Source organism: Macaca fascicularis, chromosome 18 (assembly GCF_037993035.2).
Source record: "Macaca fascicularis isolate 582-1 chromosome 18, T2T-MFA8v1.1".
NCBI lineage: Eukaryota > Metazoa > Chordata > Mammalia > Primates > Cercopithecidae > Macaca > Macaca fascicularis.
The window spans coordinates 952,755-1,196,547 of record NC_088392.1 but is presented as its reverse complement, the minus strand read 5'-3'; the positions used below and the strand labels follow the sequence as shown (position 1 = coordinate 1,196,547).

General features: G+C 50.6%; 5 protein-coding genes, 2 long non-coding RNA genes and 1 pseudogene across 33 annotated transcripts; 6 read left to right on the top strand and 2 right to left on the bottom strand.

Annotated features, from left to right (window-relative positions):
* Nucleotides 1-201: 201 nt before the first annotated feature.
* Nucleotides 202-112,144, top strand: KCNG2 (potassium voltage-gated channel modifier subfamily G member 2). 5 transcript variants are annotated; one of them, XM_065533578.2, is made up of 4 exons: nucleotides 202-277; nucleotides 47,772-47,845; nucleotides 55,222-55,894; nucleotides 80,777-81,829. In XM_065533578.2, exons 3-4 carry the CDS (start codon nucleotides 55,262-55,264, stop codon nucleotides 81,551-81,553), a joined length of 1,410 nt encoding a protein of 469 aa, XP_065389650.1. In that variant the 5' UTR covers nucleotides 202-277; nucleotides 47,772-47,845; nucleotides 55,222-55,261; the 3' UTR covers nucleotides 81,554-81,829. The 5 variants fall into 5 exon arrangements, with proteins under 5 accessions (XP_065389650.1, XP_045234197.2, XP_073878415.1 ...); XM_045378262.3 differs by having other exon boundaries at nucleotides 47,746-47,845; XM_065533577.2 differs by lacking the exon at nucleotides 202-277 and adding an exon at nucleotides 44,641-44,743 and having other exon boundaries at nucleotides 47,746-47,845.
* On the bottom strand, nucleotides 75,814-138,342 carry SLC66A2 (solute carrier family 66 member 2). 14 transcript variants are annotated; one of them, XM_074022315.1, is made up of 7 exons: nucleotides 138,270-138,342; nucleotides 137,487-137,788; nucleotides 129,993-130,126; nucleotides 119,741-119,794; nucleotides 106,581-106,797; nucleotides 85,603-85,854; nucleotides 75,821-76,719 (listed from the first exon to the last, which is right to left on the bottom strand). In XM_074022315.1, the coding sequence occupies exons 2-6, from the start codon at nucleotides 137,687-137,689 to the stop codon at nucleotides 85,647-85,649; spliced, it is 816 nt and encodes a 271-aa protein (XP_073878416.1). In that variant the 5' UTR covers nucleotides 137,690-137,788; nucleotides 138,270-138,342; the 3' UTR covers nucleotides 75,821-76,719; nucleotides 85,603-85,646. The 14 variants fall into 14 exon arrangements, with proteins under 14 accessions (XP_073878417.1, XP_073878416.1, XP_073878419.1 ...); XM_074022318.1 differs by lacking the exon at nucleotides 75,821-76,719 and adding an exon at nucleotides 130,308-130,435 and having other exon boundaries at nucleotides 84,122-85,854; XM_074022317.1 differs by lacking the exon at nucleotides 75,821-76,719 and adding an exon at nucleotides 130,308-130,371 and having other exon boundaries at nucleotides 84,122-85,854.
* Nucleotides 138,343-138,684: 342 nt separating this feature from the next.
* On the top strand, nucleotides 138,685-142,729 carry LOC123570081 (uncharacterized). The gene is made up of 2 exons (XR_010582742.2): nucleotides 138,685-139,161; nucleotides 140,316-142,729. It is a non-coding gene; the product is annotated as an uncharacterized lncRNA (long non-coding RNA).
* Nucleotides 142,730-158,997: 16,268 nt separating this feature from the next.
* Nucleotides 158,998-175,333, top strand: HSBP1L1 (heat shock factor binding protein 1 like 1). The gene is made up of 4 exons (XM_065533587.2): nucleotides 158,998-159,137; nucleotides 160,889-160,955; nucleotides 162,410-162,504; nucleotides 174,613-175,333. The coding sequence occupies exons 1-4, from the start codon at nucleotides 159,087-159,089 to the stop codon at nucleotides 174,811-174,813; spliced, it is 414 nt and encodes a 137-aa protein (XP_065389659.1). The 5' UTR covers nucleotides 158,998-159,086; the 3' UTR covers nucleotides 174,814-175,333.
* On the bottom strand, nucleotides 167,264-219,193 carry TXNL4A (thioredoxin like 4A). Of its 9 annotated transcripts, XM_065533582.2 has the most exons (5): nucleotides 219,046-219,193; nucleotides 218,378-218,617; nucleotides 217,747-217,856; nucleotides 171,730-171,833; nucleotides 167,264-167,716 (listed from the first exon to the last, which is right to left on the bottom strand). In XM_065533582.2, exons 4-5 carry the CDS (start codon nucleotides 171,771-171,773, stop codon nucleotides 167,545-167,547), a joined length of 216 nt encoding a protein of 71 aa, XP_065389654.1. In that variant the 5' UTR covers nucleotides 171,774-171,833; nucleotides 217,747-217,856; nucleotides 218,378-218,617; nucleotides 219,046-219,193; the 3' UTR covers nucleotides 167,264-167,544. The 9 variants fall into 8 exon arrangements, 8 of the variants coding, with proteins under 8 accessions (XP_065389654.1, XP_065389657.1, XP_065389656.1 ...); XM_065533585.2 differs by lacking the exons at nucleotides 218,378-218,617; nucleotides 219,046-219,193 and adding an exon at nucleotides 218,874-218,973; XM_065533584.2 differs by lacking the exons at nucleotides 218,378-218,617; nucleotides 219,046-219,193 and adding an exon at nucleotides 218,874-218,973 and having other exon boundaries at nucleotides 217,747-217,838.
* Nucleotides 187,678-188,009, top strand: LOC141409019 (uncharacterized). Its single transcript, XR_012427080.1, has 3 exons — nucleotides 187,678-187,766; nucleotides 187,808-187,875; nucleotides 187,917-188,009. It is a non-coding gene; the product is annotated as an uncharacterized lncRNA (long non-coding RNA).
* On the top strand, nucleotides 201,094-201,918 carry LOC102127583 (INO80 complex subunit C pseudogene; annotated as a pseudogene).
* Nucleotides 219,194-219,347: 154 nt separating the features above from the next.
* On the top strand, nucleotides 219,348-230,946 carry RBFA (ribosome binding factor A). 2 transcript variants are annotated; one of them, XM_005586357.4, is made up of 7 exons: nucleotides 219,348-219,540; nucleotides 221,523-221,565; nucleotides 222,191-222,367; nucleotides 223,339-223,451; nucleotides 226,675-226,759; nucleotides 228,752-228,825; nucleotides 230,316-230,946. In XM_005586357.4, exons 1-7 carry the CDS (start codon nucleotides 219,383-219,385, stop codon nucleotides 230,695-230,697), a joined length of 1,032 nt encoding a protein of 343 aa, XP_005586414.3. In that variant the 5' UTR covers nucleotides 219,348-219,382; the 3' UTR covers nucleotides 230,698-230,946. The 2 variants fall into 2 exon arrangements, with proteins under 2 accessions (XP_005586414.3, XP_005586415.3); XM_005586358.5 differs by lacking the exon at nucleotides 226,675-226,759.
* Nucleotides 230,947-243,793: the final 12,847 nt, after the last annotated feature.

Here is a 243,793-nt window from a genome sequence, read left to right as displayed (position 1 = left end):
GGGGCCCGGGCCTCCTGCGCCCCAAGGGCAGCTGGGTGGGCTCCATGCTTCCTCCAGGTGGACGTGGCCCCCGCTCCAGACCCGGTAAGGGGTCGGCTCGCCCCTGGGGACCCTCGGATGTCGCGAGGGGGCGCCGCGCCACCGAAGGCCGGGACGGGGGCGGTGCGCGGGGCGGTGCCGGAGTCTGGGATGCCGGCTCCAGAGACGCCGCGCTCCGCCCCGAGGAGGCCGCCAGCTGGGTAAGCGGAGTCAGCAGCTCGCGGAGTCTGGACCGCAGGTAAAGTTGCGCGCGCCGTGGGGCCGAGGGTGGGGGGTCCGCGGCGAAGGAGCCGGGGCCGCAGTGGGCGGTGAGCCGGGGGGCGCGGGCTCTTGTCCGATGGTTCCGCGCGCAGCTTCTTCTCCGGGCGCGCGGTGCGCGCGGGCGCGGGAGGGTGGGAGGGGACCTTGGAATCCCCCCATTTCGGCCAAGGGGACCGGGGCTGCTCCGGGCGGGGCGGGGCTGGTGCCGCCCCCTCCTGCTCAGCGCCGGGAGTCCGGGGGTCGGGGGAGGGCGCCTGGCCGGAGGCGCTCGCGGGTCTGGCCGCGCCGCGCGCGTGGATGGAAGTCTCGGCCGCACATCGCCCCGTCTGTCCGCGCTGGTCCTGCGGGAGCCCGGGTGAGCGGAAGGCGAGGAAGGGGCGCGGGTCTCGGAAAACCCGACTCTCCCGGCGCCCGCCCCGGCTCGGCTGGGGGCGCACCCGGCTCGCGCGGAGAGAGGGCGGGGGTGGGCGAACGCTCGGCGCGCTTTGCCTTTCCCGGTCCCCCTTCTTCCCGGAGATGAACGCCCCACTCCCGCTCGGACACACGACCGCGCCCCCACGTCTGCCTCCTCGACCCGCAGGGACGCGGCCCGAACTGGGGGAGAGAAGACCCAGCTCAGCTCCCGCAACCGCGAAATCTGCAAACTCGGAGCCCGTGCGCCGCGTCCTCCCGTCCGGGGGGCTCCCAGCCTTGCCCGCCGAGCGCAGCCCGGTCCGGACGGTGGTCACTGGGGATGAGGAGGGTCCCTGCTGCGGGGCTCCCGGGTTCGGACGGACGTAGGGGGCGTCCGGCAGGTGAACAGGGCCCGCTCCGCGTCGCGAATGTTCTCCCAAACCCACGAGTCCCGGAGACCCTGGGGCGTCCTGCGATTTCGGGGTGACCAGTGGAGCCGCCGCCCGCGCTCCTGGCTCCCGAGGTCTCCCCACACAGCAGGGGTTGCGGGGACCCCTCTGTCACCTCCTCCGAGGGGGCTGGGAACAATTCCACCTGCCTGGAGCATTCCGGGAAGTCCTCTGGCTTCCGCGTGTGCTCCAGGCAGGCAGGTTGTCAATAATGGATTTTGACCCAGTTGGGAGATCTCGGAGTGATTAAGTGGAGAGGCTGTTCCACCCTCAGCCCTGCCCAGACAGCTGGGTGACCCCACGGGCCACATGCCACAGGGGCACGGCCTCAGCCCTGGGCGGTTTTCGTTCTGCTGAGAGTCCAGGAGGCTTCCCGAGACCCCCAGCAGGTCCGTAGAAGCGGGAACCCTCCTCCCCCACCCTTGTTCTCTGGGCTGGTGCAGGCTACACAGTTGGCCTCCGAAGCTTCTTCCTTAGCAATTCCTAGTCCGTCAGTGGGATGGGATTGCCGAGCCCCCTCAGTCTGGGAATTTGGGGGGCATTGTGGTACATTCTGGGGATGAGGTCACCTTGGCTGTCACGTTCTCGGGCGTATACACTGTTGTCACGGAGGGTTGCTGTGTCCGCATCTTCCCCGGGGAGAGGTGACAAAAACAACTTCCAGGTCTGTCCAAGGCCAGTGCCAATAGTTATATTCCACTCTGCAAAAGTGTGTTTTAAATCTTGAGATTTCGATAATTTAAGGGAAAAAATGGTGTTTTCGTAGGCATGAGAAGAAAAGGAGGGAAGTGAGTTCTCAGCTGCCACGGGCAGGAGGCTGCTCAGCTTCCCTTTTCAGCGCCTGGCTGAGCCCTGCCTGTGCCAGGCGCACAGGAAGTATGTGGGGGGCGGGTAGCCGATCTGTGATTCCGGGTTTCTGCCCAGCGGGCGGCTGAGGCTAAATGGCTGTAGTCACAGGTGCAGGTGCCTCCACTCACGGATCATGCTGGTAGGAACAGGCCGGTCCGAAACGATAGTGTGGTGGGTTTTGCCCTGGTGAAAAACAGGTGCTTGGGTTCTGAATGTCTCGGGAGGATCTGCGCAGCTTTGTTGTTCTTTTGTCTGATGACTGGGGGCTGGTTTTCCGGAAGAAGTGGGTCTCAGGCAGGCACCTGGAGGGCAGCGAGAACGGAGGGCTGCTTCTGTGGGAGGCGCGTCGCTCTGCAGCCCTAGCAGGCGTGGGGGCGGGAGTGAAGGGAGCAGATGGGGCTGTGCCGCCAGGCATGAGCTCTGCGGGCCGGGAGCGGTGGCAGGGCCTGCAGGACGAGGACACGCAGGGCATCCAGGGACGGCCACCTGTGTCTGAGCACTGCGCGCCTGTCCACGGGTGGGGGGGTAACTTTTTGAGGAATGGGGACATCTTAGGGCTAACACTTGGTCAGGGATGTTCTTGGTGGTGAGGAAAGGAGCCCTTGCTGCTTGTGAGGTTGCTCAGACAGAAACGGGGGCTGCCATCAGGCGGCCCAGCCTGTGGGGAGGAGCCCAACAAGGGCGGACGGTGACCCAGGGTATTTAAGACCCCCTTCCTCAGATGAGGCTTGGGAGGCCGGATCTCGGCCCCCTAAACCGGCTGAATGGGAGCCTGCCTCTGACAAGACATGCACCCCGCCTCTCCGTGTGGGAGGCACTCAGGGTCCTTGCTGGTGTCGGAGAAACACAGCACTGGCTCCTTCGCAGCCGTGACTTTCCTGCAGGAGCCTCAGCAGTTCCTTCCCCTGGCGGTCGGCGCTGAGCAGACGGGAGGTGGGATGGTTCCTGTGCTTGCAGTCGGCCTGGTGTGTTCCGTGGGCACCCGCAGGCTCCGCTCACCCGCAGTCTGGTTTGTAGGGACAGGTCTGCTTGGGGAATCACGGCGAGGAGCACCCAAAGCAAATGCCAAGTCAAAATGGGTCCCTGGCGTGGCCAGGAGTTCACCCAGACTCATGGAATTGCTAACAGGAATCTTATCAACAGCCGGTTCAGCCTTTTCATGAGACGGGAGACCACGCCAGGCAGCTGCCAATGGTCTGGCCACGAGGAGCTCCGTGCTGTTGAGGCACCGTGAACTATCAGACAACCTCCCTCTGCAGACAGCCATACGGATGTCACAGGCAGCCGAGAGATGCTGGGCAGGGCTTTAACTGGTGATCTCTGATTCCCGCCGCGTCAGATGAGAGGGTTGGACTGAATGATGATGCTCTGATCTGTGTCAAAATCAGTAATACATTCCCTCAAAAAAAAAAAAAAAGCATGCACTATTTTAGTTTGATTGTGAATATAGAAAAAGACTAATTGAAATGTAATGTAAAAATAGCGCAGAAGACCTTTATGTTGCCTTAGTCAATTAAGGAAGCCGAGACTGTGAGAACTGGTACCTGTGAAGGCCTCAGGCCTCGCCAGTGTCCTCCTCTCCCCCGAGGGGATCCTCGTGTCTCAGTCCAGCAGGTCCAGGTCCTCCATCCCTACTAGGTTTCCTCAGCTGGGGCCTGTGGAGGGGCCACACCTGCCCCACACCACCCACCCTTCACCCAGGCCCCGGGAAGGAGGGGACGCACACGCTAGGCCCGGGAGGCCTCTGAGGCAGTTCCCAGAGTTTAATGGCCTTGTGGATATTTTTAACCTTCTCGGATAGTTAAGCGATGGAGTTTAAATCTTAGATTAGACGTGGGTAGTGAGCGCATGAAATCAAAGGCTAGAATTATGGGGCCCAGTGGAGCTTCAGAAACCTTCAGGCTGATCTGAATGTGGCAGCAGTTTTTACTAAATTCTAGCTCGAAGAGACAAATGTATTCTTGCACAGGATTAGCGCAGTGGCAAAGGCTGTGTGGTCCTAGCTGTTCCTGGCTCAGCTTCCGGGTGCAGGGCACAGAGGGGCTCCTGTGCCCCAGCAGGGGGTTCTCTCACCCGTGTCTCCGCCCTCACGTGGATGACTTCATTGCCCGCGTTTCCCTTCACACTCATCACCTCGTTAATGGGAAGCCACTTCGCCGGGGACTCTGGGGACCCCTTCTCCGGGGGTTCCAGGTGGTGGGTTAGGGTGGGCCTGGAATTGATTCTTAGCACATATCCTACATGACGCTCATGTCTGAGAAGTTTTGGAAATGATGATTTGTGGATGTGACTTGCGTTTTCGTAGTGAGATGGAATCGACAGAAAGTAAGAGCATTTCACACATTGTGCGGTTAGTTTTGTGTGCTCCTGGTCACAGCATAAAATGTTTTTCTCACTGTGGGTTTAAAAATCATGGAAAGAGCTGCCCAAACTACCGACAGCTAAAGGGATCCTTTCACCTTTTCTCTGCGATTTAGAAATGTTCAAAAAGCACTTAGAAGACCAAGTGGACGCGGCTCGTGGAGGGGTGTCTGGGGACCCTGAGGCAGGTGCAGTGAAGGTCAGCTCTCCCAGCTGTGCCGCTCTGGTGTGGAGAGCGTGGCCTGGACACCTGTCCCAGCCCGCCCCCTGCAGCGTCGGCACTAGTGGGGTAGGCCTGGCTGTAACTTCTTCACCCAGGGCTAAGCAGACAGTTGGCTGGCTCCCCTGCTTTCCTTCCCGGCTCAGGTTCACACCCCGAGGACACCCCTCCCAGGCAGTGACACCTGTGTGCACACCTGAGCCACCCCCAACCTGGCAGATAACAGATTCTGAGTGTACAGTGGCTCTAGCACCATCGGTTATAGCCAGGAGGAGATTCTTGGCTTTTTTTTTTTTCCTGTTCTTTTGGAGGGGATGTCTGTGTGTGCAGATTAACAGGAAAAAATTATATGACAGGTTTTATTTCGGTATATTTTATTTAATGTCATAGCAATTGATGCAATGGAATGAAAACGCTTTGGGGAAATAAAATGCATTAAAAGTTAATGCTTGGCCAGGTGCGGTGGCTCACGCCTGTAATCCCAGCACTTTGGGAGGCTGAGGTGGGCGGATCACCTGAGGTCAGGAGTTTGAGACCGGCCCGGTCAACATGGTGAAACCTCATCTCTACTAAAACACAAAAATTAGCCGGGCATGGTGGCAGGCACCTGTAATTCCAGCTACTCGGGAGGCTGAGGCAGGAGAATCGCTTGAACCGGGGAGGCAGAGGTTGCAGTGGGCCGAGATCGTGCCATTGCACTCCAGCCTGGGCAACAGAGCAAGACTCTGTCTCAAAATAAAAATAAATAAATAAAATAAAATAAATAATTAACACTCCTGAGGCTTCCTGATCACCTCTGTAGTCACAGGAGGGGCCGGCCCCCTCAGCCTCCAGGCCTCCAGCTCGTCTTCCCAGAGGTTCACAGTCACTTCAGGACGACAGTTTCTGACTGTGAACAAATTTCTTTGATTTAATTTCCCCTTGTTTTCTGCCAAAAGAAAAGACATCTTCTAGAAGAGGGAAGATAGGAAATTATATCATTGGCTTATTTAATACTTGCCAAATTAGAAACAGAAACATTCTAGGGTGAAGAAAACAGTGGCTAGGAGGGGGTACATGCACAGTGCTGGGGACGGCGAGGGGGCCTGTGACTCTGGGGGGTCCCATCACGTTTCTTTCCTGAGAAACCTGCAGGGCCGGCCGTGATTCTCACCGCTTGTGGTCTGAGGCTTCTGCTGGGCTGACGGAGGAGGCCTTCTGTCCCATCCTGCCCGGGCAGGGAGCCTGCCCTCCTGTCTAGGAGCCCTCACAGCTCAGCTGGGGCCCTCCAGCACCTGCCGGCCACAGGCCCCAGTCCTGGCTGAGGTTCCAGGATGCCAGCAAGTGCCTGCGACTGGGCTGCCTCTGAGTTTCTCCTCGCTGTGGTGGCCCTGGGGCCATGCTGAGGCTTCTGAGTTGGTTTCTCCAGGGTTGGTGCCAGTGGATCAGAATCTTAGGCCTGGCCTGGCCATGTCACTCCTGTCTCACCTTCAGGGAGCTCCGGTCTGCAGCAGGCCGGTCCTTTGCTGGTGGCAGATTATTCCTCAACATGGGGATCTTGTTCCCTTTAAAAGTGCTGCATGGCACTGACTGTCTCCAGACCTGGGAGCACGATAATGGGGTGGCCAGAGCACCTGCCGCCTCGGGGTCTGTGCCGTTCTCTGCACCGAGGCCCCTTGGAAAGGTGCTGCTCAACCCCACACCAAACCTGGCCACCCTCACTGCAGGCCTACGTGACCTGTTTCCCAAAGCCCACAAGAAGAGGGAATTTGAGAGCGTGTTATTGCCCGGGTCAGAAGGCACCAGCCACAGCTGCTGGACCCTGGCCCTGCTGGACTCTGCCTGCCAGCACCCACTGGTCACTGCATGGGGTGTGCACACTGTGTGCTGAGCTCCCGCTGGCCAGTGCTGCGCCAGGCTCCAGGAGGCACTCAGCACCCAGGCCACACACCTGGGACTCCCTGCTGGAGCCGGTGCTGCATCAGAGGCCCAGGTCCTTCCCCTGACAGGCTGTGGCTATGGGGGGCCCTCCCATGGGTGCTCAGGTGCACCCGTGGCCGGTCCTGAGCCAAGGTGCAAAAACATACCCAGCCCCATAGCTGCTGACGCACCAACTGCTTCCTGGAGTCTGTGCAGTTCAGTCAAGGCTGGGCTGACGCTCTTTGATGTGAATCGCGGTTGTCGGCCTCTGAAATCATTTCACACCAAAGGGAATGTGGCATCAAAAAGAAGCCAACAGTGAGCCCCACGGGAACAAGTAGAGGGCCTCTGTCAGGCTTCCAGGTACAACAAATGCAATTTAACATGCCTTTTATTGCTTTCTCTTGCATTCTAAAAGCAGTACACTTTCATCACAGAAGACTTGGAAATGAAAATTAAAAAGAAGTATAAATTACTTTTAAAAAATCTTGTGTAAGAGTGCCACTAACCAGAGGTAATAGCTGCTAATACATTAGGATAGTTTCAATGCTTATTTACAGAATGACCACACACGTGCACACACGCACACGGGTGAAGGCTCTCGTGCATGTTTGGGACTATTTCATGTCGTTATATCAAACGCATCCTTTTGTTTGGATTTGTCAAACTCTGCTTCTGTGTCCTCCTGTTATTGGCCATGTAGGTTGTCGATGTTCCAAATACCACTGTCAGGGACGTATTTGTAGCTACATCTTTGAAGAAACTTTGCATATCGTCAAAAGTTAGAAACACTAAGATCTCACACGTGATGCCAGCTCGTTTCTCGGGAAAGCTGCGCCAGGTGCATCCTTCACATTCTCCGCCTCACCGCACTGTGTTTCAGTGCTTTGACCTCTTCTTGATTTTCCAAATACGTGGCTTTTTGCTGTAAAAGGGATACATGGTCATTAGGACACACACGCAGCAGGAGGTGTGAGAGGAGGGCCTGGTCATGCCGCGTACTCAGGACGAGGCCGGCACCTGCGGAGCTTCCCCCAGACGTGGGCCCCGCTGGCTGCACCCACACGGAGGTGTGCCGGCTACAGGTTGAGTTTCTAGAAAATGCTGCACTTGATGACGTCTGGCTAAGGCCGAATGTTTTTCTCCATCGCCTTTTTCCTTCTTCTATCGTCTGTTTCTCAGTGACGATCTTAGTGGCTTCTTGTCTCCCATTTGTCACATTTCTGGCATTCGGGTCTTCATTGTGGTCCTGGTGGCCATGTGCCGCCTGGCGTCCTGCAGGGCAGCAGCCTCTTCACCTGAGGACGCATCCACCATGTGTGGCTGCAGGGCCAGAGGAAGTTAAATTAGCAGACGTTTCTGAGTTGAGTGTGAGTTGGATTCTGTGCTGAGTTAGAGCTAGAAAAATGTCTCCACCTGCTAAAATCTAGAGTCTAGTTGTGGGGGAGGAGGAAATATAGACAGACGCAGACCCACATGCACACATGCACACATGCACACATGCACACATGCACACACACGTGTACACATTCGTGCCCAGGGGACAGGGCAGAGCCAAGAAAACACAAAAATGACGAGAGACTGGAGTGAAGGCCCCAGGGAGTGGCAGGTGGATTGACCCAGCCAGGCCCAAGCTTGTGTCTGTTCACACAGAGCTTCGGGACATTAGCGTGACAGAGGAAGGAGGCAGCTAGGACAGCTCACACAAGTGGCAGGAGCCTGTCTGTAGGACTGGTTTCTGCCTGGGGTCTTCCTCTCCCTTCCAGGGTGCAGGACAGCAGGTCTCAATCTCACCCAGTGGGACTCAGGGACCCTCGTTCAAAGGTGCTGAGAGCCAGGCGTCCAGCCCATGAAGCTCACATGGAAACCACCGTGTGGTCTCAGGCGAGGCCGCTGTGATGGGGGTTGGGGCGTGGGGCCATCAGCAAGCCCCCTGAGCGTTCGTGGTGGACAGTCTCACGGTGTTTCTTGAACCGTGCCCTGCATTGCCTGTGATATGATCTCACTCGTTGCTGGGGGCCTCTGAGTTATGGAAATTATTCTAGGATCCTTCAAATGCTTCACTTAACTCCAGCCAGGCCTTGAGAAGAAAGCATTTTAGAATCAGAGGTCGTCTTTTATCTCTCAAATGATGGTTTTTAGAAAAATATTGGTAAAATTAATACTTGCTAGGAGGAAGCGTCAGAACGTGGATTCTCTAACTCTTCCTTAGGATGTTTTGATTTACTGATGAATTGGCCTCTTTCTCTCCTTTTTAATACATGAAGCTTTCCTTTTCAGACTGTAATGGTGACCCTTTCTCAAATAAAACCAGAACTAAGGGCTTCAGAACCTCTCCAGGCAAAAGTTATAAAGAAGAAAATAATATTCTTTCCTTTTCAGTTCAAGGGCAGTTTTCCAAAATCTGCATTGACTTAAGGCTAGAAAGAGAAAATGCATACATAGAATTTTCTTTCCACCCTTACTCATGGATCTAGGGTCTGTGTGGGGTCTCAGATTCCCACCAGGGGCAAACTTCCTCATGTTTATTCATGTTTAAATGTGAGAAAGAGCCTGAAGCCGTGGGCTGCAGAGAGCTCGGGGGCGCCTTTGAGCTGGAAAGGCCTCTGTGGAGGAGAAAGCTGCCGGGGAAGGGTTTGGTCTCGCCAGGGAGGGTCAGCATCCACCTCAGCCTGCCTGCATCTGTCTGCACCTCGGGGTCACACATGTCGATGGACTGAGGGTTCCGAGTGGGTGGGTCAGGGATACCTGGAGCTCTTCACATAGTCTGATGTTTTTGCATGAAAGTGAGGTCTTCCGCCCGGGGCGGTGGCTCACGCCTGTAATCCCAGCACTTTGGGAGGCCGAGGCGGGCGGATCACAGGTCAGGAGATCGAGACCATCCTGGCTAACACAGTGAAACCCTGTTTCTACTAAAAATACAAAAAACTAGCCGGGCAAGGTGGGGGCGCCTGTAGTCCCAGCTACTCGGGAGGCTGAGGCAGGAGAATGGCGTGAACCCAGGAGGCGGAGCTTGCAGTGAGCTGAGATCCAGCCACTGCACTCCAGCCTGGGTGACAGAGCGAGACTCCGTCTCAAAAAAAAAAAAAAAAGAAAAGAAGAAGAAAGAAAGAGAAAGAAGGAAGAAAGAAAAGGAAGGAAGGAGGGAGGAAGGAAGGAAGGAAGGGAGGAAGGATGGAAGGAAGGAAGGAGGAAGGAAGGAAGGAAGGAGGAAGGAAGGAAGGAGGAAGGAAGGAGGAAGGAAGGAAGGAAGGAAGGAGGAAGGAAGGAAGGAGGAAGGAAGGAGGAAGGAAGGAAGGAAGGAAGGAGGAAGGAAGGAAGGAGGAAGGAAGGAAGGAAGGAGGAAGGAAGGAAGGAAGGAGGGAGGAAGGAAGGAGGAAGGATGGAAGGAAAAAGGAAGGAGGAAGGAAGGAAGGAAGGAAGGAAGGAGGAAGGAAGGAGGAAGGAAGGAAGGAGAAGGAAGGAAGGAAGGAGAAGGAAGGAAGGAGGGAGGAAGGAAGGAGGAAGGATGGAAGGAAAAAGGAAGGAGGAAGGAAGAAAGGAAGGAAGGAGGGAGGAAGGAAGGAGGAAGGATGGAAGGAGGAAGGAAGGAGGAAGGAAGGAAGGAAGGAAGGAAAAAGGAAGGAAGGAAGAAGGAAGGAGGAAGGAAGGAAGGAGGAAGGAAGGAAGGAAGGAAGGAAAAAGGAAGGAAGGAAGAAGGAAGGAGGAAGGAAGGAAGGAAGGAGGAAGGAAGGAAGGAAAGAGGGAGGAAGGAAGGAAGGAGGAAGGAAGAAAGGAAGGAAGGAGGGAGGAAGGAGGGAGGAAGGAAGGAGGAAGGAAGAAAGGAGGAAGGAAGGAAGGAAGGATCCTCCGAGGGAGATGCACTTCTGAGCCTGTCGGTCTTGCGGTGCCGCAAGCAAACCTCACGCGCTCCTCACGCTGCCGCGCTCCCCGCATCTGCCCCAGGACGTGGACGACGAGGTTTCTGCTCCACTGTAAACGCCCGAGCACGCGGCGCCCTCACAGGAGAAGCTCAGCGACCACCTCGCGGCACGGAGGGCTCAGACACGTCACCCCACCGGGATTTCTAGAAGCCTTTGCGCTGGTGCGTTCACTCCATTTTACAGATGAGAAGCGTACGACTTAGTGCAGAGCTCCAGACCTCGCGCCTCCCACGTGCGTGGCCCGGGCCCGCAGCTTCTCTCTCCGTGGCCTCGCCCCGGGCCGCCCCTCCTCCCTCCCGCCGCGCACACCCGAAGCAGCAGGTGCAGCTGTGAAGCCCCCGGCTCAGCCTCGGCCCCGGAGTCCGCTCTCTGAGCAGCTGCTGGGGCCGCACCGACCACACTCCGCGCTCCAGGCGCCCGGCACACCTGTCACTTATGCAACTCTGGGTTCTAAGCCTCGCCCCCGGGAAGGCAGATACTCGCTCCCACTCAAGACATACTGTTCAGATGGGGCGGCCCAGGCGTCCTATTGCACACTAGGAGCTGCGGTCACCTTACCCAGAAAAAACAAGAATGTGGCCAAATGCCCGTGGCTGCCCTCTGCGTCTCCTTCATTGTTGCCGGGTTTAAAGCTCCTCCTCCCACGATCCTGAGGCTCCAACTTTCCGGGGCTGGTGGGATTGTAGGGTCTGTGGGCGCTGTCCTGTGCTCATTGGCATCTGGCCGTGGGTTCTGGTCTCAGCACCGTCCACACGGCCAGCCTCGCGGAGCCGCCTGCCCATCGCGCTCGGCCTGGGTGGAAGGGCCCGTGAGGATGAAACCTCGAGGGAGAGCATCCGTCAGAACCTGTCAGCGCCCAGCTGGGCTTCTCATGTGCAAAGGCAGAATCTGATTTAAAAGCCGGGGAAGGGGGCAGGGGACTTGGAAATAGTCTAAAGGAAAAAATGAGGTGAAAAGGACAAAAAGAGAAACTGAAAAGGAAGCCTTGGAAAAGAGAGAAGAGAGGGTGGACAAAGAGGACCAAGATGAGACTGGAGAATTTCTGATCAGTGGGGAGGGAGGAAGCACCAGGTCCGGTCCTGGAGGGGGATTGCTGGGGGCTGCCCGGAGGAAGCACCAGGTCCGGTCCTGGAGGGGGATTGCTGGGGGCTGCCCGGAGGAAGCACCAGGTCCGGTCCTGGAGGGGGATTGCTGGGGGCTGCCCGGAGGAAGCACCAGGTCCGGTCCTGGAGGGGGATGGCTGGGGGCTGCCCGGCACAGAAGGGGAGCTCTACAGGGCAGGCCAACCCAGCTTTGGTCCCATCTCATGTCAAATACTGATGTCGAGTCCTGGTGAATCAAGGCAGGAAACGTAGAAATCAAAAATTAAAAACCAAAGTAGCCAGGTGCAGCGGCTCATGTCCAGAATCCCTGTGGGAGGCTAAGGTGGAAAGCTCACCCCAGAAGTTTGAGACCAGCTCAGGGAACATAGCAAGACCCTGTCTCTAAAAAAAAGAATTAGCCAGGTGTGCTGGCACAGGCCTGTAGTTGCAGCTACTTGGGATGCTGAGGTGGGAGGATCACTTGAGCTCAGGAGTTTGAAGCTGCAGTGAACTATGATCACACCATGGCACTCCAACCTGGGTGACAGAGTGAGACCCTGTATAAAAAAGAAACAAACAAAAAACCTAGAAAAACCTAGAAGTAAATATATACACAGTCTCTGAATGATGATGACTGTCCAACCTGAGAAGCATCAGTCAGGCTTTTCTCAAAAACAAAAACAAACCAGGAGTTAGAGTTAAACAATACTCAAAACTCAGTGTGTTGTTGTATACTAGCGATGAAAAACCTGGAAAGGAATTAGGAAGACAATTTACTATAGCATCAAAAAGAGTAAAATCCCTAGGAAGAAATGTAACCAAAGAGGTGTAAGATTTGTATGCTGAGAACTACAGAACATTGCTGAAAGAAATTACAGACCTAAAGAAATGGAAAGATATCCCATGTTCATGGATCAGAAGGCTTAACATTGTTAAGGTGGCAATACTCCCAAACTGATCTATAGATTCAATGCAATTCCTATCAAAATCCTAGCTTTTTGCAGAAAGGGACAAGCTGATCCTAAAATTCATATGGACTTACAAGGGAACAAAGTAAGTGAAAAAAAATCTGTAAAAAGAACAAAGTTGGAGTTCTCACACTATTTACTAAAACTTACTACAAAGCTACAGTAAGTAAACTAGTGTGGTATTGGCCTAAGGAGAGACAGAGTGATCAATGGAATACAATCGCGATTCTAGAAATAAACCTATACGTCTGCGGTCAGCTGACTTTTGATGAGAGTGCCAGGACCATGCAATGGAGAAAGAATAGTCTCTTCAACAGATGGTGCTGGGACAACTGGATTCCACATACAAGAGAATAAATATCCAAAATGTCCATGATACAATAAAAAAAAAAAATCACTCATCAAGAACCAAGAAACCCAAAACATAAATGAAAAAAGACAACAGACACCAACATCAAGCTGAATCAGATGTTGGTTTATATGACTAGTGTCTTAAAGTAGGCTTCACCAATCAATGATGGGTTTAAAATGATTTACCAATCAATTATGGGTTTTCCTGAAACAAATGAAAGAATAGAAAATCTTAGCAAAGAAATGAAAGATATAAAAAAGAAAAAAATGAAATTACATAACTGAAACATATAACAATAGTTTTCTAAACTCTGACTGCATGAGGCGAACAGTAAAGGGGAGATCACACTGGATGGAATTAGTGAACCTGACCCACAGCAATTACCCAACACCAACAGCAGAGAGAAGAAAGACCAGAAAGCATGGACAGAGAGTCGCAGGGAGTTGTGTGATGATTACAAAAGTATCAATTATTGTATCATCAGGCCCCAGAAAGAAAGGAGAAAGAATGGGGCTGAAAAAGTATTTGAAGAAAGAATGCCCCCCAAACCTCCCGTATTTGGCAAAAGACATAGACCTACAGATTCAGGAAGCAGAAAGACAACAGGAAAATCTCCAGATACTCAGAAATTAAATCACATGCCTTAAAATTATCTATGGGTCGAAGAGGCAGTCTCAAAGAGAAATTTGAAATACATAGAACTGAATGAAAGTGAAAATACAACAGAGCAGCATATGTGAGATACAGGCAGAGCAGTTCTGGGGGGAGGTTTGTAACATCCAGTGCTTAGATTAGAAGAGACGAAGGGCCTCAAAGTAATATTAATAATATGTCACAAAATTAATTCTTAAAAAATCCTGAAAAATCTCCAGACCTGGTGGTTTTACTGGAAAATTCTACCAAATACTTAAAGAAGAATTCATTCTACTGAACATTCAAAGAAGAGACGGGAACCCTTCCTCACTCAGCCATACCTGGTGACCACATTAAACCAAGACATTACAGAAAAAGAAGACTAAAAAGCTATAAGCTGGGTCCGGTGGCTCACGCCTATAATCCCATCACTTTGGGAGGCCAAGACAGGCAGATTACTTGAGGCCCAGAGTTCAAGGTCACGCTGGCCAACATGGCAAAACCTCATCTCCACTAAAAATACAAAAATTAGCCAGGCGTGGTGGTGCACACCTGTCGTCCCAGCTACTCAGGAGGCTGAGGCATGAGAATCACTTGAACCCAGGAGGCAGAGGTTGCACTGAGCCGAGATGGCGCCACTGCAGTCCAGTCTGGGCGATAGAGTGAGACTCTGTCTCAAAAATAAGCAAATAGGTCAGGTGTGGTGGCTCATGCCTGTAATTCCAGCACTTTGGGAGGCCGAGGTGGGTGGATTATGAGGTCAGGAGTTCGAGACCACCCTGGCCAACATGGTGAAACCTCGTCTCTACTGAAAGTACAAAATTAGCCGGGCATGGTGGCGGGTGCCTGTAATCCCAGCTACTCACAAGGCTGAGGCAGGAGAATCGCCTGAACCTGGGAGGGGCAGGTTGCAGTGAGCCGAGATAGCGCCATTGCACTCCAGTCTGGGTGAGAGGGCAAGACTCCATCTTAAAATAAATAAATAAATAAATTTAAAAATAAAAAAGAAAGCTATAGAACAGTATCTTTCATGAAGTTACATGCAGAACCCTCAACAAAAACATTAGGAAATAGAATCCAGCAATGAATAAAGGTGCTGCACCAAATGCGGTTGAATCCAGGCACGCGAGTCTGGTTCAACATTCAGAATCAATCACTACACTCCACCATGTCAACAGAAGAGAGAGACAATCATATTAACTGATGCAGAAAAGCTTTTGACAAATCCAACATCTATTCATAATAAAAACTCCCAGAAAACTAGAAGTAGATCCTCAATTTGATAAAGAATATCCACCAAAAAATCCACATCTGAAGCCTTTTTTTATTTTTTTCTTTTTTGAGACGGAGTCTTGCTCTGTCGCCCAGGCTGGAGTGCAGTGGCCGGATCTCGGCTCACTGCAAGCTCCGCCTCCAGGGTTCATGCCATTCTCCTGCCTCAGCCTCCGGAGTAGCTGGGACTACAGGCGCCCGCCACCTCGCCCGGCTAATTTGTTGTGTTTTTAGTAGAGACGGAGTTTCACCGTGTTCGCCAGGATGGTCTCGATTTCCTGACCTTGTGATTCGCCCACCTCGGCCTCCCAAAGTGCTGGGATTACAGGCATGAGCCACCACGCCTGGCCATCTGAAGCCTTTTCAAGAAATGATGTAGGTACAATTGGTCATCCATGGATGGGGTGGGGTGGGGTGGGGGGAAGATGGAGAATCTTATCCTAAACCTCCCACCTGCTACACAGATCTACTCAAAGCAGATCACAGACTTGAATGTAAACATAAAACCGTAAGAATTCTAGAAAATTTAGAGGAAAATCATTGGGATACAGGGGTAGGCAAAGCATTCTTAGACTTGACACCAAAGGCATAATCCATAAAAGGTGAACTTGATAAATTGGACCTCATCAATTCAAAATACTTTTTAAGAGCATGAAGGGTAAAACTACAGAATGGGAGAAAATATTTGCAAACCACATATTCACTAAAGGACCCAAGTTTGGAATATATAAAGAACTCTCCAAATCAACAGTAAACAAACATTCAAAACATGTCCAGTTAGACATGTACAAGGTGTGCGCACAGACCTTTCACTGTGGAGAACTCACGGAAGGCAGACAAGCAGGTGCAAAGACGCCCAGCACCATCAGCCTTCAGGGAAATGCAAATTAAAGCCACCATGCCCCTACACATCTACCAGAGTGGCTGAAATCAATAGAAAATATTGACAACAACGCATGCTGACAGAGATGCAGAGAAGTGACCCCTCATGCCTTGCTGGGAATGTAAAATGGCTCAGCAGCTCTAGAAAACAGGCCATTTCTGATAAAACTAAACATGTCACTCCCACATGACCCAGCAATTGTGGTCTTGGGCATTCATCCCAGAGAAATGGAAAATATATTCACATAAAAACCTGGACACAAATTGTCATAACAACATATTACTAACCACCAAAAACTGGAATTGAGCCAGAGACCCTTCCACAGGTGGTAGTTCGAAGGTCACTTCCGTAGTGCGGAGTACTCTCGGTAGAAAGGGACGGATTATCGGTACGCACGGCAGCTTGGATGAATCTCCAGGGAATTGTGCTGCGCGAAGAAAGCCAGTCTCAAAATAATCAGACTCTGCCATTCCATTTACATGGCATTCTTGAAAGGACAAGCTTAGAGAGATGAGAGCAGATGAGGGGCTGCCAGGGTTTTACAGAGCTGGGTGGGGGTGGCAGGAGCGACTCCACCTGGTGGGTCAGCGTCAGTCCTGGCGGTGAGATTGTCCTGCAGTTTTGCAAGAGGCCACCATTGGCAGAAACTGGGTAGAGTACAGGGGATCCCTTTGTATTGTTTCTTGCAACTGCATGTTAATCTATTATTAATCTCAAAAGGTTTAATTTTAAAAATGTATATGTACATACATAAAGGCTTAGTAGAAGTTGTGGGTAAATAAGTCACTTTAAAAGTAGTTACCTGTGGGGAGTGGATTTGTGTTGAAGGGGGAAGGGTAAGGATGGCCATGTGCTTTCACCCTGCGTGCTTCTGTGTGTGCGTGTGGTTTTTTTTTTTTTACAATGAAAATACATTTATGTTTTAATAGTGTAATTTCAAATATAAACAGATTAGGGTCAGGAAGTCTTCCCAGAGAAAATGAATTTAATATGCAAAACGATGTTCTTTGCAGTATTCATGAGCATCTTTAGTATCAAAATAATGTCCGACAATAGGGAAATGTAAGTAAATTAAGACCCATCCTCAGGGTGAGGTATTACGCAGTTTCCACCAAAATGCTTATATCCAGGCACAGTGGCTCACGCCTGTCATCCTAACAATCTGGGAGGCAGAGGTGGTAGGATTGCTTGAGCCCAGGAGTTCAAGATCAGCCTAGGCAACATAGTGAGATGCCGTCTCTACAAAAAATAGAAAAAATTATCTGGGCGTCATGGCGGATGCCTGAGGTCCAGCTACTCAGGAGGCTGAGGCGGGAGGATCACTTGAGCCTGAGAGGTCGGGGCTGCAGTGAGCTGAGATTGCACCACTGCACTCCAGCCAGGATGACAGAGTGAGATCCTGTCTCAAAAAAAAAAAAATTCTTAAGTGGTTTATGAGAGTGTTGGGGAGTGTTCTATGATGGCTTCTAGTGGAATCAAAGGAGAATCGAAACTGTATTTCTGTTGGATTCCTGAGGTCAGTGAAGGAACCACCGCTCAGCAAAGATGTGGCCTCACTCTGGAGCCCTGTGCCTGGCTGTCCCTGCCCACAGCACAAACCCCCGACTTCACCTTGCTCTCTTGCTAAACCATTCTGTCTGGAGCAGATTTCCCGTGGGGAGGGAGAAAAGAGGGGCTGTTAGGAAAGGGGTCTGAGGAAGTCCTTCAGTGTGAGTGCTGTGTGCCCAGCTCCCCTGATGCAGCTGCTGTAACCCGAGTCCGGGGATCCCCGCTGGCCTGTGTGCCCCGATGGCGCCCACCACCCTGGCGCTGAGCCGTGCTGCCACAGGGGGATGGCAGCCAACACTGCTGAGCCAACACTGAATTTGGCGACCACGTAAAACTATGCAGAGACAAGAGAGAAAGACATCCTGCAAAATGTATGGTGGCTGTTTCTGGTGGTGGGATTAGGTATTTTTCCTTCCCTTTTATTGTTCTGTCTGATTTTCCATTTTTCCACGGATTACTTTTATAATTGGAACATTGCTTTTTATGCAGATAAACATCTAAGACTCGTTTAGACAAACTGATGTAGAAAAAAAAAAGAAACATCAAAACATATCCTGCCCTGACATGGGCTTTAGTCTTCATGAGGCCACACTGTTCAGAATCGGCTCAGGGAATCTGTGGCATTTCGGGGTGTCCTTGCCGACAGGGTATTTGGTGGCCCCCGAGTTCCCTCCTCAGAGGAGGCAGCCGTCGGGGGCCCTGGAGCAGCTGTAGTGGTGCGGGACCTGACAGCGGGGTCCCGACGGCTGAGGACCCAGCGCGTCTGTTCTCAGAGGAGTGGCTGCCCATATCCCCCTCCCCTCCCACTTCTCTGCCCTTTGGGGGCTCCGCTCTGCATGGGGGCGGCACCCCAGCCCTGCAAGGCGCTCTTTTCCCTTTCCTGCATGCTTTGATGATTTTTTTTTTTTTTTTTTGGAGACAGAGTCTGGCTCTGTCGCCGAGGCTGGAGTGCAGTGACGCAATCTCGGCTCACTGCAAGCTCTGCCTCCCGGGTTCACGCCATTCTCCTGCCTCAGCTTCCCGAGTAGCTGGGACTACAGGCCCCCGCCACCACACCCGGCTAATTTTTTTGTCTTTTTTAGTGGAAACGTGGTTTCACCGTGTTAGCCAGGATGGTCTCGATCTCTTGACCTCGTGATCTGCCCGCCTCGGCCTCCCAAAGTGCTGGGATTACAGGCGTTGATGATTGTTAATAAAACTTCTTCAAAGTTGGTTTTCCAAATGTGGATGGTGTGGGAACGAGACATTTGAGTTATTCCAGCTCCCTGTTTTTCTTCCAGAGATGGATAATGGGCCCATTTCACACTGAATTAAAAGGCTATTAAGGTGTGCAAATGGTGTGAGCAACATGTCATTTGCTGTTTCTCACGAATGTGAAATTTTCCTGGGACGACATTCTCGCCGACCTGGCTGACTGGCAGATCGGGAAACGTTCGCTGACTCCTGAGTGAAACCACGGCTCAGTGTGGAGGGTCCAGCCCGGGGTGAGCAGAGAAAGAAACTGGGGACCAGACACACCAGGTCACAAATCCAGAACTCACGGATTGTGTTACTGAGCAGAGCCAGTGCCTCGAGGCTGCGTGGAGGCGGCAGCAAAAGCCGCAGCAGCCTCAGGTCCCCTTACGTGGCCTGAAAGGCACGGCTGCCACATGGCTGCCACACGGCCGTCACACGGCTGCCACACGGCTGCCACATGGATGTGACATGGCTGTCACATGGCTGCCACTTACACACCTGTCACATGGCTGCCACACGGCTGTCACACAGAGTTGTCGTGCCTGGCTGTCACACATGGTTGTCACCTGTTATCAGATATGGTTGTCACAGTGTCACATGACCATCACATGGTTGTCACACACATCTGTCACACACAGTTCTCACACATGGTTCACACACAGTTGCTGCACGTGATGTCACACACACGGTTGTCATGTGGTTTGTACACACGGTTCTCACACAGACAGTTGTCACGCAGTTGTCACACCTGGTTGTCACACATGCGATTGTCACATGCATGTCACACACAGCTGCACTCTTGTCTCTGAAGGCACACTCAGGCCCCATTCTGCTCTCCCTCCGCGCCTCCCATCTTCAGCTGCCCCTTGGGGGGACAGCATGGTTTTTGGCCGCAGCCTCCCATGGCCTCGCAGCTTTGGTGGGCCCCACACTGCCTTCCCCACTCACTCTCGGACCCTCAGACCTGACCGTGAGGACCCTCACTCATTCCTGGTTTGAGCCCGTGGAAGCCCAGGTCTCAGGCTGGGGTGCCCTGAGGGTGCTGCGGGGCAGTGTGCTGGGCTCTCTCCTGAGGTGCGTGGGTATAGAGAAAGGGGACACCCCACTGGACCTGCCACCCAAGGGCCTGGGATGGGCACTGGCTCCTCACCGGGTGGGCGGGAGCCTGCCCCTCACCCCAGGACAGACGGCCAAGGCCCTGGGCAGAGCACAGACCCTGAGGCAGCGCCTTCAGGCCAGGAAGAGCGAGTCACAGAGGGCGGGTGGGCATCGTGCCCGTCCTGGATCCACATGTGGCCACCCCCCACCCGCCTCCCAGAAGGAGGCACAGATGGAAATGGCTGAGTGAGACCCCAGAGACCGGGTCATGCTCGGGTGCGGAGCCCAAGAGGGGCGTGGAGGCTGGAGACCGGCCCATGCCCACCTTGGCCAGCCCACGAGAGAGATGCGCTGGGGTTCACTGCCAGCCCCAGGGCCACCCCTCCCTCCTCCCCTGCTGCCTGGTCCCCTCAGTTTTTCTAGCAAATAAGCATCAGCATGTCAGGAAACTGTCTTAACTGATAATTATGTTCCTGTGACAGGTGATGAAGCTATTTTTGGAAATCTGTCACAGTTAAATTACATAAAAATTAAATGACCCCAGCCCATCAGTCAGGTCGCCATGTACGACAGCCCCTCCCGCCAGCATCTCCGATGCGGAAACTGCTCGTTCAAGAGCTGGATACTCTCTGGTCTGAAGATTTAGGATTCATAAGGAACCGACCAGAAATCAGTTTGTACCTGCAGGAGACGTCCGTGTCCTGAGGCAGAAATGACCGGGAGGTGCCCTGCTTTCCAACAGGGTCGTCTGTGGGGGCTTTGGGGCTGCTTTAGGGGCGACTCGTTCCCAGGCAGCAAAGAGGGGCCCCTGGCAGCTCCAGCCACCGGAAGCACCCAGTGGCCGCGAAGAGCCGAGGGCCCGCTGGTCTGGCTGAGCACTGAGCTCGCCTGTGAGATGCGACCATTGGTGACTAATGTCTGAGAGGCATCGGCACAGTGCCCAGTTCTGCCGGGGGCTCCGCGAACATTTGGGTGTTGAATGAGAAAACAGACATCTAAGAATAGCATCAGGAGATGAAAAAAACAAAAATAAGGGAAGAAGAAAGAGCAGAGAGATTTGTTCCGCAACAGCGGAGGAGGCAGCAGCCCCACGGTAGCTGTGGGGTGATAGGACCCCTCTCACTGCTCACCGAGGCCGGCGAGGGCACCCAGGACGTGCCAGAGGGAGAAGGCCCAGAGTCTGCAGAGACGCCAGGCAGGCCCTACCTGGGTGCAGCCCAGGACACCATGGAGCAGCTCAGGCAGGCCAGCCTCAGCCCAGCTGGCACAGGGAGGGCAGCCTCACCAACCGAGGGGCCCTTCCTGGTGGCTGTACGGGTGAGGCTGAGCCTCAGGTCACAGATTTGGGGGTCTCTAGGGAGGGCTGTTGCTGCCAGGCCTGTGGTTCCCATGGCACCTGTCCCACCTGGCACCACCCTGGGCACTGGACCCTCCTGGCATGAGGCACACAGCTGGCACTTGGTGTCCCTTCAGATCGGGCTGTGTCAGGCCTGGGCATCACCTGTGGACAATGCTCACACCATGGGGTTTGTGTGAGCCCTGTCCTCCCGACAGATGAGCTGAGCACTCAGCCAAGGACCCGGCCAGGCCTCTCGGCCAGCAGGCTGCAATAGAGGCCGTCCCCTCCCCTGTGGCTCCTCTGTGTGATTGGGGTAAAATACACATCACCTAAGGTAATTCCATTTCAACTATTGCAAGTGGACAGTCCAGTCGCATGAATTCCATCTGCAGTGCTGTGCGGGCATCACCACTTTTTGCCAAATTCTTCCATTGCCCCAAACAGGAGCTCCGTAACCACTAGGCAGTAACCCCCCCACAGCACCGCCTCCAACCCGTGGTAAGGTCGACTCTGCTTTATCTATGAACCCCACTATTCTAGGGATTTCATGTAGGTGAATCACACAGTGCTGGTCCTCCAGCGTCCAGCTTCTCTCAATCAGCATAACGCTCTCCAGCTCCAGCGCGCTCTAGGGAGGAGCTCCTTCCTCCTCAGAAGGAGGTGCGTATCAGAACCTCCTTCAGTTCTGTCTGGACAGTGCCCTGGCACAGGGTACCCCACGACAGAGGGTGTGTGTCCACCGTCTGTTGGTGACACATGAGCTGTCCCCACCGTTTGGCTAATGGGACTGATGCTGCTCTGAACGTCGGCACGTGTATCCCTGTTTGAGTCCCTGTTTTCGCCTCCTCCAGGCATGTTCTTAGGAGGGAAATGCTGAGCCAGACGCTGATGCTGATGCTTCACTGTCAGAGAATCTGCCAAACTTCCACAGCAGCTGAGCCATTTTCCCACTGGCAATCCTGCGGGCTCCGGTTTCTCCCATCCTCACCAGCACTTAGGATGGTCCGTCTTTCTTATCACAGCCATCCTGGCAGATGTGAAGCGATAGCTCATTGTGGTTTTGATCTGCATTTTCCTAATGTTGAGTGACGCTGAGCATCTTTTCATCTGCTTGCTGGGCATGTGTACATCTTCTTTGGAGAAAAGTCTGTTCCATTAATGGGTACAATGTATATATTTTTAAAAAGCCTATTCAAGTCCTTTGCCCATTTTATTTACTTACTTATTTAGAGACAGGGTCTCACTCTGTTGTCCAAGCTGCAGTGCAGAGGCACAATCAGCCACGACCTCCCAGGCTCAAGCGATCCTCCCACCTCAGCCTCTGGAGTAGCTGGGACTCCAGGTGCACACCACCACACCCAGCTAATTTTTGTATTTTTTGTAGAGAGACAGTCTCGCTATGTTGCCAGGCTGATCTCAAACTCCTGGGCTCAAGGGATCCTCCCACCTCAGCCTCTCGATGTGCTGAGATTACAGGTGTGAGCCACCGTGCCCGGCCCCTTTGCCCGTTTTTAGATTTGGTTGTTTGTCTTTAGTGGTTGAGTTAGAGAAGCTCATTATATGTTCTTGATATTAAGCCCTTATCAGATATGTGATTTGCAATTATTTACCCCAGCTGATGGGCTTTCATTTTGTTGATAGTGTCCTCGGATCCACAGAAGTTTTTAATTTGAATGAAGTTCAGTTGATCTATTTTTATTTTGTTGCCTGTGCGTTTGATGTCAATTTAAGAAATCATTGCCAAATCCAACCTCATAAAGATTTGACCACATGTTTTATTCTAAGAATTTTATAGTTTTATCTGTTAAATTTTGGCCGTCAACCCATTTTTACTTGAATTTTTTTTTTTTTTTTTTTTGACAGAGTCTGGCTCTTGTCACCCAGGCTGGAGTGCAGTGGCGCAATCTTGGCTCACAGCAACCTCCGCCTCCCAGGTTCAAGTGATTCTCCGGCCTCAGCCTCCTGAGTAGCTGGGATTACAGGCACCCACCACCATACCCAGTTAATTTTTGTATTTTTAGTAGAGACGGGGTTTCACCATGTTGGCCAGGCTGGTCTCAAACTCCTGACCTCAGGTGATCCACCCGCCTCGGCCTCCCAAAGTACTGGGATTACAGGCGTGAGCCACTGCGCCCAGCCTGTGAGGATCATTTTTATCTTTTGTGAATGGTCTGTTCATGTTTTTCCCCATTTCTCAATGGGGTTTTCAGTCCTTCACCCCCTGATGTTTAAGAGTTCACACTATATGAGTTTTTCCCCTCGTTGTTTTTCTTTTTCCACGAGTGCCCAGCTCTTCATGCACATTTGAACCTTAGTATCAACATGTCCAGCTCCATAAAATAGCTTACCCTGTTTTACTGGGATTGAGTGGAACTGATGAGCTAACTCCAAGAAGAAGACTCCTCCACAGTGCCGAGTCTCCTGTCTGGGAGCACGGCTCGCTTTCCATTTGTTTACGTCTACTTTCGTGTTTTAAATTTGTTCTTGTAAAAACAGTACACGTTCCTTGTGAAATTTGTTCCTACGTGTTTTTGTTCCTATTGTAAATGTGTTTTTTCTGTCAATTAATTTAATTTAATTTTTGAGACAAGGTCTCACTATGTCACCCAGGCTGGAGTGCAGTGGCACGATCTTGGCTCACTGCAGCCTCCGCCCCCCGGTCTTAGATGATCCTCCCACCTCTCAGCCTCCCAAGTGGCTGGGACTACAGGCGCCACAACGTCCGTCTAACTCTTGTATTTTTTGTAGAAACAGAGTTTTGCCATTTTGCCCAAACTGATGAACTCCTGGACTCAAGTGATCCTCCCACCTTGGCCTCCCAAAGTGTGGGATTGCAGGCATGAGCCTTGGTACTTGGCCATAAATGGACTTTTTCAATGATTGTGTTCTCTATTGTTTGTGTATAGGAAGGCTGTTGATCTTATAGCCTGCTACTTTTCTGAATTTTTTATTCAATAAATAAGTTTTGTCATTGATTATCTGGGATTTCCAAGTATACGATGATCTTATCTGCAAAGAGAGACGGTTTCACCCCTTCTTTACCTGCTCTATGCTTCTGATTTTTGCTGTCTAGTTGTATTCATTAATACCTCTTGTATGATGTTAAATAGTATCAGAGATAGTGGGTATCCTTGTTCCTGATTGCTGTGGAAATGCCTCTAGTGTTTCTCCACTGAGTAAGAGAGTGGCTTTAGAACTTAACACTATGCTGCTGGTGCTGGTGAAATGGCCCTCAACGCCCTGAGTGTTCGTCAAAGGCTGCTTGTTATCTATGGAGATGATTACATGACTTTTCCACCTAAATTTGTTATTATGGTGCATGATGTTAATGGATTTCCTACCATTGAACCTACTTTTCACCTTCTGGAACAAATTCTACCTTGTCATAGTATTTTTTTCTTAAAGAAGCATTGGATTCTGTTTAATAATATTCTATTTAGAATTTTTGCATTAGTATTGATGAGTGGTATTGAACTTAAGTTTTCTTTCTTCTTATTATATTTGGTTTAAATGTCAGTGTTTGCTTACTTCATAAAAGGAACTAGAGAGCTTTCCTTCCTTCTCAATGTTCTGAAATAATTTGTAAAGTGTGGAGACTATCGGGGCTTTGTAATCTTGGGAGAATTCTCTGTAAACCTGTCAAGGCTTAGTGCTTTGTATAGGACAGTCCGTAGTAACTTTCTGTTTCTTCAATGGAAATGGGTCTGTTGAAGTTTCTAACTCTCCTGGGACAGTTTTTGGTGTCTGTGCTTCCCGAGGACGTCTGCACTTCCTCTGGGTTTTCAAATGTGTTTGCACAGAGGACTGCAAAGTGTCTCCTCTGATTGTTCAGTCTGTTTCAAATGTTACATTTCTTGAATATAATAATGTGGCTTTAAAAAAGAAAAAGGAAAAAATTTGAAGAATGGGAAAATATCCCCGCATCATCTTACAGCTATAAGCCTTGTTTTCAAAGCGCATCACAGACTCGTGTTTACTGTCAGTGTACAAAGAATGCTCTGATGTCTGGGTCCATAAAAACATCTTTCCTGTCCTTTCCTGCTGTTAGCTGACAAGCTGCCTCTCCATAAAAATAGCTTTAATGCCTGAGAGTTACAGAAGCTCCCTTCAGCGAGGAGGCTCAGAAACCAAGGAGGTGTTACCAAGTCCCTGTCGGTGAATGTCAACTTGACTGATGGGCCACAAGCTTCAGGAGATGAAGTGTCAATAAGGATTAATACAAAGATAGATCAATCACGCTGTCATTTCATAGGGCTTCAGTTTCTTTCTGTAAAAACCTGTCAGATGTGATTTTCCCCCTACAATTAGAATCGTTTTATTCCTTTTTCCAGTTACTAAAATTACCTGTATCGTTTGGGGGAAAATACAGGAGAAGGACAGAAAGAAGAAAGTAAAAATCACTTGACCTGACCTTGCACTGTCAGCCTGTCGGTGGCCTTCCTTCCGGAAGTTTCTTTATGCTTCTGCCCGTGGACAGGAGGTGGGAGCGTGGACACCTGTTGCCCTCTCGGCCGCTCTGGGACCCGCCCTTTCTTTGAAACGCTGTGTCCAGGGCATGACCCCCATCGAGATGTGGGCCTGGGCAGAGGCTGCAGCTTGAGAGGAAGCTCTTGGCGTCGGGGCCTGTGCCCTGCAAGCTGCCCTGATCCTGGAGGAGGAGGAGGCGGAGGCCACCGCGTTGTGGGTGACAGGAAGGGCCAGGAGGCTCTGTGGCTGTTCGCAAGGCCGGGAATGCGGGTAGTTGAACTGAAACTGTGATCTGGGGCGCGAGGCCTCCCTGGGAGAAGGGTCGCGTCAGACGGGGACAGAGGGCCTGGCTCTGGGAAGGCGGGTCCCACTCCCTTCTGAGGCAGGCGGAGCTGCAGGGAAAGCAGGTGTGTGGAGTCCCCTCCAGAGCCAGGCTCCAGGGGCTCCAGGGACGGCGTCTGTTCTGCTCCATTCCCAGGCCTGCCCAGCGGACGCCACCGCACGAAGTTTCACAACTGAGTGAGCAGCTCCTCAGAGAAGGTTAAATTCGGCACATTACGTCATTACGTTTGGTGAAAGAACTGAGTGAGCAGCTCCTCACGGAAGGTTAAATTTGGCGTGTTATGTCACTACGTTCAGTGAAAGTAAGAGGTGACAATGTGCTAGCAGCCCTCGCTCTCGGCACCTCCTTGTCCTCAGTGTCCACTTTGGCAGCGCTTCAGGAGCCCTTCAGCCCGCCATGGCACTGTGGGAGCCCCTCTCTGGGCTGGCGGAGGCTGGAGCTGCCTCCTTCCGCTTGCCGGGAGGTGTGGAGGGAGAGGTATGGGAGGGAACCAGGGCTGCGTGTGGTGCTCGCCGGCCAGCATGAGTTCCGGCGGATGCGGGCGTGAGTTCCATTGGGCTCTGCACATGGAGTGGCCAGCCCAAGACAGTGAGGGGCCTAGCACCCAGGCCAACAGCTGCCTGATCCCCCAGCACTGCCGGCCCACATGCACTGCACTCGAATTCTCACTGAGCTTCAGCTGCCTCCCTGTGGGGCAGGGCTCAGGACCTGCAGCCCGCCATGTCTGAGCCCCACCTCGACTATCTAAGGGCTGAGGAGTGCAGACACCGCTTGGGGCTGACAGGCAGCTCCGCCTGCAGCCCGGGTGCAGGATCCACTAAGTGAAGCCAGCTTGGCTCCTGAGCCTAGTGGGGACTTGGAGAACTTTTCTGTCTAGCACTGTGTCTAGCTAAAGGATTGTAAACACACCAATCAGCACTCTGTGTCTAGCTCAAGGTTTGTAAATACACCAGTTCGTACTCTGTATCTAGCTAACCTAGTGGGGACTTGGAGAACTTTTCTATCTAGGACTCTGTGTCTAGCTCAGGGATTGTAAATGCACCAATCAGCACCCTGTCAAAACAGTCCAATCAGCTCTCTGTAAAATGGACCAATCAGCAGGATGTGGGTGGGGCCAGATGAGGAAATAAAAGCAGGCTGCTTGAGCCAGCCAGCGGCAACAAAAGTCTTACACAGTGTGGAGGCTTCGTTCTTTCGCTCTTTGCAATAAATCTTGCTGCTGCTCACTCTTTGGGTCCACGCTGCCTTTATGAGCTGTAACACTCAGGGCAAAGGTCTGCAGCTTCACTCCTGAAGCCAGCGACACCACGAACCCACTGGGAAGAATGAACAACTCCAGATGCGCTGCCTTTAGGAGCGGTAACACTCAGGGCAAAGGTCTGCAGCTTCACTCCTGTCAGCGAAACCACGAACCCACCAGAAGGAAGAAGCTCCAGACACATCTGAATGTCTGAAGGGACAAACTCCGGACATACCATCTTTAAGAAGTGTAACACTCACCGCGAGTGTCCGCGGCTTCATTCTTGAAGTCAGTGAGACCAAGAACCCACCAATTCCGGCCGCAAAAGAACTGAGTGAGGAGCTCCTCACGGAAGGTTAAATTCGGCGTGTTACGTTCAGTGAAACAAGGTGTGGGAGTGATTAATCACTTGTTTGATAAAATCGATCAGAAAAAGAAATTACCAACTAAAAATTCTAATTATTAAAATGTAAAACTTTAATTACAGTTTGTGGGAGATTGGGCTTCGTTTTTGCCTGCTTTCTGTTCAGGATGCTGAGCTTTGCTGCTTGGTGCCTGTGAGGATGCGGTGCTCCCAGCGATGCAGGGTCCGCCCCGGCCTCTGTTGCTCCTCTGTGGGGTGGTGACGGCCTCAAGCCTCCCTCTGGGGAGAGGCTGGAGACTCCCAGATACTGAAGCTTAGCAGATACCCCCAGCATGATCATGGATCTGGGGCTAGGGCCAGCCCAGCGACACTCTCCAGGCCTCAGGGGTCCTGTGTCTACCCCAGAACCCGCAGGGCAGGAGGTGTGGGTGGGATCCCTACAGGAAACCGTGAGGGTTTCAAACCAAGCCTCCTTCCGTTTTCCCTGGCAGTGTCAGAGTTGTGTTCCTTGGTCAGAGTTCCAGGTGAGATGGTGTCTTAGGTAGGAGACGTCATCTCACCCCAGCCAGGTTCCAGCCCCACCAGCGGGGCAGGGCCTGGGGACTCGGTAGTTTAGCACAGCGGCTCTCAAACTTGTGGTCTCGGGAATTTTTAGGACCTGCAGCAGCTTGTGTTCCTGGAGGAAGGAGGGTGTGGGAGAGGCCCTGGAGTGCCGGTGTCTGAGAGGCCGGCAGGGGAGGGGTTCAGGATGGAGGGGGAAGCGCAGGGAGAAGAGCGGGGACTCACACCCTCCCCTCTGGATTTCGCTTCCTCTGAATGCAGGCCCTGGAACCCGGCTCACTACCCGCCCACCCAGTGCCGCAGCTCTGGAAATGCAGCTCGGTGGGCTGGACCCAAGTCTCTCCATGTGGCTCCACAGCAAAAATACTGATGTAAATACTTCAGAGACAAAAACGGTTTTAACAATGTACCAATTATAATCCTTTTACCTATATGTTTAAACAGAATTAGCAGTTAGAATTACACTGGAACATAATATTCTTTTTCTTTTTTTTTTTTTTTTTGAGACGTAGTCTCCCTCTGTGCTGTGGCTGCAGTGCAGTGGCGCGATCTCCGCTCACTGCAACCTCTGCCTCCCCTGTTCAAGCAATTCTCATGCCTCAGACTCCCAAGAAGCTGGGATTACAGGCGCACACCAACACACCCGGCTAATTCTTTCTATCTTTTGTAGAGCCGGGATTTCACCATGTTGGCCAATCTGGTCTTGAACTCTTGACCTCACGTGATCCGGCCGCCTTGGCCTCCCAAAGTGCTGGGATTACAGTCCTGAGCCACCACACCCAACATAATATTCTTAAAACTCTTAGACATACAGACATGTAGGAATACTTAAAGACATGGCGTGCATGCATGTGTGTATGTGTGTGCACACTGCGTCATTGCGTGTCTGCCTGTGACAGTGTGTGCATGAGTCTGTGTCTTAGTGTGCATGCGTCTGCGTGTCTCAGTGTGTGCATGTTTGTGTGCAAGTGTGCATGTGTCTGTGTGTGTGTGTGCAAGTGTCTGTATGTGCATGAGTGTGTGCATGTGTCTGTCTACATGAATCTGTGTGGTGTGTGTAACGTGTTTATGTGTGCATGTCTCTGTGTGTGTGCGTCTGCGTGTCTGCGTGTGTATGTATGTCTGTGTGCATGTGCCTGCATGTGGGTGTCTGTGTGGATGTGTGTAACATGTCTATGATGTGTTCGTGTGTGTGTGCATATTTGTGTGTGTGTGTCAGTCTACAGGAATTTGTGTGCATGTGTGTAACATGTCCATGATGTGTGCACATGTCTGTGTGTGGGTGTCTATGTGTGCATGTGTATAACGTGTCTGTGTGTACATGTGTCTGCATGTGTGTCTGTGTATGCATGTGTCTGTGTGTCTCTGTGTGTGTCTGTGTGTGTGTAGATGTGGCTGCATGTGTGTGTGCATGTGTCTGTATGTGTCATGTGAGTGCATGTGTCTGTGTGTGTGTGTTGTGTGTGCATGTGTCTGTGTGTGTACCTGCATGTGTCACTCCCTGGTGGCCAAGTACCCGCCCCTCCAATGTTGCATCATTCATGGCCCGTTTCTCAGATGATTTTTTTTTACTTGAAGTGACTCAAGTAGCTGGTCAGCCTCTGCCTCCCTACAGCTGGTGGGTCTCTGCCTCACACCAGTCAGTCTCTGCCTCACACCAGTCAGTCTCTGCCTCACACTGGTCCATCTCTGCCTCACACCAGTCAGTCTCTGCCTCACACTGGTCCATCTCTGCCTCTCTACGCCGGTGGGTCTCTGCCTCACGCTGGTCAGCCTCTGCTTCCCTGTGTCTGGTGGGCCTCTGCCTCCATCTCTGCACTGTGCTGGCTGTTTGGGGGCTCCACTCAGGTATGGTGCCGCCACAGCTCACACCCAGGGCAGCCTGGTTGGCCATAAGACAGGGGTCTTGTGTCTGAGCCTACAGGTCATCGTTCTTACATTTTAGGGTGTGATACTCCCATCTGTCTAACTTGTAAGGAGAAGACAGAGAGGAGATAAGAAAAAGGAACCCATTCTGAGAAGCTATTATGTTTTCGTTTGTCTTGTCAAAGCCTTGCACTTGGAGATTCTGTGCTTTGATGGAGGTGAGTGGGGATGCTGTCTGAGAAAAAGGCACAAACCATCACGCTGTGATTAAATTGGTCATGGGAATAGCTTCTCAGAATGGGAAACCTAGACATTTTGAGCCTCTCAGATGCTGGCTCTGTTGCGGCTAGCTTCCTTTGGCCCTGCTCTGGCAGGGGAGAGAGGGATACCACCTCGTTGCTGGCAGTGGGGACAGAAGTGCACATTCCCCACTTGGCTTCTGTTGACACCCATGGTGAGGGATGGCTCCTCATTACTGGTGGGTTGGGATGGGGGTTCCTACTCCCCACGTCTCTCTACTGACATTTCCCTGTCTGGGTGTAGAGACGGGATCTCCCTATGTTGCCCAGTCTGGTCTTGAACTCCTGGGCTCAAGTGATCCTCCCACTTCAGCCTCTCAAAGTGTTGGGATTACAGGCATGAGCCACCTCGCCTGGCCTAAAGAGGAAGTCTTAAGGGAAATAAAAACATACACTGAACAGAATGAAAATATATACACAACATATCAAAATTTGTGAGACAAAGCTATACAGTGTCAAGAGGGAAATTACATTAGAAAAAAGGAAAAGCCTCAACGTACAATCTCAGGTCCCACCTCCAGTACTTAGGAAAGGAAGAGCAAAGCAAGTAGAAGGAATGAAACAATGAAGACCAGAAATCAATGGCGCTTAGCCCAGTAGAACAATAGGGAAAACCAGTGAAACAAAGAGCTGACTCTTTGAAAGGATCGATAGAATAAACTTGGCCAGATGCAGTGGCTCACACCTGTAACCCCAGCACTTTGAGAGGCCAAGTCAGGAGGATCATCTGAGTCAGGAATCCAACACCAGCCTGGACAAGACCCCACCTCTACAAAAATATAAATTTAAAAATAAATTAGCAGGCCGGGCGCGGTGGCTCACGCCTATAATCCCAGCACTTTGGGAGGCCGAGACGGGCGGATCACAAGGTCAGGAGATCGAGACCATCCTGGCTAACACGGTGAAACCCCGTCTCTAATAAAAGATACAAAAAACTAGCCGGGCGAGGTGGCGGGCGCCTGTAGTCCCAGCTACTCGGGAGGATGAGGCAGGAGAATGGCGTGAACCCGAGAGGAGGAGCTTGCAGTGAGCTGAGATCCGGCCACTGCACTCCAGCCTGGGCGACAGAGCGAGACTCCGTCTCAAAAAAATAAATAAATAAAATAAAAAAATAAAATAAAATAAATTAGCAGAATGTGTCGGTGCATGCCTCTAGTCCCAGCTACTTGGGAGGCTGAAGCGGGAGGATCACTTGAGCCCAGGTCAAGGCTGCAGTGAGCCATGATCATGCCACTGCACTCCAGCCTGGGGGACAGTGCAAGACCCTGACTCTAAATGCGTAAATAAATAGATAATTCCTGGCAAGCTCGAAAAATTAAGGAGAGAGAAGACACACGTTACCAACATCAGAAACAAAACAGAGGACATAACTGCATACCCTGCAGACCTAAAAAGTGTGAGAAGGGAACACTGCCAACAACTCTACATTCACATTTGAAAGCCCAGATCCACTGGACCGATTCCTTGGAAAATACACACTACCACAACTCACCCAGTGTAAAACAGATCATGGGAATAGTCCTATAACTTTAATAAACTTGAATTTGTAAATCAAAAATTCCTGAAAAGGAAATCTCCAGGCCCAGATGGTTTCACTGGAGAACATCTAAACAACTAAACCTCTGAGTAAACACCTAAGGAAAAATTAACACCAATCTATGTTGTCTTTTCCAAAAAATGGAAGAGGAGGGAACATTTTCTAATTCATTTTATAAAACTAGTATTATTCTGATACCAAAACCAGTCAAAGCAGTACAAAAAAGAGAAACTACAGACCAATATACCAATATCCCTCGTGTATATATATTACAATTTTTTTTAATATTAGCAAATAGAAATCAGCAATATGTAAAAGGAATTAAACACCATGGCCAAGTGGGGAGTTTATTCCAGGGATGCAAAGATGATTCAATATTTAAATTCAATCAGTGTAAGCACCATATTGACAGGCTAAAGAAAAATCACATAATTATATCAGCTGATGTGAAAAACTTTTAAAATAACACGTGTTTTTGATAAAAATTCTCAGAAAATAGGAATCAAGGGGAAGTTTCTTGACTTGATAAAGAGTATCTACAAAAACCTATAGCTGACTTACACTTAATGGTGTAAGACTGAATGTTCTTCCCCTCAGGTGGAGAACAAGGCAAAAATTTCACTTTCATCACTCTTATTCAACTATAACTGAAAGCTCTGATCTCTGCAGTAGGTAATAAAATGAAATAAATGAAAAGGAAATAAAATGCATAAAAGCCAGAAAAGAAGAAATAAGACTGCCCCTATTTGCAAATGCATGGTTGTATACACAGAAAACGCCAAGAAATCTACAAAAAGCCAAAAGAAACCTCTTAGAACTAATAAATGAATTCAGCAAGATTGCAAGACATAAGATAAACATGCAAAATCAATACACTAGCGAGACACATGGACATCAAAATTAAACATAGAACATAATACCCTTTACAATTGTTCAACAAAATGAAATACTTAGGTATAAGTCTAGCAATACACGTATAGAACTTTAATGCTGAAGACTACAAAAGGCAAATAAAAGAAATAATCTAAATAAATGGAGAGTTGTATCATGTTCATTTATGGAATTAGCTTATTAGAAAATGTCAGTTCTCCCCAAACTGATATAAAATTTTGAGGTTAAGCACAATTTTTATCAAAATCCCAGTGATTAAAAAATATATAGATGAGATTATGCTAACGTTTATATGGAAAGTCAAGGGAACTAGAATAGGTAAAATTATTTGGAAAAGAAGAATAAAGTGGGAAAAATTCATCCACCTGATTTCAAGACATGTTATATAGCTATAATAATTGACACTTTGTGGTATTGGTGGAGGGATACTTACATAGATCAGTGGAACAGAACAGAGAACCCAGAAACAGGTCCACAAAAAAATTCCTGATTAACTTTTGACAGAGGTTCGAAAGTGATTCAGTAAAGTAAATATAGCCTTTTCAACAAATAATAAGACATCCATAAGCCAAAAAAAATGAATCTTGACCTAATCCCACAGCTTATACAAAAATTAACTCAAAATGGATCATGATTTAAATGTAAAATTAAACATTACAAAAACAGCAGGAGAAGCGTGGGTGTGGTGGCTGATGCCAGTAATTCCAGCACTTTTGGAGGTTGAGGCAGATAGGATTACTTGAGTTCAGGAGTTCGAGACCAGCCTGAGCAACATAGTGAGACCTTGTCTCTATGAAAAGTAAAAAAGTCAGCCAGGCATGGTAGTGCACACCTGTAGTCCCAGCTACTCAAGAGACTGAGGTGGGAGGATTGCTTGAGCCTGGGAGATCAAGGCTGCAATGAGCTGAGATTGAGGCCGCAGTAAGCCACGATCACACCATTGCACTGGTGTTGCCTAGGTGATATCTCATAATAAATAAATAAATAAATAAATAATAACAGAAGAAAACCTTTGAGATGTTGGGCTAAGCAAATCATTCTCGACACCAAAAGCACAGCCAATAAAAGAAAAAAAAAGGATAAATTGGATGTTATCAAAATTAAAATATTTTGCTCTGCAAAAGACCTTGTGTGAAGGTTTTAAAGATAAGCTATAGACTTTGAGGCAATATTTGCAAACTGCATACCCAACCAAGGACTAGTATCTAGAATGCATTTTAAAACTCTCAAAACTCAACAGCAAAATAACAAACAATCCAAATAGAAAATGAGCAAAACACATGAAAAATTATTTCACCAAAGAGAATAGATAGATGACAAAGAAGTGCATGAAAAGGTCTTCAATGTCACTAGCTATTAACAACATGCAAATTAAAAGACAATGAGGAGTGATGTCATCAATATGGCAAAATAGAAGTTTCCAGTTTTCACACTTTTAGAGAAACAATTTGAGCAACCATCCACACACAAAAATACCTTCACAAGAACTAAGGAATCCAGGTGAGAGATTAGCACTTGAATGGAGCACAAGAATAAGGAAAGATGCATTGAAAAAGGAAGGAGAGTTTCACATTAACTCATACCACTCTTCCCCCAAGTCCACATAGCATAACATGGAAAGGAATACTCTCCACATGGAAGGAGAGCTCGACTTCACTGTGGACCCCAATACGAGGTCCCTCCCCCTCCCCAGGGTGAACCTTGGTGCCAGGCTGACCCCTGAAGACCCAGGTGCCAGGACTGCACCTACAGGCCTAGCCTCCAGGCCCACCCTAGCTCCAGGCAAGTCCTCACAGCCACATGCTCCAGGCCTACCCCAGCACAAGGATGGCCTCTGCAGCCCAGGTACCAGGCTGGCTCTTGCAGACCCAGGTACCACCTACTCATGCAGACCCAAACTCCAGGCCTGTCCCATGGACCCAGGCACCAAGCTGGCCCTTGTAAACCCAGGCAGCAAGCTAACCTGCCTGAGGACTCCAGCAGCAGGCTTTCCTATGGAAGTACTCTTGCCCCTCCTTAGAATCTCGGGGTGGGCTGACTGACAAAGGGCTCTCCCTGCCAAAGTCAGTGTGTAAAGACTGGAAGAGGTGCTTACTTCTTTAAAAACTCAGATACCAATGCAAGGCCACAAGGATCATGAATCCTCGGGGAACATGACATCACTAAATACACAAAATAAAGCACCAATAACCAAACCTAAAGAAATGGAGATCTACAAATAGCCTGACAAAGAATTCAAAATAATCATCTTAAAGAAGCTTGGTGAGCTACAAGAGAACACAAATAGACAACTAAACAAAAATCAAGAAAATAATACATGAGCAAAATTAGAAGTTCAACAGCAAAGAGAGAGAAACCATAAAAGAGACCCAAACAGAAATTCTAGAGATAAGGTACAGATGATCGAATTGAAAAATTCTATAGAGATTTCAACAGTAGACTCAATTAAGCAGAAGAAATAATCAGCAATCTTAAGGATAGGACATTTGTAGTTATTCAATCAGAAGAGCAAGAAAAAGTGTGAAGAAATCCTAGAGACTTATGGGCTTTCAGCAAGCAAACCGATATATGCAATAAAGGTGTTCCAGAAGGAGTGGAGAATGAAAAAGGTGAGGAAAGCTTATTTAAAGAAACAATGGTGGAAAACTTCCCAAATTTAGAGAGGGAAATAAACATCCAGATCCATGAAGCCCAAAGACCCCAAATAGATTAAACATAAAGAGATATTTACCAAGACACATTATAATAAAATTCTCAAAAGTCAAGGACAATGAGAATTTTGAAAGCAGCAAAGAAATCAATTTATCACATATAAGGGAATTCCCCCATAAGACTTTTGGCATATTTCTCAGCAGAAACCTTGCAGGCCAGGAGAGCATGGGATCATATATTCAAAGTCCCGGAAAAAAATTGCCAGCCAAGAATATTATACCTGGCAAAGCTGTCCTCCAGAAATTAAGGAGTGATAATGATTTTCCTAGACAAATAAAAGCTTAGGGAGTTTATCACCACTAAATCTGCCTCACCAGAAATGCTGAATGTTCTTCAAGTTGAAATGAAAGTTCACTAATAGCATGAAAAAATATTAAAGGATAAAACTTATTGTAATGCAAGAATATAGTCAAACTCAGAATGTTCTAATACTGTAATGGTGTCATAAGTCACCATTAACCCCAGCATAAAAGTAGAAAGACAAAAGTATTAAAAATAAGTATAGCTACAATAATTTGTTAATGAATACGTAATATATAATGTAAATTGTGACATCAATAACATAAAATGTGTGAGGAAAAGAAAAAGTATAGAGTTTTTGTTTACAGTTGAAGTTAAGTTGTTATCAGCTTAAATAAACTGTTACAACTAAAAGATATTTTAGGCTGGGTGCAGTAGCTCACACCTGTAATCCCAGCACTTTGGGAGGCCGAGGTGGGTGGATCATAAGGTCAGGAGATTGAGACCATCCTGGCTAACACAGTGAAACCCCGTCTCTACTAAAAATACAAAAAATTAGCCAGGCATGGTGGCGGGCACATGTAGTCCCAGCTACTCAGTAGACTGAGGCAGGAGAATGGCATGAACCCGGGAGGAGGAGCTTGCAATGAGCTGAGATAGCGCCACTGCACTCCAGCCTGGGTGAAAGACAGAGACTCTGTCTCAAAAAAAAAAAAAAAAAAAAAAAAAAAAAAAAAAAAAGAGAGAAATTTTATGTATGTCTCACAGTAACTAAAAAGAAAAAAATTGTAATAGATACACAAAAGAGAAAGAGAAAGGAATCAAAGCATACACTATGAAAAAATTATCACATCACAAAGACAGCAAAAGAAGAAGAAAGAATCAAAGGAACTACAAAACAGTCGAGAACAATTAACAAAATGGCAGTAGTAATTTCTTACCTATCAATAATTACTTTAAATGTAAATGGATGAAATTCTCCAATCAAAAGACATAGAATCATTGAATGGATTTAAAAACAAAATCCAACCCTATGCTGCCTACAAGAGACTTGCTTTAGACTTGCATAGGCTGAAAGTGAAGAGACAGAAAAAGATATTCCATGCAAATGGTAACCAACAGAGAGCAGGGGCGGTTATACTTACATAAGACCAAATATATCTACACTCTCATGAGCATTGCAGCATCATTCACAATAGCCAAGATATGAAATCCACCTAAGTACCCATTTATGGGTGAGTGGCTAAAGAACAGAGGCACACACACAACAGAACATCATTCAGCCTTGAGAAATGTATAAAGAACCTGGAGGACGTTATGCTGCATGAAATAAGCCAGGCATGGAAAAACAGTAATGTGTGATCTCACTTGTATGTGGAATCTAAGGAAGTTGAACTCAGAAGCAGAGAGAGTGGTGGTTGCCAGGGGACTGGGGGTGGAGGAACTGATGGTGATCAAAGGGTACAAAGTTTTAGTTATACAGGATTAATCACTTCCAGAGATCTAACATGCAGCATGGTGACTATAGCTAATAATACCATATTGCATACTTGAATTTTTCTAAGAGAGTAGATCTTAAATGTTCTCACCACACACAAAAAAGGTAACTGTGTGAAGTGATGGATATATTCCTTAGCTTGATTGTGGTAATCATAATGTATTCATATATCAAAACACCACAGTGTGCACCTTTAATTAGACATCAATAAAGTGGGACAAATGAATACGGTGAGATGTCACCACACACCTATCAGAATGCCTACAATTAAAAATGGTGACATCAAATGCTGGCAAGGATGCTGAGAAACTCTTTCTCTCATACAATGCTGGTGGGAATGTCAAGTAGTACAACCACCCCAGAAGGAATTTGGCAGTTTCTTTAAAAACTAAATATGCAACCAGCCAGTCAGTAAGGGGGAAAAGGATAAATTGAATTTTGTCAAAAGTAAAACCTGTTGCTCCAATGAGCATTTATCCCAGAGAGGAAAAGCAACCTGTGTGGAAATGCTTGTAACTGCTGTGTTCATAACAGCCAAGTCCGGGAAATAACCCAAATATTCTCCCACTTGTTGTTAAACAAACGCCAGTGCATCCATCCCATGGAATACTACTCTGTGATAAAAAGGGATGAACTCCTGATGTATTCAGCATCCCAGATGAATCTCCAGGGAATTATTCTGAGTGGAAAAAGCCAATCCTAAAAGGTTACATAGGGTGTGATTCAACTTTTATAACATTCTCGAAATGACAAAAGTATGACGATGAAGAACAGATTAATGGTTTCCAGGGGTTCAGGAGGAGGTGGCTGGGCATCCGCAGGAGGGACTCTGGTGTGAGGAGAGCTCTGTGTCTGGACGTGTCCGTGTCGGCGTCCTGGTGGAGAGGGTGTTCCATGGCTTAGGGGAGGCTGCCATGGGGAAAACTGAGGAAAGGGTGTGAGGGTGCCCCTGCTGTATTGTTTCTTACAACTGCATGTGAATCTGCAGTTACCTCAAAATTTGATTTTGAAACTTTTTGGAGCAATTATATGCAGCTCTACTGTATATACCCTGCTTTGTGGATAAGAGTTATTAGCTATTAGTTACCAAGTTTCTATATGTATTATAGACTTGGAGATTGTGTCCCATAAATCATAACTGAAAAATAATTATCAATTTCTCAGTCAAAAACATGGCTAAAAATGGATCTCATTAGCAAGTTCTCTTCTGAACAGAACCAAAACCTTGCTAATTACATCTTATTCATTTTATACACTTGTGTGTATTTATGAAAAATAGAACCCTTTTATAATTTATGGAACTTTGGTATATGGAAAATAAAAGTATTTCAAATCAAAATAGTTGAGATCCGCACGTGAACTCGTATGTGCGTCGGAAAGAGATCACAGGAATGAAGCTAATGTTACTCATCTTCATTTTACAACAAAAATCTCCTGAGTCATATTTTATTCAAAATTATTTATGTTTGGCTTTTTGTAACCCATGGGTGATTATAGTCTTAAATCATCTAATGTTTCTCTTGATAGGATAAGTAAGAATTGGGAAATAAAAACTGCACTGGCACCATAAATACTAGCCTGGGACTGAAGTTAGATACATTGTATTTTAAACAATTCTCAGCTGCAGTCTATGCTCGCTGGTTGGTTGAAGAAGTTACCTTATTTAGATGGTTTTTCCAAGGTCACATGGCCCTGTTTGTGAACCCGTGTCACCGCCGAGGTTAAGAGTTCCAACTGAAAGGCAAAGTGTGCACCTGGGAAAAGGCCCCACGGAGGAGCCTAGAATCGTCTTCCCGAAAGGTGTGGGTCACAAGGGTTTCATTTCCTGCGAACAAACTCGTTCGGCCACAGGGCGGCCGGTGGTAAGACGACATGGGGAAGGTAAGAGACGCTTGAACCAAATTTGTGAAGGTGCCAGAGCCAGAACAGAGGCAGCAGCGGCTGATAAAAGCGTCTATCTGCAATGACTGGATTATCTGGCAGCATCTACTGCATGACCAATGCTTTCAGTCCTGAAGAGTTGGCTTCTGAGCTTCAGTGAAACATCCCGAGCTACCTCCTTGCTGTGCTTCTCGGATGGCAGCCCTCCTGGCCTCGTACAAGGTCCGCCAGGCGCCTTGGGATGTGGGGCTTCTCCCTCAGGAACTGTGGACATTTGGGGTCGGAAAGCTTCGCTGGGAGCCATCCTGGGCACTGCGGGTGCTGAGCAGCATTCCTGACCCCCACGCCTCCCCGCCGGGGATGCCTCCATCCCCCGTCGAGACAATCAAACCTGGACATTGCCAGGGGCCCCGTGGGATCTGAGGGTCGCCGTGGATCCCAGCCGAGAAGCCCTGGTCTGGAAACCATGCTGAGCAATCTTTACCCGGCAGTGAGGACCACGCTCCCTGTGGAAGCCCTGGTGGGTCTTGTTCATGTAGATTAACAGCCCCACTAACTGCAAGGCACTCGCCCCATGAGCCATCATCCATGCACATAAGCACTTACAGAGATTCTAATAGTAACTCAGAATGGTAAATACCAATGTATCCCAGTGACTTCTCCTTACTGATTACATTCGAGAAAGCCTGATACGCTTGGTAGTGGCAGTCGCAGCTTTTCCCGGTGACACACTCATATTGCATATGGACCCGCCCTTGCTGTGGCATCCTGGAGGCTGGCACCCGCTTGCTGGCGGCAGTGAGGCCATGTGTCCCCTGGGCCAGGCTGGTGATCAGGGATGGTGGTGACATAATGCCTGGGGCACTGAGCTTGTGGTTCAGTTAAGCCACAATTTAATTTAAACTGCTTGAGAGTCCATTTCATTTGTTTATGTGTATTTAGCCAGATTTAAACAAAATAGTCACTGTTTTCCTTGGGACTGAAGGAGTGGATTGGCAGGGAGGAATCCTGGGCAAACAGGGAGTGAGGGATGGGGAGTGGTACACGGACCCTGACCTGGGGCCCTGAGCAGAGCAAACTTGCAGAGCTTCTCCCGGTGAAGGCGGAATGTCGGAAACCCCAGCACGGGCTCAGTTGCTGCCAGAGGCCAATGATGAACCCGAACCTCATCCGTCCTTGATCTCTGGGGCTGGTGGTGACACATATGCTTCTAAGTAGGGTTTGTCTTTTGCTTGGAAGGAAATATTAGAATTATTTCACCCCAACCCGCTGCATTCATTACTTAGAGCTGTGCAGCTTAAAACACCAGAAATGTGCTCTGTCAACCCTGGGAGTCCCAAGTGCAGCGTAGGGGACCACAGGCCTGTGCTGTCTCTGAACCGCTGGGGAGGGGCCTGCGTTGCCGCTCCCAGCTCCTGCAGCACCGCCAATCCTCGGCCCTCCTTGGCTGTGACCTTGGCCTCTGCATCCCACGGCCTCAGTGTCGGCCTCATGGGGACGCCTGTCCCTGGCCTCGGGCCCACCCTAGGGGCCTTGTCTTAGCCACATCCGCAAATACCCTGTTTCCCGATGAAGTCCGTCTCACAGGTCCCGGGGCTGAGACTGGCACAAGCTTCCGGGAACGCTGTGGAACCCACAGCTCTGCCTTTGGGCAGCGGCCATGTGGGGGAAGGAAGGAGGCAGGGACTGTGGCCCACGCGCTGAGGCACAGCTGCACTGTTCTGTGTATTTCGCTGAAAAAGCATCCTCTCGCCATGCCTGCCCCCGGGAGCATCCGTTCCCCAGAGGCCGCAGCATTCCCGGTGAAGCCAGACTGCCCGGCTGGAAGAGCCTCATCCCTGAGGAGTGGCCTCGGGCAGGTGCCTTCCACCCTCTGTGCCTCGGTCCGCATGGGGCACTTGTACCCACAGCACAGGCTGTTAGGGGTTAATGACTGCCTGGCGCCTGTGAAGTTCTCTGTGTTTGTTGAATCAACAAAGTAAAAGAGCCGTGGATAATGAGTGCTTCCTGGACACGGGATCCGTGCGGACATAGGTGAGGCCTGGGCCCGAGTTCTCCCTCCCACGCAGGCCACTCGGCCGCTCTGCACACCAAGCCCCACCTCCACACCCAGCCCCTCTGCTAGCCCCATCCTGTCTTCAGTCCTTAGAGGGAGCCTGGACCTCACAGCCTGGACCCCTCAACGCCCACAGTCTCCCCAGAGGGGCCTCCGAGCGTAGTCCTGTCCTTAACCCCTGATTCCTTTATTCAGAATCCTAATGTTCTCACTGAGCGCTGACTATGTGCAAGCGATGTCCCGGGGAAGAAGACACAGCAGAAAACAAAATCACACACAACCTGCCCTCCCAGCGCTGAGCTTCTGGGGGGCACAGGTGCCCCTCCTGGCTCAGAAGATGGGATCCCTCACCCCCAGCTGACCACATCTTCTGCCCTGTGCTCGGGCAGGTGCATCCGACCTCATCCAGAGCAAGGACGTCCATGTGCAGGAGCCGCATCTGGACAGGCCGCACCTGCCTCCCCTCCTCGCCTTCCCCTGCGTCAGCGTGGGAGCCTCTGCTCTGGCAGCAGGTTACACCAAGCGCCGTGGTCAAGACAACCGTTGTTTCTTAGCTGTCCTGGTTTCTGAGGGTCAGGATTTCTCAGGGCCCAGGGCAGACGCTTTCTCTGCTGCGTGGAGTCTGGGCCTCGGCTGGAGGCAGAGCAGAGGCTGGGGCCGCCGGAGTCTTGTTCTTGCATGGCTGTGGCCTGATGCTGGTTGTCGGCCTCCCTGGGTGTCCTGGGAGCAGGAGCGCGTGGAAGGCCCAGCCTCTCAGAGACCCCCCCACATAATCACACAGTGAGACGTCTGCTGTGGTTCAATGGGAGGGACCCGAGACCCCACCCAGGCTCATTGGGAGGGACCTGAGACCCCACCTGGCCATGGGAGGAGTGTCCCGGGCACCTAAAGGGCTGGCAGGGCCGTGTGCAAACCTGCTGCCATCGCTGGTCCTGGCTGTCCTGACCTTCCTCCTCCCTGCTGCCGTCATCCATGTACCCAGCACACACGTGCACACATACGTGGATACATGGACATAAACATAAACTTTACCCAGACAGCCAAAGCCCCTCCCTCTCTCTACTCATATCTTCCTCCCTCTCCACGCAGAGGTGATTGAAGTTTGTATAAAATTGGGATTATTCTGTTCCTTGAATATCTGGTAGAACTCTTGACAAAGTCATTTGAGTTTGATTTTTGGAAGAAAAATAGATTTGTAATTACCATTTCCGTTTCTTTAGTAATTTTGTATTTATTCAGAGTTCCTATTTCTTAAGTCAATTCTAGAACTCCACGTTTTATTGCCTTTATTGGCATGAAGCCATTATGAGTGTTTTCTCATGATGTTCTCTTCTCTACCGGATCTGAAGTTCTTCTCTTTTCTGATCTTCATTTTTAAATTTGAGCCTTTTCTTCCTTCCCCTCAGTTCTGTTGTTGTTTCCTTTCCCATTTGTCTTTTTGAGAGCACGTTTTGGCCTCTCTGCCTTTCTTTGGGTTTTCACAGTAAGACAATCTGCAGAAATTTTTTAGCTACGATGCGTTTCTTCTTAAATTACTAAACATACAGCCTTCATAGTGTAAATCCTTTTCTGTGAGTTTCTTTGTATAAAACTAGGAGAGATCATGGCCCAGTAAGAACTCGAACGCACGTTGCTTTCGTACCCACGGGGGCAGGTGCTGGAGGTGGTTCAAGACCAGGTGGCTGCACAGAGTAGACGGAGCCCGTGGTTCCAGCTCCTGCGCCGAACATCCATGGAGTCCTCATGTTACTGGAAATGGGTCCCAATCCAGACCCCAGAGAGGGTCCTTGGATCTCAGGCAAGAAAGAATTTAGGGCGCGTCTGCTGTGTGCAGCAAAAGCAAGTTTATTAAGAAAGTAAAGGTGAATTGGCAGCTGCTCCATACACAGAGCAGGACGTTCCCAAGAGTAAGAGGAGGAACGCGTCCACCCTAGGTACAATGCTTTTTTATATATAAGGTAAAAAAAAGATCGTAGGGAGATTGCTTTGCTACAAGGGTTTGTGATAACAGATTAATTTTCTTTATTACTATATTTTGCAAGAATCAATATTATTATCTTTAAAGCAAAATTGGGAACGCTTCTGTTTTCAAGATATCGGGGTTATCAGGACACTCCTAAGTCTGGGTCCGTTTAGTAAACGTTATCAATCTATTCCCTTAGCCATAAGCATCTAGAGTCTAGGAATACCTAACCTCCTGGGAGTCAGCCCAGCAAGTCCCAGCCTCATTTTCCAGCCCTCAGTCAAGATGGAGTCACTCTGGTTCGAACGCCTGTGACACTCAGAGGATGCACCTGATACTAAACCAGTAAGAGCAGACACTGCAGATACTACCCTTCATCTCAAGGAAGTGACCTGATAGCCTTTCAGGCTACACTATGTGTGTGCATGTGCGGGTGTGTGATTGTGTGCAGCGTGCAAGTGTGAGTGAATGTGTGTGAATGTGTATGCATGTGTGAGCGTGTGAATGTGTGTGTGAATGTGCATGTGTGTGTATGCATGTGTGAATGTGTATGTCTGTGTGAATATGCATGTGGGTGTGAATGTGAGTGTGTTAACGTGTGTGAATGTGCATGTATGTGTGTGTGTATATGAGTGTGTGTGTGTGCACGTACACGTGTGAGCACTTATGCACCAGGACTATTCTAGGCATCCACATTGGTTGTCAATCCTCACAACAGCCTTGTAAGATAGGTGCTATTCTATTACGATTTATTTTCGTTTTATAAATGCAGAATCTGAGGCTTAGCAAAATTAAGTCGGTTTTCCAGGGCTGCTTGGCCCGTGCGGGCCGCGGCACGCACCTGCTTCCATCTGCCCTCGCTCTAATTGTTGGCTGCACTGACGCTCTGCTCGTGAGACATCCTGTGACGACTCAGGTTGGGGCTGGAATTGGGGGGATGGCAAGCGCTGTGTGTGCATTTCACTCCCGCCAGCAGGGTCCCCCGCCTCCAATGACCTTGTTTCAGGGAAGCGCCCCCCATTTCCCAAGCGCCCGCCCCGGGGAAAAGCTGGCGGGGACATCGTCCTTTCCAGCAACGTGCCAGTCATCTCCAGCAGCGCAAACGATGCCTGCTCTGAACAGTTCGACCCCATGAGGAACATTCTGTATTCAACTTAATCTTTGCTTTATGTCTGTAATATCGAAGCACGTCTAAAGAGCCCGCGCACTGTCAGAATCTAATTGTGCATAAGAGATTTCGACTTTAATTAAAGAAGCAGGAGAAGGTTCCTTTAGGTCTCAGCCCCTTCACTCGCAGGGAGCATCTCAGTACAGGGGTCCCCGGGAGCCCAGTTCCAGCCTCCTTTGAGGGGCCTGGGACCACTTGGGCTTCGCCCTGACAATGACGGCCGCATTCCTCGAAGATCCCCGTTGTCCACGCGGATGGCGGCTCACCAGCGTCTGCGCCCGGGCGTGGGCCGCCCTCTGGAGATGAGCTGGATGTTGAAGCCACGGACAGGGGACGAAGTGGCTTCTCCAGCTTCCCGGCCGATCAGGGGCGGAGACGTAATTAAAGTCCAGGCCTCCTGCCGGTTCAGGGTTCTTTCTGGTACAAAGCAGTGTCCGCGTGGGGCCAAAGCCTCCTGCCTTAGCAGGGTCTTTGTCATTTCTTTGGGGCTCCCTGTGTCAGTGCAGACCAGTTCCCCCCACTCCCGCAGTGGAGCAGGCCCTGGGCAGGACTCGGCACCGCGTGGATGCTCCGTGCGTGCTGGACACGCGGACAGCCTGAGACCGGTCCTTCCCTCGTGTGTCCCTGCAGCAATGCGTCCTGGTCACCTGCGTGTGCCCTGAAGTATTCCCAGGAACACGAGCTTGGGCAAAGCGGACAGTGGGCGTGTCCTCGAGACACTTACATCCTAGTGGGAGCGGACAGAAAATAACACTGGGCAAAAATAATGCGCGAATCGTTCAGTCCTTTAGGGGAGAAAAGAACGCGGCAAAGTGAGGTGGGCCTGGCTTCAGCGTGAACCGAGTGGCGCAGGTGAGTCTGACGAGAAGGCAGGTTTGAGCAGAGGCCGATCGTGAGGGGTCACCGTGGGCATCGCCGAGCAACTGTTCAGGCAGAGGAGCGGCTGTGCTGAGGCCTGAGGCGGGACTTGTCTGGGTGCCCAGGGGAGCAAGGAGGGGCGGGAGAGACCGGCCTAGTTCGGCGTTTTGAGCAGAGGGTGGCCTGTGGTGTTAGGAGTCCCCCTGGTCGCTGAGCTGGGGACAGAGGGCAAGAGGAGGAGGCGGGAACCTGCTAGGGCTGTGGATGCAGCAGACAGGAGGCTCAGAGCAGAGGCGGCAGTGAGCCAGAAGCTTCTAGATGTCAGGCAGCCGGTGTCAGCAGCGCCTAGCTGTGGGTGATCCCCGGGACCCTGGCAGAAGGCCGGGGTGGGACTACAGGCCAGGCCTAAGGCCTCAACATCTGTGCTGGGCAGATGGCCCCGGGCCAGGGACAGATGCAGCTCCCTCCTGGGCCTGAGACAGGTGCCACCCCAAGGCAGGCACTACTTGAGTGGCAGGTGGCCCGACGCTGTGGGCCTCAGGGTGGAGAGCGGCACTCAGGGGGCTTCCCCTCTGGTTTCCAACCTTGGGATCCAGCCTGTGAAACAGCACAGACTGGTTTCCTCTGGAATCCACCATGCATGGGAGGAACGAGCAGGCCCATGTCCAGGGTAGCCCTGCCCGGTTCCAACCCGGTTCTTCTGCAGGAGGCCCCTGGGGAGCGCTGGCTGCACCTGCGGCTGTTTCCTGGTCGTGGGCTCAGGCGTCCAGGCCTGGCGTGGAGGGAAGGCAGGGGGCTGCCTGTGTGCAGGAGGAGCAAAGCCTTCTGCTTCCGTCACCGCCCGGCAGAGCCTCACCGTCCCAGCCCCGTTCACCAGAGCCCCCAGCCCCTGTGTGAGGGCAGCAGTGGTCGTGTCCTGCCTGGGCGCTGTCACAACACTTGCATGAGGAAACACAAGAGCTTTCCAATACCCCAAGCTCGGCATCATCAAGTTCCCCGGCTACGTTTATTTTAAAGGTAAATGTCGGCCGGGCGTGGTGGCTCAAGCCTGTAATCCCAGCACTTTGGGAGGCCGAGACGGGCGGATCACGAGGTCAGGAGATCGAGACCATCCTGGCTAATCGGTGAAACCCATCTCTACTAAAAATTACAAAAAACTAGCCGGGCGAGGTGGCGGGCGCCTGTAGTCCCAGCTACTCGGGAGGCTGAGGCAGGAGAATGGTATAAACCCGGGAGGCAGAGCTTGCAGTGAGCTGAGATCCGGCCACTGCACCCCAGCCTGGGCGACAGAGCCAGACTCCGTCTCAAAAAAAGAAAAAAAAAGGTAAATGTCACAGAGATCTCCGTGGAGGGCCCCGGGGTGCACGATTCTTCATCCTCAAAGAGCCTTTAATGGCAGACCTCCTGCCTTCCGTAAGGCTGGTAAAATACAAGTCTTTATACATTGCTTTTCATTGGCTTATTTTTGCCTCTTCTGAGCTTCCTGGTAAACTAATTTTGGTGATTTTACTTTGTCCTCCATGTGTGACTTTTCTGTCCTATTTGCCTCCTGTGGACCCCTGATGCCTCTGGGAGACGGTCCTCAGCATGAGACCTTCCTACTTTCAATCTTGTCTACTGACTGTACTTTTTCATTTCTAGTTTTGTTTCTTATTTAGATTCTCTTGGGATTTTTTGTTTTTGTTTTTGTTTTGTTGTTGTTGTTTGTTTTCTTTTTGTAATGTCTTTGTTTTCCCTCATGTTTTTACTTCCTTCGTTCATTATTTTTTATAATTCCGTTTTCTAAAGTTCCCAGAGGCTGTGTGTGCTGGTGTGTGCTCACGGTGGACTCTTGCTGTGTGTGGTTTGTCATTTTAGTTTCGGTTCGTCTTGGTTGGGGCTTTGTCTGTGGGAATCCCACGAGGCTTGAACTGAGAGCACCTCCGGGCCAGAGCCCTGCTGACATTGGGCTGCATAATTCTTTGCTCTGGGGGCCCGTCCTGTGCAGGGCATTGGCAGTATCTCTGGTTTCTACCCACTGGACGCCAGTCACAGCAGTCATGACCATCACACATGTCTGCAGACCTTGCCGGCTGCCCCAGGGCAGAATTGCCCCCACTGCTGGGAACTGCGGCTTTGGCTGGTTCTCTGCTTGGCTCTGTGAGCTTCAGGGGTATCGCGGCCACCACCTGTGTGTGATCATTTCTTGGCTGTTATCACCCACCAAAATTCCAGCCTCACCCCACTAGGCACGCTAGGCTCATAGACACACAGCATCGTTTTTGTCCTGGCCGAGAGAGAGGCCTTGAAACCTTCCGGTACTGGCTGGTGGGTTTCCTTCCCGATCGCCCTCTGTGGAGGGGCCCTGCATGGACCCTGCTTTCCTTAGATCAGTTCAGCCTCTGCCCTCGTGCTGTGACGGCCGTTCCCGCTCACCTCTGTCATCACTGAACCAGACGCCACACTCTTCACAAGACTGTGTCGTCAAACTGGTTGATCTACTCTAATACCTTGTGGCAATTCAAGATGCTTATTTTTGCTCTTATGAATGAAATTGAGCATGATTTTTCATATGTTGAAAGCCTTTTCCCCCCTTGATGTGAACTTTATGTCAGTTGGCCCATTTTTTCTTCTGAGCTGTTTGTAGTCTTTCTTTTGCTGACGTTTTGCAGAGAATGGGGAGGAACTCCAGAGCTTCCAGAAGTAACTTTGCAATCTCTTAAGTAATTAGCTTTAGAACACTTTAGCATATAATTTATGTCCATATTTTAACATGTATGTTCTGGGAGGAAAAAAGCCTTTTACAGCAGAAGTTCCAGGTTGTACCTGACTATCCAGTTATTTTAATAATGATTCATCCCTGCCTACAAAAAACTTGGAGCGTGCGATGGCTTTGGCTACAAGGGAAGTCAACCTGTCCCGCAAGCCTGACGTGTGTGCTCCGCGGGGACTGGAGGGTGGGGCGTCAAAGCCACCATTCTCCGCCGTAATAACTCAGGCGACTCTCTGTCCCTTAGGGTGAAACTGGACGTTCATTTTCCAGGTCGAAGCCACTGGTCTCAGCTGTGATTTCACCAGTTCCCTGAAAGAGAATACCCTGAACCTTCACAGAGCCAGGTAAACCCAGAACCTGCCAGAATGGAGCAAGAAACCTCACGTAGCACTGGGATTTCTGTTTTCCATTTCAGAGAGAGGGTCTTCCTTGTGCCTTCTGCTGATGGTGAAGCTGAGACGCTGGCGACTGTTGACACACACCTGTCAAAGGCATGCCTCACAGGCAGCCCAAACTCAGGCGTGGCCCCTTCCGAGCCCCACCTGGGACCACAGAGGACAAGGGAGCTCACAGGGCCATCTGCCGTGCCACAAAGGGCTCCAGCAGCTGGGTGTGCACTCTAGGCTTCTTCAACAAACTGGGACAGCCGCTGCTCATTCCGGGCAGTTTCTGAGGCAGCACGTTCAGACGACTTCCTGCCGCATTAGGAAGCTCCGTTTTGTGAGCCCCGGGGAGGCTGGCAGGTTGGCACTTTCAGAGCCTTTAATGCCCCAGAGCACTTGACTTGTAGGGCTCAGGAAATCGCTGCAGCAGGTTTCCATGACCTAAGTAGCCGATTGCTTTTGAATAAAATCAGGTCCCCTGCTCCGGCCCTTCTGCCGGGCCAGCCCTCCGTCTCAGAGGAGCTCTCCTGCTTTGGGACCTCTCTGCCCGCCCCCCAAAGCCGCCCCCCACAGCCCTGTGCAGTATTGGATGAGTCGGACGTGTCTGTGTTCCTCGGATCTATGCTCCAGGCCATGTCCTTGGCATGGGGTGTCTGTCACAGAAATTTAGACCACATGTTCACTGAGTGAACCTTGGGGCGTAGAGGCACACATGACCGTTTGAATCCTGCCCACGTCCCCCCTCTTCTCATGCAGCGAACTTGGCGCTGAAGGTCACAGCACACGTGGTCCTGGTGATCGCTGAGTGCTTCTCTCCTGGCCTCTGTTGCAGTAGCCGTCCAAGGAGCTTTCTCCCATTCAGAAGTGACTTCTGCAATTCTTCACTGGGGGCGCTGAGCTCTTACTGGCAAGCTAACTGATGCCATTTTGTTAGGCTGTCTTTCCCTCCCTCCTTCCTTTTCATTTAACTTTTTCCCCCTAAGATCTCAGGGGAATCACACGCTTGGGTCAAGTGGGCAGTCTGTGAGCTACACTGAGCAAACCCACCATGCCCCTTCTCTGGTTCCTGAGTTGCTGTAGTGGTGGGTTTAAACTTTACTTGGCAGAAGTTCGAGGCTACAGTTGTCGGCAACAACCAAAAAAAGGGCTTGATGTTGACGGTGGGAGGCAGCGGTTCTCGAACCTCAGTGATGAGGCTTGCATGTTACTGGATTCCCCCGAGGCCTACTCACTCAGAATGATTTTTATAAGTTGAAATAAAATTCACATAACGTTGTATTTACCATTTTTACGTGCACGATTTAGTGGTTTTTAGTGTATTAACAATGTTGTACAACCATCACCACTCTCTAATTCCAGGACTTTTCATCATCCCAAAAGAAACTCTGGGCCATTAGCAGTCACTCCTCCTTGCCCCTCCTCCCATTCCCTGGAACCCCTCACCTGCTTTCTGTCTCTGTGAATTTCCTTATCATGGACATTTTATTTTATTTTATTTTATTTTATTTTTTGAGACAGTGCCACTCTGTTTCCCAGGCTGGAGTACAGTGGCGTGATCTTGTCTCACTGGAACCTCTGCCTCCTGGGTTCAAGCGATTCTCCTGCCTCAGCCTCCTGAGTAGCTGGGATCACAGGCACCCACCACCACGGCCGGCTAGTTTCTGTATTTTTGGTAGAGACAGGGTTTCGCCATGTTGGCCAGGCTGGTCTCAAACTCCTGACCTCAAGTGATCCGCCCGCCTCAGCCTCCCAAAATGCTGGGATGACAGGTGTGAGCCACCGTGCCCGGCTCAGACGCTTTATATAAACGGATTCCCACTATATGTGACCTTTTCTCCTGGCTTCTTTCTCTTAGCACAGGCTTTATCCACGCTGTGGCATTAGCAGCACTTGATTCCTGTTTATGGCTGAGTAACATTCCTGTATGGAGGCCCACGTGTTGCTTCTCTGTTTATCAGTTGATGGAATTTGGGTTCTTTTCACTTTTTGGCGATTATAGTGATGCCACTGTGAACATTTATGTACAAGTTTTTGTGTGAGCACATGTTTTCATTTGTCTTGAGTGTATACCTCGGAGTGGGGTCTCCAGGTCACACGAGAACTCTATGTTTAAAATTTGAGGAACTGCCAGACTGTTTTCCACTGTGGCTGTGACATTTTATGTTCCCACCAGCAATGTACCGGGATCCAATTTTTCCACATCCTTTCCAACACTTGTTGGGGTTTTTTTTTTTTTTTTCCCATTTGTTTGATTATAACTACCCTAGTGGATGAGAAGTGGTATCTTGTAGTTTTAGTTTACGTTTCCATAATGACTAATGATATTGGTCACCTTTTCATGTGCTTATTAGCCATTCACATATTTCCTTGGGAGAAATATCTGTTCAAATCCTCTGCCCATGTGTAATTTGGGTTGTCATTTGTTGCTGGGCTGCGAGAGTTCCTAACATCCTGGATACTAGACTCTTATCAGATATGTGACTCGCAGCTCTTTTTTTCCCACTGTTACTTGTCATTCATTTTCCTGGTGCTGTTCTTTGATATACAAGAGTTTCATTGGAACGAAGTCCAATTTATCTTTTTTCTTTTGTTCCTTGTGCTTTTCGCCTCCTGTTTCAGAAATCAATGTCTCATCCACGGTCGTGAAGATGTACACTCTGTTTTCTCCTACGTGTGTTTTGGAGTTTTAGCTCTTACGTTAAGGTCTTTGATGTAGTTTGAATTAGTTTTTATATATAGTGTGATGTTGGCACCTGTCTTGGTCCATTCAGTGTTGCTATAAAGGAATACCTGAGGCCAGGTAATTCATTTTTAAAAGAAGTTTTAATTGACTCATGATTCTGATGTCTGGAAAAGTTCAGGATCAGGTATCTGCATCTGAGGAAGGCCACAGGTGGCTCCAGTCATGGCAGAAGATGGCACGGAGCTGCTGTGTGTGGAGACCACACAGAGACGGAGGAAGCAAGGGCTAGGGGTGCCAGGTGGGCTCAACAGCCAACTCTGGAGTGAACTCATAGAGCGAGAACTCACTCATTACCATGAAGATATCACCCAGCCATGCATGAGGGATCTGCCCCCATGACCCAAACCCCTCCCATTAGACCCCACCTCTGACATTGAGTATCAAATTCCAGTATAAGATTTGGAGGCCAATACCCAAACGATAGCAGGGTCCAACTTTATTTTTTTATATGTGGAGAACCGTTTGTTGGAGACAGTATTATTTCTCCATTGAATAGTTTTGACGACCTTGTCAAAAATGAACGGACGGTGGACTCATGGGTCATTTCTGGACTTTGGATTCTGCTCCATTGATGTTTGTGTCTCTCTTTACGCCAGTCCTACACTCTCGACTGCTGCAGCTTTATACTTAGCTTGAGAAAGCAGTAATGGACTAGTCCATGTTCGCATTCCCAGAAAGGAATACCTGACACTGCGTAATTGATAAAGAAAAGAGGTTTAATTCCCTCATGGCTCTGCAGGCTGTGAAGGAAGCCTGGTGCCAACGTCTGCTTGGCTTCTGGGGAGGCTTTGGGAAGCTTCCAGTCATGGCAGAACGCAAAGGGGGAGCAGGCACGTAACATGGTGAAAGCAACAACAAGGTTAGGGGTAGGTACCACACACTTTTAAATGAACATATCTCATTTCTACACAGGATTTAGGTGGAGGCATGTAATAAAATGATATCAAGTAAGTTTGAGCCCTCCAACTTTGTTCTTTGTCAAGATTGCTTTGGCTACCTTGCATTTCCAATAGAATTTTAGGTTCAACTTGTCAATGTCTTCAAAAAAGTTACTGAGATTTTCATATGGATTGGATTGACTCTGTTGATCAACTTAGGGAAGAGTGCCATCGTAACAATATTAGGTCTTCTAATACATGAGCATGGAATGTCTTTTCATTTATTTAGTCTTAAAATTTCTTCCTGCAATGTTTGTAGTTTTCAGTTTTCAGTGTAGATTTCAGTTCACTCCCTGGTTAAATTTATTCCTAAGCATTTTATTCTTTCTGGTGCTCTTACAAATGGAATTTTTTTAACTTCCTTTTCCGGTTATTCATTGCTTTTGTATAGAAATACAACTGATTTTTTATACTGATCTCACGTCTTGCAATTTTGCTGAACCCATTCTCATAGTGGGGTGTGTGTGTGTGTTCTTTAAGGTTTTCTGTACATAAGACCATAAGAACAAGTCATCTCAAAATATAGTTTTACTTTTTTTCTTTTGAGTCTGGATGCCTTTTCTTTCTTTCTCTTGCCTAATTTTTCTGACTAGAATTTCCAGAACAATGTTAAGTAGAACTCATGACAGCAGGCATTTCAGTCTTGTTCCTTGTCCTGGGGGAAAGAATCCAGTCTTTCACAGTTGACTATGAAGTTAGCAGTGAGTTTTTCCTACGTGGACTTTGTCATGTGGAGGAAGTTCTCTTTTAGTCCTAGTTATTGAGTTTTTTGTTTAATCACAAAAGGATGTTAGACTGTGTCAAATCCTTTTTCTGCATCTATTGAAATTATCACGATTTTTCCCCTTCACCCTATAAATACGTATATTATATTAATTTTTGCATACTGTGCCACCCTTGTATTCCTGTGATAAATCTCTATGGTAAATGATCACATGGTCATCGTGTATAATCCTTTTAATATGAAGCTGGATTTATTTTGCTCTTGTTTTGTGGAGGATTTTGCCTGTTTTCTTTTCTCTCTCTCTTTTATTTATTTATTTTTATTTTTTTTTGAGATGGAGTCTCACTCTGTTACCCAGGCTGGAGTGCAGTGGCGTGATCTCGGCTCACTGAAACCTCCGTTCCCAGGTTCAGGCAATTCTCCCTGCCTCAGCCTCCCAAGTAGCTGGGACTACAGACACCTGCCACCACACCTGGCTAATTTTTGTATTTTTAGTAGAGACAGGTTTTTGCCATGTTGGCCAGGCTGGTCTCAAACTCCTGACCTCAGATGATCCACCCACCTCAGGCTCCCAAAGTGCTGGGATTACAGGCGTAAGCCACTGTGCTGGGTCTTTGTCTTTAGACAGTTTGTGGTGCGTCAGTGTGGATGTCTTTGAATTTATCTTACTTGGAGTTTGCTGAGTTTCTTAGATGTGTAGATTAATGTTTTTCATCAAATTTGGAGGGTTTTTTAAAACCATATTTCTTCAAATATTCTTTTTTCCCTGTTCTCTTTTTCCTTTCGGGACTCTCATCATTCAAAAGTTGGTACATCTGATGGTCCCACAGGTCTCTTAGGCTCTGTTCAGTTTTCTTCAGTTTTCTTTCTGTTTGTCAGATAGGATACCATCAAATGATGCATCTTCAATTTCTCTGATTATTTCTTCAGTGTGTTCATAGCTGCTGTTGAGACCCTCTAATGAGCTTTTCATTTCAGCTAGTATCTTTCAACACCAGAATTTCTATCACTTTTTTTTTTTATAACTTATCTTTATTGACATTCTCTATTTGGTGAGACATCGTTCTCACAAATTCCTCCAACTCTCTGAAGATATTAAACAAGCTTAGGTGAAGTATTTTCCTAGTGAGTCCAATATCTGTGTTTCTTCAGAGATATTGTGTTTTAGTTCCTTTTTCCTGTCTATGAGCTACACTCTTGTATTCTTTGCATGCCTTGTAATTTTTTGTTGAAACAAGATTTTTAATAAGTGGCAGTTGTGGAAATCAGACTCCCCTCTCCCCAGGATTTTCTGTAGCTGCTGTGGTTTGTTGAGTAACTTTTGTGAACCAAGTTTGTAAAGTTCATCTTCTTTGTCTGATGTGGCCATTGATGTCTGTTCCATTAGCTTAGAGGGCAGTAAGTGATGCGACATAGATTCTTAAACGTCTGGAATGAAAACTAAAACTTGGTTTTGCAGATGGGCTGTGTGTCTTGGAGCCACCTTCAGCACTCAGCCAGGCTGGTCAAGCCTCTGTCTTGTCACCTCCTGCTCGCAGAATCTGAAGGTCAGTCCCAGGAGGGACTTTAGGGACTTCTCGGGATTTTCCCGGCATGTGCGTGGCATTCCAGACTCCTGGGAACTCTTAGAACCTTATCAAGCCCTTATTTCCGAAATCATCTCATTCCCCAGCCTTTCATCCCCAGCTTTTTGTCTACCTGTGGTCCCAACTATAACCCAGAGGCAGCAAATGGCTAAAACACTTTCCCATCAACGTTTCTGACACACACTCCCCAGGTGGCTGCCTTTGCACAGACAGACTTCCAAGAAACCGGAGATGAGGCTGGGCGCGGTGGCTCACGCCTGTAATCCCAGCACTTTGGGAGGCCGAGACGGGTGGATCACAAGGTCAGGAGATCGAGACCATCCTGGCTAATCCGGTGAAACCCCGTCTCTACTAAAAAAATACAAAAAACTAGCCGGGCGAGGCGGCGGGCGCCTGTAGTCCCAGCTACTGGGGAGGCTGAGGCAGGAGAATGGCGGGAACCCGGGAGGCGGAGCTTGCAGTGAGCTGAGATCCGGCCACTGCACTCCAGCCTGGGCGACAGAGCGAGACTCAGTCTCAAAAAAAAAAAAAAAAAGAAGCCGGAGATGAAGGCAGAGCCTTCCACGGAGCCACAGTAATTACGATTCCTCAAGAATGAGGCCTGTAGCTTCCCCCTCCAGTGCTGCTACTGGTACCGGGAATGCAGAGGCTGTTGCTTTCAAGGCTGTCGTGGCGCTGGGGAGCAGGGTAAAGCTTATTATTGTGACCAAGACTCAGCTGTTCTTTCTCAGTGCCCCACGGCTGGTGCAAGGTTTTGGTTAGTTTCCAGAGTTCCAAAAAGGCTGACTCTTGACAGTTTTTACCAGGTTTTTCATTGTGTTAAGGTAGGATGGACTTTTGGAGCTCCTTATTCTGCAGTTTCTCCGCCTCACAGAGCCAGGAACGCCGTTTTCCAGCAGGTCCCCTGGCTGATTCCGACGTGGTTAGCTCTCAGGGCACACCGTGGGAAACTAAGCTGGGACTACGTCTCTCCGGCCAGACATCGCGGCGTCCTCACTGCTCGGTGGGGTCCGCCCTGAAACATCTGGCTCTTTGGAGTTTGAGTGGATTTGTGAAAGCTCCGTTCGACCCCTGGTTCCAAACCCGTAGTGTGAGAACCCAGCTGTTCTCTTGGCGATAACTCAAGGCGGGTCCATAACCTGGAGGGGTCCGCGGGACGCCTGAGGGTCCCCCACGCGGACCAGGTGCAGGGGTCGGGCCTGCGGAGGAGCGGCCAGTGGGCGGGCGGAGGGGTCTCAGAGCTCACCTCCGAGGGTTCGGTGCCGGCCGGCCCCTGGATCCCCGCGGGCGGACGCGCTCCCCCAGCTCAGCCCTCGCGGCCCTAACGCGCTCCTTTCCTTTTGCAGGAGCCCGGCGGGAGCCCCTCGATCCGGTCCGGCCCGGCGCATGGAGCCATGGCCCTGTTCCGCGGGAGGCGGCGGCGGCGGCGGTGGGACCCGCGCCCGCCACGTCATCATCAACGTGGGCGGCTGCCGCGTGCGCCTGGCCTGGGCCGCGCTGGCGCGATGCCCCCTCGCGCGCCTGGAGCGCCTGCGCGCCTGCCGCGGCCACGACGAGCTACTGCGCGTGTGCGACGACTACGACGTGAGCCGCGACGAGTTCTTCTTCGACCGCAGCCCGTGCGCCTTCCGCGCCATCGTGGCGCTGCTGCGCGCGGGGAAGCTGCGGCTGCTGCGGGGCCCGTGCGCGCTGGCGTTCCGCGACGAGCTGGCCTACTGGGGCATCGACGAGGCGCGCCTGGAGCGCTGCTGCCTGCGCCGCCTGCGCCGCCGAGAGGAGGAAGCGGCCGAGGCGCGCGCGGGGCCGGCGGAGCTCGGGGCGCAGGGGAGCCCGGCGCGCGCCCTGGGGCCTCGGGGGCGGCTGCAGCGCGGCCGGCGGCGCCTGCGCGACGTAGTGGACAACCCGCACTCGGGGCTGGCGGGCAAGCTCTTCGCCTGCGTGTCCGTGTCCTTCGTGGCCGTCACGGCCGTGGGCCTCTGCCTGAGCACCATGCCGGACATCCGCGCGGAGGAGGAGCGGGTGAGCGCGGACTTGGGTGGCGGGGACCGGGGCCGGAGCTGGGGCTGGGGTCTGGGTGCAGGGAGGCGGGTGGGGGAAGGGGCTGGAGGCAGCCCTGGCCAAGGCCTAGGACCGGGCTGGGGGCTGCCGGGGCCAGGGTGGGCCGGGGCGGGGCTGGAGGCGGCCGGACCGAGGGAGCGCAGCTGATGGTGATCTTGGCCAACCCCCACCCCCAGCGGGAGACAGCAGAGCCTCCAAGTTACATTCGGTTTCCACACGCAGTATCTGCTCCACAGGCCTCCGCTGGAACTACTTAGCCCATCAGTTCCTCAAAGTTTGAACAACATGGAGCTAAAGTATTGGGTATCGGGGCCTAGAGAATTGTGTGACATTTGGTCATTCTGGACCACGGAGACCCAACCGCATTGTTCCAGGGCTGGAGGACAGTGCCAGGGCCAGGCAGGCCTCTGGCTGTGGAACCGAGGTCTGGGTGCCGAGGGCTGTGTGCTGAGACGTCTGGGTACTGAGAGGTCTGGGTGCTGAGTTCTGGGTGCTGAGAGGTCTGTGTTCTGAGAGGCCTGGGTGCTGAGGTCTGGGTGCTGAGGTCTTGGTGCTGAGAAGTCTATGTGCTGAGAGGTCTGGGCGCCGAGAGGTCTGGGTGCTGAGAGGTCTGGGTGCTGAGGTCTGGGTGCTGAAAAGTCTGTGCTGAGAGGTCTGTGTACTGAGTTCTGGGTGCTGAGAGGTCTGTGTTTTGAGAGGTCTGTGTGCTGAGAGGTCTGGGCGCCGAGAGGTCTGTGTGCTGAGTTCTGGGTGCTGAGAGGCCTGGGTGCTGAGAGGCCTGGGTGCTGAGAGGTCTGTGTTTTGAGAGGCCTGGGTGCTGAGAGGTCTGGGCGCCGAGAGGTCTGTGTGCTGAGTTCTGGGTGCTGAGAGGCCTGGGTGCTGAGGTCTGGGTGCTGAGAGGTCTGTGTTCTGAGAGGCCTGGGTGCTGAGGTCTGGGTGCTGAGAAGTCTATGTGCTGAGAGGTCTGGGCGCCGAGAGGTCTGGTCACCGAGAGGTCTGGGTGCTGAGGTCTGGGTGCTGAGAGGTCTGGGTGCTGAGAGATCTGGGTGCTGAGATCTGGGTGTGGATCTTCCTGCCCCTGTCTTAGACTTCCTGCCCTGTCCGTCCTGTCCCACTAACCTGAGAAGGCCTGGGCAGAAGTGTGTGACCTTGTGGGTTAATCTATGTTAACATGAGGAGACAAGAGAAGGCGAAAGCTTGCCAGTGTATGTCATGTCTGGGGAAGGACCGTGAGCTCTGGGCCCTAGGCTGGGGGTTTGTGTTGTTGGAGTGGTGAGATTCATGGAGAAGGGGCTGTGACTGTGTCTGAACGGGCGTAGCTGAGTGTTGCCCTGAAAAGGTCTCCCTGCATTTTCCAACGGCCACACCAGGAGGCAGGGCACCCACCAGGTGGGGGTCGGGCACCCCTCCCCTCGGCACCGGCCTCCCTGGACTGCATGGAGGCCCCTCCGCCCCTCACAGGGCAGAGCACCCACCGTCAGCACCGCAGAGGCCCTGCCCGCCTTGGGGACACTCGTCATTGAAGGGCACAGCAAGGAGCTGAACTGACCCAAGCCTGCGGCCCGAGTGCAAACATGACTTAGACGCAGGTTTGGAAGTCGGCTGCCGCCCTCAGTCTGGATGTGTGGCCGCCCGAGTGCGGATTTGACTTAAATGCAGGTTTGGAAGTCAGTTGCTGCCTGCAATCTGGGTGCCTGGCAGCCGGGCTGCCTTCCCCCGTCGTCCCCATGAGGTCCAGGTCCTGACTGTGCTTCCAAAAGGTGCTTGAGTGTTTGGCTGTCCTCAGTTGAATATCCAGGAGGGAAAATTCATTTGTGTCATGTTAGAGAATGGGAGAAGTTTGGGCTGCTCCAGCTACAGAAGCCACCCCAGGAACACCAGCCCTGATCCTTACTGTGCACCCCAAAACCCCAGATCCTCTCAGGGACAATCCTGGGCTCCATGGCACCCAGCGCTTCACACTCCTGGCACGCGCCCCTAAATCGCTTGTGCAGGTAAGAAGCAGTCGCCCCCCGCGTGGGGCCTGGTGACATGTGTCCGAGCGTTGCAGCCACTGCTGACCGAGGTCTTTTTCGGAAGCGATTCGGTTGTGTGGGTGAACAGCCAAGAAAAGATGGTCCTCACCCCTGTCCTAAGAGAATATTTCAAAGCATGAGAATTGACGTGTTGGTGATGTAACAAAACCGGAAGCCAGGGCACCTCCGAGCGTCCAGCTAGGGGCTGGCGAAGGACGTCACCTTCTGTCCACTTGATTGATGAGATGTGGGGAACCATAAAATGTTGGTGATTCCCATGAAAAAACGCTCAGCCCGACTTGTAATTAAATACATGCTGGATCCCGGACAGTGCGAGTCCCAGCCCAACTCAGGCCTCAGACGAGCCAAGTCACTGGCCGACCATCCCAAGCCAGCCGCTGAGGGACGGCAGTGGGACCGTGACTCGGTGCTCCCGGGAGGGAACGTGGGTGCAGGCGCTTTGGTGCCGTTTGTCAGGAAACGAGTTCTTGAGAACTAGGAGTCGGTGTTACTGACAAAATGTGAGGTCTGATGGGTTACGTACAGAAGGCTGAGTCCGGCCGCCACGCAGGGTCGGCTTCTGCAGCGTTTCCCACGCACGGTGCTGTCCCAGGTGCAGGGGTGGGGGTGCCGGAGCCGTGAGCACCCCTACACACAGCTCTACAGACACTGGGGAGACCCCGAGCCAGAGTCCAGCCAGGACATTCTCCCAGGTCTCCTGGATGCCTCAGAGAATGAGGGAAGCCCAGGGCGCTGGTTGGTTTCAGTGCCTGCCCCCCGCTGAATCTCCCGCCCTGGGCTGCGACCTGCACAGGGGCAGCAGCTCCGTGTGGGGAAGGCTTGGCACGGGGACCATGGAAACGCCTGGTCTGCTGCACACAGCGGGTGCTGAAGAAATAGGAAGCCTCGGTTATCTATGAGCAAAACATGCCCGTGTGTCCCCAGCAACACTGAAGACCTGAGAACCCGGCTTTGTCAGTGTGTGCTTGGCTCTGGGCTGCCTGGACTGGGGGCAGTTGTTGAGTCTGAGCTCACAGGAGACGCGCTGGCCCACAGGTGTGCTGGGACGGCCGTGGGGACCGGAAGGTGGACACCTGGCCCGCCCTGCACTGTCCAAGCAGGCTCCGTCCTCTGCCTGAAGTCATGTGGGATCATTCACTCCATTGCTGGGCCTTTCCCAGGAGAGAAAATCTGTTCTGTCCCAAACCCACAGGATCTTTGTGGCCAGGCGTTCGGGTGATTTGCTCAACTGTTTATCCTGCCTGTGGCCACAGAGGTTACAAACCAAATCCTAAACATCTGTGGCCCCAAAAGTTATCCTGAATTCTCTGACCCCCCAAAAGTATATCCTAAACCCAGACACCCCCGCTGCACCCCCAACCTTGCCGTCTTTCCTAGGAGAGGTTACCCGTGGTCACGACCTGCAGACACCTCCACCGCCACCACACGGGACGGCCTGCGGCCCTGGCTTGGACGTTGTAATCCAGGCTGTAGGGACACAGACGGGCCTGAGGGCAGAGCTGGAGTGGGAGTTACCACCCGTTCCCAGCTGTCAGAGGCTCAGCCGGGTGGGACCTCCCACCTCCGGGCCCCAGCCACGTGTGGGTGGGCACCGTTTGTGCTCCCCATTGCCCTCGTGGGACCTCCAGTGAGTCTGTGGCCTTTGGGAGTTTAGGCTGTGGACGGCTGTGTGGAGGAGGCTGAGCCACCTCTCTGCTCCCCACTGTCTGCTCCCAGACGAGGCCCCCCATGCCCAAGGTGCCCTGTGAACATACAGACAGGATCACGAGCTTCAGCTGCCGTGGGCCCTAATGGCTGTGGGATAATCGGCAGGGAGCGGTGTCTCTTGAGAAACGTGTGTCTGGGGTGAGGTTAGATGATGGTTGCAACAACGTGGTGTGGTTTTGGGGTCCCGTGGGCTCTCCGTGGTCAGGATGGCACCCGCGTTGGCTTCCTGCCGGTGGATGGGGCCTGGTGACGCCCACTGTGAGGATCCGGAGCGCTTTGGAGGGATGGCCGGGGGCAGTTTCCGTGCCTGCAGAGCTGCACGCTCCCCCTGCGCTGGGCGGCTGCCGGGTGGCCTGGACGGTGTGAGCACCCACGTGCTGGCTGGAGGCCGGGACAGACTGCTCCGCCCACTGGAGACCCACCTGCTGGCCTGCCTGCTGTTGGTGGAGGTTTGTGGCTGGAGGTTGTTTTTCAAAATCCATTGCTTCCTTGTACATTCAGGCTGATTTTTGGCTCTGTAAATTGATTTTTTCTTTTAAACTCACATGATTAAATTAAGAGCAGTATAATTAGTTATAGATTTCATGACTGGGATTTGAAGCATTGAATTCACTGAGAACATTTTTGCAACAGCTTTAAAAGCTGGTCGCCAAGTTTCTTCTGCACGTGGGCAGACGTCACAGACACCGAGTCGTGTCAGCTCGCAGAGCGAGAGCTTTGCGGATGCCGAGTTGTGCTGATCAGGGTTCTCCGGAGGTGCGGGATGAAAGGGTGCGGCTGATTGGCAGGAGTCAGCTCACCAGGTCCTGGAGGCCTCACGCTGCAGTCAGCATGCCGGAGACCAGCAGAGCCTGGGTCTGAGTTCCAGCCCAAAGACCAGCACCGGGAGACCAGGAAGAGCTGTGGTTTCCGTCGAGCCTGGGGCAGGAGAAAGGTCCCAGCCTGTGGCCAGGCAGGAGGAGTCCTTTGCGCTGGGGAGGGTCAGCCCTTCACGTCAGGCACAGGCCTCCGGAGTCCGCCACGGGAGCGTTGTGTCCACCTGCACCTGTGTGAGGCTGAGCCTTACGAGCTGACAGATCGCACCTCCCAGCAGCGCCAAACGTGCTCGTGTCTGTTGCAGCCTGTCCTGTGGGCGACCCTTGGAGCCCTGACTGGCTGCACGGCAAGGACAGACGCAGGGCGTGGATGGGACGTGGGGTGTGGCCTGTCCCTACAGCCGCAGTCAGAGTTGTCCTGGACCTGAGCACCGGGTGGCAGGTTGTGCATTCAGAGCTGATTTCTTCAACAAGAGCAGGCAGCGGGGCTCCCTAGGGCAGCTGCACTGGGCCGTGGCCCCTTCCCATCCGTGTGGTATAACAGGGGCTGTGTTAGGGCCACGACAGATCCAAACCTGGGGATCTCGGTGGACGTCAGGCGCCCCGTCTTACAGCAGCGTCGAGTGGGCAGTGCAGGACCAGCCGGTGGCCCCACGTCCCAGGAGGCTCCCACACCACCAGTCTCCACCCAGGGGCAGAAGAGAGTGGGGAAGGCAGCCCCCTGTGATGCCTTGGCAGAGCCTCTGCGTCCGTCTGCATCCCATTGGCCTGGACGTCTGCAGCACATCCTAACCCGAAGGCCACAGGCCTAGGCAAAGCTGTGGCTGCCCTTTACCAGGGAGGCAGGTTCCAGTCGGCAGTCTCTGCCACTGCGACACTGGCAGCAAACTCCTGCCAGCACCGAGTGAAGACCCACAGCAGATGGGTCACCGGGGCCAGCTGCTTTGGGGCCGCACGATGCCGCTGGGCTGAGCTCTGGGAGGCGGGCAGGGCCCGGTGATGGCAGCGGTCCTGTGCCTGCGGCCAGCCGCCCACCCTCGCAGCCCTCGGCACTCCTGTCGAGGGATCAGACCCTGCGGAGGCTCGTGGAGACCTGCAAACAGCGGGGCCTAGAAACCCACTGGGCAGGGGATGAAGATAAAGGGCTGCTCTGCTTCCTGCACAGATTTGATGGGAAAACATAGAAGATTTGTGTTTTGGATTTTCACTTTAGTCTGGGGAAAAAAAAAAAAAAAGCTAAAATCCCTGATATAAAAGCCTCAAAGCTTCAGTATTTTTGTTTTATTTGAGATAGCGTCTCGCTCTGTCACCAAGGCTGGAGTGCAATGACGCAATCTCAGTTCACTGCAGTCTCCACCTCCCGGGTTCAAGTGATTCTCCTGCCTCAGCCTCCCGACTAGCTGGGACTACAGATGCGCCACCACCGTGCCCGGCTAATTTTTGTGTATTTTTAGTGGAAACTGGGTTTCACCATGTTGGCCAGGCTGGCCTTGAACTCCTGACCTCAGGTAATCCACCCACCTTGGCCTCCCAAAGTGCTGGGATTACAGGTGGAGCCACCTCGCCCGGCCCATTCTTTTTCCATAAAATCCCTCCCAGGTCTCCGGTCTCTCTTCTCGCCGCAGTACGAGGCTCAGTCGGGGGCTGGCTCAGTTCTCAGACCCTGAGTGTGACCCGCGCTCCCGTCCAGCTCTGGCTCTGACAACGGCAGGGCTTGAAACATCCTCTCCATTCTGAGCCTCACCAAATGCAGATTCTTCAAAGCTGTTGCGATTAACTTGAATAGTTTATGTGCCTTGCTTTGGACAATGCTCAGCACACAGAATCAAACAGCGGGGGTCTCTCTCCTTCTGCAAACAAGGGAAGCGAAGGCTTGTGTGGTCCCTGTGCGGCGGCCGCGGGGAGGGTGTGTGGGGTGGGGACCGCCACTCCGTGAGCCGGCGTGCGCTGTCCCCCTCTGATGACACAGCAGGAGTGGTCGGTGTGCAGAAATCGTGGGGAGGTTCACAAAGGGACCTGCTAGGAAGAAGCCAGGCAGCTCTGCCGGTGGGGCCTGGGGACAGGATGGATGGCACGGTGGGCCAGGGTGGTTTTGGAAAAGGCAGCACTTGGGCAGGAAAACAGGAATGCGAGTTCTCACTTTGGGCCTGGGTCCCAGGCTTGAGGCCCTTGCTGGGGACTGCCCTCTTCCACCCCGCGTTTCTCTGCCTCCTGTCCGTCTGTGTCACTTGGGAGACTTCACCTTTCTTCTTCGTGGACTTTGTTTATTCCCGGGCTGTTGTTTTTTCTCAGTTCTGTGCCCTGCAAGGGTTTTTGTGTGCTCCCCACCTCCCCGGGCCTCCCCTACACTCCCGTTCCCTCTGTCACTCCCCGTGCTGGCGCACAGCACTGCTCCTGCCGCCGGTCCCTCCAGCCATCTCCGGTGAGTCTTCCCAGCTCCTCTGGGTAGCCACCCGTCCCTCTGAGCACATCCAGGCCCGCAGTTGGCCTGTGTGCAGCTGTAAGGGGTGTTGGGGAGCCCGGCCCTAGCTGTCTGGGCACGAGCCCTGGACGGGAGCATTTTCCTGGGAGCCTGGCACACCCCGTGTCCTCAGTGTCTGTTCACAGCATCTGAACTTGGCGATGTGGAAAACAGGAGTCTGGGAGGAAAGCAGGGGAGGCTGCAGAGCAGCTGTGGTTCGATCTGGCAACAGTGTCCGCTGAGCTGCCGCACTCGGCCGGGAGGCGCCTGGGACTCGGCGGGAGGGGATTTAGCCCAAAGAAGGCAGCGGCTGCGGCGTCCAGGTCCAGCCTGTAAGAGGCGCAGGCCTCGCTGCTGAGGGGACATCCTTGTCAGTGACATGCTCACGCCCAGAGACCACTGAAGTCAGACACGTTTTCGGGCAGCTTCAGGGCCTTGACGAGGACGTCCCGAGGGCAGCCGCCTGCCCCAGAACCTCCCAGCGGGAACAGCTGATGCGGTTACAGCCTCAGGTCAAGCGTGGGGTTGAGGGGCCAGGCAGGGCTGCTCTCCTGACTGCCTCGGGAATTCTCGGCCCTCACAGCTCCACCCACCTTTCCCCATCACGGGCTGAGGTGGGGATTCTGCTTCTGAACTGCGTTTTGTGGGCAGACTGAAGAAAAGCCGTGTAGTCCCCACAATCAGCCACCTTCCCCTATGCCATCGGTCATAGAAAATTTAATAGAAAAACTATTCTGGTCACCATAATAACAAAAATATGAAAGGCCTAGGAATAATCTAAGCAAGAGAGGTTCTGTGTCTACCGAGAAAAGCCCCGGCAACAGCGGAGGCGTAGAAGTGAGTGAACAGGGCACACCGGCCCCGAGGGGGGAGGCCACTTCCCAGATTAACACACACACTTCGCGTCAGTCAGCCTCCTGGCGGGTGTTTTGGACTCTCACAAAATAATCTTTAAAATCTAGAGAAATGTGTACGAAGATGAGCCGGTGGATTCTGGAGAACAAAGAGAAAAGTGCAAAGCGGGGGGCCCAGCCCAGAATTGATTCTCTCCTACTGCACAAGCTTCCCCGAAACATGGTGGATTCAGATGGCAGCTGTCTGTCTGCAGGTCATTCTGAGGCTGGGTTTGGGGTTGGCGTGCTCTGTCCTTGAGGCATCAGCTGGGGTCTCCAAGGTGGTGGCTGGCGCTGTGGAAAGGCCCTGACAGGCAGGTGTGATCGGGCTGGCACTGCAGAAAGTTGCACGGAGGCTGCTTGGGCATTTGGCGGGGCTGGGCTGGGTGCAGAGCGCCTAATGGAGAGGGGTCACCTGGGGCGTGGCCACTGCTGTGCCGGCTGTGGCTCCCGGGAAACAGCAGTGGGAAAACCCGATTGAATTCTAACTCATGACTTGGAACCATTCTGTCCCGGGAAGGATGCCCTCTTCTGCATCCACAGGCAGTGGTGCCCTCTGCCAGCAGCTTGCTCACCTGTGTCTGTGGTGCTGGTGCCCTGAGGGCAGGGCTGGCCCCTCTCTTGGCACAGCCGGGTGAATCATCGGCGACACCCTTGGCACCGTGAGTGCTTGCACCTGCAGACCACACGGGCTCGCTCTCGGGCACCAGCCGTGCCAGGCCCGGACCACCAACTCCGTGCCCTTCTTGCAGACGCCTCTCATGGTGTTTGGCACAGAACACCGTGCTCAGAGGAAACCTCAGAATACGCTGTGGTCAGGGGGCCCTGGGACCGCCAGGCTCATTTCAGCCAGGGGAGGGCGAGAGCACAGAAGGCCGAGGGGAAGCCGTGCTGATGTTCTTCAGACACGAGGGCACAAAACGAGTTAACACAGGCTGAACAGGAAATCGAGTTGACACGTCTGCTTCCGTGCAGATAATTCCAGACGAGCACATTCTAGGCAGAGGGCTGTTGTGCTGTTTTGAAACAGTTTGTTCCCTGATATAGATTTAATATTCTTCTGCTTTTCTGTCTTCATTTGACTGCAAGAGGCCTTTTCTGTAGATGAGTGAAAAGAATAAACCTCAATTCAGTTCAAAGTCAAACTGTTACAAATTCATAGTTGGTAAAATGAGTCAGTATTTTCTCTCAGTACTTAGGAAGCTAAGGGTTAAAGTCTGCCTGCAGAGTTGCTGCTGACCGAGTGACCCGTCGGTGAGACCGGTGCATGAATCCCCTACGCTGAATGGAAATGCACACGTGCCGAGGCATCTCGTCCTGAAACTTCAGGGAACGGAGAATATTCTAAAAGCTTCCATGGTGACAGGGAAGAAACGAGGTCCCACCAAAGGCAGAACAGCAAGGGGCCCCCTGGGTGGTGGGCAGGTGGCCCTAAGCAGTTCTGGAATGAAACCATAAAACTTCAGGAGAAACAAAACATCCTATGAGAAAAAAATGTAATTGTAGAGCACGACTCGGCTCAGCAGAGAGCATGTTCACGTTTTCTTAACACGGTAAATGCTCATGACTTATCGGACTCCAAAAATGGAATGTAACAATGTCTGCAGGAGAGAGGTTACAGTTCTAGTGGTTGAAGGTGGGGTGTGTGGAAGACCCAGATTCTCAACTCTACAAAGTCACCGAAATGTAGAACATTAATATGCCAATAAATGGCCAGCTCAGCATTTAGAAGTAGGGAAGTAACTGTCAGAAGAAATAATCAGAAATTTAAAAATTATTCCCACTGGGACTTAAGAGTGGAGGATGGGAAACTGCCTTTTCTTATAAGCTGTCTAGTGTTAATCAAGTTTTTTAAAAATTATATGTATGATTACTTTGATAAAAATTAGGCCAGGTGCTGTGGTTCACGCCTGTAATCCCAGCACTTTGGGAGGCCAAGGTGGGTGGATCAGGAAGTCAGGAGGTGGAGATCATCTTGGCTAACATGGTGAAACCCCATCTCTACTAGAAACACAAAAAATTAGCCGTGTGGTGGCGGGCACCTGTAGTCCCAGCTACTCGGGAGGCTGAGGCAGGAGAATGGCGTGAACCCGGGAGGCGGAGCTTGCAGTGAGCCGAGATCGCACCACCGCACTCCAGCCTGGGTGACAGAGCGAGACTCCGTCTCAAAAAAAAAAAAATTAAAAACATGCTTAGTCACCAAAATTCACTCAAGAAGAAATAAATAACATAATCCTATGCTAATTAAAGAAGTTAAATTCATAGTTTAAAACCTTCCAGGGGCTGGGCGCGGTGGCTCACGCCTGTAATCCCAGCACTTTGGGAGGCCGAGGCAGGTGGATCACGAGGTCAGGAGATCGAGACCATCCTGGCTAACATGGTGAAACCCCATCTCTACTAAAAAGAACAAGAAAATTAGCCGGGCGTGGTGGCGGGTGCCTGTAGTCCCAGCTACTCGGGAGGCTGAGGCAGGAGAATGGCGTAAACCCGGGAGGCGGAGCTTGCAGTGAGCTGAGATCGCGCCGCTGCACTCCAGCCTGGGCCACAGAGCAAGACTCCGACTCAAAAGAAAAAAAAAAAAAAAACCTTCCAAGAAGAAAATTCCAGGCCCACATAGTTTCACTGGTGAATCTAATAAAAATTTAAGGAATAAATAACACCAATTCTACATGGTCTGTTCCAGAAACATACAAGAGGAGGGATCACTTCCCAACTCATTCCAAGAGGCCAACACTCCTCTGATACCAAACCAGAGACAGGGCAAGGAAAGAAAAAAGAAAGACCAGTATCTCCCACGAACTCATGCGAAACTCCTCAACTAAACATCAGTAAATCACGGTTGGTGAAGACATTAAAAGCACAGCACATCACGACCAACTGAGGTTTTTCTCAGGAAAGCAAGCTTGGTTCAGTGTTCAGAACCAACCCGTGTAATTCACAGTATTAATGCACCAAAGAAAAAATGCCGGCTGTTCATCTCAACAGATGTAGAAAAAGCATTTGACTAAATTCAGTATCCATTCATGATTTTTAAAACACCACTTTCAGCAATGTAGGAATAGAAGGGAATTTCCTTATTCTGATAGTGAACATCTACCAAAAAAACCTACTGCTAACAACATACATAGCAAAAGATGAAATGTTTTCCCACTAAGATTGGGACCAGCCCGAGGATGGCCGCTCCCCACTCCTAGCCAGCACCGTGCTGGAAGTCCTAGACAGAGCAGTGAAGCAAGGAAAGTAGAAGGCATAGGAGTGGAAAGCAAGAGAAGAGTACTGCCTATGTACAAACTCTCAAGAAACCCACAAAAAAGCTTAAGAAAATTAAGTGAGTTGCTAGCAGGGAACAGTTGGAATTCAAAATTTTTAAAGTTCATTAATAGCAGCAAAAACCATGAATTGCTTACATGCAAGTCTCACAGCCTAGGTCTAGGCACCATCTACGTGCTGAGAATTACAGAACCACTGATAAAGAAGACCGAAATCAATGGAAGGCCTGCGGTGCTCATGCGTTGAAGACTCAGTATGACTGTGTCCACCCTCCCCATAGTCCATCTCCAGATTCACCGAAATCCTATTCAGAATCCCATTTTCTGCAAATATCTACAAGCTGATTCTGACATCTTTATGGAAAGGCCTAGGAACCATTTTGAAAAGGAAGCAGTTGGAACTCACACCGCCTGCTTTCCAGATTTGCTCTGAAGCCACAGCAGGACAGTGTGGGGAGAGGACAGTGTGGGGCCATGGACACAGTCCAGCAGTAGAACCACACGACTGGGGCCAGCCGGCTTTTGGCAAAGTGAAAAGGCCGGGCACGGAGAAAGACTTGTCAGCAAATGGGGCTACAACAACAGGACTCCCATATTTTTAAAAAACACAACCCATGCCTTACGTTTTATACAAAAATTCAGCTTGAGATGGACCGTGGACCTAAACATAAAACAACATTTAAAACTATACAACTTGTACAAGAAAACATAGAGATGGCCTTTGCTGACGGAGAGTAAGGAAGGAGATCCCAGACGTGGCGTCAGATACGCGATTCGTGAAAGATGAAAACGGATAGGCTGCACTTCATCAGAGTCTAAAACTTCTGGCCTAGCGAGGGGGCTCAGGCCTGTAATCCTGACACGTTGGGAGGCTGAGGCAGGAGGATGACTTCAGCCCAGGAGTTCAAGACCAGCCTGGGCAATACAGCGAGACCCCCATCTCTATTTTTTTTTTTTAAAGCTTTTTTTGTTTTTTTTTTTGTTTTTTGTTTTTTTTGAGACAGAGTCTCGCTCTGTCGCCCAGGCTGGAGTGCAGTGGCGCAATCTCGGCTCACTGCAAGCTCCGCCTCCCGAGTTCACGCCATTCTTCTGCCTCAGCCTCCTGAGTAGCTGGGACTACAGGCGCCGCCACCTCGCCCGGCTAATTTTTTGTATTTTTAGTAGAAACGGGGTTTCACTGTGGTCTCGATCTCCTGACCTTGAGATCCGCCCGCCTCGGCCTCCCAAAGTGCTGGGATTACAGGCGTGAGCCACCACGCCCGGCCCCCATCTCTATTTAAAACACTCTTTTGACTTTTGTCCACAAAAGACTGAGAGAATGAAAAGACAAGCCTCAGACTAGGAGAAAATATCTGTAAATCACATATCTAACAAAGACTTGTAATTAAACTATATACAGAACTGTATAAACTCAACTGTAAGAAAACCTGATTTAAAAAGGGATGGAAGTTTCGAACAGACACTTCAGCCAAGAGGACACGCCTATGGGCAGATACAGCCTGAACTGTTACCAGGGAAATACAAGGTTCAGCCGCCGGAGCTGTCACTCGGACGTTGGGAGGGCCCTGATCCAAGAACCAGCAGCAGAGGAGGGTGCGCGGCCGGACGGCTCAGGCCCTGCAGGCCCTGGCGTGGCGAGACGGCTGCAGAGCGTGGACGCCGGGCACACCTGCCACCTGCACTCGTTGCACACCAGCCCCACGCCCAGGACGTACCCGCGGGAAGGGCAGCGTGTGTCACGTGCGGAGCGAGTGTTCAGCCGCTGTATTCATCACAGCCCAGCCTGGAAGCAGCCAACACGGACGGCGACGGCCGGTGCCAGATCCACCCCGGGGCATCCACAGTGGGCCGGCTCCGCGGTGAAAAGCAGCAGGCGGTGGGGGCCCGGGACAGCACGAGTGAGCTCGGAGGCCGGACGCGGAAGAGGCCAGGTCGGGAAGCCAGGCTGATGGCCTGCGGGATACCTGGGAAAGCCAGGGGTGGGGGTGGGGGTGAGGTTGGGGTTGGGGGCCGGGCCGGGTCTGTCGCTGAGGCTGGGAACTGCGGGTTGGGGGAACTGTCCTGCGTCTCTGCGCTGCGTCTTCGCGGTGGCGGTGGTTCCGGGACGCTGATTTGTGCATTCCCATAAAGCTGAGCTCTGATGAGCCGGCAGGTCCTTTTGCATCAATCTTTGGGTCCATTTGTGACATTCCCTGACAATTGACGCCCCAAAGTAGAACTTCCAGGTCAAAGTGCGCGTGGTCTTTGAAGGCTTTTAAAAAACGTCAGTACAGAGTTTTACGAGTTTATACCCCACCCGCCCGGGCCACGGTGGGTCCCAGAACCCTGGCTGTGACTGTGACCCGTGGGACACTTGTCTGCTGGGGACGGGGCTGAGTGTGTGTGGCTGTCTGGGGAGCAACTCAACAGCTTCTAGTAAACGTTGAAGGGGGGCCTGTCTGGCAAAGGTGAGGATGTGCTTGTGTGTCTGAGAAACCAGCTGTTCCACTTTCAGGTGTCCTGAGCAAACGCAGGCCGTGAGCACACGGCGTTCCCAGCGGGCGTGGTTTGGTTTTCGCTTTGGTGGTAGTGGATGATGCCGTTTACAGGGCCTGTCCTGGCGGCTGCAGCGCCTTCTGCCATTTAACCGGCGTCATCACAGGCATGTCCATCAGGACCCCACGCAGCCCGGCCCACTGACCCCCAACTCAGGTGTGCCTGGGTGGGGACCATCCCCTCACCCCCATCTAGTCAGTCCCCACATCCTCACGTTTCTATCCCAACCCCCGCCCTGCCATCTTTTCTTCTCCCAGTGCCTCCCGGAGGCTGGGCCCTCTTCTCCCACCAGCCTCCCGCCTCCAATTCCGGTGGCACAGGCTGAGCTCTCTCTGCCAGCGTGAAGCCAGAGCTCAGCTCCCCAGCACAGCACCAAAGCTGCAGGGCCTCCATCCTCATGCCCCTCCCCCATGCCATGTCCCTGTTCTCAGCCCTCCTCCCGCCCCTGCCTGTGGGCCCCACACCTGCACCCCCAAGAGAATTCTCCCCATCTAGGTCCCTCCTAATGACAAACACTTCCATTCTCAGTCCTTCAAGGAGGTCCTCAGCTCTGCAGCCCCCACCACTGCTGGGTTCCCGTCCTCTGGTGAGAGCAGCCACCCGGCAGGGACTGACTGGTTCCCCTCCTCAGCTCCCCCAGTGGGCTGCAGCCCCGGCCACTGGGTCCCTGGGGGAGAGCCAGGCTGTGATGTCCCGATGTGGCAGAGGAGAAGGGCTGGATCTGCGCCTGGGTGCGGCAGCTCCCCGGGCCATAGGGCAGGAATTCTAGATTCTGGGATTTCTTTCATCGTTGCTTCGTGTTTTCTACCTAGAGCTGAGACATGCTTGTGGTTTCCAAAGAGACTGGGCACGCCTGAGGCGCACAGACACGTGGGTTCGTGATCTGGGAGCCACGGGGGCAGGGGTCCGCCTGGCTCTGTGTTCCTCAGGGGGGCTCATCCTGGGGCCCAGGAACTCGGGAGCAGTTTACCCAGAGGTTCCTGCACGTGGGAGCAAACTCGCTTTTCACGTTCATAGAAACAGCAGCATGTGGGTCGGTGATGCAGCCGAGACACCATCCCTGAAACCTGTGATGATCAGAGCGTCCTGACACCAGGGCTGGGAGGCCCACACTGATCTCTGAGTTTGGGGTCCACTTTCCCTCCCCATAGAAGCACTTTCCCAGCTCTTGGGGTCCTGCTTACACCCCTCACAGTCCCCAGCCCTGGAATCCGAGACCACAGACCCCACCCCGACAGCAGAGGGCGGAAGCTGCCAGTAGGGCCTGCTCTGCAGCCCCCGCCCAGCCCCGACCTTGGGTCCTGCACAGAGGACGGAACGTCGTGGAGCAGCCCAGGGCTGCGGGGCAGGGTCTGAAGGTGCCCGCCCAGCCAAGGCAGGCAGAAGCCGGCCCTGGGACCCCACAGAAAACCCTGAATGTCTGTTAAAACGCACAAAAAAGCCAAACAAATCTAGAGGGCGGGGGCTGTGTGGGCCTCAAAACTGGGTGAGTCAGGCTGAATATAGACTTTTTCTCTGACCTGATTTTTGGCCAAGTAGACCAGATGCATCCAATCTGATCAATCAGGGTCTGTTTTCTGGGTTGAAAGTTCCGGAAACGTGCCCGCCGACTGTCCCACCTGTGGCTCCACAGGTGGTCTCTAACCACGGGCAGACCCGGTCCAGGCGGTTTCTGACCCTGAGTGCAGCTGCACCCGGTCCCTCCTCGTTGTGGGCGGGGGGACATTCAGGACACACAGCCCAGGTGCTCCTGCCGGGCCGGTCCCCAAGCCCCGCCAGGGACGCAGATTCCTCAGAGGGCTCGTGTGGAAGGCAGCGTCGACCAGTGGTTAGGACGGTGCCCTGGGGCCAGCCTGCCTGGCTTCAGTCCTGGGTGTGCAACCTGGCGACCTGCCAGGGGACATGGGACGGGGACACACAGGGGACACGAGGGAGATGCTTGCAGGGACACGGGGACAGGGACATGGGGATGGGGACAGGGACATAGGGAGGAATGTGAGAGATGCCTGAGGGGACACGGGGACAGGGACACAGAGAGGGACACGGGGACAGAGATACAGGGACAGGGACATGGAGACATAGGGTCACAAGGACATAGGGACGGGACAGTCAGGAGGGGAGATGAGGCAGATGCCTGTGGGGACACAGAGGGACATGGGGACAGGGACATGCAGAGGGGGCATTCGGGAGGGATAGGAGGGGACAGGAGGGAGATGCCTATGGGGAAACGGGGACAGGACACGGGGACGGAAACGCTGAGACAGCAGAGGCAGAGGCGGAGGCCGCCCTGGGCCAGAAGCCACGAGGCTGTTTCCAGGACGTGCTGGGCTCAGAGCCACGAGGCTGTCTTGGGGCCGACCTGTGCTGAGATGCCTGGTGCCGCTTCTCAGCAGGTGTCAGAAGGTTCACGGGCCTCGAGCTCCAGCCTGAATTTGCCGCCTCCTGGTCACCGCCACGCAGAGACAGATGTGGGAGGGAGGACTCGGCCTGGGCACCTCCTGAGCTGAGAACTTTCTAACCACCCAAATCCCAATGCCCCCCCGGCTGGGCACATCAGGGTTTCAAACCTGGATCCAGCCTCCCTGGGGCTCACACACCGTGTCACACACCATGGATGCTGGAGCCTGGCGTCCCGAGGGCTCACAGCCCCAGTGGTTCGGAGCGCCAAGGCCCCTGAGCTCTGCCCCGAGAGCCGCCTGCACCCGGACACCCTGCCAGGTGGGAGGGGCTTTGCAGGGTCTCCCTTGGGCACAGATCGGGGCCCGGGGACTGGCTCCCCCACTGTTCCTACAGCCGTGAGGCTCGGAATGGACTGGAGCCAGGGATCCGCACAGAAGCCACCCGCCTTGAATGTCGGTCAAGACTTCACTGTGGTCGGTGGCCAGGGAAGGCTGCAGAGGGAGGTGAATGGGGAGCGGACGTCTGACGGGGCCACCGTCTCGGGCTCACAGGGTAATTGCCTTGGAGACATGATGAAGGCCACACATTCTGAATGCATTTAACACCCTTTAACACGGTTCAGATGGTGTCTTGTTACGTGTATTTTACCACAGTTTTTAAAATGCTAGGACAAAACCCACGCCCCAGACCTAGGCTTCGGGTGGAGGAGGTCACAGGGAGCACCCAGACCTAGGCCTTGGGGGTGGAGGAGGCCATGGGGAGCACCCAGACCTAGGCCTCAGGGGTGGAGGAGGTCACAGGGAGCACCCAGACCTAGGCCTTGGGGGTGGAGGAGGCCACGGGGCACCCAGACCTAGGCGTCAGGGGTGGAAGAAACTGTGGGGAGCACCTACCAGGCCCAGATTCAGCCCTGTCCATGGGGTGGGGACCACGTTTGGGGCATGTGCTGGGACCGGTTCACGGGGCTTTTACCAGCTGTGCTGACAGGCTGCAGACTCTTGAGAAGGCCCCCAGCCCAGCTCTGGGGCTGGGTCGGCCCTGAGGCTGCAGTAGGGCTGGGACAGCGGCGTCCTCCGTATGAAGCCGCAGTGGGGCTGGGACAGCGGCGTCCTCCGTATGAAGCCGCAGCGAGGTTCTCATTCCCGTTTCCCTGATGACCAGTGATGTCGAGCATCTTTTCATGTCCTTCCTGAAAGTTCAGAGCTCTTCTTCGAGGAATGTCTGTTAAGACCTTTTGCCCATTTTTTTTTTTTTTTTTTTGAGTCTCTGTCGTCCAGGTGATCTCAGCTTACTGCAACCTCCTCCTCCCAGGTTCAAGCAATCCTTGTGCCTTGGCCTCCCGAGTAGCTGAGATTACAGGCGTCCACCACCACTCCGGGCTATTTTTTTTTGTGTGTTTTCAATGGAGACAGATTTTCACCATGTTGCCCAGGCTGGTCTCGAACTCCTGACCTCAAATGATCTGCCCACCTTGGCCTCCCAAAGTGCTGGGATTACAAGCATGAGCCACCGCACTGGCCCTCCATTGCCCAATTTTAACTTGGGTTGTCTTTATTGTTGAGCTATAAGAGTTCCTTATCTATTCTGGATGCAAGTACCTTATCAAGGATCCGATTTCCAAATACTTCCTTCCATAGTGGGTTGTCTGTTCACTTTCTTGCTATTGTCCTTCGAGGCACAAATGTTTCTAATTTTTATGAAGTTCAGTTTATCAATTTTTTGTGCTTTTGATGCCGTATCTCATAGCCCTTGGCCAGTCCTTTGTCATGAAGATTTTACCCCATGTCTCCTTCTCAGAGTTGTGTAATTTTGGCACCCACATTTTGAGGTTTGGTCCATTTTTTCTTAATTTTTGCGTATGGTTCAGGTAAGCGCTCAGCTGGATTCTTTTGTGTGTGGACATCAAGGCACCCCAGTACCGCTTGATAACAAACTGTTCTTCCCCTACTGAATGGTCAGAATTTAGAATTTCTTTCAGCAGTGTTTTGTAGTTATCAGAGTATGAGTTGTTTTTGTTTTTTTGTTAGTTATTCTGATGCATTTCTTCCTTTTGACGCTGTTGTGAGTAGAATTACATTAATTGTTCATTGTGAGTGTATAGAGATAGTTGATTTTTGTTTATTGTCGCATATTCTACAACCGTGTTGAACTCACTAGTTTTAATGGGTGTTTTTAGTGGATTCCTAAGGATTTTCTATATACGAGGTCCTGTCATTTGTGAACCAACATGACCTTGTCATTGGCCTAGCAGGTGTCTCTGCACATTCTGTTTAACCTGCCTGATCGCCCTGGCCGGAACATCCAGTACGGAATCCACTGGAAGTGACAAGAACAGGCGTTAGCATCTCATTCCTGAACGGACGGGAGCACGGAGTGTTTCGTTACTACGTGTGATGTTAGCTGTGGGTTTTTATAGATGCCTTTTTGTGGCGGTTTCCTGTTTGTTGAGTGTTTCTGTCATGAAAAGATGTTGGATTTTGTCGAAAGCTTTTTCTTCATCAGTGGCGTGATCGTGTGATTTTTCTTTTCTATAATATTGATATGATGTATTACGTTAATGGGTTTTCAGATGTTAAACCAGCCTTGCGTCCTTGGGATACATTCCACTCAGTCCTGATGTCTGATTCTTTTTCTACACTGCCGGATTCAGCTTGTTGATACTCTGTTGAATCTTTTAATGTCGGTATTCATATGTGATTTTCTTGTGATACTTCATCTGGTTTTTGTATCAGGGTGATGTTGGCCTCAGAATGACCTGGGAAGCCTTCTCTCCACTTCTGTATTTTCATAATAGTTTGTGAGGAATTGGTATTAATTCCTTTTTTATGAATAAAATTTTATTTTATTTTTTTGTTTAATAATCTCAGGTTTTATTTTAGATTTAGGAGGCACGTGTGCAGGTCTGCTACCTGGGTATATTGTGTGATGCTGAGGTTTGGGGTAGGATTGGTCCTCTCACCCAGGTACCAAGCACAGCACCCAACGGCACATTTTCCAGGCTTTGCTCCTTCATGCTCCCCCCGGCAGTCCGCAGGGCCTGCTGTTGCCATCTTTATGTCCATGAGCACCCGACGTTTAGCTCACATTTACAAGCGAAAACATGCTGTATTTCGTCTTCTGTTCCTGCGTTAATTTGCTTGGGATAATGGCCTCCAGCTGCAGAGGACAAGACGTCATTCTTTCTGTGGCTGTGGATATTCTCCTTTGACCGTTTGGTTGGATTCAGTGAAGCATCTGGCCCTGGGCTTTTCTTGTGGGTAGTTGGAGGGTTTCTGGCTGAGCCTCTTCACTGTGATGGGTCTGTGCAGATTCTCTGTTTCTTCCTCCTGTTTCTGTAGTTTGTTTTTCTGTGAATGGATCCATTTTACCTAAGTTATCTATTGTGTTGGCACACGATTATTCACAGTGCTGCTTTATTGCCCTTTTTACGTTTGTAAGGGCAAGAGTTACGTCTCCACTTTCATTTCTGATTCTAGTAAATGGAATTTTCTCTGTTTCTTCTGCTCAAACGAGCTAAAGATTTGTTGATTTTGTTGATCTTTTCCAAGAACCAGCCTTTGGTTTCATTGGTTTCTCTATGGGTTTTGTCTTCCCTGTTTTATTAGTTCGTGCTCTCATCTGTTATTTTCCTTCCCTGCCTGCTTTAAATTTTATTTACTTTTGTTTTCCCAGTTGTCTTAGAGTGGAGTGTGAGCTTATTAATTTGAGATCTTTCTTCTTATAGGCATTGACAGCTACAAATTTCCCTCTAAGCATTACTTTTTCTTTTTATTTATTTATTTTATTTTTTATTTTTATTTTTGAGACAGGGTCTCGCTCTGTCACCCAGGCTGGAGTGCAGTGGCACCATCAGGGCTCACTGAAGCCACAACCCTTTAGACTCAGGGGATCCTCCCATCTCAGCCTCTCGAGTAGCTGGGACTGCAGGCGTGCACCACCACACCCAGCTAAATTTTGTGTATCTTGTAGAGATGGGGTTTCACCATGTTGCCAGGCAGGTCTCCAACTCCTGAGCTTAAGTGATCCTCCCGCCTCGGCCTCCCAAAGCGCTGGGATTACAGGCATGAGCCGCTGCGCTGGCCCTCTGAGCATGGCCGTCTGAGCATTACTTTAGCTGCCCCACGTAAGTCTGGATATGTCCTGTCTTCATTCTTACTCATCTCCAAGTCTGACTCCCTTCTGATTTCTTGGTTGACCTCTTTGATTATCTAGGAATATGTTTAATTTCCACATATTTGTGAGGTTCCCAATTTTTTCTTGTCATTAATTTCTAATACTGTGGATGGAGACTATACTTGTATTATTTCTATCCTTTTAAATGTGTTGAGGTTGGTTCTATGGCTGGTATATGTCCTGTTCTGCAGACTGTTCCGTGTGCACATCGGAAAAACGTATATTGCGTTGTTGAGTGACACGTTCTACTGATGTCTGTGAGGTCCGTTCGGCTCATGGTGGTGTTCATGCCTTCTGTTTCCTTGGCTCTCCTGTATAGTAGTTCTGTCCATTATTGAAAGTGCCGTATTAATTAGCTGGGCACAGTGGTGCGCCCCTGTAGTCACAGCCACTCAGGAGGCTGAGGCAAGAGAATCGCTTGAACCTGGGAGGCAGAGGTTGCAGTGAGGCGAGATCATGCCATTGCTCTCCATCCGGGTGACAGAGTGAGACTCCGTCTAAAAAACAATAAAAATTAAAATTAAAAAGAGGGGTAATGAAGTCTCCAGCTATTATTATGGAATGTCTCTTTCTCAATTTCTGTTTCTGTTCAGTTTTTTCTTCATTTACTTATTGCCGTATCATTGGTACATATGTTTTAATGGTTTTATCTTCTTGCTGGATTGACCTGTTGATCATTACATATTATCTCGAGTAACACTTTTTGTTTTAACATCTACTTTGTCTATTAGCTTTCCTGTGGTTGCTGTTTGGATGATACATCTTTTCCCATCTTTTTACATTGTATCTATTTGTGTCTTTGAATCTAAAGTGTGTCTCCTGTAGACAACATTTAGTTCAATTATTTTTTAAAACCCACTCTGCTTTTGATTGGGTTGTTCGCTCCATTCATATCTAATGTCATGATTGATATAGTTGGGTCTGTGTCTGCCACATCTTATTTTCTGTTTCATGCACCTCACGGATCATGTTGTTTCTGTATCCTTCCTTAGCTGCTTTCTTTTGCATTGGTTATTTTCTTATGGAGCATTTTAATTGCACTAATTTTTTATATATACATATAAATATGTGTGTGTGTGTGTGTGTGTGTATATATATATATATATATATAGAGAGAGAGAGAGAGAGAGGAGGTCTCTCGCCCAGACTGGAGTGCAGTGGTATAATCTCTGCTCACTGCAGCCTCTGCCTCCTGGGATCAAGTGATTCTCCTGACTCAGCCTCCCAAGTAGCTGGAATTACAGACGCACACCACCACACCCAAGTAATTTTTGTATTTTTAGTAGAGACAGGGTTTTGCCGTGTTGGCCAGGCTGGTCTTGAACCCCTTGACCTCAGGTGATCCACCTGCCTTGGCCTCATAAAGTGCTGGGATCACAAGCATGAGCCACCACACCCAGCCCAGTAATGATATTTTAAAGGTTTTTTTAGTTATTTATTTTAGTGTTTGCTCTGGAGTTTACCATAAATAATCAGAACCTGCTTCAGGTTTGTGCTTAATTCCAGTGAGATGAAGATGTTACGCCTGTATAGCTGTATTTGCTTTTCTCCCTTTTGGTGCAATTGTTGTGATACACATTGTTACAATTATTGCTTTTGCTTCACTATGTGTCATTTCCTTAGACCATTACACCTTTGCTCCCACACACCTCTGCTCCCACAAACCTCCTTTGGGCTTTTATTGGCAAACATTACATATATATTACATTTCTATATGCTGCAGGTTTAATACATTATATACATCTTATTTTTATACAGTTGCTGTTCAAATCAATTAAGAAAAAAATGCATTTATAGTGTCTTTTCTAATTACATAATAACCTTTACTAACACTTTTTGTGTCGATCCACATTTTCATCTGGGGTCACCTGCTTTCAGCCTGAAGAACCTTCTTTAGTATTTCTTGTGAGGCAGGTCTGCTAAGCAGTGAATTCTCTCAATTTTTGTTTACCTGGGAAAGTGTTTATTTTTTACTTTAATTTTTCAACAGTAACTTTGCTGGATATAGGATTCTTGATTGGCAGGGATTTTTTCCTTTGAGCACTTTGGATATGCTATTCCACTGCCTTCTGGCTTGCAGTGTTTCTGCTGATAAATCAGCTGTTTATCTGTGAAGTTCCTTTGTAAGTGATCTTCATTTTGCTCTTGCTGCTTCCATACTTTTTCCTTGTCTTTGACCTTCATTACGTTTATTATGATGTGTCCATCTGTGGGTCTCTGTGTTTATCCTGCTTGGAGTTCATTGAGCTTCCTGGATATATAGGTTATTGTTTTTAATAAATTGAGGGGTTTTTTTCCACCATTATCTCTTTGCATAGTTTTTCTTCTCCCTTCTCTCCTCTCCTTGGATATTCCCATTATGCATACGTGGGGGCATATAATGGTGTCCTGCACTTCTCGAGGCGCTGTGTGTTTTATTCTTTTTGTCTCTGTTCTTCAGCATAATTCCTGTCAAACTATCTTCATGTTTACTAATTCTTTTTTCTGCCAGTTAAAACCTACTGTTAAGCTTTTCTAGTGATTTTTAATTTTTTTTATTTTAATTATTGCACTTTCCAATTCCAGAATTTCCATTTGGGTATTTTTTTAAATGTCCATCTCTTTACCAACAGCCTCTATTTGTGGCATTTTCACTTACGCTTCCTTTAGTTTTGTGAACATACTGATAGTGGCTGCTTTGAAATCTCATTCTGTTAAATTTGACATTTGGTCACTCTCACAGCAGTTTTTGTTGCCTGCTTTCTTCCTGATGTATGAGTCATACTCTCCTTTTCTTTTTCTTCCTTCCTTCCCCTCCTCCTCTTCCACACATCTTGTCATCGTTAGACACTAGACATTTTAGACAAGATACTCTAGCCCTTTGGGTAGTCCCCATCCTGGGCCTGTTACTCACTGGTTTAGTCTTTTGGTGACTGGCTGGGTTACTGTCGTGATGCCCGTGCGCCCTTCCTCCTCCCCAGCAACAGTCTCTGTGTCGGGGCAGCGCCAGTGTGCCACAGTCACCCTAGGATGACAGGGTTTGGGGAGCAACCTCTTCCTCTGTCTCACTGACCACACCCAGTAGTTAAAACTCCAAGTTGCCAGCTGAGAGCTCTGTTATTCCTCTACAACCTGATCATATTGCAGCTCCTTCTCATTGCTTTCTGAGAGTGCCTGACGTTGTTCTGACCCAGGAGGGCTCCTGCCAGCTGTCTTCTCCCCTCATTCCCCAGCACCCTAGCCAGCCTGCATCTAGGCTACATGGTCAGCAGACGCATGAATCTGCTAATTCACTTCACCTCCACCTCTGATAGTGTTGAGAGTGTCCTTAGGTGTAAGCTTCATGTTCTGTTGCAAATGAGGTCAGTTCCTTTGAGAGGAGATTACTTCCTGCATCTCCCTCCTGGCAGAAATCTCTGAGCCACGGATTTGGGGGATGGGGACAAGGGCAAGCCTCAGTGTGAATGAAACCCTCCCTCTCTAGGAGCTGAGAGCTTGATTGGGGGGGAAGGGGGGCAGCAGCCTGAGACTTCATCGGCCTCTCCTGGCCTGGAATCACTTCAGCAAGGGCAGTCAGGCCCTATCTTCTCAGTGTGCCACACCAAGGCCAGCCTCCCACCCGTGACACCCAAGGCCAGCCTCCCTCCCGTGACACCCAAGGCCGGCCTCCCTCCCATGACGCCCAAGGCCGGCCTCCCGCCCGTGACGCCCAAGGCCGGCCTCCCGCCCGTGACGCCCAAGGCCGGCCTCCCTCCCGTGACGCCCAAGGCCGGCCTCCCTCCCGTGACGCCCAAGGCCGGCCTCCCGCCCGTGACGCCCAAGGCCGGCCTCTTGCCTGACGCCCAAGGCCGGCCTCCCTCCTGTGACGCCCAAGGCCAGCCTCCCTCCCGTGACGCCCAAGGCCAGCCTCCCGCCTGTGACGCCCAAAGCCAGCCTCCCATCCACGAGAGTGGGGACTGGGCAGGAGGAGGGAGCCCCACCCGCCACCGGACTCCCCAAGGACCTAGCCCCAGGAGCTGAGGGCAGAATGTGAGATGGTGATGTCGGCCCATTCTGGGGGAAGAAGCCCCCTGACTGGGAGCTGTGGGTGGGGTGGGGGTGGGAGGGCTGTGTCCCTGGCTGCAGCCATTCCACATGGAGTCTCCTCCTGGCCAAGCTGAGGAGGAGGATGCAGTCTTGACACAGATACCACAAATGCTCTTTCTTACAGAATGTTCACATATAAATAGATGTTTCTTTGTTTGCTGTTTGCTCTTAAGATCATTTCCCAAGGCTTTAAAAGGTCAAAGGTTTAAACATTATTTTCACCAGTTTTCTGGGTCAGCTAAGGGCATCCGCTCTCAAGCCCGAAGTGATCACCATTAAATCTTGCTGGTTTTTCATTTTTTTTTTTTTTCCAAATAGAACTGGGCCTGTTTGTCAATATCCCTTGCACCCGCTTCCGTGGGTTGGCGCGGGAAGGGTGGCCTGGGGACGCCTCTGGTCCTGGGGAAGGAAGGGCGCAGCGCCCCGGCCCTCCAACAGGCCTGCGCCCCCAACCCCACGTCCCCAACCCCACGTCCCCTTTCCCCGCAGGGCGAGTGCTCCCCCAAGTGCCGCAGCCTGTTCGTGCTGGAGACCGTGTGCGTGGCCTGGTTCTCCTTCGAGTTCCTGCTACGCTCCCTGCAGGCCGAGAGCAAGTGCGCCTTCCTGCGCGCGCCGCTCAACATCATCGACATCCTGGCGCTGCTGCCGTTCTACGTGTCCCTGCTGCTGGGGCTGGCGGCGGGCCCCGGCGGGACCAAGCTCCTGGAGCGCGCGGGGCTGGTGCTGCGGCTGCTGCGCGCGCTGCGCGTGCTCTACGTGATGCGCCTGGCGCGCCACTCGCTGGGGCTGCGCTCGCTGGGCCTGACCGTGCAACGCTGCGCGCGCGAGTTCGGGCTGCTGCTGCTGTTCCTGTGCGTGGCCATGGCGCTCTTCGCGCCGCTGGTGCACCTGGCCGAGCGCGAGCTGGGCGCGCGCCGCGACTTCTCCAGCGTGCCCGCCAGCTACTGGTGGGCCGTCATCTCCATGACCACCGTGGGCTACGGCGACATGGTTCCGCGCAGCCTGCCCGGGCAGGTGGTGGCGCTCAGCAGCATCCTCAGCGGCATCCTGCTCATGGCCTTCCCGGTCACCTCCATCTTCCACACCTTCTCACGCTCCTACTCCGAGCTCAAGGAGCAGCAGCAGCGCGCGACCAGCCCCGAGCCGGCCCTGCGGGAGGACAGCACGCGCTCGGCCACGGCCACCGAGGACAGTTCGCAGGGCCCCGACGGCGCGGGCCAGGCCGCCGACTCTGCGGAGGCGCTGTGGGTGCGGGCAGAGCGCTGATGCCTGCACCGCCCGCACGGGGATCCCCCGCCCCCTCCAGCTGCAGCGTCGGGACCCCCGAGGCGCGCCGAGGGGCGGGGGTCGTCTGGCTCTGGGGAGCAGCTCCTGCCGGCCGCGTCCTCGGCCCTCCTGTGTGAGCAGCCCCAGAACTCGGCGGGGCCCCTCCTGACTCCCCTGGCAGCGCTGGGCGAAGTCACTGGCCTGTGTCCTGCCCTGCTTCTTTCTTTGGATTTTTAATTTTTTATACCTAGATAGAAATAAATTTAGTAAGTCCCAGAAGTTCCACGCGGACTGTGGATGACTTCGTTCCCCCCCCCCCCCCCCCGCCCCCGACTTTTCCTGCCTCCGGCCAGGGAGAAAGGGGTAGCGCAGCCCTTGCCAGGCCCCCATGGCACCCAGAATGGGCACCCTACGGAAGGAGGCCCTCCGCATCCACCTCTGCCCAAGGCCACATCACCTTCCCAGGGATGGGACAGAGGTTTGAGCCGACGCTCACAGCACCCCCAGTGCCGCCCCAGTAACTGCCCTTTTGGTGGTCAGGGAAGAGGATTCCAGCCCTGACCTCTAACCTCCATTCCCCGACACCACCTCCCTGGGGAATCTTCAAGGCTTGACCTCAGGGAGGGTGACAAGGGCCTCCTGACACTCCCTCCGCATAAGGTCTGCGTGTGGCATTGCAACCCTTCCATGGCCGCCTTCTGGGCCTTTCTGCAGGTGGAGAGGAAGGAAATTTCCACACCGCGCTGCTCTGCACGCGTTCATTTTGATGAGTTCACCCAGGAAACTTGAGACATGATGGCCACAGCCCGAAGCGGAAGGGGGATGCCTCACCAGAGGGTCCCACTGTCCATTACACAGCAGGAGTCCGTAGGGGACGCAGGTGTGGAGAAAGGGGAGATGTGCATGGCCCCGGTGAGTGCCTGAGTGCAAGCCCCAGTCCTTTTCCATAGCAGACCTGCAGCAACCCACCGGGACCACGTGGGGCTCAGACCTGCCTCCCCCAACAGCCAGGTCAGCTGGTGCCCCAGGTGCCCATGACACGGAGGGTCCATGGACGCCAGGCACACAGCGCGGGTGGGCCTGGGGTCTGGCTCTGCACTGAGGGCCACTCTCACAGTGACAGCCTTGGGTCTTGCTCAGGAATGAGCAGAGCTTGGTACTGGTCTGAGAGGCCCACGCAGAGGACAGCCCGAGGGGCCACGCGCTGAGGCCGGTGCCCCCTACTTGCTGCTTGTCCCAGCATTGCTGGTGACCCCCAAAGACAGAAGAATTCCTCCTGTGCGGTGAGGTGCTGACCACCACGAAGACCCCCAGAAATAAACCCAAGTCGTTCTTCCACGGAGGGCCAGGTCAGAGGTGGGGAATGTCGGGGGATGGGGAGTCTTGGACCTGCCCCTCCCCACTTTGGGCTGCAGGGTCTGGCCAGGGAGCCCCGGGCCCACCAGAGGCCACCCTGGGTCACCAGGATGGGGGTGCCGGGCACTTGTGCTGAGATTGGGGTGGGGGGACATTTCCTCCTGAGCAAGTGCCCACCCAGCCCCTGGGCATCCTTTTCCCTCTACAGGTGCCCTGTGGGCCACCCTCTCAGGCCCCTGGGAAGGGCACAGGGCTGGGGCTCAGGGCAGGCCTCAGTTTCCTCATGTGGTGAGAGGAATGTGAACTTCTCAGGCTCCCACGACCTGCTCTCTCTCACTGGGAGGAGTCCTCGGCCTCCTGCTTCCCCCGTGGTGCTTTGTTGCTTAAAACTGTCAGAAGGCATCGCAGGGTGGCAGTGCCTTGAGAGTTGAGAAACGCAGCTATTTCCACCGCTGCCCCCACCCCCCACGGCTCCCACAGTGTGGGGTTGAGACCTTGCCCCCATTTCCTGTTAAAACCCGGTGGCCCAGAGTGGTCCCCAAGAACTGCCTGTCTCCACACCCTGAAGACGCACAGCCCCACCCCTGCGCGAGACCTCGGGTTCATCTGGCACCACCCACCAGCACTTGAGGAGGACGATTTGTGTCCCAGACGTTCTAGACGCGCTGGCCTTCATCTCCCATCTTCCCCCAGGCTGCTGCTGGGATGTGGCCTGTGCCCTCTCCTAGTACCCGGATGGGCCCTTCAACCCAAATCCTGCCCTGCACCCATGCGACTGGTTTTTTACTGGACAAAGAAACTCGCATCTTGCCTTCAATGTAAACACTGCATGGAATCGCAGTGCGCACACAGCTCCACCTCTATGAGCTGCTCCCAGATCACAAATCTGGAAACGCTTCTCTTGGCCTTTAAAGGAGGCGTTTCCCATGCTCTGAGCCTTCAGTGGGAGGCAGAAGGGTGGATGTGTGAACCGCAGAGGCCAGGGCAGCCAGACCCGTCTGTGACGAGCCGAAGGGACCCCTGGGCCACTGGCCCACAGGCAAAGGGTAGTGACAGGTTGAGGGGGCTGGGCTGTCATTTGGGGGCCCTGGAGGAACCCGGGTCACACGGGAGCCTTCTAAGGTGGCCCAGGCTAAAGGGTGTGTCTGGGCAGAGGCCAGGACCACAGCCAGATCCTTCCCTCTGCCCGGGGCCCACTCATACCACACGGGATCCACAAATGGTTTATTGATTCCAAGTCACCACACGGGATACATTCAGCAGTCACCGTGCCTGCAATCGGTGACATTTTAATGTGAGGCAATTACCGCTACAGACATCTTGCTTCATCTTAAAAAAATAAAAATTTTCAAAGCATCTCACAGGCCAAAGAGCTAAACAGGACCCTCACTCAGACATTCAAGAGTGTTTCTGAGGAAGACTCAGGGGGCGGCAGCGTGGAACACCTTCCCACGGCCACAGCCACGGCCCCGGCGGAGAGCTCAGACGCCTGCGGGAAGCGGCCCCTCCGCCCGCGGAAGGGAAGACGATGCCTGTTGGAGCCGCACAGAAGCATCCAGAACTCTGAGAACTGGGGGCCGGCTGCGGTCAGTGCAGGGCTGCTGACACCGTGTGACCTTGTGCTAAACTGAAAACGGGGTGGGGGCAGAGCGTGGGGTGACAAGGGTCAGACTGGCAGCTCCCACCGTAGCAGAACTGTGGAGCCAGCACAAGGGGGCAGGCAGTGGACAGGACAGGATGTGGCAGGCCCCGGCACTCCCACTCAGGAATTTGCTTTCAGGCCAAAAGCCCAGGGCGGCAGGGTGAGGGACCATCGGCCAGGACCTGTGTGGCAGGGGCAGCCCCTCCACTCCCTGGACCCGAGGCCGCCTCCCTCCTGGAAAATGGACATCAACGCTGTATCCGGAGGTGCAGTCGGCGTCCAGAAGGAAGGGGCTCTCTGCCAGTGGAGCCCAAGGGTGGCGTGCGGACTGCGTGTGCACAGTCTCGGCACGGCCCCCGCAGCCTTCACCCATGAGGGCCTCCACGTTGTCTGATGGTTGCTGGCATCTGCCACATCCCCAAGGACTCCAGAAGGACCAGAGGCTCTGACAAAAGCAGCGTGAGCTACCCCTGGTGATGCTCAGCAGGGCTGGACACAGCGTAGCCACGAGGCGTCCGGGCCTGGCAGCCGCTCTCGAGGCCCAGGAGACACCAACTGCCAGAAACCAGGAGCACGGGGACCCTGCGTCCACACAGCCGCTTTCCACCAGGAGCACGGTAACCCTGCGTCCACACAGCCCCTTTCCACGTGTACCAGGCAGAGAAAGCCCTGCCCTCCGTGGTGCCAGACCCCAGGCAGCAGAGGCCGCCCCAGTCCAAGCGGGGTCTGGCCAGGGTGTCGCGGGGTTGACAGCTCTGCTCACAGGACTTGCAGGGTCTCCTGAGGTCACCCCACGGGTCCACCTGGAGCAGGTTCCTGCAGGTCACCTTCCGCCGCCCCGTGTGTACCTCGGGCTCAGATGGTGTTTTGTAAGAGGAAACGGGAAAAACACTTGCTTTTTATATCACCCTAAAAACATCCGAAACCCTCGGGCTCAGATCCACCCTGGCTGTCCCACCCCCACCGCCCACCCGGAGAGACCCCACAGAGGCTGGAGACCCCAACACCCGGACCCCGTCTTCCCCACACCTGCGGCGGCCACAGCACCCACCAGTGCCCGTGGCTGGCTGGCCCATATCCTTGTCCTCCTCACTCTCAGAGGGCCTTGGTGCCAGCAGGGTGCACAGCGTGCAGCGCCGGCTTCTGGGGGTGACGGGCAAAGGCGTAGGCCTGCCCCAGGATGGCCAGGTCCACCAGCACCTGCAGCAGGCCGCACACGGAGAACTGCAGAGGTGCGCCCTTCAGCAGGAAGTAGGCCGTCTTGAAGGCGTCGCCACTGGTCCACATGAGCACCATCTTGATGCTGTGGAGACACAAGCGGGCAGTCGGTGGGGAGGACGGTGACCTGGGGCTCAGGGGGCACCCAGGTGGTCGAGGGGACACCCAGGCAGTCCACGGGGTGACCCAGGGATCAAGAACACCCCAGGGGGTCAGGGGGATACCCTGGGAGGTTGGGGCCTGCCTGGGTGGGGAGCACTGCCTTACCCCAAGGAGTCAGGGACACCCCAGGGGGCCAAAGGACACACGCTGACCCTGCCTGTCCCACACAACCCGGCCCTTGACTTCTCTGTGACCTCAGGAGCTGCCACCTGGCTGGGGCTCTGGGGGCTCCGACTCAAGCACTGCATGCCCAAGAACAGCGAGACCAGCTCAGGTTACAGCGGGCGGCAGGGGTGGGCAGCTGAGGAGGTCAGGGCTTCTGACAGCGAGACCACCTTGAGGTTACAGGGGACGGCAGGGGTGGGCAGCTGAGGTGGTCAGGGCCTCTTATCAGCGAGACCAGCCGGAGGCTACAGGGGACGGCAGGGCGAGCACTCGAGGTCAGGGCCTCTGGTGGGTGGTGGCGATTCTGGGAGGGGGCAGGCCTGGGAGGGTGCTGAGGACGCAGATAGGGGCCTCCAGGCACACAGTGGAGCAGAGCAGCTGCTCCTGGGTCTCTGCCGGCCAGGCCTCCCTCCCTGGTGATTGGCTCAAACCTTCCCTTCCTGGAGTGAACAGGGAGCAGCCGCCACCCACCATCCTAGTCCAAACACACTTCCCCCACCGCCGTGTTCATGCCCCGGCTTGCCTAGCAGTGAACATGAGTGCTGCTGTGTTTTCCCACGTGAAATGTTTAAATCAGTAGTCACTGACCCTTCCGCAGCTCCTGAAGCCAGAGGCAGAGCCTGGGCGGGGAGCACTGCCTGGACAGAAAGGACAGGACACAGCCGTCCCCCACCCCGGGGCCTCCATCCTGCTCACAAGCCAGCGTGGGCGCCTGCCCTGAAGTGGCCTGGGTGGCACAGCCGCCCTGCGCGAGAGTCTTTGGGCACAGCCGTGGCCAGGTGTGTGGGTCAGGGCTGGAGCTAGGAACCCACAGGAGACAGCTGGCATCTGCACCCACTTCTCTCTCCTAAGCCCACAGTGCTTGGCTCTGGAGCATCTTGTTGGCCTCAGAGCATAAATCTGGCTTTACCATTACACCCACTGGGAAAAACCAGGAGGATTTGGGACTGTTTCCACTTGGGTCGGTTTAGCTAAATTACAAGGGTTTCCCCCAACCCCCAGGGTACATTTTCCTCCCAGTTTTTATTCTCTGGGATGTGTCTTCCCCTGGATGCAGCTCCAGCTCCACAAAATCCAGTCTTTTCCACAGATAAAAAGACAGGGTGGCGCCTGGGTAGCACTGGGGGAAGGTGGTGTGGGCACCTCGGCCTCCCACACACCCCAGCAGTCAGCCCAGGCTTTGGAATCCCCCTTTAGGTGTGGGCAGGGCTGTACAGCTGACCTGGGGTGGGGCTCCGGGTCTGGGACCACAGCCCCAGTGCAAAGGCACCCACCTTTCCCGCACCAGCCATGCACACAGCAGGCGCCCGGGAATCGCGCGGTGACCCCACCGTCGCCCCACACAGCTTCCAGTTGACCCCTCACACCGGGATGGGAAACCGCGCGCTCGCCTGACCTTCACACACGGCTGAGATTTCCCAGGATGTGCTTGTGAACAAGACTCAAGGCCTGAGAGCCACAAAGGCGGCCATGCCTGCTTCAGGGACGGGCTGCTTCCCACACAAAGCCCGTGGCTTTATTTGGCGTGCAGCATCGGCTCACACTTGAGTTTCAACACTTTGTTTTTAATCAGTTGATAACTGTGTACACACACACCCCACACACACAGACACACAATTTCTGGCTTCCCTTGAAAAAGAGCCTTTTCAGATTTTAGATTATGCATCTGAAATTTCCTTCATAGATATGGATTATTTAATAGATATTCAAGTTATTTCTTCTTGGGTTAAAGGAATTGGTCCATTTTATCCAGATTTTCAAATGTATGGGCATGAGGTTGTTCACTGTACTCTTCTGATGCCTGTGGGGCCTACAGAATATCCTCTTCATACCAAATACTGGGGATCTGTGCTTGCTTGTCACTCTGGCTACCGGTTTCTCAGTTAATGATTTGTTCCGAAGAACCAGCTTTAGGCTTGGTTTTTCATATTTGCTGCAGTTTTGTTTTCATTTTTGTTGCTTGGTGTTAGCTCCGTTATTTCCTTCCTTCTGCTTGTTTGGGTTTACTTTGCATTTCATTTTCTAGTTTCTTAAGCTTAGATTGATGATTTGAGAACTTTCCTTTTCTAAAATCAGTATTTAATACTACAAATTTAACTCTAAGCATTGCTCTAGTTGCATCCCACAAATTTTGATATGGTGTGTTTTTCAGTTCAAAATATTTTCCATAGTTTGCTTTGAGACATCTTTAACAGATTGTTTAAAGGTGTGTTGTTGAGCTTCTAAATCTTTGGAGACTTAAGATCTGTTTCTGCTATTAATTTCTAGCTGAATTCTATATTCGTAGAAAATACTCTGGACAATTTCAGTTCTTTTAAAAAATTCTCATGACCCAGGATATGGTCTGTTTTGGTGAATACCTAATGGGATCTGAAAAGAATCGTACATTCACTTGGTTGTTGATGGTGCCCAGGTTTTCTATATCCTTGCTAACTTTGTCTGCTTTTTCTATCTGTTACTGAGGAGAGCTGGAGTCCCTAAGTGTAACCGGAGATTTGTCTTTCCATTTCTATCAGTTCTGGCCTTACGGACTTCCAGGCTCTGGGGTTCTGTGCATACGCACTCAGAACTGTTTTCTCCTCTTGGTGAATTCACCGGTCTATCATGATGCAATGTCCCTTTTTATTCAAGGCAAATGTTTTACTTTGCCTGGTATTAATACAGTGACTCCAAGCTTTCTTTGATTCATATATGCATAGTATATCTTTCTCCATCCTCTTATTTTTAATCTCACTGCATGGCCTCCTGCTCAGTATATCCCTGCACCCCGGCATCAGCCATGGATGTAATTAAAGTGAGCCTGCTGTAAACAGTAGGTAGCTGAGTCTTGGGTTTCCTTTTAAATCAATTTGAACATTGCTGTCCTTTAATTGGTATGGTTAGGCCATTTACAATGAATGTTATTACTGACATGTTTGAATTTAGGTCGACCATTTTAATTTTTTTTTTTGTTCTCAGCTTGTCCCTACTGTTTTATTCCTGCCTTCTTTTAGATTTGAAATTTTAAAAACATCCCATTTTAATGTATCTGATTTTTCACTGTATCTCGTGTGTGTGTGTGTGTGTGTGTATATATATATATATATTTTTTTTTTTTTTTTTTCTTTTGAGATGGAGTCTCGCTCTGTTGCCCAGGCTGGAGTGCAGTGGCATGATCTCAGCTCACTGCAACCTCTGCCTCCCAGTGAGTTCAAGCAGTTCTTCTGCCTCAGTCTCCCAAGTAGCTGGGACTACAGGCGCCTGCCACCACGCCCGGCTAATGTTTGTATTTTAGTAGAGATGGGTTTCACCATGTTGCCCAGGCTGGTCTTGAACTGAGCTCAGCCAATCCACCTGCCTTGGCCTCCCCAAGTGCTAGGATTACAGACGTGAGCCACCGTGCCCAGCCTGTATAGTTCTTTTAGTGCTCTAGGGCATTGGTTCCCAAATGGGAGTGATTATGACCCCATCCTCACACCCCTGCCCAAGGAAACATCTGGCAATTTCTGGAGACAATTTCTGGGGCTGTTCCACAGCCCCAGCTGGAGGAACACTGCTGGTATCTAGTGTGTAGAGGCCATAGGTGCTGTTAAACATCCTGAAGTACCAGGATAGTCCCCTACAATAAGGGATTCTCCAGTTCAAAGTATCAATAGTGCTGCGGTTGAAAAAGCCTATTGTAGGGACTATAATATATGTAACTTGTCCGAGTCTCCTTAAGATCAGTATTTTAGTACGTTAAGTGGAACGCGTAAGTCTTGCCACCAAGTTCACTACGGTCTCCCTCTTTTACACTGTAGTTGTCACTACAACTAAAACCCCACCAGTTATTTTTTTTTGCTAACTTTCACTTTTCAAATAACTTAAGAAAAATATCTGTATTTACCCAGATATTGGCCATTTCTGTTGGTTTTTCCTTCATTCCTGGGGTCCCAGGTTGCTCTCTGGTCCACTTCCCTTCCAGCAGAAGAACTGGCTTTAGTATTTCCTGTCGAGGAGCACGGCTGCCACGACTTCGCTTCGCTTCCTTTCATTTGAGAAGGTCTTTATTTTGCCTTGATTCCTAAAGGATTTTTTTTTTTTTTTTTTTTTCTGAATAGAGAATTCTGGGTCAAACGTTCTTTTCTTGCAGCATCTGAAAAATGAGCACTTCCTTCTGACCTCCCTCGTTTCTGGTGAGAAACCAGAGTAATTTGGATCCTTTTCCTCTGACTGCTTTTGACATTTTTTTATTTGACTTTGATTCTTACCAGTTTGATTGTGATGTGATACGTTTGGGATTCACTGAACTTCTTACATCTATGTTTGTCTTTCACCAAATTTTGAGTGTTTTCAGCCCTTATTTCTTCAGTTATTTTCCTCTGTGCCACACTCTCTCTCTTCTCTTCCAGGCTCAGATGACAGAATATTAGACCTTTTGGAATTTGCCCCTGACTCTCTTCATGTTTTTGTTACTGTTTTTTAATTGCTTCCTGTTCAGAATGGACATTTTTTATTGGTTTGTCTTCAAGTTCACTATTTCCTCTCATCTGCATTCTACAGTTGTGCCATATAATACATTATTTAGATTACTACATTTTTCAATTTAAAATTATGTATTTGGTTTTCTTTAAACCTCTATTTCTCTGCGGAGATGTTCGGTCTTCCCACGCATTCCAAGAACGTTTCTCTTTTCCGTCAGAGCAGTTACAACAGTGACTGTCGGCCTGAGCTGGCTCCTATTGACTGTCATTTCCATTGAGAGCTGAGAAACTCTGACTCTTCATACATAACTTGGTTTTTATCTTGGACATTCTGAACATTATGCAGTGAGATGTGAGTCTTCGTTGGTCCTATCAACAGTGTTGCTTTTCCTGCTACCAGGCACTTCAGGTGGTCAGATTCAGGGTGCGAGGTCTGACTTGTTTTTGGTGGACTGCAGTTCAATTTAATTCCACTTCAGAACCTTCCTTTTGCTCTTTAGATCTGTCCTTCATGTGCAACACTCAGAGACAAGACTGGGACTTGAGAGGTCGACTGTCCACAATGACACTGAGTTCTCAAAGCTGCTGGGATGTAGTTTAGGTCCAGATCTATGCATGTGTAGTTCAAGGGTGAGTCCAGAAACTTCACCACAGCATCCCCATTCTTCTTCACCATGGTGTACCCAACCTTCCCCATCAGAGTACCACAGAGTCCCCAACCTTCCCCACAATGTCACCAGAGTCCCCAACCTTCCCCACAACCTCACCACGGAGTCCCCAACCTTCCCCACAACCACACCACGGAGTCCCCAGCCTTCCCCACAACCTCACCACGGAGTCCCCAACCTTCCCCACAACCTCACCACGGAGTCCCCAGCCTTCCCCACAACCTCACCACGGAGTCCCCAACCTTCCCCACAACCTCACCACGGAGTCCCCAACCTTCCCCACAACCTCACCACGGAGTCCCCAACCTTCCCCGCAACGTCACCAGAGTCCCCAACCTTCCCCACAACCTCACCACGGAGTCCCCAGCTTTCCCCACCACCTCACCACGGAGTCCCCAACCTTCCCCACAACCTCACCACGGAGTCCGCAGCCTTCCCCACAACCTCACCACAGAGTCCCCAACCTTCCCCACCATCTCACCACAGAGTCCCCAACCTTCCCCATCAGAGTACCACAGAGTCCCCAACCTTCCCCGCAACGTCACCAGAGTCCCCAACCTTCCCCACAACCTCACCACGGAGTCCCCAGCTTTCCCCACCACCTCACCACGGAGTCCCCAGCCTTCCCCACAACCTCACCACGGAGTCCCCAGCCTTCCCCACAACCTCACCAGCCTTCCCCACAACCTCACCACGGAGTCCCCAGCCTTCCCCACAACCTCACCACGGAGTCCCCAACCTTCCCCACAACCTCACCACGGAGTCCCCAACCTTCCCCACAACCTCACCACGGAGTCCCCAGCCTTCCCCACAACCTCACCACAGAGTCCCCAACCTTCCCCACCATCTCACCACAGAGTCCCCAACCTTCCCCATCAGAGTACCACAGAGTCCCCAACCTTCCCCGCAACGTCACCAGAGTCCCCAACCTTCCCCACAACCTCACCACGGAGTCCCCAGCCTTCCCCACCACCTCACCACGGAGTCCCCAGCCTTCCCCACAACCTCACCACGGAGTCCCCAGCCTTCCCCACAACCTCACCAGTCTCCAACCTTCCCCACAACCTCACCACGGAGTCCCCAACCTTCCCCACAACCTCACCACAGAGTCCCCAGCCTTCCCCACAACCTCACCACAGAGTCCCCAACCTTCCCCACAACCTCACCACAGAGTCCCCAACCTTCCCCACCACCTCACCACAGTCCCCCCCCCAGCCTTCCCCATCAGAGTACCACAGAGTCCCCAACCTTCCCCACAACCTCACCACAGAGTCCCCAGCCTTCCCCACAACCTCACCACGAAGTCCCCAGCCTTCCCTACAACCTCACCACAGAGTCCCCAGCCTTCCCCACAACCTCACCACAGAGTCCCCAGCCTTCCCCACAACCTCACCACGAAGTCCCCAGCCTTCCCTACAACCTCACCACAGAGTCCCCAGCCTTCCCCACAACCTCACCACAGAGTCCCCAGCCTTCCCCACAACCTCACCAGAGTCCCCAACCTTCCCCACAATCTCACCACATAGTCCCCAGCCTTCCCCACAACCTCACCACAGAGTCCCCAGCCTTCCCCACAACCTCACCACAGAGTCCCCAACCTTCCCCACAACCTCACCACAGAGTCCCCAACCTTCCCCACAACCTCACCACAGAGTCCCCAGCCTTCCCCACAACCTCACCACGGAGTCCCCAACCTTCCCCACAACCTCACCACGGAGTCCCCAGCCTTCCCCACAACCTCACCACAGAGTCCCCAACCTTCCCCACCATCTCACCACAGAGTCCCCAACCTTCCCCATCAGAGTACCACAGAGTCCCCAACCTTCCCCGCAACGTCACCAGAGTCCCCAACCTTCCACACAACCTCACCACGGAGTCCCCAGCCTTCCCCACAACCTCACCACGGAGTCCCCAACCTTCCCCACAACCTCACCACGGAGTCCCCAACCTTCCCCACAACCTCACCACGGAGTCCCCAGCCTTCCCCACAACCTCACCACGGAGTCCCCAGCCTTCCCCACAACCTCACCACGGAGTCCCCAGCCTTCCCCACAACCTCACCACGGAGTCCCCAACCTTCCCCACAACCTCACCACGGAGTCCCCAGCCTTCCCCACAACCTCACCACGGAGTCCCCAGCCTTCCCCACAACCTCACCACGGAGTCCCCAGCCTTCCCCACAACCTCACCACAGAGTCCCCAACCTTCCCCACCATCTCACCACAGAGTCCCCAACCTTCCCCATCAGAGTACCACAGAGTCCCCAACCTTCCCCGCAACGTCACCAGAGTCCCCAACCTTCCCCACAACCTCACCACGGAGTCCCCAGCCTTCCCCACAACCTCACCACGGAGTCCCCAACCTTCCCCACAACCTCACCACGGAGTCCCCAACCTTCCCCACAACCTCACCACGGAGTCCCCAGCCTTCCCCACAACCTCACCACAGAGTCCCCAACCTTCCCCACCATCTCACCACAGAGTCCCCAACCTTCCCCATCAGAGTACCACAGAGTCCCCAACCTTCCCCGCAACGTCACCAGAGTCCCCAACCTTCCCCACAACCTCACCACGGAGTCCCCAGCTTTCCCCACCACCTCACCACGGAGTCCCCAACCTTCCCCACAACCTCACCACGGAGTCCCCAGCCTTCCCCACAACCTCACCACAGAGTCCCCAACCTTCCCCACCATCTCACCACAGAGTCCCCAACCTTCCCCATCAGAGTACCACAGAGTCCCCAACCTTCCCCGCAACGTCACCAGAGTCCCCAACCTTCCCCACAACCTCACCACGGAGTCCCCAGCTTTCCCCACCACCTCACCACGGAGTCCCCAGCCTTCCCCACAACCTCACCACGGAGTCCCCAGCCTTCCCCACAACCTCACCAGCCTTCCCCACAACCTCACCACGGAGTCCCCAGCCTTCCCCACAACCTCACCACGGAGTCCCCAACCTTCCCCACAACCTCACCACGGAGTCCCCAACCTTCCCCACAACCTCACCACGGAGTCCCCAGCCTTCCCCACAACCTCACCACAGAGTCCCCAACCTTCCCCACCATCTCACCACAGAGTCCCCAACCTTCCCCATCAGAGTACCACAGAGTCCCCAACCTTCCCCGCAACGTCACCAGAGTCCCCAACCTTCCCCACAACCTCACCACGGAGTCCCCAGCCTTCCCCACCACCTCACCACGGAGTCCCCAGCCTTCCCCACAACCTCACCACGGAGTCCCCAGCCTTCCCCACAACCTCACCAGTCTCCAACCTTCCCCACAACCTCACCACGGAGTCCCCAACCTTCCCCACAACCTCACCACAGAGTCCCCAGCCTTCCCCACAACCTCACCACAGAGTCCCCAACCTTCCCCACAACCTCACCACAGAGTCCCCAACCTTCCCCACCACCTCACCACAGTCCCCCCCCCAGCCTTCCCCATCAGAGTACCACAGAGTCCCCAACCTTCCCCACAACCTCACCACAGAGTCCCCAGCCTTCCCCACAACCTCACCACGAAGTCCCCAGCCTTCCCTACAACCTCACCACAGAGTCCCCAGCCTTCCCCACAACCTCACCACAGAGTCCCCAGCCTTCCCCACAACCTCACCACGAAGTCCCCAGCCTTCCCTACAACCTCACCACAGAGTCCCCAGCCTTCCCCACAACCTCACCACAGAGTCCCCAGCCTTCCCCACAACCTCACCAGAGTCCCCAACCTTCCCCACAATCTCACCACATAGTCCCCAGCCTTCCCCACAACCTCACCACAGAGTCCCCAGCCTTCCCCACAACCTCACCACAGAGTCCCCAACCTTCCCCACAACCTCACCACAGAGTCCCCAACCTTCCCCACAACCTCACCACAGAGTCCCCAGCCTTCCCCACAACCTCACCACGGAGTCCCCAACCTTCCCCACAACCTCACCACGGAGTCCCCAGCCTTCCCCACAACCTCACCACAGAGTCCCCAACCTTCCCCACCATCTCACCACAGAGTCCCCAACCTTCCCCATCAGAGTACCACAGAGTCCCCAACCTTCCCCGCAACGTCACCAGAGTCCCCAACCTTCCCCACAACCTCACCACGGAGTCCCCAGCCTTCCCCACAACCTCACCACGGAGTCCCCAACCTTCCCCACAACCTCACCACGGAGTCCCCAACCTTCCCCACAACCTCACCACGGAGTCCCCAGCCTTCCCCACAACCTCACCACAGAGTCCCCAACCTTCCCCACCATCTCACCACAGAGTCCCCAATCTTCCCCATCAGAGTACCACAGAGTCCCCAACCTTCCCCGCAACGTCACCAGAGTCCCCAACCTTCCCCACAACCTCACCACGGAGTCCCCAGCTTTCCCCACCACCTCACCACGGAGTCCCCAACCTTCCCCACAACCTCACCACGGAGTCCCCAGCCTTCCCCACAACCTCACCACAGAGTCCCCAACCTTCCCCACCATCTCACCACAGAGTCCCCAACCTTCCCCATCAGAGTACCACAGAGTCCCCAACCTTCCCCGCAACGTCACCAGAGTCCCCAACCTTCCCCACAACCTCACCACGGAGTCCCCAGCTTTCCCCACCACCTCACCACGGAGTCCCCAGCCTTCCCCACAACCTCACCAGCCTTCCCCACAACCTCACCACGGAGTCCCCAGCCTTCCCCACAACCTCACCACGGAGTCCCCAACCTTCCCCACAACCTCACCACGGAGTCCCCAACCTTCCCCACAACCTCACCACGGAGTCCCCAGCCTTCCCCACAACCTCACCACAGAGTCCCCAACCTTCCCCACCATCTCACCACAGAGTCCCCAACCTTCCCCATCAGAGTACCACAGAGTCCCCAACCTTCCCCGCAACGTCACCAGAGTCCCCAACCTTCCCCACAACCTCACCACGGAGTCCCCAGCTTTCCCCACCACCTCACCACGGAGTCCCCAGCCTTCCCCACAACCTCACCACGGAGTCCCCAGCCTTCCCCACAACCTCACCAGCCTTCCCCACAACCTCACCACGGAGTCCCCAACCTTCCCCACAACCTCACCACAGAGTCCCCAACCTTCCCCACAACCTCACCACATAGTCCCCAGCCTTCCCCACAACCTCAACACAGAGTCCCCAACCTTCCCCACAACCTCACCACAGAGTCCCCAACCTTCCCCACCATCTCACCACAGTCCCCCCCCCAGCCTTCCCCATCAGAGTACCACAGAGTCCCCAACCTTCCCCACAACCTCACCACAGAGTCCCCAGCCTTCCCCACAACCTCACCACAGAGTCCCCAGCCTTCCCCACAACCTCACCACGGAGTCCCCAGCCTTCCCCACAACCTCACCACAGAGTCCCCAACCTTCCCCACAACCTCACCACAGAGTCCCCAACCTTCCCCACCACCTCACCACAGTCCCCCCCCAGCCTTCCCCATCAGAGTACCACAGAGTCCCCAACCTTCCCCACAACCTCACCACAGAGTCCCCAGCCTTCCCCACAACCTCACCACGAAGTCCCCAGCCTTCCCTACAACCTCACCACAGAGTCCCCAGCCTTCCCCACAACCTCACCACAGAGTCCCCAGCCTTCCCCACAACCTCACCACGAAGTCCCCAGCCTTCCCTACAACCTCACCACAGAGTCCCCAGCCTTCCCCACAACCTCACCACGGAGTCCCCAACCTTCCCCACAACCTCACCACAGAGTCCCCAACCTTCCCCACAACCTCACCACATAGTCCCCAGCCTTCCCCACAACCTCAACACAGAGTCCCCAACCTTCCCCACAACCTCACCACAGAGTCCCCAACCTTCCCCACCATCTCACCACAGTCCCCCCCCCAGCCTTCCCCATCAGAGTACCACAGAGTCCCCAACCTTCCCCACAACCTCACCACAGAGTCCCCAGCCTTCCCCACAACCTCACCACAGAGTCCCCAGCCTTCCCCACAACCTCACCACGGAGTCCCCAGCCTTCCCCACAACCTCACCAGTCTCCAACCTTCCCCACAACCTCACCACGGAGTCCCCAACCTTCCCCACAACCTCACCACAGAGTCCCCAGCCTTCCCCACAACCTCACCACAGAGTCCCCAACCTTCCCCACAACCTCACCACAGAGTCCCCAACCTTCCCCACCACCTCACCACAGTCCCCCCCCAGCCTTCCCCATCAGAGTACCACAGAGTCCCCAACCTTCCCCACAACCTCACCACAGAGTCCCCAGCCTTCCCCACAACCTCACCACGAAGTCCCCAGCCTTCCCTACAACCTCACCACAGAGTCCCCAGCCTTCCCCACAACCTCACCACAGAGTCCCCAGCCTTCCCCACAACCTCACCACGAAGTCCCCAGCCTTCCCTACAACCTCACCACAGAGTCCCCAGCCTTCCCCACAACCTCACCACAGAGTCCCCAGCCTTCCCCACAACCTCACCAGAGTCCCCAACCTTCCCCACAATCTCACCACATAGTCCCCAGCCTTCCCCACAACCTCACCACAGAGTCCCCAGCCTTCCCCACAACCTCACCACAGAGTCCCCAACCTTCCCCACAACCTCACCACAGAGTCCCCAGCCTTCCCCACAACCTCACCACAGAGTCCCCAGCCTTCCCCACAACCTCACCACAGAGTCCCCAACCTTCCCCACAATCTCACCACATAGTCCCCAGCCTTCCCCACAACCTCACCACAGAGTCCCCAACCTTCCCCACAACCTCACCACAGAGTCCCCAGCCTTCCCCACAACCTCACCACAGTCCCCCCCCAGCCTTCCCCATCAGAGTACCACAGAGTCCCCAACCTTCCCCACAACCTCACCACAGAGTCCCCAGCCTTCCCCACAACCTCACCACAGTCCCCAGCCTTCCCCACAACCTCACCACAGTCCCCAGCCTTCCCCACAACCTCACCACAAGACTTTTTCTAGTTCATTCTCTTCTAAATTTGAGCATTTTTTTGGCATCACATATGAATGAGCTAAGCTATAATTTAAGGCACGTTTAAGCTGTAATTTAACATTCTCTTATTCTAAAAGAGACCATACGCACCACACAAGTCCTACATAAAGGACCAAAGACAGGTGTAAAAGAGACAAACAAGGTACCCTGGAGAATCTGCCAACCGTGTCTGTTTTGCCCAGGGTTTCCCATGTGGCTGCGCGTGTGCCAGTGTAGACGGAGGAGGCCAGGGCAAGTTTGCTTTCGCTGCTTTGACAGCGTCCCTCCTCACAGAGCGGCCACACAGGTTAACTGTGAACAACTTTCAGACTATCTGCAGTGAAACAGTCAAAGCAACTCAAATCTAGAGAGACAGCTTTTAGCGCCCATCGTAACATCAGGTAAAGCCCTGTGGTCTGCAAGCCCCCGGCTGCCAGGCGTGGCTGGGGAAGGGCTGGGAGGCAGCAGCACCCGCACCATGGCCTTGGGGGGGTGCAAGTGGGAAGGTGATGCCTGAGCCTGGCGCCCAGGGAGGAGGAGCAGAGCCTGGAACAGCCTGGGCTGCTTTGCTGTCTGGAGGGAAATCGGGGGTCGGGTCCCCTCCTGAGGCCCCAACCACAGGCAGAGCCCAGGCCCATTCGGAGCCCACCCTAGGAGGGGGCTGGTCAGCCCCAAGGGGCCAGTGGGGGCCTGGACACCTCCTTTCCATCCCCTTCCCTGCTGACGCCTCCAACACACAGAACCCCAGGGAGCCAGGCAGGTGGCTGGCCACCCCCAGTGAGGGTTCCACAGTGGCAGAGCTCAGGCCTGCACACACCAACAAAGATGGAAGCAGATGCTGGGCTCCAGAGTTCCAGCCGGGACACAGGCCTGGTCAGATGGGGGCCGGAGGACGTGCAGCTGAAGCCTGATCCCAGGACCATCTGTCCCTGTCCCCGGGTCACCGCCCAGCGCCCTCACTGTTAGCATCCCCGGGGCCCTGATGCACAGGTGCACCCCACAGCATGGCAGCTGCAGACACAGAGCCATCGCTGGGCTGGGTTCTGCTGGCTGCGGGGACATTCCAGCTGCTGGGACAATCCGTCAGAGAAGATGGCTCCACCACTGTGGCATGGGGACTGGAATCCCAGCCACCCCCACCCCCCTAGCTACATCATTTAGAGGGCAGGGGAGGGGCCAGGAGCAGGGAGGGGCCGGGAGCAGGGAGGGGACCGGAGCAGGGAGGGGAGAGGAGCAGGGAGGGGCACAGGAGCAGGGAGGGGGACAGGAGCAGGGAGGGGGACAGGAGCAGGGAGGGGACGGCAGCAGGGAGGGGATGGCAGCAGGGAGGGGATGGCAGCAGGGAGGGGCACAGGAGCAGGGAGGGGACCAGGAGCAGGGAGGGGCACAGGAGCAGGGAGGGGGACAGGAGCAGGGAGGGGAACAGGAGCGGGCAGGGTACTGGAGCGGGCAGGGGACGGGAGCAGGGAGGGGACGGGAGCGGGCAGGGTACTGGATCGGGCAGGGGACGGGAGCGGGGAGGGGATGGCAGCAGGGAGGGGACGGGAGCGGGGAGGGGACGGGAGCGGGGAGGGGACGGGAGCGGGCAGGGTACTGGAGCGGGCAGGGGACGGGAGCGGGGAGGGGACGGGAGCAGGGAAGGGACGGAAAACAGCTCCGCAAATTATTAAACAGGGTCACATCCCACTGGGGATTCCACCCCACACCTACATCCGTGAGAAAGGAAAACTACGTCCACATAAAAACTCGTTCACGAGTGTCCATCGCACGTTAACAGCCTAAACATTAAACCATCAAACGTCCCTCAGCTGAAGAACGGAAGAGCAAATGTGGCAAATCTATGGAAGGAACATTTTTTCAACCACAAAAAGGAAAGAAACACTGACCCCTTCTGCAGCATGGACGAACCCTGAGAACACAAAGTGCAGGGAAAGAAGCCAAGCACAAGGCCACATATCACCAGGCCACGTATTGCCAGGCCATATAGCGCCAGGCCACGTAGCGCCAGGCCACGCGTTGCCGGGCACCACTGATGTGACGCGTCTGGAAAGGCAAGCCCACAGAGATGGGAAGCAGAGGAGGGGCAGCAGAGGCTGGGGCAGTGGTAATGACTGCCAGTGGCCGCGGAGTTGCTTCCTGCGGTGTGGAAAATGTTCTGGAATTAGACCGTGATGCTGGCTTTGTGGCCCCATAAGTATACTGTGATGTGAGTCACATCTCAGGCGGGTCACACTTTGTAATGTTCCAGAGCCTCCGCTGAACCCTCCTGTCACATGGGCCAGCCTGCATGCACCCAGCTCACTTCATGTTAACCCAGGTGTCCTGTGCAGCAGTCACTCCACTCCGAACCGCCGGGGCCTGCTCTGCATCAGAGGGATAAGGAAAGGCACGGTGACGGGGGTCTGAGTGTCATGAAGACGTGGCCCCCGGGGAGACAAGCCACACACCCAGGGGCTGAGGACCCACACAGCCTGCTCTAGAGTTTGGGGAAGAGCTCGGCTTCTGGATCCAGCCCATGTCCTGGATGGACAGGGGCAGCCCCAAGGAGTGAGGACTGACAGAGTTCAAATCCTCTCCCTGCGGGGGCGGCCTGAGCCTCAGCTTCACCTGCTGTAGGCACCATGCCCTGCATGCCTGGTCACCCATCCTCACTCGGCCACCGTGGTCACACACAGTCGGGGCCGCACAGGCACCTGCCCAGGCTCTTCCGCCGTCAACGTATTCTGCATTTCAGGCTCCTCCCCATCCGTCAACACCAAAGCTCCCCGGCCGCCCTCATCGTCTACGCCCATGTCACCCTCCAATCCTCGTTAGGTAACAGTCTTCAAACCCAGTAAAAACTAGAGGAAGAGGGCCGGGCGCGGTGGCTCAAGCCTGTAATCCCAGCACTTTGGGAGGCCGAGACGGGCGGATCACGAGGTCAGGAGATCGAGACCATCCTGGCTAACACGGTGAAACCCCGTCTCTACTAAAAAATACAAAAAATTAGCCGGGCGAGGTGGCGGGCGCCTGTAGTCCCAGCTACTCAGGAGGCTGAGGCAGGAGAATGGCGCAAACCCGGGAGGCGGAGCTTGCAGTGAGCTGAGATCCGGCCACTGCACTCCAGCCCGGGCTACAGAGCAAGACTCCGTCTCAAAAAAAAAAAAAAAAAAAAAAAAAAAAAAAAAAAAAAACTAGAGGAAGAGGAATGCAAACACTCTCAGAGAATCCGCCCTTCAGAGCCTGCTGCGTTAATTAGTAAGCTGTTTCTGAAGCTTTATCGTGTCTCGTTACTGGTTCAGAACCTACCACCACGTAGTATTTTCTAAAGGGAAGTCACTGTTCAAAAATGCATCCGGCAGTTGCTCCAAGGTAGAACCGTGTGTGCACGGCTGTGTGTGTGTGCATGCATGGAGGCAGCGGTGCACGCCAGCCTGTGCACGTGTGTGCATGTACACGAGACGCAGGACTTTCCAGAAGCAGGGCTGCTGTGAGATTGACCTGGGAGTTCTCGAGTCGCTTCCTATCAAACATCCTAGGGACCTTCGATTTAATGTGGAGCTGAGGCTGCGGGTCCCAGGGCAGACTCCAGGCAGCACGCCTCCCTCACCCAGGGCAGTGGCACCAGCAGGTCCCCAGAGAAAAGGAGCTGGAGCCTTCAGGCTGTCACATTTCAGGCTCACGTCACCATTCACCACCAAAGTCTTGACTTTTTTTTTTTTTTTTTAGACTGAATCTCACTCTGTCGCCCAGGCTGGAGTGCAGTGGCATGATCTTGGCTCACTGCAACCTCCACCTCACAGGTTCAAGTGATTCTCCTGCCTCAGCCTCCCGAGTAGCTGGGATTACAGGTGCCTGCCACTACACCTAGCTAATTTTTGCATTTTTAGTAGATACGGGGTTTCACCATCTTGGCCAGGCTGGTCTTGAACTAACCTTATGATCCACCTGCCCTGGCCTCCCAAACTGCTGGGATTACAGGCGTGAGCCACCAAGCCCAGCCCAAAATCTTGGTTTTTTACGTATCTGTAAGTACGTTTGTATGCACATTTTAAATATGTCATCTTAAACACGAACCTGGAGATTATACAGGAAGCACACATGATCTATCAAACCTGCATTCAGAAACCAATACCCACAATGGCTTCAACAATCACAAATCCTGGCAGGGCTGGGGGTACCACAATGCCCCATCAGGAAGGTGGGAGCACACAGGAACCTGAGACGCCTCTGGCCTGCCTCCAGACAGGGAGCCGTCCGACAGCAGGACGTGGGGGTCACTCCAGCAAGGCTGCCGTGGGCCAGGAGGAACAGGCAGGTACCACAGGAGCACCCAGGAAGTGGCGAAGGGGAGACGTCCCCCTTGCCCAAGCCACGTCTGGAGAGCAAGTGGAGCCCAGGCTGGGGAGGGCTGAAGATCCACAGAGCGGCGGCCTGGACCCCATGCAGAGAAGCCAGGAGACCACACAGCAAAGGGGGCAGAGGTGGGACCCTGTGCCCCACAGTCCGCGGCGCCGAGGGAGGAAGGTGGGCAGGGCCCACAGGCCCAAGGAGACGCAGCTTCAGACGCGCAGGTACAGCCGGCTCCTGACTCAGCCCTGCCCAGAGAGAACCTCAGGAACAGCCCCCACCTCGCTGGCCTGAGCCCTGCAGGCCCTGCCTTCCCTAGGCCGCCAGGTGGAACATGGGGGGCTGACACCCCGTGGCGTCTCAGGTTGTGGAAGGCAGCTGCTGGGCCTCCAGAATTCATGCTCGGGTGATGCTAAAACCCGGGGCCAAGGCAAAACGCGGCGTCAGAGCAGGAGAAGGAAGGACGTGTGGCACAAAAGCCGGGCCTGGAGTGATCGTTTCCTTTCCCCTTCAGCTGAGAACCCTCCCAAAACCCTCCCTCAGGCCATGCAGAGGCAACGTCCCCCAAATAGACCCCAGACTCGTCCAGCCAGGCATGGGGTACTGCCGTACCCGCAGTGCTCCCCGTACCCGCAGCGCTCCCGTACCCGCAGTGCTGCCATACCCGCAGTGCTCCCCGTACCCGCAGTGCCGCCGTACCCGCAGTGCTGCCATACCCGCAGTGCTCCCCGTACCCGCGGTGCCTCCCGTACCCGCGGCGCTCCCGTACCCGCGGTGCCCCTGTACCCGCGGTGCATCCCGTACCCGCGGTGCCTCCCGTACCCGCAGTGCTCCCCGTACCCGCAGTGCTCCCCGTACCCGCGGCGCTCCCGTACCCGCAGTGCTTCCCGTACCCGCAGTGCTTCCCGTACCCGCAGTGCCGCCGTACCCACAGTGCCTCCCGTACCCGCAGTGCCCGCCGTACCCGCAGTACCTCCCGTACCCGCAGTGCCTCCCGTACCCGCAGTGCCGCCGTACCCGCAGTGCTCCCCATCCGCAGTGCCCCCGTACCCGCGGTGCCCCCGTACCCGCGGTGCCGCCGTACCCGCGGTGCCCCCGTACCCGCAGCGCTGCCGTACCCGCAGTGCTTCCTGCAGGACTGACTGCCGGCTCGGTGCTGGGGAGAAACCCACGCACTCCTGCACACGAAAGTGTGTGTGCCGCCTGTGGTGGCGTGAGTGAGAACAGGAAACGCATGTCCAATGTGTTTCTTCCACACACAGACCCCCCTTCCACAGGTGTTTCTGGAGCCTTCCCCGTGTGTGAGAAGGGCAGACTTCGGGGCCTGAGACAGGCCTGCCTGCAGGGCCGCCTCGGCTGGCATCTGGAAATGGGTTTGAGGATTCCCACGTCCCCACAACCGACGGGGCAGGCCCTGGGCTGAGACTTTGAACAATGTGCCTGCGCTGAACAGCAAAACCTGCTCCCCTGGGACCCGGGACAACGGCTCCCGCCAAGCCCGGGCCCCTGTGAGCAGCCCTCTCAGGCCAGGCCAAGGCCACACACGGCCAGCTCCTCATGAGAGGGGCCAGGAGGCCACCACGTGGGGTCCTGATCTACTGAGAACCTCACCACGAGGCTGTGGTGACGCTCAGGAGGGCACAGGCCTGGCACCCAGGTACCTCCACAGATCTCCAGGTTGCAAGCTGGGCACCCGGGCACTGCCCACAGGATCTCCAGCTGTGGGGTGGCTGGGGACCTCACACTCCGCCGGATTGGGCCCACGTCCAGCCAGGGAGCCCACACGCAACGCCTGCCCTGAGACCCACTTTCTCTCGGGGAGCATCCTTGCCTTTCGGGTCCCGTACGAAGCCCTCAGGGCTGCCACTGCCCAACCCAACAGTGAGGGAGCCTGTTCCAGCCATGGACACGCTCTCGGGCCTCCACGCACCCTCACCCGGGAAACCCCAGCAACCCCCGTGGTCTTGATTCACTGTAATCACACCAGCCAGGGCAGCTCACCCACACCACACCCCACCCCACACCCCAACCTGTCCCTGCCTCACACCCATGCCAACACCCCACACCTGGACCCATGCCCCACACCTCTACCTACAACCCACACCCATAACTGCAACCCACACCTAATACACCCCACACCCATGCCCATGCCCTACACCTATACCTACAACCCCCACCTGCACCCCACACCCCAACCCGTACCTACACCTCACATCCATACCCAAATAACATTCCCTCCAAATCACACCTCTGCCTACAACCCACACTCATAAATGCAGCCCACACCGAATATGCCTCACACCCATACCCATGTCCCACAGGAGTACCTACAGCCCACACCTGTACCTACCTGCCACACCTATGCCTACAGCACACACCTGTACCTGCCACACCTATGCCTACAGCACACGCCTGCACCCCATACCCCCACACCCCAACCACACCTACACTTCATATCTGTACCTACGTCCCACACCCATACCTACACTGTACACCCATAACTGTAATCCACACCCATGCCTAGAACCCACACCTGCACCCCATGCCCCATACCCCAACCCATACCTTCACCCCACACCTGTGCCTACAACGCACACCCCTACCTACAGCCCACACCCGTAACTGCAACCCACACCTGTAACCCTGACCTGTACCTACATCTCACCCCCTACCACCACCCCACACCTGCAACAAGCCCTCCTACCTTTACCTATAACCGGCAACTGAACCTACACCCCACAGGACCCCGGCCCTCACACCAAACCTGCAAATACAGGAAAGCCCTAGAGGGGGTGCTATGGTCCCTGGGCACCCGTTCTCAAACGCAAAAACACATCAGCCCCTCTCTTCCAGGCTGTTTCCCAAAAATAACAAATCCAAGAATAACATTCCCTCCGAATCACAGCCTCAGCATCTGTGACGGAGACCAGACCCAAGCACAGTGTGGGGGCCCAGGGGTGTCATCAGTGAGGAGCAGGCACCGGGGGGGTCCTCAGTGAGGAGCGGGCACCGGGGGGTCCTCAGTGAGGAGCGGGCACCGGGGGGGTCCTCAGTGAGGAGCAGGCACCGGGGGGTCCTCAGTGAGGAGCGGGCACCGGGGGGGGTCCTCAGTGAGGAGCAGGCACCGGGGGGGTCCTCAGGAGCGGGCACCGTGGGGGGGTCCTCAGTGAGGAGCGGGCACCGTGGGGGGTCCTCGGTGAGGAGCGGGCACCGGGGGGGGGGGTCCTCGGTGAGGAGCGGGCACCGGGGGGGTCCTCGGTGAGGAGCGGGCACTGGGGGGGGTCCTCGGTGAGGAGCGGGCACCGGGGGGGTCCTCGGTGAGGAGCGGGCACCGGGGGGGGTCCTCGGTGAGGAGCGGGCACCGGGGGGGGTCCTCAGTGAGGAGCGGGCCTGGGTATTGAAGGTGTGAGGGACGAGAGTTTTCTGCCGCTGCCGCAGCAAGCAAATCTGTTTTTATTACAATGTGGTTTCCATCCAGGACCTTGATTGAGCCCGTGGGAATCGTGCTGCTTACATCGTGCCCTATCCCTGGCGGTCACGGGGGTGTCCCAGCACGCACTGGTGCAGGGCGCCCAGGCGTGGTCTATGGTTCCGAACATCAGCCTGCCCAGCCTTCTACCACATACCTCAGAGGCCAGAGGCCATGCTGGGCCCAGTGGGGAGAGACCGAGGACAGTGTCCAAGGCAGCCCCCACACCACCTTCCCTGCCCCATCAGACCCGCCCTGACTCTGGGCCAGGCTGGCTGCCCTGCACTCCTCCTGGCGTGGTGGGCCGAGCCTGCTCTGCCCCGTGTGGCCAGGCACTCGGACATCCCTCCCACTGGAAGGTTCTGCCTCAACGGCCCTGCAGGAACAGCTCCCAACCCCGTGCTGGGTAGAGTGCCGGCAACAGGGTCTCGGCTGCCCCTACGTGGCCCACACAAGCTCATCTGCTCCAACACAAGATCAAGGGGCCAAGGCTCATAAACCTGACTATTCTTTAACCGGCAGCTTCACAGGTCAACATGGGAAATACACAGCCAGTCACACAGGCGTTTGATTTTTACCAAACCTGCAGCCATGTGGTGCCTCTGGGGCAGTGACGCTCCCATGGCAGCATCCCCGGCCTACCTCATGCCCTCCGTGGACTGGTGGCGGTGGTTGCGGTAAAGCTGCGGCACGCCCAGCATGGCTTCGGTCAGCACGGCCAGGAAGCCCAGGGTCTCCACAAACAGGGTGGAGTCAATGGACAGGTAGGTGATGTAGCCTGCCACGCCCGTGAAGGCCAGGACGCACTGCACATAGTCCGAGAAGCTGCTCCACTGCCAGAAGTGGTGGGGGTCGAAGTCTAGGGCGAGAGGGAGAAGCAGCCTCAGCACAACTTAGGATCCAGGTGAGGGGTCGAGGTCAGTGAGGAGAGACAGGAACCAAGCAAGAGATCAGGGTCAGAGGAGGAGAGACAGGAACTGAGGGAGAGGTCAAGGTAAGAGGAGAGACGGGAACCAAGAAAGAGATCAGGGTCAGTGAGGAGACGGGAACCGAGCAAGAGATCAGAGTCAGGAGGAGAGACGGGAACTTGGGAACTGAGTAAGAGGTCAGGGTCAGTGAAGAGAGACGGGAACCGAGGGAGAGGTCAAGGTCAGGGAGGAGAGACGGGGACCCAGCGAGAGGTCAGGGTCAGTGAGGAGAGACCGGAACCGAGGGAGAGGTCAAGGTCAGGGAGGAGAGACGGGGACCCAGTGAGAGGTCAAGGTCAGGGAGACGGGGACCCAGTGAGAGGTCAGGGTCAGAGGAGCCATGTAATCTTGATCACACCCCCCTGAAAGAGCCTTGGTACAAATATTAACTCAACGTAAAAGACGCTGACGTCAGGACAGGTGCAGTGGGCACCTATAGTCCCAGTTATTCAGGGGCTGAGGAGGGAGGATCACTTGAGCCCAGGAGTTGAGGCCAGCTTAGACACTTGTCTCTTTAAAAAAAACTAAAATTCTTCAAATTAATCTTACTCTCTGAGAAGCGGGACAGTGCAGGGAATGCCCAGCACTGGAATCTGAGGCCTGGTTGGGGCGCAGCCCCCCTCAGGTTAACTACGGTCTCCTGTTCCTCAGATGTTACCGGGAAGAGACAGGGACCACCCCTAGGACATTCTGGGGATTCAACGAGTTGACCTTGAGTTCTACAACACGCCTCAGGCAGTGAGGCTCAGTAAATCCGTACCGTATCCCTCCTGCACGATGTCATTTGCTAGATGATGTATTCTGTAGAAAATATACTCATAAGCACTCACAGAAATTAGCAACTTAAAGGAGGCAGGTGGACATGTGCTGTCCGGGGGACAGAGCTGCAGGGAAAAGGTGAATGGAGACAAACCTGCCAAGAAGCCTGCAAGGCGTGTGATGTGCCTGCAATTGACCCGTCCTTACAGCACCAGGGCCAGGGCATGGGCTGCACAGGTGGGGTGATGGGAGGTGGTGAAGTCAAGGGAGTTGGGGGTGCTGAGGGGTGAGGTTAGAGGGATTGGGGGGGTTGGAGTGTGGTGAGGTTAGGGGGGATTGGGGGCATCAGAGGGCAGAGAGGCCAGGGGTGTCGGGGGCTGGCTGCCTGTGGGGCTGGCAGTGCAGTGAGGGCAGGGGTGGCCAGGCTGTGCACCTTCTCCCTGTCCCCCTGGACCCTAGATCTGTGCCCCACTTCCGGCTCCACACTCCCTCCGAGTGAGACGCTGCTCAGCATCCGAGCTGGAAAGGGGCCGCACAGGAGGCAAGGCCAGAGGAAGGATGGGCACGGTGTGCGGCACCTCCCAGAACACGGCAGGGCGTGGGCTCACGTGTATTTCATGAAGAAACCCAGCTGCAGTGAGGGGGGCTGAGCAGGATACTGTGGACAGGGGGGCCATGGATGGGCGGGTGGTGGATGGGGGCACCATGGACGGGTGGGCGGTGGATAGGTAGGTGGTGGACGGACAGGCAGGGAGACCGTGAATGGGCAGGCGGTGGACAGGCGGGCTATGGACAGGTGGGTGGCGGATGGGCAGGCCATGGACAGGCAGGCAGGGGGGCTGTGGACAGGTGGGGTCATGGATGGGCAGGCGGTGGATGGGCAGGCAGTGGATGGGCAGGTGGTGGACGGGAGGGTGAGGGTTTAAGGGACTTGGGAAAACCACATCCAAGGTCCATCTGTGGGAGACCTTTCTATTTTAGTTTCCCTAGAAAGGAGTCAATCAGCAAATGACTAACAGAAAATCCTCACTAAACAGTTTCTGAGAAAAGAATGAACCTGGACACTTACCTTATACCATATACGAAATTTAACTCAAAACGGATCAAAAACCTAAAAATAAGACCTGAAACTAAAACTCTCAGAAGAAAACATGAAGAAACACTTCAAGACATTGGACGTGTCAATGAATTTTTACCTGTAACACCAAAAGCACAGGCAGCAAAAGAAAAATAAAAGATAAACTGGACTTCATCAAAATCTACAACATGGCCAGGTGCAGTGGCTCACACCTGTCATCCCAGCACCTTGGGAGGATGAGGTGGGAGAATCACTTGAGTCCAGGAGGTCTTGAACATAGTGAGATTCCATCTTCACAAAAACATAAAAAATGAGCAGGGCGTGGTGGTGCGCACCTGTGATCCCAGCTACTTGGGAAGCTGAAGCAGGAGGATCCCTTGAGCCCAGGAGTTCAAGGCTGTAGTGAGCCATGGCTGTGCCACTGCACTACAGCCTGAGTGACAGAGTGGGACCTGGTCTCAAAAAAAAAAGGGGCACTGGCGAGCTTGATCGCACACCCCAAACACCCTCAATTTGTGCATTTACCACTCATGGGCCGGCGGAGGGGCTCCCGAGGGTGGCAGAGGGACAGCAGGGTGAGAAGCACGAGGCAAGGCCGCTGAGATATGCGGGTTGCAGGTGAGGGCAGATTTCCAAACAGAGCGTGGCCTGGTGCACGGTGGAATATTACTCAGCCACAAAAAGGAAGAAAGGGCAGATTCATGCAACGACACGGCTGGACCCTGAAACAGGACACCAAGTGACAGAAGCCAGACGCAGGAACCACACGCTAACGAGTCTGTTCCTATGAAGTGTCCAGCACAGGCGAGTGCACAGACAGCAGATGAGCAGCCGTTGGGGCTGGGGGAAGACGGAACTCGGGAAAAAGAAGGAAACTGGTTCAAAGGGGTTTCTTTGGGCGTGATGAAAGGCTCCCTAACGAGACAGCGGTGATGGCTGCGCAACTCTGTAAATACACTGAAAACCACCAAATCGTGTACTTTTAAATGGTGATAAAATGGTGAATTTTATGTTATGTAAATTATATCTCTAATTTTAACAACAAAATAAAAAATTTTAACGTATATCATTTGTCTTATACTGAAAGATGCAGGTATAAGTATCTACTTATTTTATTGATAAGTATCTACTTATTAGTAAATACTTATTCAGCATTTTCTGATGCTGAAGTTGAAAATAGTTCCTTCAACTCCAAGTCTGGGAATTAAGGTGCTGTCATTTGTATCCAGGACAATTTGAAATAAATTTAGCAGCCATCTACCATTAGCTGTCAGCTCACATGAGCTGGGGAATTGGAGCAGGTGGCGGGGAGGAGCTGGGTAAGGAAAACGTTGGCTGAAGCTGACCTGGGGTGGCTCAGACAGTGGGAAATGAGATCTCTAAGTTCAGTCTGGAGAAGTCAGAGGACATGGGAGACACCTCGTGGACACGGAGACTCCTGATCTGTCAGGTGGAAAAGAACATTTTCCACACTTCTGAGAGATTCCTGTGTCAGGAGAGTTTCATTAATAGTTTTAAATCAGCGAATAAAGAAGAGAGAGGCGCCTGGCAGTCCTCCCGGAAGAGCTGGCCCTATCCTGAGGGACCCGGGAGGGCAGGGCACTCCCCTTTCCAAAGCAGCCAGGCCCCTGCACTGCTGAGTCCGACAGAAATCCAAGAGGGCAGGCGGCTGCGGGAGAGGAGGGGCTCTGAGAACAAAAACAAAAGGGCAAGAACACAATTAGGACGCACACCCGTGGCCACGCAAGGTGCTGAGAGAACAGCTGACAGTTGGCAGTGCAGACTCACACACTGTGACTTCCTGAGATGTGTTTCTAGATACCAGTACCAAAGATAAGGCTTGAAAACGAGGCATTTAATGCTGAACAAATGTTTCCAGGCCTGGGGGGCTCACCAGAGGCCCACCCTGGCATGCACTGAGCTCTTGGGACCCTCAGCTGCCTGCAGGGAACAGCTGATCCTCAGAACCTTCCACTGCATGGGCGCGGCTGCCCTCAACTCACAGACAGATCTCTTCCGGCACCCCCCACGGGGAGCCCCGTGGGAACAGACCAGCTCTCAGTCTCCATCAGTCCAACTGCTCCTGGATTAAAAAGCTATTTTACCACTTGGGGAATGTGCACCAGGAGACTGTCTCCTAATGGGCAAGAAAGATCCGGTTTCTCATCAGGTCGTGTTTTCATGTCCACAGGAGCACATGAGAGAGCCTGGTGTAAGAGGATCTGACAGCCAACGGGTCCAAGGCATTGAAGCAAGAGCAACTCCATCGTTAACAGGGGCTGGGTAAGATGAGGCTGAGGCCCACTGGGCTGCGTTCCCAGACGGTCAGGCATTCTTAATCACAGGATGAGAAAGGAGGTCGGCACAAGATACAGGTCCTAAAGACCTTGCTGATAAAGCAGCTGGCAGTAAAGAAGCCGGCTAAAACCCACCAAAACCAAGATGGCCACGAGAGTGACCTCTGGTCGTCCTCACTGCTGCACCCCCACCAGCGCCATGACAGTTTACAGATGCTGTGGCAACATCAGGAAGCTACCCTATACGGTCTAAAAAGGGTAGCATGAATATTCCACCCCTTGTTTAGCATACCATCAAGAAATCACCATAAAAATGGGCGACCAGCAGCCTTTGGGGTGCTCTGCCTATGAAGGAGCCATTCTCTTATTCCTTTACCTCCCTAATAAACCCGCTTTCACTTTATGGACTCGCCTCAAATTCTTTCTTGCACGAGACCCAAGAGTCCTCTCCTGGGGTCTGGGTGGGGAGCCCTTTCCAGTAACAAACGTGAGAGGGAAAGAGAATGCTAGAGAGCTTCCTGTTGGGACTGGGACGGCTGGAGGGCATCACAGCACTGGTTTCGAACACTGAATGGAGAACTGCCATGCGGCATGAACCTGGGCGCATCAGACCCCTGCAGGCACCCTCGGGACTCACAGATCACACACTCAGTGGGTGCTCACAGGACATGAATGGCGTCTCAGTAACGCTGAGCTCCACCCCAGAGCCACAGGGTGACTTTCACAGGGCCACGGAGCCTCCTGGGCCACACTGCTCAGGGACATTCTGGAGGGGAGGAAATTGCTTTTTTTTTTTTTTTTCAGGGTTCTTGCATGAATTCTAATTGACACATTACATTCAGAATTATAGCACTCATAGTGATAGTTTTCAGAAGATTGTAACAGCTTCTTTGCTACTTAAGGAGTACAGACGGTGCAGCTGCTTACCTGAATGACTTCTTAAATAAGTGGCTACTACCACTCTAGTTTTCCTAGTTGTAGCTCTGTTACAGGTTACTGACCACGAGTGTTGGCAAAGAAACTTTTTTTTTTTTTGAGACGGAGTCTCGCTCTGTCACCCAGGCTGGAGTGCGGTGGCGCGATCTTGGCTCACTGCAAACTCTGCCTCCCGGGTTCCCGCCATTCTCCTGCCTCAGCCTCCCGAGTAGCTGGGACTACAGGTGCTGCCACCACGCCCAGATAATTTTTTTGTATTTTTGGTAGAGACAGGGTTTCACCGTGTTAGCCAGGATGGTCTCGATCTCCTGACTTCGTGATCCGCCTGCCTTGGCCTCCCAAAGTGCTGGGATTACAGGCATGAGCCACCGCGCCCAGCCAGAAACTGTTCTTTTAAGCACTTTGGTGCTCCCTGGAGTGACGGCCAGTCCCAGCAACTAAACTGTATCATGCTCCCACTTTAACTTTGTGACTGTTTCAATATTTTTAAAAATACAAATCGACTCTCCATGAAAAAACAAAACAACCTCCCACTTCCTTCAAATCCCTGTTCCAGGCTCACTTGGCCTCCTGCGAGCTGCCCTTCCAGGCAGGTACCAGCCCCACCTGCTGCGTCTGCTTCTCCACCCCACTCCAGCTGAGCAGGCAGAGCCTGTCCTTGGAAACGGCCCAGCCACCTGGGAGTGGAGCTAACAGGCACCACCCAGGCCCGGAGCTGCAGGCAGGGCTCAGCAGGACCCCGGGCGGGCGCACAGGGGCTCATCAGGGGGACCTGAGGGGCGCAGGCTACAGTCGGGAGGAGGACTACAGCACAGACAGGAGGCCCCTGAGGCCACCAGGGCCCACTTTTACTCTATCCTAAGGATCAGGGACACGAAAGGATTTTAACAAAGACAGCCGCACCACCTGCTGCAGAATGAGTATGAACGCCCTTCTTAGCCTTCGAGACCGGCATTGGCCTCGCTGACCCCCTCTAATCCTGCCACCTGTGCAGCAGGCGGCAACAGGGACAGGGAGATGGCACAGCTGGGGCCAGAGGACGACTCAGAGAGACCCACACCAGAGACCCTCGGAGAGTGACAGAGCCCCCGCCCCAACCCCGGTGAGTGACAGAGCCCCCACCCCAACCCGGGTGAATGGGACAGACAGCGTGGGGACGGAGCACGTCCAGGGCCAGAGCGGGAGTGGGGAGCGGTGCTGGCTTCCAAAGAGGACCCTGGGAAACAAACACCCTCCCACTCGGCAAGGACAAATCAAGCAACTGCCGAGACAGGCGTCCACGTCCGAACCCCAGGCTACACAGACAGACAAGCGCTCGCCGCCACACTGCCCTAACAGCTGCTGAGACTCACATTCCTGCAGTCACCTCAGCCAGAGCCAGGGAGGCCCTGGGAGAGAGGAGCCAGATGGGCCCTGCCGGGCGGCCTTGCCTGCTCTCAGCCTCCTCTCCTTTTCAGGAGCCTTTTTCCCCCTTTATCCTAATTGACATCTCCGGGCCCCTCATGTGCTCAGAGTGTGCTCAGCGGGGCACCCAACGGTGGACAGGTGAGAGAGGTGAGGCGCTGGGCTGTCACCGCAGCCCCGGGAGCCATGGCCCTCCAGCCTGAACGGCTTCTGCCCGAAATCAGGACACAAACACATCGTCATACACAGCAGAAACGGCCCAGAAAGGCCCCAGCCTGGATGGCACTGGAATAAGCGTTTTCCCCAAGTCACTTTAAAATGAAAGTTTTGGGCTACCTACTTCTGAAGAGGCCTTCAGGACAGTTCCAGGAGTTCCTCCGCGACACACCCCACAAACGATGCTCGGCTGCCGCGTTTACTCAATGCAGCCGTTGAGCAAAAACACAAGAGTGTTGCTCTCCCAGCCTGAAACATTCTTCACACTTCCAGCCAGCAGGGTTTCAGCCCGGTCAGAAACAACAGAGACGGCAGAGGCTCTTCCAGAACAGCAGCGCAAGGTTCTCCACAGACCCTCCCCAGCAAAACCACTGCGATGGTGAACATTACAAACAGCACTCACTTAAAGTCCCTAACATGTCTTAGGGACACACGGCGAATGGAGAAAAACTTATCCAAGAAAACCACCTCAGTGGCAGCAGGAACAGCAACTTTGTGACACTTGAGTCACAACCTGCTTCCCCATCCCCACGTGACAAAAGCTGTCCTCCCAGCAGGCAACTGAGAAGATGGGCTCCCTCTTCCCCAGTGCCACTGCAGCAGTGGCAGGCACCCGAGCTCTTCATCGCCTACTCAGCTCCTGTCTGCCCAGGCTCCCTTCCCCAACTCAGCCCCCACCCATGGCGCAGGGGCAGAGGACACTGAGCATCCCTTGTCCCTGCCTCAGCTTGCTCACTGGGAGAGGTTCCACACAAGCAGGGGCAAACTAAGAAGACCAGAGGCAACAACCCACTTCCCGTGCACCACTGAGAGCAGAGCTGTCACCCTCAGAGGTCCAGAGGTTCTGTCCTGGGGATGGCAGTATCAGGATAGGGAGCTCCATAGCTCTCCCTAGAGGGACGCCCTACTTAGAGCAGGTGCAAGTTCAAGTGTAAGGATGCTAACAAAAACAACAGAGACCTCGGCAGCCAGCAACTAAGAGGAGCTAGAAGCTCCATGATGAGCTCAAAGTTTATGCAACAGAACCAGAAAGGACAGCCAAGAGAAGCCCTCCTGGGGACTGAACCACCACCAAACAGTGGCCTCAGTGGCCACCCTGCTTAGCTGTGGGGAATACATCCCCCGGGACATCATCAAATCAGCCGGCAGCCACCAGTGAGTGGAGGCCAACAGCTGGTTTGACCACCAGAAGCTTAACAGGAAGATCAGGGAGGGTCACGGCCAGCCAGAACCACCACACCTGAGAGAGAAGAGGTCCAGAGACTGCACTAGTCCAGCCAAATCACAAAACAAACAAGCAAACAGTAAGTCATCCTTCCCCCAGGGGGGGAATCCGTATCCACAGCTGCTACTATAGTTTACCTAAAATGTCCAACTTGCAATAACAAAACAAAATGAGTTTTACAAAGAAACAGAAGAGGAAAAAATAAGCAGGACACAAACTGCTTTTGAAGAGGCACAAGTGTTGGACTCAGTAGAAAAAGACTTTAAAACAACTATTATAAATATGTTCAAATAACTAAAGGGATCCATGCATAAAGAATTAAAAGAAAATATGATGACAACAATTGATCACACAGAGATTATCAATAAAGAGACAGAAATTCTAAAAAAAAAAAAAAAAACAAAAAAAAAACCAAGTGGAAATTCTGATGTTGCAAAGCACAACTGAAATTTTAAAACTCACTATAAGGGCTCAACAATAGATTGAGTTGGCAGAAGAATCAGTGAATTCAAAAAAAGATCAATAAAGATTATGCAACCTAAAGAACAAACAGAAAATGGAATTAAGAAAAAAGAACACAGTCTCAGAGAAAGATGGGATGACAGGAAAGGGCACGGGCACATGCAGAATGGGTGAGCTTGAGGAGAGGAGAGAGGGGAGCAGAAAAAAATATTCAAGGAGATAATGACTTTTGAAAACTTCCCAAATATGATGAAAATATTAATCTACACACCCAAGAAGCTCAACAAATTGCAAGCCTGATAAAGAGATCCACACCCTGACACATCAGTCTAAATAATGAATGCCAAAAAACAAAGACAAAATCTAGAAAGTAGCAAGAGAAAAATAATTTATCACTTACAAGGAAACCCCAATAAGATTAACAGCTGACTTCTCATCAGAAACAATGGAGTCCAGAGGGCAGTGGAATAACATATTCAAAGCACTGAAAAGAAAAAAAAATCATCAACTAAGATTCTTATATCTAGTAAAACATTTTTTAAAAAATAAGGGGAAAATAAAGATTCCCAGATAAACAAGAACTGAGAGAATCTGTTGCTAGTAGGCACACCTTACAGAAAACAAGTTTTTCATGCTGAAAACAAGTAACATCAGAAGCAATTCAAATCCACATAAAAAAAGAGTATAAAGACGATGATGTCAGTTATTATAAAAGGTGATATCGGTGCACATTTCTTCTCCTTTCCTCTCTTAGTTGACTTAAAATGTAAGTGCATAAAACAATATGCATCGTATTGTTCGGGGACTTTACCCTAAAGAAATGTAATATAACTGACAATAATATCAATAGCACAAATGAGATGGATGGGATCAAAACTGTATTAGAGAAAGAAAATGACTGTAGATGGCACTCAGTCTCAGAAAGAAATAAAAGGAACTACAAATGGTAAATAAGGTTAATATAATAACTCCATATGTTTGTTCTCCTTTCTTCTCTCAAGTTCTTTTTGTTTGTTTGTTTGTTTTTGAGATGGAGTCTCGCTCTGTCGCCCAGGCTGGAGTGCAGTGGCGCAATCTCGGCTCACCGCAAGCTCCACCTCCCGGGTTCACACCATTCTCCTGCCTCAGCCTCCTGAGTAGCTGGGACTACACGTGCCCGCCACCACGCCCAGCTAATTTTTTTGTATTTTTTTAATAGAGATGGGGTTTCACCATGTTAGCCAGGATAGTCTCCATCTCCTGACCTCGTGATCCGTCCACCTTGGCCTCCCAAAGTGCTGGGATTACAGGCGTGAGCCACCGTGCCCAGCCTCAAGTTCTTGAATGACATAAAATGTATATAAAGGAACAATCAGAAAAATATATTGCTAGGTTGTAGTATATGTAGACATAATATGTATAATAATCATACCATTTAAAAAGGGAGGAGGAAATTGAACCATGTAGGAGTAAGGTTCCTGTCACTGGAATTAAGTTAGTATAAATCTGAAGTAGATTCTGATAAGTCAAGATGCATGTTGTAAGCCTTCAAGTAACTACTAAGAAAATAATTCAGAAAACATTATTTAAAGAAATTAAAATGTTACATTAGAAAATACTTAATACAAAAGGAAGCTGTGAAGGAGCAACAGCTAAGGGGAAAAGGCAAGGGATATATATACAGAAAACAAAAGTAAAGCAGCAGATGTAAATCTGAACATACAACATTAAGTGTAAATGAAATAATCAAATCAGAGGGCAGAATTGCCAGAATGGATTTTTTTAAAGATCCATTGTATGTATATGGAAGACTCATTTTAAATTCAAAGATATAAGAAAGTTAAAAGTAAAACAACGGAAAGAATATATCGAATGGCAACCACAGGAGATGTGCATGTGATGACACTAACATCAGAAGAAACAGACATCAAAACAGAAAATATGCATATACGTCCCTAACAAACAACAAAGCCCCAAAATACATCAGGCAAAAACTGACAGAAGTGAAAAGAGAAAAAGATAATTCAAAAATACTTATGGACTTCCACACCTACATTTAGTAATAGACATAACAACTACACAGAACAATAATAAAGAAATTGTAGACTTGACCTAACAGACAACCCTCCACCTTCACCCAACCACAGCAAAATGGACATCAAATATTCTCCAAGATAGATCATATGCTACGCCATAAGATATGCCTCTATTTAAAAGTACTGGAATCTGGCTGGGCGTGGTGGCTCGTGCCTGTAATTTAGTTCTTTGGGAGGCTGAGGTGGGTGGGTCACCTGCGCTCAGGAGTTTGAGACCAGCCTGGTCAACATGGTGAAACGCTGTCTCTATAAAAAATACAAAAAATTGACCAGGTGCAGTGGCACGCACCTGTAGTCCCAGCTACTCGGGAGGCTGAGGCACGGGAATTGCTTGAACTCAGGAGACGTAGGTTGCAGTGAGCCAAAGTCACACCACAGCCAACAGAGCAAGACTCTGTCTCCAAAAATTTTTAAAAAATAAATAAAACTACTGGAATAATACAGAGTATATTCTACAACTATAAAGGAAATAAATTTGAAATCAATAACAGAAGACATTTTGGGATATTCACAAATATGTGGAAGTTAGCACATTCCTAAATAATAAAAGGGTCAAAGAAGAAACCTTGGAGTATATTTTAAAATACTTTAAGGTGCATGAAAACGAAAACACAACACACCAAAGTATAGGACACAGGTAAAGCACCTGCTTAGAGAGAAATTATGGCTGTCAATAACTACATTAGAAAGGAAGAAAGAAAAAAAATCAATGACCTAACCTCCACCTTAAGAAAAAGGTAAATTAAACCCAAAGCAAGCATAAGGAAAGAAAGATTAGAGTGAAATAAAGTAGAGAATAGAAAAGCAATAAAGAAAATCAACAAAACCAAAAATTGGTTCTTTGATGGGTGATGTGTATGTGTTGTGTTAAAAAAAAAAAAAAAAAGGAAGAAAGAAATAAAAGAAAAAGAAACACCTTTTTAAAAGTTTGTTATTTGACAAGAACAAAAAATTGACAAATTTTTAGCTAGACTGACCAAAAAAAGAAAGGAAAGGAGGGGATAAAATTACTTAAGTCGGGAATAAAAAAGGAACCATTACTAACGACTTTCCAAAAATACAAAGGATTCTAAGGGAATACTAAGAAAAATTATATGTCAACAAATTAGATAACTTAGGTGAAATGGAAAAATTCCAATACAAACTACCAAAACTGACTTACGAAGAAACAAAAAAACTGAATAGACTTATAACAAGAGATCGAATTCGTAATTTTAAAACTTTCCACAAAGAAAAGCCCAAGCCCAGATGGCTTCACTGGATAACTCTAAAAATATTTAAAGAGGAATTAGTATCAACCCTTTGCAAACTCTAAAAAGATAGAAAAGGAGGGGAACATTTCCCAACTTATTTTATAAGGCCAGTATTATCCTAGAACTAAATCTAGAAAAAGTAATCACAAGAAAACTACAGACCATTATCTTTTATGAATACAGATACAAAAAATCCCCAATACAATACCAGCAAATAAAATCCAGCAACAGATAAAAAGCGTTAGACACCATGACCACATGAATTTATCCCAAGAATGCAAGGTTGGTTCAACACACAAAAATTCATCAAAGTAGTACATCATCATAGTAGAATAAAAAACAAAACCCACATGATCATCTCAACAGACACAGAAAAGCATTTGGCAAACTCTAACTCTTATTATAAAAACACCCAACAAACTCAAATAAAAAGGAACTGCCTTAACCTAATGAAGGGCAACTATGGAAAATCCATTGACTAACATCATACTTAGTGGTGAAAGATGGAATGCTTTCTCACTAAAATGAAGAATAAGATAGGTACATCCACTCTCACTGCTTATAACCAGGATAATTAAACAATAAAAAGAAATAAAAGCAACTAAACTGGTAAGGAAGAATTAAAACCATCTCTGTTTGCAAATGACAGAATCATATATAGAGAATCTACTAAACAATTCTTAGAACAAACCAGTTCACCAGAATTGCATGATGCAAGATCAACATGCAATGATCAATTACATTTCTATAAAGTAGCAATGAACAAGCAGAACTGAAATTAAGAAAACATTTCCATTCACAATAGCATCAAAAAGGATAAAATACTTTGGAATAAATTTAACAAAGTCCAAAATTTGTCATCTAAAATTTTCTCCTCCCTTCCTGTCTCCCTCCCTCTTCCCCTTCCCACCCCCATCTCCCCACACACAGAAGAACATGGATAGGCTTCTAAGAACTACTTCATGCTTGAAAACAGCAGAGCTAGGGGTTGATTAGTTTGCTGTAGACTCAGCCACACTTGGTAAAGATGACGTACATGCACAGATGGAAGCAATGACAGGAGGAAGCACAGCTGCAGGAATGAGGCGAAAGGAACGCGCGGCGGGCGGTACACGCGCAGGGTACATACCCAGGAAGGACCGCCTGGAGGCGACCTTGACTTCTTCATCCTTGCTATCTGCAGCTACACGTTAAAAAGTGAGACAGAAACAGAAAGGGGAAAAAGACAGAAACAGACTGGTTTTAACGCAGGTCAACAGCTGTGTTCTCAGAACTTTTTGCATTTCTTTAAAAAAAAAAAAAACTAGAACAGAAAGATCATAAGATTTTGGTTTTGTGCATTAGAAAATCCACTTTCTGAACTATTTTTCTACAAACCTAAGCTCTTCCAACATCATAAAAAAGTGAATGGGGAGAATGGGAGAAAAACTGAGCCAAAAATTAAAAGTTACCACGTTTCCATTTAATCTCTCAGGAGAAAGGCAGCACGGAGCCCGCCACAAGCGTGCTGTGCCGACAGAAAGCAGCCAGACAGATCCTGCTCCCCTTTTCCTAGAAACTCGGCTGTATGCAAGCTTCGGTGGCAATACAGCTGCCCCAGGTCAAAGCCCTTCAGAAGGCTGCCTGATGAAGCTGTTTTCAGAGTACACTCTGCTGTAAAAGGATGGCTGGTTCCACATGTGCACTTGACAAGCACCTCTGCACAGACAGAGACACAGGGACGATGTGACAGGGACCCAGCACCCTCCAGGGCCCAGCACCTGCAATGACAGGTTATGAGCCAACCTCCCCATCTGCACAGCCCCAGGACAAGACAGTAGCCAAGGTCCTGGAAAACACTGCAGCCTCTAGGTGGCTCCTGGGAAGCCCCGTGGGGTTTGGGATTGAAAACGGTTGATAAACAAGAGACTCAAATGAGTCCTGGGATCAGAAAGCACAAGTGGGATCAAAGGTTGTGTGTTGCCTGCTCCAGGCAATGTAGACTTAAAATGGAAATTTTGCAAGTGAACAGCTAAAAGCAAATACAAGATGACCTCTAACCTCTGCCCTCTGCCCTCTGCTACTTGGACTTAGGGTGTTATTCCACTCACAAGGCAGGAACTGCAATATTTCTACCAAATTTGAGGGTTTTATAAACCAACGCAGCACACAAAGTGCAGTCTCCTCTCCCCCAGGCTCCCCCAACACTCCTTGGATTCTATGTCCCTCAGCTCATCCCATCTGTTGCTTTGATTTAGACAATATCCTTCTCCACTGGTGCCTCTTCTAAAGATCAAGATCCGCAAGGGGTGGGAGGGAGGGAGGGAGGGAGGGAGGGAGGGAGGGATCACCCAAGGCAGGACTGCTCGGTCTATGCTGTTTCCCTTCTCACATCCAGGTGTGACTGTGAACAGGCAAGGGTGGGAGGCAGCCAGCTGGCAGGCTGGAGAAGAAGGCATGGTTCAGGATGCAGAGGCTGGACCCTTCCACCCCAGGCTGTGTCCTGGGCACACCCTCAAGCCACCTGGGCTCCTTGCCTGGAAAGCAGTGTGATCAGATCCATGTTTGTGTAGGACGGAATACAAAGAGTTCTGACGCTGAGAGAGCTGCCAGGAACATTTTCAACAGTCACACATTTCCACAAATCTGTGTTGAACACGTCCTCCAGACCAGATAAAAAGAGGGCCCAGCAACATCTTCCTTTTCCTCGACACTCGGCACTGGGAGGTGGTGTCCGTGTCTTCTCCCCTTGATCACAGGTGGGCTTGTGACCACTCCAGTCCACAGAAGCAATGCTGTGATTTCCAAGACTTAGGTCATAAAAAAGATACAGCTTCCACCTGCTTTCCCAGGAAGCTCCCCCTTGGGACCTGGCCATGTTGTGAGGAAGCCCAGGTCTCATGAGGAGGCCTTGGTGGGTGTCCCAGCAGAGCCCGGGTGGAGGTCCCAGGAGATGGCCAGCACCAGCCATGCCAAAGAGTGAATGAGGGAGAGACAGAAAGCAAGAGAATGAGCTTCAAGGGCTGCAGCCCTAGCCTTTGAGCTCCCCAGATTGAGGACAGCAGAGAGCAGCTGTTCTTGCCAAGTTCCACCCAAAATGCACTCACGAGCAAAATAATTGTTGTCCTTCCAAGTCCTAAGATCTGGGGTAACTTGTGGAGTAGCCAAAGAGACTGGAACAAGAGAGACAGGACAAGTCCACAGGGCTGGCAGGAAGGAGGATGGCTGGGCCACAGAGGCCATCACCTGCGTCCTGGGACTTTGGTCCATGTCACGACTGGAGACCGCTTCTGTCAGCACATGAAGAAAGGTTTGCACCGTACCCTGTCGGTACGGCGTGTATTGGGGAGTGCAGGGGTGACAGTGACAGTGAGGCGTCAGCCAGCCTGGGACCAAGGAAGAGCACATGGTCACAGTGGCCCAGGCAAGCCCGCAATGGGAGGTACACAGGCAGACACAGGGATTCCTAACGTGACGTCCAAGAATCTCAATAAACCCCTGAAAATGCATGCAAGATGGCACACGACCCCTACATGCAACACGTTTTCCAGGTTTCCTGAGCTATAACTAACTCACCTGTTTAAAGCATACAATTCAATGGTTTTTAGGATATCCACAGTTGTGCAAACACCATCACTATCTAATTTTAGGACATCTTCAGCACCCCCAAAAAAACCCCTCGACTAACCAGCAGCCACTCCCTCTCCCTGGCCTCCAGCCTAGAACTCTGAGGGTTGAGATTTGGGAGAAATATGAAGTAAATTAAACCACCGACTTTGAGCCACAGACAATTATTTCTCAAATAACCCCTAAGAGGAACTTAAAAGGAAAAAAGTACATGATAAAACAAAGTTAAACTTTATAAAAGCAAATATTTAAAATGAAACAAATGACCCCATGTATCCAGTTGCTGGTGCACCCCTGACAAAGTGCGTTTGTTTCCCGGTGACATAACATGCAGCAGTGACCTGACCTCTGTCCCCAGCGGGAAGTGCCCTGAGGATGTGCAATCCTGAGCATATAAACCCCCACCCCCAATAAAACAAACGTTTTCAGTCACCGGGAGGCTGGTGCCGGCATGGTGACCCTCAGACAGAGAGGACTAAGGGAGGCATGAGGATGCCACATTCCATTATTTGTGGGGTCCTTGAGGAAGGGAGTTGGTACAGGGCAGAAGGGAGGCAGACCTCAGGCTAAGCAACGCGGCCAGGCCTAGAGGTTTGAAGTAAAATGGGAAGAATTGGTGTCCACTCATGAAGTATTTCACCTCACCAAAAAACACTCCCTAGCTCCAGCCACTGAAAAAGCCAAAAACTCAACCTGTAGGCCAACCCTCATGCACGCCCAGGCTGTGGTCTCCAAACACTGTGTCCCAGATACCAGCGCTCCTTGGAAGAACGACGGGTTCTAGGTCTGGGGCAGGAGACGTAGCTGCCACACAAGTACCTTGTTATACCACATCCTGTGTAGAGACCCCTCATGCTGCGTGGAAAGGGCCCAACAGCACCTGACGCGGCTCCCCGGCCAGAGGGAAGAACTGGAGCTTTAACAAGTGTGATAATCCAGTAACCACCAAACGTCCACTTCCCGCGTTCAGAATGACTCAGAAACATGCACTCACCACTGCAAGATGCTAGGGAACCAACTTTGAAAACTGGTAAAGAGAGAGACCTGCATTTCCTTTATAAATTATACCTGTGGACAGCTGAACAATGGGTACCAGCCCGTTTCTCTGCAGAGGGGCTCCAGCTAACAGACCACAGTCACACTTTGCCGGGCGTGGTGGCTCATGCCTGTAATCCCAGCACTTTGGGAGGCCGAGGCGGGCAGATCACCTGAGGTTGGGAGTTCGAGACCAGCCTGACCAACATGGAGAAACCCTGTCTCTACTAAAAAAAATACAAAATTAGCCGGGCATGGTGGTGCATGCCTGTAATCCCAGCTACTTGGGAGGCTGAGGCAGGAGAATCGCTTGAGCTGAGGAAGTGGAGGTTGCTGTGAGCTGAGATCGCGCCATTGCACTCCAGCCTGGGCAACAAGAGTGAAACTCCGTCTCCAAAAAAAAAAAAAAAAAAAACAGACCACAAACATCCTGCAGCTCACGGCCTCAACATGAGCCCCCCAGTGGCCGCCGACCGCACACACCTCCTGTGGAACGATGCAGCCATCCTGCAAAACACAAGAACCAAACCTGGATCTGATCGGGCCTCTGGGTCCACTGTTTTTTTTAAATGCTCTTTCACAGAAAAAGTCAAGGACAGAACACCTTTTCCTTGTCTACACTCCAAGGACATAAAGACAGGAGGAAACACCAGGAGTGCCATCTCCACTGTGGGGCTTCCCAAAACTCAGCCTGCAGGAGCAGTCAGCAATCTCGTTAAGATGCCGCTAATACAGACCACGGGCAAAGTCGAGAGGAGTTAAGGGAGAACCTACAGATTTTTAAACAACAAAAACGTATATACTGCCAGGCACAAGGGCTCACACCTGTAACTTCAATGCTTTGGGAAGCTGAGGTGGGAGGATCGCTTGGCTAGAGCCCAGGAATTCAAGGCAATAATGAGCTCTGATACCACCACTGCACTCCAGCCTGGGCAACATAGTGAGACCGTGTCTCAAAAAAAAAAAAAAAAAAAGAAAAACCTGCAGGAAGGAGACCTGAATGCAACTGTGGGTCCCACCACCCTCAGGGCTGTATATCACCCCACCTACTTGGTAAACACTTGAAATTCTCCATAATGCAAAGTGGAAGCTGAAAAGAAATAACCCAGGACACGAGAGACAGGTGTGCACTCACTCCCAACCGCAGTCAGCCATGGCCTGGCCAAGAGGCTCAGCTCTGCCCAGGGCACCGGCCCTGCCTTCCTCAGGCTGGGCACTCAGGGCCCTGTGGGTCATCTCCCTCCAGTGATGAGGGAGACGGGAGATGAGGGAGATGACGGAGTGACCAGGCCCCAACCCTGACTCACAACAAAAAAGGGCGTGGGAAAACGTCTCAGTGGAATGAGGGTTTCTTTTTAAAGTCTGGTCACAATTTTGAAATTTATGCCAATTTTGTGAAAGGAGACTGTAGAAGAAAAAAAGGAAGAGACTTGGAGGCATGCCACGGCGTTCAAAGTAGTCACCTCTGGAAGGTGGGGTGGAAGGTGGTTTTTTGTTTTGTTTTGTTTTTTAAGATGGAGTCTCGCCCTGTGGTCCAGGCTGCAGTGCAATGGCCCAATCTTGGCTCACTGCAACCTTCACCTCCTGGGTTCAAGTGATTCTCCCACCTCAGCCTTCTGAGTAGCTGGGATTACTGGCATGCGTCACCACGCCCAGCTAATTTTTTGTATCTTTAGTAGAGACAGGGTTTCACCATGTTGGCCAGGCTGGTCTCGAACTCCTGACCTCGTGATCTGCCCACCTTGGCCTCCCAAAGTGCTGGGATTACAGGCATGAGCCACCGTGCCCGGCCAGAAGTTGTTTTACTTTATATCTGTCTTCCCCAAATGTCTACCATGAGCATGCACTGTTGTTTATAATCAGACAACAAATACTGCATTTAATTGTTTAAGTAATCTACTCTTTCTCAATACCATTTATGTTTCTTTTATATTAACTTTCACACTGAATTTGTGACCTTCAAAACTTAAAATCCCTATAAAAGATAGCTGGAAAACATTTACACTTTTATTTCCTTAGGTCATCTGACTATCCACGAGCACAGTGAAATGTAGTGATTCAAATGTTTCCTCATAAGTTATTTTCACGTCCTCATCAGTCTGCCAAGAATTGTGCCTCCCAAGGCCCATGGTCCCCCTTGGCATGTCCTCACCCTTAGGGTGAGGCTCAAGAATGTGCTTGGCAAAAGCAGTAATTGACAAATGGGATCTAATTAAACTAAAGAGCTTCTGCATAGCAAAAGAAACTATCAACAGAGCAAACAGACAACCTACAGATGGGAGAAAATTTTTGCAAACTACGCATCTGACAAAGGTCTAATATCCAGCAACTATAAAGAACTTAAGTTTACAAGAAAAACACGAATAACCCATTAAAAAGTGGGCAAAGGACATGAACACTTTTCAAAAGAAGACATACATGTGGCTAAAAAGCATATGAAAAAAAGCTCAACGTCACTGATCGTTAGAGAAATACAAATCAAAACCACAATGAGATGCCATCTCACACCAGTCAGAATGGCTGTTAATAAAAAGTCAAAAAAAATAACAGATGCTGGTGAGGTTGTGAAGAAAAAGGAACAGTATATACTGTTGGTGGGAGTGTAGATCAGTTCGACCATTGCAGAAGACGGTGTGGTGATTCCTCAAAGACCAGAAATACCATTCAACCCAACAATCCCGTTACTGGGTATAAACCCCAGGAATATAAATCATTCTATTATAGACACACGCACATGTATGTTCACTGCAGCACCATTCACACTAGCAAAGACTTGGAATTAACCTAAATGCCCATCAATGAAAATCATCTAGACTTTCTTCTGGATGAAGAAAACGTGGTACATGTACACCACGGAATACTACGCAGCCACAAAAAAGAACAAGATCACGTCCTTTAGAGGAACATGGATGGAGCTGCAGGTCATCATCCTTAGCAAACTAACACGGGAACAGAAAACCAAATGCCGCACGTTCTCACATGTAAGTGGGAGCTAAATGATGAGGACACATGGACACGTAGAGGGGAACAGCAGCCACTAGGGCCTGTCGGAGCATGGAGAGCAGGAGGAGGGAGAGGACCAGGAAAAATAACCAATGGGTACTAGGCTTAATACCTGGGTGATGAAATCATCTGTACACTGGCCGGGTGCGGTGGCTCACGCCTGTAACGCCAGCATTTTGGGAGGCCAGGGTGGGTGGATCCCACTTGAGGTCAGGAGTTCAGGAGTTAGGGAAATAATATGTACACCAAACCCCCGTGACAAGCAATTTACCTATATAAGAAACCTGCACATGTACCCCTGAACTTAAAAGCTTGAAGAAAAAAAAAAGAAAAAAAAGAGGCCGGGCGCGGTGGCTCAAGCCTGTAATCCCAGCACTTTGGGAGGCCGAGATGGGCGGATCACGAGGTCAGGAGATCGAGACCATGCTGGCTAACACGGTGAAACCCCGTCTCTACTAAAAAATACAAAAAATTAGCCGGGCGAGGTGGCGGGCAACTGTAGTCCCAGCTACTCGGGAGGCTGAGGCAGGAGAATGGCGTGAACCCAGGAGGCGGAGCTTGTAGTGAGCTGAGATCCGGCCACTGCACTCCAGCCTGGGCGACAGCGAAACTCCGTCTCAAAAAAAAAAAAAAAAAAGAAAGAAAAACAGAACATGTTCAGAGCCAACAACCTTCCCTTCGAGGTGACGCTGCTGACAGGAAGACGAGGCTGGCCACCGTGCCTGGCACGGGGCCGTGCTGCAGGAGCTACAGATCGGGTGGCCAGAAGCCAGAGCTTTCAGTCTGAACTTCAGCGATGTTCCTGCCTTGCCCTTGCCTCTCCTGGCAGATGAGAGGACATGAGCTCACACCTTTCATCAAGGCGCCCTGTAGGAACAGGTCTGGGCCTGTCCACCAAGGGGACATGGACGTGCATAAACTCAAACTGGACTCCAATATTAAGAGTGCTGCAGATGTAAATCTCAAGAATTCTTAACCACACACAGCTACACCCCAGGACACAGAGTTCAGGAGTGGACTTCCCACCTGAAGTCATTTGGGGCCCAGGAGTCATGCAGCTTGGTTCTCAGTCCTCCCCAAGGGGAGGGCAGGCACGGGGCACCCAGGCTGACCCCAGGAGCCCCGCCCTCATCCCCTCACAGCAGCCCTGGACTGCTTCCCAAATACTCCAGGCCTTGAGGAAAGGGTGCCCCAGCTTCCTATCGCCTCTGTAACAAGGTACCACAAAAGTGGCAGCCACAACGCAGGCTGATTATCTTAATTCTGGAGGCCAGAGGCCCAATGGTCTCCTAGACTAAAACCAAGGCTGTGTCTCCTACTCATTCAAGTATGGGCAGAACTCCGCTCCCTGTGGTTGGGGGCTCTGCTGCCTGTAAAGCGACGGCCGACCCACGGCAGAGAGCCGGGCCCTCAGCTCCAGCACCTGACCATCTCGTCTGCGGCCCTTGTCATGTCTGAGGACCCCTGGAATTAGGTGAGGCCACCAGATAATCCAGGACCAGCCCCCCTCAGAGTCTCTCCGCCATGTACAGTAGCACGTCATAGGTTCCCAGGATCAGGGCATGGATTTCTCTCGGGGCCATTATTCTGCCCACCCACGGAGGGTGTTTAAAATTCGGATTCCAGGCCTAGCTCTGGAAACAGGGACTCACGTTTTTAACTCATCCTGGGTAACCAGAAGAGAAGTACTCCTTTGGAAGAAGTGATACAGAATGCCAGGCATCCACCATCCCACTCCCTTCTTATCCAACGCTCCTCTGATGAGACGAGAGCGCACCTGCTGGTAAAATGAATGTGGGTGGGGAGCTTACGATGCCGCTTCTAGGGGTGTCCCAGTGTTCCAACATACATTCACATTAAACTCCACGCTGGCTGCACTGCCTAGACACTCACAACCTGCCGTCTCTGGGACCTCGTGTCAGGCCACCTTCAACAAGGTCACAAGGTCTGGCCTCATGTCCAGAGCCCGAGGGCAGCAGGAACATCCAGCAATGCATTGGGCATCTTAGGCACAAACTGTTCTCTCGGCTGGCTGGCCCTCCCACAGTGAGAACATTTCCTGTTCCAAGTTAAATACCGAGGTTCAAAGGGGCAGGGAACACGCCATGAGGAGCTCAGCTCCAGAGAAGGACCAAAGCCTTGCAGAGAGCAAGACCGAGTCACCTAAACCGAAATGTAAAACCACAGTTCCTCACCTCGCGGGGAATCCGGCCGGTTCTTAAAAGCCTGCTTCCCGCCGGGCGCGGTGGCTCAAGCCTATAATCCCAGCACTTTGGGAGGCCGAGGCGGGCAGATCACGAGGTCAGGAGATCGAGACCATCCTGGCTAACACGGTGAAACCCCGTCTCTACTAAAAATACAAAAAATTAGCCGGACATGGTGGCGGGCACCTGTAGTCCCAGCTACTCGGGAGGCTGAGGCAGGAGAATGGCGTGAACCCGGGAGGCGGAGCTTGCAGTGGGCCAAGATCACGCCACTCACTCCAGCCTGGGCAATAGAGCAAAGACTCCATCTCAAAAAAAAAAAAAAAAAAAAAAAAAGCCTGCTTTCTAGGCAAGATCTGTGGTATCGTCAGCACCATCTCTGGTGTAATTTCAAACCCAAATCACAATAGGAGGGAACAGAGCAGAGACTCAGAGGAGAGGAGAACAGTGGGAATGGGAAGAAAGAACAGAACAAAAAAAAGACACTGGTGCTCATCTCGTGGCCACAATGACACTACCTGGCCCAGGTCACGCTGGCGGGAGGCTGGTCGGGTTTCTACAGAGGCTGAAAGCAGCACACATTTCACCTCAGTCTAGAAACAGGAGCAGACAAAAAGGGAGAGGTGGGATCCCCTCCAACAGGAAGAACCGCGATCGGGAATAGAAACAGGGACACAACTCCCCGGCAAGATCTCAAATCCACAGAAGCCCCAAACTAAACAAACTCTGAGGGAAACACTTTTCTCCAAGAGACAGCTGAGATCAACCTCTCTCAAAGCCAAAGGGAGCGCCATCTTCGACTGAGAAATTAGAAGAAAAACAAAAGGAAGGATTTAACCCTCCTGCACACAAGAAGCCTGCCAGCCTGCATGTGCAAAGAGGGTTCAGACTGAACAAACTGTGCAAAAGGCAAACACTGGAAGAAGTCTTTTCTATTTTCTAAGCCACCAAAGGTTAAGGAGTCATGTGTGCTAAGCATGTGCTAAGCATGTGCTAAGCATGTAATTGGTCGTGCCCGGCTGTCAACTCGGCAGTGTGCGTACCCTGCCCGTGTGCTCCGGATAAAGGGGTTGCCTGACCCTCTGGGTCTGTTTAACAAGGTCTGTGAGAAAGGCCCTGGCTAAGGTAGCCCGTGAGTCACAGCCAAACTGAAAAGGTGAGTTTTGTGTACAGGCCACGCACACAGAGACAAAATGCCTGACCCGGCACCGTCTGACCTGATGCAGCCAGGCACAGACGAGCACTTCTTGTTCGGACACACAAACCGTCTGGGATGGCGCTCCAAGAACTGTGAAGCTGTTAAGGCCTCACCCAACTTCCAGTGAAGAAATCATTACCTTGAATTGTTTCGAGTTATAAACTGTTTAACTAAAGTCATTTAACACACTGAAAACACTATCAGTTGAAGATAACAGCACCACTTGGCGAAATGAAAGCTGCCTGGATCAGGACAGATTAGAGTGGCTTTTGTTTCACCAGAGTCACCTTTGCCCTGATTCCCTGGGACTTTATTCCAAAGCGCCAGCCACCAACCTGCAAAGGAGCGGCGCCTGGCGTTGAGCTCGTTGGCCACACGGACCTCGGTGCACAGTTTCAGCATCAGCAGCATGGTCAGGATCATGATGGCGCTCTGCCACAGCAGTGGGGACTCAAAGCGCCTTCCAAACCTGTGGTAGAGACGCTGTGTCAGGAGAGGGCCCACCCATGCCACCTCTCCCAGTCCCGAACTCGCAGCGGGAGACCCATGTCAGGAGGGAGGCCCACCCACGCTGCCCCTCCCAGTCCTGAACCTGCAGCAGGAGAGACCCTGTGTCAGGCCCACCCACGCCACCTCTCCCTGTCCCGAACCTGCAGCGGGAGACACCTGGGTCAGGAGGGAGGCCCACCCACGCTGCCTCTCCTGGTCCCGAACCTGCAGCAGGAAAGACCTGGGTCAGGAGGGAGGCCCACCCACGCTGCCTCTCCTGGTCCCGAACCTGCAGCAGGAAAGACCCTGTGTCAGGAGGCAGACCCATCCATGCTGCCTCTCCCAGTCCCGAACCTGCAGCGGGACAGACCCGGGTCAGGAGGGAGGCCCATCCACTCTACCTCTCCCAGGCCCCAAGCGGCATCCCGGGGAAGGAGCCTGGTTGGTGAACACCAGAGTGACCAGGCAACCGCTGCCCATCTCCCAGACTCCAGGTGGGGTGGGGCTCCAGTGAGGGGCCATAAGACCCACACACAGCCTGACTCGGGACCCCTCAGCACATCTGGCCCTCCCCAGAACCAGTGGCCCAGGCACTGGTACCCGGGTCTGGTGGTCCTGAGTCCCCCTCCCACAGCTCAGCTCAGGTGCCCCAGGCCCTCCCTACAGCCTCCGGGCTGCCACCAGGCAAGAAGCCCAGTTTCTAGCTCACAGCAGCCCTGCTTCCTGCCTGTGGAAGGCTGGGTCAGTGTGCAGAGCAGCAGCTGGGCCAGACACGGAATTTCCACATGCACACACACTCCCACAGGAGAGAAGAAGGCAGCCAAGGGTCTGTACCGCCCCCGCCCCCAGGCCTCCCTGGCCCCGTGCTCCCCTAGCTGCAGGCTCCCAGGCCACCTTGCTGACTTTTGACCAGGGTTGAGCATCTCATCAGCTCAGCCATGAGCCTCTGCAGGGCAGAACCACAGGCCAATGACTGGCAGGCCCTATGGTCTCCCCATCTCCCAGAGTCACCACAGAGCTGGGACACGGGCCTGCAGAGCCACCATCTCCAAGGCTGGGCTGTGTGTGGCACGTACTCATGGAAAGACCCAGCCCTGACCCTCCCTGACTGTCCCAGGGCGGGAATCTCAATCAGCCTGCAGTTTGGACTGAAGGGAATTTTAATACTTGAATTGGCCGCCACCATGTCAAAGTCAGGAGATCCTACATAACAGCCTAATTTCCCAACTTCTGAAAAACTGGAAGACTCAGCAACAACCACCACAGCCCCCACCTCTCTCTAGCTCTCACGCAGCTGGGCAGCCCTCTTAACATCCCCTTACCAACACAAAGCAGAAGGGGGAACCCCAGAGCCCCTTTAGCACCCCCTTATTAACACACAACAGGAGTAGGGGGAACCCCGCAGCCCCCTTAGCAGGTGAACCAGCCCAGCAGGTGAGAAGGTGCCACTTGCAGGTGAGGCTCCCACAGCAACCTGGAAAAAGCCACAGACGTTCTCCTGGGAGGACAGGGAGCCAGGATGCAGTCCTCAGAGGGTGGCCATGCTGCTTCCCTCTGTGCTGGCTCCAGAGACCAAGGCCCTTCCCTGTCTCCTGGGAGCTCCTCAGCAGAGGGAGAGGCTGCCTGAGGTCACAGAGACTCGGGGAGCAGAGGGAAGGGTAGAGAAAACAGCAGCCCAGGTCCAGGGTGGACAGGGGGCCAGGCGGGCAGGCAGACAAGCTGTACCTCCAGGTCAGCAGGGGCCACCACGGTCCCCCTGCCTCACTGGATGCTTCCCTAGGAAGCCTCCAAGAAACGCACAAGGCGAGACAAAGACGCAAAGGGAGGAAGGGAGGGGGTGGGCCGGGGACAGAGGATGGCCAGCGGGAACGAGGCAGCTTGAAAGGGGGTTTTCTGGGCCTGAGGCACAGGTCGGTGGAGCAGGGACGCTGTATGAGCAGGAGTGCAGGGCGCATGGGCACTCTGCCCACAGGCTGGCTCCAGCCCCCACGCCGGCCCCCTCCAGGCCTTGGCCTCTGCACTGTTACGGTATATCATACAGCACAGATCGCAACCCCCAAGGCTGGAGGATACAGCCAAGCTCACAGTCACTTCCAGGGCCGTTCTGCACTGGCTACCAAGCGGCCTGGGTGCCGGTCAACTCACCCACAGCGACCTGAGGCTGAGGAGGTGACACTGGGCAGGCATCTAAAATAGGCCAGTGCCCTGGGACACATGGAGGCTGCTGCGCACCACGTTCACCTCCAGCAATGAGGCTGCACGTGAGCCATTTTGGCCACTCTGCATGAAAGGCCACCTGCGTTTTTTAAATGTTCAACAGATGCAATGAATGAACAGACAGACAGAGGAGGAGGCGAGCGAATCAAGGTTTGAGCTTCCCCATAATCCATACATCAAAAATCAAATCTAGAGGAACTCGATATGCACAGTAAAGAATAAGGACTTTTAAAACCAAGTGAGAGGGTACCCGGAGGTGAACAGTGAACTAATAGGGTGAAGACAAAGAAAAACACAAAATTTCAAAAAGCACAGTGTTCCACAGAAGGAACAAAAACAAAACGAAACAAAATCCAGCAGCATTAGTAATTTTAAAAGCTAATTAAAATAGATGCCACATTTACTTCTCAACTTAACTTTTTCTTCCCTTAGTGATAACAGTCCATGCTGGCCACGAACTCAGGAGAGCACTTTTCCTCTCCCGCCCGAGGGCATAGCTCCCGCGCCTCTTCTCACGGCAGGTGCCAGGCAGCCCACCTGTGTGGTGCAGGAGCCTGCTCCTCGGGAGGCACCAAGATACCTCGTCTAAGGTGGGCTCTGCAGGTGACCATGCCCAGGTGCCCACCCACAGGAAGAGACAGTATAGAGGGTGCACCATAACTGACCAAGCCCACAGAAAAACTTCTCTATGTTCCAAAATCTCACAGAAAAACTCAAGCAGGGCCAGGCACGGTGGCTCACACCTGTAATCCCAGCACTTTGGGAGGCTGAGGCAGGTGGATCATGAGGTCAGGAGTTCAAGACCAGCCTGGTCAATATGGTGAAACCCCGTCTCTACTAAAAATACAAAAATTAGCCAGGCGTGGCAGCCGGTACCTGTAATCCCAGCTACTCGGGAGGCTGAGGCAGGGAACTGCTTGAACCCAGGAGGCAGCGTTTGCAGTGAGCCAAGATCGTGCCAGAGGCAGAGGTTGCAGTGAGCCGAGATTGTGCCACTGCACTCCAGCCTGGGCAACAGGGCGAGACTCTGGTCTTAAAAAAAAAAAAAAAAAAAAATCCAGCAAAAGAGCAGCTTTGTAGCTTTGTGTCTTCTCATCATATCACCCTCAGTAACAAAATGTTATGACCTCTCTGATACAATGTTTTCATTCCTCCATCTCAGAGTGCTCCAGCCTGGGTCCTACTGTGGATGGAGCTGAGGCTCCCAGGGCCCTGCAGCCCAGTGTGGCCTGATCCCCGCCTGGCCTCTCCGCTTTTCCTCCATGTACTCACAGCCAGCAAACACCAGCTATGAGGCATCATTTAGCCCTTCTCCTGGCTGCTGGCACCAACCTGCCAAACCCTGCACACTGGCATTACGCAGAGTGTCATCTGCTGAATGCTGGTTTCACAAAATGGTAGTAACGACTATAACAAACAAAAACATAAGTGACCTATGTTTCAGAATCCCTGCGTTTGTACTGTTAAAGCAGCCCCTGCAGGACTGCAGAGCCCCATATGCCATGTACCCCAAATCCCCAATGGGGGGCTGCCCAGAGGGACTGGAGCTCTGAGGACCATGCCCCAGCACCTTTGGAAGCGTGAAGATTCTAACTCCACCCCTGTGCTGGAGGACCCCAGCCTCTTCTCACAGGACCCCGGCCCCTTCTCACCAGAGCCTGGCCCCTTCTCACTGGACCCCCAGACCCTTCTCATCAGAGCCTGCCCTAGCCCCACCTCTGTTCTCCCCCAGGCCCCTTCTCACCAGAGCCCGGCCCAGCCCCACCTCTGCTCTCTCCACCCCCCACCCCGTCCCCCTCTCACCGGAGCCCAGCCCAGCCCCACCTCTGCTCTCCCCACCCCCCACCCCGTCCCCCTCTCACCGGAGCATGGCCCAGCCCCACCTCTGCTTTCCCGCCCCCACTACTCCCATCCCAAACACTGAGTGTGCGTGCGCATGTGTGGAGCTGGGGTTGTGTGTGATGCATCCCGCGTGTCACTTCCGCTAAAGCACAAACCCTCTGCCCTACAAACCATGAAATCAAAGAGGCTGTGAACCTACAAAGCCTGGAGAGGGGAAGCCAGGAGTGGGGGTCACAAGAGGCTCCCAAGAGAGAAACAGAAGGGATCATTATCCCCCTCTGCACAGCAGGACCTGGGGACCGGGTGGGCACAGAGGATGTGCCTGTGTGGAGTGCAGAGAAGGCACATTCTCAGGCTGGAGGGACGCCCAGCAGGGACCAGCACCCTCTGCTCTCCCCGCTTTCATCCCACCATCTTCTGGAACACGCTGGGGCCCTGTGTGTGCACTCGGTGGTCACACAAGCCATGCATGACCAGGACAGCCCCACCGTCTTCTGGAACACGCTGGGGCCCTGTGTGTGCACTCGGTGGTCACACAAGCCATGCATGACCACGACAGCCCCACCGTCTTCTGGAACACGCTGGGGCCCTGTGTGTGCACTCGGTGGTCACACAAGCCATGCATGACCACGACAGCCCAGGATATTGATTCTATGAAGAGACCCATGGACAAAGTTCAGAATTCCCTGGAAGGCTGCCCTGTGCTCCACCAAGAGCTCAAGTGTCTCTCGAAGGCCTGTAAGCAAGAACTCCCACCTCAGCTTCAAACCTCTACGTCAAGTGCCAGTTAGGTCATGAGGCAGCGACAAGATGGCACCAGGAAACTGGGTTAATCTCTGACTTTTCCAAACCAGATACTGAGATGGACATTAGATAGATTCTTTTCTTTCTTTTTTTTGAGACAGGGTCTCTCTCTTTGGTCAGACTGGAGTACAGCTCATGGCAGCCTCGAATTCCTGGGCTTAAGTGATCCTCCTGTCACAGCCTCCCAAGTAGCTAGGACTACAGGTAATGCCACCACACCTAAGCTAATGTTGCAAATGTTTTGTAGAGATGGGGTCTTGCTATGTTGCGCTGGCTGGTCTTGAACTCCTGGCCTCAAGTGATCCTCCCACCCTGACCTCTGAAAGTGCTGGAATTACAGGAGTGGGCCACCGTGCCCAACCTAATTTATTTTCTTTTAGCAACTTGGGACTATGAGCATACCGGGGGTGTGGGGGATCCTCTAAGTAGAACTTTTTTCCCATATGGTTATCCACCCTCAGGCAATTTTCCTCCATTATTTTGGAGAAAATTTATTCTATAACCCTAAACGTTATTCTATAACCCTAAAATTTATTCTATAACCCTAAAAATGCTCCTTCACCACATACACATGTGAGCTGGGGCTGTAGCAGGTGGCCTGCCAACCAGCATCTCCCCAACTCCCACAACGTGCACTCAAAATATTCAACAGCATTAGACAATTAGAAACCTACTTCCCAGTCAACCTTATGTTCACTGAGGCCACTGCGGCACCGCCAGCCACTGTCTCCACAGCAGGCGATGGGAAAGAATGAAGCAGTCTCCAAAATGAGCCCCCTGACCCTCCCTCAGATGCAGCCCGGCCCAGAGACAAACCTTGAGACACGACTCGGACCCAAAATCCCCCTCCGAGATCGCTGCAGGGGACAAACCTCCCTGCCTCAGAGACAACTCTGGGGAAGAGGCAGCCAACCCACTCGCTCACCTAAAAATCCCCGGCAAAGGCAAAACTAACACCCAGGGACACGTGGACCAACGGCTGCCCACGGCCAGGGCTGGGATGAAGGCTGTGGAGCAGGGAGCACCCCAGTTCATGAACACAGGGGACACCCCAGCATCAGAACTCATCAAATGGACACGAAAGGGGTGCATTTCATGGAATGCAAATCACACCTCAACAAGGTTGACTTAAAAACAGGCAGGCCAGGCTTGGTGGCTCACGCTTGTAATCCCAACACTTTGGGAGGTCAAGGTGGGTGGATCACGAGGTCAAGAGATCGAGACCATCCTGGTCAACATGGTGACCATCGTATCTACTAAAAATACAAAAATTACCTGGGTACAGCAGCGGGAGCCTGTAGTCCCAGCTACTCAGGAGGCTGAGGCAGGAGAATCACTTGAACTCAGGAGGCAGAGATTGCAGTGAGCCGAGACTGTACCACTGCACTCCAGCCTGACAACAGAGTGTGAGACTCTGTCTCAAAAAAAAAAAAAAAAAAAACTAACAGGCAAAGAAGCAGGTACGTGATTACTCAGTGACCAGAGTCAGAAGCAGAGTTCTTGACACCAGCTGCCTAGACTCCTTCTCTCCACCCCTCCACCAGGCCCTCTTCATGGGAAGAGCCGCAGACACCTTCCAATCTGCATGGACAGAGAGGCTGGGATCACCCGGCAGAAAGAAAAATTCCAGACGTTTTTGGCCTTAGAATGCAGCTGTGAGACCTCTTCATTTTCTCCAAAAACTCATTCTCCCAATTATGTCTGGCTTCAACAACTGTTAAAATTAATTTCAATTTCCTCAGCCTAACGCAAATACAAAGAGGAAGTTGGCCTGAGAGGAACAAGACAGTCTCCGGAGAGCGTGACTTCCTATTTAAATAAGGCAGGCCAGGCGCCGTGGCTCAGCCTGTAATCCCAGCACTTTCAGAGGCCCAGTGGGGAGGAATGCTTGAGGCCAGGAGTTCGAGACCAGCCTGGGCAACATAGTGAAACCCCCCGTCTCTACAAAAAATACAAAAAAACAATTAGCTAGGTGTGGTGGTACACCTGTGGTCCCAGCTACTTGGGAGGCTGAGGTGGGAGGATCACCCAAGCCCAGGAACGTGGAGGCTGCAGTAAGCTGTCATCACATCATGCACTTCAGCCTGGACCACAGAGCAAGACCCTTTCTCAAAACAATAAAGAAAAACGACACAACATGAGAAAGGTGGGCAGGAACGGCTCCTCTCTACGGGCAGGCCTAGACCATTGCCCAGCAGAGAGGTCCCTGCTAAGCACCCGTGCGGGGCATTATGCGAGAAGGCAGATCTGGAGATTTTCTCTGAGATTCTATTCTCCAATCCCACCGTTTTTCTGTAAAAAATAATCTCACCCTAAGAAGTGACTCGCCTGCAGCCACGTACCCCATCGACGGCAGAGCAGGACGCTGGCCCAGCCAGGAGGTGTGGAACCTGCTGCTCCCCCGGACTCAACCAGAAACTCCAAAGGAGAAACCCTCTTCTCCGAGCGCAGCCCAGGAAAGCAAACCCCCAACTTACCAGAAGAGTATCCGCAAAATGTTGGCTACCAGCAGCACCAGGCACACGTAGGTGGAGAACCCGTCGGCGTTCTGCGTCCTGCGGATGTCCCGGTACTGCGGGACGTAGGGCACCACCCCTCCGAAGACCATGGCCGCGGCCGCGCCCCAGGACACCAACTGGTGCAGTGGCACCAGAAGCCAGTCCAGGCCCTCGGCCTCCATCGCAGCGCCCGCCTGGCCGAGGCTGTCACCAGCTCCGCGCCCCGCGGGCCACCGGCCGCCTGCTCATCGCCGCTCCGCGCGCTCCTGCGGCCTCGGAGCCTGCGGGGAGCGGGGAGCGGCTGGAGTCCCGCCAGGGAGGGTGGGCCGGCGCGCAAGGACCCGACCCGACCCGACCCGCGCCGGCCGCAGGACCCGAGGCAGAGCGTGGGCGACCGGGGCGCGGGGGTGTCTGGGGGTCCCGACACGCACCCGGCGGGGGCTGGGGAGGGTTCCCAGGGTCGGGGTCGAGGACGGGCGCAGCCCCTGGTGTCACCGCCCGGGTGCGTTTAGCCGGCGGGAGTCCACGCGTGTCCCGGGATGGGGTCGGGGGAGGGGGCGCAGGCCCAGGATGGGGCGCACGGCTCGTGGGAGGGGGCGCAGGCCCAGGATGGGGCGCACGGCTCGTGGGAGGGGGTGCCGGGCCGGTGACCCACAGGACCAAGCCGAGGGACTGGGGGCAGCGGCCAACTGCCCTGGCCCCGCGTCCTCGGCCGCCCTAGGCCGCCCCGCCAGGACCCCGCGCCGCCCCCGCGTTCCTTACCTGCGCCCCTAGCCCAGCGCCCCGCGCCCCGCGTCCCCGCGCCGCTTAACCGCGCGCGTCTCAGCGTCCGTCCGCTCCGGCGCCGGGAAACCCCGCCCCGCGGCGTCACAATGCCGGGCCCCGCCCACGCCGGAGCTGTTGGGCGGCGCCGCCGGGTCCTAGAGCGCGCGGGGTAGGGTTGGCCCAGGCGGGGCCGGGAGCCGGGGCTGTCGGGGCGGCGGGGGACCGTGGCTTCTCCCGCGCGGTCGGGAAATACCAGCCGGGCGGGGCCGGTCCCTCAGGCCTGGCGCCCACATGAACCCGTCTCCAGCGTGAACCAGTCTCCAGCCGTCCCGGCGCGCGGCCATCCTAGCGGAGGGTGTGGTTCTGGAGGGCGGGGGCGGCAGGGTCCGGACGTTCCCATCGTGCGTGTCCTGAACGCGGGCGCCCGGGAAAGAGTCTCGTCCAGCTCCGTCCTGACCCAGGAGACCCGGGCACCCGGCGGGAGTTTGCAGCGCCCGGGGGCGGCCAGGGTCTCGGGAAACGTAGCGCCCCGCGCGGATCTCCGCTCCAATGCAAGCGCCCCGCGAGCAGATGCTTCGGGGCCGTCACCGGGGGACCGGCTGGACGCGCGGCCGTCACCGTGGCCGTTGTCATCATCGTGGTTGTGGCCATGGTCGCTGTCGCTGAAGACACGCGGGGCGACCTCCCCCCATCCCCGTGCAGTTCTCAGGGCTGAACCGTTGGGCGCCTATTTGCAGAAAAGGCAGCTCCTGAGCCTCAAGACAGACTCCGAGGCCAGGCGTGTGTGGAGCCTGGGCCCTGCTGCCGGCCTCGCAGGCCGAGCCCACTCGGAGCCCCGCACCCACCCGCAGGGAGCTGCCCTCGCCCGGGACCCTCTTGGCCCGCGCGGGTGAGGACTGAAGGGCGAGGGGCGCGTGGATGAGGGGGCGCGGGTGAGGGGTGAGGGCGCGCGGGTGAGGGGTGAGGGGTGGGGGGTGAGGGTTGAGGGGTGCGAGGGTGAGGGGTGAGGGCGCGCGGGTGAGGGGTGAGGGGGCGCGGGTGAGGGGTGAGGGGTGGGGGGTGAGGGTTGAGGGCGCGCGGGTGAGGGGTGAGGGGTGGGGGGTGAGGGTTGAGGGGCGCGCGGGTGAGGGGTGGGGGCGCGCGGGTGAGGGGTGAGGGCGCGCGGGTCAGGGGTGAGGGCGCGCGGGTCAGGGGTGAGGGGGCGCGGGTCAGGGGTGAGGGCGCGTGGGTGAGGGGTGGGGGGTGAGGGGTGAGGGGCGTACGGGTGAGGGGTGAGGGCGCGCGGGTGAGGGGTGAGGGCGCGCGGGTGAGGGGTGAGGGGGCGCGGGTGAGGGGTGAGGGCGCGCGGGTGAGGGGTGAGGGGGCGCGGGTCAGGGGTGAGGGCGCGCGGGTGAGGGGTGGGGGGTGAGGGGTGAGGGGCGTACGGGTGAGGGGTGAGGGGTGAGGGGAGCGAGGGTGAGGGGTGAGGGGCGCACGGGTGAGGGGTGGGGGGTGAGGGGTGAGGGGCGCACGGGTGAGGGGTGGGGGGTGAGGGGAGCGAGGGTGAGGGGTGAGGGGCGCACGGGTGAGGGGTGCGCGGGTGAGGGGTGGGGGGTGAGGGGTGAGGGGCGCGCGGGTGAGGGGTGAGGGCGCGCGGGTGAGGGGTGGGGGGTGAGGGGAGCGAGGGTGAGGGGTGAGGGGCGCACGGGTGAGGGGTGCGCGGGTGAGGGGTGAGGGCGCGCGGGTGAGGGGTGGGGGGGCGCGGGTGAGGGGTGAGGGGGCGCGGGTCAGGGGTGAGGGCGCGCGGGTGAGGGGTGGGGGGTGAGGGGTGAGGGGTGCGAGGGTGAGGGGTGAGGGGCGCACGGGTGAGGGGTGCGCGGGTGAGGGGTGGGGGGTGAGGGGTGAGGGGCGCGCGGGTGAGGGGTGAGGGGCGAACGAGTGACGGGTGGGTGGGTGTAGGGTGAGGGACGCGTGGATGAGGACCGCGAGGGTGTGAGGCGAGGGGTGCACGGGTAAGGGACAAGGTTGAGGGGTCCACGCTCAGGGTTGCTTCCCCTCCACCAGCGGCCTCTTCTCCACGAGCCTGGCTCTCTGCCCCCTGCCTGGCTGGTTTTGTGGGGGATCATAAGGACAGTTACCACCTAACTAGGAGCAAGTCTCCGACAATCGACAATCGAAACAGGCTGCTCCCTCCTTGCGCCCCCAGGCTGGCGTTGGGACTTCTTTAGAGCCAGCCCTTCGGAGCCCCAGCACCAGGAAGGTAGAGGGTAGTAAAAGGCACAGCAGGAAGCCTGGGAGAGAAAAGCAGCTGCTCCTGCTCAGCCGCGCCCTTACCCGAGCCTTGGGGCCTTTGGGATCTTCCGTCCTCTCTGCCCTGGAGGTTGGAGTAAGCTCCGGGCTTCCTTGACCCTCACTGGAGCACTGGGGTCCCAGACGCTGGCCTCGGTTATCCTAAATCCAGAGGCTGTGGAAGCATGGGGCAAATTGTGCAGCCTGGGGCCTGGAGCTGCATCTGTCAGGGCCTCCAGGAGCCTGGCTCAGTGGACAAAATCTGGCATGCTTGGACCTCACTCCACAGGCCTCACCCCTCAGAGGCACCCTGAAAGGTGAGTTGATGACCGCAGAGTGAGTTTGTACCTTTTCGAGCACCACCTGTCTGGAGTCCACCCCAGTCTACATCAGCCAATCACAGCTCATTGCAGGTACTGCGCTTGTCACATAGCTTCCTACAAACAAGAGAAGCCCACCAAGCCATGCACAGCTGGAAAATGGCCCTTATAAAGCCATGAAGTCCTAATCCAGGCAACCTGTAAATATTACCTTGTATGGGAAAACAGTATTTTTTTTTTTTGGATGTCATTAAAGATCTTGAGATAGAGAGATTGTCCTGGATTATCCGAGTGGGTCCTAAACACTGTGGCTCACACCTGTAATCCCAGCACTTTGGGAGCCTGAGTTGGGTAAATCTCTTGAACCCAGGAGTTCGATACCAGCCTGAGCAACATGGCAAGACCTCATCTCTACAAAAGATAGAAAAATTATCTGGGCATGGTGGTGTGCACCTGTAGTCCCAGCTATTCCTGAGGTGGAAGGATTGCTTGAGCCCAGGAGGTTGAGGCTGCAGTGAGCCAGGATCGCACCACTGCACTCTAACCTAGGTGACAAAATGAGACCCTATCTCAAAAATAATTAAATAAATACAACAGAGACAGGGTCTCTGTGTTGGCCAGGCTGGTCTTGAACTCCTGGCCTCAAGCGACCCTCCTGCCTTGGCCTCTCAAAGTGCTGGGATGACAGGCATGAGCCAGCATGCCTGGCCACGTGCATCTTTGTAAGAGGGAGGCAGAAGGAAATGTGGTGCCACACAGAAGAGAGGGCCATGGGAAGATGGAGCAGAGATGAAGATGGGGCCCTGAAAGTGGACGTGATGCAATCACAAGCCAAGTAACGCCGGAGCCACCAGAGGCGCCAGAAACAAGGAACAGATTCTCTCCAGGAGCCATGCGAGGGAGCCTGGACCTGCCAATGCCTTGATATCAGCCCATTAAAAGTGATTTTGGACTTCTGGCTTCCAGAGCTGTGAAGGAATAAACTTCCGCTGTTGTAAAAGCCACTTAGCTTGTGGTCATTTGTTGCAGGAGCCAATGAGAGACTGACAAGATCAGAGCTGTGCCTCATGCTTTCCAGGCTCAGCTCATGAGAAACAGTCACTGGGTTGGCCCCATGCAGAGGAGGGTGTCACGTAGGAGCATGAATACCTCAGGGAACCACCTAAGCAGTTGCCTAACACATGGTGCTTATAAAAGGAAAAGCAAGCAAAGCAACCTTGTCTGAGAGCTGGGACATCAGAGGAAGACTGGAGCCCCTGTGTCTCACTCAGCCATTTATTTTTATTTCATTTATTTATTTAATAGAGACAGGGTCTCACTATGTTGGCCAGGTTGGTCTTTGAACTCCTGATTTCAAATCATCCTCTCACCTAGGCCTCCCAAAGTGCTGGAATTACAGGAGTGAGCCACCGTGCCGGTCGCGCACCCCATTTTTTTAAGGAAACCTGTACAGAAGGTGGATTGGAAGTCACGCTTTAGGAGCCTGGCTCTGAAGTTCCACAACTTCAACTGGTGTCATGTGACGTGCTTGGCAGTCACCACTCCCATGCTTACAGCAAAGAATAGCAGGGCGCGTGGCAAACCAGCAGCCTTTCATGGGCCCATCAGAGAACTGAGGCTCCCAGACAAACTGGCACCCTGCTCTGAAGAGACAGGCACATCCAGGGAGACACAGCACCTGAGAGCTGCTCACCCAAAGCAGAAACTCCTGGATAGACTGGCTTTAGCGGAAAGATTAGACAACGTGCAAGACTAGATAGGTAATGTCAGCAGAGAGATGGAAACAATAATAATCAAAAAAACATGCTAGAAGTCAAAAACACACTAATAGAAATAAAGAATGCTCATTAATTGACTAGATAGAATAAAGGAAAGAATCAGTGAATATGAAGATAAATCAACAGAAGCTTCCCAAACTGAAATGCAAGGAGAAAAGGGGATGGAAAAAAAAAATCAACTGATCTAGTTTGAGCGTGTGTCCCCACCAATCTCATGTTGAGTTATAATCATCAGTTCTGGAGGTGGGGCTTGGCAGGGGGTGTTTGCATCATGGGGGCGGGTCCCTCATGAATGGCTTGTGCCATCCCTTCAGTCTCTTGGTGATGAGTAAGCTCTCACTCTGAGTTCATGTGAGAACTGTTTTTTGTTTTTGTTTTTGTTTTGAGATGGAGTCTCGTTCTATTACCCCAACTGGAGTGCAGTGGTATAGTCTCATCTTACTGCAACCTCCGCCTCCTGGGTTTAAGTGATTCTTGTGCCTCAGTCTCCCAAGTAGCTGGGATTACAGGCGTGCGCCACTATGCCCAGCTAATTTATTGTATTTTTAGTAGAGATGGGGTTTCACCATGTTGACCAGGCTGGTCTCAAACTCCTTACCTCATGATCCACCCACCTCGGCCTCCCAAAGTGCTGCAATTATAGGCATGAGCCACCGTGCCCACCCTGTTTTTTTTTCAAGTGTGTGGCACCTACCCACCCCCCACTCTCTCTCTTGCTCCTGCTTTCACCCTGTGAAATGCCTGCTCCCACTTTGCCTTCCGCCATGAGTAAAAGTTCCCTGATGCCTCCAAGAAGCTGAGCAGTTGCTGGTGCCATGCTGGTATGGCCTGCAAGAACTGTGAGCCAATCAAATCTCTTTATAAATTATTCTGTCTCAGGTATTTCTTTATAGCAATGCAAGAACAGCCTAATACACCAACAGAAGACACCATCCAAGAACAACATCAAAGGATATGACTGGCACAATGGGAGAATCAGAAGGAGGAAAGAGAAGAAGGGGCAGGAGAAATGGTGGAATGGTGTGAATGTCCCCAAATTAATGACAGACACCAAACCATACATCCGGGAAACATACAGAACATCCATCAGAACAAATAACGAAAAACATAAAGCGAAACAAAAACAAAAACCACACCTAGGCTTGTCACATTCAAACTGAATAAACCTGCCTGACTGAACCCCCATCCACCAGCCACAGCTACACCTCTGACTAGACAAGAGACAGATTTCAGTAACTCTCCTGGTAAGAGACCACTGACCATGGCTGGTCCTGGCTGGTTTACAAAGTCTGTGCACCAAGTGCCTTTGGGTCTTAGAAAGACCTTTTGATGTATAGGGCCTAACTATAATACATTTAAATGTTACATCTCCACCACAAAGTGAACATGTGTTATATGATACATACGGCAGAACTGCCTTCATGAATATTCATAGCTCCTCCTGTAACCTGTTGAATAAGTATGTTTAGCCAACCCAGTCAGCATAAAACTCCTGCCCCATCCTCTCCTCTGAAGGGCCTGTGTCTGGTCTTGTGGGATGTCCACCTTGCAAGTTGTTTAAGAAATAGTCTCCTTTTCTAAATGCAGTGTTGTGTGATTTTTTAAGTTAACAAGAGGAATATGAATAAAAATGACAGTAGACTTCTTGTTAGAAATCATGCAGATAAGAAAAGGGTGGGGTGAAATCTTTAAAGTGTTGCAATTGAAAAAACAAAAAATCTGCCCACCTAGAATTCTATATAGCAAAAGTATCCTTAAGGTGCAGGAAAAATAAATACTTTCTCAGAAAAACAAAAACTGAAGGAATGTATTGCCAGTAGACCTGCCCTGTGAGAAATGTTAGAGAAGAGACAAGGAAGATGATACAGGTCAGAAGCTTAGATCTACATCAGGAAAGGAAAAGCATCAGAGGCAGAATAAATGAGAATTAATGTCTCTTGTTTTCCTTATTATTATTATTATTTTTTTTTTTTGAGACAGAGTTTTGCTCTTGTTGCCCAGGCTGGAGTGCAATGGCGCGATCTCGGCTCACTGCAACCTCCGCCTCCCGGGTTCAAGCAATTCTGCCTCAGCTTCCTGAGTAGCTGGGATTACAAGCACTTGCCACCACACCCAGCTTATTTTTTGTATTTTTAGTAGAGACGGGATTTTGTTGACCAGGCTGCTCTCGAACTCCTGACCTCAGGTAATCCACCCGTCTCAGTCTCCCAGAGTGCTGGGATTACAGGCGTGAACCACCTCGTTATTCTTAATTGATCTAAAGACAACCGTTTAAAGTCATAAAGTAACAATGTACTGGGTGATTACAGCTTGTGGACGTGAATGACAGCAATGCCACAAAGGACAGTGGGAGGAGCCAGGACTTTTCTGGTGTAAAATACCTCCATTGTGCTGCCCTCCCTACCACGGGTGTAAAGCTATATCCCACAGCTTAAGCCACTTGGTCACACACTGAAACCTCTGGGCAGCCTTAAAACCACAAATGGTGAAGTGCCCAGGCCCACCCGCAGAGCACTGATAAAGGGGACTGTGCCAGTCAGGGAGGCCTTTTAAGCCTTCCCCAGAAGTTCTGATGTGTAGCCATATTTGAGAGCCACTATTTTAAAATTCACACACCCACAAAAGCTACACAGTACAGGAGGTCCTCATTACCCACAATCATGACTTCTTGGAAAGACCATTTACTCAAACAGGACCAGAACTGCATAGTAAATAATGGGATTAGAAAATGGTTGATATTGCATTAACAAGGAAAATTAAACTTATGAAAATATTGCAATTATTTTAGAATAAATAAAACAGAGCAGGCCAGGTGCAGTGGCTCACGCCTATAATCCCAAGACTTTGGGAGGCTCAGGTGGGTGGATCTCTTGAGCCTAGGAATTCAAGACCAGCCCGGTCAACATAGTGAGACCCCATCTCTACTAAAAATACAAAAATTAATGGGGTACAGTGGTGTGCATCTGTAGTCCCAGCTACTCAGGGGTCTGAGGTGGGAGGATCACCTCAGCCCAGGAGGTCAAGGCTGCAGTGAGTCGTGATTGTGCCATCACACTCCAGCCTGGGCAGCAAAGCAAGACCCTGTCTCAAAAAAAGAAAGGGGCAACAGTCTCTACTCAGATCTTATACCCAACTCTATACCCAAAAGAACTCCTTTTATATAATTTTTAAATAAAACTTTTGAAACACAAAAGAGAGTAACACAATGAAATGCATGTATCCATCAACCAGCATCAATAACTATAAAAGAGCTCTTTTAACGAGTACAAAATAAAAACTGAACAGTTTAATTGGCAGCATTTCTCCCTTTCTTGGAAATAACAGTGCACCCTAAAATCAGCAGCATCTTAGATTTAAGGCCTTAGTAACAAGGCCATTCACACTGGATTCGAGGGGCATCTGGGCACCTCCATGGGCACTCATGCTTCATAAAAGACAGCTGCATCCTACACTTGGTTGAACTGGGATGTTTTCAACTATCCAAAATAAAACTGGTTTTCTAATTTAAAGCTTTGTTTCATATCTACATTCTGCTCTTGTGGTCGGCATCTTTGCTCTCGTAATCAGCTATTTCAGTCTTACCCAGACTGTTTTCTTCCCAATTGTCTGTCCTCACACCAGGGAAACACTGGCTAATTTCTATAACTTCAGAATACACATTAATATTCTTGAATATTTAGATTCCTGTGGTCAATTATTCATCCTGGGCTAGTGCTCAGCAGTTTCTCTTTTGTCAGTTCATGCGCCACCCAGGTGGCATACGCTGAGGAAGGCACAATTTCTATATTTATCCTAAGCCAAACATGAGCAGGAAAACAGAGAGCTATTCTAAAAATAATTTTATCGGGTCAAAAAGAAACAACTGCTCGGCCGATCTGGCCGATGACTCCTCCAGTAGCTGTGAAATCAAGAATGCACGTCATTTTCTTGCTGTGTTCCTAAGGCAGAGGAGACCACTTTGAAGACCCGCCGTCCACATCGGCATTGCAGAGTTTGAGCAGAGCAGGCGTGGTCCTCTGGCTTCAGTGCCTCCAGCTGCAGATGGGAGCTGTCTCACTGGCCTGGCCACCTTATTGTTAGGGTTGGTCTCCAGCTTCTAAATAAGGGATAGACAAGATTGATTCGTAATTTTCAAAAGTGAGAATTGAGATTATTCCATCAACAGAATTAGAGGGTTTAGAGAAATTGAGAAAGCTAGAAAATAAACTTGGTAATATATACTTGTATTCTTGTTATTTATTAATCATCATCAAAGTGTGAAAGGAAGACTCTTCAAATAAGTCTTTTTTAGATAGAAATCATTCTTAAACATAGCGGGGGCCAGGCACGGTGGCTCATTCCTGTAATCCCAGCACTCTGAGAGACCGAGGCAGGTGGATCACTTGAGGTCGGGAGTTCGAGACCAGCCTGGTAGCGTGGCAAAACCCTGTCTCTACTAAAACTACAAAAATTAGCCAGGCATGGTGGTGGGTGTCTGTAGTCCCAGCTACTCGGGAAGCAAAGGCAAGAGGATAGCTTGAACCTGGGAGGCAGAGGTTGTAGTGAGCCAAGATTGTACCACTATACTCCAGCCTGGGCAACAAAGCAAGACTCCATCTCAAAAAAAAAATCATTCTTAAACACAGGACAACTGTCTAAATATTGATGGACAATGTCTTACAAATATATTTTACTTTTGTTTTTATTAAACTTGTATTCTATGCAATGAAAACAAAGATTGCAATCCAACAAACTCAATCTGTCGTACTGCAGGATTTTTTCCCTTAAGCCTAGTTCCTGAAATTTAATATTCGTAACAAACTGAGTTAGTTTTTCTATTTCTTTCTTTCTTTCTTTTCCTTCTTTCTTTTTCCCTTCCTTCTTTCTCTTTCTTTCTCTCCTTCCTTCCTTTCCCCTTCCTTCCTTCCTTTCTTTTTCCCTTCCTTCTTTCTTTCCTTCTTTCTTTCTTTCTTTCTTTCTTTCTTTCTTTCTTTCTTTCTTTCTTTCTTTCTTTCTTTCTTTCTCTCTCCTTCCTTCCTTCCTTCCTTCTTTCTTTCTCTTTCTTCTTTCTTCTCTCTCTTTTCTTTTCGTTTCTTTCTCTTGCTTTGTCTTCCAGGCTAGAGTGCAGTGGTGCGATCTCAGCTCACGGCAACCTGCGCCTTCCAGGTTCAAGAGATTCTCATACCTCAGCTCCGAAGGCTGCAACCATGCCCAGTTAATTTTTTTTATTTAGAGACAGGGTTTCACCATGTTGCCCAGGCTGCCCTTGAACTCCTGAGGTCAAGCAGTCCACTTGCCTCAGCCTCCCAAAGTACTGGGATTACAGGCATGAGCCACCGTGGCTGGCACAAACTGAGTTTCTTGATTCTCACTTCCATATCAATGGATTTGTCTTCCACACAGACAGGACTAATAATTTGATCCCTAACCAGGTATAGTAGATGAAAAAACAGCCAGGTGCTAGGTGTGGAATGGCAGGTCTTGTTTCTCCAGCAGAGGTTGGGATCTCAGGGTTATCAGAGCTTCCGAGTAGGTTTCCATTGGACCAAAGAGATCTTGGTTGAGAAAGATCAAACGTATGCTAAAAAATACAATGGGAGAGGGAAAGAAAATCAAGGGTTTTCCAGGACCTGGAATTCTTAGCCTAGGGTCTTTGATTATTTATTTATGAGACAAGGCCTGGAGTACCAGCTGGAGTGCAGTGGGAAGATCACGGCTCACTACAGCCTCTGCACTCCTGGGCTCCAGCGATCTTCCTGTCCCAGCCCCCAAAGTGCTGGGATTACAGACGTGAGCCACCGTGCCCAGCCTTAGCCTAGGAATTGAAGCTGGGAAGATGTACTTCAAAAAACAATTATTGTGGTTAAATATACACAATGTGAAATTTACCATTTTAACTATTTTCAGTCTGTGGTTTTGTGGCATTAGGTACATTCACATTGCTGTGCAACATCACCATCACCATCTCCAGGTAGTTTTCATTTTCCCAAACTGAAGTTCGGTGAATGCCCCATTAAACACCAACTCCCCACCCTACCCCCATACCTAGGCTGGCAGCCGGCATTCTACTTCCTGTGTTTTTTGTTTTTGTTTTAGAGACAGGGTCTTGCTCTGTCACCCAGGCTGGACTGCAGTGGTGTGATTATAATTCACTGCATCTTTGAACTCCTGGGCTCAAGCAATCCTCCAGCCTCTGCCTCCTAAGTAGCTAGAGCGACAGGCTGTAATTTGTTGTTGTTGTTGTTGTTGGTAGAGACGGGGTCTCACTATGTTGCACAGGCTAGTCTCTGATTTTGACTTTAGGGACATCATATAAGTGGAATCAGACAATATTTGTCCTTTCATAACTGACATATTTTACTCAACATAATGTCTTCAAGGTTAAACCATGTCATAACATGTACCAGAATTTCCTTCCGTTTGAAGGCTTAATAATATGTCACTGTGGGCTGGTCGCAGTGGCTCACGCCTGTAATCCCAGCACTTTGGGAGGCCAAGGCGGGCAGATCACGAGGTCAGGAGATCGAAACCATCCTGGCTAACATGGTGAAACCCTGTCTCTACTAAAAATACAAAAAATTAGCCGGACGTGGTGGTGGCGGCGCCTGTAGTACCAGCTACTCCAGAGGCTGAGCAGGAGAATGGCGTGAACCCGGGAGGCGGAGCTTGCAGTGAGCTGATATTCGGCCACTGCACTCCAGCCTGGGTGACAGAGCGAGACTCCGTCTCAAAAATAAATAAATAGGCCGGGTGCGGTGGCTCAAGCCTGTAATCCCAGCACTTTGGGAGGCCGAGACGGGCGGATCACGAGGTCAGGAGATCGAGACCATCCTGGCTAACACGGTGAAACCCCGTCTCTACTAAAAAATACAAAAAAAAACTAGCCGGGCGAGGTGGCGGGTGCCTGTAGTCCCAGCTACTCGGGAGGCTGAGGCAGGAGAATGGCGTGAACCCGGGAGGCGGAGCTTGCAGTGAGCCGAGATCTGGCCATTGCACTCCAGCCTGGGTGACACAGCAAGACTCCGTCTCAAAAAAATAAATAAATAAATAAATAAATAAAATAAAAATAAATAAATAAATAAATATAATATATCATTGTGTGCATATGAGGCAGGAAAATAGCACAGGGAATTGGAGGTCGAACACAGGGTGGGGTGAGTAGACACAGATGCAAGGTAAGGCGCGAGTGAGTGAGAAGCAAGATAAGCAGAAGCTGAGCAACCAAAACAAGAGTGAGATTAAAAAAGCAAGAAGTTGGCCGGGCGCGGTGGCTCAAGCCTGTAATCCCAGCACTCTGGGAGGCCGAGACGGGCGGATCACGAGGTCAGGAGATTGAGACCATCCTGGCTAACACGGTGAAACCCCGTCTCTACTAAAAATACAAAAAACTAGCCGGGGGAGGTTGCGGCGCCTGTAATCCCAGCTACTCGGGAGGCTGAGCCAGGAGAATGGCATAAACCCGGGAGGCGGAGCTTGCAATGAGCCGAGATCGCGCCACTGCACCCCAGCCTGGGCCACAGACCAAGACTCCGTCTCAAAAAAAAAAAAAAAAAAAAAAGCAAGAAGCCTCCATAGCTGGCTACATCTGGACCAAACCTGTCACGGGAGCCCCTCAGAGATGGGCATATGCATTAGAGAGAAAAAGTATCCTTAATATAACCCCGTATGATAATCAGCTCATTGGAACTCATACATATGGACTTCTTTTCATGCATGTATTTAAAATTATGGGATGGAGGCAACATGCAAGCACACAAGAGCCAAAGTAAGCAACCTCCGTATCAATCAAAAGGCAGGCGCTGGCTAGAGATTAGGCAGCCTTGGGAAGAGAAGAAAAAAAAAAAAAACCCATATAAAAGAAAGCGCAAAATACACCAAACTGGTGCTGATCTCATTTCGCAGAGGTCAACCCACGCTCCCCTCATTGAGAGTGTCATACTGTGCTGAATAAACCTTTGCTGTTTGCTATTTGTATGTGTCACGTCCAATTCTTTGTTCAGGACACCAAGAGCCTGGAACTGCACGGCACCATCCGGTAACATGCACACCATATTCTGTTTATCCCTCCACTGACAATCAGGGAACACTTGTGTTGCTTCTACCTTTGGGGGATTGTGAGCAATGCTGCCTTGAACACGGGTGTGCAAATGTCTGTTCAAGACCCTGCTTTCCATTTTGGGTATGTATCCAGAAGTGAGATTGCTAGATCATGTGGTAATTCTATGTTTAAGTTTTTGGGGAACTGCCAGACTGGTTTTCCATAGTCACTATATCATTTTACATTCCCACCAGCAGTGTATGAGGGTTCTAATTTCTCCACATCCCCGTCAGCACTTGTTGTTGTCTGTCTTTGATTCTAGACATCCTAGTGGGTGTGAAGTAGTGTCTTCATTCATTTTGTGCTGCTGTAACAGAAGACCCAAGGCTGAGTAATTTATGAAGAACAGAGATGTATTTTTTTACACTTCTAGAGGCTGGAAAGTCCGAGATGCAGTGGTTGGTTTCTGGCGAGGGCCATTGTGCTGTGTCATCCCATGGCGGAAGGCAGAAGGGCAAGAGAGTGTGTACGTGTGAGAGAGGAGAGACAGAGGGGAGAGGGAGCCCTTATTAGTCACTTCTTTGGGGTCACACCTCTGAATACTGTTGCCCTGGGGAAGGTTTCCAGCACACCTACTTTGGGGGACACGTCTAAACCATAACAAGTGGTGCCTTGCTATGGCTTGTGGTTTTGAGCTGCGTCTCCCGAATGACTAGTGACATTAAGCGTCTTTTCATGTACTGACTAGACATTCTCATATCTTCTCTGAAGAAATGTCTTTTCAGATCCTTTCCCCATTATTTTAAGTTTAAATCTAAATTTCAGATTCCTGGGGTACATGTTCAGGTTTGTTACAAGGGTATGTTGCATGATGCTGAGGTTTGGAGTGAGCATAGAACCCAAAATAAAGCCTTTTAGGCCAGGCCTGGTGGCTCACACCTGTAATCCCAGCACCATGGGAGGCCAAGGCAGGCGGATCACCTGAGGTCAGGAGTTTGAGATCACCCTGACCAACATGGAGAAACCGTGTCTCTACTAAAAGTACAAAATCAGCCAGGCTTGGTGGTGCATGTCTATAATCCCAGTTACTTGGGAGGCTGAGGCAGGAGAATCACTTGAACCTGGGAGGCAGAGGTTTCAGTGAGCCAAGATTGCACCATTGCACTCTAGCCTGGGCAACAAGAGCAAAACTTTGTCTAAAAAAAAAAAAAAAATTAGCTGGGTGTGGTGGCGGGCACCTGTAATCCCAGTTACTTGGGAGGCAGAGGCAGGAGAACTGCTTGAACCCAGGAAGTGGAGGTTGCAGTGAGCCGAGATTGCGCCATTGCACTCCAGCTGGGGTGACAGAGTGAGACTTTGCCTCAAAAAAAAAAAAAAAAAAAAAAAAAGGCCAGGTGCGGTGGCTCACACCTGTAATCCCAGCACTTTGGGAGGCCTAAACGGGTGGATCATGAGGTGAGGAGATCGAGACCCTCCTGGCTAACACGGTGAAACCCCATCTGTACTGAAAATACAAAAAATTAGCCAGGCGTGGTGGTGGGTGCCTATAGTCCCAGCTACTCGGGAGGCTGAGGCAGGAGAATGGTGTGAACCCGGGAGGCCGAGCTTGCAGTGAGCCGAGATTGCGCCACTGCACTCCAGCCTGGGTGACAGAGCGAGACTCCGTCTCAAGAAAAAAAAAAGGAAGAAGAAGAAGAAAGCTTTTCAGCCCTCCCTCCTTTTGGAGTCCCAGTGTCTGTTGCTCCCATCTTTATGTCCATGTGTACCCAAGATGCAGTTCCTACTTAAAAGTGAGAACATGTGGTATTTGGTTTTCTGTTCCTATGTTAATTTGCTTAGATAATGGCCTTCAGCTGCACCCATGTGGCTGCAAAGGACATGATTTCGTTCTTTTTTTATGGCTCATGGTATTCCGTGGTGTGTATGTACCACATTTGCTTTATCCAATCATCTGTTGATGGACCCTGGAGGGTTTTCATGTCTCTACCATCGTGACTAGAGCTTCAATAAACATACAAGTGCAGGTGTCTGTTTGGTAAAACAATTTATTTTCCTTTGGGTATATACCCAATAATGGGATTCCTGGGTTGAATGGTAGTTCTATTTTTAGTTCTTTGAGAAATCTCCAAACTGCTTTCCACAGTGGCTGAACTAATTTACTTTCCCACCAACAATGTATAAGTGTTTCCTTTTTTCTCTGTAGCCTCACCAACATCTGTTGGTGCCTCACTGTGGTTTTGATTTGTATTTCTCCAATGTTGAGCATTTTTTCATGCTTGTTGGCTGCTTGTGTATCTTCTTTTGAGAAGTGTCTGTTCAATGTCTTTTGTCCTTTAATGAAGTTTTTTTTTTTCTTGTTGATTTTGGGTTCCTTATGGATTCTGGATATTGGTCCTTTGTTGGACACATAGTTTATAAATATTTTCTTCCATTATGTAGGTTGTCTGTTTACTCTGTTGATAGTTTATTTTGCTGTACAAAAGCTTTTTAGTTTAAGCAGGTCCCAGATGTCAATTTTTGGTTTTGTTGCAATCGCTTTTGAGGACTCAGTCATAAATTCTTTGCCTAGGCCAATGTCCAGAAAACTATTTCCTAGGTTTGTTCTAGAGTTTTTATAACTTGAGGTCTTACAGTTAAATCTTTAATCCATCTTGAGTTAATTTTTATATGTGGTGAGAGGTAGGGGTCCAGTTTAATTCTTTGCAAATGGCATGCCAGCTATTCCAGCACCATTTGTTGAATAAGGGAGTCCTTTTCCAATTGCTTATTTTTGTTGACTTTGTCGAAGATCAGTTAGTTCTAGATGTGCAGCTTTATTTCTGGGTTCTCTATTCTGTTCCATTGATTTGTGCCTATTTTTGTACAAGTACTGTGCTGTTTTGGTTACTGTAGCCTTGTAGTGTAGTTTGAAGTTGGGTAATGTGGTGCCTCTAGCTTTGTCCTTTTTGCTTAGGTTTGCTTTTTCCATTCCGGCTCTTCTTGGTTCCACATGAATTTTAAAGTAGTTTTTTCCTAATTCTGTGAAAATAACATTGATAGTTTGAGAGAAATAGCATGAAATCTGTAGATTGCTTTGTCTTTCCCCATTTTTGAATCAGGTTGCTTGTTTGTCTTGTTGCTAGATTGCAGGAGTTCTTTATATATCCTGGACATCAATTCCGCATCAGATACATAATCTACGGTATCTTCCCCATTCTGTGGATTATCTTCTCACTCTATTTTGTTGTTGTTGTTGTTGTTGTTGTTGTTTGGCTTTTGTTTTTTGGGTTTTTTTTTGAGACAGAGTCTCACTCTGTTGCCCAGGTTGGAGTACAGTGGCATGATCTCGGCTCACTGCAGCCTCTGCCTCCCAGGTTCAAGTGATTCTCCTGCCTCAGCCTCCCGAGTAGCTGGAATTACAGGTGTCCACCACCACGTCTGGCTAATTTTTGTATTTTTAGAGACGGAGTTTCACCATGTTGGCCAGGCTGGTCTCGAACTCCTAACCTCAGGTGATCTGCCTGCTTCAGCCTCCCAAAGTGCTGGGATTATACTTTTCACTCTATTGATAGTGTCCTTTGATGCACAAAAGTTTTTAATTTTCAGGAAGTCCAATTTGTCTAATTTTTTTGTTGCCTGTACTTTTGGTGCCATATTCAAAAACTCATTGTCAAATCCAGTGTCATGAAGTTTTTCTCCTATGTTTTTTTCTACTGCCTCTCCACTTTTTCCTGTGTGGGTCCACCTCAGGCCCAGATTCCTGGCCTCCCACAGACCTTTAAGAACGAAGGCTCCCAGGCACCTTCACACACCACAGACAGAACGAGGGAGGGGTGGCAGAGTGGGGCCCGGGTGGCAGTGGCCTCTGTCCTGCCTGTATCTTCTGCTGGTCCTTGGGGCTGGCCAGGACAGGGAAGATGGCGGCCCCTCCATGCTGGCCCTGGATCCCCTGGCAGCCCCCCCGCTCCTGACACTGTCCAGTGACCTCAGACAACACAATTGAGAGTCAGTGCGTTTGAATTCCAAACCCCATCCTGCGTGTGTCAGGTGGATAGCGACATTTGCCGTATGTGGGTTGTTGTGTGGGTTTAATGAGAACATGGGAAATAGCATCAGTTCTTCTTCCGGCAATGGCATTTAGACATTTCCCTCTGTGAACCCTTTCCTGCCCTGGGCACACAGAACACACCTTCCTCTGTCTCCCACCTACTCTCTCCTGACCATCTCGGAGCCCCTGGGAGCTTTGTGGCACCCCCACAGCCCACACAAGGCTAAGCCTTCCTTTCTCTCCTCCGAGCCCTGCCAGCATTGCACTGACTTCCACGCAGGCCCAGAACCGTGAAGGCTCGTTGGCATGCACAGACGTTGTGTGCCGAGCTCCTGGAAATGCAGACTCCTCAGCTCTGGCGAGTGCCGTGAGTAGATTCTGGAGGCGCCAGGAGTGTATTTTCACACGCTCCCACCGTGGTTAGGTGCTGTGGCTGGAGAGCCTGAGATGTGCTGTTTTAACCACCTGGATCTTGACCCCCTTACTGCAGTGAACTTTGTCCTGGCCCAACCACCTCTTTCCCCGGCCACATGGAGGACTTTGCCGCCTCCTCCAATGGCTCCACCTCCAGCATCTGCCTTAGAAATGCCTCTCGTGCAGCGACTTGCCATCCTGCGGGTTCTCCCCTTGCTTACTGCCATGATCCCCACCTCATGGCCACCTCCAGCCCGAACCTTCAGTTTTCCCAGTTCAGCAAGGGATCCTGGACCCCTCTGTGGGACCCCTACTCCTTTCTTAGGGGGGCATACCAGGCTTCTTGAAGCTTTGCTTCCTGAAGGGTGGTCCTGTGTTGTCTCCATCAGATCCAGCTGAAGAGCTTTGTTCGAAAGCCAGTCCTTAGTCAGTGTGGCCTCATGCCTGTAAGACCAGCGCTTTGGGGGCCGAGGTGGGAGGATCACTTGAGCTCAGGAGTTTGAGACCAGCCCTGGCATCATAGGGAGATCCCTATCTCTAGAAAAATAATAAAAAATAGTAGCCGGGCATTGTGGTGTGCCTCTGTAGTCCCACCGACTCAGGAGGCTGAGGCAGGAGGATCCCTTGAGCCCAGTGCAAGGCTACAGTGAGCTATGATTGCACCACTGCACTCCAGCCTGGGTGACACAGCAAGACCCAATCTCATAAAAAAGAAAGGCAGTCCTGTCATCTCCCAGACCAGACCACCTGGCCTATCTTGGTGGGGCCTGGGGCTGCTGTGTGCAGCAATGCTGGGTGTTCCTACTCGCGCTGTCCCAGAAGCCTGACCTGAAAGAGCAGCCCGGGCCGGAGGGACTGGCCGATGCCGGCTGGAGAGGAGAGAGGTGTTCCCAGGTCAGAGGCAGGCTCATCTCGTCTTCTGCACGGCCAGTTCCAGGCTCCTGTGGGCCGGTGCGGCTCCCAGCTCGTTTAGCTGTCTGGTTAGGAAAGCACAGCCCGTGAGGAGAGGGTGCCCAGCTTGAACCTGCACCCAGGGTCAGCCAGTCAACACCTGAAGATGACCGGCTCCACGGGGTGCCCACAAGCTCTCCACAGTCCCGACGCCAGTCTGCCTTCACGGATGTCCGAAGTGCTTTATCACTGGTGAGCTCAGTGCTGTCGAGAGCTCTGTGGCCCCTGCTCTGCCTGAACAAGGGAGGAGCAGCAGCCCCGCCCTGGAGACGCTGAAAGCCCTTGGGTCTGCGCCTGCCCCCACCGCGAGAGAGCCGTCCCCTGAAGCCATGAGCTTGATGCTGGGCTGTCTGGGGAGTAAAGCTTCCGGCCTCGCCTCGAGCTCAGTGCCTGCAGAGTAAGAGAAGGGTGGGCGTTCTAGAACTTTCTGGAAGGGAGGAAGGAGGGCAGTCTGACTGGCTCCCTGCTCGTTTAGTTGTTTGTGGTTAGGAAAGTTGCCTGTGGGCTGATGAGGAACCTTGTTGTGGCCCTGCCGTGGGGCACCATGCCCAGCTCCTCCCGCCTCCAGAGATGAGCACCCTCTGAAGAGCCCGGAGGGGCTGACGCCAGCCCCTGTGTCCGCCTCCTCTCCACAGGAGTCATTTCCTGTTTTTCCCTTGAGTTAGTTTGAGCGACTTCTGGTTCTTGACACTGAGGTGTGTTTCTGATGGAAACACCACCAGCTTGTACTCCTTGCCCCCCATGCCAGGCAGGCTTTCCTGGGTGCAGGCCGTCCACCCTGCACTGTGGCATCTTCTGGCCCCTCCTCCTCCTCAGCACCCACCCACGCTGGCTTCCCTGAGAAGCCAGAAGCCGCCGGGCAGGATTCCTTAGGCCTGAATGGTCCGGGGGGAGGGCCGGGAGCCGCAGCACAGCAGCCACTTTCCACCACACCATGTCTTTCTCAACCGTCCACACTGGCCCCTACAACTGCATTTGTATCTCAGCCTCTCTCGGAGACAGAAAAAAGAGAAGGGTGCTAAAAGGACGCAAAAAGTGGCAAAACGGTCATGCTTTTAAAAAATTATTTTAACAGCTTCATTGAAATATAATTCACATACCACAAAATCCACCCATTTAAAGGGCCTAATTGAACAGTTTTGAGTATATTCACAGGGTTGTGCAACGTTCTTACGATCTAATTGTAGAACATTTTTGTCCCCCTACAAAGAAACCCGGACCTCCTAAGTCTCTCCCTCGTCCTTGTAGCCTCACCAACAGCAGTCAACTCACCAGCACATGCACTTACCACGCAGGGTCTTCACGCCTGGCCTCTGCCACCCAGCATTGTCCCCAAGGCCCACCCACTTCATAGCGTGCGTCAGCGCCTCACTCCTTTGTGTGGCTGAGGAATATTCTATCACCGGCATCTTGTTACTCACTTACCAGGGGGTGGACATTTGGGTGGTTTCCGCCTGTTGAGCATTACCGACGCTGCAGTAGAATGGGTGCATATTTGTGAGTCGTTTCTCTCCGTATATGCCTGGAGTGAGGCGGCTGGGCCCTGTGGAAACTGCTTCACTTTTGAGGACCCACCCACCTTTTCCCCAGCACTGCAGCCTCTCACAGCCCCACCAGCCGCGTGCGGGGCCACAATCCCCACACGCCTCTCGGACTTACGTTTGTCTCTGATTCTAGCCATGCTGGTGGGGTGCAGTGGGAGCTCACTGTGGTTTTGGTTTGTGTTTTCCTGATGACCACTTGTAATGAGAAAAACCGAGAATCACATTTAAAACCTTACCCCAAAGTAGGAGTTGCCGAGAGACCAAAGAACGACTGGGCGGAGTCCAGCTTGGTGAGTTTATCAGAACTCACATATGGGGCACTCGTGGGCAGCAGGACAGCAGTAGAGATGGGCGTGCTTCCTTCCCTAAGCTGCGTTTGAGCTAATTTCCTGCCTCTGCGCCCGTCTGTGTGATGGGCCTGCTCTCTGCGGTGGTTCTCACATCCCCTCTGGGGTGTTTGGGTTTTCGGGGACACCTGCTCCTCGCCGGGCACCGTGGCCTGGACTCACCGCCTGGCCTTTGGGGTTCAGGCCACAGATATCCGCCCTGAAGTAACCTGGCGGGGACTGTCACTCCACAGCGGTGATGCTGGGTGGCTGTGTTTTATTTATCCGCACATTTAGACACCAGCGCTTCCAGGTGTGGTCACTGGGCTGGGCCCTGGGGATGCTGGGGTAACCCAGACACAGCCCTGCTCCCACAGCGCTGCACAGGGGCATAGACACCGCAACAAGACCGGTAACCCTAAAACACTGTCGGGGGAGAGGAGGTCACAAGGTGACTCATGAGCCACAACTCAGGTGTGAGAGGCCAGGGAAGGCCGGGCGTGGTGGCCCAGGCGGGCGGTCCCAGCGCTTTGGGAGGCCGAGGCGGAAGGATCACTTGAGCCCAGGAATTCGAGACCAGCCTGGGCAACATAGTAAGATCCGGTCTTTACAAAAAATAAAAAAGATTAGCCGGACCCGGTGGCGCGCGCCCGTGGTCCCAGCTGCTGCGCAGGCCGAGGCAGGAGGATCGCTTGGGCCTGAGAAGTCGAGGCTGCGGGGAGCCGTGGTCGCCCCTGCACTCCAGCCTGGGCCACAGAGCGAACCCCGTCTCTGAAAAACGCAGCAGGGGTGACCGAGGCCCATGCATCGCCCGTGCGGAGGGTTTTGGGGGCCGGTGGCGCCCACGGGCCCTCCTGAGTAACGCAGCTCGGTCCAGGCCGTCCCGGGGCCTCGGCTCGGCTCGGTTCGCTTCGGTTCGGCTCGGGAAGGCGCGGAGCCAGGCCGCGGACGAGTCCTCCCAGGCGGCCCCTCAGTGACTTGAGTCCCGGCAGGTGCAGCGCCCGCCTCCCCGCTCCGGCTCCGCCTCCGCCTCCGCCCTGGAACGCAGCGCGCTCCGCCCGAGGCCTCCCGGCGGCCTGCACAGGAATCGCGGAGCTCAGCTGCCGCCACCTCGCGCCGGGTCCGCGCGGCCCACGGGACCCCCCTGAAGCTCCCGGCCCACGGTCCACATGGACGCGCGGGGCCCTGAAGCCCCCGGCGGGCGCGCGCTGCGGGATGCGGTGAGCCCCTCCCCCACTCCTGCTCCTCCCTGGCTGGGGGCGCCCCTGCAGTTCTGGGGGGTTTTGAGGTCCTGGTAGGGGAGCCTGCGGTGCTGGGGGTGCCCTGCGGTCCTCCTGGGGCCCTGAGGTCCTGGGGAGGCTGCGGTCCTGACCAGTCCTGTGGTCCTGAGGAGTCCTGAGTGCCTGGGAAGCCCGTGGTCCCGCGGGGGGAGCTGAAGACGTGGGGGACCCTGCGGTCTTGGGGGGTCCTGAGGTCCTGGGGGGAGCCCTGCAGTTCTGGGGGGCATTGAGGTCGGGTCGGTGGGGAAACAGCTGGGGCAAAGGGTGCCCGAAGGCCCCTTCAGAGGCGACCCACGAGTGTCGCAGCGCCCAGGGCTCCGGCCTCTTCCCGGAAATCCTCCCGCCCCCCGGGCTTTCCTACTTGCCAAGAGTTCCAGGCCCACAGGAAGACTGGCTATGAGGAAGAGAGCTGGAATTTGCAGGAATGCGTTGGGCGTTGTGCAAACCCTCATGTAAATTTCCTGACAAGGGTAGAAAGCCCTGGCATGGTTCAGAGGTGGGGCCTCTTCCTATGTCCACGGGATTCTAGATTCACACCATGGTACGTGGGGCTCCCTGGGATCTTGAACCCCCAGCTGGGAGAATTTTGTGCTTCTCAGCCTCACTGTTCTCATCTCACCCTGGACACAGTCGCAGGGTGTGAGGAGTGGATTACACCGTGAATGGTGTGGGACACCAGTCTGTAAACTACAAAGCGGTATATAAACAGGAAACGCTTTAAGTAGCAATGGTGATATTTCTGTATAACCTGGTAAGTAATTTTAGAAGAATTCTTGAGCGCAGGGTCACGAGATTTTCACCTGCGTCCTCCTCTGCATGCTTTATGGTCTGGCTCTGGGCCAAGGTGTGATCCTCCTGCATTCATGGTGTGTGGGGTGAGGAGGGGGACGGGTCCCTGCCCAGTCTGCACCTGGCCCTCATGATTCCGGCGCTACTTGTTGAAAAGACTTTCCGGCCGGGCGCGGCGGCTCACGCCTGTAATCCCAGCACTTTGGGAGGCCGAGACCATTTGGGAAATGAGACCATCCTGGTTAACACGGTGAAACCCCGTCTCTACTAAAAATACAAAAAAAACTAGCCGGGCGAGGTGGCGGCGCCTGTGGTCCCAGCTACTCGGGAGGGAGGCAGGAGAATGGCGGGAACCCGGGGGGCGGAGCTTGCAGTGAGCCGAGATCCGGCCACTGCACTCCAGCCTGGGCCACAGAGCGAGACTCCGTCTCAAAAAAAAAAAAAAAAAAAAAAGACTTTCCCTCTGAATCCAAAGCCCTTGGCACCTTTGTCTGAAGTCAACAGATTTATGGAAGGGTTTATCCCATGATATTTAAAATGTCATACGTGGGCCGGGTGTGGTGGCTCATGCCTGTGATCCCAGCACTTTGGGAGGTCAAAGTAGGCAGATCACCTGAGGTCATGAGTTCAAGAACAGCCTGGCCAACATGGTGAAACTCCGTCTCTACTAAAAGTACAAAAATCAGCTGGGCGTGGTGGCGCACGCTTGTAATCCCAGCTACTAGGGAGGCTGAAGTGGGAGAATCACTTGAATCCAGGAGGCGGAGGTTGTAGTGAGCTGAGATCGCACCATTGCACTCCAACCTGGGCAACAAAGCAAGACCTCATCTCAAAAAAAAAAAAAAAAAAGTCATATGCCAATAGTAAATATTTATTCAATTGTCTTATGGTTTATTTTTCAGGCAGAAAATCTATTTCAGGAACTTCAGGAACATTTTCAAGCTCTGACTGCAACATTAAACCTCAGAAATATCCTTTTCTACCTTTAACAAATGCCTTGACTCTTTCGGACTGGTAGATTGTCATGGAGTGTCTTTTTGTTGTCTGCTAGTAGTAGGTAATAGTTTACTTACAGGATTTCCCAGTATTTACTTCTGTGCTTTTACGGTGGCTTCCTGATGTGTTAATTACCCCTCACCTGTAGCCAAAGCTCTACCTCCGGCCTCAGTGGCTCACGCCTGCAATCCCAGCACTTGGGGAGGCCAAGGCGGGCGGATCACGAGGTCAGGAGATCGAGACCATCCTGGCCAACATGGTGAAACTCCGTCTGTACTAAAAATACAAAAAAATTAGCCGGGCGTGGTGGCGGCGCCTGTAGTCCCAGCTACTTGGGAGGCTGAGGCAGAATGGCGGGAACCCGGGAGGCGGAGCTTGCAGTGAGCCGAGATCGCACCACTGCACTCCAGCCTGGGCGACAGAGCGAGACTCTCTCTAAAAAAAGCTTCACCTCCTGCTTGACTGGCAACACAGGGTGTCTTGTGCGGCAGGTATAAAGGACAAGAACCCAAACATGCAACACTTCCCAGTGGGGCTTCCATCAGTCGCCCCGAACAGTGCACCCTAGACCACAGGCCCTCAGACGGAATCAGACCCCACAGAGGGTAACACTGAAGGCTCCAGGGCTGGATCCGAGATACGGCTCTCCCAAGCTTGGTTTTGTTTAACTTCATCAACTCACTGTTTTGTCTCAGAAACATGAAATCAAACAGAATGAGAATAGAATGTTTTTTTGGAGTTGGAGCAAATCTAGATGAGGGTAACAACTGCCCCAAGACTCACCCAATTTGAGCTCATGCTACACAACTAAATGTATTCCTTCAATATTGTGTGCTTGCAACTTTAGATTTTGTAAATGGGTTCCCACAGAACAAAAATGAGTCTTAAACATAAAATTAAACCATATGAATGTTAGTTTTTTCAAGAGTTAATTTCAGCTGGGTGGTAGTCTATAGTCCCAGCTACTCAACAGGCTGAGGCGGAAGGATCGCTTGAGCCCAGGAGTTCAGGGCTGCAGTGAGCTGTGATCACACCACTGCACTCCAGCCTAGGGACAGGGCAAGACCCTAGAGGGCAAGACCCTAGAATTAACAAAAAAGAGTTAATTTCCATTACAATTATTTTTACACACCCAGAGTTTGACTAAAATACACCGATCTCCTGTCCCCAAATCCATGTCCAAGCAAAGGGAGCCACGTTTTCTAAGCTCACGGTTTAAAGGTTAAAGGGACACACTGAGGAAAACTCAGGGAAAGAAGCTGATTTGCACAGACACTAGGCCTGTCGTTGATTCCCTCGTTTTAAAAGTTGCATCTGCCGTGGCTTTGGCATGAGCACGGTGACGGCAGGTGCCATGGGAGGCGGGGTCTCTGAGGACATCCTGGCTGTGCCCCCACGGCTCTACACAGAACTCCTTAACACTGCACTGGAAGAAATGGGAAACCGCATCGAGGACTTACAGAAGAATGTCAGTGACTTAATGGTGCAAGCTGGCATTGAAAATTCTATTAAACAACAAATGGTAAGGTTATTGGGAAACTATATCAACCTTTTGCATATCTTTTGATTGCTTTCATCTTGAAACATACAATCCCGTATTTGTTCACTATGGGAATTGCTGCCTCTGTGCTGCCCGAAAACTGCCAGGAATAAATTTCCAAATGCTCTTTTCTTTTTTTGAGGTGGAGTCTTGCTCTGTCGCCCAGGCTGGAGTGCAATGGCATGACTTTGGCTCACTGCAACCTCCACCTCCCGGGTTCAAGCCGTTCTCCTGCCTCAGCCTCCCAGGTAGCTGGGACGACAGACATGCGCCACCACACCCAGCTAATTTTTGCATTTTTAGTACAGACGGGGTTTCACTATGTTGGCCAGGCTGATCTCAAACTCCCAACCTCGGGTGATCTACCCGCTTTGGCCTCCCAGTGCTGGGATTACAGGTGTGAGCCACCATGCCAGGCCACACCCAGCTAATTTTTGTATTTTTAGTAGAGACGGAGTTTTACCACGTTGGCCAGGCTGGTCTTGAACTCCTGATCTCAGGTGATCCACCCGCCTCGGCCTCCCAAAGTGCCTTCTCTGCAGGGCATCTCAGGCCACCCAGTGCAACCGGAACCTCATGAGGGCACTGCATTCTCACAGCTTCTGATGCTGAATGTAAACACGCCACAAAAGCAGGCTAGGATCAGAGGCACGTTTAAAGCCATTGGTAAAAACGACATAGAAAAAACGATTCAGAATAGCGCCCACGTAGAACAGGTCCTCCCACCTGTGCCCATGCAGATCTTCCCCAGGGACCCTCTGAACCTCCAGGTCAGAAAGCTGGTGAGCCGTGACTTCACCCTGCATTGTAATTTTTGGGTGTGGTCTGTTCAGGTGGGCAGAGATGGCAGCGCTCTGATTCTGCTGGGGGACTGAAGTCCTCATCCCTTCTCTGTGAGCTCAGAGCAGAGGCAATCTTCCCCCAGACGCCTAACCAGGTTTCCTGCAGACACACTGGCATCTTAACCTTCCGATGTTTGTTCTGAAAGTCTTAAAGCAGTGTGACAGCGGCCCCACACTCTATGTAGCCTTCTGCCCCTTGCTTTTTTGTTCAGTACTGAGATTCACGTCGACACGTGTGGCTCTAGGTCAGTCACTAACTGCTGCCTAACAGTCCTCTGATGATTTACTTTGTATTTGACTAGTATTGTTTCCAAACAATGCTGCACTACTCTTGTCTACTTCTTTGTGTACACGTTGCCAGTTTCTCTAGGGGACTTGGTTATTCTGTACCTAGGGGCTTGTCGCCTGCATTAGCTGCCACAAGAAATTTCTGGACTTTGCCTAGAAGCCATCCTGGGAAGATGGGACATAGAATTCACTAGGTACCCAGAGAGCCTCGAGTTAATCCAACTTGATTAAAGCACCACAGTGCCACAGAGAAGGCAGTTAATCCAACCTGACTAAAGCACCACAGTGCCACAGACAAGGCAAAGCTTGGCAGCCATGCAGGCGTAGGTTTCAAATTCTTAGCCTCTGTTGCTGGCTGTAACCTGGGGAAATCTAAGCTTTGGTTTTCTTCTCTGCAAAATATCTACCTGGTAGGTGGTTGTAAGGATTTAAGAAAACTGCTTGCAAAGCACTTAGGTCAGGGCAAGGTAGACGGTAGGTACATAATGAGACAAACTTGAAATACAGAGTTAAAATCATGATTTCAACTGCACTGCAGCCACAAAGCACCAATGAGAAAGTTATTAAAATCAAGGGTGAACATACTTACTACACCTGATAGGAGTTACAGACTGAACGTCTATGTCTCCCTGAACAGCTGAAGACCTAACTGCAGCATGACTGTGTTTGGAGATGGGGCCTCTACAGAAGTCATTAAGGTTACAGGGGTCCTGAGGGTGGGGTCCTCATCCAACAGGATTCGTCTGAGAAGACACACCAGGGGCTCACCTGCTCTCCCCCTGTGCCTGCCCCAGAGAAGGCGGCCATCGGCAAGCCAAGGAGAGCCCTCCCCAGAAATCACATGGACCGGCACCTTGATCTGGGACTTCCAGACAACAACTGTGTTGTTTAAACCACCCAATCTGAAGCTTGTTATGGCAGGTCCTGGGCAGACTAATACAATACGCAACACGTTTACAATAAATACACGATGAACTTACAAATGTGGGATGTAATTGTTTTATCTTTTTCTGGTAACAGCCAATGAAGCTGTTATCAACAAGAGACATAACTCACACATCATCCACCAATTATGCCATTGACAGAAGTGTACCATTACCACCGTCTTAGGGCACGTTTCCTGCCTGCTCTGCTGATGTAAGTACGTTTTCGTTATGTCAAAACTGAAACTGCCCATTAGCTGTCCCCTCCTATTTCCCCCCACTCCCAGTCTTAAGCAACCACTCAACTGTCTCTATGGATTTGCCTAGTCTAGAAATTCCGTATAAATGGAATTGCACAATATATAGTAACTGGCTTTTCACTTAACCTAATGATTTCAATGTTCACCCACGTTGTAGCATGTGTCAGTACTGCATTCTGTTTATGACCGAGTAATATTCCGTTCTACGGATGGACATTTTGTTTAACCATTCATCTGTAGAGGGACACTTGGTTTCCACATTTTGGCTTCTGTGTACGAGTTTCTGTGTGGACACACGCGTTCAATTCTCCTGGGTATGAAACTGCTGGGTCAAACGGTAACACCATGTTTATCTTTTCTTTTTTTTGAGACAGGGTCTTGCTGAGTTGCCCAGGCTGGAGTGTAGTGGCACAACCATGGCTCACTGCAGCCTTGACCTCCTGGGTTTAAGTGATCCTCCTGCCTCAGCCTCCCAAGTAGCTAGGACCACAGGCACGTACCACCATGCCCAGCTAATTGTTTTGTAGTTTTTGTAGAGACAGAATCTCACCAGGTTGCCCAGGCTGGTCATGAACTCCTGGGCTCAAGCAATCTGCCTGCCTCAGCCTTCCAAAGTGCTGGGATTACAGGCTTGAGACACCTGCACCCAGTCTGTTGAACTTTTTGATGACCGACCTGCCTGTTATCACTTTCCCACCAGCAGTGTGTGAGGGCTCCAATTTCTCCACATCCTTGCAAACGCTTATTGTGATCTACGTTTTGTATCTAGCCGCACTCGTGGGTGTGAAGTGGCGTCTCACTGTGGTTTTGATTTGCACTTCCTTAATAAGCAGTGATGTCTTTCTGTGCGCTTCCTGGCCGCCTGTTTCACCTGCTCTGGAGAAATATCCGGAGTATAATACTGAGTGTCTGTTACATGCCAGGTACTCGAGGTCACATACATGTTCTCCCTAGCCCCTCACTCTGGTATGGTGTTAACACTCTCCTCCTTTATACATGCGAAAATCAGCACATGGGAGATTAAACTAGAGATTTGCATTTGAATTTTAAATCCAAAAAGCACACACTCATTTGTAGTGTATGGAAAAAAATGTGCTTCATGCTGTAAGTAACCTCCTGTTTTCACAACAGCGACCAATCTCCCGACAGCAGTGAGCCTGTGCACCACTGCTGTGCCCCGCAGGCACCATGTGCTTCCGTGTTCACATCTGTGTGCAGGGCAGACACTATTACCCGCCTTTACCAAGGAGAAAATGGAAGCTCAGAGAAGGTGCCCAAGGTCACCTGGTGGGGCAGAGCCTGGGTCTGAGGTCAGAGGGCCCAGGGTGTGCTCAGGTGCCCCCATCCCCACCCTTCCTCACTTTCACTTCAGAGCGTTGAGTGTGCTGAGACGGGACATGAAGCTCCCAACCAACCATCCACACTGCTAGGAGAGAGGGCAAGAGAAACCTCAGACTGTAACAAGGACATTTTCTCTTTTCTTTTTTTGAGACGGGGTCTTGCTCTGTTGCCCAGGCTGGAGTGCAGTGGCATGATCTCGGCTCACTGAAACCTCCACTTCCCGGGTTCAAACAATTCTCCTGCCTCAGTCTTCTAAGTAGCTGGGATTACAGGCGTGAGCCACCGTGCCCGGCCAATAAGGAAATTTTCTAACTATATGAACTGAAGGGCCATGGCTTCTACAGAAAATATGTTTCCATCAAATACAATCTTGGGAAGAATAAAAAATAGCTCTTCTATTCCTTACAGGGAAGGCTCTGAACAATATTTTACCGTCTTTATAACCAGAGTAAGAGTAAGCCTTTGGGTTCTGCATGGACTGAACTGTGTAACCCCAAAATTTACATATTGAAGTGCTAACCCCCAGCACCTCGGACTGTGACTTTTGTAGACATAAGATCCTTGCAAATGTAATCAGTTAAGATGAGGCCACGCTGGAGCAGGGTGGGCCCCAATCCAACACAGATGGTGTCATTACAAAAAGGGGAAATTTTGGACCAGCACCCACACAGGGAGGACACAGAAGAAGTATCCACACACCAAGGAACTGACAAGACCACCAGCAGCCCCCAGAAGCCAGGGAGAGGCCTGGGCAGACTCCCCTCACGGCCTCAGTAGTAACCCACCCTGCAACGCCCGATCTCAGACCCAGCCCTGCAAAGCTGCAACGCCCGATCTCAGACCCAGCCCTGCAAAGCTGCAACGCCCGATCTCAGACCCAGCCCTGCAAAGCTGCGACGCCCGATCTCGGACCCAGCCCTGCAAAGCTGCGACGCCCGATCTCGGACCCAGCCCTGCAAAGCTGCGACGCCCGATCTCGGACCCAGCCCTGCAAAGCTGTGAGAGCTTCTCTGTTAAGGCCCAGCTCGCGGCAGGCTGTCACCGCAGCCCTAGCAAACTAATCAAGTACGCAAAATGCACAACCTCACAGGATAAACACCTTCGTTTTACTCCAAGGATAAGAATTAACTTTGACTAGGAAATATCAGTCATGTATTCATCAAGTTTCCTGAGAACAAACAAGTAGGCCTGCTCCTCTCACCACGTGCTTGTTTATTTTGGTGAGTTAAGACCATGTAATCAATTCCATCTCAGAGGTCCTCCAGCCCTCGAGCTTCCTGTATTTTCCAAAGGCTTTAAATAGCTTAAAACATTTCCGCACAAAAACGGCTCCAGGACGTTTATCTTATCCGCGCAGACTGAGGTGCCTCAGTAGCGGTACTTGGTGGAGTAGTCCTTGGGGGACACCACCAGGCCGCGGCCTTTGCGGGCCCCGCGGTACACAGTCTCTATGATGTCCACCATCTCCTGCTTGTCCTCCATGGCCCAGTTAATCTTGTTGTTGTTGCCAGTCCCCAAGTCAATCATGATATGCTTGTTCCTGCAAAGAGAAACAAGGGCATCCATTCTCATAAAATCCCTTTAAAAAAGAATTCCTTGAAAACAATGCTGTATTTTTCCCACTGTTACAAGTTCTTGTTAACATCACTGAAGAACGCATAAAATCAAAAGTGTCTGCCATGATGCAGGAGAACACAGGAAGCACCTAAACGTGCTTTTTAAAAATGCAATGCATCGTCCACCACGCTTTTCCCTGCATTTTTCTGTATTTATTTAGGATAAATATTCTAAGGGGAAATTAAAAGGTCAAAGGAGGGCAGGCGCAGTGGCTCAAGCCTGTAATCCCAACACTTTGGGAGGCTGAGGCAGGAAGATCACTTGAGGCCCAGAGTCTGAGACCAACATGGATAACAAAACGAGACCCCCAACTAATTTGTACTAATTTACCTGATAAAAACAATGTGTTTTTCATGGTGCTCTTCTGAGCACTGACATAAATTGTATTAAAAGCCCTTCAACTATGAAATGAAGATGACATTTTGCATGTTTATGGTGAGGGAAGCAGATGATTCTTGACTTATCTTTCAAGAGATTAGTTCTTTTTCTTATGAATACTTATGTGCACTTTACAAGATAATGATATTAGCCCTTTGTTGTACTGGCATAAATTTATCCTGGTTTGTTGAAGTTTCTTTCTGAGATGGGGTCTCACTGTCGTCCAGGCTAGGGCACGGCAGCAAAATCAACCTACCGGCCCAAATGATCCTTCCACCTCAGTCCTCTACATAACAGGGACAACAGGCATGAGCCCCCACACCCAGCTAATTTCTAGTTTTTTGTAGAGATGGGGTATCCCTATGTTGCCCAAGCTGGTCTCAAATTCACGGCCTCAAGTGATCCTCCCACCTTGGCCTCCCAAAGTGCTGGGATTACAGGTGTGAGCCACTGCGCCCGACCTGATTATTTTTCTTAGAGATGAGGTCTATGTTGCTAAGGCCGGACTTGAACCCCGGCCTGCAGAGTGGCTGGGTGGCAGGCATGCCCCACCTGAAGACTGTTTTTTAACGTTCACTTCCACAAGATCATGCATTTGGCTTCCACCTACTATTCCACAGAAAGCGTTCCCAGTGAAGTCTGTGGTTCAGGAAAGGCAAATCTGATCAGGGTCTGGAGCCCACCTCTGGCCGCCCTCTCATTCTCCATGCTGCAGGCCGGCGCTCCATGCAGCACGCACCAAGATCCTTCTACACCGACTGGGGCTGCCCGTAGTACCCTCCCTGTAGCCCTATCTGACTTGGGGGTACTTCTTCAGTATTTACATCTCATAAACACCTGCCTCCTTTCACTTCTTCAGTATTCCCTGCTAATTTACTCAGCTGTTTCTTCTATCAGACAAAGTCCTGTGAGAGTGGGAATCCTGCCTTATCTGATATTAGGCCCCACCACTAGACCACAGACCTGGTGGGGGCTCAAGACACATGTTTAGTGCATAAGGTAACTAAAGTACCATTTGTCTTAATATTCTGAATCACAGAAACAACAGCAGAAGGAAGTTTCATCTTCTTTTCTGAGTATAGCATCAGTCCTACGAATATCAAACTACACTAAGTAGGCTACAGCCTCCATCCAAGGCTGTTCCCTGCAGCCTCCTTGCCCCTCACAGCATCTCCAGCCCCAGGCTGGCCTCCGCTGCATGCTGTGGGGGACAGAGACCTAAGACGGCCCTCCCTGTTCTCACCTGAAGAATTAGAAAAGGCCTCTATTGCCTCAAACAGGCTGTTAACAGGAATATGGACTTTAGGAATGCCTGGTGCGGGCTCGGAAGGAAGTGAGGAGTGCGTTACTGGGAAACGGAGCAAAGGGGACCCCGTTACAGAGTGGCCGAGGAACAGGGACACAGGGTCCGCAGTTATGGGAGATCAGTGCTCAAAAGCAACACACTTGGGATATTTAGCTGCGGAAACTTCCAAGCAAAGTGTCGGAGGTGCTGCCTTCAAGAGAGGAAACAGGCAAATTCGTGTAAGAACTGTTAACAAAAGGAATAAATTCTTGAGCCTCTCCGGATGGCCAAAGGTGCTGAAACTCAGAAATGGCTGCTGAACGCACAGCAGAGGAAAGGATGAGGGTCGGCCACGCAACCTTTGCTGAAACCTATGAAAGATCAAAAGTTCACAAGAAATGCAGGTGCACCTCACAGATCTTCTCACCAAACAGGAGGTGCCTAGGAAGCCTAAGGCATGTCCAGGGGAGCGTATCCCGATGCCCAGAACCGCGGCAGTGCCTCACACTTTGGCAGCCTGAGGCGAGAGGATGGCTTGAAGCCAGGAGTTCAAAGGATGCTGTGATGGCACCGTTGCCCTCCACCCTGGGTGACAGAGTGAGACTCCATCTCAATAAATCAATAAAACAAGGTGATTATCCTGGATTATTTGGGCAAGTCTAATCTAATCACAGTCCTCTAAAACCAGAGCATTTTCTCAGGCAGAACTTTTCAGGAAGTCAGAGAACTTGTGTGAAAATACCTCAACATGGCCGGGCGCGGTAGCTCAAGCCTGTAATCCCAGCACTTTGGGAGGCCGAGACGGGCGGATCACGAGGTCAGGAGATCGACCTCCTGGCTAACACGGTGAAACCCCGTCTCTACTAAAAAATACAAAAAACTAGCCGGGCGAGGTGGCGGGCGCCTGTAGTCCCAGCTACTCGGGAGGCTGAGGCAGGAGAATGGCGGGAACCCGGGAGGCAGAGCTTGCAGTGAGCTGAGATCCGGCCCCTGGGCGACAGAGCGAGACTCCGTCTCAAAAAAAAAACAAACAAAAAAAAAGAAAATACCTCACCGTGCCAGCATGCCGGTGCTGGCTTTGAGGGTGATGAGGTCTCTAGCAGCAGCGTGGCCTCAGGTAACAGCAGCAAGGAAGCAGATCTCAGACTCTCCACCACGAAGAGCTGGATTCGGCCCACAACCCAAACAAGCCCCTCAGACGCTCCAGAGAAGCACCTGGCCCATGGTTCAGACCTTGGGAGACCCTGAGCAGGAATCCAGCGGGCCCTGCCTGGATGTCTGACTTACAGAGCTGTGAGCTCTGAAAAGGGGGGTGATTTAAGCTGCTCAATGTGTGCTAATTTGTTACAAAGACTATGAAACTAATACACACCCTGTACAACCCACCTGACCTTCCTGACCAAGCAGGAGGCTCCACTTTTGGAGAACGGTTAATGCTCATGTAGCTAATTCACCAACCTCTATGGTAACTAAACAAGCAAAAACAGCATCAGATGGTGATTTCCTTCCCCATTAAATTTCCAAAATGAAATTTTTGGGCTGATAAAATAATCTTGTATTTATAAGCAAAGTAATTCAGTTCAGGTGTTCCTCTTAGATATAAAAAAGGACACTAAAGTCAATATCGTATTTAATAAATTAGGTTTTGGTTTTTTTTTTTTTTGAGACGGAGTTTTGCTCTTGTTGCCTAGGCAGAGTGCAATGGTGCAATCTCAGCTCACTGCAACCTCCACCTCCCAGGTTCAAGTGATTCTCCTGCCTCAGCCTCCCAGTAGCTGAAATTACAGGCATGCACCACCACGCCTGGCTAATTTTGTATTTTTAGTAGAGACGAGGTTTCACCATCTTAGCCTGGTTGGTCTCGAACTCCTAACCTTGTGATCCACCCACCTCGGCCTCCCAAAGTGCTGGGATTGTAGGCGTGAGCCACCGCACCCGGCCTAAATTCGTGATTTTACAACACATTTTTGATGAACAGATTAGTTCAAGGTATCTAAAATGTCAGTAAGAATGTCTTTCATTGAATTACACTTTACCTAGTTTCCCAGCAAAGTTATTTCAAAAGGATAATTTGTTATTAAATAAATGCTAAAACTAGAATTGTTACTTTGAAAATTATTTAAAAGATTCACACTGATTGCCTGGTGATACAAATGCTATTGGGATATGACTGTAGAACCAACTTCCTTCAAAATAAAATAAAGAGATCTTGGTTACATTAAACTTCCAAACTGACAATATTCAGTTTCAATAACGACTTTAAAATAACATACCTGAAGAAAAACATGACAGTACAAGGATCGTATAACTCATACATTTTGTTGAAGTCAGGTACTTCTGTAATATCCACAAGATAAATAACTGCAAAATTTTTAACCTAAAAGGAGATTAAAAAAAAACAAACAAACTGAAATAACAGAACACTTTGGCTTTCACTTTATAAAAGCACATTTATAAAAACAAAACCAAGAATTTGTGTGGATCAGGGCAACTTTTGTTTTGTTTTTTTTTTTGAGACAGGGTCTCACTCTGTCGTCCACAGAGCACAGTGGTGCAATCATAGCCGGGACCCTGGCCACCGGCTCCTTCCACCTCACGCCACCGTTTCCCAGAACACTTCAGGACTGGCCACTGGCTCCTTCTGCCTCATGCCACCATTTCCCAGAATTGCGTAGGAATTAAGTTTCACTCAGGTGACAAGTTATGAAAGTCCTGCAGAAAACGTCCACAGATATATCATTCATGCTGATCTAGTAATCATCTATACGAACCTTTCCATAGTTACATGCATCTCACAGCTGCTCTAAAATATGCCTGTAGAATCCTGCCATCATTTTCCCGCAGTTAGGTTTGAACACTTGCAAATACTAATAATACCCCAATAAAACACATTTCCTGTTATTTCTTCTTTAATTGCAAGTTTATCAGAGATTTAGAAAAGCCAGAAAAATAGAAAGAAAATAAAATCACCTCCAATCCCAACACCCGGGGTGACTGCTGTTATCTTTTTTTCGGAGACAGGGTCTGGCTCTGCTGCCCAGGCTGGAGTGCAGTGGCAAGATCTTGGCTCACTGCAACCTCTGCCTCCTGGGCTCAAGCGATCCACCCATCTCAGCCTCCCAAGTAGCTGGGACTACAGGCACGTACCATCACACCTGGCTAATTTTTGTATTTTTTGTAGAGACAGGGTTTTGCCATGTTGCCCAGACTAGTCTTGAACTCCTGGACTCAAGTGATACGCCTGCCTTGGCTTCCCAAAGTGCTGCAATTACAGGCACGAGCCACCACGCCTTGCACTATTTTTACTATATTCTTTCCCCCCTTTCTTATAGATATATTTTGCTTATACTATTTCTGTTCAGACATAGCAAAATGTGGTCATATTGTGATCGTACAATATTTTGTATCCTGCTTTAATTATGAGCTTTCTTTTCTTTTTTTTTTTTTTTTGAGACAGAGTCTCGCTCTGTGGCCCAGGCTGGAGTGCTGTGGCCGGATCTCAGCTCACTGCAAGCTCCGCCTCCCGGGTTCACGCCATTCTCCTGCCTCAGCCTCCCGAGTAGCTGGGACTACAGGCGCCCGTCACCTCGCCTGGCTAGTTTTTGTATTTTTTAGTAGAGAAGGGGTTTCACCGTGTTAGCCAGGATGGTCTCGATCTCCTGACCTCGTGATCCGCCCGTCTAGGCCTCCCAAAGTGCTGGGATTACAGGCTTGAGCCACCGCGCCCAGCCGAGCTTTCTTTTTTTTTGAGACAGAGTCTCGATCTGTCACCCAGTCTGGAGTGCAGTGGCACGATCTTGGCTCACTGCAACCTCCACCTCCTGGGTTCAAGCTATTCTCCAGCCTCAGCCTCCCGTGTAGCTGGGATTACAGGTGTGTGCTAGTGCATCTGGCTAATTTTTGTATTTTTAGTAGAGATGAGGTTTCACCATATTGGCCAGGCTGATCTCAAACTCCTGACAGGTGATCCACCCACCTCAGCCTCTCAAAGTGCTGGAATTACAGGCATGAGCCACCCTGCCGGCCAATTATGAGCATTCTTTTTTTTTTTTTTTTTTTTGAGACGGAGTCTTGCTCTGCCGCCCAGGCTGGAGTGCAGTGGCCAGATCTCAGCTCACTGCAAGCTCCGCCTCCCAGGTTCACGCCATTCTCCTGCCTCAGCCTCCCGAGTAGCTGGGACTACAGGCGCCCGCCACCTCGCCCGGCTAGTTTTTTGTATATTTTAGTAGAGACGGGGTTTCACCATGTTAGCCAGGATGGTCTCGATCTCCTGACCTCGCGATCCGCCCGTCTCGGCCTCCCAAAGTGCTGGGATTACAGGCTTGAGCCACCGCGCCCGGCCTATGAGCATTCTTTTACATACATTACCTACTTTCCAAAAACGGAAAACTTTTGTGGCCGCATGATTCATCAAATGGCTATGCCATTACTTCACCATTTGATATAGCTTGGATATTTGTCCCTACCCAAATCTCAGGTTGAAACGTAACTCCCAGGGTTGCAGGTGGGGCCTGGTGGGAGGGGACTGGATCATGGGATGGATTTCTCATCAATGGTTGAGCGTCATCCTCTTGGTGATGTCCTGGGGTAGTGAGCTGAGGTTGTTTAAGTGTGTGACACTCCGCCCCAGCTTTCACCGTGCGACGTCCCTGTTCCCCTTTGCCTTCTGCCATGATTGGAAGGTCCTGAGGCCTCCCGAGAAGCAAATGCCGGTACCATACTTCCTGTACAGCCTGCAGAACTGTGAGCCAATTAAACCTCTTTTCTCATAAGTTACCCGGTCTCATGTATTTCTTTATAGCAATGCGAGAAGAGCCTCCTACACCATTCTTGTTACTCTCTGATTTTTCATTAATATCAATTATTCACCTGTGAATATTTTCCCCTTAAATTTGTATACTTCATTATTTCCTAAGGACAAATTCCTAAAATTCTGGAACAAAGGATATGACATTTTAAAGGCTCTTTATAAATACTAATTCAATGCCCTTTAGAAGCTTGTAGTCACTTATATGTGTTATGAGTTAAACTATGTCCCCAAAACAGTTGAAGTCCTAAGCCCAGTACTGACAGCATGGCTAATTTGGAAACGGTAAGCGAGGAGGTCATACTGGAGTAGGTGGGCCCCTAATCTGGTGTGACTGGTGTCCTTACAGGAAAATGGCGCCATGAAGACACAGGGACAGGAGGCCCTGGGGGCACCGAGGACTGCAGAGGCGTCTACAAGCCTAGGAGCTGCAAGAGGCTGCTGGCAGCACCAGAAACTGCGAGACATGCGAGGACTCTCCTTGGCGGGTTTCAGAGAGAGCCCAGTATGGAAAACACCTCGATTCTGGGCTGTGGTGCACGGACTGTGAGACAAGTTCGATTCTGGGCTCTGGTGCACGGACTGTGAGACAAGTTCGATTCTGGGCTCTGGTGCACGGACTGTGAGACAAGTTCGATTCTGGGCTCTGGTGCACGGACTGTGAGACAAGCTCCTGTTGTTTTAAGTCCCTCGGCTTGCAGCGTCCTGTCACAGCAGTCCCGGGAAACCAATGGGATATGCACAGCATTTCCTCATACAAAACCAATTCTGACAACCTGACTGTAATTCGCAGGTGAAATAATGATATTCAGGATTTGCATGAAACATGCAGCCTAAAAAAATGAGGGGTTAGAAAACACAAGACCAGCAAAATACCAGCAATTGTTGAAGTCAAACAATAGGAACAGAGGGTTCACTCTATTCTCTACTTTAGGAAATATTTTTAAAACATTAAGATGGAAATGTAAACCATGGAGCAGGGTGGGGAAACGGGCAGTGAGAAAGCCCACACTTCACACGGACTCCACCGCCCTTCAGCTTTGGTGAAGAAAACCGTATCGGAACTCCGGCACACGGCCCACTGCAGGAGCGTGTGCCTCGCCGTCCATGTGCTTTCAAAATGCCAAAGCGATGCCTGCATTAGACATCGGCCCCTCTGAGTACAGTCACTCTGACAACGCCCATTTCTGAAACTCTGGTTTCCTGCAGTGCCCAGGTGAGAATGTGTTGGCCAGGTTGCCAGAAACCGGCTTTATTTTCATGGTAAACTAATAAACTGTCTTTTGGTTTGACTTAAAATACTTCCCTACAGAAGCTAAAATAAATACACCAACAAAATAAATGGTCACAGGCATTAGGAAAGTCAAAATAATATTTCATTTTTATCCCTTCAATGCCTTGCTCAGGGACAGATACAGTAAATACCAGTAACATTACATTAACTTATGGAATCACCATGCAAATAATAAATATCATTTGGACAGGGTTGTAAATTGTGTACTTTAGAAAAAAGAAAGGTCACAACAAATTTTTATCATCTTTTTTCTTGCACATAAAAAATAATAAATATTGTAACCATCTGTGGTTTTTAATAATTTGTAGGCATTTAATAAGCAGAGCACAGGGCCGGGCATGGTGGTTCACGCCTGTAATCCCAGCACTTTGGAAGGCTGAGGCGGGTGGATCACTTGAGGTCAGGAGTTCGAGACCAACCTGGCCACCACGGTGCAACCCTGTCTCCACTAAAAATACAAAAATTAGCTGGGTGTGGTGGTGCATGCCTGTAATCCCAGCTACTTGGGAGGCTGAGACAGGAGAATCACTTGAATCCAGGATGTGGAGATTGCAGTGAGCTGAGATTATGCCGCTGCAGTCCAGCCTGAAGGACAGAGCGGGACTCCTTCTCAAAATAACAAAAACAACAATAATAATCAGAGGGCAACTGAGTAAACGTAACTTTAAAGCTTTAAAGATACAAATGTGACTCTCCTTTTGCCTTCAGGCTCCGGCCCACTGCATCTAACCCCGAGAATTCTAACAGAAGCAAACTACCACATAAAGCTCATGTGCTATGAGAATTTGAATATCCTCTGATTTCACCACAGACCAGTTTCATGAACATTTACTTGAGAATCCACTATGTATGAGGCACTTCTCACTCATGGATTCTAATTCTTTCAACACCTCTAAATAGATGTCACTGATGGTTTAGGCGATGGAATTCAGGCTCAGAAAGGTCACGTGAGTGATGCCCAACCACTGCATGGGGAAGGGGCAGAGCTAAGATGCACCCTGTCTGGCTCCAAAGCCTGAACTCCGGATGACAGATCCTCCACCAAGCCATGACAGAATTAGCCTACCCACAGGAGACGGGGCAGTGGCGTGGTTATGGGGTGGCAGGGAAAATATGTCCTTAGAGAATTCCATGTGTAAAGAGAAAGACACAAGAACAGCAGCCAGGTCTCAGATCCAGCACCAACCAGGGCAAGGCAGCAGAGGTGCAGGGCAGTGGGGACAGATGCGCAGGTGGACTGGCCCACAGAGGGCCTTTACTGCTTGGGATTCTGGGCCATGTATTTACTTCTAAGAAAGCAGGGATTGAAGGGTTCGGTTTTGTACACACTGAGTTTGAGAAAACTAAGGACATCCAGAGAAAAAGGCCCTCCAGGGAGTGACTGGGCTGGAGAGAGCTACCTTAGCGCCGCCACCTACATCCAGCAGTGGCCCCAGCCAGGGCGGCAGGTGCCAGGAAAGGCTTGGGAGTGAGCACAGATGCCCACTGTAGAGTTGGGGGCAGGAAAGGGATGCCAAGGAGGCAGCCTCAGAAACTAAGGCAGGAGACTCCCGGAAGCTGTGCCGAGTGCCCCAGAGAGGATGCCAGAGGGGACGGGATGGGACGGGGACACTGAAGGGGCTGAAGGACTGAGGAACAGAGGTCTTCAGTGTGGACAACTTTCAAGAGGCGTGGCTATGGAGAGAGAGGCAAGTTGCTGTGGGACTCGGGAGCTGAGACAGGAGAGGCTGGAAGGGGCAGGTAGAGGGGAGCTCCCCAGCCCCCTCACCCCCCCGCCTTTTCTTGGTGAAATGGTGTCTGTGGCGTGACTGGAGGAGCACGAGCTGAGGGCAAACATCAGCAAACATCCAGCAGCATCTGCTGGTGGCGACATTTCCACGGTAGTCAAGCACTTGGAGGAGCTGGGTGAGTGCAGCCACACTGCTCTGCCAAGTCATCCTGTGACTTCCTCAACAAAGGCAGCTTTTTCTTTTCTTTTTTAGACAGGGCTCACTTCGTCAACCAGGCTGGAGTGCAGTGGCAAGATCTTGGCTCACTGCAACCTCTGTGTCCCAGCCTCAAGAGATCCTCCCACCTCAGCCTCCCGAGTAGCTGGCATTACAGGCGCCCACCACCACATCCGGTTAAGTTTTGTATTTTTAGTAGATATGGGGTTTCGCCATGTTGGCCAAGCTGGTCTCAAACTCCTGACCTCAGATGATCCGCCTGCCCCGGCCTCCTGAACTGCTGGGATTACAGGTGTAAGCTCCCGCGCTGGCCTCAAATTATTTTTAAATTCTTTGATCCCCTACAATTGTAAGTATCTTTTCCAACTCTCTTGCCTACACACCTCATAAGCATGCTTCTTCTTTAGGCAAGTCAGCAATTAAAGTGCTCAGCAGTTCTTCCACATGCCTCTAAGTCCACCTGCCAAGTTCCAATGAAATAACTCTACAAAACACACAGCTAAAGGCTGGCACATGACACCCACCACTGGTCTACACTTTGGTGTGGAGTCCCTCGACCAGCTGAGAAAATGCCTGAAATTCTGGAAAAGTGTTCTGGGTAGTTGTTAGCACAACAAATTTCCAGAGCGTTGATTTTTACATTTTTAGGTAATTCATGTCAAAGCCATAAAAAAACTGAATAACTTGATTTTCTAAAATTAATGTTTGCCTTAATCAGCTCTCACAGTAACTCTTGCAAACTTAGCAATGTGAGAGAAGCAGTCGTAGTAGTAACAGTGGCATTACTGCCTATGTGACAGGAGTACCCCAGAAACCTTTATTAATCCCACTACAACCCTATGAGTTACACACGAGTATCCCCTTTACACACGTAAGGCGACACGCAGAGCCAAGTTCGTAACGCTCATGCAGTTATGAAGTGCCAAGAGCCTAGCTAGAGTCTGCACCCTCAGCCACCGCTCATTACTACCCCTCATACTTTGTTGCTAGCTACAAGGCTGTTTTTTATCCAGAGACAAAAATCCAGAGGAAACACCAAAAATGTCCATTCTGTTAGTTTCTACAAGATTCCTCATCTAGCTGAGTGTTGACTCTCACTGGTTCAATGGGCATTCTGTGATCCTTAATGTGATACTTAAGATAGACCCCCTAATATGGCTCCTATGAAGTTCCATAAATATATATCTGCCTTATACACAATTTATTTGAATATACTATCATGGGCCAGGCATGGTGGCTCACACTTGTAATCCCAGAATTTTGGGAGGCTGAGGTGACTGGCTCACTTGAGGCCAGTAGTTTGAGACCAGCCTGGCCAATATGGCAAGACCCCATCTCTACTAAAAATACAAAAATTAGCAGGGCGTGGTGGTGGTGCAGGCTTGTAGTCCCAGCTACTCGGGAGGCTGAGGTTGCAGTGAGCCGAGATCGTGCCACTGCACTCCAGCCTGGACAACACAAGAAGACTCTTGTTTAAAAAAAAAAAAAGTACTATCATGAGTCAATAATATTACTGAGGAATTTTTTTGTTTTGTTTTTAGAGATGGGGTCTCGCTCTGTCACCCAGGGTGGAGTGCAATGGCACGATGATAGCTTACCGCAGCCTTGACCTCCTGAGCTCATCTCCCATCTGAGCTTCCTGAGTAGCTGGGGTTATAGGCACTTGCCACAGTGCCCAGCTCACTGACGCTACTTTAAACTCTATCTGCGTGGGCTTTTTAACACAAAACTTAAATATCCCATTCAGTCTTCTCACCCATCATGGGATTTAGGTGACAGTGAACCCCAAAGCACTGCTGTGACAGTGTCCCTACAAAATGGAAAGACAGCTCAAAGGTACACGAAATTGTCTGGCTTCAAAACTGCATAATATCAGCTGCTAAATAGAAAACTCTTTTTTTTTTTTTTGAGACAAGGTCTCGCTCTGTCACCCAGGCTGGCATGCAGTGGCGCAATCATAGCTTGTCACAGCCTCGAACTCCTGGACTCATACCCTTCCGTCTTGCCCTACCGAGTAGCTGAGACCACAGGCGCAGGCCACCACGCCCAGCTAATGTTTGCACTTTTTGTACAGACAAGGTTTCACCATGTTGCCCAGGCTGTTCTCAAACTCCTGGGCTCAAGGGAACCACCCACCTCGGCCTCCCAAAGTGCTGGGACCACAGGCGTGCGACACAATGCCCAGCTGAAAACTTTATTATTATCACTTTATCAAATGAATTGCCCCACACTTATTAGCAAACTGTAGGCACCTGTGAAATATTTAAGTGTAGCTCTGTTTCCAGACTAACTTTCTTCCTGAAGTTCACAGCTCAGCTCTAACCCAGCATGAGGCCAGTGGGCCTTGTGGAAGCAGCAGATCAATACAACACATCCAGGAAAAAATCGTATCAAGTCCAGCCGAACATCTGCAACTGTTACTCACTTTAAAACAGCTGGGACATCGACAGGACTCATAACAAGATAAGGAAGATTCTCCATTATCTGCCATTTCTGCACAGGGAAATTTTTAAATAGTTATATTGTTCTTTATACTAAAATCTTACATTTCAAAAATTTCTGTTGAGTTTCCCCAAAAGAGCTTCCAGAATTAGAAAGTCATATTTTGCCCATATACTAAGAAGAAAATAAAACACGAATAGTCTTTTAATGCATTTCAGGTTTGCACTTATTTTTGGAGACAGGGTCTCACTCCTGTTGCCCAGGCTGGAGTTCAGTGGTATAATCATGGCTCACTGCAGCCTTGACTTCCCGGGCTCAGGTGATTCTCCCACCTCAGCCTCCCAAGTAGCTGGGACTACAGGCATGTGCCACCACGTCTGGCATTTGTACTTTTAGTAGAGAACGGGTTTCACCATATTGTCCAGGCTGGTCTCGAATTCCTGGGCTCAAGTGATCTGCCTACACTAGCCTCCCAACCAAAGTGCTGGGATTACAGATATGAACCACCGTGCCTGGCCTAGGTTTGCGCTTTTAATAATTATACTATAATATTTGCATTAAAAGTTTATTAATAAAGCAATCCAAATTTTTGGACAGAAACAAAAATCAAACTATTTTAAAAGACCAAAAAAAAAAAAAAAATACCCCAAAGTGAGCCCATTTCAACTGTCCTTAAGTGTGTGTCCACTAGTGATACAGTGATTCATTCTGTAATAACAAAGAAATCGGACATAAAGGAATTGGAAAAAAAGAGCAAATCTGGCAAAGACCCTAACACTTACATTAACACATAAAATCTGTTTCCTAGCTAAGAGCATCTTGCTGAGCTCTGCCTGGATGTGATGAGACAAAGGCCCTCACATCGCCAGCCATCCTAGCCTCGAGCTGCCGGCAGCAGGATCTGAACACCAGCTGATGTTTATGCCACCATCTGCAAGGTAGAACAGTGAAAGATTCTAGAACTCGTAACTCAAAGTCAGTGATTTACAAGCAGTGATTTACTTATTGGGAAACTGCTCTTCGTCAATTCTTCGCTGGATTTCCAGTATCTGCCCTTGTCCACTACAAGTCAAGCAATGAAAAGCTGATGTGCTGGCACTGCCTCACTCATCATCTCTAATCCCTGGCTGGCAGAAGCCCCAGTGTGAGAGAACTGCTGCTCTCCTGATTCCCTAGGCAGCTCCTCAAGTCCTCAGTGTCCTGCTGTCCAAGAGGAAGAGGCTGGGAGATGGCTGGTAATAAAGCACTCCGCCTCTGTCCCTGACCCCCATGGAAGGGTTTCTGAGTGTGTGGTTCAAGGTCAGGTCACATCAGAATTCCCTGAGGGGCTTCTTTAAAAAGCCATTGCTGGACTTCACCCCACACCCATAGACTCAGAATCACAGATGCATTTTAGTAAGCACTCCAAGAGATTCTTGTAATAACTAAAATATAACAACAGTTCCTAACATCACGCCTCTCCTACTAAATAAGAAATAGCAAGAATTAATAAATGGCAGGCCAGACAGTCTTTCCTTTCCTCAATATAAAATGTCTTTATATCTGTTACTCTTTACTCAAAGGAGTTATTTTAACCCAGCCTACTTTAGCATCTGTGAAAGAAAAGATAGCTTCAATGTTACTTTTACTCTTCATCAAAATGAATAACCGCTCAAATTACTTACGGAAAATTAATATGGCAAATATTTTATTAACACCCTAGTATTTGTGCCCTTTGCCCTATTGCTACAGCTGCAAAACCTAAATAAACGCCATCCTAAAATTGCTGTGAGGAACCACAGAAAAAGAATGAAACCTGGTTATAAAATAGTGTCCCACAACTTTTATTGTCAGCAAGTAAGTGCCAAGGCCACTCAATGTACTAATATTAGAAATTCAGAAAACTAGTTCCAACAAAGCATAGTTCTATTTTCTCCCGATGTTTTCTGCATCTTAATCACTCTAAGCTATAAATCACATGACTTACAAAAAGCGCGGTGGGAGAAAACAACAACAGAAAAACAGGATTTCTTATGCTATTAACATGAAAGTTCTGCTTTACACATACAACAAACAAACAAGGCACCAAAAAAGGGCATCCTTTTAAATTAAGGATCTGCGCTCTCAAAATCTGCAAGTGTTACTTTGTTCACTGCACTGTAAGATTGGGAAAAACGCCTTACCAACAGAAATAATGAATTCCTTCGAGGGGAGGGGGATCATAAACCCTTTAAAACGTGAACAACTACAGGACCTCCCTGCAGAAAAAGGCGCGAAACGCCGGCACAGTCCCCGAGAGCGCTCGCCCGCAGCGCGGGAAGGAATCGCCCGGACGACCGCGCCGCGGCCCCTCCTCGGGGAACGGCTCGCGCCCCCAGGCGAGGCCGGCGGGGCAGAGGCGCGGGGCCGCTGCGGAAGCACAGCCAGCAGGGCGGGAGGGCCCGGCGCGCTACCTTCTCGGCGATGCTGTATAGGACCTCGTCCATCTTCATGCAGGTGGGGTCCCAGTCGTGGCCGAAGCGGATGACGACCACGCGGTCCTCCTCGGAGAGAATGGCCTGGTCCACCTGCCAGCCGTTGTGCAGGTGCGGGAGCATGTACGACATGGCGACCCGCGCGCTCGCCGCCGCCCGAGGCCGGGCGCCAGGGAGGGCCCAGCGAGGTGGTGGGCTCAGCCGGCCCCTCACTCCGCGGCCCCCGCCGCCCCCGGGCCCACAGCCGAAACCCGGTCCCACCCGCACCCGCAAGCTCCGCTGGCACTGCCGCCGGGCGGAACCTCTGGGCGCGCACGCACCGACGCCGTGCGTGCTGACGTCATGCGCACGGGCTGGCGCCGTGCGTGCTGACGTCACGCGCGTACAGACGCCGCGCTAACTTGTCGTTGGCCGGCGGGAGCGGCGGCGACCTGGCCACGGTGGAGCGCGGTTGGTGCCCTCCTAGCCGGCGTCGGAGTGGGGGTTCCTCCCCAGCGTCCAGGCGGCCTGGTGGTCCTGAGAAGCCCCGGGCTCGCCGTGCCCTGCCCCGACGCACCCGCCCCGAGGCCGCCCGCCGCCGCCCGGGCTGTCCTCCAGCCACGGATGGGGACGTCTTCAGAAAGGCCCGGCATGCCCGGCACTGCGGCTCGTTTTTTTCCTTTCCGGTGTCTGTTTCGGGTCATCGTTTGTGCTGTGTGTTAGCGAGACGGTTCGTGTGTGTCATTTGTGAAACTTGACCATAAAAATGTGTCGTTGTTGCCATACCCAGCCACGGCAGAGCCGAGCAGCGGGGTGGGGGGAAGCACTGGGCAGGCCGTCCTTGAGGAATGTCACCGTCAGGCCGGCTGCTGAGCTGCCTGTTGTAACCCGAAACCAGAGTTTTTGTCTTTTTATAAAGAAAAAAAATTTTTTTTGAGACGTTGTCTCGTTCTGTCGCGCAGGCTGGAGTGCAGTGGCGTGATCTCGGCCCACTGCAGCCCCCGCCTCCCGGGTTCAAGCGCTTCTCCTGCCTCAGCCTCCCCGTAAGCTGGGACTACAGGCGCCAGCCCGGCTAGTTTTTTTGTACTTAGTAGAGACGGGGTTTAACCATGTTGGCCAGGCTGGTTTCGAACCCCTGACCTCAAGTGATCCGCCCGCTTCGGCCTCCCAAAGCGCTGAAATTACTGGAGGAAGCCACCGCGCCCGACCTGAAGCCAGTTTTATTGCATAGCTTCAGCATAACTTGCACCTCCAGGACTGATCTGGCTCCCCCGGCTTCGCTCCCCAGTCAGAGCTCCCCAGACCCTTACTGGTGCCTATGAACTTTCTCCAAGAGAAATAATATTTCTCTTTTTAAAATAAAACCTCTAATCTCTGTTCTTCTGAGAGAGCACTTTGGGTTCATGTTAGAGACTCCCCCTGGTTTGCAAACTGACATTGACAGTAAAACTCTTGTCTGCTATCCAGCCATCCTTGTGGTCCTTTGGATGACAAATTGACAACAAATCATGCCGGGGCGCGGTGGCTCAGGCCTGTAATCCCGGCACTTTGGGAAGCCGAGGCCGGTGGATCGCCTGTGGTTGGGAGTTTAAGACCAGTCTGACCAACATGGTGAAACCCCGTCTCTACTAAAAATACAAAAAATTACCCGGGCGTGGTGCCGCGCGCCTATAATCCCAGCTACTCGGGAGGCTGAGGCAGGAGAATCGCTTGAACCCGGGGGATGGAGGTTGCAGTGAGCTGAGATCGCAGCACTTCACTCCAGCCTGGGTGACAGTGAGACTCCATCTCAAAAACAATGACAACAAAAAATCACTATGCAGATGCTGTGGTGTCTCTCAGATGGGCTGTGGCATAGTGAGAACTGCAGTCTGAGGAGCCTGCTGGCCTGGGGATTGAAATGGGTTCCATGTTTGGTTTCCTCTGGGACACAGCACCATAAGGTGCTTTGATAATATGCACCCACAATTTAAATAGAATCACAAGTGCAGCTCACTGCCAGGTTAAACTTTTTACATAATACAGAATAGTTCCCAATTATATACGAAATGCTTTCTTGTAATGAAACAAGAATTTCAGGTTGGTAGGATATTAGAGATCATCTAAATCTCTTTCATTTTATAATTAAGTAAAGCAGAGAGGCACAGAATATAAGCATAGTGGTTAACAGTGAGGGTTTTAGTTACATAACGGTGTGTTCAGGTTCATCTGTGCCTTGCATAAGTTATCTCAATAAACTTCAGTTTCCTCATCCGTGAGATGGGATGAAAAAACAAAATATCCTGTACTTCATTGGCACAAGGTACACGCCAGAGAAATCTGAGCCCTTATTAAGGTCAGGCTATTGACTTCTAAAAAATTCCTTACCGTCATTTTGGAAGTCACTCATGTCAGATATAAACACAGTTGCTTAACACATCACAAGCATTTTATTCACAGGAAAGTTGTTCCAAGCTAAGGCATAAGATGCAAATGTTCCCAAATAATTTATTGAAACTCATTTTTTATTGTTATTTATAACAAGATTTATCACCTTAATTTTTAAGGACATTAAGTATATTCATACTATGCAACCATCATCACTCTCCATCTCCAGATAAATCTTTTCTTCAATAAAAGTTTTTGTTGAGATCTAATCCATGTACTATAAAATTCACCAATTTAAGGTGAGGTGGTTTTTCAGTGTTGTGGAACCAATACCACAATCTAATTTTAGGAGAATGTTATCATCCCGAAAAGAAACCCTATACCCATAAACAGTCATTTCCCACTTCCATTCCCTCAGCCCCTCGCAGCCACCAATCTGTTTTCTGCCTCTATAGATTTATCTGTTCTAGACGTTTTGTATGGATGGAAACACAAAACATGGAGTCATTTGTGACTGCTTTCATTTAACAATGTTCTCAAGGTCCACATTATAGCAGACAGCAGCAGCTAGTTCTTTTTTATTGCTGATGAATATTTCATTAAATAAAACAAATTAAAAACTATTCCATTATATGGATATACTACATTTTATCCATCAGTTGACATTTGGGTTGTTTGCATTTTTTGACTATTATGAGTGATGCTGCTATGAACATTCATGTACAAGGTTTTGTGTGGACTTCAGTTTTCATGTGGTAACTGTTTAACATTTTTAAATATTGCCAAATTGTTTTCCAAAGTGGCTACACCATTTTACATTCTCACCAGCAATGTATGAGGGTTTCAATTTTTCCACATTCTTGCCCTTGTTATTTATGTACCTCGTGAACCCGAAAATCTGAGACAGGTCTCAATTTAGAAAGTTTATTTTTCCAAGGTTGAGGATGCACCAGTGACACTGCCCCCAGGAGGTCCTGATAACATGCACCCAAGGTGGTCGGGGCACAGCTTCGTTTTATACATTTTAGGGAGACATGAGACATCAATCAATATATGTAAGAAGAACATTGGTTCAGTCTGGAAAGGCGGGACAACTTGAAGCAAGAGCAGGAAGACTCAAAGGGAAGGGGGCCTCCAGGTCACACATAGGTGAGAGATGAGCAGTTGCATTCTTGTGAGTTTCTGATCAGCCTTTCCAAAGGAGGCAGTCAGCTGTGCATCTGTCTCAGTGAGCAGAAAGATGACTTTGATGAGAATGGGAGGCAGGTTGAAGGGACCCCAGATACTTTCCTCTCACAGCCTTGTATTATGGTCATCCTGGTAGGTATAAAATGATATTGTGGTTTTGATTTGCATTTTCCTAATCGTTAGTGATTGTTCCTCAGTGGCCAGGCCTATACAAATCTGCCCCAAAGTCAGAGGAAGCTGAGAGGCCAAAGAAAGAGCCTGGCAAATCTAGTTCTTTAGAGAGAAACATTTAATAGGGACTTATGAACAGAAGCCACATCTGTGTCTCTGGCAGTGGTGAGACAAGATGGTGGATTCCCAACCATCACCCCCAGGCCCAGGGCCCCCCCAGACCCAGGGCTCCCTCAGACCCAGCTTACAAACTGTGAAAGGAAAGTAAATCTTGCCACCCCAAACTCATTAAGCCAAACGGAAAAGTTAAGCTGGGAACTGGGTCAGGCAAACCTGCCTCCCCTTTTGGTTCCTAAATAAGAGGGCTACACGATGAAAACCTACACACCTCCCCCATATTTTGCCCACAAGGAAATTCCTGGTGAGCTCCAAGATTTCTCCCCTAAGGTGTTTCTGTTAACATTTCGCCATGGTAATGTAAATCGATAGCTTATCTTCACAGGTGCAGTCATCCCCTGCCTACCGGATTCAACTGCATATCTGATTGTTCCCCTGCCCTTTTGTTATGTTTTGTCTATGTTACCTTATGTAATAATGCAGATTCCTCTGCCCCATTTGTCTGTCATCTTATGTTAAAAAAAAAAATGCAGATTCACTGAACCAAAGAAAATAGCTATTTTCCCCTACCCTCCTCTTATTTGAATTTGTGTACTTCTCAATATCCCACCCTTTCCCCTTTAAATTTGGAGCCCTCGAAATAATCTTTGGAGAAAGGTATAGACCTGTCTCCCAGGCACGAGTCCTTACCTTTGGCAAATAAGCCTCCTAAAATGATTGAGACTGGTCTCATCATTTTTCTCGATTGACATCTGGTAACCACTAAGGGAACCTGAGTGAAGGTGGCCCAGCCTGTAGCAGCTCTCCTATTGGTGCTTGGCACTGGTCTGGGCACCTTGTAGCCCAAACCAATAGGACAATTTGCTGAAATCTGGGACCTCTTTTTTCCAGGGATCCCTGATCTTCCAGGGTTTTTCAGTTGGGGGTCAGAGGTTTATTTGCTGTTCAAAAAAAAAAAAAAAAATCTCCTTTTTTCCTGGGAGTTTCCACTCGCTTCCATCAAGGAAGGCAGCCTGTCTGCTTCTGCATCTGTGGAGAGCACTGTTCCGCTTGGGCTCCTATCACTAGGTAAGGAACTGGTTTGGGATTTTGTCTTACAAATTCTTTTTAAATGACTAAAGTTAGCATTAACAACCCGTTGTTGTTAATTTCTGCTTACACTTGAGTGCTCAGAAATCAGGTAAGTTGTGTGATCATTGTTAGTTTTGCTTAGCTGTTTTGTTGTTTCCGTCTTGTTGGGTTGTGTGTGTGTGTGTTTCAATCCTTTCCGCTACCGGATTTGACCAATTCCAAACCCTCTAGGTTATGAGTGTGGAATTTTCTAAGGAAATAAGAGCACTTTACTCCCCTCAGCCCTTCAGGGCATTCTCAGGTGACTGAGAATCATGTGAAGGTGTCTGGGAGGAAAGCTCCTTAGGATGTGCAGCAGCTTTGAGCCGGTTCCCCTCAGAAGACTGTACTTAAGGTCTAATCTCATCTGGTTTCCCTCAGAAGAACGTACTTAAGGGCTAATCTCATCTGGTTCCCTCAGAAGAAAGTACTTAAGGTCTAATTTCATCTGATTTCCCTCAGAAGAACGTACTTAAGGTCTAATCGCATCTGGTTCTACTTAAGGTCTAATCTCATCTGGTTTCCCTCAGAAGAACGTATTTAAGGTCTAATCTCATCTGGTTTCCCTCAGAAGAACGTATTTAAGGTCTAATCTCATCTGGTTTCCCCTCAGAAGAACGTACTTAAGGTCTAATCTCATCTAGTTTCCCCTCAGAAGAAAGTACTTAAGGTCTAATCTCATCTGGCTCCCCTCAGAAGAATGTATTTAAGGTCTAATCTCATCTGGTGGGTGCATATAAGGAGCTGACCCCTCCCACACCTGGAGCCCCTGACACACTTTACCAGGTAGCCGCAACAAGAGTGGACTGAACTGATTCAAGGAATAATGGCCCTGAAAAGCCAGGTCCCCAAGCAACACACTTTGGGTCTCACACACTTCCCAACTTGATTGAATCCGAAGGGGAACCTTAAATTATAGGGAATGAGGCCTCTAAATTAGCTAAAACCCCAGCAGCTGAGGAACATGAAGTTCCACCTTTAGAAACTCCGGCAGGGTACACGCAAAATACTTATGGCAAATCGTCATGCAAGTATTTAACCAAGTGGACCACTATAACCAAAGTAGATTCCAAGTTACAAAGGCCTAAATGGGGATCTTTTGAGATGCCCAATTTAGTGTGCCCGCAAACCAGAATGGAAAACGTGGGCACAAAAACTAAAAAACCAGAATGGGAGAGCTACTTTCATGGTACCTGGAGAATACCAAATCTCTCTATGCATACCTAAAGGATCTTTCCCCCCACTTGCTACTCTCTAGGTACCATGAAAGTAGCTACAAGAAGCCAACAAATAACTTAAACTGCCAATTAAGAACTCTCTATAATCTTTCATCTCTCTTAAAGAAATCCTCCAAATCCCTTCCCCCTTAGTGCCTCCCCTACCTCCACCTACACCCCCACTCTACCCTTACCCCTCTGAACTTCCTGGACCAGACCTCTCCCCTCCTTTTCCTTCAGGTTCCAATCTACCATATTCTCCTCCTTGCCTGCCACTCACTGAACCAAAGGCAGTAGGGACTCTAACTTCCTGCCGATTCTCTGGTAACCCCAGTGGCAGCCTCTCATCTGGAAGATGTGGAAAAGGGGGACACCATAGGGACGTCTCTCATGATCAACCTGTTTCGGGAACAACCGTTAACAGTTAGGGGAACTCCTGTGATTGTCTATGAACCCTGGTCAACGTCTGAGTTGCGAAGCACAAAGAATTTCCTGCCTCCTGTAAGATCCAGTTGGGTTTGCTCAAGAGTTTGAGCTCATTATCAGAACCTATGACCCAGGTCGTTCAGACCTTTATCAGCTGGTCCACATACTGGTCTCAGAAGCTAAAGCTAAGTGGCTGGAAAAACACAGTGGTCAGACACTGTAGCAGACCTGACCCCTAAAGGGCCAGGAAGACCAAACGAACCAGCCTCCCAGAATCCTGAAGACAGGTGCAAAGATGCTCAGGAACTAACTACTGTTCTGTTAAATATCATTCCTTCAGTGTCCCAAAGGGTTGTGGATTGGAATAAAATCCAACAATGCTGCCAGAACCCAAATGAATCAGTTTTAGATTATTTCACACGTTTTGATAAAACTTTTAGACAATATTGTGGGATGTCAGCTGATTGCTATGAAAACAATACAAATGCTACATTATTAAATGCAAATTTCTTAGACTAGTTGATGATTTAGCCACCCTTATAAAATGCAACATGATAAATTGGGCCACAGCCAGAACTAATGAACTAGTTAACTTAGCTGACCAATTATCCTGCACTGTGATAAAAAGGAAAAACTAATTGCCCAAGTTATGCATTACAGTTAAAGCAATTAACTTTTCAAACATCTCAGGCCCAGAAAGATTTTAAGCTCTTAGGTCTGAGGACTCTTCCCTCCCAGTCTGTTACTACTGTAAAAGACCAGGACACCTAAACAGGGATTGCATTAGGCTGAAATGAAAGAAAAGGCAAGAAAATGCAACTCAGGAAGACTAGGGGTGCTCCCAGGAAGTACAGGGGCTTCACTGCTCCAAATATTCTACCCTGACACATTGGGAGAGATTAATATAATATGTTTATCTTTATTATACTGTTTTATATTATATATATTATAAAAAACATGTTTATCATTATTAATATAACGATAAACCATGAGCTTCCAACTGCCTGAATTGACACAGGCAGTGACTCTATCTATTATAAATCCCACCTAATTTAGAAACCCCGTACCTCAGAGTAATGAAAGAATGAACAAGGTGGTGTGTCTATAAAACTATCTCATGTTTTAAGTCTAAACCTAAACCTTCCCGTTTCTTTGGGTTCAGATCCCCCGCCCTGGGCTCCAAGTGTGACATGCTTAGTTGGTCCCTTGTGTTTCTAATGTGCCTGCAGCCCCTGTCAGTCTTTTGGGCTGTGATCTCCTCAACATCCATAACGCTCATATCTCTTTTTCATCGAAAGGTGAACTTGTTCTAGAATTGGAGCCAGGGACTAACAATATCAAATTAAAAAACATCCTGACAGCCAGACACAGTTGCTCATGCCTGTAACCCCAGCACTTTGGGAGGCCGAGGCAGGTGGCTCACATGAGGTTAGGAGATCAGCCAGGCCAACATGGTGAAACCTCGTCTTTAGTGAAAATACAAAAATTAGCTGGGTGTGGTAGTGCATGCCTGTAATCCCAGCTACTTGGGAGGCTGAGGCAGGAAAATCACTTGAACTCGGGAGGCGGAGGTTGCAGTAAGCCAAAGTTGTGTCACTGAACTCCAGCCTGGGCGACAGCGGGAGACTGCATCTCAGAAAGAAAAAACAAGTCCTGACAATGCACCACGATTTAGTACTAGTAATATTAAGACAGCATCTTGTGACTGGGAAAGGGAAATGAGAGAGAAGGAAATACTAGAAGAGAAGAGAGAACACTGGAATACAGAGCAGAAAACAGTAAAACTTTTAGCTTCCCCAGTCTTCCTGTTAACTCCGGAAGTGAAGCATTTGCTTAAGGATGTCCCTTCCCGCTTACAGTCTCAGTCAGATACAGATACAGGGAAAATATTCTCAGCCACTCCAATAAAGGTAGCGATAAACCCGAAGAACCCCCCAACCTTAAACAGTATCCTCTATGACGGGAAGTTATAGATGGAATCGCCCCACCATACGAGATTAACTGAGAAGGAGACTCACGATTCTCTGCACAAGCCCCTGCAACAGCCCTATATTCCCTGTAAAAACAAAAACAAAAATAAACAAGCCAGAGGGGATGGACATTTATACAGGATTGAGGACAGTAGGTAATATCGCAATACCCAGACACCCAATAATCCCCAACCCACATATCCTTCTATCAGCTACACCCACTACCAGCCGGTATTTCTCAGCTGCAGATCTCTGCCGTGCCTTCTTTAGTATTCCTGTAGATCCAGACAGCCGGTATTTGTTTACCTTTACTTGGAAAGAAGGGCAATATATGTGGACTGTAATGCCTCAAGGGTATACAGAAAGTCCCACTTACTTTTCCCAAATATTAAAAGCTGATTTAGAGGATTTAATTTTCCCCCAGGGCTCAACACTCATTCAGTATGTAGACAACCTTCTCCTTTGTTCAGACACACCATCTTCCTCCCATGAAGATAGTCTATATTTACTCAAACAGCCATCAAGGGACACAAAGTGTCCAAAGACAAACTTCAGCTATGCTTGCTGCAAGTTAAGTATTTGGGGGCATATTATCTCAGCCAAAGGACTGAGTATTAACCCTGACAGAGTGAGAGGAATTTTAGCTTTCCCAATGCCTGTCACAAACAACTTAGAGGATTCTGGGTCCTGCCTGGCTATTGTAGAAACTGGATACCAGTGGCCGGGCGCGGTGGCTCACACCTGTAATCCCAGCACTTTGGGAGGCCGAGGTGGGCGGATCACGAGGTCAGGAGATTGAAACCATCTTGGCTAACACAGTGAAACCCCGTCTCTACTAAAAATACAAACTAGCCAGGCATGGTGGTGGGCGCCTGTAGTCCCAGCTACTCAGGAGGCAGGAGAATGGTGTGGACCCAGGAGGTGGAGCTTGCAGTGAACTGGGATCGCACCACTGTACTCCAGCCTGAGCGACAGAGCAAGACTCCATCTCAAAACAAACAAAGAAACAAACAAACAAAAACTGGATACCAAATTTCTTCCTTATGGCTCAATCTCTGTAGGCATACCTAAAAAATGTACAACCTGATCCTGTCTTGTGGAGTCCTGAGGGACAATCAGCTGTACAACAAATAAAGGAAATTCTAACTAATGCCCCAGCCTCAGGGCACCAAACTACAAACTGCCTTTCTCCCTTTTCATACACGAAACTGGAGGTACTGCCTCCAGGGTACTGATCCAGAAGCATGGTGATCATCAGAGACCTCTAGGCTATTAGAGCCAACACCTGGACCCGGTGGCGCGAGGGTTGCCTCCTTGTGTGAGAGCAATAGCAACCATGGCCCTTCCGTACAAGTCTGTTGGAGAAATAATTATGGCTTCCCCCCTTCCATTTCTGTGCCACATTTTCTTGAGACCCTTCTAAACTCTCATCATACTCAATGTGTGTCTGTCAACCGGTTAGCTTCTCATCAAATTTTGCTTGTACCATCTTCCAATATTACTACTTCCCAGTATAATAATCTTAATCCGGCCACTCTCTTGCCAGGCCCTTCCCACAAGACCCCTCGTGACTGTGTTCTGATGACTGACTGACTTCTCACCTCCAGGACAGACCTACAAGAGATGCCACTGGATAATGCTAAACCAAAATGGTATACAGATGGCTCTTATTGAAGAGGAGAGGATGGAAATTTTGGAGCAGGATATGCTGTGGTTTCCTCACATGAGGTCAGGAGTTCAAGACCAGCCTGGCCCACATGGTGAAACCCCGTCTCTACTAAAAATACAAAAATTAGCCGGGTGTGGTGGCGGGTGCCTGTAATCCCAGCTACTTGGGAGGCTGAGGCAGGAGAATTGCTTGTACCTGGGAGGTGGAGGTTGCAGTGAGCTGAGATTGTGCCACTGCACTCCAGCCTGGGTGACAAGAGTGAGACTCCATCTCAAAAAAAAAAAAACCTATTCAAAAACCAAAATAGTTGGCAACCATAAAAATCCCACGTCACTGTAAATTAAACAACACAGAAGGTCAGGGTAACCAATTGGCTGACACCACAGCTAAAAGAGCAGCATTTGAACCAGCCCCAATCCAGGAAATGACCATAAAACCCAAAATGCTTAAAAACATGTGATAAGGTTTGGCTGTGTCCCACCCAAATCTTATCTGAAATTGTAGCTCCCGTAACTCACATGTTGTGGGAGGGACCCAGTGGGAGATAATTGAATCATGGGGGCAGAGTCTCCCACGCTGTTCTCATGGTAGTGAGTAAGTCTCATGAGATCTGATGACTTTATAAGGGAACCCCTTTTGCTTGGCTCTCACTCTCTCTTGTCTGCTGTCATGTAAGATGTGCCTTACCCCTTGCACCATGATTGTGAGGCCTCCCCAGCCACGTGAAACTGTGAGTCTATTAAACCTCTTTTTCTTGATAAATTACCCAGTCTTGGGTATGTCTTTATCAGTCGTGTGGAAACGGAGTAATACAGTAAATTGGTACCAGTAGAGTGAGGTGTTGTTGTAAATATACCCAAAAATGTGGAAGTAACTTTGGAACTGGGTAACAGGCAGAGGTTGGAACAGTTTCGGGGGGTCAGAAGAAGACGGGAAAATGTGGGAAGTTTGGAACTGAGTAACAGGTAGAGGTTGGAACAGTTTAGGGGGTTCAGAAGAAGACGGGAAAATGTGGGAAGTTTGGAACTGAGTAACAGGTAGAGGTTGGAACAGTTTGCGGGGCTCAGAAGAAGACGGGAAAATGTGGGAAGTTTGGAACTGAGTAACAGGTAGAGGTTTGAACAGTTTGCGGGGCTCAGAAGAAGACGGGAAAATGTGGGAAGTTTGGAACTGAGTAACAGGTAGAGGTTGGAACAGTTTGGGGGGCTCAGAAGAAGACGGGAAAATGTGGGAAGTTTGGAACTGAGTAACAGGTAGAGGTTGGAACAGTTTGGGGGGCTCAGAAGAAGACGGGAAAATGTGGGAAGTTTGGAACTGAGTAACAGGTAGAGGTTGGAACAGTTTGGGGGGCTCAGAAGAAGACGGGAAAATGTGGGAAGTTTGGAACTCCCTAGAGACTTGTTGAATGGATTTGACCAAAATGCTGATAATGTGGACAATGAAATCCAGGCTGAGGTGGTCTCAGATGGAGATAAGGAACTTGTTGGGAACTAGAATAAAGGTGACTCTTGCTATGTTTTAGCAAAGAGACTGGTGGCATTTTGCCCTTGCCCTGGACATCTGTGAAACTCGAACTTGAGGGAGATGATTTAGGTATCTGGCAGGAAATTTCTAAGCAAAGAAAAGCATTCAAGAAGTGGCTTGGGTGCTGTTAAAAGGATTAAGTTTTTGAAGAAAAACAGGGTGTAAAAGTTCAGAAAATTTGTAGTCTGACGATGAGATAGAAAAGGAAAACCCGGCTGGGCGCGGTAACTCACGCCCGTAATCCCAGCACTTTGGGAGGCCAAGGTGGGCGGATCATGAGGTCAGGAGATCAAGACCACGGTGAAACCCTGTCTCTACTAAGAAATACAAAAAATTAGCTAGGCGCGGTGGCAGGCGCCTGTAGTCCCAGCTACTTGGGAGGCTGAGGCAGGAGAATGGCGTGAACTCGGGAGGCGGAGCTTCCAGTGAGCCAAGATCACGCCACTGCATTCTAGCCTGGGTGACAGAGCGAGACTCCGTCTCAAAAAAAAAAAAAAAAAAAAAAAGGAAAACCCATTTTCTGTGGAGAAATTCAAGCCAGTTGCAGAAATTTGCATAAGTAATAAGGAGTCAAATTTTCTGTTTGTTTGTTTTTTGAGACGGAGTCTCCCTCTGTCACCCAGGCTGGAATGCAGTGGCCATGATCTCGGCTCGCCGCAACCTCCCCTCCTGGGTTCAAGTGATTCTCCTGCCTCAGCCTCCTGAGTGGCTGGGATTACAGGTGCCCGACTCCACTCCCAGCTAATTGTTGTATTTTTAGTGGAGACGGGGTTTCACCATGTTGGCCACGATGGTCTTGAACACCTGACCTCAAGTGATCTGCCTGCCTCGGCCTCCCAAAGTGCTGGAATTACAGGCGTGAGCAAGGAGCCAAACGTTAGTCATCAAGACAATGAGAAAATGTCTCTAGGGCATGTCAGAGACATTCGTGGCAGCCCCTCCCATCACAGGCCTGGAGGCCTAGTAGGAAAAAATGTGTTTTTTTTGTGCCTGGCCCAGGGCCCCCGTGCTGTGTGCAGTCTAGGTAAGGACTTGGTGCCCTGTGTCCCAGCCACTCCAGCTGTGCCTAAAAGGGGCCAAGGTGCAGCTTGGGTTGTGGCTTCAAAGAATGCAAGCCCTAAGCCCTGGCAGCTTCCATGGGATGTGGAGCCTCTGGGTGCACAGAGGTCAAGAATTGAGGTTTGGGAACCTCTGCCTAGATTTCAGAGGATGTATGGAAATGCCTGGATGTCCAGGCAGGAGTTTGCTGCAAGGGTAGGGTCCTCATAGAGAACCTCTGCTAGGGCAGTGCAGAAGAAAAATGTGAGGTTTAAGCCCCCACACAGAGTCCTCACTAGGGCACTGCCTAGTGGAGTTGTGAGAAAAAGGCCAGTATCCTCTAGACCCCAGACTGGTAGATCCATCAACAGCTTGCTCTGTGGCCCTGGAAGAGCCACAGACACTCAACTCCAGCCCATGAAAGCAGCCAAGAGTGGGGTATACCCTGCAAAGCCACAGGGCAGAGCCCAAGGCCATGGAAGCCCACTTCTGCATCAGTGTGACCTGGATGTGAGACATGGTGTCAAAGGAGATCGTTTTGGAACTTCAAGGTTTAATGACTGCCCCACTGGATTTCAGACTTGCATGGGCCTTTAGTCCCTTCGTTTTGGCTAATTTCTGTAATTTCGAATGGCTGTATTTACCCAATCACTACACCCCCACTGTATCTAGGAAGTAACTAACTTACTTTTGATTTTACAGACTCATAGGCAGAAGGGACTTGCTGTGTCTCAGATGACACTTTGGACTGTGGACTTTTGAGTTAATGCTAAAAGGACTTTGGGGGAGTGTTGGGAAGGCATTATTGCTTCTGAAATATGAGGACATGAGATTTGGGAGGGGCCAGGGATGGAATGGTATTGTTTGGCTGTGTCCCCACCCAAATCTCATCTTGAATTATAGCTCTCATAATTTCCATATGTTTTGGGAGGGATCTGGAGATAACTGAATCATGGGGGCAGTTTTTCCCCATACTTTTCTCCTGGTAGTGAATAAATCTCCCAAGAGCTGATGGTTTTAGAACGGGAAAGCCTTTCATGTGGCTCTCATTCTCTCTTACCTGCTACCATGTGACTGGAGAAGCCTCATAAAACATGCAAACAGTGCAGATTTCAACAATCCTGAACCAGCAAACAGATGGTCAAGCAATCTGCAAACCCTGTGGCACATCTTTATCTGTTAGGTCCTCGTGTCCAGGTGCATGCTGATGAGAATACTTTCCACCAAATCCGGGCTGCCCTCCTAGAGTGATGGGAAAGCAAAGGGGTTACGTATGGCACAACCTGCAGTTCCGTTCACCAGGTAAAGGTGTGAGTAAAATGCTAGAAACAGAAAGCCACTGAAGAGTTGCCTATAGAGTCCAAACTCACGTAGAAAAGGCCTTGTCCCTCAAGGCTTTCATTGTCAGCAACAGATCTGGTATTGAGATTGCCAAGAATGATTACTCAACCATTAATTTTGCAGAGTAAGAGGAACCAATTTTTAAAATGAGGCTGGGTGTATGGCAGCTCTGAGCATGCCCACATTTAGTATGAAAATGAATGGCACCCCATTCTAGGAGACCTCTGCCTTTTCCCTAGAAAACCACATGATTATGAAAATGGATGGCACCCCCATTCTAGGAGACCTTTGCCTTTTCCCTAGAAAACCACATGATTCTTCCACCCCCTAATTAGAAGAGCACATAAAGTTAGAAACCCAAATTCCTTTGGGCACGACTTCTGTCCTAAGTGTGTGCTTTCGCTTTGCAATAAAAGCTTCTGTCTTTTCACTTCATTGACTCGGTCCTGAATTCTTTCTCACCATGGTGCCAAAAACCCCGGACACCAGCTGTGGCTGGCATCTCACAGGCATTGGTAGACCTTCTTGAACCCTCCAGCAATAGGTGAGGGACAGGAAGATGGCAGGGAGGGAGGCCAGGATGTCCTCAGGGGAGTCCAAGTAGGAACGCCCACTGCTGGGAAGGGGGCCTGTTGTCCAGTTGGTCACCCCTGAGCTGTCCTGGGAGATGGACATGTCTGTTCAGCTTCAGCCTGGCCAGGCTCGCGCACTGAGTGCTGCTTTCTTTGCTGTCTTGGCCCCCGGGTGGTCGTCATCATATTTCATCCTCTATGGAGGACATTTCCTCAAGTCCAGCGCTGGGTGGCCTGGGATAGGCCTAGGACGTCCATCCAGTTGGCTATAGCACCCCTCAAGAGCCTATGGGCCCAGCAATGGTCTGAGGGGCACTTCAAGGTGTGTCCAGCACAAGTCCTGTGCAGTGTGACACCCCACCAGGTGACCTCAGGGTGTATGCCTGCTGCCTGGACCCTGAGGGCAAGCATGCGAAATGACAACTCTCTCTTTGGGAACAAAAGGAGAAGCAGTTTTGGCATGACTTAGTTCCCAAGCTTAATTTTCCGTTTGGCATTGTGAGTTTGGGGTCTTGAGATTCTATTTTCCTTCCACAGCTTCTTTCTCTTTCCTCTTCCTTGTCTCTTCAGTTATAATTTTTTTATTGTTAATATTAACTGTCAGGAATTTGTTTCCAGAACTTGGCTGATTACATGGTCAGTGATTTCTAGGGCAGCAGGAGAAATATTTTAAAAGCTACTTTTAAGAAGCGTTATTTTATTGGAGACGGTGTATTAGTTCATTCTCACGCTGCTGTGAAGAAACACCTGAGAAGAGGTAATTCATAAAGGAAAGAGGTTTAAGTGACTCTTAAGAGGTTTAAGCTCCACATTGCTGGGGAGGCCTCAGGAAACGTACAATCAAGGCAGAAGGCAGGTCCCCTCTCCACAGGGCGGCAGGATGGAATGAATGCAAGCAGGGGAAATGCAGACACAAAACCATCAGATCCCATGAGACTCACTCACTATCACAAGAACAGCGTGGGGGAAAACCACGCCCATGATCCAGCCACCTCCACTCGGTCCTGCTCTTGGACCGGGGATTACAATTCAAGATGAGATTTCGGGTGGGGACACAGCCAAACCATGTCAGATGGGTCACTGGTCTCAAAGTCCTGGCTGCAAGAAATCCTTCCTCCTCATCCTCCCATATTTCTGGGCAGGCACGAGCCACCATAAGCTACTTTAAAAAACAAAAACAAAAACAAAAACAAAAAAAGCTTGGCAGTGTTGGCAGGAAAGTTAAGGGATTCCTTGGGGGCAGGGTTGGCAGGTAAGTAGAGGAATTCCGAGGCTTACGTTTCCCCCAGGGCTGTTGCCTGCCAGGGGTTTGATGTGCCTGCCCTGAGGGCAGCCTGAGGCCTGACACCACCACCCAAAGCCTGGACTCTGGGAGTGTGGCACGAACTCAGGCAAACCCTCCCTTCAGAGAAAAGTGGGTAGAGGTGGGTGCCTGCTCCCACCTTACCTGTGGATGGGAAGAGGGCTGCATCCCTCAAGCCAGAAGCCTGAAGCTGGCACCGGGTGCCTGTCTCAGCCTGGGTGGAATGGTGTTCCTGAGAATTCCCAGCGGTCTGGGGGAGGATCCGCACTTCCTCTCAGTGGGAGGTCCGAGTTACTTTGCTGGTTGAAGAAAAAAGGAAGCGCCAGGCCCTCGCTTCCGCTTCGTGAAAGGGGTGGGTGAGCAGGTCAAGGTGGGCTGTGGAATTCTTCTGTGTGCACATTGAATTTAGAACTTTAGTTTTGACCCATGCAGAAGTGAATATGCATGCTCTGAGAACTCATGAGAAAATCACCAGAGAAAATGAGCCTTGAGCAGAGTCCCAAGAAACCACAAACAAAACATCGGGTGCACAGCGGCTGCCGGTCCTGAGATGATGAGACACAGAATACGAATACGTCTGTGTTTAAAGGAATGAAAAGCAGTAAGGAGGAGAAAGCATCAGAACTGTTAGCAAGTACAGAACAGAAGCCAGTGAAACTCCCAGAAATGAAAATCCGGATAACTAACATTAGAAACAGGATGAATTGGCTAAAAAGGTTAGACATAGCAAAGAGCTGCAGTGATAAGAGGGCTGGACTGAATGATCCCACTTACGTGAAGTTCAAAGGCAAAGCCAAATGTGACCTAGAGACACAGACGTGCAGTAGAACCGTGAGGAAGGGCAAGGGACGGTTAACATGAGAGTCTCATGAGATTGTGATGATCTCCTGGGGAACCAGCATGCAGTGGGAAGGCCCTGGTGACACCTGAGGCCAGTGGGGCATTCTGGACTCGAAGGGTGTTGAGCAGCGGCCCTGGCCTCCACCCACCAGATGCCAGTGGTGGCCCCTCCCTGTGGTGATGACCCAGGCTGTCTGTGGACTTTGCAAGTTCCCCCGGGAGGAAGAAAATTGCCCCCAGACGACAGCCATTGAATTAGAGGTTAAGAGTGTTTCAATTGCTTATACTGTCTTTCTTAGGGTGGGCAGTGCATATGTAGGTATTAACTTTTTATTATTTAAAATGTCTACATATGCACCCTTTATTTTATGATACTTTTTCAGGAATAAAATAATAATATACATTCTCTGGCCTAGTAACAGAATCCTACTAGATAAATGAATATGGACAATAGTTTTCCTGGGAGCTTATAGCAGGGCTTCTCAATGTTGTTATTTAACTCCGTATTGAAAAATGTTGGCCAGGCACAGTGGCTCACATCTGTAATCCCAACACTTTGGGAGGCTGAAGAGGGCAGATCACTTGAGGTTAGAAGTTCAAGACCAGCCTGGCCAACATGGCAAAACCCTGTCTCTACTAAAAGTACAAGAATTAGCCAGCATGATGGTGTGTGCCTGTAATCCCAGCTACTTGGGAGGCTGAGGCAGGAGAATTGCTTGAACCAAGAGGCAGAGGTTGCAGTGAACCGAGATTGCACCACTGCACTCCAGCCTGGGAGACAGAGCAAGATTCTGTCTCACAAAAGAAAAAGGAAAAAGAATAAGAAAAAAGAAAACTATGTAGGAAGAACAACTTTCCAAAAACAGCTTTATCTAGTGTGGAGACACACTTTTGTAGTCCCAACTACTCAGGAGGCTGAGGCAGGAGGACCACTTGACCTTGGGGGTTTGAGGCCAGCCTGGGCAACATAGACCTTGTTTCTGAAAAATAAACAACAAGGCAGGCACGGTGGCTCACGCCTGTAATCCCAGCACTTTGGGAGGCTAAGGTGGGTGGATCATGAGGTCAGGAGTTCGAGACAGACTGGCCAATATGGTGAAACCCTGTCTCCACTAAAAGTACAAAAATTAGCCGGGTGTGGTAGTGTGCGCCTGGAGTCCCAGCTACTTAGGAGGCTGAGGCAGGAGAATCGCTTGAACCCAGGAGGCAGAGGTTGCAGTGAGCCAAGATCATGCCATTGCACTCCAGCCTGGGCGATAGAGTGAAACTCTGTCCCCCCGCCCCCCCCCCCCCCGCCCCAAAAAAAAAGGGAAGTATATTAGGAAGAACGCTGCAAAAGAGTGCAGCGTGGCGCCTGAGAGAGGACTGAGCGCCCAGTGGTGGATTTTCCTTAGGAGCATTTATGGACCTTAAGGTTGGAGCTTAGGGTTGTAAACTGAGTTTCAGCATAGTATTCCAGAGATGTTTACAAATTTACTTATAAAAGTTGAAAGAGGCCTGGAATTGAAGCGGTGTCATTTGTCTGGGGTAATACCCGAGGTTTACAACGAGTGAGTTTAAGAGCGGCAGTTTTATAGGCAAAAGAGAAGAGTTCCCTTATGCAGAGTGAGGGGGTTTCTGAGAGGATTTCCCGCTTCGCAACGAGATGGTTTTATAGATGAGCTTGAGAAGGCGGTGTCTGATTTACACAGGCCACAGAGGATTGGCTGGACCAGGTGTGTCGTTTACGCAGCACTGGAAGAAGCCGGCCAACTCATCCTTTTATTATGCAAATCTTTTTATGCAAATAGGGTCTCTACCTAGGGGCACCACCTTGCTTGCTTTTTTACTGCACATGTGACGACAAAGAAAAGGAAAGGGGGGAAAGAAGTTCCAGGGCCCGTGCTGGGAAAGGGATGGGGGGACCAGGGGAAGACTCAGGGTGCGATGGCGGCGGGGGGACCAGGGGAAGACTCAGGGTGCGATGGCGCGGGGGGACCAGGGGAAGACTCAGGGTGCGATGGCGGCGCAAATTCCAGTTGTGGCACCACTTCCACTCCCGGAACAGTCCGAGCAGCAAGAAGAGGCCGGCCAGCCCTTCCCACGCCGGCAGCAGCCAGTAAGAAGAAAGCAGCATCCGCCTCCAGCTCTGTGCAGGGTATCAGCGTGGAAGCCAGGAGTGAGAATAAAGTGGTGCCGTCTGAGTTTAGCACAGGACCTGTGGAAAAAGCTGCCAAACCTTTGCCATTTAAGGATCCCAACTTTGTGCACTCTGGCCACGGTGGCGCAGCAGCTGCCAAGAACACGACCTGGAAGAACCTGAAACAAATCCTCGCTTCCCAAAGGGCACTGCCGTGGCAACCGAACGATCCCAACTACTTCAGTACTGATGCTCCTCCACCCTTTAAGCCAGCTAAGAAGAATTCTGATGTTCCGGGTCTGCCTGCCAACCACACAGACCCCCGAGCAAACTGCGGCTCGGCACCATTGAAGAGTTTTCCTACATTCGGAGGCTGCCCTCTGAGGTCACCACCGGCCACCTGGCCCTGAGGAAGGCCTCGAGCATCCTTCCCTGAGCCCGAGAAAGGGAGATGAAGTGGAAAGCTGTTTCAAAAACAGACTCTGGACTCGTGATTTTGTTTCATGGAAACAAATCGTTCTGCTGTCAATCTGAAAATGCCAGTGCCGTGCCTTGGAAAGAATGTTTGGATTTAAGGGTTTTTTTGAGTGTGTGTTTTCCCTCCAAGTGTGATATTTCCCGCTGAATTAAATTATACGTCAATTGTTGCCTCAAGTAAAGGTGTTTGACAAGAAAATACAATAAAACTATTCATTTTAAAAAAAGAAAAAAGAAAAGGGAAGGGGAACTTGCATGTTGAACATACCTGGCTTCCAGCTATCCCTTTTCTATCGGCACAGCTGCCAGCATTCGCCTATGCAGGCTTCCAGCTGGCTTCTCCATGTCTGCAGCTCGATTTTACAGGCTGCTCTTTGTTGGAAAAGAAATAATTTTGGGGCAGCTTTTTGTTAAAAGGAAAGCCTTACTGAGGACTCTCTTACCCTAACTGCCTAAATGATTTCTTTTTAGTCCCTGTATCAGAATCAGATGCTGTCTTTAGATACTAGGGAAGTTCGATTACTTCTGAATTCTCCATATAATGAGTTTTGCCTCCAGATGGCCTGTTTGATGGTCACCAGGCGGTCTTTGCTCCCTTCTGAATTGCTCAGGTAAGAAGATTTGTCTCTGGAGCCTGTTCAACGGTCACCAGGTGATTTTCGCCCTCCTCACAGCCTGGGCAACATAGTGAGACCCCCATCTCTACAAAAAATACAAAATAGGCCGGGCATGGCAGCGCACACCTGTGGTCCCAGCTACTCAGAGGGGCTAAGACAGGAGGATCGCTTGAACCCAGGAGGTCTAGGTTGTAATGAACCGTGATTGCACCTCTGCACTCCAGCCTGGGAGATGGAGTCTCAAAAAAAAAAAAAAGTTTTTCCGTGTGTTACGAATGTGCTCTCCAGCTTCAGTGTGACTGTTCGTTGGAGACTTGGGTATCCAAATTGTTTTTCAGATGTAAATGTTAGTGGCTCTCATGCATGGCAAGTTTATGGTCCGCTCTTTAAGTTCTATGGGGTTATCTTCACATCTGTGGCACAAGACTGGTTAGTTTTACATTTGAGAAAAGTGCGTCTGGGGAAGTGCCGCTGCCATCCATCCCACAGCAGGCAAGCAGCCTCCTCCACACTCTCCTCTTCCTCTTCTCAGGCCTGGTCCTCTCCTTTTGCCATCTTTTCTTCCCTCACCCCATCTTTATTGTATCTGTCTGTCTCTAAACTAAACAATATTTTAATCGGTTGCATTTTGTTTTTACGTTGCCTGTTTTTAATATTCATGACGTTCCCTTCCTCTCCCACTTCCTGTCTTCTCCGCATTAAGTTCATCCTCTTTGTACTTTTACCCAAGTGCTTCCCCCACCCCGTTCTCCCCCACCCCACCCCACTTCAGGCAATTCTGAGTGGTGCAGAGGTGTCACGTCCATCTCCTGGGACTGTATAAGTCTGCCTCACTTTCTTTTGAAGGAAGCAGTTGGAAGTTCATTCTTTCTTTTTTTTTTTTTTGAGATGGAGTCTCGCTCTGTCACCCAGGCTGGGGTGCAGTGGCACCATCTGGGCTCACTGCAACCTCTGCCTCTCGAGTTCAAGCGGTTCTTCTGCCTCAGCTTCCCAAGTAGCTGGGATTACAGGCATGCGCCACCACACCTGGATTTTTTTTTTCTTTGTATTTATAGTAGAGACGGGGTTTCACCATGTTGGTCAGGCTGGTCTCGAACTCCTGACCTCGTGATCCACCCGCCTCAGTCTCCCAAAGTGCTGGGATTACAGGCGTGAGCCACTGCACCCAGCCTACTTCTGTTAAATATTATATAAGGGTCCAGGATTTCACGTGTGGGCATCTTTGGGAAGGACTGTATTAGTTCGTTTTCATGCTGCTGATAAAGATGTACCTGAAACTAGGAACAACAACAACAAAAAAGGCTTAGTTAGACTTACATTTCCACATAGCTGGGCAGGTCTCAGAAACAGGGAAGGAGGTGAAAGGCACTTCTTACATGGTGGCAGCAAGAGAAAATGAGGAAGAAGCAAAAGCAGAAGCCCCTGATAAACCCATCAGATCTCAAAAGCCTCATTCACTGTCATGAGACTAGCACAGGAAAGACCAGCCTCCATGATTCAATCACCTCCTGCTGGGTCCTTCCCACAACATGTGGGAATTCTGGGAGATACAATCCGAGATTTCAGTGGGGACACAGCCAAGCCATATCATTCTTCCCTGGCCCCTCCAAATCTCATATCCTCACATTTCAAAACCAATCATGCCTTCCCAACAGTCCCCCAGAGTCTGAACTCATTTCAGCGTTAACCCAAAAGTCTGTACTCCAAAGTCTCATCGGAGACACGGCAAGTCCCTTCTGCCTATGAGCCTGTAAAATCAAAAGAAGCTAGTCACTTCCTCGATACAATGGGGTACAGGTATTGGGTAAATACAGCCATTCCAAATGGGAGAAACTGGCCAAAACAAAGGGGTTACAGGGCCCATGCAAGTCCGAAGTCCAGCTGGGCAGTCAAATTTTAAAGCTCCAAAATGATCTCCTTTGACTCCAAGTCTCACATCCAGTCACAATGATGCAAGAGGTGGGTTCCCATAGCCTTGGGCAGCTCTGTCCCTGTGGCTTTGCAGGGTACAGCCTCTCTCCAGGCTGCTTTCATGGGCTGGCGTTGAGTGTCTGCTAAACGCCATGTTTAGTTTTCCAGGTGCACGGTACAAACTGTCAGTGGATCTACCATTCCGGGGTCTGGAGGACTGTGGCCCTCTTCTCACAGTTCCACTAGGCAGTGCCCGAGTAGGGACTCTGTGTGGGGGCCCTGATCCCACATTTCCCTTCTGCACTGCCCTAGCAGAGGTTCTCCATGAGGACCCTGCCCCTGTAGCAGACTTCTGTCTGGGCATCCGGGCATTTCCATACATCTTTTGAAATGTAGGCAGAGGTTCCCAAACTTCAGTTCTTGACTTTTGTGTGCTCACAGGCTCAACACCACATGGAAACTGCCAAGGTTTGTGGCTTCCAGCCTCTGAAGTCACAGCCCAAGCTGTATGTTGGCCCCTTTCTGCCACAGCTGGAGTGGCTGGGACACGGGACACAAGTCCCTAGGCCTGCACACAGCAAGGAGACCCTGGGCCCAGCCCTCAAAGCCATTTTTTCCTCCTAGGCTTCTGGGTCTGTGATGGGAGGGGCCACCATGAAGACCTATGACATGCCCTGGAGACATTTTCCCCATTGTCTTGAGGACTAACATTTGGCTCCTCATTACTTATGTAGATTTCTGCAGCCAGCTTGAATATCTCCTCAAACAAATGGATTTTTTCTTTTCTACTTCATTGTCAGGCTGCAAGTTTTCTGAACTTTTGTGCTCTGTTTCCCTTTTAAAACAAAATGCTTTTAACAGCACCTGTCACTTTTTGAATGCTTTGCTGCTTGGAAATTTCTTCCACCAGATACCCGAAATCATCTCTCTTGAGTTAAAAGTTCCACAATTCTCTAGGGCAGGGGCAAAATGCCACCAGTCTCTTTGCTAAAACATAACAAGAGTCACCTTTGCTCCAGTTCCCTACAAATTCCTCATCTTCATCTGAAATCACCTCTGCCTGAATTTTATTCTCCCTTCTACCTTCAGAATTACCCAGGGCTCCTGGATAGTAAGGGCAGTGGGAACCACTGGAGCCAGGGAATTGATTCCTGGGACCCGTTAGTCCACTTGGGAGACTGGTTCTGGACCCAGTGACCTACGTCTCCGGGAACAGTTTGACTTCCAGTGGTTTCCACCACAGGCTGGACACGCTTGAGGTGGCTGCTGCTTGACGTCTGGGCAATCCCTTTTGAAGTGCCTTGGTTTGCCACATTGGTAGCAATTAGCAGATGCACTTTGAGGGTTCTGGATTTTATAGGCCTGTAATGCAGCCACTAAAACCTCTGTTTTTGTCTTATAGTTCCTCTCCTTCTCCTGGGCCTCCTCCAGGGTTTTATTGTAAAGGCTGAAGTAGCCACTTTGAAGAGGTTCTTTAGAAGAGGTTCTATTTGAACCTGTGGCCAGTTTTTGCAATTTTCTTTTGATATTAGGGGCTGCCTGAGTAATAAATTTGTTTTTTAACATTAACTGTCTGTTAACAGAATCAGGAGGCAGGGAGGTGTTTTATAAGCCTTTTCGTATGCACATCAGAAAGCATTTTTCCCCCCCTGCTCATTTATAGAATTGTTGGGATTCCAATTGGAATTTTCAAGGGGTACTGCCTCCCTCCCTACTGGGAATGGAGGTTTTGCTATCTGCTCACCCTTCTTTCTTTTAGACTTCTTCCTTTAAGACTTTTAGACTAGCTATAGGAGATGTGGTTATCTCCAAATGTGTCTGCTGCCTGTAAGACTGCTTCCCTCCCCGCCAACCAACAGTTAGGTTTTGGCTTAAAAGTAGCATAGCATCTTTTTAAGTTAGATTAAACACTTGGATTAAATTTTGGAAAGCCTCTATATATTAATTAGGGTTATTAGAGAACCTCCCCAGGTCCCCCTTTATTTGTTTAAGGTCCTGCAATGAGCAGGAAACTTGAACCCAGTAGCACCATTGGGCATTTCCTGCAGGGGCAACAGCAAAGTTGGGAGTTTCTTGAGGGGCACTACCAGAGGAACTAATGATCTGGCTATTGTGGGGCAGGTAGGGCACCCAGAAGTTGTGTTTGAGGGTTCCCCAAGGGTTTGTTTTCTTGACTCTGGGGAACCATCCTTTGCAGGCTTGCCTGACGTGGCTGCCAAGAGGGTAGGGTTAACTGTACAATGCTTATAAAGATTTAGGTTATCTTGCAAGGCAAAGAAAACCTGTACACTGGGAACCTTGGACCATTTGCCCTTTTGCCTACAGAAAAGTTTTAGTTGCTGATAGTATAGAAATCAAGACTTTCCTTGGGCCAGGTTTGTTTGTTCCTAAGATGGTAACAAGGCCACACCCTGTGTAACAGAATATACGCCACTTTCTCTTTAGAGTCTTAGGGTTAAATGAGTTCCAGTGATTTAGAATGCACTCAAGGGGAGTACAGAATGCAGATGGTTTGTTACCCATCTAGAAAGAGTGGCAGACAAGGCATTCCTTAGTCCCGTTCCTCCCTTTGGCGTGACCAAGGGTGGAAGGAAATAGAGAAAAGGCATTGCCCTTTTGCCCTTCTCTTTCCTCCTCTCCTCTGGGTCCTGGCAACCACTATAGGTGCCACCCCATGGATACAAGTGTGACCTTTACTCATGGATCCGGAGGAGATAGTAGGCAGGACTAGTCACACTTACCTGTGCAAGACCCTAGCTTTCCGCCCTGTTGGATTCTTAGACCCACTCAGCCCAAAGCCTCCCAAGGTATCCAATAGGCCTGGGAGAGATTATGTAGTAGCTGGACTTGGGCAAGACTCTTTAATGGAGAAAGTGTTTTAATGCCCTATTTGGCTTCCCTTGCTATGTCCCCAGTGAAAAACTGGAATCCCACAGAATGGGACTGATTAACCTCAAATGCAAAATTCTTTTTTGTTTAAATCCCAATGTCGTTGAATGCAGAACAGGCGCCTTAAAAGAACATGAGAACTGAATGGCTGCCCTTCCTTTGATGGGGACGGTATTGAAGCTAAAACCTGTTTTATTAGGATAGCTTCCTTCTGGCAGTTGAAAGTGGAGTTTTTTTGTTTACAAATAGGACATGTTGCCTGATCACTGACAGAGGGATGTAAAAGGAAAAATAATTAGGAAACTAGAAGTATGGCGAACAGGGCGGACAGGGCTCCCCACGGAGGAAAATCCTATTCCACTAGGTGGCGCCGTAGGGTTGCAAATATTAGGTACAAACTCTTGACTCCAAATTCTTTTCAGGCAAAAGTTAGAGAGGTTTGGGGTTTGACAGGATGTCTCCACAGCAGGCTCCCCACCCCCCATGCGACCCGCATAAGGACATTACCTTGTCTTATAAAGGAACTGTTTAAAGTTATTGAACAATGCTGAACTTTTATATCCCCACCCCCCATGCGACCCGCATAAGAACATTACCTTGTCTTATAAAGGAACTGTTTAAAGTTATTGAACAATGCTGAACTTTTATATGAGGGAAAAAAGAACCAAATAGAGAAGAGGATATTAACTCAGGTTGAAATATCCTCCCATATGTTACTATGAATATTTATTATTGAGGGACAGAAGGGACCTTACTAGGTAAAAATTTAGACTAAAATATTGAATTCCCTGTTTCTAGGAAGTTACAAAAACAATAACGTTTTGAATTACATTCCTGATTACTAAGACGCTGACTAACTTTACCCAGCAAGATCTCAGCGTTCTGTGCTTCTCAATATCCCACCCTTTCCCCTTTAAATTTGGAGCCCTTCAAAGTCCTAGAACCCAGGACCCAGGTCATTTAGACCTTTATCAGCTGGTCCACATGTTGGTCTCAGAAGCTACAGCGAAAGAACAGCTAGAAAAAGCACCACGGTCAGACCCTGTAACAGATTTCACCCCTGAATGCCCAGTATAGCCACAACAACCAGCCCCCACCAAATCCAGAAGACAGGCGTAAAGATGCATGGGAACGAGCAATGACTGTTAAATACTATTCCTTCAGTGTTCTAAAGGGTTGTGGATTGGAAAAAAATCCAGCAATGCTGCCAGAACCCAAATGCATTCGTTTTAGATTGTTTCACATGTTTTGATAAAACTTTTAGACAGTATTGTGGGATGTCAGCTGATTGCTTTGAAAACAATAAAAATGATACATTATTAAATGCAAATTTATGAAACAGACTAGATGATGATTTAGCCATGCTTGTAAAATGCCACATATGATAAATTGGGTCATAGCTAGAACTAATGAACTAGTTAACTTAGCTGACCAATTATCCCACACTGTGATAAAAAAGGAAAAACAGAAGATTGCTAGATTTATGCATGTACAGCTAAAGCAATTAACTTCTAAACCTATCAGCCCCAGAAAGATTTTTAAGCTCTCTAGATCTGAGAACCCTTCCCTCCCAGTCTGTTGCTGCTGTGAAAGTCCAGGACCCCTTAAAAGGGATTGCCTTAGGCTGAAATGAAAGAAAAGGCAGGAAAATGCAACTCAGGAAGACTAGGGGTGCTCTGAGGAAGTACAGGAGTTTTATGTCTCCAAATATTCTAGCCTGACAAAAAAAAATTGGGGGAGATTAATATAATAACCATGAGCTGACAACTGCCTTTATTGACACAGGCATGACTATATCTCTGATAAATCCCAGCTTATTTAGAAACCCCATTCCTCGGAGTAATAAAAAAGTTAACATGGTGAGTATGTCTAATAAAACAATCTTATGTTTTAAGTACAAACCTGTACCTTCCCGTTTCATTGGGTTCCACTCCCCCACCACAGGCTCTAAGTGTGACACGCTCAGTAGGACCCACATGTTTCTTATACGCCCTATGGCCCTTGTCAATCTTTTGGGCCATGACCTCCTCAACATCCATAATGCTTTTTTCATCATATATCTTTTTCATCCATATACTTTTTCATCACAAGGTGAACTCTTTTTAAGAATTGGAGCCAGAGGACCAAAAATACCACATTAAAAAAATGTCCTGACAGTGTACCACAATTTACTACCAGTAATGTCAAAACATCATCTTGTGACCAGGAAAATGAAATGGAGAGAGAGGAAGAAATATTAAGGGAGAAGAGAAGACGTTGGAATAAAGAGTAGGAAATGATAAACCTCCTCTTAGCTTCCCCGATTTTCCTGTTAACACCAGAAGCAGAACACTTGCTCAACGACGTCCCTTCCACTCACGGTCTAGTCAAATACAGACACAGAGGAAATCTTCTCAGCCACTCCAGTAAAGGTAGAGATAAACCCGAGAGACCAAGAAACCCCTGCTCAACCTCCAACAGTATCCTCTAGGATACTACAGAGGAAGCCATAGACGGAATCGCCCCTATCATATAAGATTGTCTGAAAAGGGGACTCACTGTTCCCTGCACGAGCCCTATATTCCCTGTAAAGAAACCAAGTGGGAGAGGACAGAGATTTGTACAGGACCTGAGGGCAATCAACAATATCGTAATACCCAGACACCCAGTAGTCCCAACCCACATGTCCTATCAGCTATACCCATTACCAGCCAGTATTTCTCAGCTGCAGATCTCTGCCGTGCCTTCTTTAGTATTCCTGTAGATCCAGACAGCCGGTATTTGTTTACCTTTACTTGGAAAGAAGGGCAATATATGTGGACTGTAATGCCTCAGGGGCATACAGAAAGTCCCACTTACTTTTCCCAAATATTAAAAGCTGATTTAGAGCCAGGCATGGTGGCTTATGCCTGTAATCCCAGCACTTTGGGAGGCTGAGGCGGGCGGATCACCTGAGGTTGGGAGTTCAAGACCAGCCTGACTAACATGGAGGAACCCCATCTCTACTAAAAATACAAAATTAGCTGGGTGTGGTGGCACATGCCTGTAATCCCAGCTACTAGGGAGGCTGAGGCAAGAGATTCGTTTGAACCTGAGAGGTGGAGGTTGCTGTGAGTCGAGATTGTGCCATTGCACTCCAGCCTGGGCAACAAGAGCAAAACTCTATCTCAAAAAAAAAAAAAAAAAAAGAAACAAACTGATTTAGAGGATTTAATTTTTCCCCAGGGCTCAACACTCATTCGGTATGTAGATGACCTTCTTCTTTGTTCAGACACACCATCTTCCTCCCATGAAGATAGTCTATATTTACTCGAACAGCCACCAAGAGACACAAAGCGTCCAAAGACAAACTTCAGCTATGCTTGCTGCAAGTTAAGTATTTGGGGGCATATTATCTCAGTCAAAGGACTGAGTATTAACCCTGACAGAGTGAGAGGAATTTTAGCTTTCCCAATGCCTGTCACTAATAAACAATTTAGAGGATTTTGGGTCCTGAATGGCTATTGTAGAAACTGGATACGAAATTCTTTATGGCTCAATCTCTGTAGGCATACTTAAAAAATAAACAACCCCATCCTGTCTTGTGGAGTCCTGAGGGACAATCAGCTGTACAACAAATAAAGGAAATTCTAACTAACGCCCCAGCCTTAGGGCACCAAACTACAAACTGCCTTTCTCCCTCTTCATATATGAAACTGGAGGTACTGCCTCCAGGGTACTGATCCAGAAGCATGGTGATCATCAGAGACTTCTAGGCTATTACAGCCAACACCTGGACCCGGTGGTGCGAGGGTTGCCTCCTTGTGTGAGAGCAATAGCAACCATGGCCCTTCCGTACAAGTCTGTTGGAGAAATAATTATGGGATCCCCCCTTACCATTTCTGTGCCACATTCTCTTGAGACCCTTCTAAACTCTCATCATACTCAACGTGTGTCTGTCAACCGGTAAGCTTCTTATCAAATTTTGCTTGTACCATCTTCCAATATTACTACTTCCCAGTATAATCTTAATCCAGCCACTCTCTTGCCAGGCCCTTCCGACAAGACTCCTCGTGACTGTGTTCTGATGACTGACTGACTTCTCACCTCCAGGACAGACCTACAAGAGATGCCACTGGATAATGCGAAACTAGAATGGTATACAGATGGCTCTTATTTAAGAGGAGAGGATGGAAATTTTGGAGCAGGATATGCTGTGGTTTCCTTACTAAAGGTAATTAGAGCTGGTCCTCTTCCCCAAGCCAGATCATCTCAAGTGGCCGAGTTGATTGCCCTGACCCAAGCTTGTCAACTGGCAAAATACAAGGCTGCAAACATTTACACTGACAGCTGCTATGCTTTTGGGGTTTGCATGACTTTGGATGCTATGGAAAGACAGAGGATATTTAGCCTCCTCAGGCCAACCCATAAAAAATGTATGGTAAGTATCAGAGCTGTTAGAAGCTATTCTAAAACCCAAATGTTTGGCAGTTATAAAAATCCCAGTCACTCAAAATTAGACACCACAGAAAGGGTAACAATCGGCTGATGCCACAGCTAAAAGAGCAGCTCCCGAGCCACCAGCCCCGATCCAGGAAACAGCCATAAAACCCGAAACACTTAGAAACATGGTGAAAGAAACCCAGAGCATAGCTCCTACAAAGAGAAATCTGCTTGGAAACGGTCAGGGAGATACTTTTCTCCCGAAACTGAAATATGGTATGGACCTAATAACCCATTATTCCAGTGGGATGCCAGATGCCCCTTATGGAATATGTCCATAATCTAACCCATTGTAATCCAGATAAAATGATATCCCGCTATAAACGGTATTACTGGAAACCGCCCTTCACTGTGGTAAAAAGAACATTACTGGAAACCACCCTTCACTGTGGTATAAACAGTATTACTGGAAACCGCCCTTCACTGTGGTATAAACGGTATTACTGGAAACCGCCCTTCACTGTGGTATAAACGATATTACTGGAAACCGCCCTTCACTGTGGTACAAACAACATTACTGGAAACCGCCCTTCACTGTGGTATAAACGGTATTACTGGAAACCGCCCTTCACTGTGGTAAAAAGAACATTACTGGAAACCACCCTTCACTGTGGTATAAACAACATTACTGGAAACCGCCCTTCGCTGTGGTATAAACGGTATTACTGGAAACCGCCCTTCACTGTGGTATAAACAACATTACTGGAAACCGCCCTTCGCTGTGGTATAAACGGTATTACTGGAAACCGCCCTTCACTGTGGTATAAACAATATTACTGGAAACCGTCCTTCACTGTGGTACAAACAACATTACTGGAAACCGCCCTTCGCTGTGGTATAAACGGTATTACTGGAAACCGCCCTTCGCTGTGATATAAACGGTATTACTGGAAACCGCCCTTCGCTGTGGTATAAACATTACTGGAAACCGCCCTTCACACTGGTATAAACGGTATTACTGGAAACCGCCCTTCACTGTGGTATAAACAATATTACTGGAAACCGTCCTTCACTGTGGTATAAACAATATTACTGGAAACCGTCCTTCACTGTGGTATAAACAATATTACTGGAAACCGCCCTTCGCTGTGGTATAAACGATATTACTGGAAACCGCCCTTCGCTGTGATATAAACGGTATTACTGGAAACAGCCCTTCGCTGTGGTATAAACATTACTGGAAACCGCCCTTCACACTGGTATAAACGGTATTACTGGAAACCGCCCTTCACTGTGGTATAAACAATATTACTGGAAACCGCCCTTCGCTGTGGTATAAACATTACTGGAAACCGCCCTTCACACTGGTATAAACGGTATTACTGGAAACCGCCCTTCACTGTGGTATAAACAATATTACTGGAAACCGCCCTTCGCTGTGGTATAAACGGTATTACTGGAAACCGCCCTTCACTGTGGTATAAACGGTATTACTGGAAACCGTCCTTCACTGTGGTATAAACGGTATTACTGGAAACCGCCCTTCACTGTGGTATAAACGGTATTACTGGAAACCGCCCTTCGCTGTGGTATAAACGGTATTACTGGAAACCGCCCTTCGCTGTGGTATAAACGGTATTACTGGAAACCGCCCTTCGCTGTGATATAAACGGTATTACTGGAAACCGCCCTTTGCTGTGGTATAAACGGTATTACTGGAAACCGCCCTTCGCTGTGGTATAAACGGTATTACTGGAAACCGCCCTTCACTGTGGTACAAACATTACTGGAAACCACCCTTCACTGTGGTACAAACATTACTGGAAACCGCCCTTCACTGTGGTATAAACGGTATTACTGGAAACCGCCCTTCACTGTGGTATAAACAACATTACTGGAAACCGCCCTTCACTGTGGTATAAACGGTATTACTGGAAACCGCCCTTCACTGTGGTATAAACGGTATTACTGGAAACCGCCCTTCACTGTGGTACAAACAACATTACTGGAAACCGCCCTTCACTGTGGTATAAACAACATTACTGGAAACCGCCCTTCACTGTGGTATAAACAACATTACTGGAAACCGCCCTTCACTGTGGTACAAACAACATTACTGGAAACCGCCCTTCACTGTGGTATAAACAACATTACTGGAAACCGCCCTTCACTGTGGTACAAACAACATTACTGGAAACCGCCCTTCACTGTGGTACAAACATTACTGGAAACCGCCCTTCACTGTGGTACAAACATTACTGGAAACCGCCCTTCACACTGGTATAAACGGTATTACTGGAAACCGTCCTTCGCTGTGGTATAAACGGTATTACTGGAAACCGCCCTTCACTGTGCTATAAACGGTATTACTGGAAACCGCCCTTCACTGTGGTATAAACGGTATTACTGGAAACCGCCCTTCACTGTGGTATAAACGGTATTACTGGAAACCGCCCTTCACTGTGGTATAAACGGTATTACTGGAAACCGCCCTTCACTGTGGTATAAACGGTATTACTGGAAACCGCCCTTCACTGTGGTATAAACGGTATTACTGGAAACCGCCCTTCACTGTGGTATAAACGGTATTACTGGAAACCGCCCTTCACTGTGGTATAAACGGTATTACTGGAAACCGCCCTTCACTGTGGTACAAACAACATCACTGGAAACCGCCCTTCACTGTGGTACAAACGGTATTACTGGAAACCGCCCTTCGCTGGGGCACAAAAGTTTTACTCCTGATGTGTTATTTGTCCCAAATATAAAGGAAAGCCGCCCAGGGTCATTTTCCCCTTCCAGCTGGACCTTTTGAGGTATGGCAGTTTGATTTTATTTGGCTGCTATCACCTCAATATTACAAGTATGTTTTAGTAATGCTCTGTGTGTTTTCCCATTGGGTTAAAAAGCTTTCTCTGCAGGCAAGCAACAGCCGTAGCAGTTGGAAAATCCTACGAGAAAAAAATATCCCACTGTGGCAAGTTCCTTGTGAACTTCACAGCAACAGGGGAACTCACTTTACTGGCCAGGTTATTCAAAATATTTGTAAAATTTGGCCCATATTTTAACATTTCCATTGTGCCTACCATCCCCAATCCTCAGGCCTAGTGGAGAGGCACAACTGGCTAAATTCGCCTCCAGCATTTCACCTCCCCTGGACCAAAGCACTCCCCCTAGTGCTGCTTAAACTCCAATCCACCCCTTTTGGAAAACACCTGTGTCCTTAAGAAATAATAATGGAGGCCCACGTGTATGGGAACAAACATAACCCAACTTTTCTCAAGGGAGATATATTGCAGTATTGTGAGGGACTTATCGCCTTAAAGAAAAGCCAAGATTTGGTAAAGAATTCCTTTCATAGTGTGCTCCATGAAGATAGGGTGCCTGGTCACAGTCTGCAACCCAGAGATTTTGTCTATTGGAAAAGCCATCTAATACAGAATTCCCTTCCCTCAGTGGAAGAGCCCATACCAGGTACTATTGACTAATCTACGTCCCATAAAATTAGAGGGTGTAGACTCATGGATTCACATCTGTCATCTTAAGGCCCAACCTCCTGAGTGGACTGTAACTCCCACCAAAGACCTTTGCCTCCATTTCACTAAACACTGACCTTCAACCCAGGATGAGAAGCAGACAGCAGCTGTTGTGGACTGCTTAAACCCAAGACACAGGACCAGGCCTGTACACAAAGAAATGCCTATGTTTACTGTACAATAACCATTACAATTATTGTCCTAGATATACCGTCATCTGCTGTCTAATAAAGAACAAGGCACTTGCCTTGTCTGATTTAACACCCTTTAGTAACTAAGATTAATTTCAAAACCTTGTTATTAATCATGTATCCCTTCACCTTCTTGCCACTGCCGCCCACGAAACAAACCGATTTCTACAACGGGCTCAGGATTCTGCAGACAGATTACATAACACCTGCTGGATATGTGGACTCACGCCTCTTTCCGGTGGCTCCAGCCTCCCATAGTGGGTATCCTCCTTCCAAGGTCAGGACTGGATAGAATACCAAAAATTTATTACATCACAAACACAGTCTGGTATTCCTTGTGCTGGCATAACAAAAGACAATATATATAGTCGGCCCATTAAAAAAACTCTTGGCCAGGCGCAGTGTCTCACGCCTGTAATCCCAGCACTTTAGGAGGCCGAGGCAGGTGGATCATTTGAGATCAGGAGTTTCACACCAGGCCTGGCAAACGTGGTGAAACCCCGACTCTACTAAAAATACAAAAATTAGCCAGGTGTGGTGGCATACGCCTGTAATCCCAGCTACTTGGCAGGCTGAGGCAGAAGAATTGCTTGAACCCGGGAGTTGGAGGTTGCAGTGAGCCAAGATCATGCCACTGCACTCCAGCCTGGGCGATGGAGTGAGACTCCATGTCAAAATAAATGAATAAATAAAAACACTTTTAAGAACAAGGGACATGGGAAAAGTTTTTCAATGGAAAGGACCAGCTCATTAGCTCTCACTTTAGCATTTCCCCAATTAAAAGTGGTGACCATGCCCCAAACAATGGCCTTTTCAAAATGGAATAATGCAAACTTGGGATGGATTTATCTGGTTCACCCCTTCGTTTGGCCAACCCAGCCAAAATGCTCCTTTTTGCTGGTAGCAAAGAAATCCCACCCAAGACCTGTGGCCAAACAGTAGGAAGAGATATGTGGTGGACAGCAGGAGAAATGTTGTGACTACATTACCATATTACGAGACACTGCCTAGCATACCACCGACTGGGTGCAGCAACCAAGTATTTACTGGCTAGCTCCAAATGGGACATATTGGCTATCTGGCACTAATTTATGGCCGTGGTCACCTCCAGGGTGGTTGAGACGATGCTCCCTAGGTTATGCTTGGGCACAAGGATGAGTAATGCAGACCCTGCCAAAAACAGCAAACCTTTTTCATTTACAATCTCATTGGACACATTCAGTATTCCAACAGTATGATCATTTAACTTCAAGCTTTGTACCACAGATCGCTATTGAAGATGTTATATGGGATACAGAAGCCTTAACAAATTGCACCCAAAAGGCCCTAAACGATGGGGTCATGCTTATGAGGAAAGCTGTGCTGCAAAATCATATGGCTTTAGATATGTTAACAGCAGCACAAGGGGGCACATGCACCATCATAACAATGGAATGTTGTGTGTATATTCCAGATATCGAAGAACATAACCCGGCTTATGACTGATGTGAAAACCCAGATAATCAACCTGTCAGATCCAAAACCCTCACTGATTGGTTGAGCAGTTGGTTTGGATTCTGGGGAACTTGGTACTTATAAGAATAATTTCTGATCTGTCCTGTTTTTGCTTATAATGTTGTTACGGTATATGTTTGCAAATAAGCCCACGTGTAGCTGAAAGGGCTAGGATAATGATTGCCCAGAGAATTGCTGTAGTTGAGGAGGTAGTAATATAGCCTGACCCAGCTTCCAGTTTTGCCCTCCTTTTGTTGCTATAGGTCTGGCCTAGGTCCCTATACATTTTTCTTTTTTTCCTCTTTCTTTTTTCCTTTTCTCTCTGTTTTTTATCTTCGTGGGACGTGACCTCCTAGGAATGAGCATTCCTAGTGATGTAGGACCTGAACTTCTAGGAATAAACCATCCTAGCAACGACAAACCAGCAGGTGGGAAAAAAGAAGCAACAACCTGAGGCCAGAAACCCAATTCGTTTTTAAAATGCTTTTCTCCAAAAGATTTTAAAGAAAAAAAGGGGGGAAATGTGAAAGGAAATTAAATTTTGGGACCCCAAACTCATTTAGCCAAAGGGAAAAGTCAAGCTGGGAACTGGGTCACGCAAACCTACCTGCCTCCCCCCCTTTCGCTTCCTAAATAAGATGGCTACAAGATGAAAGGCTACACGCCTCCCCCATATTTTGCCCACAAAGAGATTCCTGGTGAGCTGTTCAAATTTCACCATGGTGGCCGGGCGCTGTGGCTCACGCCTGTAATCCCAGCACTTTGGCAGGCCGGGGCGGGTGGATCACTTGAGATCAGGAGTTTGAGACCAGCTTGGCCAACATGGGGAAACCCCGTCTCTACTAAAAACACAAATATTAGCAGGGTGTGGTGGCACTCACCTGGAATCCCAGCTACTCAGGAGGCTGAGGCAGGAGAACTGTTTGAACCCGGAAGGTGGAGGTTGCAGTGAGCGGACATCACGCCCTCCAGCCTGGGCGACAGAGGGAGACTCCATTTCAAAAAAATAAAAACAAAAATAAAACGTAACCATGGCAATGCAAATTGATAGCTTATTTTTACAGGTGCAGTCACCCTAGCCCATCTGATTGTTCCCCTACCCCACTTTGTCTGCGTTATCTTACGTAAAATGCAGATTCCCCACATTTCTCCTCTGCCCCCTTTTGTTTGTGAAAAATCTATGCTTCTCAATACTCCGCCCTTTCCCCTTTAAATCTGAAGCCCTCAAAATCTTATCTTTGGAGAAAGGCATAGACGTGTCTCCTGGGTGCATCCTTAACTTTGGCAAATCTCCTAAAATGATTAGAGGCTTGTCTTGTCGTTTTCTTCCATTGACAATATATACACACATACATACAATAGATACACAATACACGTACATACATACATACGCACACATACACATGCACACCTCCACACGCGCCCACACATACACGCAGACGTGTCTCACACCACAGCAGACGCCTCGGGACGTCACGGCCCACACATCCCCAACGCTGCGGTCGCGCTCACTTCTCTGTCCACACCCGCGGGGAGCAGCTTCCCCGCTAGGCCACGCTGACTCCGGGGAAGCGGGCGGGGCGAAACCACTTCTGGGGAGGACGCCCAATCTGGGGTTTTTCTCTGGGTGCCCGGGGAGGAGGCGGCGCAGGAGCAAAGACCTGGAGGGCCCAGGGGCGGAAACATGGACGCCTCGCAGCCTCCCGCCGACAGCGGCCCTGCCCAGGTCTCCAGGCTTCGATGCCTTCGTTGCTTTGTGCAGAGAACCCGACTACGTCAGTTCCCAGCATTTAAACAAAACGCGTTCCCTAGCTCCGCAGTGCCAGGAAACCGAGCGGTTCCCGCGCTTCCCCGCGGCGCACACCCTCCGCGCCGCCCGTGAGGCCTCCCCACGCCCCGCTCCCGCTGGCCCCGCCTCGCGCCCCGCCCCCTTTGCCGCCCGCCCCCTGTCTCCCGTCTAGCACTTGTCGCCCCGCCCCACGCCGTCCCCCGCCCGCACACTGCCCACCTGCGGTTGTCTTCACGCCCCCCGACACGCCGCCCGCCTAGCTCCGGTAGTCGCCCACCTCACGCAGTCCTTCTCGCTTCAGTCTTCGCCCCGCCCATTCACCGCCCGCCTCGCGTCCGTCTTCGCCCCGCCCACCTGCCGCCCGCCTCCGGCCTTCGCCCCGCCCACCTACCGCCAGCCTCCGGCCTTCGCCCCTCCGCCGCCGTAGCCCCGCCCGCCATGTACCCAGTCTTCACCCCGCCCCGGGCTGTGGCCCCGCCCACACGCCGTCTACTTCGCGTCTGTCCTCGCCCTGCCCTGCGCCATCGCCCCGCCCACACGCCGCCTGCCCGGCGTATGTCTTCCTTGCGCTCCGCGCCGTCGCCCCGCCCACACGCCGCCTGCCCGGCGTAGGTCGTCCTTGCGCTCCGCGCCGTCGCCCCGCCCACACGCCGCCAGCCTCGCGTCTGTCGTCGCTCCGCGCCTGCGCCCGTTGTCTCCCTGGTTGCGCCGGGTCTTCGCGCCGCGCCATGTGGGCTGTGGCGGGCGGGCTGTGGGGCTCCCGCGCGGGTCTCCGGGGCCTGCTCCGTAGCCGGGATGCTGCACTCCTTCCGGGCTGCGCGCGGGGAGTGCACGGCTCTGCTGTCTTCTGCAAGAACTGGCTCAAGAAATTTGCCTCGAAAACCAAGTAATGCGGCGGGGTTTGGTGTCCTCGGGCGCGGTGTTCCCTGGGGGGCGGTGTCCCCGGGTTGCGGTGTCCGCCCACCTGCGTTCTTGCGCCCACGCGGCTTGGGTCGCCAGTTCCTGACTCCTGGGGTCTGCAGCAGTTCAGCTCTCACTGTCAACATTCGCAGTTTTTCTGTTCGTGGACGTGTGTCGGGTTAAAAAAACAAAGTGACAATGTGTGTTTATTTTTATTCTTGTCACCGGACGTATTTTTCAGGAGATTAGTTTCAGGAAATGAGGAAAAATGAAAAAATATAAGAATTTCGTTGCTAATGTTGACTTTCTGTGTGGAGTTAATTTGAAGACTAAAGCTTGTCATGGTAATTAGTATGTTTAAATGATGAAAGATAAGTACAATAAAATATAATGACTTTTCACGCTGCTTTTAGTTCTTCTAAGTATGGTAGATGGGTGTATGTTTTCTACTTTAATACACTACTTTTAAGACAGTTTTAGACCCTGCAGAAAAATTGCAAAAATAGTACCGAGATCATGTGTCCTGGCACCCAGCTCCCCCTGTATTAACGTCGGACTTTAGCTTCTCCAGCCGATATTGATAGATTGTTGCTAACTGAAGCCTGTACTTTATTCACTTTTCCTTGGTTCTGCGTGCCGTCCCTTGCTGTCCCAGGTCCTCACCCAAGGTCCACGTTACATTGAATTGTCTTGTTTCCTTAGGCTGGAGTAGTGTCCCAGATTGTCCCTGTTTTTGATGGCTGTGCCAGTTTGGAGGGGTACTGGTCAGGTGCTTTGCAGGATGCCCCTCTGTTGGAATGTGCCTGTTTTTTTTAATGCTTAGATGTGGATTATGGATTTTGGGGAGGAAGACTAGAGGTAAAGGCCATTCTCATCGCACCGTATCCAGGGTCCACGTTGGCCGTGATCCCCTGCGTGAGGTGCTTGCCAGGTTTCTCTACCTTAAAGTTACTCTTTTTGCCCCCTTACTGTACTCTAGGAGAAAGTCGCTGTGTGCAGCCCATGCCTAAGGAGTGGGGAATTTTGTCCTAAGTGATTTGCATTCTGCAGAGAGGATGTGTCTCTTCACCCCATTTATTAATTAATTCATATCACCAAGAACTCGTGGGTTATAATCCTGTGTTACTTAGTTTTGTTCAAATGTTTCCAGCTCTGGCCCTTAGCAGCTCTCTAAGCTCCTATGTGCTGTTACCATACCCTTGTCATTATGGCATTTTGCTGGGTTTTTGTGTGTGTTAAAACACTTACCTGCTTTCTGGCACTACAAGATGCTCCAGGCTCATCTTGTGTGTTTCCTACCGCAGCCCTAAAATCAGCCATTTCTCCAAGGAGCCCTCGTTCCTTTTATTGGAGAGAGAGATTAGAAACCATGGGTGCTGGGTGTGTTCATTGCTTCTGGGGTGTCTGTCTTTAGGCCATCTCATCTGATGAAAGGATATATGTGTTCCTGTTCACCCTCGTGTAAATATGCACCTATAAACATTTTTATGTATATCTGTCTCCAACTCCAGAACCTACTGTGTGTATCATTCTAGCCTCCCCTCCTTGCTTATCTGTAAGTCCCACTCCAGTAGTGAGCGTGGCTGCCACCTTTCATTTGCTTAATTGTTCAGTCTCAGTCTATGCCTGTGACAGCATCCGAATCCTTTACCTGAACTTCCATGGGAAACGTCTTGATCAATTAGAGTACAGTGTTTCTGTGCAGTTTGGTGGGTGTCTTTCCCTCAAACCTTGGGACTAGAAGTAGAATTTAGGTGAGAATATGAGGTTGAATTAAAACCATCTTCAGCCTCTTGCCCACAACCCATGTTGTTGTCAATTAAATACTGAAATTTTTTAAGATGGACAGTAACGTAACGTCTAAGTTTAGCCCCTTACAAACAGTTATGGTATCATAACCTCTTAAATTAGCTTATGTAACTTTTTGACTTTGCCATCACTAACATAATGCTTATTTTCTCCCCAAAGAAAAAAGTTTTGGTATGAAGGTCCTTCCTTGGGCTCTCACTTGGTGAGTATAAACCATGAGCCACTTTATAATCTTGATGGGAGTGAAGGTTTAAAAGTTGGCAAAATTCTCACCTGGAGGTCTTTCCGTTTCTGTATTGGAGGGGACAGTGTCTGTGTGGATGCGACTGGATGCCATTGGCAACATGGAGTTTTTACCTTTTCAAAAAAAAAAAAAGTACCGACATTAATGTTCTCCAGAAAGTCGTATCTTTTATCAAATTATAATATGGTAGTATCCATTTAGTTTTTAGTGTGTGTACCATAAAAGTTTATGCAATATATGGCTCCCATTCTGAAAAATAAATACATCACTTATACTAAAAATTACTGAATTATTCCCTTTGGCAGGGTGAACTTTATGGTATGTGAATTATATCTCGACAAAAACTTTTTTTGAGAAAATATTTACTTGCAGTACTTTTAATCTTGGAGGGTTACCAGGTAAAAATCTAAAAGGATCCCGGTTTATCCAACTTTATGTTAATGAAAGCTGAGGCAGCTAAGAGTGATAGCCGCTCATCCAGCTGAGAGGCTGCCTGTCCAGCCCTTCCCAGCCCCTGTCGTGTGAGTTGGTGAGTTTGGAGTTGTAACGCTGACCTTGGGGTGTGCTCTTCTTCTTGATGGAGACTTACAAACCATCCAAGTTGGAATTCCTCATGAAGACCACCTCAAAGAAAACCAGGAAGGAAGACCACGTGCGCATGAGGGCCCTGAACGGTCTCCTCTATAAGGCACTGACAGACCTGCTGTGCACCCCGGAAGTGAGTCAGGAGCTGTATGACCTTAACGTGGAGCTTTCCAAGGTAGGCTACGTGGCTAAAGAGAAGAAATGGGTTGAGACAGCAGGCCTGGCACTCACTTTACCTGGCCCAGTCTTGCCTGACAATTGAAAAAAGACGCTTTAGGCTGGGCGCGGTGGCGCACGCCTGTAATCCCAGCACTTTGGGAGGCCTAGACGGGTGGATCATAGGTCAGGAGATTAAGACCATCCTGGCTAATACAGTAAAGCCCCGTCTCTACTGAGAATACAAAAAATTAGCCCGGCGTGGTGGCAGCACCTGTAGTCCCAGTTACTCGGGAGGCTGAGGCTTGAACCCGGGAGGCGGAGGTTGCCGTGAGCCGAGACCGCGCCACTGCACTCCAGCCTGGGCGACAGAGCGAGACTCCGTCTCAAAAAAAAAAAAAAGCCACTTGAGCACTTACAAAGTCTTAGTTCTGGGTTGCAGAGGTGATACTCAGTCTGGTCATTGGAGCCCTGAAGACAGGTGGTGGGTGTCTGCTGTGCAGAGGCAGATGTCTCACTGGAAGGCGGGAGTCCTGTGACCCATCAGCACCTGGCATGTTGTCAGATAGTAGAAGGTCTAAGCCTGCCTTGGGAAGAGGATGCGTCTGCCTGTACCTCAGTACAGAGGTACAGGCGATGACTTCCTCTGGCCCACTCTGAGTTGTGAGGAGAAAAGGCAGCATCAAGCATTTTTGATTAGCGTCCCAGGGCAAGTGGCTGTGAGGCAAGCGTGGGGTCAGGATTCCGGTTTGGTTCTGCAAACCAGGTGGTTTGGTTTGCAGGACCTGGTGAAGCGGGGAGGGAGGTTTTGGGTTCTGGGGCCCTACTTCACATGGGGGCGTGTGCGGCAGCAGGTGGTGGCCTCCAGCAATGTGCCAGAGCCCTGGCTTGGGTGGGAGGGGCGTCCGCAGCTGTGGTTTTCATCTCCTTGTTGTTTGTCTTGAAAACCCATGAAAACTAAAGAGTGACCTGTGCGGGGTGGGGTCTCAGGTTTCCCTGACTCCAGACTTCTCAGCCTGCCGAGTGTACTGGAAGACAACGCTGTCTGCCGAGCAGAACGCACACATGGAGGCTGTCCTGCAGAGAAGTGCCGCGTCCATGAGGTGACGACCTTTGCTTTCTGAATGTACTTGCTTTTTGCTCACACCCTCCGTGTCTCAGCTGTTTCTCTTGTAGGTGAACTTTAACTTTTCGTTGAGTATTTTTTCTTTTAAAGAAAATTTTGGAAGCATTTTCTTGAAGTTCATAGTATAATTTCTTTTCTCATATAAGCTGTAATGTAGGTTAGCATTTCTCAAAGTGTGCCAGGATCCCTAGGGATCTGGAGATCCTGTCAGGGAGTTCATTAGGGTGAGACGTTGTTTCACCTCTCCTGCTGTGTTGACATTTGCCCTGAGGATGCAGGAACCGTGAGGGAAGACTGCTGGTGCCATGCCGCCAGCCAGGGCAGTGGGGCGCCACGCCACAAGCCTAGAGTAAAAGACGATGTCACTTTTACTTAAGAATATCCCAGATGAGACTCGACACGGTGCCTCTCACCTGTAATCCCCGCAGCTCGGGATGCCGAGGCGGGAGGATCCCTTGAGGCCAGGAGTTCAGGACCATTTTGGGCAAGATGGCGAGACCCCGTTCCTACAAAAAATTAAAAAGTTAACCAGGCACAGTGGCAGCACACACATGTAGTCCCACCTACTCGGGAGGCTGAGGTGGGAAGTATCCCCTGGATTCCTGTCACCCCAGGAATTTGTGGTGGCAGGAGGATCACTGGAGCCCAGGAGGTGGAGGTTGCAGTGAGCCATGAGAAGGTACCTGCTTTCCAGCCTGGACAGTGGAGCAAGACCCTGTTTCTCCAAGAAAAATTAAAATCCGAGACAGTTTGTAAAACATTATTAATTGTATTAAATCTTGACCCTTGAGCATGTCTTTTAAATATTTTTTGTAATGGGAAGTACATGTAAGTGACTTGCTGTCTGGAGAGTGCTGAACAGAAAAGCGTAGTGAGCACACCGTTCAGTTTGGGTGTCTGTCAGACATTCCTTCAGAAATGAGTGAGTGAACCCACCACTCCAGAGCCAACAACGGACCATATCTGTTGCCAGTGATACAGTTGAAGCTTTCAAGTGAAGATCAGAATTTTAGGGAACTTGTATTCACCACTGTGAGCCTGACAACGTCTAGGTACTTGAGACTCCTCTGATGAGATTGGCAGCCACCGACCTTAACAAACGTGCTGTCGTGTGGTAAACCGTGTCAACGCTTTTAAAATCTGCATAACTAGGTGAACTGTTGTTTTCCAAATGACCAGTGCACGAGGTTACAAAACCGCACGCGGAGAGGTAGATTCACAGTGTGAGCCCGATGGTGAGTTTTAATGTAGCAGAGCGCGACAGGTTCGTTGGTGTGGTTTCAGATTCCTCATTGCAGCTGTTTATATATTTATTTATTTCAGATGGAGTCTTGCTGTGTTGCCCAGGCTGGAGGGCAGTGGAGTGATAGTGGCTCACTGCAACCTCTGCCTCCTGGGTTCAAGCGATTCTCATGCCTCAGCCTCCTGAGTAGCTGGGATTACAGACGCCCACCACCATGCCCAGCTAATCTTTGTGTTTTTAGTAGAGATGAGGTTTCACTATGTTGGCCAGGCTGGAACAACTGACCTTTAATAAAGTACTTTTGTTGAATTTTTGTGACAAAGAAGATCCATACTTTTCTCAGAGCTGTTAAATTCTCTCTTTCCCAACACATATCTGGGAGGCCTGATTTTTTTTTTTTGTTTTGCTTTTTTTGAGACAGGATCTCATTCTGTCTCCAGGCTGGAGTGCAGGGGCACAGTCTTGGCTCACTGCAGCCTCAACCTCCCAGGCTCAAGTGATCATCCTGCCTCAGCCTCCCATACAGCGGGAGCACAGGTGCGCGCCACCGTGCTTGGCTCATTTTGTATTTTTTGTAGAGATGGGCTCTCCCTATGTTGCCTAGGCTGGTCTCCAACTCCTGGGCTTAAGCGATCCTCTGGCCTGAGCTTCCCAAAGTGCTGAGATTACAGGCATGAGCTACTGTGCTGGCTCTTCTTGTATTTCAGTGAGAGGAGGGACAGAGTGCAGAAGCAGCAATGAGATCCCAGCTGTCTTCCGTGAAGCTGGCCTTGGAGAATGTGCAAATATGTAAACAATGCCATGCTTCTCATTGATTTTGTGGGGGGAATATATACTTTCTGTTTTTGTTAAAAATGTCTATGTAAGCATTTAGTGGGTTTTTAAGCGACTTTAAAAGGACATAGCTTTTAGATTTCTCAGTTTTAGTTTCTAGTATGGTAAATATTGGTAGATAGAACCCACATAGCTAACGGCTCTTTGGGATCTTCAGTAATTTTTAAGACTGTAAAGGATCCTGGGACCAACAATTTTGGGAATTGCTGAGCTGGGTGATGATAAAGAAATTATTCAGTTTCCTCCTCAGTTTAAAAAGTGCAGAAATCCGGCTCACTGACCAGCAATCTCAGAACTGGAATTCCTCCTTTCTGCCTCCCTTCTCATTATGCCCCATGTTTAGGGTGGGGACAGACGTAGACAAGGTGGCCACGTGTGGGCTTCGTTCCAGGCACCCTGCCTGGCTTCCCTGCATCGTTACCATGCATGATGATGCCCAGGGCTCTGTGAAACTGCATATCAGAGAACGTTCATTTCATTTCTTACTGTTTAACAAAACCAAGAAAATGGAGATTATTGACAAGTGTTGAGACAGCATTGTTTTCCGATTTTTACGTATCAGAAAATTCAGTTGAGCTGAATGTCGCTCTTCCCAACTCCTGTGGGTCACCCAAGATTTAGGGTCAAGGTTTTCCATAGCTGTGTACCAAAGGTCTGTGGTCACGGCTTTCACTGGTTATATGTGCCGTGCCTACATTGGCCTTAGGTCTGTATTATGTAATGTGCGTGATACAAATATCACTTCTGTGTCTAATATCTGGGAACCTGAGGGTCGTGTCGTGCCAGGGCGTGTCCACTGAGCGTGGGAGGACAGGCTGTTAGTGCACAGACGCTGGAGCCCACGGCCATGGTGATGAGTTCAGGTCGGGTGATTATACAGATCTCACAAGTTGCATTGAGAAAAGTAAAGGAAATTGCAGTTAGGATGCATTTTGCATCCTTTTGTGATGTGGTAGTTGTGGCTGAAGATGACTCTTCTGGGCTGCCGTTTTCATTTCTGAGTAATACACTAAATCTCACTCCTGCCTCTTAGTGACATCTTGAATCTTGTGTTCAGCACCGTCACACCTCTCCACTGAGCGTCACGGCACAGCTGTGAGACTCTGTGCATTCTCTCTCCCAGGCACCTCCTGATGTCCCAGCAGACCGTGAGGAATGTGCCACCTATAGTGTTTGTTAAAGACAAGAAAAGTGCAGCTCTCGCTGAGGTAAGGTTTCAAAAAAACTTTTTAAACTTTTAAAATTTTTATTTCTTTTATTGGAGACAGGGTCTTGCTGTATTGTCCAGGCTAGTCTTCAACTCCTGGCCTGAAGTGATCCTTCTGCCTCGGCCTCCCAAAGTGGTGGGATTTATAGGTGTGAGCCACCGGGCCCAGGTAATAATTAACTTTTTATAACATAAATGCTTATATGAATAAAATTTTAAATTTAAATTTTAAATCCTGAAAAGATAATGCACAGTTAAAAAAGAGAAGACGCGGGGTGCAGTGGCTCAAGCCTGTAATCTCAGCACTTTGGGAGGCCGAGGCAGGTGGATCACGAGGTCAGGAGTTTGAGACTAGCCTGGCCAATTCAGCAAAACCCCGTCTCTACTAAAAATCCAAAAAATTAGCCGGTCATAGTGGCGCGTGCCGTAGTCTCAGCTGCTCGGGAGGCCGAAGCAGAAGAGTCGATTGAACTGGGGAGGCGGAGGTTGCAGTGAGCCGAGATTGCACCACTGCACTCCAGCCTGGGCGACAGAGTGAGAGACTCCGTGTCAAAAAAAAAAAAAAAAAAAAAAAAGGGGAAGAAACCATTGAGAAGGGAACAAATGAAAAGTCATGAAAGAAGGGTGCAAATGAAGAGGCTTTCCCTTGCTCCTGTGCCCCTGTTCCCAGCCCAGGTCCCCAGAGGTAATTGCTGTTTCTGGTTTTAATTTTTTAGTGCTTATCACTGTAGCTCTAACTAGAGTATAAATTTCACACGGCCAGAGTTTCCCTCCCACGCCTGTCTCTCCCTCCCACCTCTCAGCATGGATCAGTCCACTCTCGTTTCACACCATCAGGGCTTATGAGACTTAGGTCTGTCCTATAACTGTAAGTGCTTTTATCATTTTCCTTGCTTTAGAGATGGTTTAGCTATAAAGATTAAAAACACGTAAATATATACTTCCCTGGGTGGTGGTTATCTGGTAGTTATTAAGGTATGTTATACCTTCAAAAACTCCGTCAAAAATCAGCGAGTAGCGTTTGCAGTGTTATAGGTAACTGTTATTCAGTATAGGACAGACAGTATTTGGATCCCCAGAAGAAAAAGATGCAGTTTGACATTTTTGGTTTTTATTAATCAGTGTATAGGTAACACTAAAAACTTTGTACAAGTAATAAGCTTGACAGATACGTGATTTCCCTTGCTAGCAAAAGAAGCGAAGGAGTGACGTTATAGTCCCTGCTGTAAGGAATCAAGGACAGTGCTGCGAGGGCATCAGCAAGGCATTCCCTGGGGAGGACGTGCCAGTCTCTGAGCTCAGCACCGCAGGCTCCTGTCTCTGGGAGGGAGGTCCCATCAGGTGTTGCGGGTTCACTTCCAGAATAGTCACTGGACAGGGGAGGGTGTGTGCTGTGCTTGGAGCAGGATGAGGACACCCCCAGAGGCCGGGGACAGGCAGGCCAGGGTTCGGGTGGAATGCAGCGTCCAGCAGGGCTTGTGGGCCATTGCCATGGTGTGGATGGCATCCCATGAGTCTGGCTGAGGAGCAGTTTTCTCTTGTAGTTTAGGCTCCTGGCTTCGTGACTGTCCCCATCATCTTTTACCTTGTCTTGCTTGGAGGCTTTTCTCCCCCCAAGCACACAAATTCTGTGGCAAAACTGAAGCATTTTGCAAAACTACCTTGGAAACCAGATAATGGTTAGTTATTTAATTCAACTAATGCTTAACTGGTTTCTTCATAAATTTGACTAACATTTACAAGTCTAAAATGTAGTTTTTAAAAAGCCTCACTTTGTTATCAGAGAAAACGTGTTATGTAAAAGTAACAGTAAGGTATTTGAAAGCACAGACTACTGAACAGATCCTCGTATTTGGGAAGAGTCAATAGCAGAAATTGTGCAAAGTCTGATCAAAAGCTCTGCAGTTAACAACACTGGTGTTACATGGAGCCCGGCTGTAAGTACGGCGGTGGGGATGTGGCTAACTGGTTTACCCTCTGCGTTCCTCTGTAGCTTGACAAGTTACTGGCAGTCGCAGACTTTGGACCCCGGGATGAAAGAGATGACTTTGTACAAAATGATTTCAGGTGATGCATGTGGACGTATGTTTTGATTCCCTGGGGTGGATTCCTGGGTGTGGAATTGCCGTTTCCCCAGCAGCTGCACAGCTCCACGTCCCTAGTAGCCTGATGGACCCCGTGGCACTTGCCCGCAGGGCTGGCAGCCCATATTCATAGACCTGTGCTGTGGCCTGGCCACGTTTACACAGTGGGGGCCTCGGGCTACCAGAGGTGTCTGCTATAACTCCTTCAGTGAGGAGAGGGCCTCTTGTCCTCTTCATTCGTTCAACATGTTGTTATTGAGTGCCCCCGGTATGCCAGGCCCTGGTCTAGCATTTAGGATGCAGCTGTCTTTGGAACCTGCCTTTCACTAGGGGAAGCTGACGGGAAGCAGTAAACATCATAGATGGGTCAGTCGTGTGTGAGGAGGGAGGTAGAGGGAGGTGGGGCTTGGGAGAGCAGGTTGGGGGCACAGAAGTTTGGCCTGTGCATGTGCACACACATATACATCTTTTCCAAACTTGTAGTGCCTGACAGAGCCTGCGGGTGCTGGGATGTTTGTGGAGGGCCCCATTGCAAGCATGCAGCTGCTAGAGCAGGTCTTGCCTGTGGGCCTTAGACAGCAGCGTCAACATCGCCTGGGCACCTGCCAGAGTTAGGTTTAACCAGCCTGCCAGGCACATCCCTGAGCTGGAAGCAAAGCTCCATGCTGTAGCAGGCCTGGCCTGATTGGGTCAGCAAGGGGCAGTGTGGGGGTGGCAGGTCAGGGAGCTGAGCCCAGGGTTTGGAGACTTTCCAGAGTGGAGCCTTGGATGATACAGGGGCCGTGACATGGCCTTGATTAGGTGCTGTTCACCAAGAATAGACTCTTCATGAAGGCTAATAAGTGGCAGATCTGATAGACCTCACCTGTAATTCTACTAGTTTAACTGGCCCGAGGCCCTGGCCATGCTTAGAGAAAGCAGTTGCAAATGCATTTTTTTTATTTCTTGAGACAGAGTCTCAGTCTGTTGCCCAGGCTGGAGTACAGTGGCGTGATCTTGGCTCACTGCAACCTCTGCCTCTTGGGTTCAGGCGATTCTCCTGCCTCAGCCTCCCGAATAGCTGGGATTACAGGTGCCTGCTACCACGCCCAGCTAATTTTTGTATTTTTAGTGAAGACGGGGTTTCACCATGTTGGCCAGGCAGGTCTTGAACTCCTGACCTCGTGATCCGCCCACCTCAGCCTCCCAAAGTGCTGGGATTACAGATGTGAGCCACCGCGCCTGGCGCAAATGCATTTATTGCGTACAGGATGGTGCATCTAGACTGTGCTGGCCAAATGCTTCTGATGCTGGAGAACGTTGAAACCACAGCCCACCTTCCTTCACTCCTGTCTCCAGTTACCCTCAGACAGACGTTGGGAGGGTTCTCAGGCGAGCAGACGTAGGAAGTGTGATGTGCTGTTGTGGCGATGACACTGTGGATTGGGGGCTCCGTTTGTGCTTGGTGTGAAGGCTCCTCTTCTCCCTTCCCAGGGACGCCGATGCCCCACAATCCTGTGGCACCACAGAGCCGGCCACGAGCTCCAGCGTGTGTGGTATCAATCATGAGGCGCTCAACAAGCAGATTATGGAGTACAAAAGGAGGAAAGATAAAGGGCTCGGGGGCCTGGTGTGGCAGGGGCATGCGGCTGAGCTGACAACGCAGATGAAAAAGGGAAGGAAGAGGGCCAGGCCCCGCCTGGAGCAGGACAGCTCCCTCAAGAGTTACCTGTCGGGCGAGGACGTGGAAGATGACCCGGACCTCGTTGGTGCCCCGGAGTACGAATGCTACGCCCTGGACGCAGAGGAGTTGGAGGCAGAGAAAGGAGGTGGCACAACGGAGGATGGCCGCGGCTGCAATGCCAGCAGGGAGTAGATGGAGAGGCGTCAGCTCTGCCTGTCCCACGTTCGCAGGGAAAAGCATTGGCACGTGACGCAGCATGTGGCTTTGTTGAGGCAGTTGATGGAGTTAAAACCATCTGCTCTTCTGTTACGTCGACGTTTTCTAGCTTTTCCGTGTATCTAAACACAGTTTGCTACAGAAGTCACTGTTGTTTTTCCCATACACTGTGTGTAATGTAAAAAATAAATGGCCATCTTACCACAGATTCTCACAAAAAGAAAATGGTAAAATAGTGTCTCTGAGATGCTGGTGTGGCCACCTCCACCTGCAGAGCCCTGCCAGGTGCCAGTGAGTGCTTGGCCCGAGGGGTCAGGCCACAGCAGTGGCCGGGGTGAGAACTGAACCTGCAAACCTGGAGAGAGCAGAGGGTCCCCAGGGCCTCCCAACCCCCTGGAGCTGCTGAGTAGGCACTTGGACTTCGTCCGCGACTGGCCTCTTTAGCACGGCTTCGTGCAACGGGTTCCACCTTCTGGTTCAGGCCAAGGTTGGGCAGAAAGTGAGTTGGCGGGTTTAGTGGGGCTTCCTGGTGACCCTGGCTCTGGCCGTGGTTCCATCGCACCTGAAGTAGTAACACTTCCCCTGGTGCCTGTGGCCACCTAGTGTATTTTCTAATCCATCCCAATGTGCAGCAGACTTGGTCTTTGCCTTCTGAAGAGTGTGACTCATTTATACTGAATTCTTTGTGTCACCTCTGACACAGGGATTTATCAGAGGAGAAAACACAGATTCTATACCTCGTCAGCTACTATTTAGTTCGGCTTCCCTCTTAATGCCCCAGCCCCTGTCAGCTGTCAGGTTCTAAATTCAGAATTCTCTCGATTCTGTCAGGTTCTGCACTATGAGTCAGTGCCATCCCATCCACCGGCTTTCTGCCGGTGCAGCAGGGCTGTGAGAATCAAGATGGCACAGGGAAGGCATCTGTCCCAGCATTTGCACATGACAGGTGCCCATGGTGCAGGAGCAGAATCTGGAAGCAGCAGGGGCTTTAGGTGCTGTGCCCTGCCAGCCTCCTCCCCAAAAGGAGAAACGTCCTAGGGATGGCAGATCTGCAGCACTGAGCAGCCTGCCGTGCTGACCGCCGGATCCAGGCCACGTGCCGCAGACAGTGGCTGTGGGTGAGTGACGAGGCCACTACCCAGAAAGCTGCATGTGCACTGTGCGGAGGAACGACTGTAGGAGATGCTGCTGCAGGAAGCTGACTCCCTTGTCTTTCTTTTCATTTGTGCTCTGGGACTAAGCTGTTATAAGTCATCAAATGGCAGAAGCAAGATTTTTTTCAGATCTAGGAAATTATTTGTTTATACTCCACATCAGAATGGAGAGGCCACTGCCTAAGGCCAGTTAAACTAAGAAGGATGGATTTAAGACAATTTGTAAGGATAGATAAAATCCCACATGATGGTATGAGTAGGAGAGAGAGAAAAAAAGGGAGCCAGAAATTGGGCTACAAAGTGTCCACCACACATAAAGGCTCATGTTTCCATTACACCGTGAGCCAGATGTTTAGCTCTAGAGTTTCTGGTAGCCAGTTAAGAGGTGTCCAGTTAAGGGGTGTACGTGTCTGTGGTTAATCATCATGTAGGTCAGGATAATGAGGTGAAACTGCAGTGACCAACGGCACATCTCCCTGACTTCCAACAAGCAGTTTGCTGCTTACTCTTGCTGGGCGACCGTCATGGGCTGGGGTCAGGCCAAGGCCTTTTGTATCTGGTGTTACTGGAACGTGGCTGTGTGAATTCGTTTATGTGCAGGAGACCTCCCCATCCTGATGTGGGAAATGCATGGTGGTGATTTACGAGCAAAACATCCTAAAAAACGTTTTTGTATTTCCCTAGCGAGATAACTTCAGGTTACAAGGCTCTGGTACTTGACCATGATGACTCCATGAGAAAACAGCAGAATGCCAGCTCTACACGGCACTGCCGGGCGGGGAACAGGGTCAGTGCTTGTGCCAGCGCCCGAGGGGCCATGTCAGCAGGATGCCAGCTCTGCAGGTACCTTCACGGCACTGCCGGGCGGGGAACAGGGCCAGTGCTTGTGCCAGCGCCCGAGGGGCCATGTCAGCAGAATGCCAGCTCTGCAGGTACCTCCACGGCACTGCCGGGCAGGGAACAGGGTCAGTGCTGTGCCAGCGCCTGAGGGGACCATGTGAGGCCTCACATTGCAGCACCACCTGTGGACGTCAGGCCCTGGAGCACCCAAACTGAAATGAAGACTCAAAATGAAGACTGAGCCAGGCACGCGCATGGGAGGCTGCAGTGGGAGGATTACTTGTGTTGAGATGCTTGGGGCCAGCCTGGGAAACATAGCAAGACCCTGTCTCTTAAGAAAAAAAAGGAGATTGACTCAAATAATAATAATAATGTATTAAAAGTGTACAAATAGCTCTTATTCGAAGATCTCAACAAAGACAAACCTATAATCTCATTTACATTTATACCACTTCTGAAAAGTATACACAGGTCTGCAGCCCCTTATCTGAAATCCTGGGGGTCTGGGCAGCATGCTGTATCAAAAACATTAATATTTATGCAGGTAAATACTGAGTGGCTTAATTAAAGAAGGCCCTTGAGGAAAAGGAGACAATGCTAAGAAGAATGGTGGTAAAAGCTACTGCGTGCCAGTGTGTGCCGGGTGCCAGACACTGTTGGGCCTGTCTGTGCAGACTCACTCATCCTCACAGCCACCCTGTGAGGTGGGTACTGGCAACCCCATTCTATAGATGAAGTTGCCAGAGCTTGGAGGACTCAGGAACTTGGCCGAGGTGCTCAGGACTGGGACTGTCTGTCGTTATGATGAAGGTTCCACTGTTCTCCACGCACTCCTTGGGGTCTGAGGCTCTATGGCATGGAGGAGACTGGTCACCCACTTCTTCCTTGCTAACCGAAATCCAGCTGGGCAGCAAATGTTCACGGATCTGGTAGACACAAGGTCCTCCCTCAAAGCAAAGGCATCAGGGAACCTCCATTCTTTCTCTTTCTGAGAGAGGGTTTTTTGTTTTGAGACAGGTCTGTTGCCCAGGCTGGAGTGCAGTGGCGTGATCATGGCTCACTGCAGCCTCAACCTCCCAGGCTCATGCTATCCTCCCACCTCAGGCTCCTGAGTTCTTGCCAACACCGGGTGTAGAAATGGGCACTTTGGCCTGCGAGAAGCGACTGCCGCTTTTCCTGCCTCTCAATACTTGCTTCAAGGTGTGCCAGCGAGGTGTGAGACGGCAGAGAAAGCCGGGCGTGGTGCCAGCGAGGTGTGAGACGGCAGAGAAAGCCGGGCGTGGTGCCAGCGAGGTGTGAGACGGCAGAGAAAGCCGGGTGTGGTGCCAGCGAGGTGTGAGGCAGCAGAGAAAGCCAGGCCTGGTTCTAGTGAGGTGTGAGATGGCTTTTGCCGGGCCTGGTGCCAGTGAGGTGTGAGACGGCAGAGAAAGCTGGGCCTGGTGCCAGTGAGGTGTGAGACGGCAGAGAAAGCTGGGCCTGGTGCCAGCGAGGTGTGAGACAATCTCCTGCCCCTTTTCTTCTCTTGAGTGGGATGATGAGGGTCTTCGTTGTTAACGATAAGTTCACTTAGTCCTTTTGTTAGTTGCAGGCAAAGCATCCTGACAGATAAAATCACTGAGAATTCCCCAATTCAAATCCAGATGTGGCAAGATGAGTATCAGGTTAACTCTACTAGACATTAACACCTCAGTGGTAGTGAGTTTATCAGAGAACAGCCTGTCACCGTGGAAGACAGAGCCTGAGGCAGGTGCATAGGGGCCACAGCAGAGTAAAGACAGTCTGCCATGCAGTACTGCTTCACAGGTCCGGCACTGCTCTGAGTGCTTTGTGTTAACCCGCCTCCGCCCCCCAACTTGGGAAAGGTGTTAAACAAGGAGAGAACACCCTCCATGGTGTGTCCTTTGCATGCATCTGATGTGCCCAGGCTGTGTTTTATTGTTTTTAGCAACTTATTGTTACAAAACAGGTTGTTGCCATCAATTTGTCTCAGGTCCCTTCTAGCACATCTGACAGGGACTAGTGTCTAGAGCTGTGAGGACAGAGACCAGAAGGGACAAAAAGGAGTGGGCAGAGGGAGTGGAAGGTAGAGTTAGGCCCAGAGAGCGCCAGGCTGCTGCCCAGACCTCCACGCCTGTGCCAGATGTGGTATTGGCATCCCTAGCAGTCTCACAGAGTTGTTCTTAGTTTTCAAATAAGGAAACTGAGGCCCAGGGAGAGGTGAAGCGCCTGCAGGGAATCCAACCAGGCGTCGGCTCAGTGCCTCCTAGAAAGTGGAGTGTGGGCATGTTTCAGAGAAAACTGGCTTAGGCCTCCAGATTAGGGACACGGAAGCTCACCCCCTCCTGAATGGGCCCACTCGTGGGGATTTCCGCAGCTCCCTGGCTGACGTGCACGCACACTGAACACCCAGAAGTTTGGGAGGCACCGATCCAGTGAAGTCCTCAGATCAACCTTGTGAGCTTTTACAAGTACCTGATCCAGTGAAGTCCTCAGGTCAACCTCATGAGCTTTTACAAGTACCTGATCCAGTGAAGTCCTCAGATCAACCTTGTGAGCTTTTACAAGTACCTGTCAAGGTGAAACTGCTGATGAAACATGAAACGACTTCACAGGCTTTCAATCTGAGAAGCTCTCCTGAGTCACTGTCTCTTACCTTGTTAGTGTAGGTCAATGGATCTCAAACCTCAGGGCACATACCCTGGGGGCTCCTGAAACCCGACTGTCGGCCACTTCAAGCTTCTGGTTCACTGTTCCTTGGTAATGCAGATGGCCCAGTTAGCAACTCTACAAACATTAGAACATTTTGAGGTAGACAGGGGAACGTAATCACCCCTTGTAGGCCCCCAAAAGACTGGACTCAACATCCAGCACAATGCCTGTCAGCCTTGGCTACGCATCTGAAACACCTGCTGTTGGAAGACACCTGGGCCTGGAGACGGGCCAGAGCCCCCTTGGTGGTCTGAGGATGAGGCCAGCATTAGAACCTCTGCTCTACAGGTGACTTCCCTGGGTTGATTTTTTCCAGTGTTATGTTTAGTACAGAATCTCTAGCTCTAAGGGCCTGAGACCCTCTCGTAGGAATAGAAGTCCAGTTTTCTTCCCCACGCCATTTGTCCAGAAGGAAAACCTGGTTTTACATCAGAAACTTCAGGTACTTTGAAAATTTGCCAGCTGCCTTGAAGGAGAGAGGGCTTGAGTGTATTTTGGGGGAAGAATGAGGGGACAGAGGGGTAGGGAGACGGCCGGAGCTAGAGGAAGGACAGGCCGGTGCCGCCCAGGCCAGGGTAAGGGGAGCAGAGACCTTTTGGTTCCTGGCTTGTGACATGGGAAGGGAGGGAACTGGGGAGGATGGGTCATGATCAGTGTTTCCTGATTATAATTTTTTAAAATTTATTTTTATTTTTTATTTTATTTGAGACAGAGTCTCACTCTGTCACCCAGGCTGGAGTGAGTGGCGCAATCTCGGCTCACTGCAAGCTCCGCCTCCCAGGTTCACACCATTCTCCTGCCTCAGCCTCCCAAGTAGCTGGGACTACAGGCGCCGCCACCACGCCCGGCTAATTTTTTGTATTTTTTAGTAGAGACGGGGTTTCACTGTGTTAGCCAGGGTGGTTTCGATCTCCTGACTTCGTGATCGACTAGCCTCGGCCTCCCAGAGTGCTGGGATTACAGGCGTGAGCCACCATGCCCAGTCAATTTATTTTTACTTTTAATTATCATGGGCACATAGTAGGTGTATATATTTAGGGGTACATGAGATGTTTTGATACAGACATGTGAAAAAGCACATCATGGAGACTGGGGCACCCGTCCCCTCAAGCATTTATCCTTTGTGTCACAAACAATCCAGTTATATTTCTTTTAGTTATTTTTAAATATACAATTAAATTATTATTGACTGTAGTCACCCTTCTGTGCTGCTCCTCTACTGTGGACTCAAAGATCATAAATACATGTGGATGCTGGCAAGATACGGAAATAAATTCACTCTGTATTTCTTTTTTTTTTTTGAGACGGAGTCTCGCTCTGTCCCCCAGGCTGGAGTGCAGTGGCCTGATCTCAGCTCACTGCAAGCTCCGCCTCCCGGGTTCACGCCATTCTCCTGCCTCAGCCTCCCGAGTAGCTGGGACTACAGGCGCTGCCACCTCACCCGGCTAGTTTTTTGTATTTTTAGTAGAGACGGGGTTTCACCATGTTAGCCAGGATGGTCTCCATCTCCTGACCTTGTGATCCGCCCGCCTCGGCCTCCCAAAGTGCTGGGATTACAGGCGTGAGCCACCGCGCTCAGCCCTTCACTCTGTATTCCTAAAAATGATTTCATACTTTTTTTTTTTTTACAGAAGGAATACATATTGTTTGTTGAAAAATGTAAAACAGATACCAACAGAATGAAAGAAACAAAAGCCCCCTGTAGTCTCAGCTCCCAGAGACACCCACTGTTAAATTTTGGTGTAGTGTCAGGTGCAGTGGCACTGGAGTCTGGGATTTGAGGCTGCAAGCACAGCGATTGCACCCGTGAATAGTCGCTGCACTCCGTCCTGGGCCACGGCGATTGCACCCGTGAACAGTCGCTGCACTCCGTCCTGGGCCACGGCGATTGCACCCGTGAAGAGTCGCTGCACTCCGTCCTGGGCCACGGCGATTGCACCCGTGAACAGTCGCTGCACTCCGTCCTGGGCCACGGCGATTGCACCCGTGAAGAGTCGCTGCACTCCGTCCTGGGCCACGGCGATTGCACCCGTGAAGAGTCGCTGCACTCCGTCCTGGGCCACGGCGATTGCACCCGTGAAGAGTCGCTGCACTCCGTCCTGGGCCACGGCGATTGCACCCGTGAAGAGTCGCTGCACTCCGTCCTGGGCCACGGCGATTGCATCCGTGAACAGTCGCTGCACTCCGTCCTGGGCCACGGCGATTGTACCGTGAACAGTCGCTGCACTCCGTCCTGGGCCACGGCGATTGCACCCGTGAAGAGTCGCTGCACTCCGTCCTGGGCCACGGTGATTGCACCCGTGAAGAGTCACTGCACTCCGTCCTGGGCCACGGTGAGGCCCTGTCTCAAAAAAAAGATGGTAACAACGGAATGTTAACTGAGCATGAGGCCCCCATGCCCACATGGCAGCACACTTGGGAAGCCAGCCCTGATGTCAGTTCATCCTCAGGGCTCTTTGAGGTGTGCCATTTGCCCCAGGGATGTCCTTTATGGCAAAGGGTCTGTTGCAGAGGCACTTGTTATGTTTACCGGTCACCCTCAATCCCATGGCCTGGAGCAGCTCTTGGGCTTCCTTGAGCCTTCGTGGCCCTAATTTTGAGGAGTACAGCCGTTATTTTGTGGAACGTTCTTCAGTTCGGGTTTGTCTGGTGTTTCCTCATGATCACATTTAGGACTTGCTTTTTTTTTTTTCTTGAGACAGAGTCTTGCTCTGTCACCCAGGCTGGAGTGCAGTGGAGTGCAGTGGTGCCATCTCGGCTCACTGTGAGTTCCACCTCCCGGGTTCACGCCATTCTCCTGCCTCAGCTTCCCGAGTAGCTAGGACTACAGGCGCCACCACCACACCCAGTTAATTTTTTGTGTTTTTAGTAGAGACAGGGTTTCGCCGTGTTAGCCAGGATGGTCTCAATCTCCTGACCTCGTGATCCGCCCGTCTCAGCCTCCCAGGACTTGCTTTTTTTGGCAGGAACATCACAGCAGTGATGCTGTGCTGTCAGTGTTGGATTGTATGTATCTGGTGATGTCCACAATGTCAGTGATGCTGTGCTGTCAGTGTTGGGTTTTATGTATCTGGTGATGTCCACAATGTCAGTGATGCTGTGCTGTCAGTGTTGGGTTGTACGTTCCCGGTGATGTCCACAGTGTCAGTGATGCTGTGCTGTCAGTGTTGGGTTGTACGTTCCCGGTGATGTCCACAGTGTCAGTGATGCTGTGCTGTCAGTGTTGGGTTGTACATTCCCGGTGATGTCCACAATGTCAGTGATGCTGTGCTGTCAGTGTTGGGTTGTACGTTCCCGGTGATGTCCACAATGTCAGTGATGCTGTGCTGTCAGTGTTGGGTTGTATGTATCTGGTGATGTCCACAATGTCAGTGATGCTGTGCTCTCAGTGTTGGGTTGTACTGTTCCTGGAGATGTCCACAATGATGAGCTGAAGAAAGGGGTGTCTATTGGGCTTCTCCCTGTGAACTTACTCTTAAGTATTTATTTTTTGAAACAAATGAAAACAGAGACACAAGACACCAAAATCTCTGGGATACAATAAAAGCAGTGCTAAAAGGGACGTTTATACCATTAAATGCCTACATTAAACATACAGAAAGATCACAAATTAACCACCTAACATTGCACCTCAAGGAACTAGAAAAATAAGAACAAATCGAAGTCAAAGCTAGCGGAAGAAATAACAGATACGAGGGCAGAACTAAATGAAGTTGAGACCAAAAGAAAAATACAAAGATCAATGAAATGAAAAGTTGGTTTTTTGAAAAAGTAAGCAAAATTGACAAACTGATAGCTAGATTAAGGAAGAAATGAAGATGCAAATAAACAGTCAGAAGTAAAAATAGAGGCAGTACAACTAACACCACAGAAATGCAAAAGATCCTCAGAGACTACTGTGAATACCTCTACGTTCACAAACTAGAAACCCTAGAGGAAATGGGTAAGGCCTAGAAACATACAGACTCCTAAGGTTGAACCAGGAAGAAACAGAAATCCTGAACAGACCAATAGTGAGTGCTGAGCTTGAATCAGTAATAAAAAGAATCTCCCAACAACAAAAAAGCCCAGGGCTAGACAGAATCACAGCCAAGTTCTACTAGACATGCAAAGAATTGGTACCAATCCTACTGAAACTGTTCCAAAAAATCAAGGAGGAGGAAATCCTCCCTAACTCAGCCTACAAAGCCAGTATCACCCTGATACCAAAGCTAGGCACACAACCAAAACAACAACTACAGGCCAATATCCCTGATGAACGTAGGTGCAAAAATCCTGAACAAAACACTAGCAAACCAAATCCAACAGCACATCAAAAAGATAACACACCACAATCAAGTGAGTTTTATTTTTCAGGGATCTAAGGATGATTTAACATACACAAATGAATAAATGTGATTCACCACATACACAATTAAAAACCATGGCGGGGCACAGTGGCTCATGCCTGTAATCCCAGCAATTTGGGAGGCCGAGGCAGGTGGATCACCTGTGGTCAGGAGTATAAGACCAGCCTGGCCAATATGGGGAAGCCCCGTCTCTACTAAAAATGCAAAAATTAGCCAGGCATGGTGGCACATGTCTGTAATCCCAGCTACTCGGGAGGCTGAGGCAGGAGAATCGCTTGAACCCGGGAGGTGGAGGTTGCAGTGAGCCGAGATCATGCTACTGCACTCCAACCTGGGCAACAGAGCAAGACGCTGTCAAAACAAACAAACAAAAACCAAATGATCATTTCAAATGATGTGGAATTGCCCTTCATGATAAAAACCCTCAACAAAGTAGGCATTGAAGAAACATACCTCAAAATAATAAAAGCCATATACAACAAACCCATAGCCAACATCATACTGAATAGGGAAAAGTTGAAAACATTCTCCCTAAGAACTGGAACAAGACAGGGATGCCCATTTTGACCACTCTTATTGGACATAGTTTTGGAAGTTCTAGTTAGAGCAGCCAGGCAAGAAAAAGAAATAAAAGGCATCTAGCCAGGGACAGTGGTTCATGCCTGTCATCCAGCACTTCGAGAGGCTGAGGTGGGTGGATCGCTTGAGCCCAGGAGTTTGAGACCAACCTGGGCAACATGATGAAACCCTGTCAGTACAAAAAAATACAAAAATTAGTCGGGCATGGTGGCATGTGCCTGTAGTCCCAACTGCTCGGGTGGCTGAGGTGAGAAGGTCACTTGAGCCCTAGAGGTTGAGGCTGCAGTGAGCCGTGAGTGTGCCACTGCACTCCAGCCTGAATGACAAAGCAAGACCTTGTCTCAAAAACAAACACAATCCAAATTGGAAAAGAGAAAGTTAAATTATCTGTTTGCTGATGATACGATGTTATATCTAGAAAACCCTGAAGACTCCTCCAAAGGACTCCTAGATTTGATAAATTATTTCAGTAAAGTTTCAGGATGGAAAATGAATGAACAAAAACAAGTAGCATTTCTATACACCAATAATGATCAAACTGAGAACAAAATCAAGAACTCAATTCCATGTACAATAATTATAAACAAACAAAATCCTAGGAATACATTTGACTAAGGAGGTGAAAGACCTCTACAAGGAGAACTTCAAAACACTGATGAAAGAAATCATAGATGATGCAAACAAATGGAAAAAATCTCCTGCCCATGGCTTGGAAAAATCAGTATCATTAAAATGACCATACTGCCTAAAGCAATCTACAGATTCAATGCAATTCCTATCAAATTACCAATGACATTTTTCACAGAATTAGAAAAAAAAAATCCTAAAATTCATATGGGTCCATAAAAGAGCCCAAATAGCCAAAACATCCTAAGCAAAAAGAGCAAAGCGGGAGGCATCGCATTACCTGACTTCAAATTATACTACAAGGCTATAGTAACCAAAACAGCATGGTACTGGTATAGAAATAGAAACACAGGATCAATGGAACACAATAAAGAACCCAGATAAAGCCACATACCTACAACCAACTATCTTAGACAAAGTTGACAAAAATATATACTGGGGAAAGGACACTATTCAATAAATGATGCTGGAAAAGTTGGATAGCCATGTGTAGAAGAATGAAACTGGACCATATCTCTCACCATATGAAAAATTAACTCAAGATGTATTAAAGACAAATGTAAGACCTCAAACTATAAACATCGTAAAAGAAAACCTAGGAAAAATTCTTCTGGTCATTGGTCTAGGCAAAAATTTATGACTAAGACTTCAAAAGCAAATGCAACAACAACAAAAATGGACAAATGGGACTCTAAAAAGCTTCTGCACAGCAAAAGAAATACTCAGTGGAGTAAACAGACAACCTGTGGAATGGGAGAAAATATTTGCAAACTGTGCACCTGACAAAGGACTAATATTCAGAATTTACAAGGAACTCAACAAGAAAAAAACCAAATAACCTCATTAAACAGTGGGCAAATGACATGAACAGAAGTTTTTCAACATATAAGCAGCCAATGAAATATGAAAATAAGGCTCAACCTCGCTAATAGAGAAGTGCAAATTAATACCACAATGATATGCCATCTTATACCAGTCAGAATGGCTACTATTACAAAGTCAAGAAGCAACTGATGTTGGTGAGGAGAAAAGGGAATGCTTATAATCTGTTGATGGGAATGTAAAATTAGTACAACCCAAAGAACTAAAAATAGAATTACCATTCAAGTCAGCAATCCTACTACTACCCAAAGGAAAAGCAATCACTGTATTAAAAAGACAGTTTCACTTGTGTGTTTATTGCAGCACTATCACAATAGCAAAGTCATGGGCTCAAGTTAGGTGTCCCTCCACTGATGATTGGATAAATAAAATGTGGTTTATATAAAAATGCTAAAAAAATTTAGGATATATGTATACACACACACATGCACCCTGGAATACTATAAGAACGAAATGTTTTTTGCAACAACATGGATGTAACTGGAGGCAGAAACAGAAAGCCATGTTCTCACTTATTAGTGTGAGCCAAACAATGTCTACATATGGACATAGAGAATGGAATAACAGACATTGGAGACTCCAAAAGGTGGTTGGGTAGGAGGGGCATGAGAGATGAGAAATTACCTGTTGATTACAATGTAAACCATTTGGGTGATGGTTACACCAAAAGCTCAGACTTCATCGCTGTGGATATATCCAGGTAACAAAAATGCACTTGTATTCCTAAATCTATTTTTCTAAGTATTTCTGTGGAGGTAGTTGCAGACTATGTACATGTCATGTCCCTTATCAAACTTTCATTTTATTTAACTGTGTAATCAACCTGATGCCAACGTTTCCTATTTGAATAGTTATATTCTGTTACTATGTTAATTAATTAATTTTTTAGAGATGGGGTCTTGCTATGTTACTTAGGCTGGTCTCAAACTCTTGGGCTCAAGCAATCCTCCTGCCTCAGCCTCCCAAGTAGCTGGGACTGCAGGTGCACACTGCCATGCCCAACTAGTTAATTTATCTTCATGCTTAAGTCGTCCTCAGTTTGGCACAGGAGAAACTGTATTAGTTTCCTGTAGGTGCTAATTACCACAAGCTCGGTGGCTGAAAACAGAAGTTTGCTGCCTCACACTTCTGAAGGCCAGATGTCCAAGATGAAGATGTCAGCAGGGCTGCGTTCTCACCTAAGGCGCTAGAGGAAACTCTTTCCTTGTTCCTGCCAGCTTCTGGTAGCCTCAGGCATTTCTTGGTTTGCGAATGTCATTGTTGTTTTTGGAAATATAAGCAAATATGTGTATGTGTTTGTATTTCCTTCCTGTAGTGCAGCACGTTGTGCGTGTTGTTCTGAACGCTGCTCTTTGCACTTTGCATTATATCCTGAGTCTCAATATCAGCAGAAAGTGTCCTTTGAGTTACCATATGGAGTCATTTCCTTAGCCCAGTACACCTTTGCTCACACCCTTTTCCTTTGTACCATTAAATTGTCAAGTATATTGCATTTCTATACATTATAGGCTCAACAATACATCATATACATTGTTTTGTACAATTGCATTTTAAATCAGTTATGTGATGAAAGAAGAAAATATGAATTTATACTGTATTTTATAATTACATGATTACCTTTACTGGTGCTCTTTGTGTGGTCTCAGATTGTCATCTCTAGGGTGGACCCCCAGCCCTCTTTTAGCCTGAAGAGCTTCCTTTAGTATTTTCGTAAGGCAGGTCTACTAGCAGTGAATCTCTCAGTTTTTGTTTATCTAGGAAAGTCTTTATTTCACTTCTATTTTTGAAAGATAGCTTTGCTGAATGTAGGATTCTTGAGTGACAAGTGTTTTTTCTTTGAGCACTTTGACTATGTTGTCCCACTGCCTTCTGGCCTCCATTATTTCTGCTGAGAAGTCAGCTGCTAATCTTATTGAAGGTTCCTGCCTTATT

Bases quoted from the DNA above. Each gene is read 5' to 3' on its own strand.
- KCNG2 (XM_045378261.3), top strand. From the start codon at position 55,262: ATGGAGCCATGGCCCTGTTCCGCGGGAGGCGGCGGCGGCGGCGGTGGG. The intron at 55,895-80,776 runs GTGAGCGCGGAC...CTTTCCCCGCAG, and splicing joins TCCGCGCGGAGGAGGAGCGG to GGCGAGTGCTCCCCCAAGTG.
- RBFA (XM_005586357.4), top strand. From the start codon at position 219,383: ATGTGGGCTGTGGCGGGCGGGCTGTGGGGCTCCCGCGCGGGTCTCCGG. The intron at 222,368-223,338 runs GTAGGCTACGTG...GTGGGGTCTCAG, and splicing joins TTAACGTGGAGCTTTCCAAG to GTTTCCCTGACTCCAGACTT. The intron at 223,452-226,674 runs GTGACGACCTTT...TCTCTCTCCCAG, and splicing joins AGAAGTGCCGCGTCCATGAG to GCACCTCCTGATGTCCCAGC.
- TXNL4A (XM_005586360.5), bottom strand. From the start codon at position 182,530: ATGTCGTACATGCTCCCGCACCTGCACAACGGCTGGCAGGTGGACCAG. The intron at 171,834-182,377 runs GTAGCGCGCCGG...ATCTCCTTTTAG, and splicing joins TATACAGCATCGCCGAGAAG to GTTAAAAATTTTGCAGTTAT. The intron at 167,717-171,729 runs GTATGTTATTTT...TTCTCTTTGCAG, and splicing joins ACTGTCATGTTTTTCTTCAG to GAACAAGCATATCATGATTG.
- HSBP1L1 (XM_065533587.2), top strand. From the start codon at position 159,087: ATGGACGCGCGGGGCCCTGAAGCCCCCGGCGGGCGCGCGCTGCGGGAT. The intron at 160,956-162,409 runs ATATCCTTTTCT...TTAACACTGCAC, and splicing joins TGCAACATTAAACCTCAGAA to TGGAAGAAATGGGAAACCGC. The intron at 162,505-174,612 runs GTAAGGTTATTG...GTGTCCTTACAG, and splicing joins ATTCTATTAAACAACAAATG to GAAAATGGCGCCATGAAGAC.
- SLC66A2 (XM_074022315.1), bottom strand. From the start codon at position 137,689: ATGGAGGCCGAGGGCCTGGACTGGCTTCTGGTGCCACTGCACCAGTTG. The intron at 130,127-137,486 runs GTAAGTTGGGGG...TCTCTACCACAG, and splicing joins ATTTTGCGGATACTCTTCTG to GTTTGGAAGGCGCTTTGAGT. The intron at 106,798-119,740 runs GTATGTACCCTG...CTCTCGCCCTAG, and splicing joins CTCCAGGCGGTCCTTCCTGG to ACTTCGACCCCCACCACTTC.